This window comes from Heterocephalus glaber, unplaced genomic scaffold (genome assembly GCF_053883595.1).
Source record: "Heterocephalus glaber isolate CG9 unplaced genomic scaffold, H.glaber_assembly_v1.0 deba00001442, whole genome shotgun sequence".
Taxonomy (NCBI): Eukaryota; Metazoa; Chordata; class Mammalia; order Rodentia; family Bathyergidae; genus Heterocephalus; species Heterocephalus glaber.
In genome coordinates this window covers 19,488,949-19,772,384 of record NW_028258296.1, presented here as the reverse complement: position 1 = coordinate 19,772,384, position 283,436 = coordinate 19,488,949, and the positions used below count along the sequence as shown (strand labels likewise).

Here is a 283,436-nt window from a genome sequence, read left to right as displayed (position 1 = left end):
CTTCTGTTGGGTCTGGCACAGGGATGGTATTGCAATACTCTGCCTCTTGTTTCTCCTCATCCTTCCCCTAACCCCATGCCAAATACTTTCATGGAAGAATTATGCAGGTGATTCCAGTGCCGTGAACTGTGTGGAGATAGTTTGTATAGTATTCTATGCAGCAGGCTGTCATTTAGGGCTTGTACTTTTGTCAGCCAAGATTCTGGCTAAGGCTTGTTTCACATCTTGCAAATCTCATCATATAACATTCCATAGTGACAGATTCAGAAAATATGACTGATTTCTTTTTAGAGTCGGACTTAAGTCCATACTATTCCTCATTTTCAGAAATTGCTTTTTCTCTCTTTTTTTAAACATTTGCATAATAGAAATAAATCTTTTAAGATAAAATTTTACTTATTTGTCATTGAAACAGAATTTATCTTTTTCAAGCCCTGCAGATTTTAACTGCAGAAACTTGAACTTTTTTCTAATCTTTTTATGGTTTGTCTGGAAAGAGCATTTCCTTTCCTTCAGACTCTGAGCTGTATGGAGTTTGCCCTTATAGCCACCTTTTCAAAACCTTTGTAAATTCTGTCTCTATACCTGCACTTAGGAGGAACCCAAAGCTTGTTTCCGAAAACATGGATTTCGACACACCTTCTGCTTCCAAAGGCCTGAAACTCAATCTGTATTCACAGCCTTTATTCTAATTTCTTTTAGAGCCCAGTAACCTCATATTCTTCTATCTGTCTAGACTCACTCTCAGAATTCTTGTAGGGTTTTGGGCCTATTGAAACACTGTTGAGAATATAGTGGCTATGGATCTTTTTCCCAGAAGAATGCTCATTCATATTTCTACAGGTGCCTCAACCTTTACTAAAGAACTAGTTTACATCCTGTCCTTAAAGTATAAAGGAATCTAATATAAATTTACCACATGAGGAATACATTCAGCCTAAAGTAGAAGATAAGTATACTGTTCGCCTTTACATGAGAAAAAGAAATACATATATTTAGAAAAGAAAGAAAGATCTCAGGTATATTAGTTTCTTGAGGCTGCTGTAATGAATTATCATAAACTTGGTGGCATACAACAACAGAAATTTATTCCCTTATAATTAGTTGTAGCAGCTGGAAGTCCAAAATCAAGGTGTTGGCAAGGCCATGCTCCCTATACAGGCTTAGAAGAGATTTTGTGTTCTTGTCCTTCAACGGTTCTTGGCTTATGGATGCATCTAGTGTCTGCCTCTATGATTACATTGCTTTTTCTCTTCTAACTGTCAGATCTCTCCTGTATGACTCTTATAAGGACACTTGTCATTGGATTGGGGGCCTATCTGGACAAACAAAATAATCTCTTCAACTCAAGAGCCTTACCTTAATGACATCTACAAAGGCCTTTCTTTTCACATTCAGTCACATTTGCAATATCCAGCAATTAGGATGTGGATTTTCATGTTATGGTCATCACTCAACCCACTACAGCAAGTAGTGGTGCAGAGGGCTTCTTAAAGGCAACTTTTCTTGTATATATAAGAGTCTTTAGATCTACTTACACTGCTACTACTATTCCTTCAGATGTGGGGAATGGTCACACCCCACCTCCCAGTTTGATCAGGTGTTACGTAGACTTTTTTTTTTTAATTTTATTTTTTTGGTACCGGGGGTTGAACTCAGGTCCTTGTGCTTGTGTGGCAGGTGGCAAAACCACTGAGCTAAATCCTCGGCCCTACATAGACATTTATTAATGAGTAAAGAGCATAGACTGACCAAATAGTGCACAATTTTAGATTGGGCCCCACTAACTCTAGCTGTGTGATCATAAGCAAGTTATACTCCATAAGATTTCAGTCCTCTGCTTTGTGAAAAAAGGAATAATAATCATACCTACTTCACAAGGCATTGGGGTAACTGGGAATTAACTGAGACAATGAGAGTTTAGTTAAGATGCTTTGGGAACTGAGTAACTCCATCCCTACAAGTGTCTTATGTGGAAAAGACATCTTGTTTACTTGAGAAGTTACCCAGTGATTTGGCATCAGGACCCAGCACATTCCATGCTCTATTCCACCATTCTTGGTGTGTGATGATGTCTTTTCTGTGGCCACTCAATGGAAGATAAAGCTCCCATTAAAGATACTATGGTACATTATCCAGGTCTCTCTTGCAACCAAAGCACTCATCCCTTCAATGTCACAAGTGTGGGTCTCTGGTGGCTTATAGTTGATTCTCTCTTCAGGAGTTCCTTTGGCTGAAGAACCATCTCTCTCAACTTTATACTCACTACCCGGAAGCAGCTCACATCCAATGTCTAGTCCATGTGAGAGATGAAAAGCTCTGGTTCTTTGCCTCTGTTGGAACAACTCCTTGCCCATGTCCAGTCCATGCCCAGAGCTTCTGACTGGTTAAGAGTCCTGTTACAACTGTTCAACTTCTTTCTCTGCTTAACTTGCTTCCTTCACTCTTCATGGTGTCATTCCAGAGAGCACCCCCCACCGAACCTTCCGTACACAAATCTTGGACCTCATTGTGGTTTATTTGGGGAAGCTGACTTGTGATATTAGGAGTGGTTCCAGAAAGGAGACTCTAAATTGGAATTTTGGAGCTGGATGACCCACTGGCTAGTTGACGACGAGCCCCAGGAATGCTGTAGTCATGCAGTGGTTGATAATTTTCCAGAGGCTAATTGGGCTGGGATATTGAAGGAAAGACATAAACTGGCTGGGTAATATCTCAGATACTTGAGAGCTCTAAGAGAAATAGTTATTATAAGGACTATGGAATTTGGATGGGTGTTTCTGGGAACATTAATGCATTAAGAAAGATACTGAGAAGCTGAGAATGAGTAATGACCAACATCAGGCAAAATGTTAAAGCAAGGAGGCCCACTTGGTAGCATATTAAGAGACTTTATATCTAGATGGCAGAAAAGGCTTGGGATTGAGTCCAAAATCTAATTATAAGAATAGAAGAGCTTGAAAGAACATTGAATTTTTAACCCTGACAGGTGCATCACACTAAGGTCAGGTTCCTGATTGATACACTTGTGAATCCTAAGCCTACCCTAAATTTTCTGGCCAGCAGAATTGGCTTACTGTTCTCTGTTAAAAGCCAGCATGTTCCTCTTGCTTGAAGACAATGTAGGGGTTTCTGCCTACAAGGAAACACATGCTCCTCTGGGATCTATACCCACCTCCTTGCCATCAGACCTATATATAGTGTGCAGCCACATCATAAAGCAATATGAGTGCCAGATAAAATACACGAAAATTACAAATCAAGGAGGAGGGAGAAATAGTTTCTGTTCTCATGGGATGGACAGCTTCATATTGCATGGTCTTGCTCCAGGACTCTATTAACTTCCTTGACCTTTTTGTGTTAGACTGGAGCATCTGGACACTCCACATGTCACATTGGTCCATTGTACTCATGATATCATGTTAACTGGACTGGATGAAAAGAAGTGACACTTGTACTCTGCAGAATGGTAGATATCCACATTATTGAAGCTTTTAAGAGTCCAGTGGCCTTGGACAAGGATTGGCAAAATCTGTCCCACCACTTGTTTTTGTAAATAAAGTTGCTTGTATACAGTCTGTTGTTGCTGTCATGTTATTGTTATAATGGCAGAGTTGAGTAGTTGCAACAGAGATTGCTCAGTTCAAAAAGTCTAAAATATTTGCTCTCTGGCCCTTTATAGAAAAAAAACTTGCTGAGCCCTGGCCTAGGATATTGTAGGCATTTCTACCAACATAAAGGACACGTTATTGTATCTATCTTAAACTTTCTACCACTAAAAAAACTCAACACCTGGTATTCTTCTTCAAGTTTTGAAAGAATTATATTCCATACTTGGGAATATGGCTCCAATCCACTTACTGGGTGACAAAGGACTAGGTTACAACTTTATGTGTGTCCCAAAGCAAAAAAAAAGGGTCTACAGCTGAGCCAGATGGGTTACACACACTCCCTTCTACTTGAGCCATGTGAATCAGCAGAATCAGTGCTAGTAGGATTTTGTCCCTGTGATGGACTTGTGGAATTTTGAGTATAATGTGGTGCTGAGAGGTTCTCTTTTGGACAGGGCTATTTGATGTTCTAAATGCCTTGCATATCTATATGTTTAATTCTTTTCCTATGTTTGGGAAGTTTTCTACTATTATTTCTGTGTGCAAGTTTTTTATTCCATTTGTGCTGTCTTCTGATTTTTCACTTATTCCAATTATTCTTAGATTAGCCTTCTTTGCATCATCTAGAAGTTGTTGGATCAATTTTTCATTTTCTTTTACTGTTTTTAAGGTGTCTGAGTTCTTGGTCTTTGAAGGGATCATTGTCTTCTAATTCTGAAGTTCTGTCCTTACATTGGTCTGTCCTCCTGCCCATACTTTTGATATGATTTTTAATCTTCTGGATTTCTGATTGAAACCTTCTCATGCACACTAATTCTTTGGTGAACTGTTCATTCATGTTTTGTATTGCTTTGTTTTGCTCATCTAGATTTCTATTAGTGGCTTCTGAAAACTCCTGTATCTTTTTGGCAATTACTTCCATTATATGTTTAGTTATATCTTCTCTAATCATGCTGAGTATCTCTTTGAACTATTTTCTAACCTCCACTGCTATGCTTTTAGTAATTCAGGTGTGTGGCTTATACTATTCTGCACCTTGGTCCCTCCTGGATTGGCTTCAGGGGAGTTAGGGGTTTTTAGAGGCTTTTTGTTGTCTTTTCTTTCCATGCTTTTATTTGTTTGTTTTGTTTTGTGCTAAGGTTTGTGGATGCTGATAGTCTAAGGCATTTGTTGCTAGAATAGAGATCTCTTTAGTTGCTTTTCAGTGTTGCATTTTGAATGTATCTAACTATAATCCACAGCTCCAAGATTCAGCCACCTTGATTATTTTGGGAAAGGAGGATGCGATGTAGTTAGTCCAGCAACAAAGTTCTCTGGGAATGTATTCTAGTATGGTTAAATTCACAAAGGCAATCTGAGTGTTCATTTGCCGAAAAAATAGTGACAATTACATGACTCTGCTAATAGCAAGTGAAACAGCTGCAATCATATTACTCAAGACAAATTAGATATCAACATACCATAAGAATCATCTGTGTACCATCCTTATTCTTAGAGAAGAAACCATCAATTATGACATAAGCATTAAGGAAACTCAGGTATTGACTTACAGCTAATATGTACTAAATGTAACAGCTATATTTCTGCTAATGGTAGAAAAGAGTTCAATAGTTATTTTACAGAGTTAACAGTCAAAAGAGTAACAAAGTGTTATGGTTATATTATTAAAGATTTAGGGTTTGGGAATGGAGGGATGCAAAAGGAAAACTTTGAAATCTTAAACTCTATGATATGAGAAGGGAGACAGAGAAGTGGTACAAATGACCTTATTGGGGAGTATAAGGATGTCTATGGAATTGAGTAAAGGTAGGACAATGTGGGAAAAAATAGAAGATAAAAGAAAAAGAGGGAGAAGAAAGAAAGAAATTATACAGAGAGCAAAATTAAGAAGTAATTAAGGGGGGAAAATTTAAAAGGAATAAGAGAAAAAATAGAGAAATAAAAAGAAAAAGAGATTAGAAGAAAGGCTGAAGGACAAAGGAAAATTACCCTAGACTCAAAAAACTGGTGAAAGACAGGAGGGAAGGAGAGAAGAAAAACACAAAAACAAAGACAAAGCAAAAAAACTAATAATAATGTTCACACTCACAAAACACCAAAATCAGTTCTGCCAGTCCTGGCCCAGAGGAAGGGGCTTCTAGGTCACTGTAACACCTCTCCCAGTTCAGAGGAGGTGAGCAGTGCAGGCGCCAACAGCACCCACCCCCGGGTCGAAATGAGAAGATGCATAAATAAGTCTCAAAACCATACTTTCAGGTCACCTACAGCAATCCCAAAGGGAAATGAGATAGAACACTCAGATACTCAACCACCTGGACCCACTGAACTGGCAACAAAAGAGGATCTAGAAAAAATGAAATCAGAAATAATTTCTCAGGTAACAGGAGAAATTGTGCCCCTAGTGCAAGACATGATTAATAAATCTAGAGAGGAGCTGAGGAACATGATGGAATTGCAACATAGGAAACAAATGGAATCCATAAAACAGATGCAAATAGATTTCCAGGAGATGAAAAACTCCATTGAAAGTCTGCACAGCAGAATGAGCCAATGTGAGGACAGAATTTCAGATATACAAGATAAGATTGCAATTAGTGACCAGGAAAAGAAAAATTGCTTCAAAATTGTAAGGGACCATGAGACATCAATCCAGCAGCTGCTAGAGGACGCAAAGAAGAACAACATAAGACTGACTAGAGTCAATGAAGAAACAGGAGAAAGTACAGATGATATAAAAAAACTGTTCATAGAAGTGATGGCAGAGAACTTCCCAAGCAGGGGAAAAGAACTTGACATACAGATAAGTGAGGCATATAGGACTCCAAATAGCCTTGATAAAAAGAAATCTACACTTGGGGATATAATTATTAAGATTCAAGAACCTCAACAGAAGAACAAAGTTCTAAAGCAGTTAGAGAAGAGAAACAAATCACATACAAAGGAAAGCCCATCAGAATCACAGCAGACTTCTCAACACAAACCATCAAGGCAAGAAGAGCTTGGAGTGACATATTCCAAGCCCTAAAACAAAACAGCTTCCAACCTAGATTGATGTACCCTGCAAAACTATCTTTCAAAATTGATGGAGAAATAAGATACTTTCATGAAAAAGAGCACCTTAGGAACTTCATGAAAAACAAACTAGCACTCCAAAAAATTTTAGACAATATCCTAGGAACAGACAATGAGGATCACAACCCCAGGAAGCAAAGCAGAATGAACCCATCTGGCATGACAAGAAATTAAATGTAAAGGGAGAGAACACAACAAAAAGAAAAATTCATGACAATGATAATTCAATATGTATCACTTATAACCATCAATGTTAATGGTCTCAATTCACCTATCAAAAGAAATAGACTGGCAGAATGGGTCAAGAAGCAAGATCCAACAATATGCTGCATACAAGAAACACACTTAATTCAAAAAGAAACTCATAGACTGAAAGTTAAAGGGTGGAAAACAATACTCCATATGATGGGAACCTGAAAAAAAGCAGGAGTAGCTAACCTCTTTGCAGATCAAGTAGATTTCAAACCAACACTGATTAAGAGAGACAAAGAAGAACACTACATCCTTGTAAAAGGAACAATCCAACAGGAAGAGATGACAATCATAAATACGTATGCACCAAATACTAGTGCACCCAACTATATAAAACAAATACTAATGGACATGAAAAGTCATATACGCACTAATACAATTGTAGTGGGGGACCTCAATATCCCACTGTCACAAATAGACAGATCAACTAGACAAAAAATAAGCAATGAAATACTAGAATTCAACTGAAATCTTGAACAAATGCACTTAACAAATGTTTGCAGAGTGTTCCACCACACAAAAGCAGAATACACATTCTTCTCAGCTGCACATGGGTCATACTCCAAAATAGACCACATACTCACACATAGAACATGTTTAAGTAAATGCAAAGGAATTGAAGTTATCCCCTGTATATTATCAGACCATAGTGCGATGAAATTGGAGATCCATAGCAAAAGCAACTGGAAAAATTTCATAAACATGTGGAAATTGAACAACACACTTCTTAATAACCAATGGGTCACAGAGGAAATTAAAGAAGACATCAGACATTCCTTCAATTAAATGACAATAACAATACAACATATTGGAATCTATGGGACACAATGAAAGCAGTCTGACGAGGGAAATTCATAGCAGTGAATATGCATATTATGAAAACAGAACAAGCCCAATTAAACAACCTGATTCTGAACCTCAAGCTTCTAGAAAAAGAAGAACAGGACAAATCCAAAGCTCATACAAGGGAGGAAATTATAAAGATCAGAGGAGAAATCAATGTAATGGAGACTAAGAGAATGATACAAAAAAATCAATGAAGCCAAGAGTTGGTTCTTCGAAAGAATCAACAAAATTGACAAACCCTTAGCCAACCTTATCAGAAAAAGGAAAGAAAAGGCCCAAATCCATGCAATTAGAAATGAAAAGGGTGAAATTACAACAGACCCAGCAGAAATCCAGAGGATCATCAATACCTACTTCCAGAACCTATACGCCAATAAGATGGAAAACACAGAAGAAATGGACAGATTCCTAGATACATATGAATTACCAAAGTTGAATGAAGAAGACCTAAAAATTCTAAACAACTCAATATCAACCAATGAAATTGAAAATGTAATTAAAAACTTATCAACTAAGAAAAACCTGGGCCCTGGTGGCTTCATTGCTGAATTCTATAAGAGATTTAGAGAAGAACTACTGCCACTACTGTTTAAACTCTTCAGTGAAATTGAAAGGGAAGCAATACTCCCAAATTCATTCCTGGAAGCAAGCATCACCTTGATTCCCACAGCAGAGAAAGACCCAACCAGAACTATAGGTCAATCTCACTAACGAATATAGATGCAAAAATCCTTAATAAGATACTGGCAAATAGAATGCAGAAGATCATCAAGAAGATCATGCACCCTGATCAAGTGGGATTCATTCCAGGGATGCAGGGATGGTTCAATATATGCAAATCAATCAATGTAATACATTGTATTAATAGACCCAAGGACAAAAACCATATGATTATCTCCATAGACACAGAAAAAGCATTTGACAAAATCCAACATGCATTTATGATAAAAACCCTACAAAAAATTGGAATAGATGGTCTCTACCACAAACTGATAAAAGCCATGTATGAAAAACCAACAGTCAGTATCATACTAAATGGTCAAAAACTGAAATCCTTCACACTAAAATCAGGAACAAGACAAGGATGTCCACTATCACCACTCTTGTTCAATATAGTTTTGGAAACATTAGCCACAGCAAATAGACAAGAGAAAGAAATAAAAGAAATAAAGATAGGAAATGAAGTCAAATTGTCATTATTTGCAGATGACATGATACTGTATATAGAAGACCCCAAGAACTCCACCAAAAGTCTTCTAGACTTAATAACCAAATTCAGTCAAGTAGCTGGTTATAAGGTCAACACACAAAAATCAGTAGCTTTCCTCTACACGAATTACAGACTCACTGAGAGAGAAATAGGGCAAATAATTCCTTTCACAATAACATCCAAAAAACTGAAATACTTAGGAATCAAATTAACAAAAGAAATCAAAGACCTCTTCTCTGAAAACTATGGCACTCTGAAAAGAGAGATTGAAGATGATATCAGAAAATGGACAGACATCCCCTGCTCCTGGGTAGGAAGGATCAATATAGTGAAAATGACCATACTTCCAAAACTGCTATATAGATTAAATGCAATTCCAATTGAGATCCCAGCACCATACTTCATGGACCTTGAGAAAACAATCCAAAAATTCATTTGGAGCAAGAAGAGACCCAGAATAGCAAAAGCAATTCTAGGTAACTGAGACATGGCAGGGGGTATCACAATCCCCAACCTGCAACTATACTACAAAGCTACTGTGATAAAAACAGCATGGTACTGGCAAAGAAAAAGACCTGAGGACCAGTGGAACAGATTAGAAGATGCAGAAACAATGCCAGACACAGTCAGACATCTCATCTTTGGTAAAGGAGCCAAACACCCTCACTGGAGGAAAGATAGCCTCTTTAATAAATGGTGCTGGAAAAATTGGGTTTCAACTTGCCAAAGATTAAAACTAGACCTATATCTCTTGCCATGCACTAAACTAAAATCAAAATGGATTAAAGATCTAAATATTAAAATAGAAACACTGAACCGGCTGGAACAGAGGTTAGGTAGAACTCTTGAAGACATTGGTGTAGGAAAAGATTTTATGAACAAAACCTCAGTTGCTCATGAATGAGCACAAACAATCAACAAGTGGGATCTCTTCTTATTAAAAAGCTTCTGCACAGCAAAAGAAACCACCAGCAGTGTGAAGAGACAACTCACAATGTGGGAAAAAATCTTCACCTGTTCTTCCTCAGATAAAGGTCTGCTATCCTGAATCTATAAAGAACTTCAAAAGATCAGACCTCCCAAATTTAAAGACCCAATCCGAAAATGGGCATCTGAAATGGACAGACATTTCTCAGACAAAGAAGTAGAAATAGCAAATAAATACATGAAAAAATGTTCAACATCACTGGTCATTTGAGAGATGCAAATGAAAACAATGCTGAGATTCCACCTCACTCCAGAAAGAATGGCTGCTATCAGGAAATCAACCAATAACAAATGCTGGCAGGGCTGTGGGGAAAGAGGAACCCTGCTCCACTGCTGGTGGGAGTGTAGACTAGTGCAACCACTGTGGAAATCAGTATGGAGATACCTCAAAGAATTAGGACTGGAAGTCTCATTTGACCCCGCTATTCCACTGCTGGGGATCTTCCCCAAAGAATTAAAAGAATCATACCACAGTGATATATGTGTGCCCATGTTCAAAGCAGCACAATTTGTAATAACTAAAACTTGGAAACAGCCCAAATGCCCATCAACTGGAGACTGAATAAAGAAAATGTGTTTTTTATATAAAATGGAGTACTACACAGCCATAAAAAATGAGAAATTAGAGACATTTATGGCTAAATGGATGCACATTGAGGTGATACTCTTAAGTGAAATAAAAAGGATGCACATGTATAGATACTGAATAGTTTCTCTAGTGTGAGAAACTGAAAGTGTAAATAAGGACTAAAATGTATAATAGGTAATGTGAAATAGGAAGAAAAGGGGCAAAGGGGAAGGAAGTGGGAGGGGTAGGGGAAAGGATAGAATGGAAAAATGGAAACAAAATCTTTGTAAATAGGGAGGAATGGAGGGGTTGAAGGGAGGGCTGGGAAAGAGTGAAAAATAAGAACAAAGAGAGATTATGTAAAGGTGCAAATTTCCAATGATGAATGTCATTATATTGTATCCCTAAAATGTACCAATGATTAGAATGAATAATTGATAATGCAAAATAGGAAGAAAAGATCCAAAGGGGTAGGGGTCATGAGAGGGGCTGGGGAAAGGAAAGAAGGGAAAGGAAAAATGATGAGAAATGGAATAAACGGAAACAAAGTCTTTGTAAATAGGAAAGGGTGGAAGGGGTGAAGGGAGGGCTAGGAAAAAATAAGAACCAAGATGCATCATGTAAAGGTACAACTTCCCAATGAGAAATGTAAATGTGTTGTATACCTAAAATGCACCAATAAAAGAATTTAAGTAATAATAATAAAAAACCCCCCCAAAACCAAAACACCGAAATCCATTAAAGAAAAAAAACTGAGTGAACAAAAATAACCGAAAACCAAAAGCAAAGAAAAAGAAATTTTTCTGGGATTTCAAGCCTGTTGTTATCTTCTGGCAGTGTCTTGAGGCAGTGTGCTTTGCTCTCACTGTTAGATAAAGGAGGCAGTGGGAGCCCAGGTCCATACTGAGTAATCACCAGCAAGCCAGTGGTAGTATTAGAGTGGGTTGCTGGTTCTGGGACTTTCAAATCCATGGAAATTCGGACTGAACCTGGCCTCTGGTCATGGGGGTGGGGCCTGAGTTGTTAAGCTTATAACATTCTGGGTGTCTCTTGCCATCCTGACCACAGCTCCCTGACCACGGATGTCTCCAGTGGATGCTCCCCACCCACTGACTGTGGGAGTTTAACACTGGGAGTCCTGAGATGAAGCCAGCCTGTGGCTGCTCTGAGCCCAGGTTCATTTGGCCCCTCCCTAGAGTGGCTTCCAGCTAAGCATCCTCTCCAGAGGCTGTGGCACCCACTTGGACTGGAGTCACTCACCATCTGTTGTAGCACACAGCATCTACTGCTCCATTCCACTGGTGCACTTCTCTCTGAAGACATCCATAGTCACCTGCTTTCACTGTGTCTCTGTAGATTTGATCTTCCTTTTTCACCAGATAGAACTCAGGAGCTAAGGAGAAAGTGCAGATTACCCCTTCCTTTTTCTGGGTTAAGGTAGCTTTTTCTACCATTAGTAGAAATATTGCTTCACTTTTCCTGTGGGCTCCAATTTTTCTATCAGATCCTTGGATCCCGGGGATCCACCTCCTTCCTCTTTTTCTTCCCCAAGTTGTTATTTTCCAATATCTGGATTCTAGTACTTGGAGAGGCTGATTTGTTACTGCTCAGCCATCTTCCTGAAGGCTCCAACTCAGTGCTAGTAGAAGTGTTTCTGATAGGGGAAGATTCTATGTAAGGTTTATGGCAAAACTCAAATTCATAAATTACAACATAGACTTCTAAGGTTATGAAGCAAAATCATGTTATCTGTAATAGAGAATTACCACTTTGAAAAAGAGCTCCTGGTTTGTTACTGGATCTTAGTAAAGATAAATGTCTGAAAATAGGATATCAACAGACCTTGTGGTCAGAAGTGGTCATCATGAGCTGGATTCTATCTAACCTACCAAATACTGGGATCTAATGGGCTCATAAGCAGTATCTTGTAAGATGGAAATGAGATATCCTCGTCGGGCACACAAAGGACTGGAGAACACAAGAAAGGACAAGAGCAGGTGGCTCAGATCCCCATGTTATCTACCACGATTTCTCCAGCACTTCTTGCACTTATTGCTGTAAGAGGAGGGTTGATCTTAGAATGATGGCGAATCCTCCCAATAAGTCCATCTTTGGAAACACACCAATGGGTCATCCACTTTGTGTAGCATGTTCCTAGGATAGATAGAATGTATACAAACTCATGGGCAGTGCAAATGGCTTGTTTAGTTGGCCAGGAAGCTGGGAAGAAAATGGTTAGGCAGAATAGATTGGGAAGAAAGAAGAGGCTTGTAAATGCACTTATAAGAGTGGACATTAAATGTGAAGATTGTTTTCGAGTACTAATTAATGTCTACCAAAGAGCATCTACCATGGAAGAGGCACGAAATAATCAAGCAGACAGAATGACTTAGCCAGCTAATGTCGGGCAGTCCCTGCTATTGACAATTCCAGTGCTAGTGCAATGAACTCATGAATAGAGTAATTGTGGTGGCAGGAGTGGGGGCCACACATATGCCCACAAGCAAGGGATCTAGCTTACTGTTAGCAAAAACTTTTGTTAACAAATATCCAACTTTCCAACTGTAGCACCAATACTGAGTGATACCTTGATATGGCTCCAATCTTTGAGAAGGCTAACCAGCTACTTAGCAGCAAGTTGAATACATCGGATGCCTCTCAGTCTAAAAGGGGCAATGATTCATCTTGACTAAAACGGAAACATATTTCCTGCCCACAGGACTAAACTGGAAATACTCTCCAAGGGTGTACAGAATCCCATACAACATTATTCAGGCCAAAGGTCCCACTGTAAAGGAGAGATGGTAATCTGCAAGTGACCATATGATCTACTGTTGTAGCACATACTGAACTATCACAAAGCTGCTGGCCCAGTAGAGTGAAGGAATGACCTCTTACAAGTACAGCCAAGGCGTCAGTGTGGAGGGTACACTTGTGAGGCTAGGGTACTGTCCTCAGGATGCAAAGTTCCTCTAAATACTTGATTCATATGGGGCTATGTTCCAGAACACATGTGTCTGGTAACCAAAGTGTAAGAATAAGAATGAATCTCTTTGCTTTCACCTCTGTGATCCACCTGGGAAACATATGCTTCTCAATCCCCTCAACTCTAGGCTCTGACTCTAATGATGTTCTATTCCTAGGAGACACTTTTACCAGGGGATATACAGTGGAAGCGATTCAAATTTAAATATAAAGAATTGTATAATCAGCAAGCTTGACAATTCTCAAGAAAAACAGCTATTCTGGCATGTTGCAGAGGGGATCATGATCAGACCAAAATCTTAGAATGTTTATGAAGGGGAAATGATGTAGAGTGTGACAATGCTGAATTTTAACTGAATGGTGGAGGGGAGCAGTGACATACATAACTCAAATCACTGCATTCTTAGAAAATCATAGAAACTGAGTGCTGAGATAAAGCTCTAGCTGTTTATTTTAGACAGGTGTCACCTGGACTGGTAGACATTAATAGAACTGTGCAAGGTCTACAGATAAATGAGTAGCAGATCTGAGACCAGAATCAGGTGTTCTGATCTTCAGTCCAGTAACCCCTTCCTCCTGTACTAGGGATTCATCACTCCAGAATTGTTCTTTTTGAGTATGAATGGACTAAGCATGTGTTAATTTATTCTGCGTTCTGCATCCACAGAACACTGAAGGCTGATGAATGATCTTGGTGACTGGGAGAAGTCACTTTAGCATTAAAAATTCATTATAGAAATCTACCCAAATAGATAATTAAGCAGACGAATGCCAACCTAATTGGCTCAAATTAATGAGTGCAGCTCCACTCAGATTTTAACTTTATTTTGTTTTGAATTTTTGGTGTTACTGGCCTGTACCAATCTTCATGAAAATCACACAGGTATCACAAAGCTCCCTTTAATTAGTCTCACAAAAGCATCCTGAATGGCACTGCATGATCATTTTGGATTAGGGACAGGATCCATTTAGAATATACCAATTCTTCAAACCAACTTCTTAGGTCTTTGGAGGCCAATAAAAACTTACATGCATTTTTTTGCAGTACATTTCCTTTAACTTAGCATAACAATTTTTAAAGGAGCTTAAATAATGCAAGTTTTTCTTACTTGTTTTACTTTGGCTTATGTCCCCTTATGGAGATAGACTTCTAGAACTACTCAATATCCAAGGACGTAAAGAAGTAATACTATTTTATTTTTTAATCATTAGTATACATCAAGTAAGCAATATGTGAGGTTGGCATGCATTTAATTAAGTGAATGTACAAGTCTGAAGTGAGGTGAGATTGCAGTAATAAAACCATATTTTAATGCACGTTTTAAGTCATACCAATCACTGTATGGTAGACTTCCATTCAATTCCCAATCAGCCTTCTGAGACCAGCATTATAGAAGGACCTCTAGCTTTTCCACAGTATCCATCCTCCTGTCCTTGTTTAGCTAGACGTTGGACTGCCTGCAATGAGACTACAGCTCCCAATTTCCTTTACAGGTAGGTATTACCAAGTGACTAAGTTCTTGTTCTCGTTTGGAAGTGGAAGTCATTTATAATTAGAAGTGCTGCCTGCAACTTCTCATAACAAGTGCTTTTCTTTACAGCTTCTTCTTGGCTGGAGTACAGTTATGATGGCTGATGTCCAAGCAGCCATCTTAGGCCATATAGGAAGCTATGTGTTGGGACGATGGAGTAATTTGTGTTAAGACTGGGGCCTAACCATTATGGAGTAGACATACCAACTCTGGACCACTGACCTTCAGAAGTCATATATATAATCAGGAAATTCTATCTTGTTTCAATTATTGGTTTGGGGGCATTTTTATACATTACCTAATTGAGATGTGCTGTAAGTATAAAATACACATTGGATTTCAAAAGAAAAAACTTTAAAATATTATGAAGTGTTTCATTAATTTTATGTCAATTATATATTAAAATATTTTGGATTTATGAGCATAAAAGTCATATTATTGAAATTATTCAATCATTTTCCTGGTCCTATTTCCTTTTTCTTTTTTAAAATATGGCTACCAGAAATCTTAAAATGATGCACATGGCTCACATTATAATTTTTCTGGGCAGTGATCAGCTTGTGCTACTTGGCTGTGTCTGCGTGAAGGAAGAGAGGAAGTACTGAGGCAAAGAGGAGGCCACCACTCAGCAGGTAAATGGCAGGGCCGGAGGGAAGCTCAGCTCCACCTGATGCACTGCTTTCACCCACTGCACACAGCCTGTCTCACATGGAGTCTTTGGGTTCAAGTCTGGAAAAGAAAACACCAACCTGAGCAATAACTCTTAAAAGGAGGAACTGCTCTCTGTTTGAAGAGTTCCCCTGACTCTTCCTGAAGATGTTTATAACTGGATGGTTTTATAGTATTACAGTCAAGTCAGTCATTTCCCAGCATGTAAAAATAGAATGAAATCTATTGAAAAAAGGATACAAAACACAATTTACTGAGTGAGCTCTGCTGCCTTTGATGCAGAAAGAAGACATTTAACTTTAGATGTTTGCTACAAATAAATTTTACAGATGTCAGAGCTAGAGGCCCTTCTGATAAAACTTGTGTTACCTCACTTTTCTGGAAGTTTAGGGTCTTTAACCCCTGTGACCAAAGGTGCCCCATGGGGTGGTACCTGAGTGACAGCCCAGGACATCTTGGTGCATCTGTCCCTTTACTGGTTGCTGGTAATCTGGCTATCTGGGCCAAGGCATCCCCGACAGGTACTAAGCACAGTCAGTGTTATTCACACCTTCCTTCGCTGACCTTACCCTCACCTCTGCTGTGATAAAGATGTAGACCAGCCCATGTTCTGTGAAGAAGGGTGCATTTTCTATTTGCAGATGGCTTAGCATCCCAGCTTTCCTGATTTCTTCTTTAAGACAACCGTAGACAGGAACTCCCTGATCGGAGGCACAGAGATATCAGCTTACCTCCCTCCTTGGGGGCAGCCAGGGACTTCTCCGGATTCTCTTGCAGGGTCTTCCATTGTTGACACCAGTCTGGGCTACACACAATGGTCCCCTGAGGTTCCCCACTTCCAAGTGATTATAAGACACACACAGCCACAGCCACCGAGTGACCTTGGACGTGATCATTTTCATCTCTCTCTTTCTATACAATACTGCCACAACTGGCCAGAAATGGTACCCAGACTATTTAATTGCCTACAGAGCTACAGCGTGAAACTAACGAGCTATTCATTAATGCACCCGATGCACTCCCTCTGCTTCCTGTGGCTTCTGTTCCTGGTTTAGAAGCAGAAATTAACAAGTTTTCTCCTAAGAGGCATATCTGTCCTGCAGCACTCAGCTCTTTGAAGATTTAACTTCATCCTCCAAATCATTACAGAAAACACTTAATGGCTCTGGGCCCAGACCTGACCCCTGCAGATCCCATTTGCAAGGATCGTCAAAGGCAGATGATTCACCATCAGTAAGTACCTTTTGCATTTGGTCTCCAAATATGGATGTGGTTTTGGGCGACTGTGGGTCAGTAAACTTTGGTAAATTACATTCCCCAAAGACATACTCCACTAATATGACCAAAGGACAATGTGTGCCCCTGACGGCATATGCTAATCTCAGAGGGATAAAAATCTATATTCATGTAGGAAATTTATTGAGAACAAATGAAGACATTGCCAACCATTGACCTCCTTTTCTTCATATTCATCATCATGTCCACCAAGGATCAAAAACAATGCTCAGATATAATGCAATATGCCATCTCGTTTTTCAACTAAATCTATTTGCAGTCTCTGGTTCCTGAATTAACTTATTCTAAGGAGACTCGTGTGTGTGTGTGTGTGTGTGTGTGTGTGTGTGTGTGTTTGCTTTGTATTGCTCAGGGGATGAGTGATATCTAAAATTCAAATGCCTTTAGAGTCCAGGTACTTAATGTAAATGTGTGAAGTTGCTGGTTGTAACCATCAAGGAATGGAAGATACTAACAAATAGGAACTTTCATGCTCATTAGAACATACTACACATACTGGATTGCTAAATGGAAAACACGTCAGTTTAGATTCCACCAAACAGTGGCCAGTTTGTGATCTAACCTTTAAATTAAATCTCACTTGTAGGATCTGAATTTAGGGCTCAGATGTGGCACGGGGAGAGAAAGTGGAGCAGCAGATACTTTCTTATATCCCTTCTGATATCCTGTCTGGGTTCAATCAAGTTCAACATTAGTCAGCTCTCATATGAACCTTTGCTATATACTGTCATCTTGGCCCCGTCTTCCATACACATTCATGAAGTGCTTTCCCGCACGACACGTGTGTTTGCTATCCACTGCAGACCAAGACTATGTTGATAGAAATCCAGCGTGATCTGAAAAGGAGTCAGACCCTGTCTGTTTTTTACAGCTGTTTGGAGAGGAAGGCTGCCTACCTGCTGAGTATCAAGCCTCTCTCTCAAGCTTGTTTGGATCATGCTGCTCTCCCCCTAGATAAAAGGATGAAAGCACCTTCTGTCATTGTGAAGGCACTCAGGCCTGCCAGCCACAGGTCTTTATTGTGAGAAAAGCAAACAACCCTTAACTTGCTGATGATGCTGGAAAGATGTCCTCAGAGGCTAAGGAATCATTTTATACTTTTCAGTTTGCTTTTAAATTATTTTCCTTTCCCCTTGCCCTGAACAAAAATTTACAGAGAAGTGCAGGTCTGAAATTTAGTTGAGTTAGCAGAGCCCAAGCTCAATCTGGAGAAAAATACAGCTGAAGACACACTTTCAAAGTCATTTACTCTGAATGTTTAGTGGCCTACTGACAGTAGTAAGTACAAGTTAACCCTAAATATCCCTTCTCCCTTATTTACAGTTTTAAAAGGAAAAAGTGGGACCAGTTAAGTTTAACAAAATTTACTTGAGCAAGAAAAAGATTCTGGGACCAGACAGTCCTGTAGTCCAAATATAGTTTAGAACCCCCCCCCCTTTACAATGTAGTGAGCTAGTTTTATAATCACAAAGACATGAAATGACATACAAAGATGATTATCAATTGGTACAGCTTAGTGTTGCCTTATTTGGGCATAATTTGGCAACCTTCCACTTGGGATTGGCTAAAGGGTTGGCCACTGTGATTGGCTAAGGCTCAGTTGCTTAGTTTCAAGGGTATGCTCTAGGGTTGGAGTACACTTGCTTGTGCATTACACTAAGTTGTAGTTCACTACATACCAGAGACCACTTGGAGCCAAATTTTATCGCCCACATACAGAGGCAGGTTTAGGTCAAATGTTTTTCAGTTTAACAACAGAATAATGAGACTTTGAAGGTTTGTTCCTTTTCTTATTTCTTTTCCTTGCTGGTTGGAATTCATACAGTGATGGTAATTGCAGAAGCAGTCTTTTAGGTCATGAAATGATTCTGGGAATGGATGTCATGCAACATGGAACACTAGGAGGAACCTATGTCCCTAACATCAAGAAAAGCCATACTCTCCTGGTCCTCCTGGATATTCGATGTCCTCTGGACATTGACATAAGAGATAACAAGGCATCTATCATGTTTACTTTACCTGGTTGGGGCAAGGGAGGCAGTTTCTAGCACTCATAGTCAAAATTATCCCAAAGTAATAAAAATATAAAGTGGATGCACAAAAGTAGGTTCGGACATTCCTCATGCTGTCTCTTTGAGGTAGCAAGAGGTGAAACATCATCACTGACGTACTGTGGGAAATTCCTTTATAAAAGTTCTAACCAAGTTCATCATTTCACTTTCACTTTCCACAACCTCCCAACCCATGCCAGGTCTCCATCAGCTGCAGCTCTCAGCTCTTGCCTCCATCGTTCCTAGCACTTACCTGTGCTCTGCCTGCCTTTTTACTTATTTTGTGCTTGCTGCCTTAAGTAGACAGTGGGAATTGGGGAATAGAAAATGTCTCTTTTGTCACCACTTTTCCCATTTACGGTGCAAAACAAAGCACTACTTCAGTTCCAGGCATCCCATGAGCTCCCTAATTGAAATAATTTGGAAGCTTTTTGACCCTCACTCACCATACCATTTCCTATGTTCTTTCATTCTTCAGATTTTCTATTCTTTAGAGAAATTCTCTCTACCAGGGACTGAACTATGACACACTCTAAAATAGAGGGAAAACTCAGGGAGTCTCATCAACTCTTTGCAAGGTCTTTTTTGTGGGAATATGAACTTTTGCCTAGAGGGAAGGGTCATCGCTTTCATCAGAATTAAGAAAAATTATAGCCTTAATAGGAAAATAAAAAATCTTCAGCTAAAATTATACCTGAAATTGTTGGGTAGGGGGGTAAGATTAGAAATGAGATTATGTGGATGATTCAGTTTACAAAGAAGATAAATTCACATATAGATCTATATAATTATGTATCTAAAGACTTTTTAAAATCTTGATTTTTTTCCATGGCTTTGCTATCTCAATCCTTTGTTCTTGAGGAAGTGACACAAAGAAAAAAATCAAAGATACACTGGGAATAAAATGAAGCAAAGCTTTATTGCAATCACAAAGCACCAATTTGACGAAGTATCAACACACAGATATTGAACAAATGTCTCTTTGAACAGAGATGTAGCAAGCCCACTTTTTCAAGTTCTTAAAAACAAATACTTAAGCCAGGAATCAAGCAAAGCATAGGATAATTTAAAAAATATCACAGCATCAAGAAGGAATATATATAAAAATATTCTGTACCAGTAACAGGCTTTTTGATCTATAACTCTTGACATTTTTTTCAGAAACAAATGACTATAAATACAAACCATAAAGTAAAAAAATGCTTTCTTTAGAAACAAAGAACCAAATGTAAGCAAATCTATGCAGAAAATACCATTACCCCTGTGACAGTTAGGTGAGTATGGATGGCTATCCCAGTACACAGCAAGTTTCTCTTTTCAGAGCTACAATTCTGTTCCTGAAGGGGTCATGATGCATGTTCATTTCAAACATCCCAGTATGTCCCAGTGAAACCTTAATAAGGTCAAGTGGAGTACCCTCAATAAAAAGGGTGTTGGCAGTTCCATCCACGTAACACAAACTCTACCGAGCAGAGGAATTCAAGACAGCAATCCCTTTCTCTTTTCTCCCCCTCTCCAAGGTTCCTTATTTTTACTCTATGTCTGTAAGTCAAAGATGCTCATTTCTTTAAGTTTCCTTTCAAAAGATGTTTGAGAAAGCAATCTATGAAGAAAATCCTTATGACCTTAAGCTTTTGTGGAGAGGGGTATCTAGTAGTGGCAAAGATCGTTCTAGTTGGCAAATTCCACAAGGAAAATCATTCTGTGCTTGCCTGGTCCTTGCTCCTCCTAGCTGAATTCAAGTCAGCTGATGGATTGCCTAGTTTATCCCATAGGATAACTTTTCATTTGGTTGAAATTTTTTACATATACATATGTATGTATGTATGTATTGATTTGCAAAGTTTCATCACACGAAACTAAATTATGTCATCACGTATTTTTTGAGGCCTAAGACCCCAATTTGATGGCATTATGAAGAGTTGTTCTTTAAATGCTTTGTCTGGAGAGGCTTTACATGATATTCATAGATTTTCAGAGCAGGCCCCAATTTTAACTGAAGTCCTGTTAACACATCATTCCTTGTCATCAATAGAAGGGATTTCCCATCAATTTCCTATAATGGAAACAGAAAATAAAGTAAACATGTAAGTCCAAAAACTCAAGGATAATGAAGGAAAAAGGAAGTTCAAAGGCAACAGTTATACCAGTTGTCCTGAAGCTCAAAATTACTTTTATAGCAGTGTTAAAATGGAAAAAATGAAATCTTTTATTTTTATCTTCTTTTACTTGTATGAGGTATGATTGAAAAATATGGTGGATGTTTACACTTAAAAAATTATTACAGTAAAAGACACATTATTGTTAATCTCCTTCAAGATACTTCACCTTACTTTGAACACACTTATTTCATCATTCTTGTCACTAGCTGCAGTAGTTCTGGAAGTCCTCTTTCACAAGTATCTTTAGTTACATTGTTGTGGCTACCTTGTTGAATCAATTAAAAATGTTTACCTTTCATGACCATGTTTACTTTAGGGAAGAGACAGGAGCCACACAGTTCCAGATTTAGTGAATAAGGTGGAGGAGTACACGCTGTAATGTTTTTATGAGCATGTCTTTGTGTTGGATGGCACTAGGGAGCAGCATTCATTGTATTTTTGATCACACCTTGTGAGGACACTCACAGAAGAGGACTTCCAGAACTGCCTCAGAAAATGGCAGCAATGATGGGAGAAGTGTGTCTGAATCAAGAGGGAGTATTTTGAGGGGCATTAATAGGAATGTGTCTGGCACTGCAATTATTAAAAAAAATTTTTTTAATATTCACTGTATATTTTGATCATCCCTTTTATTTAGAGGTTAAACACAATCCATAATTGATCTTGTTTTCAAGATCACATCACAAATGTCATACCTTAATGTAAATGTAGTATCTCAACTCAACTAACAGCAGCTTTACAGCTGTAAATCCTAAGGATATTTACAGTTGGTAACATATCGATCAAAGATGTTGCTTCTAAAAGGAACAAGAACAGTTTCCATTTATTAAATATATCAAAGTTTATGTAGGATTTTCTTTGTGCCTAATTTCTAAAAAAACTATAAATTAGGATGGGGAGAAATCATTTTTACTTATTTATAGGCAAGGCAACAGGGATCAAGCAAGAAGTTAACCAGCCTAACTTAAAATCAGAGAGTCAGGGAAGGGTGGCAAAGTATTTGAACTCTCATCTGCCTACAGTCAAACTTGATTTTTTCTTTTTTCAAACCCAATTTTTAAAAAATCCCCTTTGGCCCCTCTGGATACTGAGAAATAAATATGTGTTGCCTGGACAGTCCAATGGATTTAGAGTCTTAGGTTTCCAAGCACCTTGTCAATCACAACAAGCATCTATAAAATGACTTACCCTCTGGGAGATTCCTTTCACTCTTTTGAAAATAGAATCATTCTACTTCAACCAGAAAATCAACGTCTCCACATTGAGGACCCTGATCACATCACTCTCAAGGGATCCTCAAGACCGCACACTGTACAGAAAAGGGTATGTCCCTGGAAGCTGCAAATCCCTTCCCTGTTCTGCTCACAGTCCATTCCCCACCAGGTACAGGATCAGGTGTGCTTCACTCCAGGTACTGTGGAGATTACAAAGCTTTGAGGTAAAATAAAAATGGGCCTCTCACAAAAGCACAAGGCTGAAAATATACAAAGCGTTTTAAAATTTTTGGAAAGGAAGTACTGAGAATGCTGACTGCTACCTTATTTTTGTTATTGTTTATGGTAGAAACTTTACGTGTCTTAAGAACCTGAGCTGGCTCTCAGGAAACTTGAGGTTAGGAGATGGACCAGCTGTTGTTCATGATTTTACCCACACACTCCTGCACCAACCTGGAGCAACAGACCGGGGCATGTGATGTACAACTGGAAGTACATAAAATTGTGATTCCCTCCTAGGGAAGCCATTCCTCCCTGGCTCTTTCATGTTCCTTTCCAGGCTGTAAGAAAAAACACTTTGAATGCCTGAGAGTGTGGAAGAAATAGGATCAGGTTAGGGCTTAAGAGAAACCGCTTTCTTCTTCAGGCAACTCCCTTCCTCTTCTGTCTCCTTCCTTGGTAATGTGGGAACATCGGGTTTCTGAAAGGATTCTGTGAGAAATTGCTCTTGTACAAGTTCCCTGAGCTATGAGTGATAAAATTGTGTGTCACTGTTCCTTCCACCGTGCTAGGCAGGACTGTGGCCCCCACTTCTCTTGTCAACCACCTACTAGCACGAACCACACCACAACAAAGGATTGCTTCAAACTGGCCTATGACTTTTGGAAGCATTTATTTTGTCAGTGACTAGAAGACAAAATATCTCACATTAATGTGTGAGAGAGAACTGTTCAAAACTAGAGCAGATTAAAAACACAATAGAGCAAGAGTGGAAAATTATTTTAAGGACACAGGAACAAACTCTCTAATATTTAAATGCTCTCTCTCTCTCTCTCTCTCTCTCTCACACACACACACACACACACACACACACACGCACAATTAGTAATCCTAAAGGCTACCCATTAGTGAAACCTGTATGTTTGAGATTTGCCTCACAACTTCCAAAATGAACCCCGGAGCTTCTGGCACCCAGAGGCCACAACAGCAGAACTGAAGAAATTGTGAGGCCCCAGGAATCTGAGTCACAGGCAACTGCACCCGGAAGAATACTGACTGGGAATGTTTACTGAGCAGCAAAGGCCTTCCTTTCTCCATCTTTTTTTTGCTGTTGTTGGCCCATGCTTAGCCCTCTTCATATTTGAAACAGGCTTCAGGAAGAGAGGACACTGCTTCCATTTCTGCACGACAAGAAAACTTCCTTTACTAACTCAAAGTGAATTTAAAGCAAAAGTCTGCTGGCAAAAAGTCCTTGCACAACTCAGGATTTCTGATACAAGCCAACTTTGTTTGTAGAAAGTGCTGAAATTTGGGTTTTACATAAGACAAAATGACAAATCATATTTTCTACTCCAATTTGATTTTCCCTTTGTTCAGTGCAGACACTGCAGTCCACCTCACACCAAAGCTGGTAGAAGAAAGCTTCATCTGGATGTCATCATTATAAAAAGAATATATGCCATGTTGTTGAAGTAACATGGCAGCTCAGAGGTATGAGGGTGGAAGAGAGCAGAACAGAAATGTGAGCTCAGGCCAGGCAAACTGCAGTCTGAGCCCCGTCTCTACAACTTACTGTGTGACCTTGCGTAAAGGACTTAACTTCCCTGAACTTCAGCTCTTCACTTGTAAAATGGAAATAAGCCTGGGAATGACTTGATATAAAGCACCTAGCATAGTGATATAAAGCACCTAGCATAGTGCTTGACATAAAGGAGGCTCTCAGTGACTACTAAGTGGAAATTTAAGGGCTTTGAAAGAAATGAGATGTTTTCTGAATCCAAATCCATCTTCTTGCTTTCTGTTGGCCCTTTGCAGAAGGATGTAGGCATGTTCCTGTTCAAGTGCCAAAATTTTACGAGGAATAAAGTGTTCAGTAGTACATAAAACCTTTGTCCTGAAAATCACACATATAGAAAAGTTCCTGATTAAAAAAGCTAAGTGGGGTGAGGCGACACATGTTTGTAATACCAGCTATTTGAGAGGCTGAAGCAGGTGGATTTCAAGTTTGGGGCCAGCCTGGGCAATTTAGTGAGACCCTCTCTCAAAATAAAAATTGAGAAAAAGGAGTGGAGGCTGGTGGAGTGTCCCTGGGTTCAATTCTTCAATCCCCCTCCCAACAAAACTGCTAATTTGTCACATAATAAACTGTAATAAAAGATTACAATTGTGAATGAAATCCAAATTTTGCCATGCCATGGTGTGCTGGAATGAGCCTGGACTGGAAACTGGAAGACAGTGATTCTACTGCAGACTCTATCAGTAACTTTCCACAAGGAACAGATCCCACTCTGCTCATTAATATAGCTTAAAGGGGTTGGTGTGTGACCAGTTTCAGCTATACAAACATCCCAAGATTTTGCATTCTATGTAAATCATGATTAAAGTCAAAACAAAAATATAATTTCACAACTTGGGAAATGAACAATCATTTGTTAGCTTTAGTGAAACTCGGCACAGTGATTCTGTCTTCATGTGAAAGTCACCTTCAAGTTCCTGTCAGGCCGTAAAATCCAAAATGTTTGCCTACTTAATAAGTTCCAGCAAGTACTCAGGCATTGAAGAAAGGTTTAGAGAAGATAGATCTATATTTTCAATGAGGGCGAGACCCTAGATTTAAAAATAAATGAGTAGGATCCTTAAATGTCATAGTTCAGTAGATAAGAATGTGCAGTAGGGTAGCACACCATTTTACTGCTTATTAGGTGGGGCCTGGAGCAAGTTCCTTAATCTCTTTAAGCCTCATTTCCTTATCTAGATGATGGGAAAAAGCAGCAACTGAATTTCATTGCCTAAAGGGTTTTTGAGATAACACATGTGAAGGAGAATTCCAGACATCTACCGAGCACTCAGTAAATGCTAGCTGTATTAGTCAGATTTTTGTTGCTGGGACCAAGTACTGGACACACACAACTTAAAGGAGGGTTTATTTTGGTTTGGCTCACAGTGCTTTCAGTCCACTGTCAGCTGGCTCCAGAGCAGAAACATCATGGCAGAAAGGAACGATGGAGGAAAAGTGCCTGACTCATGGTGGTCGCAAAGCAGAGCAGATTGACAGAGCCAGAGAAGAAGGGGCCAAGGGACCACAGACCAGGTATAGCCCCCCAGGTCATGGCCCCAGGACCCACTCCCTCCAACTAGGTCCCACTTTCTAATGGTCCATTCAGCTATGAACTCATTGTTAACTCCTTGATGAGGTTAGTGGCCTCACAATCCAATTGCTTCTCTAGGAATCTCTTAATGCAGGGCAGTTCACTATCAAGCCTGACTGGCACACGAGCTATATATATATCTTATTCCTGCTGGGCAGAGCGACACATGCCTGTAATCCCAGAATTTAGGGAAACTGAAACAGAAGAGTTCCAAGTTTGTGTCCCATCTGGGCAACTTAAGGAGACCCTGTCTCAAAAAATGTAGAAAAAGGATGAGGATGAGGATGTAGCTCAGTGGTAGAGGCCCCCTAGCTCCAGTACTGCAAAAAACAAAAATAATAAAACTTAACTCATTATTTCTCTTTCTCTGTTACATATATCTAATTCATGATGACAACGAATTGAGCCTGATTTTCATAGGGTCCGTGTAAAATGCATTTGAAGACAGGTGGAGTGGGAAGTCAAAAATCAAAGAGAAAGGGGCTGAGAGAGAAAAAGAGCAGCCATGAAAGAGGCAACTGGGAAACAACAACATAGGCCAGGGAAGAGCTAGAAGGAAGTCAATGGGATTTTGAGGGAGAGCCCTGCAACTGACTCTGAAGGCCATGTCTGTGTTGGTGATTTCTACTGTACCAAATAGTGTGTAGGGGAAAGGGACAGAGAGCTCAACTTAGAATCAGAAGACTCAGTTGTGGAACTCTCCTGTGTACTAGTTTCTTGTGTTAATATTTGGCCCATAATTCCCCTCCTCAGTGAAATGAGAGATCTTAACTAAGCGGAATTCGGCCCATTCCAGTTCAACACACTCTCAGACTCCAATTACCTTTGATAAACATCAAGACACACCGGTTTCATATGAAAGTCCCTGGTAAAGAATGTGCCACCAACTTCTTACCAAAGACATGAAGGGATCTGATGAAATAGTTTTTCTTTCTCCATTTCAGTCTGCCCCCCATCACATTTTCTAGAACTTTCTTTGTAACAACCCTCTTGCCATTCACTATCTGGCTACAAGTGGTGACCAGTCTGAAACTTCCCATTCCACTGCTTACAAAGGGTACACATGTCTCTGAAATAGAGGGACTTGATTTGCAGCCAAGGGTTACAAAAGTGGAAAATCCTGAGTCCAATATGGGGTTCACATCAAAGGAGGAGGATTGGGATCTCCTGGGCCTATCCATGTGGCCAGTAGAAAAATAATCTCCTGAGAAAGGTTCATCCTCCTCAGAGACATTCTTAAAGACATGGTGTGGCCTCTTAAAGTACAGTTCCTCCTCCAGATGACTTTTATCCCTGCCATTTGCTCTGTTTTCCCTTTGGGTGCAGTTCCTTCTGGCCCTGTCACAGTCATTGCACTTCTTGGCATTACACAAGACCTTGTAGGCCTCTGCTACTTGTTTGAATTTCTCCTCAGCTGCCTCCTTATTCTTGGGGTTCTTGTCAGGGTGTACCTGTAGAGCCAACTGGTGATAAGCCTTTCTGATGGCAGAGGAGGAAGCATCTTGAGATACCCCCAGTATTCTGTAGTAATTCACCATGGTTCTTCAAACAGCCTTTCCTCACCAAGATACACAGTTTATTTTCTGAAGGATCTCCGTATGACATTGGAAAGGAAGACGGTGAACTGTTCAAGTTCACACAGTTGATTCTTGCCACATGGTTTTTGAGATGCAATTTCTTCGGGGGGTGGGGAGGGGAGAAATTCCTTTTCCCGTAGAGATCCTTCACATGCCCACCCACACCTTCACACTGCACGGTCCCCTGGGAGGAGTGACTATGAGCTCAGCGTTCCAAGCCAGTGACACTCAGCTGAAGGTCTGCCTCCCTTGCTTTCCTATTGGTGGAAAACTTGGGGTGAATAATAGACATCTTAGGGAGGCTTTTAAAAAAGATACACAAGTAAACAAATAAATAAATGCTGATTGGCTTACTAACAGAGAGAAACTATATGTATGGTTTAAAAGTTTTTACCTCATCACAAGCTAGACGAGTCTTGCACTTGATTCAGAAACGCCATGCATTCTGGGTTATGTGAAGGCCCATGCCTTCAGTGAGTTCAGGAGTGCTTCCCTGTGCTACTTAATATTCACCATTGGCACCAAGTGAGTGATAAAGGAGCTGTATTATAAAAAAATCTGTATACATTTCTAATTCAGGTAAAAGAATAAAAACTCATTTAATCAAATGAAGAAACTGGGTCACAGAAACTAATCTAAGTAGATTATAAAGAGGATAGGTTGGGGGAATACAATTAGACATGAAGACTTCCCACGTATTGTCAGATAAGACTTCTTCAGTTCTGGTAATGTTAGCCTTTTCTGAAATGTATTTCTGGACTTAGGAACCAAACTAAATAGAAGCACCAAAACAGCAAATGCTTTAAAAATGAAGAGCTTGGGAGCCCCAGTGTAGCAGGACTGCTGGTTGTTGCCGTTTTTGCAGGACATACAACTTCACATTTCCTGATCTAGTTTGCAGCCCTGTGTGGCCTGTGACTAAGTCTGCAGAATGAAATGTGAAGGGTGCAAGTGCACCTCTTCCAGGCCTGCACCCTAAAACCACCTCAGTGGGCTCCTCTTTCCCCTTTTTCCTTGCACCAACTGATCTGAGTGCCCAGATGAACTTGAAGGTTACCAGCTGAAGATGACAGTACCCCAACAGCCTGGGGCTTTGAATTACAGTGAAGCAGGGCATTCCCACCAGCCACTTTGGGTTATTTACATGGGCAAGAAATAAACTACTGTTGTTAAGCTACCGTACATGTTTTCATCTACTTGTGACATCAGTTAGTCTACTCTAATACACACATCATTGCTATAATTTCACCTTCACTTTTAGAATCTACTTTTATGATGTCATCTACTGAAGAGTCCTACCTCTGTGACACTAAAAGTCCAACATCCTGTCCTCTCTCTCCCTCCTCACTTTTGTTAAACCCGGTTTTTCATTTTATTTCATTTTCCCCAGGGTTGTGAGTCCCTGTCAGGCTCTTTTGTATAAACTCTATGGTTAACCATGAGAGCTATTCTCCTCCTAGCCCTCTAAAACAGTCTTCTGAGGCCGTTAGCTTGCACTGTGCCCAGGGCCACATACCCCATGGCCCATCCAGGAGAAGTCTAGTTCTCCAGCTTTTCTAACTGCTCTACTCAGTGCAGCTATAAAAACAAAACAGAACCATGAAGATGGAATAGTTCACATTTGCAGTTTACCAATCTCAGCAGAGTCAGTACAATATCTCAGCAATTCTTTCATTTATCCTTAGTCATCTGCTTCTCCTATGCTCCTTGGTGGCCATTACTACTCTCCTCTGGTTCCTTACTAAACCTCTACTCTTACCACTCCACTCTAGAAGAGGACCTTGCTTTTTGTTTAGTTAAAAAAAAACAAACCCAGAAGCTGTCAGTAACTCTCTTAATGTCTCAGAAGACAAGTTGTGTCAGTCAGGGTTCTTGGAAGAAACAGAACCCATAGGATATTGGTTAGATATAACCAAGGTGCAAGTTGGGAAACTGAGAGAGCTGTCAGTGTAATTAAATCCAGGTCTGAAGGCCTGAGAATGGTGTGGTGGGGAAGACAGAGTAAGTCCTAGTCAGGGTATGAAGGCCTGAGAACCTACCAGGAGTACTGGTGTCTGAGGGCAGGAGAGGACATGTGTCCCAGGTCAGACAGCGAGTGTGAATTTGCCCTTTCCCGCCTTTTTCATTCTGCTAAGGTCATTGATGGATTGGCTATGCCCACCCACACTGAGGAGGGCAGCCTTCTTTACTCAATCCACTGATTCAAAGCTGATCTCGTCCACAATCACCCTTACAGACACACTGAGAAATATCGTTTTTATCCATGTCTTACTCAGTAGTAATTCTTTGGTGTTCTTTTTAAAATATTTGAATATTTTATTGATCAAATTGAACCATTAGGAATATAATAGCTGACATTACATTTAAAAATATTTTATTGTGGTAAAACATGTATTACGTGAAATGTCATGTTGACCATTTCTAAGTATACAATAGCATTGATTACAATTATAATGTGGCATACTCATCACCACTCTTTTAAAATTATTTCTATCGCTTCAATCAGAAACTCTATCCCCATTAATTAATAACGCTTCCCTCCCTTCACCCCCTGATAGCTTCCAATTTACTCTATGAAGTTGCTAGCTGTTTCATATAAATGGAATTGTATAGTATTTGTCTGGCTTATTTCACTTAGCATGGTGTTTTCAAAGTTCACTCCTGTTCAGCAAACATCAGAACTTCATTCCTTTTTACAACTGCTTATTCCATTTTATGTGTACACCATATCTTGCTTACCTATTTATTTGTTCATGGACCCTTAAGTTGTCTCCACCTTTGATTATTGTGAATAATGCTGCAAAGGCCACTGCACCAAGTAAGCATCTGAGCTCCTCTTCTGAATTCCTTTGGGTGGAAATGCTGAGTTATATGGTAATTCCATGCTTAACTTTTTGAAGAGTTACCCAACTGTTTTCCACAGTGGCTATACCATTTTATAATGCCACCAGCAATGCACAAAAGTTCCAATTTCTCTATCCTCGCTTCTCCATACTCTTTCTTTTTCTTGGTACTGGGGATGGAACTCGACCTCCATACTCGTTTGATCTCATTCCTTTTCATTTAACTTTCCTCAATTCCCCATCATTTTAACCTACTCAACTCTTTTGGCTACTTTCCTGCATGTCTGTAAGTCTGGCTGTCTCCTCTCTTAGGAAAGAGCCTGCGTGTCTGCATGACCCTCCAGCTACCACCTCGCACCCACTGGCCTGCACTCCACTTGGTCCTCCTCTCTCCTGGGCTCCACACTCCTCCTCAACAACACCATTGCAATTACTTTTGCAGACTTCACATCAGTCCCATACCTCACTGCTCTTGACCCTCTTGAGGTATTTTGAACTTGGTCCCTTTAGCGGTTTCTATAAAACCTCTCATTACTGATTCTCTCCCCACTTCCCTGATTATATTTTCTCAGTTGTTTTTGGAAGTTATCTTTTCTCTCTCAACAATTAAAATTTTGGTGTTCCTCAGGGTGTCACCCTTGGCCCCTTTCCCTTTCTAAACGCCTCTCTTGTTCTCCCCCACCCACCATGGCTGATGATGACTCTCATACCTGTTTCTAGGCCTCACTCTTCCCCTTAGGAGTCTGCTAGATAGCTTCTCTTAGATGTCTTACAGGCCCTCAAATTTAGTGGGCCCCAATCTATTATCTCTTTTAAAACTTACCTCCCACATATGTTCTGGTTAATGGCATCACTTTACAACCTCCCAATCTGGAAACATGGCAGTTATCAAAGCCTCCTCCCTCTCCCACCTGTGAACATTGGGTTTAAGCCCGTAGCTACAGCAGAGAAAGAGACCTGGCAAATTTTCCCCCTCTGTTGGCCATGATTACCTTCTTTGGCTGCTTTCCAACTGTTAGCCTGTGATGGTTAACTGATAGTGTCAACTTGAGTAAGAAACATCCAACTAAATTGGATCAGCATGGTTCTGAGTGTGGCTGTGGGAATCTACTGAAGACAGAAGACCCACCCTAGGGTGGCTTGTCATCTGAAAGGAATAAAAGGGAAACAAAGGAGGAAATCTCGCTTCTATTTCTTTGGAGGGGCTCCAGCCTTTGCCTTCACCTTGAATGTCCTCTGCTGGCTTCCAGTGCAGACTCTTCAGCCTCCAGTACACTTTTCAGCCTTCCATTGCAGACCCTTTGGCCTCCTGATGTGGACTTGCATGGGACACTACCGTGAGCTCCAGGCCTTCTACTGGATCCTTCGTATCTCTAGCACACAGACAGACCGTTTGCACTCTTCCACACCTGACTCTGGGCAGCCATCGTAAGCCAATCTTGTAAATTCTTACATATTTGTATATCTTCCAGTAAATCTATTTTTCTAGTAAGCACTGACTGATACATAGCCTTACCTGTTTGCTTGTTATGTTAATATTTTTTCTAAATATTTATGGACTGAAAAGGCAAATCAGCAGAGTCTGAGTTGCCACATTCTTTGTTTATTATGTTATAAAATATTTTAAGCATTTCAATAGCTGTCATTTATTAAGACATAGTAAGCATCAGAGCTCCTTGAATAGTCTCACTACTGATATTTATTAAATGCTAATAAAGTACTTAATTTCCAATTTGTGAGGTTTTGATTGGCCTAATTCAGAGGTGATTTACTATGAACTTAATGAAGCTCAAGTTTCTGTTTAACAATTTGTAGTCATACTTTTGTAATTTATTTTTCAAAGGTGGAATCTTAGAATTGCATAAACTCAAGGCCCCATAAAACCTGGATGTTTCCCTGTCTAATTAGAAATATCCATCTATAATCACTAGAGTTGAATTCAACCAGGGCATGAACTAGGATAATATGCTCAGCGCTGCTCTCATTGGCTTTTCACCTAACTACTCCATTTTGAGGTAGGCAGTATGACTTGGCAATTTGCAGCAATAAGAAATTTTATTTATCTTCATTAATTCAGTGACTCCAGAAATTTACTCAAAGTTAGCAGTAAGCCAGCTGAAAAGAAACTCCAATCTTCATGTTTCAAATGAATGACTTAACCATTGGGGCATTTCAGAGTAAAATACTGTTCATATTAAGGTGGCTTGAAGTAAGGAGGTAAAAGACTAAAACTAATTTGTCACCTTGTACTGCATATTGTTTTGTCATGATACTCAGAGAAAAAAATGACCTCAGACATATATATTGTTCTAGATATAAAATTACTGATGTCACTCACTCATAGGTACAAAACATGGGAACAATCTGAACTATATGACAGTGATTGAATGGCAGCTCTCTATCTTCTGCCTTCTTCTTATATATTCTGACTATTGAGTCAGACAGATACAGACATAGAAATGAAGTGACTACACTACAGCAGGGAGAATTGTCTTTGTGACTCGGATCCAATTTGAATGGTCTCGTTTATACTGGAATGCCACAATTTTTTAACTGGCATCTAAAAGCATTGTAATATAGATGCCAATAGAGATTTACTTTGTCAAATTTACCCTTCAGAGTTTGACAAAGTAAATCTTATCATAAATGTTCTCTCTGAGGAAGGTGGACATCCTTTTGAATAAGTCAAAATTGTCTTTCTTAAAAACCAAAGCTCTTAGGAAAGTGAAATTCCTGAGATACCTTTGATTCTTGAAAAGCAAGCATCCCATATCTATAAACAAGTGCCAATTTCTTACCACCTATTCAAAATAATTCTTCAAATCGTTTTTATACTGGGCACCATAAGCATACTTCATAAGGACCAGTTCCATGATCACACCTTTGACTTTTAATATAGAAACTTGAACAATATTTTGTTTGTTGAACTAAATATTCACTTTATAGAAATCTGAGTTTTAGAGAGGCACAATCCAGGATCATCCAGTGAGCATGAGGAAACTAGGAGGAAATAAGCCAGAGTCATGACACCAACCCCTATCCGCCACTGAAGCTTCAACTATCCATGTGGTAGAAGATACCTGGGAAAAGAGCCACTGCACCATAGTGTCAGTGGGAAGCAGATGGTGCTGATGGTGCTATAATCGCTGCCTTCTCTGGGAAAGGTTCCCACTGCTTCCTGCTTTCACAACCCAGGGAACATTTTAGAGCACTGTTAGTGAGTCCAGTGGGCCAGTAAATAGCTGCATCTCTGGTGACACAGCCTATGTGCCAACCCAAGGGGGAGCAACATTACTGGTTATAAAAGAGGTCTGACCAGAACAGTAATATAGCCTAAAACACACACATTATTGACAATGGGTCATTGATGGTTGAGTGGGCAAGAGCTTAGACCTTCCCTCTTGCTAGTTCTTATGGCTTAAAACTGTGGCTCATGAATGAGGTTCAAACCAGGATTTCCAGAAAACTTGATGGAGATAAATATGCCAGGGGGAAACTTAATAGACATAATCATTACATGGCAGCAGGATGTCACACAGGGAAAAGGAAGTAAGGCAAAGGTCATCAGCTTAATCCAGCTGCCTCTTCATACCCTAGGAACTGGGGATGCCATTCCTATCCTTCAGAAGAATCTCACTCAGTGGCCTAATATCTTGCAAATAGTCATCATACTGCTAGAAAGCGTTATCTGAGTGTGGCTGCTACAGCAGAGTACCCAGCAACGTACAATGAAACCACACCATGAAGACAGATTCTCCTCTCAAAGTCAGCTTGCTTGTGAGAACAGGAAGCAGTTGTCCACCATACATGGTGGGCTTGTTGGGCATCAGTGTCAGTATCTTAGTGCGGAGAGCTCTAACAAGATAGTACAGATTGGGTGGCATAAACAATAGAAATTCATTTCCTGCAGTTCTAGATGCTTGAAGCCTAAGATTAGGATACCAGCATGATTGCTGTCTTGCTGATGACTCTCTTTCTGGCTTGCAGATGGCCAATTACCTTTTTGTTTATCCACACATGGTGGCAGGGGTGGATATCAAGCTCTCTGGCTGTTCTCAGAAGGCCACTAGTCTTATTATGGAGCTCCAATCTTATGACCTCATCTAAACCTAATTACCTCCCCAAAATCTTACTTCCTAATAACATCACATTGTGGATGAGGTTTTCAAAATATGAGTTTGGGGGGACACAATCATTCAGTCTGTAATAGTCATCCATGCAACAATAAGCTCCCCACATCACTGGTAACTGGACTGCCCTTTCTGAATCGTCTCTGTGCAAAGATAGTTTGGTGACTTCTCCCTGTCCCTTCCCTGTTTCTATCAAATGGAAGGAAGAACTTTCCCTCAGAAGACTGTGGGTTGTGGCTGGTCATTCTTATGGCATCTCCATGGCTATGATCTAGAAATGTGCCTGGAAGGGTCATGAGTTTAGGGTGGACATGTCAGGATGGATTTAGTGAGTGAAAGCCACCTAGTTGAAGTCATTGCCAAGAAGACTCTGGAAGTGAGACTGACTGATGGAAGAAGCAGGTTAATGTGGGAGAGGGCACCTGCAGCAGGACAATTCTTAGTCCTCATAAACGTCACAGCAATGACTTGTCCTACTAGCCTGAGCCTAACCAGGGACTCCCTCCTACCTTGCCCTCTATTTCCTTTGATGAGAAGAGGAAAAGCAATGAACATTTTAGAAATTTCAGACCTGGATAATTTCCAGAGAATAATCATGACAGACTTCACCCACCCAGCTACCCTTCCATAAGAATGAAGGAACTTGAGTTTCTGGACCAGGACTGCAAAACTTCAGGCTTCTGGGAATTCATTTCTCAGCTCCCAAGTTGGCAGACTCACCACTGTAGCAAGGAGATGTTCATTTCCCCTCTGTAGGATTTCTGAATGAAATGTTCCTCTTTTCATCTCAGTGTTCCTAGTGCCAGAATGATGTCATCCGTGGGAGAAAGGTCTTGCTCCTGGGCCAAGTTCAGAGCTGGGAAGTACCATCTCTGAGGTCATACACAGAATCTGGAAGGCCCAGAGAGCACACTTCCCCCAGTCTGGGACATCTGCCTCAGGGGAGTCTGAGCAAAAGCTCCATCTGAAAAAGCTTTTGGGCATCTGGGAATCTGGCCAAGAGCCCTATTAGCTAAGTTTCTTTTTTTTTTGTTAACCTTTCACAATATTATTTAAATTTAATTTTAAGAGAGAGCTATTCAACTGCAATAACACAAGTGGACATTATATTATTAAAAACCAAAGTAAAATATGTTCCAGCTGATATCTTCCCCATTTCCAACTTGAGCTGTTATGTTTCCACTACAATTTCATTATAGAAATTTTCAGACATAAAGAATAGTTGTCCATAGTTTTAGAGTAACATACATATTCCTACCACCTAGATTGTACAATAAATATTTTCTGTACTCACTTTCTCACATAGCTATCCAAGCAGTCATACCTCTATTTAATTATCTAATCTATATTTTGGATGCATTTAAAGGGAGGTCACAAATATCAGTACACTTGCCCTCAAATACATCATGCCATGCTGTTCTCTAACATTTTTATAATTACTTTCTTTTGGAGATAGAACTTAGAGACTACGTAATGTGCAAGTATGAATCATCGTATACACCACAGTATATGAAGCGACCAATCCAGTGACTTATAATCCAAGGACTATCAACAACCCAGAAAGTACCCTCATAGCTCTTCCTAATCATTTCCCACTCACACTATCCAGAGGCAACCATTAATTTTTTTTCTGTTGTCAGGTCTGAAATTTAATACAAATGGGCCCATTCAGCATTGTTTTTATAGAATAAGACTTCTGTCACTCAGTGTAGTGTTCTGAGACTCATTCAAACTGTTGTATATGTCAGGAATTCATTCCTTTTTATTCCTGGGAAGTATCCCATCGTATGAACAGAACATATCATAGTTCCTACATTCATTTCCTATTGATGTACATCCAAGCTTCTAATTTTTGACTACTATAAAAAAGCTGCGAGGAACAATTTTGTACAAATCTCTTTATAGACATATGTTCCCACTTCCCTTGGGTAAATACCCAGAAGTGAAATTGCTGGATCATGGGGTAGACGTATGAGTGTTTATTTTATACTCCTAACAATAATGTAGGAGATTTCTAGTTGCTACACATCCTTGGGAACATTTGGTACTATCGGTCTTTCTAATTTTACTTCTTCTGGTGGGTGTAAAGTGATTTAAATTTCTATTTTGGCAAATTTTCCAAACTAGCAAGAAATACATATGTATAAGGTTCAGGTTTGGAGAAAATGGTGGTTGACAAGATTAAAATATGTGGTATTAGAAAAATTACTTCATCCAAACTCAGGCCATACAACCAATAGCTTGGAAATTACTAATGCTGAAGGGACATGGAAGAAGCAGCCAGATACATTCTGCAATTTGAAGTTCCCTCAACCATATTATAATGTTAGACAAATGAAGTTAATACCTAGAAAACTGCAGCACTCATTGATAGAGAATTAGGAACTCTTGTTTCCCTACAGAGCTGACCTGGGTGAATCAAAATGCATCCCCCAATTTGCTTCTTCATGGTCAAATCCCCTGGAGAACCATCTCTGTAGAGCTGGCTCAGCCAAGAAAATAGAGTGGTGAATCACCTGGACAATTAGGAGAAACACCTATCCCCCTCTCTCTCTTTCCAAAACCAACCCTGGATCTCAGGGAAAGGAATTCACATTTTTGAGCATCAGCACTGTGTGCCCAGACCAGTCAGGCAATTTTTATATCTTGTCCTTTAGTTCTTACAACAACATCCTATAAAGTTATTTGTTGATAGCCTCATGTTAGATGTGAAATCAACCCTTAGAGAGCTATAGTAACTTGTGGTGGGTCACACACTAAAGAAAAACCAGAATATCATTCTAAATCCTGCACTCTATCATTGCTGAAATAGTTCAATGAGTGTTAAGGCCAATAGTAGAGGGAAGGAATTACTCATCTGTCACTTGCATTCTCCTTCACCCTCAGTTTCTTAAAGCCTCACTGCTCTTTGGTGCTCTTCCTCTTTACCCCATTCTGCTCACTGTGACAAGGGAGGGAATTATGTTTGCCATGTTTCTTTAGACTTAGGTACCTGCTCCTGAAAAGCATGAGCTTGTTCCTCAAATCCTGCTGTTCGGAAATAATTGACCACATCCATCACGGCCCAGTCGGCAGGATCAGGTGGTCTCCCATTTTCCATGGAACTGCAAAACACAAATTCAGACACTTATCATAGTATAGCATGCATGAGGATGTGGCCAGGCTCACTACTGTGCATTTCACTAGTCTGGGGCAGCTCACTGGGACCCTGGTTATCTCTTCCCTCACAGGCACAAAACCAGTCTACCTCTGGCAGGATTATGATCATTCTTTTGTTTTTCTGGTTTGAGATGATTGTTACTCTTACTGGGTTAGTCATTGTTTTGCTAATAAACTATTTGAATTTCAATATAAATTATTTTCTCAGGTTCTATTTTTTAAACCAAAGACATTGAGAGGTGTCCAATGACTTTTGATGCCCCTCAACTTGATATGCAGACTGTAATTTGCAGTATAAATATTCACTTTACAATATAACTCCAACATACCTCTCCTCATTTCCTGCCACCTTCCCAAACCTGTCTCCATGCATCCAAGAATAAAGCTCTTCCCCAATAGGCCATGCTCTTTTACAGATCTGGACCTCTGCACATTCTGTCCCAGCCACTTAGAATGACCCCTCACCTAATTTTCCATGATGAAACCCTTTTCTTCCTACCAGTTCAAAGTCTACTTCTTTTTGGAGGCCTTTTTCTGGCACTTCCAGGGAAGTGATTTAGTTATAACTTCCTTTGAGTTGTAGCACTCTATTCAAACTCTCATTGTAGTACTCTTCACACTGGATTTTACTCTGGATAATCTCTCCTACTAAGGTGGGATGTATCAGCTAGAGATACACATTTGAGCCTAGACCACTGCTCATATTTTATTCCTGGTGTCAAGCATGTACTTAGGAGCCCAATCAATACTGTACAAATAAATAAACAGCTGACAGTCAAACATTTGTCTGAGAGGTTTCACGTGTAACCCTTGTCATTGGACTTACAGAGGAGGGACAGAATGAAATGATGAAATAATGGTGATGACTGGTAGTTGTTGTGACTCTGTCTCACTTTGTTTTTCAGGAGTATTGCTTGGATATCTCTATACTTCATCCAAGGTGATTCTCCCAGAGTGGACATTTGATCACATTGTTCCTCTGCTTAAAACTCTTTAAAGGCATTCTATTACTTTTAGGACAAATTCCAAACAGCTCAAGTTGTCTTTCAATCCAAAGGCTTTCCATTGCTACATCTAGGAAAACATTGGAGAGCAAAGCAGACACAGCCTTCAGCCTTATGGTCCTTATAATCCTGCGAGACACTGACCGATAATCATAGAAGTGCACAATTGCAAGTTATGCAAAATGCTGGGAATGACAGCTCTGCTGTACCACAACAGTTTAATGTCGAGGGGATACTTTCCCATGGAAGTTTCAATTGAGGTCAGGTCTACAGACATCCAGAAGTTAACTGCATGAGGGTGTCAGGTGACAATTATTCAAGGCTCAGCAGGAGCACATATAGCCAAGGCAGCTGTACCAGTCTTGCAGGTCACACTGAGTCTTCTGGATTTTGTTAAGAGAAATGAGAAGTTGTCGAATAATCTTCTATGAATGGGGTGAACTTAATGGATTTATATTTTAAGAAAAAGAGAAAGTATTGGAGAGGAGTCTGAGGGGAAGGAAAGGTATGAATGAGAAGTCTATTGATGCATTTAAGCAGGAGATCACGGTGACCCAGACTAGAATAGTGGCTAAAGAAAAGGAAAGAAGAGTGTGGATTTAAAAAAATATTCAATAAATAAAGTAAACATAACTCAGTAGTAGACTAGATACATAGAATAAAGGGGATGGAGGTGTTGTCAAACGGAATGGATGGTAGAACCTTCACTGAGATCCTTTAGTTGACACCTTGCCCTCAGGGCACTATCTATGCAAGCAGAGACTCGAGGTGGGATATAAGTGTGGAGCTCAAAGCAGAGGAGCAAACTAGAGGAACACGGCTTGCAGATAGAGGCATTTAGGTGGTAAGTGAACCTTTGAGAGAGGATAAGAAAAAGAAGGGGGCCTAGAATTAAACTGGATGTAATTCAAGATTTAGTGAAAGGTGAAAATATTCAATTTACTTTTAGTAGAAATGGAATTGCCTAGACGTTGGGGGATTACTAAAGGCTTAGCTGTTGTATTCTCAGAATAATGTTTTCTTCACAGTAGTAAGCCAAAACAGTTGATTAAAATAATACAAAAACTTCTGTTCCTGTAAAAGGAAAATGAGTCATTGATCAATGGTACATGTGATTGCTCATTTCTCAAAAGCACTTAATTTAAAAACAGATCCAATGCTTACTAGTTAAAAGGTTTTTTTTCCATTTTGAATTTAGGGACTTAATCCCTAAACAATGTATGCTCAAGTCTATATGTGCCAATGTGTGTGCATACACAACATCTTACCATTTAACAGGTAACATCCATTGGAGGAAGACTCCTATTTTTCACTCTAACATTGTCAAGCATTAATTGTGTATGTTTAAATCAGTGCTAAATGTTTTTTAATGGTCCATGTGCTGAGATTTCCCATTATTGTGTTAACATAAACAATCAGAAGTAACACTGAGGACTGTCCTTGTCCTCCAGCTACCATTTTCCTTCTCCTTCATACTTTAAGCGCACTTGAGGAATGTTTGGGAATCTATTGTTCTAAAAAATCTTTTAAATTTTCTAATCAGCTCACTTCTAGCAATGAGCACAGAGTCCCACTGGACACACTCTTAAGTGCCTAGAAAAAATGTATTCTGAATTTATTCTCCCTTTGGATGATTTCAGTTATATGCCTCATATGCCACCTTGCCTCATGTGAAATAGTTACAGAATTGCAATAAGGAATTATACTACATTGTGATTTTAAGTGGGATAATTTTCTGGTTCTTACTCTGTTGGGATGGAATAACATCACTTCCACAATTCTGAAATAATCTTTAGCACTAGTAACACCACTGAGAATAAAGATGGTAAAACTGCCGGCAAAGTACCATAAAGAATAGAAGCAATATGGAACTGGGAATTCTCTCACATGTAAGGTGAGAGTATGCACTCAACAGAAATAAGGGATTCAAAGCTAGTTAATGAATTTAATGATTGATCTACCTGAAATCAAAATAACTTAGAAAAAAAATCACATTAGACTGCTCATATATTGAGAGGAAAAACCTATCTTCCTCCCTGTAACTTACCAGAACCTAGCAAAGGTCTGAGTAGTGCACGGATGTTACACAGTAAAGATCTGTTGTATTAGATAGGATAACAACCAGGAAGCACTTACAGTCTACAAGTCCACAGTACCCTTTTCACAGGTCCAAGTACTAGTATTTGTGGCCAAACTGAGACACTGAATTTTATTTCCTTATAAGTGGACCATTTTCTCCATATTTTTCTTATAATTTGTGCATATCAGATTCCAGAAGGAATTTAAATGGCAGATGGTGGTTCCATTGTGGCTGTTAATTTTGCATGGATGAAATGAGATGACAGATAAGATGTCATTATCACTGGGTATTTATTTTTCACTTTCATCATAGCAAAATGTTTCTTAGAAAGCAATAAATATTAAAATGACAAATTTAGGAGTATTTTTCCAGGCACTGGAATCTTAAAAAAATTATATATGCACATATCGCCTTATTACAAAAAGTTAGCAGGAAATGAAGGGCAGAATTTGTCTTCAGTTCCATCTCCTAATCAAATCAATCTTTCCACTTAACCCAGTCAACTTTCAGCCCTTGTGCATATGGTTGGATACATCATGTATTGATAAAAATTTTATCATGTGTGAATAATTCACACTAGGAAACAATTAATCCCTTAATTAAACAATCGCTTCACTTTTAAAGAGCACTAGTGAGACAGTCATGGGGACAGAAAGCCATAAATAACCGATTTGGCAGATATATGCAGGTTAATTGGGGCCTTTTGCATATAGGCACATCATAATTTTAAGTTCTGGTAGCAAAAGGTCTCCATTTCCCTTAACATGAAGGCAAGTGTGAAATAGTTGTAAGTCTCTCTCAATCTATCACATGTATATTTTATGGAGTTTATGATAGAGATTTTGAGGGGTAAGAAGGTCAAAAGCATATTCTGGATAAATACAATTCATATGTGTTTCACAACTCCAATTACACTCATTTGTTGCATTTGTACTTCAGAGTTCAAAAAAAAATACTTTAGACACTGGTTAACATATTACATAATATTTTGTCATGTTATTCTTTTTTCTGAAAGCTAATTCTGAATGTTGTTCATTTTATGTTCAGAAATGCACTCTGTACTACCTTAATCTTTATACTTTATTTTAAAATTAAATTACTCAATTCTTTGCCGATGTTTTAACACAGGCTTTAGCTAAAAACAATTTAATTTCGATTCTAAAAATTTATATTGATCTCTGCCTATGACATGACTAAGAATGAAGCAAGTGAGTTTTAGTTTTATCTTCATTCTTTCCTCCCCCTCCCTTTGTGCTAAGAAGCAGAGATCTGGCTAAAAGGCAGGTCCGACAAGAGAAAGGATGATTCAAAGGTCTTTGACAGAGCATTTTTCATTTTAAAATATTCAGATAAATAAGAGTTGGCTGCATTTAGCCACAGCATACCCAAGTGATGAAAGCATTAGAAAAGCAAATCTCAGCAAGCCTTCTGCATATTTCAAATTCTTTAGCTTAGCACTCAGAGACTTAATTCAAACATCACTTTCCGGTTGGTACTGAAACCCAGCGGGGCATTATCCTAGACTTGCCCATGCCCACAGCTTTTGTTACATCACTTAAACTCTTTCTATTTGGTTTCCAGGGATTGAAGTCCTACTCTTTTAAAAGGTACCAGTTGAATATTCTCTTCAAATATCTGCAGTCAATTTTTTATTCCAGTCACAGATTAATAAATTGTAACCTGCCTATTGAGAATCAGGCATTAATAAGGAAATTCATAGCCTAATGAAGTGGGTAATCTCAAGTCAGCTGTGAGATGAAGAGTCATGTCTGTTCACTCCATTATTCCAAAAGTCACGTAGGAAACAAGATGAGCAGATGGAGGAAGGATGGAAGGTGGACACAGCCTGTGACTCCGGCTGCACTAGGTGCGCCGAGGAGAAGCTTTAGAGCCAGGAATCAGTAGCAGCAACACTGAGAGCAGCGGCTGGGAATAAGAGCGCGGGTCTTCCTGCACCGTTTCTTACTGCTGCGGAAGGTATCGCTCCTGGGGCTGAGGGCTTTCCTTGGAAATCATGCAGCACTCTGGCATAGGGTACTTCACCCCATCTTTCTGAAAACAAAGGATTCTACAAACAGCCTCTTTTCTTACCTGCTCTTTTAATACAAATATAATCCTCTGAACTAGCATAAGGATACTCTTTTCAAGGGGACTTAACAAATTGCTATTTTTTTTTCCTGTACCGGGGATCGAACTCAGGACCTTGTGCTTTCGAGGGAAGCATGGCGCCACTGAGATAAATCCCCAGCCCCAAACTGCTATTTTTTTAATTTACTGTCATATACAATTCATGCCAAACACCAATATATGAATGTTTCATACCCTCGTTATTAATACTGATGATAGCAGTCTATAGACTGCATGAGGAACTTTCTCTTTCTGTCGTGACCATAGGACAGTGGTCACTATTCCAAAAGACTTAGGTGTGGCTCAGTTGCGTAGACAAACTTGGTTTTCCACTTATAGGTATTTCAGTAGCAAGACAGAGACTATGTAACAAACACAAAGACTAAGAGATACACAGCGAATATCTGAATTCTGCTGACCTTGACCAAAACTCCTTTTGTTTCCACACTTAAAATAGGGTGCCTTAATATTTACCGTTTTAAACATTTTACTCTTTTGAAACATACATTCCTTAAGGCTGTTATTTGTAATGGACAAAATGGTGTAGATTAAATACAATAAAAGTCTCAATCCTTAACTCAAGTTATCACTTAATTGGAAGGAATAATCAAAAAGGTATTTATCATCAGGCCATATATCAAAATAAGCAAACAGCTATAAAGCATGAAGGAAGAATTTTAGCTTCTCTATGAAAAATAAAACTGTACTAGCTAGTACTAATAGTAGGTGCACTGTTAGCTCCAATTTATTGTTCTTATTTAAGAAATCAGTCAACATAGAAACAGATGCCTTGAACAACACTACAGTCCAACACATGCCTGTGATTCCAGCACTTGGGAGGCTGAGACAGGAGGATCACTGCGAGTTCAAGGCCAGCAGGGCTACACAGTGAATTCAAGGCCAGCCTGAACTACACAGTGAGTTTCTGTCTTAAAAAAAACCAACAGACCAAATGACCTAACAGTTGTGTACAGAACATTTATCAGAACAGATTTATCTAGAACAGATCACATATTATGTCACAAAATAAATCTTAACAAATTTAATAGGAATGAAATACTAACCAGCTTTTTCAATCACAAAGGGAAAAAGCTGGAAATCAATAACAAGAATATCTGGAAAAGTCAAATATGTGGAAATTAACACAGCAACTAATGAACCAAAAAGAAATAAAAAAGTAAATCTGCAAATATCTTAAGTGAAAATGTAAATTTAGTATACCAAAATATAGGGCTTGCCACAATAGCAACACTAACAGGGAAATTTATAGCCATAAATGTCTACATTAAGAAAGAAGAAATATCTCACATAACCTAACTTTACACACCAAAGAACTAGAAAAAGGAACACTAAATCCAAAATAAGCAGGAGGTTGAACATTTTTTCATATGTTTATTTGCTATTTCTACTTCTTTGTCTGACATCACTGGTCATTTGAGAGATGCAAATGAAAACAATGCTGAGATTCCACCTCACTCCAGAAAGAATGGCTGCTATCAGGAAATTAACCAATAACAAATGCTGATGGGCCTGTGGGGAAAGAGGAACCCTGCTCCACTGCTGGTGGGAGTGCATACTGGTGCAGCCACTGTGGAAATCAGTATGGAGATATCTCAAAGAACTAGGACTGGAAGTCCCATTTGACCCAGCTATTCCCCTGCTGGGGATCTTCCCCAAAGAATTAAAAGAATCATACCACAGTGATATATGTACACCCATGTTCATAGCAGCACAAACTTGGAAGCAGCCCAATTGCCCATCAACTGGAGACTGGATAAAGAAAATGTGGGTTTTGTATATATTTTTTTTTTATAAAATGGAGTACTACTCAGCCAAAAAAAATGAGAAATTAGAGACATTTATAGCTAAATGGATGCACACTGAAGCGCTGCTCTTAAGTGAAATAAATAAGACATGCATGTGTAAATACCGAATAGTTTCTCTAGTGTGAGAAACTGAAAGTGTGAACAAGGACTAAAAGGTGTAATCATGTGAAATAGGAAGAAAAGGGGCAAAGTGGAAGGGGAAGTGGGAGGGGTAGGGGAAAGGAAAGAAGGGAATGGAATTAATATGAGAAAATGGAAAAATGGAAACAAAGTCTTTGTAAATAGGGAGGTATGGAGGGGTTGGAGGGCAGAGGAAGGGGAAAAAATAAGAACCAAGAGAGATTATGTAAAGGTGCAAATTTCCAATGATGAATGTCATTATATTGTATACCTAAAATACACCAAATAAAATTACTTACAAAATTTAAAAAACCAAAATAAGCAGGAGGAAGGAAATGATAAAGATGACAGAAGAAATAAATGAAACAGAACAGAAAAAGCAATAGAAAAAATACGTCAATGAAACTTGAGTTGGATTTTGAAAAATAAGCAAAATTGACAAAACTTTAGCTAGAGTAAGGAACAAAGAGAGAAGACTCAGGTTAAACCAGAAATTAAAAAAAGGTGTTACAACAGATACCATCCAAATAAAAAGTATCATAAGAGACTACTATAAAAATAATAGGTCAACAAACTGGATAACCTAGAAGAAATGGATAAATTACTAGAAACATACAACCTACCAAGCCAGAATCATAAAGAAATAGAAAATATGAACAGACATATAACTAGTAAGGAGACTGAGTTAGCAATAAAAAACCTCCCAAGAAAGAAAAACCTGGGATAAGACGACTTCACTGGAGAATTTTATCAAACATTTAAGGAAGAATGAATGCCAATCCTTCTCAAACTCTTCCAAAATATTGAAGAGAAGGTATTATGGTTTGGAGTGACAATGTCACCCAAAGGCTTTCCATACTCATAGCAGGGCTTTTGGAAGATGACTGAATCATAGGGATGATATTCAACATAGTGCTGAAGACTTAGTAGTACCTATAGTACTGCAAATATTTGTAATTAGACAAGAAAAAGCATCCAAATGGGCAAGAAACAATAAAATTGTCCCTGTTTGCAGATGATACGATCTTATATACAGAAAACCCTAAAGGCTCCATAGAAAAACTATGAAAACTAATAAACCAATTCAGTAAAACTGCAGGATACAAATCAGCATAAACTTTAGTTGCATTTCTATACATTAATAATGAACTAAAAAGAAAATTAGAAAAAAATCCCAATTACATTAGCATCAGAAAATATAAAATATTTTAACTAAAAAAGTAAAACAATGAAAAGTATGAAACACTAATAAAAAATTAAAGAGGACACAAATGGAAAGATTTTTTTTTGTTCACAGACTAAAAGATTTAATACTCTTTTATTTATTTTGGTACCAGAGATTGAACTCAGGACCTTGCATTTGACAGGCAGGCATGATGCCACTGTGATACATCCCTAGCCCTAAAAGATTTAACATTGATACAATGTTTGCAAAGTATACTACATAGAGAAATCTAAAGATTCAATGCAATGTCTTTCAAAATCCCAAAGACATTTCTTATAGAGACCAAAAATAATTCTAATATTCATATCAGAACCAGAAAAGTCTCATGTAGCCAAAACAACTTTGAAAAGGAAGAAAACTGGAAATCACACTTTCTGATTTCAAAATATATTACAAAGCTACATTAATTTAAGCAGAATGGCAGTATGTCACTGGCATAAAGACAGACATATAGACCAATGTAGGCTGGCAGTTTTCCTTAGTGGTAGAGAATATACCTAGCATGTGAAAGACCTTGATTTCATTCCCTGGCACCAATAAAGAAATGGAGAAAGGGAAAAAGAAAGATCAAAACACAAGCTAGTTCACTCATTGAAACTGAATAGAAAACTCATAAATAAATCCACACATAGATGGTGAAATGATCTTTAACATGAGTGACAAGAATCCATTTCTTTCAACAAATGGTGTTGGAAAAACTGGACACCCACATACAAAAGGATGAAACTATAACCTTATCTTACTCCTACACAGATGTCAACTAAAAATGGATTAAAGATCTAAACATAAGATTTGAAACTGTAAAATTCTCAGAAGAAAACAGGGGGAAAGCTTTATGACATTCATCTTGGTAATGTTTTATGGATATTATATCAAAATCCCAGGCTACAAAATAAAAAATAGACAAGTGGACTACATCAAACTAAAAACTTTCTGCACAGCAAATGAAACAATCAGTAAATGTAAAAGGTAACCTATTGAAAGGGAGAGAAATTAGTAAGCCATATATGTGATATAGCCAAAATACATCAGAAATTCTTTTAACTCAATAACAGAAAAATAACAACCCCATTAGGAAATGGTCTATGGATTTGAGTAAGTATCTCTCCAAAAAAGACATACATATGACCACCAGGTGTATAAAAGGAGGCTCCATGTCACTAGTTATCAGGGAAATGGAAATCAAAGCCACAACAAGATACTGTCTAACACCTGTTAGAATGCTATTAGCAAAACAACAATGACAGTGTTGGCATGGCAGGGGATAAATTGGAAACCTTGTATACTGTGGGCGGGAATGCAGTATAGTACATCCACTATGGAAAAACAATATGTTGATTCTTCAAAAAATTAAACATAGAATTACTATGTATAGAATACTGCTTATGGATGTTTACCCAAAAGAATTAAAATCAAGATCTCAAAGAGATATTAGCACTCCCATGTTTTCCGCAGTATTATTCAAAATACCCAAGGTGTGGAAAAACTGAAATGCCCATCGACGCATGACTGGATTAAAAAATTCAATACATATAATAAAATACTATTTAGCCTTTAGAAAAGAAGGGAATACTTTCATTCGTGTTAACATGGATGAAGCTTGAGGATATTATGCTACATGAAATGAGTCAGTCATGAGAGGACAAATAATATACGCTTCTACTCAAATGAGGTATCTAAAATAAATTCAGTGAGGCAAAGAATGGAATAGCAGTTGGCAGAGGCTGGGGAAGAGAAAAGGGGCCATTACTAAACAACTGGTATAAAATTTCAGTTATGCAAAATGAATAAGTTTTAGAGATCAATTTAGTGCCTGTGAATAACAATACTGTATTGTGCACTTAAAATTTTATGAAAAGAGTATATCTCATATTAACTGTTCTCATAAAAGGAAGGGAGGGAGGGAGGGAGGGAGGAAGGAAATAATATTCTAACTTATTCCATCATACGTAACTACAGAATGGTTACAATATAATATTCTGACTGGAAAGATCATTTTGCAGGTTTGAATTATTGACTCGCTTTTCTTTTTTAACAGACTATAAGAGATATTTAATATTTAGCCATTTACAATGCCTTGGGAGTTTTATTTTACTTTCCTTTGCTATTTTTAGTGTAGGGCATCTTACCACCCATGATCACCTTTCCTCCAGACTGTGGTGCCTTGGGATGAGCATCCCAGCAGCCATCATGGCCCTGCCTTCAGGTGGAGTCAGAGCTGTGTGGTTGTGTGGACAGAACAGACAAGCATGGGCATGATGGAGAGAGAGCAGCCAGGAACTATCTAATAAGCTGGATAAAGCCCTTCATTGCTTTCAAAGCACATACTTCCAAGAACTGCTGATTATTTGTGCGATGCTGCAGGAAGACAGGTTCAGGAGGAAGTAAATAAAAGCTGAAGCCAGTGATCAGGTACACAATTACTTCTATCGGTTTCCTATTCCACTTTCCCAGGCTTCCAGGACAACAACCAAATACCTTGTGAGGTAATTTATTCAATCATTAATGTGACTGCTTCCCTTAGAAATGGGCACCTGTCTGATGCACTGCTGTACATGTAAGCCTGAGTGGATTCGTTTAATGAGGCAGAGTAGCCATTATTTCATTGTCTATGAAAAGTTTTCTTTGTACAATGCAGTCAGAGTTTTGAAATGCTAGCAACATTAATAATGATTTCTACCACAACTCTAACTCAATATTTTACTTCACATGGGCAAGGATAATAATATCTTTAACTTAACACATGGCTTAACTTAGTTTAGCTATCATTAGTGAGAACTATTTTAAAAGTTAATATAATTTTAAAGTTAGTTTAAAAACTGATATTGTTGCAAGGCTTATAATATTCATTACCAAGAAAAAAAGCATCTCATGTTATTAATTTTGGAAAGAATGTATATTCCAAAATAAAAAATATTGCTTTGCTTCATGATGAAACAGACTGAACACAGAGACAGAGGAATATGGTGAGATACACCCATGCAAGAAAAGATGTGACACTATTATGAAACAGCTCACTTTGAAAATCCTTGGTAAGCTTTGTTACTGAGGACAGTCAATAGACTGTCAATAGAAAGTCAATAGACTTTCTCCATGAAGGAGGTGAGGGGCATGGTGGTGTGAAGAGGAAACTGCACCACCTTCTTGTTAGAAAGCTGCTAACTTGAAAGCATTTGTCATGGGAGATACTGATTTCTCCTCTTGTTCTAGGAAAAAACTGATGGAAAAGGGAGTAACACAGAACTGAATGGAAAAAGAAAGGAAAGAAAGAGAGAGAGAGAGAGAAAGAAAGAAAAAGAAAAAGAAAGAAAGAGAGAAAAGAGACATCAAATAATTGTGATTTGGACAGGTATGTGAATATATGTAAAACACCTAGAACTCTTTTTAGAATTTAGTAAAAATTCTAACATGGATCTAACATAGCCAATCATATGTCAGTGATAACAGCATATCCACATTCCATGGTTTATGATTAATCTGAAATCCATAAAAAGAGAATACGTGATTCCATTTACTTAATAAAAGCTTATATACATGCGTGCTTTGAATGTTTATATATATTCTTGTGTATATGCCCATATATGTGAATTTTCTTAAATATATGTGAATATAAGTGTACATTTTTGTGTGACTATGTGTATGTATGGATATAGAGTGTATGTACAAAAACTGTCTAGAAGGATACATTCTAATCTACTAAAACAGCTCTCTTATTTAGATAGCTATTTTTAATAATATAATAAATTTACAGGAAGCCAAAAGGCAAACTAAGAGCTAGAATATTGACCATAACTACATCTAACTATGAGACTCAGCTCCCAGTCCCTGCTGTCGCCACCTGGGATGATCATAGCTTCAGTCTCGTGCACATTTCACCTTCCACCCAGTATGCTTGTGCAAGAACTCCTCGTGGGTATTTACCTGTGTCTTTCAGAATGGTAGCCCCTGGTAACATGTGGCTGCTGAATATTTAACATTTGGCTGAGGAACTGAATTTTTAATTTCACTTGGTTTGCATATAAACTTAAAGACTTGAAGTGGTGCAAACTGTTTCTGTTAAGTGCAACTCTATTATTCTGCTATGACTCTGTTTCACCCTAACTGTTTCATCCCATGGAATCATGTGTTTGAGTTGAAGTTCTCATTCTTACGTCAGGACCCCGCGTCCCTAGCGTTACACATATGCACATCACCCATCTAGTTTGTGTCAAAAGACTGACTCAGTTCAAATGACTAGTTCCTATGTGTTGTTGGTTGAATATTTGCAGACAGCATGAGTTAACGAAGATTCTTTTCTATGTTGTAATAGCTAACTAAATTGATTTCTGTGCTATTATTTTGTTATATAACTAAAGTTTTTTCAGTTAAGAAAAAGAATAGAAAAATTTAAATTTTAAAAATAGAGAATTGAGAAGGGATGCAGGAACTAGTACTAGGAGTAAAGAAAAAAGGAAAGAAAGGAAATTGGAAGAAGACATCACAGTTTAATGAAGAAGAGAAATTGCACATTGTTAGAGCAGAACAAAAAAAGAAAAAAATGTTTGTTGTGTTAAAAATGATAAAGAGAATAAAATGGATATTAGGAGACACTTTCAGTAAAGTAAATTTGCTAAGTTTCTTCTTAAAAAATAAAAAAGAATTATAATGAATTCATAGAATTAGTCACCAGAAATAAAAATTAAACACCCAAGAAATAATTTTAAAGAAGTTTAAAACAGAATACAAACTTAATACTTTGCTCAGCTATAAATGGCTTAGATTCTCTTTTTTTTTTCTTCTATATCAGGGATTGAACCTAGGCCTCACACATGCTAGGCAAGTGCTTCACTACTCCCACATCCCTAGTCTTTGTTTTTTTCAATAAAGTTTTAAATTTGTAAGAAAATTTTGAGACAAGGTCTCACTAAATTGCCCAGGTTGGCTTCAAACTTAAGACCTTCCTTACTCGGCCTCCTGAGTACAGCAGTTGGAATTACTGGTATAAGCTACAACATCTGGTAATGGTTTGAATTCTTGCCAAAAAAGCAAATAATTTTTCTATGAGCATATTTAATTTACAGAAGTTTTGATAAAACATTATGAGAAAAGTCTAAACAGATACTTCACAAAAAACAATCTCTAACAGAACCTAAGCTCAACTGATTAAAATTTTTTAAAAACAGAAGTACCTTTATTGAGCTATAGATGAAAGTGCAACATAAATGATGTGCTCAGTTAATGCCTGAGGTGTGTTTTATATAAAAAACTTCCACGGTCACAAAGAAATAGCAATTTACAACCTGAAAAGTTGAACTCATGTTTTAGATGCTGTCTTAGGTACTTTTCCTCTTGCTGAAACAAAATACCTGACACTCAAAGTTAAGGAGGAAAAGTTTATTTGGCTCACAGTTTGTACAGGTTTCAGTCCATAGTCAGCTGGCTCCAAGGCAAGGTGGCATGGCAGAGGGTCATCGCAGAGGAGAAACAGTTCATAGGGGGCAGAAGGTAGCAAAGCAAGCAAGAGTCATTAGCAGCCTTTTTCTGCCCCCTTTATACTCTAGCTAGGCTACTGGGATTAAGGGCAATGCCAAACAATCAGTGGACTGATTTAGTAGTCACAACTCTTAATCCCAGCATTGCACTAGAAATCATTCACACTCTCTATTTATCTTATTTTATTTATTTTTCTGGTACCGGGGATTGAACTCAGAACCTTGTGCTTGCTAGACAGGTGTGGTACCAGTGAGCTAAATCTCTAGATCCATTCACCTCTGAAAAAGCCCCACCTATAACTGCATGAGGCTTTGGGGGGACATCTAAATAGAAGCCATAACAGATGCTTTTAAATCTTCTACCTCTGTTGAAGAATTTCAGCTATATATAAAATAATGAAATTCTATCCCAATGCATTGGCTTCAACTGTGCAGGTTTAAAAACACTGGTTTTATTTAAATGCTAATATAAAGACCAATGTTTCCTTATTGCTCCCTTTTGGTCTCTGATATCTATGTTCAGTTTCCTGAAGCAGACTCTTGAAACGTTTTGTAGATCGGCATATATTTGTAAATAGTGAAGATCAATGCCAGCAACTGGAACTGTGAGAAGAAGTAGAACTCAACGAGTTTAATGATCTGGACTCTGCCAGTGCTTGATTGGTTACGTTGTGGAAGAATTTTACAAAAATTTATAGCACTGTTAAGACAAATGCAAGATTTTCTTAAATAAAAGGAATGCTTGCCAAATATTCAAGAATTAAAGACAAAAGTAGCAGAGGAATTTATGTTTTCTCATCGGTAGCCCATTGCATTTGAACAAGATATATTTGAAGTTCCAGGGATAGGAAAAGCTAATCTGTAAGCTAGCTAAATAGGTATAAAGTTTTTATGTTGAAAATACATTTTTTCATTGTATAAGACAATAATGATTTTAGGCATTTTTCTAACATGAATAAATTCAAGAAAAATTTGAACAAGACTTTACTGAATTGATAAACTTAAGAGTTGCTTATCTGTTTATGCAAACTTCTTCAAATTCAATGTTAATAATATCAAGTTGATATGGACATCATTAAATTTATTTCTTGGATAGATGTAGTTGTGAAAGCTACATGCTTTCACAAATAATGCTTTAAAAACCAAATCAAGAAAAAAATCAGTTGTGTGATAGTGGATACAAATATATTTATTGGAAAACTTAAGTATATTAGGAATTAGTTCGGTATGTGATTTTAATTTTTTTTTTTTTTGTACCGGGGATCAAACTCGAGACCTTGTGCTTGCGAGGCAGGCACAAGAACCACTGAGCTAAATCCCTGGCCCGATTTTACTTTTTAAACTGTAAATTTTATAACAACTAAATACAGATCAAGTATTTCCAAAGAAAGTTTTGTGTTCATTTTGAGATACACTATAAGTACAAAAAACACAATGAACTAAGGAACTTCAGTACCTAGTATAAAATATCCCATTAATAGTTATGTTTCCTACATGTTATAATAATATTTTTATAGACTGAGTTAAATACATTGTTAAATTTTTTTTCCCATTAAGTTTATTGGTACATTTTAGGTATAAAATAGTTACATTTATCATTGGGATCTTGTACCTTTACATGGGTATCTTAGTTCTTATTTTTTCCCCCTTCCCCTGCCCTCCCTTCACCCTCTCCGCCCTTCCCTATTTGCAAAGACTTTGTTTCCATTTTTTCCTTTTCTCATATTTTTTCTTTTCCCTTCTTTCCTTTCCCCTACCCCTCCCACTTCCTCTGCTCCTTTAGACCTTTACTTCCTATTACACATATATTGTTAAAATTTATTTAAATTGTTTAAAGATGACCACTAGAAAATTTAAAACTACATATGTGGCTCAGGTTTTATTTATAGATCCAGAAATGGAATTGGTGAGTTACAAAATATTTGTTTGACATTAGAAAATAATGGTAAACTATTTTCCAAAGTCACTTACCAATTTACAGTACTCAACAGCACTATACCTATAAATCTACATCTGCTCTAATGATTGATATTGTCAATCAAAAATATTGCCACATTTTAAAAATCTTGCCAAGTGAACTGGTATGTCACTGTGATCTTGATTAGCATTTTCTTGATCACTACTGCCACTAAATATCTTTTTATATCTCCACTGGCCACACATCTTCTCTTCTGTAGAATGTTTCCTAGAGGTTTGGCCATTTTTCTATAATATTTTTCTGTTTGTGCATTTTATATCAATTTTTTGGTAATACTGTAGATATAAAACTCACTGTTGTCTTTCAAAATGAATTCAAGTAGAATTTAAGCCTTTGTGAATGTCATGCCAACATCATATTAACTCATATACAGAATAATAGAGATCTGAACAAGGATTCATATTAGAGAATGACAATGTTATGGGTCAAGGGTGGGAGAATTTAACAGGAATAAATGAACAAAACAAAGAGAGATGAAAAAAGTCCTACATGATCTTTGTTTAAAATTGTCAAGGTATAATGTATCCCATCTCATTTAGGTGAACAAGTTTGACAAATAAGAACCTGTGAAATAGGAGTTGTTTTTTCTTGCAGGAAATAGGAGTCCAGGGTCCATCTCTGGAACAGACTTGCCCCAAGGCTGCCTAAAGCCAGACTCACTTCAGCTTATGGGATTGATTGAAGATAGATAATTATAGGACAGAAGTTGTATGGAAAAAAAGAGAGCTACTCTGGAATCAAAAGAGCTGCTTTTAATATTCAGTTTTGCCACTTTGTCCTGTGATTTTCAAATAGTCACATTTCTGAGCTCTAGTTACTTCAGAAAACAAAAAGCTGCAATAGATTTATCATATCAAATGTTGCAATGATCAAATGGAATAATGTTTGTAAAGATAATTAGCACAATGCACTCAGATGCTTTTTGAATTGGCAAACAAACACTATTGCTGCTATTTACAATTTATAAGAGCTTTTTCTCTTTGATCCTCAAAACAACTCTCCATTTTCATTTTATATCAACACAACCAAAGCAAACAAAAATTCAGTGACTACTCATTATTCCTTTGCTAGTGAAGAAACAAAATCAAGTCTTCTGAACCTAAGACTTGACTTAAAGCCAAAAGTATTTTCCATACCAACGTCATGCTTAATTCCCCAGCGTTGGTCTCCAAGTCTGAGTCAGGAGTGTTGCTTCTTTCCTAAAGAAAGATACACTTTCTGTCTCAACTAATAAGCTTTCTTTATTCTAACCTTGTAAGAAATACTTTCAGATTTATAAAAATTTAAGAATAGTACAAAAATTTCAGACACCCTCCATTCAGAATCCTCAAAATGTTAGTATTTTACCACATTTGCTTTATTGTTCCTTCTTTTCTAGGATATATAAAGCAGGAAGCAGAAGAAGGTAAGCAAAGAAGTCTCCAGATTGAGATATTTCAAAATTCATGGTCTTTTTGGAGTTTTAATCAGAAATGACTGGTACAAACATGTGCACTAGTTTCTGATACCTGTTACACATTTCTTGTGTGGAGGTTAGTCTAAACTGTGTGGAGTTAGTTCTTAACTGGGGATGTCTGTGTCTCTCTGGGAACATTTGACAATGTCTAGAGACATTTTTGATTGTCATGACTGGAGCAAGGTTACCACTACCATCTACTTGGTAGCGGTCAAGAATGCTGGCAAACATCTTCACTTCCCAGGACAGCCACTTCCACAACATATTTTTAAGACTTTACGTTTTCTGCCTTTAGAGATCCTGTATTATAAACCAGTTCTGCCCTACCCAATATTTTAGCTACTACCATTTGTGGCCATGTATACAAACTTCTACTTCTAGCCAAGATGGAGTAATGGGAACTGTATTTACCCTTCTGCATAAGACAACCTGAAAAAATAGACAAAATCTTTTTTTAAATGGTTCTCAAAACATTGGGCATAGGAAGTAAAGGTGACAGTGATCCTTGAGAGACAGAAAACAAGAAAGGCAGGCCCTTCTCACTTACTGCACGGAGAAAGGTTTTAGGGTGGGCACTGGGCCACCCTGGGGGCGGGGAGAGAGAGAGAACACAAAGAAAGGAACTCTGATGATCTTCAGGACTTCCCTTGAGTTTTTGTCCTATTCAACATCTACATGTGAGGATGTGAGGAGACTTTATGAGGTTGGAGAAGAACCACACAAAAGGTTTCCAGAAAACAATCCTGAAAGATTACGCAGGGATGAAAATAGTGCTTTTTCTCACTGCTAGGAGAAAAAATTCATAGTTCAGGGGTACTAGTAGAGTACACAGGAAGGCCTTGCTCCAGTGAAGGAGAAAAATAGTCTTAGGCTCAATGTAGCTATCTATGGTCCTGCCTATTAAAATTTAAAAGCAAGACCTGAAAGGATCAACATGTGTCCAAGTAACTTAATCACATTCCAGGACAAAAGTCAAGCATATTTATAGGAATATATAAAACATCTAGTACCTAACAAGGTAAAATTAATACTGCGTAGTATTCAATAAAAAATTCACAGGCATGCAAAGAAATGGGAAGATATAATCTATCATGAGAAGAAAAATCAGTCATTTGAAGCTGAGATATTATTCAAATGCTAAAATTAATAGACAAGGATACAGAAACAGTTATAATGCTGTATTGTAGGAGCTAGAGAAAAGATTGAATATGTTAAGTAGAGAGAAAGTTAACCTTTGTCATATATATATATATATATATATATATATATATATATACACATACACATACACATGACATAGAGATAACTATATTGTCTGAAGTGGAAAGTATATGGGGTAGGATTAATAGAAAATTATAATTTTAAAACAACAGTATATTTAAATGCAAAGTGATAGAATCCATTCAAAGTGAAACAGAAAAAAGACTGAAAAATTGATCAGAACATCAGTGAGTAATGGAATAATACAAAGTGCTCAAATATATTATCTAAAAGGAAAAAAGAAAGATATTGAAAAACAATGGTTGCAAAATTTCCAAACTTGATCTAAGAACTAGAACAAACCCCAAACATAAGAAACATGAAGAAAAATTACACCAGCTCTCACAATCAAATGGCTTAAAATATAAACAATTTAGAAAAAATCTTAGAAAAAAAAGACTTCTAAATATGGGAGAAAAAAAATTGAAAAGTCTAAGACGAGGAACACAAAAAGGATGACACCTTTTTTTTCAACTTTTTACTGGAGGTTCTCCTTAGTGCAATAGGGAGGAAACAGAGAAAGAGGAAGAAAGGAAGAAAGAAAGAAAGAAAAAAAGAGAGAGAAATCGCTTCCAGATTGTGAAGACAGAAATAAAATTATCTTTAGTGACAAGACATAATTATCTATGTTAAAAACTCGTATAGAATTGACAAGCTACTAGAAATAATAAATTTTAGTAAGATTGTAGAATAAAGATTAATATGCAAAAATAAATTGTATTTCCCTATACCATCAACAAACTCTTAGAAATTCAGATTTAAAAAGCAGTATCACTTGCAACAGCAAAGAACATGAAATATATAAGGATGCACCTGACAAAATGTGTAAGTCCTGCACACGGAAAACTATACAACAATGCTGAGAGAAATTGAAGAAGACCCAAATAAATGGAAAAATATGCTATGTTCATTTGTTGGAAGACATGGTATTCTTAAGATGTCGATTCTTCCCAAACTGATCTACGCCAATGCTAATTGAAATGCTGGGAGGCGGGGGGTTGTGGTTGTTGTTTTGTTTGATTTTTGCTGGAAACTGACAAGCAGATTCTAAAATTTTGTGTTGAAATAGAAAGAGCCAAAACAATCTTGAATAAGAACAACAAAGTTGGATGGCTAACACTACCTGACTTCAGGCTGTAGTTATCAAAGCTACAGTTATCAAAACAATTTTGCATTGGCATAAATATGTGCAAAAAGATCAGTGGAACAGAATAAAGAGCCCAGAAGCAGATCTGCACTATATGGACAACTACCTTTCAACAACAATGCAGAAGCATTTAAATGAATGGGGCTGACAAATTTGGATATTCATAGGCAAAAAACAAAACAAACAAAACCAAACAACCCAACATCACTACCACTACTGCCAACAAAAACACTTCAATCTTTATCTCACACTACACATAAAAATTAACTCAAAAATCATAATCTTAAATCCTAAAACTTAACACCAAGAAATTTCAGGAAGAAAATATAAGAGAGAATCCTTGAGTCCCTATTTAGGCAAAGATTTCTTAAATATAGCAGCAGAAGCACTAGCCATAAAGAAAAATGGATAAATGGGACTTCCTCAAACCTAACTTTTTGTAATTTCAAAATCAGTAAAAGGATAAGCCATATACTGGAACAAACTATTTTCAAAATATATATGATAAAGAATTATATTCACAATTATACAAACTATGTAACAAATATGATAAAATGAACCCAATAAAAATAAGGGCAAGAAATTTGAATAATATGCTACCTAGGAAGATAGATATAAAATAAGCATACAAAAAGATGATGAACATCTTCAGTTACCAGGGAAACAAAAATGAATCTTACACGAAATACAATGGCTGAAACAAAAAAAATTGAACATAAGTTTGTGAGGATGGGGAACGACTGGAATACTTACATACTATAGTGGAATGTTATGGGACAACTTGTTTGGAGAACAGTTTGTTTAAAAGTTAAACACCTACCATGTAGCTCATCCAATTTGAATCCTAAATATTTATGGCAGAGAAATGAAAGCATATTTTCACACAGAGATCTGTGCATGAGAGATCAAAGCAGCTTTGTTTGTAATACCTAAAAACATGTAAGCAATCCAAATGTCTATCATCATGTAGGATAAACAAATAACAAATTGTTGTATAACCAGATAATGGAATATTACTCAGTTATGAAAGCAAGGAACTAAGTCATAATATGCCCAAGGAGACACTAAACTATATATATGTTTGTGTGTATAGAATAATTCATTTATACTAAATTCTAGAAAATACAAACTAATTTATAGTGACAGAGAGCAAACATACCAATGGTTCCCTGGGGACATGGTGGGAGGAAAAGACAGGAGAGGGAGATTACAGGGGAGAGAGATCATGAGAAAACTGGGGGGAAGGGTATGTTCATTTATTATGACAGTGGTCTCAAGGGTGTACACAAATGTCATGACTTACCAAATTTTATATTTTAAACCCTTGTCATTCGTTATATGTACATTATACATATATATATATAAAAGTTAATTTTTAAATTGATTAAGAAAATTTAAAAGCTCAGTTCATCAGTTACACTAGTCACATTTCAAGTTCTTAATAGCCATATATAGCTAGTGGCTACCATTTTGGCTAGGACCAATCCAGGATATTTCCATGATTGCCATTAGTACTGTGGGCAGCACTTCTCTATCTCTTACATAAAGAAGTAGCCATTTCTTTCATCCTTCTTACATCTACCTATGCTAAACTTTTAAGAATGGGAGTACATGGTAGTATGACAGTGATATATAAATTACCCAAGAATTTTAAAAAACAGATTTTATTAAGTTAATTTTAAAATAATTTTGCTCTGAAGCAAAACATAAATTCTGTTCATAAACATATCATACACTATACTATATTCCACTTAGACATCATGACTTCTTTGGGTAATGTTCAATCAGTTTCCTCTAATGCTAAAGTTTGACAGCGATTTTAGGTGCTAAATGACACAGAAAGAAATAAAATAAATAACACTCTCTTGGAACTTCCTTTCTTCTTTGTAATCAAAGTGGTTTTAACTTTAATATATTTTTCACATACTTACAGATATCTTCTGAGTTAGCTTTTTGTTGTTTCAGAATATAACGCTAAAATATGCAAGTAAATTTTCCTTTTTAAAAGAATCATGCATATTACCCTTACACAACAAATAAAATCAGAAGTTTCAAATGAAGGAACAGACATTAAAGTAGAACACTGTGGTACGCACTGAAAATTTCATTTTCAAGGCGCAGTTCAAAAAAATCAGCGCAGAATTTGTTAAACTTCACATTTTGACTTAAGTTTTTCCCTTTTCAGGTTTGAGAGTTGGAGGTGATTTTAACTAACAAACTAAAAAAAAAAGGCTAACACCAGAAAAATAAATTCAAACTTCTGCCCCTACCTTAGTAGCCTATGGACGTGGGAGGCAGAAATGTGTCAGTTTGGGGTTTTTGTTACAGGATAGACAGTGCAGAACTGCAATCCTCAGTCCTCCTGGGTTCACGGCCAGAGACATGCTACCCTTTCTACGCACATTTCATGTCCGAGTCGTGTCTGTTTCAGAAATGGAACACAGAAAAAGGCAACTGGAGTTGGGAGGGGAGGAAGGAGGCTGGTGGCCAGGGTAGACGAACCAAGACAATCCCCAAACTGTGCACTGTGGTAGATAGGCAAGAAGTATAAGAATAGAAACCAAGTCCCTCTGTTGTGTGCAGAACTCAGAAGCCAGCTTCACTTACTTTTTTACACCGACAGAGCCATTTTCCTTGTTTTCCATGTCAACAGATAGCATGGGAAGGCTGCAGGGTTCCTTTACTTCAGCAACTAATCAATAAGGGAGAAAAGCTTGTGTTTAATTCTTAGAAAGTGAGAGAAGAATATATATTCTGAATCGGAAACATGAAGGTTCCATTCACAGCTTCACACCAGTTCACGGTATGTTTGTTTAAATCTCCAGTCGCCTCATCTATGGGGGAGATGTGATTAAACCTACAGAACTGGAGGAGATGGAGACGGATCGGGGTCGGGGTGCTTTCATCTCATCTGTCCCGGCACTCCCCGCCCCGACAGTGAGCATTTGCAAATGAAACTGAATCCGCCTTGTTCAAAACAAGTGCTGTGCGACCTGGCACAGCCTCCTCCGGGTGCCAGGCTCTCACTTAAGACACTGCAACTCAGAAATGAGTCAAAGTAGGAGACAAACAATCCCCTTTTCCTACTTCCTCCCATCATGGATTGTGATTTTTTTCTTTTATTTGCTTTTTATTTTTTTTCCTTTTAGTCTACTCTGCTCCTAGATTTTTTTCATTGTAATGCAGAAGGGCACATAAAGCTTTTGTCAGCAAGTATTCCCCTACCTGACATATCCTCAGTCAAAGCTTCAAAAAACCAGTCTGGAAGGTGACCAGGCTGTGGTAAAGCAAAAAGCTTACAAAAAATGCTAGATACCAGTTAGCACAGAAAGGTGGTTCCGTGTGTGTGTGTGTGTGTGTGTGTGTGTGTGTGTGTGTGTGTGTAAGAGAGGGTAAGTAGCTTATCAGATTTATGTAAAAATATCAAAACATTTAAGGATATATATATATAGTAGCATTTATCACTCTTTATGTTTGAAGGATGAGGATTGTGAAAAAATAAAACCCCTCTACAATTAATATGCAATTAGCAAGATGAAAAAGCTATGAACAAAACTGCTTTAAGAAAGAAAAGAAAAGAAAAAAAAACTAGTCCCCAAACGTATTTGCTCTTATTCAGCTGAAGTCATAAATTAAATACATTTCCTCTCAAATCACTTTATACTTCGGCACTCCTTCTCCTGGGATCACTCTGACATGGCAAGTGCATCATTTAGTATAATTCACAAGATTTTATCACTGTTAGAGAAGTAGATGATTAACAAATAACACTGTAAGTGTGGGATAATCTTCACTCCTGAAACACACATATCACACACACACACACACACACAAACTTCCAGTTGCTAAGCCACTTAGATTATTGCTAGAGAAATCCAACATTTAATATACATATAGATTATTAGCATACATCCACACACCGCTACAGAGTAGACAGGAAGATAGTGCTGCTGCTCCAGCTTAAAGAATGATTTCACTTCAGTTGGAAACTGTTACACATTCACCATTTTCTAAAGCGTCTCACAAACAAAACAAAACAAAACACTCACAATGATACTCTGCAACATCACACTACATTGTCTTATTATTATTACTAGTATTTTCTGGTTTTGGTGGAAAAGTAAAAAGAAAACCTACCTATAAGCAACTAAAACATATCAATTTTTATAGGCTTATCAAGAACAGCCAAAGAAACCCCAATGTTTTCTTTCATAAAGTAGGCTGGCAAAGGAATTCAATAAGGAGGTACAATTTGACACAGTGAAATAAAACCAGGCTGGCTCTCAGCCAACATGACGTTAGGAATCACACACAAGCTGCACCAACTGCCTTCTGGTTCATGGCTGCCTTTTTAAAGCTACAGTGTGCCTGTTCACTTTGGCTAACTACCTTCAGCACAATTAGTGGAAGTGAATGAATCATGAGTCCAGAAACTGCAAAATTCTCCCTGTACCTGTCTTGGATGAAACAAATCCAAGCTGTCTTAATAGGCTCTTATTTTCTCCCTCCCCTCCATTGTTGTTGCATATGCCTCTACTATTGTTCTGAGCATAAATGTCAGGTTTTAAACTATTTCTTCTTGTCCCTTGCAGAAAAGAGAGAAGCCAGGGCTTAGGGGATACGTTCAGTGAACACCCAAGAGCTGCAGTGCTGTTACTTTTTTTTTCCTAATAAAGAGTTGGGGACAAAGTTCCCAGAGCTGGCTTTTAAGTAACCTCTTTGTGAGAATAAGGAAAGCCCTGCCCAGCAGCAAATCCCTTTACTTCATTAGGCAGGAAGTAGCATATTTCAGAAAGGATGTAAAATAGATGACCAGATCTCCTGAAAACACTCAGTCTTTTATTTTGGCATTTATCCTACCCAATGAAGCCAACAAAAATTCAAATTAAACCAAAATCTTATTCTACAGAAGGAAAACAAATAGTTCTGCAAGGTTTAATTTTAATTGTTTACCCTAGTGGCATAGAAAAGCATAATTCAACAAATCCAACCAAAATAATTTATGACACTATGTGAGTCACACATAAATAGGAAGATACTGTATCAACCTCAAATTTATAGTCTCTTACCACTATTTTAAATCCCAAAACAGGAAATTGGGAGATGGAATGGAAAGGCTGCGTGAGACCTTATGATTAAATTACCCTGGGCAATCTCACAGTTCCGTGGCTTGGCTGAAGAGGAACGTTCTTACTCTATAAATATTTCGCACATGCACAGAAAACATACATGGTTGCCTCTTCACCAAAATAAGCACTGGTCAACATTTGGGCATATTTAGTTCAAAGTATCCACAAAACCACTCAAGACAGGGAACAGAATACCTTTCCCCCAAAAGGAACCTGGAAAGTTACCTGCTTTGTGTAGATTTCAGGTAGAATTGAGAAGAAAGTGGCCTAGCATTTTTTTTTTTTGGAAGTCTTTAACAGCACTTGCAGATTAGCAACTATGACTTAAATTTGGAATGTGAATTCTAAACTCAAAATTTTTCCATTACTTATTACAGGAATGTTATTAGACATTTTCAATATCCTGAGAGACTATTGCTGAGAAATATTTCAAGTGTTCTCTCTACCTGTTTTTGCCATTGTACCCTTGCAAAAGTAAACAATTTGAATTTAGGGGCCAATTCTACAAGGTCAAATATTCTTGAGTCCTTATTTCTTTCTCCCCGCCCCCCCCCCATCAGGCATGTGGATATGTTTCTGCTGCTGATCAAAATGATGAACTTTGAGGAGACAAAGAGCTCTTTCATCAACAGATTCCGTGTTTTGGGACATGAAACTCCTGAACTACTCTCCAGCTAAATCCAAATGGAAGGGAACTGGATTGTGAATCCTGTGGGCAGGGGAATGGGGAGGAAGTTATCTTGACAACAAGAGGTAGGCTTACCACCCCTGAAGGGAAAGAGACAAAGAAAATGTAATTATCCCAGTTGCATAAAAAAGTGTAATTCAACAAATGCAACCAAAACAATTTATGAGCACCTGATACTATGTGAGTCACACATAAATAGGAAGCTACTGTATCAACCCTCAATTTTAGTCTTTTATCACTATCCTAAATTCCAAAGAAAATGTAGTATCTATCTTCCTTAGATACACTCAAAGGGGAAGGATTCTATGAAGTTTTTTCCAAGCCCTTCTTCCCACACATAGAAAAGGGCCTCTTCTGTGTTGCGGCTGTGATCAAGAGTTTGCTTGTTAAATACATGTAAGGTTTCAGAAAGCTTGTTGGAAATCAGTCCCATTGTATAGTGAGCTACAAAGGCATTCTAAACTATGTCAATGGGAAGTTTCACTTACCAGCTAGTTTTTAAGTTTGGTAATAAACTGACATTTGTGAATATAAACACATACACTAGTACTCACTCATTCTGTCCTCACACCCTGCAACAAACTGTCACTAACTTTCCAACGATAAGAATGTGTATGTGCTGTAGTGAATGCCTGTGTTGTATGCATGTAGTGTATGTATGGTATGTGTAGTATGTGTGGTTATAGAATGTATAGTGTGCCGTGTGTGTGTGTGTGTGTGTGTGTGTGTGTGTGAGAGAGAGAGAGAGAGAGAGAGAGAGAGAGAGAGAGAGAGAGAGAGAGAGAGAGAGAGGAACAGACAGACAAATAAAGAAGACTTTTGGATACAACACACTGTAGGATTTGCTCAAGTAAGTCTGGAAATGATCCTGGCGTCAGGATTGTGGAGCACAATTCCAGGCCCAGTTGGACGTGCACCTGGATGGCGGGGGGGGGCGAGGGGGGAGACTGGTGCCTGGTTGATTGGCTTCTTTACTGATCAACACTTATTCTCAGGCAGTGCAGACTCTCGGGCAAAGCCAGAGCTGTTCCAGAGGACCCTCCCGCCCCGTCCTCAGCCCACAGCGTCCAGCCCCTGTCTCCCCAGCGCAGGGCGGGCTCCAGGGCCCAAGGGTGTCTCCAGGGACAGGGACGAGTCGCCTGGAGAGGGGGCAGTAGGCTGTGGGCGCAGGACAGGGGACCTGGCAGCCTCTTGGTCCAGCAGCGCCGGCCACGAGCCAGCCAACTCATCCATCGTGGCACCACCACAGATAGGGGCGAAGTTTGCGGCTATGACTCGGTCTGGGGTTCTGCGGGTCCCTGTGGGGGCTCCTGTCTATGGCTGGGGAGCGTGGGGTGTGGCGTTCGCAGTGCCTGCTCCGGGTCTGTCCTGGCCCGGACACTCTGCTGTCCCAGTTCCACTTGAGGTAACGTCCAGCCCCGTGGGTGCAACAGGCTGCAGCAGCACGGGGATCAGCCACACGAGGCAGCGCAGGGCGGCTTGTTTTGTTTCGTTTTTCAACCGTGTAGTCCCGGGTTTCCGCATCCTTTAGAGGGGAAAGAGCGCCGTTTCCCTCCCGCGAGGTTTGCCCCGCACAGCGCCCCCCGCCCCAGCTCAGGGCCCCGCCAGTGCGCGGGGCACGCCGGGAGTGGTAGTCAGCGGGGGCGGGGGCGGGGCAGGGAGGGCGCGAGCCCGGAGTAGGCTATGTGGGATGGAGGGAGGGAAGTAGGACGTTTGCAAAAACTTAAACTTCGGTGCCTGGAGAGATGTTTTTAAAGTGAATGTCTTCAGGTTTGTACCATCTTGCTCGCTACTGATAACCCTTGCTGAAGTTTTAAGCTGGGATTTGGGGGATAAGTTCATATTTTGTAGGGTTCCACTCCCCCTGCACCCTGAACACAAACCTGTGGCAGCCTCTGCTTGGAACACTATTCTGTGGCTACAAAGTACCTCAGTTGAAGCCCTAGAATGTTTTACAACACTTACTATAAAGCATTTTTTAAAAATCCCTTATGATTTGCTATATTAGACCCATAAAACAACATTGGGATTTAGGAAGAGAAAAGCTAAAGATGCAGAGAGGTTTCTGTGTCTCCCCCTGTGCAGGCTGGAGTCACCCTGAACTATTCATTCCCTTCTCCAGCTCTTCTCTCAGCAGCTGAGAAGAGGGGACAATGGACTGAGGACAGAGGAGGTGGACATAGTGAAAGAAGAGGGGCCTGCCGTGCCGGACTGTCTTGAAATAGCTGACGAATAAATACATCCTTGGTATATAAGGAAATAAAACTAAAGTAAGTGCCTATGGATTGGAAGAATACTGGGGGAAGGAGGAGGTAGCAGGATTATAACAGACTCAGCAGAAGAGGGTAAGCAGGGTGGAGGAAAAATGCAAAAGTTGTGTCAGCTGGGTGTGGTGGGGGACGCCTGCAATCCCAGCTATTCCTGTGGCTAAGCAGGAAGATCCTAAGTTCAAGGCCAGCTGGGCCAATTTAGTGAGACTCTGTCTCAAAATAAAATAAATTTTAAAAGGGATGGGATTGTACCTCAGCCCTTGCCTAGTATGTGCAAGACTCAGTGCAATCCTCTGTATTCGAAATTAATCAAACAAACAAAGTTGCATCCAAAAGAAAGCCAAACAGGGAGTTTAGAAGCCAGAAAAACGTGGAATTTGGGTGTTGTCACTTCTGAGTAGGTTCTGTGACTTTAGTAAATTATTTAACCTCTCCAAATCTCTTTTGCCTCATCTTTAAAATTTAAGCAATAATAGTTCTTATTTCATGATGTGGTTGTGCAGATTAAAAGAGACAGGAAGCACTTAAGAGTAATGCCTGGCATATCATAGTCACTCAGTTAATGCTCTCTGTTATTATCTACAGAAACACCTTTTGTGGAAATATCAAAAGATAAATTGGAGTGGAAATACCAGTTAGGAAATTCTGACACTACTCTAAACTACAGGTAATGATATCTTGAATTACCTTCATAGACAGGAAGGAGCTATGGGCGCTTTGGAGGCAAAATAGGGCACTGCAACCAAATGGAGGAGGCGAATGAGGAACAGGGAGTAAAGATGGTTGTCAGTTATCCACTGAGTAAATGGATGCTGCTGCCATTCACACAAATAGGTCCAGCTAATGGTGGAAGAGGACTAGTTTGATTCTGGACATGTTATAACTTGGAGTACAAATAACCAAATAACAGATGGAAATATGGATTTGGATATTACATGTAGAAATGGAATTTTGAGTACCATTTATTTAGTAGAGGTAGTTGAAGTGCATGTAGAGAAAAAGTGAAGGGCCCTGGCAGGTGGGCAGCTGATGCCAAACAAGACTAGTGAAGATAGCCAGAGAGACCTGCAGGAATGCAGTAGCAGAAAGCTAAGGAAAAAGGGAGGTCTGAGAAGGAGCTGGCAATAGGACTGCAGAGATAGCCAGTGACCACAGAAAAGAGGCACTGGTTGTAGAGGTCAGAGGCTGTTGGTGTAACACTGCCTGTCTGGGTTGTTTTGGAAATCTACCAGAGTGTTTTTGGTTTTCCTAGTGACTGGGAAGGAGCATATTGGAATACAGTTGGTGGGGCCAAAGATGCTAGACATCTTGCATTGCCTGAGAAAATCCTGCACAAAGAATCTGGGTGTCTCAACTGCCTCACTGCTCACTGATGTAGGTGATAACCCTATTTATAATTACCCGAACCTAGACTCTATTTTACATATAAATATAGAGTGTTTTTCACACAGCTTAAGACATAATGAATTTTCCTGGAATGCAGTTATCACTCATGGAATTTGAATTAGTTCATTTTGTGGCTGTCCTTTTCTTGGTGAATCTACAGACGGACACAAATATCTGACCCCACTCACAAGCACTTATTTCTCCTATCTAATGGGAACTTAACGCCCAGTGGCCAACCTTTTCCCATTCCTCCCTACCCTTCTTGTCAGCCTGATAATACTGGCCTTGTGGATTTCTGAGAGAAGGAACAGCAAGGTTACCATTGTGGCTGGATTAGAAAGGGTAAGAAGTGACAGGAGGAGGACTGAAGATAACCTTTGGGGTCGTGGACAACAGATGTATGGTTTTTAGTCATTATAAGGACTTTAACTTTCACTCTGAATAAAATGGGCCACTGCTGAGAGTTTTGAGGGGTCAAGTGGCACAGTCGGGCACATTTTTAGATTATTGTGGCTACTCTATCAGGGACAGAGTATAAGCAACAATGGTGGAAGCTAAGTAAGAAACTATTTCAGTGACCCTGGCAAGAGATAATAGTGTCTTGAAACAGTGGTAACAATTATAAGTGATGGATTTTGACATACAATTCTTTTGTTACTTTAGCTGTAGTTTTTTACTTAATACTTCCTGTTATGTTTTGATGGAGACTCAACCAGGGAAAGATGATAAAGGAAAAAGGAAATGAAAAAGTTCTACTTCTGGCTCAGATTTTGATATTAAAGAGGGAAAATCAGCTAAAAGCTCTATAATTTCCAAAAAGAAACGCCAAAACCAGTCTGAGTCTTCTAATTATGACTCAGAATTAGGTAAAGAGATAAAAAATATGAGTAAAATTGAGGCAACCAGAACAACCAAAAAAAGATTCCCAAATAAAAAAGACTATGATTCTTCTGGAGATGAAAAACATAGTAAAAAAGCAATGGAAAATCAAGGGCAGAAAAATTTATCTAAAAAGAAAAAAGAGTGATGGATTAGATGTGAAAGAAAAACCAAGAATTTCTGAGCACACAGAGGAAGAATTTCAGGGGTTAGAGAAGAGTAGAAGACAGAGGAAAGAAGGTGTAGGACCTTGTGGGAATGAAACACCGGGAAGGACCTGGAAGTCCGGGACTGTTTTGGTGACTGACATGAACACAGATAAAGGGGATAAGGAAATCAGCCCAAGAAGAGTCAAGAAATAAGATGATGGGAGAGCTGTGAGTGTGAGGATTATGGATGAATGTTCTGGCTCTTTGACTCTATGGATAGAGATGAAGAGGTCTAAGAATCAAGCAGATTCTTTTCTTCACATCTGTTTTTCGTTAGTGCGTATTGGTTAAACAAATGAATGGTTTCATCTGGACAGATTCATACAGGCATATAACAGACTTTAATCTGCTCACCCCTCACTGCACTCCTCGCCTCATCTTCATACCTATTTTCACCTTTTTTTTTTATTTTTAGTGAGTATAATGTACTACTCTCCCTTACACCTCCTCTCCCTTATTCCCTTCTTCTTTTTCTAATAATAGTTTCTTTTCTATTTTCTCATCATCTTTTTTTAGATATTAGATATATTAGATAATATTAGCTATTAGGGAGAATATGTAATATGGTATTTGTCTTTCCAAATCTGCCTATTTCTCACCAAATGCGATTCATGGTCCATATTGGAATGTTGAAGGCCTGGGGAGGGGAAGGCTCAGTCCAAGGGGCATTGCTTTTTCAGTTTCTGCCAGGAGGTGGGCAGACTTGTTTGGACTGTAGCATCCTCTTCCCTGCCTTGATCTTTCTGATTGGACTTAGCCCTTTTAATGGAGTTGGGAATTGGGGCAAAGTGATAATTACTCTGAGCATAAAGGTCTATAAACCAGTCTGATTCAGTAGGTGTACAGTATGTAGAATGTTGACTCAGGCATGATTGTGCAAATGGAAGAGTTTTGAGAACTTTGGTGAAGACAGCTAAGAAGAAAATTGGCCCTTCATGTGATGGGCTTCTCTAGGGTTGGGAACAGGAGACAACTTTGTTTGTAAAGCAATGTAAAGAAGTCTTTAGGAGCAGAAATGTGAAAACTCAAAATAGGGGACAATGGCTGAAATAACATCCTAGAGAAGAAGGAACTGAATTATTTACCCTTGGAAGGAAAATAGTACAGTTCTTCCTATAAGAAAGGGAAAAAAAAACAGTGGCAGAATGGAATGATTCAGGAATATTTAGAAAAATTCTAAAGAGATAAGGGAGTAGAATACTTTTAAAATGTTATTTCTTATGAAAACAAAGTGTGTGGCAAAAATTGAAATCATCAATTACCAATAAAGCCATTCCTAAAATAATATTTTCTAAATGGTATATATTATCTGAATTTTTATCATGTGCGTATGGTTTCTTTTTGAAATGTTACATGGATATCTAAAATATTGTTTTTCTTCTTTATAGGCTCTGTGGTTTTTAAGTAAAATTTATTGAGCATCTATTAGGCTACATTATGGTAATTTATCAAGTTATTTCTCTGTATTTTTTCTCTTCTTGAATTTTTTAAGACTCAGAGAGATTTATCAAATTCTCCTAAGATTTTTCTTAATTTTTTCTCTCATTTGAAGTTTTGATTTATGGATTTTATTGCTATACTATTTTGTACATTAAAATTCATACTAGTGATAACTTTGTTGTGAATTGTATCCTTAGCCATTATTAAATTGACTGTCTCATTTAATGCTTTTTAAATACTTTATCCTATTCCTTTGGAAACTATTTTAATTAGGTAAGTTTCATCTTTGTCATGGCTATTTATATTTTTTGAATCCTTATAGTTTCTTTGTTTTCTTTTTTGCTTTATGATGTATGTTTTCTCTCTGTTTTGTTTGTATTTTATCTTCCTCTGCATTAGTGTCAAAGATCAACAAAGCTGGGTTTTACTAAAGTAGTGAAAAATGAATTTTAATCAGGAATAACTATTACAATAGGGAACTGAGTCCAGCATGAATTGAACCCAGTATCAAGTTGTATAGAGATTACCTGGCTAAAATGGGAGTAGGGAAAAGGACAAGTGGGAGCTCAGTAGAGTCAGGGAACTGAAGAACTACAGAAGGTTCATCAGCATAAAGTTATAAGACCTGTTGTGTCTGACAGCTGGATTTTTTCCTCCTACAGAGGCTAAGAGACAGAGGCCCCATTCTTCTTAGTGATTATATTTCCAAAGGACAACTTTCAGGTTCTTTCAAAAGACACTTCTGAGTTATAGGAAGAATGATTAGAAATTGCAAGCCCTTTTTAGTAAATGCTCTGAGAGAGGATAGTCAGGTCTTTTGGAAGCCTTGAACAGTATCAAGGAGGCACTTTAACAGGTGCTAGAGTTAAACAAGGGATGTGGCCTTGAGTTGCTAGGAACTATACTACTGTTTGTTGAAATATTTATAGGCTAAAGTTGAAGACACAAAGGATCTTGGCTAGGATTTGGTCAAGCAGAACATTGTTGTGATTAGTTGTTTATTGCTGTGCAACAAATTATGCACCCTGAAAGGTAGCAGTTTAAAACAACACTCATTTATCATTTTCCACTTTCAGTGGGTCAGGGCTTGGGTGAATCATTAGCAACAGGCTCTCTCACATAGGATCAAGATATTGAGACCACTCCCAGCACAGAGGAGGCTTCTGGGTCAGTGTGCAACAGTTCTCAGTGCAGAATAGGAGACTGCCAGGCTGGCCTACCACCACTCCCAGCCCAGAGGAGGCTTCGGGGTCAACATGCCGCAGTTCCCAGTGCAGAGTAGGAGGCTTCCAGGCCAACCTGTAAACACTTCCAGCACAGAGGAGGTAAGCCAAGTGGGCACCAGGAATACTCCCCTGCCCCCTGTTGAAAGGAGAAGACACATAAACAAGCTTCAGAACCAGACTTCCAGATCACCTACAGCAACCCCAAGGGGAAATGAGTTGGAAGACTCTGATACTCAACCACCTGGACTCCCTGAACAAAAGCAACAAAAGGGGATCTGGAAAAAAATGAAATCAGAAATAATTTCTCACATAACAGCAGATATTGTACCCATAGTGCAAGACATTATTAATGAATCTAGAGAGGACACACATAAAAAATAGAGGAGCTGAGGAACATGATGGAGTCCCAACATAGGAAACAAATGGAATCCATAAAACAGATGCAAACAGATTTCCAGGAGATTAAAATCTCCATTGAAAGTCTGTGCAGCGGAATGAGCCAATGTGAGGACAGAATTTCAAATATACAAGATAAGATTGCAATTAGTGACCAGGAAAAGAAAAATTGCATTAAAATTGTAAGGGGCCATGAGAAATCAATCCAGCAGCCACTAGATGATGCAAAGAATATCATAAGACTGATCAGAGTCAATGAAGAAACAGGAGAGAGTGCAGATGACATAAAAAAAACTATTCACAGAAGTGATGGAAGAAAAGTTCCCAAGCAGGGGAAAAGAACTTGACATACAGAGAAGGGAGGCATACAATTCTTAAGATTCCAGAAACCCAGCAGAAAAACAAAGTTTTACAAGCAGTTAGAGAAAAGAAACAAATCACATACAAAGTAAAATCCATCAGAATCACAGCAGACTTCTCAGCCCAAACCATTAAGGCAAGAAGAGCTTAAAGCGAAGTCTTGCAAGCCCTAAAGGAAAACAGCCTCCAACCCAGATTGATGTACCCTGCAAAACTATCTTTCAAAATTGATGGAGAAATAAGATACTTTCATGACAAGGACCACCTTAGGAACTTCATCAATACCAAACCAGCACTCCAAAAAATTTTAGACAAAATCATAGGGAAACACAATGAGGATCACAACCACAGGAAGCATAGCAGAATGAATCCACTGGGGACAACAAGAAATTAGAAGCAAAGGGGGAGAATCCAACAAAAAGAAAAATTCAATACAATGATAAGTCATTATGTATCATTTATAACCATCAATGTTAATGGTCTCAACTCACCAGTAAAAAGAAATAGACTGGCAGAATGGGTCAAGAAGCAAAATCCAACAATATGCTGCATACAAGAAACACACTTAGTTCAAAAAGAAACTCGCAGGCTGAAAGTTAAAGGGTGGAAAACAATACTCCATGTGACAGAACCTGAAAAAAGACAGGAGTCGCTATCCTCTTTGCAGATAAAGTGGATTTCAAACCAACACTAATTAAGAGAGACAAAGAAGGACACTACATCCTTCTAAAGGGAACAATATGACAGGTAGAGATGACAATCATAAATATCTATGCACCAAACACTGGTGCGCCAAACTATATAAAACAAATACTAACAGACATGAAAAGTCATATATGCACAAATACAATTGTACTAGGGGACGTCAATACCCCACTGTCACAAATAGATAAACTAGACAAAAAATCAGTAATAAAATACTAAAACTCAATTGAACTCTTGAACAAATGAACTTAACAGATGTTTACAGAGTGTTCCACCCCCACAAAATCAGAATACACATTCTTTTCAGCTGCACACAGGTCATTCTCCAAAATAGACCACATACTCGCTCATAGAACATGTTTAAGTAAATGCAAAGGAATTGGAGTTATCCTCTGTATATTATCAGACCATAGTGTGATGAAATTGGAGACCCATAACAAAAAAAATTGCAAGAATTTCATAAACACATGGAAATTGAACAATACACTTCTAAATAACCAATGGGTCACAGAGGAAATTAAAGAAGAAATCAGACAGTTCCTTCAATTAAATGACAATGACAATGCAACATATTGGAATCAATGGGACACAATGAAAGCAATCTTATGAGGGAAATTCATAGCATGAATGCACATCTTAGGAAAACGGAGTGAGTCCAATTAAACAACCTGATGATGAACCTCAAGGTTCTAGAAAAAGAAGATCAGGACAACCCAAAACCTCAAACATGGAAGGAAATTATAAAGATCAGAGCAGAAATCAATGCAATGGAGACTAAGAGAACCATACAAAAAATTAATGAAGCCAAGAGTTGGTTCTTCGAAAGAATCAACAAAATTGACAAACTCTTAGCCAACCTTATCAGAAAAAGGAAAGAAAAGGCCTAAATCCATGTAATTAGAAATGAAAAGGATGAAATTACAGGAGACCCAGCAGAAATCCAGAGGATCATCAATACCTACTTCCAGAACCTATACGCCACTAAGATGGAAAACACAGAATTCTTGTAGAATTCAGCAATGAAGCCATCAGGAGCCAGGCTTTTCTTAGTGGTTAAGTTATTAAATTACGTTTTCAATTTTATTGATTGATATTGAGTTGTTTAGAATTTTTAGGTCTTCTTTGTTCAACTTTGGTAATTCATATGTATCTAGGAATCTGTCCATTTCTTCTGTGTTTCCCATTGTGTCGTGTATCAACTTATGGTACTGTATCTCATAAATAAGTACAAATGTTATATTACAATTAAAATTTAAAAAATTTTAAATTACAAAAGATTAAAAGTTTAAATTAAATTAAAAACTGAATGGAAAAATTAACAGTAGAAAGTACCACACCTGAAGAAAGAACTGGGAAGTGGCATAGATTGGAATATCTGTTACAGAATGTAGGACAGGGTAGTAAGTACTGGAAAATATGACAGAGAAGTTAAGTGTCATGAAGGAAAGATAAGTTAAGAAAGTTCAGTATGATTCTAACTAGAATTTCAAGAGGAAATGAGGGGAGAAAATGAATATGACATTTTTAGAATTGATGATAGAAATCTCAGGCTCCCAAAGCCCCAGATAATCCCCAGTGAGATAAATTGAAACACACACACACACACACACACACACACACATACAACTCCAAACATATAGTAAAACTTCAGAATGCCAAAGACAAAGAGAATATATTAAAATTAGCTAAGGAGAAAATATAGATTATCAATAAAGGTTTGGCAATTATGTAGCTGAAACAAAAATGTAAGACAAAAGGTTGTAAGAAATTTTTTGGGGGGGTAGGGGGGAAAGGGTTTATTTAGCTCATAGTTTGTAGAGGTTTCAGTCCATAATCGGCTGGTTCCAAGGCAGAGTAGCTGCAAACAGGCATTGCAGAGGAGAAACACTATGGCATGCACAAGGTAGCAAAAGCAACAAGGGAAATAAATAGTTTATGGCAGGGGAAGACAGAAAAATGTACTGAAAGATAGTAATTCTCAAATAAAATTATTTACTGATTAGAACAGTTGGTCAAAATAAGTTAAATTATTTTGTATTACCAAATTAACTCTGAAACTTCTGTGTCTTCACATAGCAAACATTTCTCTTGTTCCACATCCGGCATAGGTGATAAGAGAGTGCACCTCCACCTGTGGGGACTCAGTGGACAGAAGCACAGCTGTCTGTAGCTGCACTGCCCAGAGCCTGTGAGATCACCCAGAAGGGAAGGAGGAACATTCAGAAGGACATGTCTTAACTGCATTTGACTGGTGGCTACACTTGTCACCCTACTCAAGAAGATACAAAAATGTAATTTACAAAGGAAAATGTTGAAGAAATTTGCATACAGTAAAATGAGAAACTTTGGTTCCTCAGAACATATCACACACTAGTAGAATGTATTTGTAGCAAACTTAACTGATACAATATAAATTACCAAAACAAGCCATCGACCAATTAGAAAAACAGACATGACACAGAAAAGGAATCCTATACAGTTAGTAAACACATTAGGATGATCCATGTCAATATTTGGAAAATAAAAATTCAAACCCTCAGATATTGTTTTCACTCACTTGATCGGAAGAATTTTAGAAGTCTGGGCAGAGTGTGTTGGTGAAATGTGAGGCAATGAGAACTTTTATTTTGTTCACGTGAATGTAAATTGATGTGATTCCTTTGGAAAACTGGCATTATCAAGTAAAGGAAAAGATGCATTTACCCTATTGTTCAGTAATTCCACACCTGTGGAAGTCAAAATCTTTCCAAAGATGCTTCTACCTTAATCTTCAGAATATGTTAGGTTATATAGCAGAGGCAAATTAAAGGTGCAATTGGATTAAGATAGTTCATCAGTTGATTAAAAATAAGAAAACTTGGGTAGTATTCATATATTACAATAAACCAGTCTGTCATGGTGGGGATTTTGGCACCTGTAATAGTTAATGGAACACATCTTCAACATGAATGTGTACCTTACAGCAAGAATTGATTCAGGGGTTCCTATGAGTGGGAATGTTGGGGAGGAGGGTATTTTATTACAAGAGCTAAAATGTAAGTAGCTACCAGTAATTGAGAGAGAGTAGGAAATCTATGTTTCTTTATACTCCTGTTAAGTGTTTGTTTTGGAATTTGTTGTAAAGATTTCATGTACTGCATATGTGCTGTATAGTCTTTGTCATAAAATATGAATACTTTGTTAGGGTTCACTCTGTCTTTGTCATAAAGGCCAGATAGTTGTGGCAAGATAAGGGGGAAGACCAATATAGAAATTCTTCAAATGTAAAAAGAAAAAGAAAGAGGGGCCGGGGATTTAGCTCAGTGGCACTGTGCCTGCCTCACAAGTGCAAGGTCCTGAGTCCCATCCCTGGTACCCAAAAGAGGGGAGGGAAGGCAGGAAGGTGGGGGGAGAGAGAGAGAGAGATTATCCTAGATTATCTCAGTGGGCCTACTAAATTACAAGGGTATCAAAGAAGAAAAGAAAGGGAGAAGTCTTAGAACCAGAAAGATGACATCATAAGAAATGATGGATCAGCCACCAGTGGCTTTGAAAATGAAAGGAGGCCATGAGCCAAGGAATGTGGGCATTATTGAGAAAATAGAAAAAAGCAAGAAAATGCATCTTTCCCTAGCAACTCCAAAAAAACCTTGAGTTTTTCCCAGTGAGATTAGTTTCAGACTTCTGACCTCTAAAGCTATAAAATAATAAATGTGTCATTTTAAGCCACAAACAACCAAATCTAGTGATTTGTTATGACAGCATAGGAAACTAATGCAATATTCTACAGAAACTCTTGTACAATGGGAACAGGAGACATTTGCAAAATGAAAATCATGAGAACTATCAGAGCTACAAAAAACTGAAAATAAACCCATTTTTATGGGAGTAGTATAAAGTATAGCAGAATAATAATAGTACAGTGGAATAACATAACAGCAGGGAAATAAATAAACCATAGGCTCATGCATCAATGTGACATTAAGTGTAAAAGTAAGTGGCAGATACATATTGCAGCATCATTTATATGAAGTACAAAAAGGTAAAAGTCCAATAAGTTGCCTAAAGATTCATAATGATACAGGCTATGTGAATAAAGCAAGGAAATGATAAACACAATTCAGATGGTGGTTGCTTCTGGTGGAGAAGGGAAGACATTCAGATTAGGGAGCAGAGCCCAGGGACTTCCCATGACATTGGCAATGCTTTAGAATAGGGATTTCACTGTGTATATTTTGTTTTCATTTTTTGTAGCCTGTATCATTTTGTGGCATCAGATATTTCATATTTTAAGAAATAGATGAAAGTAAAAAGAAAAAACCCTAAGTGTTCCCAGTATGTAACTTTGTTTTATGGGGCTTAGAATAATTAAATAAGCTGCCTGAGGCACCATCATCAACCTGATACTCAAGCAAGTGCTAAAAAATGTGATTTTTGTTATAATCTTGGTAACCAGCAGTTCCTATGAGTCCATTGCCAAGTAACTTAACTGATGGTTAATTCCTGCTCATAGAGTCCAACCTAAGAAGTCCATAAAGTCAGTAGAGATGGTTACCTGGAGAGTGTCTCAGAAGCCAAACAGCATTCCCCACATCAACTCCCCTAGTCCGTCCGTATTGGTCAAAAGTGATGAGCGCTTACTCTGTCCAGCACCGTTCTGCCCATGTACAGTGTGGTACTCATGGCAACTCTTAGAGATAGGCACTGTTATTTGTGTTTACAAAAGGTCAGATGGAAGCATACAGTGGTGACTTAACTTTCCCAAGATCATGCAACTAGGGAGTAGCAGAGTCTTGATTTAAACACAACTGAGTCCAGAGCTTAAACTCTTATGTATCAGCTTACACTGCATCTCAGTTGTTCTCCAACTTATTTGCAAATAAGATTTATGCTGAGGCATTGGTTTAAATGTAGATTCTTCTGACACAGTTGCTTGAAAATTGGTCTTCAAATGAGCCCTAGAATTCACATTGTCAGCAGATAGCTTAAGCATTTGCCACTGGTTTGGCTTCTCTTCAAATGATTTGAGCTGTAAATCTGACCATACTTCTCCTCTGCTTAAAATTCCTCTATGTTTTTCATAAGCATTAAAGCTCACGTTCAGCTTTCTTTCTTTCTTTTTTTGGGGGGTAGCGGAGATCGAACTTGAGTCCTTGCTCTTGCACAGCAGGCGGCAAAACCACTGAGCTGAATCCCCGGCCCACGTTCAGCTTTCTTAATTTAACACACAAGGCTCTTCATCCTCTGGGCCCTTCTTTTAGTGTCACATCCATCCAGATCCCCAAGCCCATTGTTTACTTCCATCCATATAGACCTTCTTCCACAACCATGTGTAATGGCTTTTCACACTTCCATCCTTAGTACACATTGCTCTTACCCAGAAATGCTCTACCTATCTTCTTAGTTTAACTAACTCCTACCCATCCCTCAAAATTCTGAAACTTTACTTCAGTTTCCCTCAATATGTACCTTATTTCTAGTTCACAACACAACTCCAAATAATATTTATTTTCAGCTTCACTTTAAAGTTGAGACTTGTGGAATAAGACAGTGAGCTCAGGGTCATATGGTAAAGGCAGTGTCACACTCACATCTGTTTCTGAAATGTCTTATTTGACTCTTTCTGCCCATGCCTGGCACAGTGTCTGACATTTTCATGGTTAGATTGATATAGATGTATAGCTTGGGTTGAAATAAATTCTAGTTTAAAAGAAAACACCAAAAAAATATTTGCCGTCAGATTAAGCAGAGCCTAAGTTGATTTCTGTCTCTTTTTCTAACTAGCTCCTAAGATAGGAAGGGATCTAAGCAGCTAAACATGCCCAGAGGTGCTTAGTATGACAAGAAATCTTGCTGAGTGGGGGACAACTTTGGCACTGGAAGCTGCAGGTGAACATGGAGAATGGAAAACAGATCTTCACTCAGAGATAGGGTGCCAGTTGGTACAAGTTTTCTTTATGGAAGAGCTGTACTGTCTTGCAATATTTATCTTAGTTCTTCAGATGGAAAGACAGTGATTTTTTATCTCTGTGTGCAGTTGTGGCCAGAGAGATTGATGTGGGTGCTTGGTCTCAGGGTGAATGTGTACATTCTGCCTGACTTTTGGTTTATATCTAAGGCTGTTGGTTTCTGAAAATAGAACCTTGTACTGCCTCTGACTCAGACCATCCTCACCTCATGTTCTCTTTAATATGTTAGTTCTAAAACAATTAGTCCATTGCTGATTGTTTGCTCATGCCCCTGCCCCCTTTTGCAAAATTTTGAAGTTTGTGTATTATTATCAAAAGATTTCTTTTCTGTTTTATTAACTCATGAAATTCTATATCTGGTGCCTCTCCAATGACTTACAAAGTCACAAGGCCTCCTTTACTTTGGGCCTTTTTGGTAAGGTAACAGAGTTGACTAAAGCTATCTATCCCCTGGCATCTGTTCCAGTTCATTTGAGGAGTGAGGTTTTGCCTCTGACGTAGCCTCTTTAACTTATCAGACTTGCTGGCCTCCTCTTTCCTCCCTCTTCAGGAGCCCCTCCCCTTTAATGGCTTCCTTGTTAAGTAAGTTTAATGGCACTTGTCTGCAGGTGGTGGAAGTGGAAGTGGTAGTGTGGAAGTGGAAGTGGTAGTGAGCAAGTCCTGCAGTCTTCTTCCATCCCAGTCAATTGATTCCAACCCTTCTCTGGAGAAGCCCTAAGGAGAATTCTGTCCCTGTCATCCCACCTTTCACAAAATATGAGGTTGAAACAGTAATGATCACCTTTCAGCTCTTCTTTTTATTTTCATTGACTAATTAGACTGGAATTTAGTTCACCATGATGCAAAGTCTCTTAGTTGTACATAACTGAGCCTGTCTATTTTGCAGTGGCTTACTATCCCAGTCAATATAGTATTGGTTGGCTTAAAAAAGGAACCTATTCTACTTTCTGCCTTTGAATCTCTTTGCTCCTTGACAAGAAAATTAGGAAGGTGGGCAGGCAAGTATCTGGTACATTCAATGACTAATTTTCTTCCTTTTTCTTTCTTACATTTAGTATTTTTATTATGAAAGTCATACATGCTCATCATCAGTAAATAATCCAGAATTGGGAGAATTTCCCAATCCCAGCTCATACTAACAATGTGGTAAGTGTTCTTTCAGTTATTCTCTAGGCATTAAAACTCAAGTGAGATAAAATGTGTGCCCAGAGCACCAAGGAGCAGAGCCACCCACAGCACTGAGGAGGAGCCTTCCAGGCTGCCATACCACTGCCCCCAGAACCGAAGAGGTGAGCAGCAAGTCCTGCAGGGTGCCAGTACCACCCCCCCCCCATGAAATGAGGAGACAAATAAACGAATCTCAAAACCAGACTTCCAGATCACGAAAAGCAACCCAAAAGGGAAATGAGATGGAACACTGATACTGAAGCACCTGGACTCCCTGAATTAGTAACGAAAGAGGATCTGAAAAAAATGAAATCAGAAAAAATTTCTCAGATAACAGCAGAGATTGTGCTCATAGTGCAAGACATGATTAATAAATCTACAGAGGACACATATAAAAAATATAGAGGAGCTGAGGAACATGATGGAATCTCAACATAGGAAACAAATGGGATCCATAAAACAGATGAAAACAGATTTCCAGAAGACTAAAAACTCCACTGAAAGTTTATGCAGCAGAATGAGCCAATGTGAGGACAAAATTTCAGATATAGAAAATGAGATTGCTATTAGTGACCAGGAAAAGAAAAATTTCTTTAAAATAGTAAGGAACCATGAGAAATCAATCCAGCAGCTGCTAGACAATGCAAAGAAGAATAACATAAGACTGATCAGAGTCAAGGAAGAAACAGGAGAAAGAGTGCAGACGATATAAAAAAACTGTTCACAGAAGTGATGGCAGAAAAGTTCCCAGGGGAAAATAATTTGACATACAGAGAAGGGAGGCATATAGGACTCCAAATAGCCTTGATCAAAAAAAAAATACTGCTTTCATTGTGTCCCATAGATTCTAATGTGTTGTATTTTAATTGTCATTTAATTGTAGGAACTGCCTGTATTCTTCTATAATTTCCTCTGAGACCCATTGGTTATTCAGAAGTATGTTGTTCAATTTCCATGTGTTTATGAAATTCTAGTGATTTCTTTTGCTATTGATCTCCAATTTCATCACACTATGGTCGGATCATATACAGGGCATAATTTCAATTCCTTTGCACTTACTTAAACATGTTCTATGAGCGTTTATGTGGTCTCTTTTGGAGAATGACCCGTGTGCAGCTGAAAAGAATGTGTATTCTGATTTTGTGGGGTGGAACACTCTGTAAACATCTGTTAAGTTCATTTGTTCAGGAGTTTGATTGAGTTGTAGTATTTCATTGCTTGTTTTGTGTCTAGTTGATCTATCTGTTTGTGACAGTGGGGTATTGAGGTCCCCCACTACTGTTGTATGATTGCTTATTTGATTTTTCACATCCTTAAGTACTTGTTTTATATAGTTGTGTACACTAGTGTTTGGTGCATATGTATCTATGATTGTCATCTCTTCCTGTCGTATTGTTCCCTTTACAAGGATGTAGTGTCCTTCTTTGTCTCTCTTAATCAGTGTTTGTTTGAAATCCACTTGATCTCCAGAGAGGATAGCTATTCCTGCTTTTTTTTGGGTTCCTGTCACATGGAGTATTGTTTTCCACCCTTTAACTTTCAGTCTATGAATTTCTTTTTTTAACTAAGTGTGTTTCTTTTATGCAGAATATTGTTGGATCATGCTTCTTGACCCATTTTGCCAGTCTATTTCTTTTGATTGTTGAATTGAGACCATTAACATTGATGGTTATAACAGGTTTGTATTGACTTATCATTGTCATGACTTTTTCTTTTTGTTGGATTCTCCCCCTTTGCATTTAATTTCTTGTTGTGCCCAACGGATTCATTCTGCTGTTCTTCCTGGGGTTGTGATCCTCATTGTCTTTTCCTAGAATATTGTCTAAAATTTTTTGGAGTGCTGGTTTGGTATTTATGAAGTTCCTAAGGTGCTGTTTGTCATGAAAGTATCTTATTTCTCCATCAATTTTGAAAGATTTCAGGGTACATCAATCTGGGTTGGAAGCTGTTTTCCTTTAGGGCTTGGAATACATCACTCCAAACTCTTCTTGCCTTGAGGATTTGCATTGAGAAGTCGGCTGTGATTCTGATGGGTTTTCCTTTGTATGTGATTTGTTTCTTTTCTCTAACTGCTTGTAGAACTTTGTTCTTCTGTTGATTTTCTGGAATCTTAACAATTATATGCCTATGTGTAGATTTTTTTTTGATCAAGGCTAGTTGGAGTCCTATATGCCTCACTAATCTATATGTCAAGTTCGTTCCCCCTCCTTGGGAAGTTTTCTGCCATCACTTCTGTGAACAATTTTTTTTTTATGTCATCTGCACTCTCTTGTGTTTCTTCATTGACTCCAGTCAGTCCTATGTTATTCTTCTTTGCATCGTCTAGCAGCTGCTGGATTGATATCTCATGGTTCCTTACAATTTTAAAGCAATTTTTCTTTTCCTGTTCAGTAATCACAATGTCATTTTCTATATCTGAAATTCTGTCCTCACTTTGACTCATTCTGTTGTGTAGACTTTCAGTGGAGTTTTTAGTCTCCTGGAAATCTGTTCGCATCTGTTTTATGGATTCCATTTTTTTCCTATGTTGGGATTCCATCATTTTCCTGAGTTCCTCTCTAGATTTATTAATCATGTCTTGCACTATGGGCACAATCTCTGCTGTTATCTGAGAAATTATTTCTGAGTTCATTTTTTACAGGTCCCCTTTCGTTGCTTGTTCAGGGAGTCCAGGTAGTTGAGTATCAGCATGTTCCATCTTGTTTCCCTTTGGGGTTGCTGTAAGTGATCTGCAAGTCTGGGTTTGAGACTTGTTTGCATGTCTTCTCATTTTGACAGCGTGTGTGTGTGTGTGTGTTTGTGTGTGTGTGTGTGTGTGCTGCTGGCACCCATGCGGCTCACCTCCTCTGCCCTGTGTGCAGTGGTACAGCGGCCTGGAAGCCTTCTCCTCTGCATGGTGAGCAGGGCTACAGCAGCCCAGAAGCCTCCTCTGTGCTGGGAGAGGTGGTATGGCAGTTCAGAAGCCTCCTCCTCTCAGAATGGTTCTAAACTACTTCATTTAATGTGTCTCTAATCTTCCTTGGAAAGCCTTTTTTTTAATTCAAACTCACATAATTATCTTGTGATTTCAAGGTGAAAGTGTTGATGGTAAACTGTTAATGCTAAATCTGAGTCCGACAAAAGACACAGACTTCTCACTGCGTGCCAACAGGAAGGAGCACTATATTGATTGCTTTTTCTCCACATTGCTGGACCAGGCCCTCTTTGTCCTTCATAAGGAGTCCTCTAAATTTGTTTCATTTGAATGTAAGAGTAATCATGGAACATACATAGGAGTAAATGATAATTAGCTTGCTCCAATAGAAGGAATGAATCCAAGTAGTGAGAATATCATGTTTAAGCCCTCTCAGACTTAACATGATGGAAACCTGTGGGTTCTGGTATGAGCAATTCAAATGCTGTCATTGGAGTAGGGATAAGAATGTTCTAGAAGGTTTTTCTTGTTATGTGTAAAACTATTTTTTCTAATCCTTCAGTTCTGTCTTTATTTCCTTCTGTATCACTACATGTTTAATAAAAGTATGAATTAAGTATTGCTTTTAAAAAACCTTGCTGACTTTTTAAGAATGGAGTCACCACATATGATAGGGCATCCAAGTAGCAGGAAATCCAAGTATCACAGCAGAGCTGAAGTCCTCTAACCTATGAGGACTTGTAATTCATTAATATTAAGTAGATCAGAAAAACAAAACTGGATCTTGGGGCGGGATCAATAAAATTGATAAACCTTTGGCCAGAAATGGCCACCCACAGAATCAGGAGCAGAAGAGTGCAAGAAGTCTGTCTGCACTGAGGGGGTAAAGGATCCAGTTGAAGCTCACTGTAGTGTCCCATGTGAGTCTGTATCCAGAGGCCAAAGTCTGTGCACCAGAAGGCTGAAGAATCTGTGCTGGAGGCTGGGAAGCCCGTGCTAGAAGCCAGGAGACAATGTGCAAGGTGAAGCTGAAGACTCCTCTGAAGAAACAAAAGCCAGGATTATTATTTTTTAATGAGATACTCCCACTACCCATGAAGTGATATGTTGCTATTCAAAAGTGAACTTTGAGTACTTGTATATATATTTTGCAAACTCTAGGGCAACCACTAAAAATATTTTCTTAAAAAATGGCTCAACTGATATTCTAAGAAACCAGAAAAAATGGAACCATATACAATACTCAATTAGAGCCACATAAGGCAGGAAAAAGTGGAAGACAAAAACAGGAACAGACAGCAGTAAGAAATACGGTAAAAATCAATCTAACTATATAAATTGTTATTTTGAACATCAGTGATATAAATGCATCAGTTAAAAGACAGAGCTTGTCAGGTGCTCAAAAACGATCTAAATATTGTTATTGAAACCTACTTTAAATATAAAGGTATATAAAGATTTTGTAAATACAGTCAACGCTTGACTTACAAATTCAATTTGTTTGTGAGGGCAGTTTGTAACTAAAGTTGGTCAATTGAATGCTCAGGCTCCTCTATACAGCCCTCGAAGTCTCTCTCCTATATAAAGGCAGATCTCAGTGTCCTTATAAAGACATTGGTCCAGTATTTCTCAATTAACCTCACACAGGAAAGGATTTTGTAATGTTCCTTCCAGAATTGTTAAGGGTTAAATCTGTATCTGAGACCATCTGGCAGCATAAATGGCTGGCATTCAGGTTGTAACTCAAGACTTTGGTCATAAGTTAAAACTAAAATTCTAATTTTAACCCAAGTTGTTTGTATATCAGGCCAGTCATATCTGGAGGGTCCACTGTACAAAGGAAATAAAAATGAAATGAATAGAAAAAGGTATACCATGCAAATACTAAATCAAAGAAAGTAGAAGTAGTTATATTAATTTTACACAAAACAGACTTCATAGCAAGGAAAAACATCAGGGATAAAAAAGGCCATTATATAAGGAAGATGTTACAACCATGAATATATGTGACCTAACAATACAACATCACAATATACGAAGCAAAAACTGATAGAACTGCAAGAGGAATTAGATGAAATAGAATTATAGTTGGAGACTTCAGTACTTCTCTAGCAGAAATGTACAGAATCAGCAGGCAGAAAACCAGTAGGCACATAGTTGAACTCAATCAACATCACCACCCATCAACAGGATATAGTGCACATTGATAGACTACTTTACCTAACAACAGCAAAAAAAAAATTCTTTTTTTGTTTGTTTTTGTTTTGTTTTATTTTAATATCATTTGTGATTTAGTAGAAGGAAGTAGGCATTTGCTATGGTACTATTTCACAATTACTCTTTAAAAAAATTTTTTTAAAAAATTATTGCTCTTTGAGACTGGTCTTACTAGCCTTGTAGTTCAGGCTACACTTGAACTCACTATATGCCCCAGGCTGACCTTGAACTGGTGAATGTCCTGCCTCAGCCTCCCTAGTGCTGGAATTAGAGGCCTTTGGGTCACCACACCAGTTAGCAATTACTTCTGTTGCTCATTTTCTGAGATTTCATTCCAGTGAGAGCTGCACGTTGTCAGCTTGGCTTTGTGGCTGCTGATAGTCATACTTCCTTGAAATGGAATACATTTCCAGTTGTTTTCTTAACGAGCAAAATACACATTCTTTTTAAGCTCACATGAAACATTCAGTAAGAGAGATGACATGTCAGGCCATCAAGCACATATTAATAAATTTTAAAATATGGAAATCAGATATTTTCTCTTTTCAAATCACAATGAAATTAAACGAACAAAATAATAGAAAGGTGGTTGAAAATCTATGAATAACACATGGAGCTAAGAAGTAATCTCAGAAAAATGTAAAAATATTTTATTTGGAACAAATGAAAATGAAAACACAACATAGAAATTTGTGGGATACAATGAAAGCAATGTTTAGAAAGAAATTCATTGCATTGAATATGTTTAGTAGAAGAGAAGAAAGATCTAAAATTAGTCATCTAAGCTTCCATTTAGAAAACTAGAAAAGAAGAGCAAATTAAATTTTATCTAAGGTAAGCTGAAGAAATAACAATTAAGCAAAAATCAATGAAATTGAAAACAGAAATCAACAGAGAAAGCCAGCTAAACCAAAAGCTGGTTCTTTTAAAAGCGCAATAAAATCAATAAACTGCCAGCCAGATTAGCTAAGAAAAACTCAAGAGAGGGTACACACTGCTATTAGAAATGAAAGAAGAAACATTATTATGAATCTTTTCACAATGAAAAGGATGATAAAAGGATTAAAACGAACAAGTCTGTGTGCACAAATTTAATAACCTAGATGAAATGGATCAATTCCTCAGAAGATGTAATCTGTCAAAATATACTCAAGAAAAAAATAGACCATTTGAACAGTGATAAATCTATTTAGGAAGTTAGTTAATAATCAATAACCTTTCAAAATAGCTAAAAAGGACTCAAAATGGATCACATATCTAAATGTAAAACATAAAACTAAAATCCCTACTAGATAATGTAGTAGAAAATCTTGATGACTGTTATTATGGCAGTGAGTTTTTAGATTCAATACCAAAGTTATGACCCATAAAAGGAGTAATTGATAGGCTGGACTTAATTAAAATTAAAAATTTTATTCAGTGAAAGACAGTTTTAGGAGAATGAGAAAATATGCAACAGACTGAGACAAAATATTTGCAAATGACACATATGACAATAGACCGTTATCCAAAAATACAAAGAACTCAAGAATTTAAAACTCAAAGAACTTAAAACTCAGCAATAATAAAATTCAAATAACTTTAAACTCAACAGTAATAAAACAAACATCCTATTAAAGACTGCCCATTTAACAAATGATGCTGAGAAAACTGGTTATCCATGTAGAGAAAAAGGGAAACTAGTCCATCTTTCTCACTTTGTACTAAAATAAAATCAAAATGGATCAAAGACCTAGATATAAAAACAAACACTAAAACAACTGGAAGATAAAATAAGGCAAGCACTTGAAGACATAGGCATAGGAAAGGATTTCCAGAACACAACTCTAGTAGCATAAGAAATAACACCAGGAATCAACAGGTGGGATTATATTAACTTAGTAAATTTTGACATAGAAAAAGAAACAAACAGTAAGTTGTAAAGGCAAGCTACAGAATGGAAAAAAATTTTCAATTACTCTTCTGATAGAAGATTAATATCTAGAATATATAAAGAACTCAAAAATGTTAGACCCCCCAAAAAACAAATGACCCAATCAAAAATGGGAAAATGAAATGAATAGACACTTCTCAAAAGAAGGAGGTCAATAAGTGATGAAAAAATGTTCAGCATATTTAACTTTAGGGAAATGCAAATCAAACCAATTCTGAGATTTCATCTTACTACAGGAAGAATGGTTATCATCAAAAACACAAAAAACAACAGATACTGCCAAGGATGTGGGAGAAAAGTCCTTTTGTATCATTGGTGAGAACATAAAGTAGCACATTCACTGTGGAAATCAATATGGAGATTCTCCAAAAAATTAAAAGTAGAAATTCCATTTGACCCAGCTATACATTTCCTGGGTAATTTTTCAAGAAGAGTTAAAAACATAACTCTAGTGACACATGCATACCCATGTTTATAGCAGCACAATTCACAATACCTAAATTATGGAAACAGTCTAGACGCCCATCAGCAGATAAGTGGATAAAGAAATTGTAGTTTGAGTATTTGCTGATATAAAGTATTTCAGTATTATTCTGCTATAAAAACAATGAATTCATATAATTTGTAGGAAAATAGATGCATCTAAAACAATATTAAATGAAATAAATTAGAAACAGAAAGTTAATATTGTATGGTTTTTCTTATATGAGAAACTAAAAATATAAATAAAGAGTAAAATAAAGGAGAGATAGTAGGAAATAGGGAGGTGAACTTTTTGAATATGGGGAAAGAGATCGGGGAAAAGGAGAGTAGGAAAATAGAATCTCAAAAATGACCAAGATATCTCTCTCTCTCTTTCTTCTCTCTCTCTCTCTCTCTCTCTCTCTCTCTCGCTATATATATATATATATAAAACTCTCTCTCTATATATATATCTCCAATTCCCCAAAATAAATGCAATTATAATGTATAACAAATGAACAGCAATAAAAATAAGCAACCTAATTAAAATGTAATCCAAAGACCCTACCAGACACTTTACCTAAGATGATATACAGATAACAAATAAACATATGAAGAGATGCTTCATATAATATGTTGTCAGGGGAATGTAAATTAAAATTACAATGCTATTGAGATACCATCACACGGCCACTAAAATGTCCAAAATTCAGAAGACTAATAACACTAAATGGAGGCAAAAATCTTGTAATGGTAAATTTTGATTGTCAACTTAATTAGATTGAGAAATCCCTAGGAGATTAGAAAAGCACACTTCTGAGTGCATCTGTGAGGGTGTTTGCAAAGAAGATTGGCTTGTGAGACAACAAACTGAGATAGGAGACCCACCTTGAATATGGGTAGTACCATCCAATAGTCTGGGTACCCGGAAGGAAAAAAAAACAGAAGGAGGAAGCCCATTGTATTAGTCACTTTCCTATCATTAGGACAATATAACTGCCATATACAACTTAAGGAGCAGGGGTCTATTTCAGCTCATGGTTTCAGAGGGTTCAACCCATGGTCACCTGGCTCCAAGGCAGAAATGGCACAATGAAAGAGCATGAGGGAGGAAAGCTGCTTAACCCATGTGCAGCCAGGAAGCAGAGAGAAAAAACGAGCTAGGGACAGGAACATGACCCCAGTGACCCAAGTCTTCCAACCAGGCCCCACCTCCTAATAGCACATTAATCATTGAATTCATCAGTAGATTAGTCCACTGATGAGTTTAGTGCCCACAATCCAATCACTTTCCACAAGCCCTACCTCTGAACACATGAGACTTTTGGGTGACATTCTAGATGTAAACCATAAAATCCATCATCACAGTCTCTTCTCTCCTCTTTTTTTTTCTCTCCACTTCCTCCCTTTTCTCTGCCCTCCCCTCTTCTCCTTTCTTTACTTCTTCCTTCTCTTCTTCTTCTTCCTCCTCCTCCTCCTCCTCCTTCTCTCTCTGTCTCTGTCTCTCCAGCTGCCATATGAGTTAAGCATCTTTGCTTCCCCATGCCCTTACACCAAGATGCGTTGCCTTACCACAGGGCAAGAAATATTAGAGCTAGTGGACCATGGGCTAAAATCTCTGAAACTGTGAGCAAAAATAAATCTTCCTTCCCTTTAGGTGATGTATTAGTCAGTTTTCCCAAAACTGGGACAATATAGTTCACACCCACAGGAGAGGATTATTTTGGCTCACAGTTTCAGTGGGTTCAGTACAGGTTTGCCAGGTCCAAGGCATGGTGGAAGAAAGTCAATCAATGCATAGTGGTCTGGAACCAGATAGAGAAGGGAGGACCAAGGGACCAGAATATACCCTTGTTATGTAACCAGTGATCTGCCTTCTCACCAGGCCCCAACTCTAAACATAAGACTTTTGGGGAACATTTTTTAAATTGTTTTTATTTTGAGTGAACATTTTAAATCTGATCAAGAGCAGTTGATTTTCTCAGGTATTTTGTCACAGCAATGAAGAGGTGCCTGACACATGTGGAGCAAGAGGAACTCTTATTCATTGCTGATGACAATGCAAGATGGTACTGCCACTTTGAAACACAGTTTGGTAGATACCATCATACAATCCTGTAATCACAATTCCTTGGTATTTACCTAAAGGAGTTGAAAACTTATGTCCATGTGAAAATGTGCACATGGATGCTTCTAGCTTCTTTTTCAAAATTTCCAAAACTTAGAAGCAACCAAGATATTCTTCAGTAAGTGAATAAATAAATAAACTGCAGTACAATCAAACAGTAGAATATCATTCAGTGTTAAAGAGAAATGAGTTATCAAGGCATGAGAAGACATGAAGAAAATCTACTTGCATATCACTAAGTGAAATAAGGCAGTCTGAAAATGCCACATATGGAATAATTCCAAGTATGGGACATTCTAGAAAAGACAAAAGTATAGAGTAAATAAAAACATTAGTGGTTGCCAGAGGTTAGGAGAAAGAAAGGGATGAATAGATGGAGCACAGAAAATGTTTACAGCAGTGAAGCTATTTTACATGATACTATAATTGTGGGTCAATGTACTTATGGATTTGTCCAAACCCATAGAATATATAACACGAAGAGTGAACCATAATGTAAACTGTGGACTTTGGGCGGTAATGGTGTGTCAATGTAACTTTATTAATTATAACAAATGTACCACTCTTGTGGGAGATGTTAAATATAGGGGATGTTGAAAATGCATGTAGGAAGACAGGAAATATTTAAGAAATCCCTGTACCTTCTGCACAATTTTATTGTAAATCTAAAACTGCTCGAACATTAAAGTCTATCTAAAAAAGCACATCCAATTTTATGATCAGCAGGTTGGGAAGGATAAACATAAATCTTCTGGTGTAATCCTCTGTTTAACTTCACCTTTCTAAACAGCACCAGCTGGGTAGGTGTTGGCTGCTTTTCCTGCAGAGTAAATGACTGGCCCCAGCCAGGTATGCTTATCACATAGGTGTGTCCACGCCTCTCCCACACTTTTGCCCAAGTCAGTTATTTTTATTCCCAGGATAAGTCTGAGAAGGAATGTCCTTCCTAAGAAGGGGGACTTCCAGGTTTTATTGGTCCTGAGGCCTTTACAATTTGGCGAGTTCCTCCGTAGGGAAATGAAAATCAGAGTAAGAATATAAAATTAAGTACAGAGACAGAAGAGGCCCACATAAGCGAGGGTCCCTAAAGCTGAAACTTCATTACCTTCATGGAAGGTCTACCTCTGTACAGCTTTCTCATTTCGGGGCAAATAGAAAGGACTCTGTTAACTCATATTGTCTACACTTTCAATATCTATTAGACAAACCAAATTTGTACGCATAAAAAGAAACATACCCACACAGAATTAGCTTATTTGTCTGAGAACTGCAGAAACTCTCAGAACAAACATGATGTTCAAGCTTTTGCACCATGAGACTTGACCATACTCCAGCAGGGCTTCTAACAGCCTGAGCCTTGTCCCATGGAGGACCAAAACCTCTCTTGAGCTCTTGTGTGGAGAAGCTTAACCTCCAACCTCCCTTTTTCAGAGCATTTACTAAAAAACATTGCATTTATGGATTCTTCCTCTGCTCTTTCAAGGTGAACAGACGTATGTCCTACAACTCAGGAGTGTCTTTCTCAAGGACTTTGAAGCCTTTCCTTTGAAATACAATCGCAGGAAGGGCAGGGCCTCTGTATCCTAGTCTTTGTTCTTTTTACATTTTTATTTTTATTCTTACTTATTTGCAGTACATATTGATTACATTCATCATGGGAATTGGTATGTGTACATATTGCATCTTAATTCTTCTTACCTCCTAGTCTCTGTTGATACATAGAATCCTATCTTCAATATTGCCAGATAGCAGACATGGTTGGCTTAACTGCATTTATGCCTACCAACATGGTAATTTTTCACTTCTCTTTCTCTACTGAGCAACCATACATCCCTTCCTTGCTCTGTTTTCTTTTTGAATACCCAATCACCTCTGTATACCTCTGAGGAGAGCTCAGCCTTTCCCCTACTGTCAGTAGTTACTGGATAAAAATCTGTTTTCTGTGTTTTAATGAATGCCAAGCTTTATTTGTTGTTGACATGGCCTCCAGGTCAAAGCTGTGTTTTTATCCACAACACAGTGGTGCATACTTCGATGTTATGTTTATCCATTATCCTCTGCATCCCTTGAAACTGTAGAAAGAGCAATATGGTTCCTTTGAACCCACTTTCCTGTCACCTTTCTGACCACTGTGCACCCCCTTTCCTCCTCACTTGCCCCCTGCAACTCTGCCAGTCTTCCTGTTCTTCCCCAAACAGACCTGCCATTCTCTTTCCTTAGGGTCTTTGTATGTGAGACTCCTCTTAAACAGTGCCTCCACATTACAGAGGGAAATGGGCTCAGAAGAGTTAAGTGCTATGACCAAGTAATTAAAATCCGAGAAACCAGCTGTATATAGTGTTTGTTCCACTGGCATTATTTTTGACGTCAGTTTTGTTCTCATGACCCAGCCAGCCAGTCAGAAAATCCTTTTGCCTCCACCTCCAAAATATGCTCTAAATCCAACCTTTCTTCTACCTCTATTTTTACTGTAAGTGTGGGAACCCCAGTTACTTCTTACCTGCATCACTGCTAGAGCTTGCCCTCTCCCCTCCCTATGTCGTTCTTCAACCCTGTGGTCTACCTCAACAAAACAACCAAAATGTTCCTTTAATATAATTTAGATCATGTCACTCCTTTGCTCAGAACTCTCCCAGGCTCTGCATTTCCTCAAAGGTAAAAGTCATAGGCTTCACAAAGTCTTATACAGCCCCACAGTTATGCTGTCCACTGTAGTTACCGCTGGCCATGGGTGCCAGTACAACACTTGAGATGTGGCCCATTAGAATTGAGATTTTAAAGACTTAGTTTGAAAGTAAGAACGCTAAATAACAGGCCAGGGATCTAGCTCAGTGGTTTTGCCGCCTGCCTTGCAAGCAGAAGGACCCGAGTTTGATACCCGGCACCAAAAAAAAAAAAAAAAAAAGAAAGTAGAATGTTAAATATCTCATTAATAATTTTTAGTCACTATATACATTATAATATTGGGGATATATTTGATACATAAACTCTCATATTAAAATTAATCCTACCAGTTTCACTTTTTTAGTGTGACTACTAGAAAATGTAAAATTACATATGTGATTCATATTTGTGGCATGTGTTATATTTCTACTGGACAGAGCTGCTCCAAAGTACCAGGTCCCCAGATCTGTACTATCTAGTCCTTCCCTAAAAACTTCTTTTGATCTTGTCTCCTGCTCACTCCTGTTTTTCGTTTTGTTTTGTTTCAGGTTTTTTGCAGTACTGGGGATTAAACTCAGGGCCTTGCCCATGTTAGGAAGTACTCTACCACTGCTGCATCTTCAGTACTTCATTCTAGCCACTTTGGCTTCCTCACTATTCCTTAAGCATACAAGGTACTAACTGTGCTCTTGCCTCAGGGCTTTTGCACTTGGTCTTTCCACTCTTGAAAAATTCTTCCAATGATTTGGTGGTTCCTTTACCTTTCCTGGACCTTTTTTCAAACTTCACCTTCTCAATTAAGACCTCCCTGAGTAACCTACTGAACATTCAATTTTTCATCCACCTCCATGTTCATATTCACTGATCCCCTTCTCTGTTTTACTTTTCTCCATAGCATTTGTCACCATGTTAATTCAATATCACTTCAAAATCCATTTTGCCATATGTACTGTATATTTTTCTAAGTTATTTTGCTTGTATAATTTTCCTTTGAGAATCCACAAGGGAAGGAAGTTTTGTTTAAAGTAGTGCTTCCAACATCTAGAATTTTATCCTTAATGTATTAAGTGCTTAATAAATATTCGTTGACTGCAATATTGAGTATATCATAACAAACTACTTGATTTTACTGGTGATAAAATGGAGGGTGTGTGGCTTTTTCAAGATTTGAGATTTTTGTTAGTAGACAGAAATTCTGGATTGGCATGTATCAAAGAAAACTAATGACATTTTACCAGGGGAAAATTTCTTGAAGTAAGCCATTACATTTGATTATATAATGAAATGTAGTCATGTACCACACAAAGATATTTCTGTCAATGACCACATATATGATGGTGACCCTATAAGATGATATTGCCTAGTGATGTTGTAGATGGGATATATTAGTTTTCTATGATTGTATCACAAATTTATTGGTTTAACACAACACCCATTTATTCTCTCACACTTCTGGAAGTCAGAAATCCAGAATGAATCTTACTTGACTAAATGAAGTCAGAAGGCTATATCCTTTCTGATTGCTCTATAGGAGTACCCATTTTCTTGCTTTTTAAATACGCTTTTAGTGGCTATCTGTATTCTTTTTTTTCCCCCATTAAGTTTATTGGCACATTTTAGGTATAAAATACAGTTACATTCATCATTGGGATCTTGTACCATTACATGAGTGTCTTGATTCTTATTTTTTTCCCCTTTCCTTGCCCTCCCTTAACCCTCTCCACCCTTCCCTATTTGCAAAGACTTTGTTTCCATTTTTTCCTTTTCTCATATTTTTTCCTCTTCCCTTCTTTCCTTTCTCCTACCCCTCCCACTTCCCCTGCTCCTTTAGACCTTTACTTCTTTTTTTGTTTTGGTACCAGGGATTGAACTCAGGTCCTTGTGCTTGCAAGGCAGGTGGTGGAACCACTGTGCTAAATCCCTGGCCCTAGACCTTTACTTCTTATTACACAATATCAATTATACATTTTTAAAATTAAAATATCAAGATCTAGGAGACATTACCACAGATTTTTACAGAATTTAAAATGATATAGAAAGCATATTTCAAAAATCTGTTTTGAAATAAATTTGACAACTTCTAAGAAAAACCTTGGAAGAAAAATTAATGAAACTAACTCTGGAGGAAATATAAAATTTGAATAGCACCTATTAAAAAAGGATATTCCTAGCTTGAAAACCTACCTATATGACAACAGCTGGCTCATATACATTTTAACTGATAAATTATATCAAACATTTTAAGCAGAAAAAAAAAAGGAACACTTCTCCCCTCATTTTAGGAAATCAACATTGTGCTAATCCTAAAACTGGATAAAGATAATGGAAGAAAAAAGTATGAACATAGATAGAAATTTGTTTAACAAAACAAACTATTAGAAGTCAGATCTGCAAGTATGTAGAAAGTCATTTTATTATAGGGATGGCAGTGTTGGTTCAGCATTGGAAAATCCACCCCCAAAAGTCATCATTTTAACAGAGGAAAGGAAAAAGCCATATGATCCACTAGTTGGAGAAAAAGTATTGGACTAAATTCTACAGCTGTTCATGGTAAAAGCTATCAGGAGACTAGAAGTAGAACAGAACCTTCTCAACAGATTAAAGACATGTACTCCATACTTCCAGGGAAAATGCCTTATATGAATGGAGAAGATACAATGCTTTCTCCTTAAAGTGGGGAACAAGGGCAGATATGCTTACTCTTCATCTGTCCGTTAAACTTTGAAACATAGGCCCAAACCAAAATAGGCAATAAAATGACGCAATTAGGATAGGATTGGCAAGGTAGAAGCAAAATCTTTATATGTAGATGAAATGATCATCTACAGAGAAAATACTAAGAAATCTCTAGGAGCCCCTAGAATTTGTATTTGAATTTAGCAGGATTAGAAAACACAAGATATATATAGAAATTCAGGTCTATGTATATTTGCTATAAATGAAGAATTGGATATTGAAATTTAAAAGTTATGTAGGAGTACAGAGGACCTAGAAAAGTTAAAAACAAAAACAGTGTTGGAAGACATTTAGTACCTAATTTTAAGACTTCTTCTAAAGCTACAGTAATCAAGGCAGTGTTGGTATAAGGAAAGACATATAGATCATTTGAATAAAGCAGAGAATGTAGAAATAGAACCTCACATATATGATCCACCGAGTTTTGAAAGATTATTTAACATTAACATTTTATAGAATATAAACTCAATTCAAGAGCCGAGGAAAAGATAGTGTTTTCAGCGAATGGCACTAGAACACCTGGAATCTGTATATAAAAAATTAACTTCAACCCTTTATTTCCATACATAAAAATAACTTGAAAGGATCTATGAACCTAAATAAGAAAGCCTAAAAGTATAAAACTTTAAGAAGAAATTATAAGGGAAAATGTTTATGAATTTAAGGTAGACAAGAACTTCCTAGGATACACAAAACATGATGTATAAAAGAAAAGAATTGATAAATGAGATTCCATCAAGATTTAGAACTTTAAATGACGTCATTAAAATGAAAAGTAGTCCTTAAACAGACCATATTTCCAATGCATATAACCTATGACCAGAATATATAAAGAACTCTTACAGCTCATTAATAGACAACCCAATTAAAAAATAGACACAAGAAGATGATAAATAGCCAGTATAGCACAAGGAATGGTGTGCAACTCTAGAATCAGAAAAATACTAACCATGAACAATAACAAGATTGAATTATATACTCATTAGGGTGATGAAGTTAAAAGTTTTAAAAGACTTGTCATGACTTTTTCTTTTTGTTGGATTCTCCCCCTTTGCATTTAATTTCTTGTAGTGCCCAACAGATTCATTCTGCTGGGTTTCCTGGGGTTGTGATCCTCATTGTCTTTTCCTAGGATATTGTCTAAAATTTTTCAGAGTGATGGTTTGGTATTCATGAAGTTCCTGAGGTGCTCTTTATCATGAAAGTATCTTATTTCTCCATCAATTTTGAAAGATAGTTTTGTAGGGTACATCAATCTAGGTTGGAGGCTGTTTTCCTTTAGGGCTTGAAATACATCACTCCAAGCTCTTCTTGCCTTGAGGGTTTGCGTTGAGAAGTCTGCTGTGATTCTGATGGGCTTTCCTTGTATGTGATTTGTTTCTTTTCTCTCACTGCTTGTAGAACTTTGTTCTTCTGTTGGGTTTCTGGAATACTAACTATTATATGTCTATGTGTAGAGTTTTTTTGATCAAGGCTAGTTGGAGTCCCATATGTCTCACTTATCTGTATGTCAAGTCCTTTTCCCCTCCTTGGAAAGTTTTCTACCATCACTTCTGTGGACTTTTGATGGAGTTTTTAATCTCCTGGAAATCCAGTTGCATCTGTTTTATGGATTGCCTTTGTTTCCTATGTTGGGATTCCATCATGTTCCTCAGATCCTCTATTTTTTTTAATCTGTGTCCTCTCTATATTTATTAATCATGTCTTGCACTATGGACACAATCTTTGCTGTTATCTGAGAAATTATTTCTGATTTCATTTTTTCCAATTCCTCTTTTGTTGTCAGTTCAAGGAGTCCAGGTGGTTGAGTATCAGATTGTTCCATCTCCTTTCCCTTTGGGGTTGCTGTAGATGATCTGGAAGTCTGTTTTTGAGGCTTGTTTATGTGTCTTCTCATTTCCACTGGGCAGGGGGTGGGAGTGGTGGTGCTTCTGGCACCCTCGTGGCTCACCTTCTCTGCCCTAGGAGCATGGAATGGTGGTGGGGGAGCCTCTCCCTGGTGCTGGGATTGGCTCACCTTCTCTGCCCTAGGAGCATGGGATGGCGGTGGGGGAGCCTCTTCCTGGGTGCTGGGATTGGCTCAACTTCTCTCAGCTATCTGTATTCTTGGCTCATAGTCCCCTCCTCCATCTTCAAAGATCATCATTCTAACTTCTGTTTCTGTCATCATATAGCCTTCTTCTCTCACTCTGATGCCTCCAGAGGATCTTTGTGATGGTATTGGACCCACCCAAATAATGCAAAATAATCTCTTTCTAGATTGCTTAATTATAATTTAATCTTATTTCATAGTTCTTTTTGCCAGATAAGGGAACATTCATAGGTTTTGGGATTAGGATGTGGCTGTCTTGTGGGGCCTTTCTTCAGTCTACCACACAGGACAATATGATAATGCTACAGGGGAGGTAAGTACTGAATGCTATATAAACACAAATGACCAATCCCATTGGTCATTGTTGTATAACTTCCCTTCTAGAGTCCACAAGGTCAGGAAATTTTGTTTAAAGTTGTGCTCCCAACATCTAGAATTTTATCCTTAAAGTATAAGTGCTCAATAAATACTTGTTGCTTGCAATACTGAGTGAATCATTTTCAAGCACCTGATTTTACTGGTGAAGAAATTAAGAGTATGTGGTGTTTTTCACGATTTGAGATATTTGTTAGTAGACAGGAATTCTGGGTTGGTATGTATCAAAGAAAACTAATGAAATTTTAGTCATTAGTATGGAGGAAGAGTAGGATAGCTTTATAGAGTAAGTGACTTTTTAGATAAGGCTTCCTGGTACCAGTAGATGGTGGATATGTGCCACACTGAAAGGAATACTCAAGGGAAAGGAGGTATAAATGAGATGACATTTCCATTAATTACCTGTTGAGGTATCAGACATTGCTCCCCAATGTAACAGTTTAAAATAATAATTATGTAAGGTCTCACACAGTCTTTAAGGGTCATGAATCCAAGGTAGTCTTGATGAGATGACTCTGCCTCATGGACTCTCATAACATTGCAGTCACAGTGTTGGCTGAGGCTGCAATAAGCTCCAGGAACTGGAGAAGCAGTGACTAAGTTCACTCATGTGATTGCTGGTGGAGGCTTCACTTCCTCTTCACATGGGCCTCTCCACAGACTACTCATGTGCCATGGCAGCTGGCTTCTTTGAGAGTGAATAATCAGAGAATCCAAGATTGAAGCTGCCATCATTTATAACCTAACCTCAGAAGTGATACATTCTTACTTCTGCCATTTTATTGGTCACACAAACCAATCCTAGTATAATGTGAAAGGAACCAAATGAGGGGGGAAACACCAGGAGCCAGGTACCCAGATTATAGTCAATTACAATATTCTTTCATTTATAAAGTTTTTTCTATTGATGGCATGTAGGGCAACCATGAAAGATGGACAAGAATGAAGATTGCATGAGAAGGAAAGGCTAGAGCACATGCAGTCTGTACTCTTGGCAGAGGAGTTCAGAGATAATAATTTTATGGATATGGAGGTATTGCAGGGGCTTAGTCATGGGAGTGAGATGACCAAATTGTGTTCCAGAGAAATCACTGTGGCAAAGGCATGTGATGGGGTAAGAGATTAGGGATAAAGAATGACAAGAATACTGGAATAGCACAGAAGGGAGAAGCCAAGTCTTGATGGAAGGTGATAGTGGTCAAGTAGTGGTGAGGACAGTGGGTTTAGGGCATATCCCACAGGTAGAACAGTTGGGCAGGAAGAGGATGGAAGCGGCTTCAGGATGCTGATTTACAAGAGGCATACATAACATTAAGTGAATACAGAAAGGACAGGGTTGACATGAGGGTAAACAAGAGTAGGATTGACATGAGGGTAAACAAGATGCCTAATTTTAATATGTCACATCTATGGGACTTTCAGACGTACAGAGCTACCTAATTAGTGTTGTCACATAAAGCTAGTTCAGATCAAATATAGCAAGGGGTTTCAGCATTTGTGAAGTGGACTGCACTATGGCAGAGAAGAACTCCTCTCACTTTGCATTGGTGTCATGTCCCAACCTAAGATGAATGCTATTTTCTACACACTGTCTTCATATTGTCATCATCCTTGTAACAGCTGTTTATTGAATATCTGCTGTATACTATACTCTGTGCTTCACACTTTCATGCATTTACTTCACCTCACTGCCACACTACTTCAGTTAGGCTTGTAGTGTTATCATTTCCTTTTTATAGATTAGGAAACTGCAGAAGGAACAGTACTATCCCTATTTCATAGATGAGACATTAGCTAGCATCAAAAACATTGCTCAAGGTTACATAAACAGTAGGTGATGAACGTCTCCAGGCCCAGATCTTTACTGTATACCCTGTGCTTTCCACTGGAAACCATCTCTGGTGTGCTTTATAGAATTGGATACACTTTCCAGTAGGGTTGGGTGGAGGGATGGTTAATAATCTGATATATGAGAGCAAATAAATGAAAGAGGAACAAGGTCATGGATCCTCATCTGTAGGGGTGTGAAGAAAGGATCAAAGTCCTTTTCCTTTTAAATATACAGTGACTTCCACACATTGGCAAAATTTGCAATCTTTTTTCTAGAACTCTTTTGCTGTTTTTGCCATTTCTGAAAGAAATGTGAGGAATTGCTTTCATTCACTTAAAAAATAACAAATTGTTCATTTTCTTGTCAAGGAAAGCATCCTGCATTAGCCAGATGGATTTCCAGCTCAGGATGATTGCAAAGTGAGTTTTACCACAGGAGCACTTAGTCCTAGTCAGGAAAAAGGGGAGTAGGCAGATGAAGGGAGCCAGATTGATGTGTCTTTTTCTTTGGGAAGATTCCCACAACAGCAGATAAATGAGTCTGGGAACAGCTACTGGTAATTTCTTTATGTAAACTCAAATTTTAAACACGTTCTCATTTCTTAAGTTTTGGGCAGAATTTAAGAGATAAAAGGAATAGCAGTCATGCACAGCATCATCATTGGCTCTTAGACTATTTACTGTCCCAGAGAAGACCCGACCCCAGACTCCAACTTCCTATAGATCAGAGTGCGAGAACACAAATTCCTAAAGATGCAGAAGAAGTGTCACAGCCTTTCTGCAGTTGTCTAGAATTTCCCCAAGGAAGCAAAAGAAGAATGTAGACTTGCACTTTGAAATGCAATAAAGGTTAAAAAAAAAAAAAAAAAGGCAAGGCCTAATGGGTCATGATAAGTTTGTTTACAATGCTCCCACTTCACATTTAAGATGCATTTCCAAGCAACAGAATTTCTTGAACCTAGAGAGGTAGGCAAGTAAATAATGAGCCCAGTAGGCTCAGTCATTAGAGGCTCAACTTTGAACACAAGAAACTACTTGCACCATTCCTGGCCCTTTTGTACTCAGCTCCATTGTCCTGACATCACTCCCCTTGCCCACTAGCCTCTTTCTCACCTCCACCTCACCATTCCCATCCTTGAGAAATGCTTAGCATATACTAGCTGTTCAGTCAGTTCTCATTTCCACACCTTCACTGATACGTGAGCATACACCATACCAGTCAGTCCATTTTCTGTTGCCATAATTTAAGACCAGAGCCTGTGTAATTTTTAAAGCATAAAAGTTTATTCAGTTCATGATTCTGGAATCTTGGAGACCCAAAGTTGAGGGACTACATTTGATGAGGGCTATATTCAAAGCCACAGGACAGTGCAAGGTATAACATGGAGAGAGGGGGGCATATGACAAAGAAAGCTCAATTTCCTGACAGAGCTAGTAGTCCTTGATAACACATTACTATTAATCTATGACTAGATTAATCAATTGACTTTCTAAAGGGCCCACCTCCAAATACCCTTAACATATGGCTTTGAGGATTAAGTTTCTAACGCAGGACTTCAGGAGACTATCAAACCATAGCAGTCCCTTCTTTGACCTATCTTGATTCATTCCAGGAGTCATCTAACTTTAGTAGGAAAACAGGTTCCATTCTACTTTCCTTTGATATTTGTTGTTTAGGTTAATGAAGCAACTCAGTATTTGAGGGAGTCCTAAGTCTGGATTAAATCATGATTCTTTTGAGACAGATTTCTCCCTGGTATGTACAGCCCATCAGTCTTAACAGAATTTTTGGTTTGTGTTGTGGGTTTCAAACATTAGCACTTAATTAAAATTCATCAACTACACTTTTTTCCTCAACTAATTTTAACAATAATGTGTTTTACTTCTTTCATTTTTCCATTCCATAAACTATATTAAATGAATGAAAGAAAATATGAAGCTTCTCAGGGTTTGTAATTAGCAAAGTGCCTAGGTGCCTATAATTGTGCTTATTTGTACTGGTGTCATAGAAACACACAACTTCATACAAATGGGAAAAGGACAGCAAAAATCATGGAAAGACTGCCTAAATGGAAACTAATCCTCATCCCAGAAGCCCCACAATAATAAAGTCAAATGCTAAATATATCAAGATTTATATGACATGATAGTACATTATTGCCACAAATTCTATTACCAAGTCAACCATGGGAAATCAGCTTAGGGCCAGGAGAAAGTCAGTTTGTAGACAAATTCAGCCTTCAGTTTGAAGCTCATCTACCTGCAATAATCTCAGGAACCTTTCAGGCTCTGAATGGTCAAGGGTTATTGGACATTAGAATTAGGACACGAAAATGTTAGTTCAGCAAACTGCAGCGAAATTTTTCTATCTGCATAATTTGTCCTAGTTTTGTCTTTATAATTATCTTTATGATTTTGTAATTATAACTGTGTCCATTGCAAAATTGATTTATGATACTAGTGAAATAGTGTCTAAGAGGTTTTCAGAGAACTAAAATTCCATAAACATATCTCAGAGTGGGATCTGTGAAGTTCTTGGTATTCTCTCCCTTCTTAGAGACACTTACAACCCAAAGAGGAAGCTCCCCACACCTACCATGGCTGGAATAGTCAAGCTGGAGCTCTGTGACTCTCAGCTGCAAATGGAAACAGTCATAAAAGCTCCAGCACCTCATTCTGACTCTACTTCCTCTAGTTTAACTCTTATCTTCTCCCACCAATTTATCAACTTGTGAATTCTTCCACTTTAGCAACTCTATCCCGACCAATGGAGTTCTTCTTTCTTCCACAGCCATCTGTTTTGTTTCCTGTTCTTTGATCAGGTGCTTGTTTCAAACACCAGTCTTGAAAACTGAGTTGTCCTTCTAGATCCAGGTTCCTTCTAACAAAATGCCCCTGGGAACACTGCTCCCAATAAAACCTACCCCAGTGTTTGAGAGACCTCAGCCATCTTCTGTGTTTCTTGTTCTGGTTCTATGTTACCTGGGTCCCAGGTGAGTCAGTACATGTGTGATAAGTGGAGTTACACCTGATCAGCTAGGCTCAGGCAAAATACTCCCACGAGAGTGTTGTTCTCTACTCAGAAAGTATGGTGAGGTCTCACCCAGTATGAGCTGTCTTTATCACATGAATACAATAACATACAGAGCCATACAGATGACCGGTGCTCACCTGCCAGTCCCCAGTCCTGTGAGCCTATGTGGGGCCCTCACATTCCCAGCAAGAATACCAGAGGCTGCAAGTTTTGTCATTTGTATCCCTTTTTACTGCATTGGTCCCTTTAGTCTTCCTGGGCTTCGACTGTTTGTGGGCTTCTTGGGTGACACAGGAATCTCCTTGGACGGGGCTATATGTGGTGTGACTGAAAGCTGTGATGAATGTTTAAATTTTTAAAAATGTATTACAGTAAAAGACATGTTACTGTGAATTCAACTCAAAATACTCCACCTTGCTTCAGACACACTAACCTCATAATGGAATTTCTGGGAATTGCATATTTTAATTCTATTTTTAACTTTTTGAGAAACTTCCATGCTATTTCTCCCCATAGCTTCACCTTTTTATATTCTCACCAACAATTTACGACATTCTACTTTCTCCACATATTTGCCAACACTTTCTATTTTCTAGGTTTCGTTTTTCATTTTTTAAAATGTTGTTTGTTTTAACGTAGTAGACACCCCACTTGATATGTAGTATCTCTTTGTGGTTTTGATTTTCATTTCTCTGATGATTAGTGATGTTGAGCATCTTCTCATGTGCCTATTGTCCATTTATAGATCTTCTTTGGACCTGTCTGTACAAGTTGTTGGCCTAGCCATTAAACTGCTGGTTCACCACCTCTTTCTTAGACAGGCACTAAGAGCTGTCCCGAACATAAAATGTGACGGAAAAGACGAAAAGATGGGTATGAGCATTGTGCCCTTCACTGTTTAATTTTTATAGTGCTTTCTCAAGATTCATTTTCTTCCCCTTTATCACCAAACCTAACCTGTGCTTGCTTCAGCAGTGGAAGCGAATGACACATTTGGCTTCATTTAAGGGAGGCCTCACTTAGTGGCAGGGGCTCAGAGAAAATTTCCCTGAATTTCAGCGGAATGAGAGACCTCAAGGCCTTTGTTCCAGCATACAATTTTTCACCAAAAAATATTCCTTTGTAAGATAGGTATTGACTCATTCCTTTCACAGAAGGAGAAATAGCACACTGGTCTGGAAGTATAATAACTAGATAACTCAAGGAGATAGATAGCAAGTAACCTCCACACTGATGTCTTCCAGTTCTGCTGGGGAATGGGCTTCAGTGGGCCCAGAGGAAACCTGACCACAACGTCCTAAGGTTGCTTTCTGGCCCTGCTGCTCTGTTGCTGTGTGAACTTACTGCTCTGAGCTCAGCCTCTTCCCTTATAAAACTGGCTTAATAATAACAATGCAGGAGTAAATAAAAATTTTTAAAGGTGTTTTTAAACATAATGTTTTATGCAGAACTGATTAACTGTCCCTCCTCCAGGTCCTCCTCATCCTGGGGTGAGCATGGGGCTGGATGACACTGTGATAGAGTTTGAGCTGAGCCTCTCCAGGGTCTTGCTGAAATTCTGAGTTCCTTGGACCTTGCCCTTTGAAGGCTAATGAAGTTTTCTCTGCTATAATTATTATCGAACTTGACCTTTTCCACATAGCAGCCTCCACCACTCCTTAGCCTGCCCCTGGCAAAGGCACTGCTGCAGTTAGCCAGGTGGCACCTGTCCTTTGTGACCTCCATCACAGCGAGCTCCGTACTTGCTCCCACTGCTCTGTTTTGCACCCACCCAGAGTAAAGTGAGCATCTCCCCACAGGTGAGCACTGTCTCCAGGCCAAAGTCTCCCTGAAACAATCACAGGCTCTTTAAAAGAGGGAAACATGGGATTAAAATGTTTAAAATGAATAATCGATAATTTGAAATAGGAAGAAAAGGTCCAAAGGGGGAGGGGAGGTGGGAGGGGAAGGGGAAAGGAAAGAAGGGAAAGGAAAAATGATGAGAAAAGAAAAAATTGGAAGCAAAGTCTATGTAAATAGGGAAAGGTGGAGAGGGTGAAGGGTGCACAGGTAATGGGGAAAAATAAGAACCAAGATACATCTTGTACAGGTACAAGCACCCAATGATAAATGTAAATGTATTGTATACCTAAAACTTACCAATAAAAGAATTTAAGAAAAAATAAACAAATAAAAGAGGGAAATTCCAACAATATATTTCACAGTACTCGAGAAAACAATCCAAAAATTCATTTGGAACCAGAAGAGACATAGAATAGCAAAAGAAATTTTAGGCAACAGAGATATGGCTGGGAGGTATCACAATCCCCAACTTGAAACTGTACTACAAAGCTACTGTAATAAAAACAGCATGGTATTGGCAAAGAAACAGACTGAGGATCAGTGGACTAGATTAGAAGATGCAGAAACAACTACAGATATGCTCAGCCACCTCGTCTTTGACAATGGAGCCAACCATCCTCATTGGTGGAAAGATAGCCTATTTAATAAATGGTATTGGAAAAACTGGATTTCAACCTGCTAAAGATTAAAACTTGACCCATGCCTATCACCATGCACTAAATTAAGATCAAAGTGGATGAAAGATTTAAGTATTAGGACAGAAACACTAAATTTTCTGGAAGATAGGTAGAACTCTTGAAGATATTGGTATAGGAAAAGACTTTATGAACAAAACCTCAGTGGCACGGGAACTTGCACAAAGAATCAACAACTGGGACCTTATCTTATTAGAAAGCTTCTGCACTGCAAGAGAAACCACCAACAGAGCTAAGAGACAACCTACAATGTGGGAAAAAATTTTCAGCAACTGTACCTTAGGCAAAGGACTACTATCTAGAACATATAAAGAACTGAAAAAAATCAGACCCCCTAAATTCAAAGACCTAATTCATAAATGGGCATCTGAAATGAATAGACATTTGTCAGACAAAGAAGTAAAAGCAGCAAATAAACATATGAAAAAATGTTCAACATCACTGGTTATTTGGGAGATGCAGATGAAACAACACTGAGATTCCACCTCACCCCAGAAAGAATGGCTGCTATTAAGAAATCATCTAATAGCAAATGCTGGCGGGGGTGTGGAGAGAAAGGAACCCTTCTCCATTGTTGGTGGGAGTGCAGACTGGTGCAACCACTGTGGAAATCAGTATGGAGATACCCCAAAGAACTAGGTTTAGAGGTCCCATTAGACCCAGCTATCCTCCTGCTGGGTATCTTCACAAAAGAATAAAAAGAATCATACCACAACGATATATGTGCACCCATTTTTATAGCTGCACGGTTCGTAATAGCAAAAGCTTGGAAGCAGCGCAAGTGCCCATCAACTGGAAACTGGATAAAGAAGATGTGGGTTTTTTTATAAAATGGAGTACTACTCAGCCATAAAGAACGAGAAACTAGAGACATTTATAGCTAAATGAATGCATATTGAGGCCATCCTCTTAAGTGAAATAAATAGGACACACATGTGTAAATACCGAATAGTTTCTCTGGTGTGAGAAACTAAAAAGGATACACACGGATGAAATGGCCTAATAACATATTTCTCAGACTGTGTTTCCATTGCGTGTCATATGACTACATCGAAATTTAAATTAGGGAGAAGTTTGGCTTATGCAGAGTCTCCTAACTAACTGCAGCTTTTTTCCATATCACTATTTGTTCAATATTTGTTTGGGGATCTTTCTAAACAATCACATCCTCTGGTGTCTTGTTGGTGCTTGAAATGCTTTTATAAGTTATATGGAAAAATGTTTAAGTGCTTTTCAGTTTTGTTTTGGTTGAGTTCTACTGTATTTGAATATTATTGTAGTTTTTACCCCCTTGCATTGTTCTTCTTTGAATGGTTTTAATTTTCTGTATGTGTGTGTGTTTGATAATAAAGTTATTTAATAAAAAAAAAAAAGAGGGAAACATACTCACATACCTTGAGAATATGTTTCTGGGCTTCCAGGAATCTTTGGATCTAGTTTAGGGAGTGGTGTTCATCCTGGAACAGAACCGTGTCCTAGGATGTTCCATGATGGTAGCAAGGTCATATGACAGAGCCATGGCCTTTACACAACTCCAGCCCCTCTCCTTGCTGGCTGTCATGTTGGGCAAGTTTATCAGCATTTTAAGCTTTGATGTCTTCTTTTGTAAAATCAGGACCATCAATGTGATGAAAGGGTTAACTAGGATTTCAAACCTAATGTTCTGGATATTCAGTAGGAGCTTAAAAAAATTCAGTTCCATGATAACGAATAGAGGGAAACATAAGAGACAGACCTCTGCACCATTTGCTGGTTGCCAGACAAAGGTGCAGCCACACAGTTTTCATCTGCTAGGCACCAAGGACCAGAAAAGTCCAAATAGTTGGCATTCTCAAGCCAACCTATGAGCTTTCTGCTTCAAAGGGTGGCTTCCTGAGATGTAGTGTGTTGTGTCACCTAATCCCTGTGTCATAGAGGCCCACCCTCTGTTCCTCTTCATTACCTCTTCTGGAGACTTGGGAGTGCTCACACAAGTACAACTCTTAAGGACCTGCTGCTAGCCTCATTGACCCAAAGTGGGCAGAAAAATTGGGCTCCTTACTGTGTCATTTCAACACAAATGGCCATGGGTATCATTATTCAGGGATGAGCCTGTGGAGAAAATTACACAACTGTGTGAATTAGGATGATGACAAAGTCATGGTTTTCAAAATCAGCTAACTCTTAAAATTCTCTTGTTACTGGGCAGCTCCTTCTCCTATTTTCCCCAGCTGCTCTTCCAAACTTTAACCCTTTCCCTCAGGACTCCTAACCTTCCTCTGCTCCTAGCCTCTCTTCATGTGAACTAACCTCCACTCTCTGCAGACTCCATTGTGTAGGGTCATATTCACCCCTGCGTCTTCAAAGTTGGCCACTTTGCCACTCCCCTTCCCTCCTCCCCTTCAGATCAAGGACATGAAGGGTACTTTCTTCTATTCAAGGACCAGCCCTCTGTATAGACTCCAGTTCTATTTGTCTGCCTAGTTTTTTACTGCCTAAGTAACCCAAATTGCTTTTTGGGAAGCATCTTCTTCCATTCTTAGTCCATATGTTGAATTGGCATTGATCACCATCTACTTCTGCTCCAGAGGTGGACATGTGATCTATCTTGGTCAATCAAAACATGCCATTCCCTTAGCCATAGTTATTATGTCAGAATGGATACATAACTGAAACCTGGGCCAATCAGAATTAGTCCAGAGACTCACCTGAGCCATTGAAAAGTAGATCGTTTGTATGGATCTCAGAACCAGACAGTGGTGGAGGTTTGAGCATCATCTCTGTTACCATATGCATGCAGACTGCCTGAGAATGAAGCCAACAGATAGGGAAGTGAAGTTGAAAGAAAAAGGAAGGGAGAGTGAGAAAAAGGTGAAGGGGGAGGCACAGGAAGAGAAAGAGGGAGGAAAAATAGAAAAAATCCTATTGACATTTTACTATTTGGAGGCATCAGTGTCTGGGTTTTTAATTTTTCCCATTACACGGGCTGGTCAGTTTTCTTTTTTTCTTAAGCTGATTAGGTTTCTGTTATTTATAGCTAAAGAGGACTGAAATAAACTGTCACTGGACTATAAATGTCACCAGGAAAGGGCCGTGTTTGTCTGTGTTGTGCATTAGCAGTACATAGGACAGTGCCTGGCGCATCGTAAGTGCTCGATAAATATTTATTACTAACCCTACCTGTGCCTGTGTTGACGCCACCTTTTCATATCATCTTCAGCTTTGTTCTTTTATCTCTTTCTTTCCTATATTTTAAGTTTCTCCCTTTCTCAGACAACATCTTTGCTTAAACCCCTTTCATCTAAAAATAGAAACAAGCAAAATGACAGCAAAACAAAAGTTTTCCTTTATTACGGTACTTCTTTCAGGCACCCTGACCTACTTTCGCATCTCATCTGAGATTTTCAAAAAGATATTCTTAACCCTCTGCAACCTGGCTCTGTCCCAACTCTCTTAGCATTGCCACAGTTGTTTCCAACATCACTGGCGTGAAAGCACACAGCCTTCCATCTCCATTCTTCTTACTATCCCTACAGTCAATTGACCTTCTTCTTCATGGGAGGCAGGACATCCCTCAGAGTTTCCCAGACCCTATGCTCTAGATCTCAGTTCATGGCTCTTCCTTTGGCTTGAAGTTCAGCTTAGAAGTCTAACATTCTATTAACCCAGTATTTGGAATACTTTGTTTGCAGTGGACCTGCAGCAGTGCTAGACTCTCTCTGTCCTTGGCCCTGCTGAGTTACTGTAAATGGAAAAGTCCCCATCATCTACTGTGTCCAGAGCCCACAAGATACTGTGTTTTGACTTTCAGAATTATGCTAAGTGAAGGACATCAGTTGTGGCTCAACCTCTCCCCAGAATTGGTGCTTTTAGATCAGTAAGTGTCAGAGGGTAGCCCCTGAGGTTGGCTCGGAACTGGGATTATTCTCTGTAACACTCAGAATTAGGAGAGAGATGGACTTCATTTTATCTGGGATAGTGTATTGTTACCAAAGGCAATTTCAGGAGTGGAACTGTGAAAGGAGGTGTTTTGTGCTTTGATGCAAGACCTCCCTTGAGCATTAGTCCTGGCTGGTTCTGATGAGCTGACAAGCAGCAGAGGATTGCAGGCATATAAATAGAAAACTAGGACCCTGCCCATATAACAAATAGATGTACACAAATAACTTGAGTGATTTAATTTACAGAGGGCTAAGAAAGAAATGATTTCTGCTCATTCTGCTAGCTTTGGAAAAACATGGACTCCACCAGTGGCTATATTCATTTCATTTGTTTATTCAGCAAATATTTAGCAAGCACCTAAAGCCTGCAAGGAGTTTATTATCTATGAAGGAAAAAATATCATGCAAATAAATAGCTGTAATGTAATGTACCATTAAATTCCAAATGCATTTCCTTCTGTTCAACAGCTGCAAGGAGCCTTAAATGTAAGAGTTAAGTCACATGTATGATGACTACGTTTAACTAATGGAGTACTAGATTATTTTATTCACTCATAGTCACTCCCCCACCCCACTTATAACAGTCTAGAGCAGTGGCTTGGGGTGAATCCCGGGAATTGGTCTTTCTAGGAAGGCACTTGGGTGATTTTGATGTCCCCAGATGTTTAATCATTGATACAGTTTATCCCTTGCCTTCATTACTGGGCTTGCTATTGCACTGTCAATTGATGGCTTCTCCTTAAAAATGGGTCCAGTCTTTCTTCTTTAACTGAACTCTCTCTGGTTCTCTTCCATCTCTCTGTTTTTTCTGAATCTCTTCCCCTGGCTACTTCTTTGGCATAAGCCCTAAATTAGTTTCCTGTGGGTACTGTATCAGTGGCTTGAATGATACAGATACATGATCATATAATTTGTAGGTTAGATGGGCTCACTGGATATAATCAAGGTGCTGTCAGGGCTGCATTCCTTTCTGAAGGTTCCAGGGTAAACTGTTTTCTTGGCTTTTCCTGCCACACCCTGACTTGGCCATCTTCCACTTCAGAACGGAAGTTTGGTTGTCATCAGTGGCTGGTCAGGCATCATTCCAGGCATCATTCTGCCATACTTCTCTAGTCATATCTCTTTTTCCTCTCTTGCTTCCCTCTTCTATGTTTTAAAAAAAGCTTTATTAATAAATATTGCAGTACATAAAGTTTTCATTTCATGTGTGGACTGGCACATGTGCAGAACGCATCTTAATTCCTTCTTTCATCCCCTTCCCCTCCTCTCCCTTCCTCTTCCCTAGTCTGTCCCATAATCTTCAAAGGTAGCACAATTGGGCCAAGTCCTTCTCATGCTGTATCACTCTCACCTCTTCTTAAAGAATTTTAAGATGCATTGGGCCTATTTGGGTAACCTAGGACACCTTATTTTAAGTCCAGTTGATCAGCAGTCCCAGTCTCATCTGCTACTTTAAATTACCTTTCAGTTTATCATCATGCATTCCAAAGATTTGGACATAAACATTTTTTGGAAGACATTCTGTTACTGTTGCAGGCCTCTTTGTTTTTGTTGTTCTTTAGATCTCTCTTTGCAAACCTGGGCCATCAGGGACCAAATAGACAGTGTCAGAGAACAAGGCTGGACAGAGACAAGAATATTTATCTGTTTTTTTTGTTTTGTTTGTTTTTTTGGTACTGGGGATCGAACTCGGGTCCTTGCACTTGCAGAGCAGGCAGTGGAACCACTAAGCTAAATCTCCGGCCCAAGAATATTTATCTGGATGCCCCTTTCAAAGGGAAAAGTGACTGATCTGTCCTAAATAATTGTTGCTATGCAAGGATGTGGGCCCAGCATTGCCAGATCTTCTGATTTCCTGGAAAAGCTAGAACTTCAATTTTTCTTTCCTTGTTATATTTTCCAACTTTTAAATGTTGCCAACAAGTTTGAATATTTCAGAGAATTATTCAAGCCAGCCCAGCACCTGGAAGAAAGCTCCCCCACTGCCATCCCAAGCTCCTAGGGCAGAGAAGCTGAGCCAGTCCAGGCACCCAAAAAGGAAGCTCCCCCGCTGCCATCCCAAGCTCCTAGGGCAGAGAAGCTGAGCTGGTCCCAGCACCCGGAAGGAAGCTCCCCTGCCGCCATCCCAAGCTCCTAGGGCAGAGAAGCTGAGCTGGTCCAGGCACCCAAAAGGAAGCTTCCCCACCGCCATCCCAAGCTCCTAGGGCAGAGAAGGTAAGCCGCATGGGTGCCAGAAGCACCCCCCGCCCATAGAAATGAGAAGACATGTAAACAAGCCATAAAAACAGACTTCTGGATCACCTACAGCAACCCCAAAGGGAAACGAGATGGAACACTCTGATACTTCAACCACCTGGACTCTCTGAACTGGCAACAAAAGAGGATCTAGGAAAAATGAAATCAGAAATAATTACTCAGATAACAGCAAAGATTTTGCTCATGGTGCAAGACATGATTAATAAATCTAGAGAGGACACAGATAAAAAGTAGAGGATCTGAGGAACATGATGGAATACCAACATAGGAAACAAATGGAATCCATAAAACAGATACAAACAGATTTCCAGGAGATGAAAAACTCCATTGAAAGTCTGCACGGCAGAATGAACCAATGTGAGGACAGAATTTCAGATATAGAAGAAAAGCTTGCAATTAGTGACAAGGAAAAGAAAAATTTCTTTAAAATTGTAAAGGAACACGAGAAATCAATCCAGCAGCTGCTAGGCAATGCAAAGAAGAATAACATAAGACTGATTGGAGTCGACGAAGAAAGAGGAGAGAGTGCAGATGACATAAAAAAACTCTTCACAGAAGTGATGGCAGAAAACTTCCCAAGGAGGGGAAAAGAACTTGACATACAGATAAGTGAGGCATATAGGACTCCAGCTAGCCTTGATCAAAAAAATCTACACATAGGCATATAATAGTTAGGATTCCAGAAACCCAACAGAAGAACAAAATTCTACAAGCAGTGAGAGAAAAGAAACAAATCACATACAAAGGAAAGCCCATCAGAATCACAGCAGACTTCTCAATGCAAACCTTCAAGGCAAGAAGAGCTTGGAGTGATGTGTTTCAAGCCCTAAAGGAAAACAGCCTCCAACCCAGATTGATGTACCTTCCAAAACTATCGTTCAAAACTGATGGAGAAATAAGATACTTTCATGATAAAGAGCACCTCAGGAACTTCATGAATATCAAACCAGCACTCCAAAAATTTGAGACAATACCCTAGGAAAAGACAATGAGGATCACAACCCCAGGAAACCCAGCAGAATGAATCCATTGGGCGTGACAAATTAAACGCAAAGGGTGAGAATCCAACAAAAAGAAAAAGTCATGACAAAGCTTTTAAAACTTTTAACTTCATCTCACTAATGAGTGTATAATTCAATCTCGTTATTGTACTGATTAGTATTTTTCTGATTCTAGAGTTGCACACCTTTCCTTGTGCTGTACTGGCTACTTATCATTTTTTTATGTCTGCTTTTTAATTGGGTTGTCTATTAATGAGCTCTAAGAATTCTTTATATATTCTGGTCATAGGTTATATGCATTGTAAATATGGTCTGTTTAAGGACTACTTTTCATTTTAATGATGTCATTTAAAGTTCTAAATTTTGATGGAATTTCATTTATCAATTTTTTTCTTTTATACATCATGTCTTCTGTATACTAGGTAGTTCTTGCCTACCCTAAATTCATAAACATTTTCCCTTATAATTTCTTCTTAAAGTTTTATATTTTTAGGCTTTCATATTTACGTTCATAGATCCCTTCAAATTATTTTCATGTATGGAAATAAACGTTGAGGTTAATTTTTTATATATGGATACCAGATGTTCTAGTGCCGTTTGCTGAAAACACTATCTCTTCCTCGGCTCTTGAATTCAGTTTATATTCTATAAAATACTAATGTTAAATAGCCTTTCAAAACTCAGTGGACCATATATGAGTGGTTCTATTTCTAGATTCTCTGTTTTATTCAAATGATCTATATGTCTTTCCTTACATCAATACTGCCTTGATTACTGTAGCTTTAGAAGAAATCTTAAAATTAGGTACTAAACTTCTTCCAACACTGTTTTTTTTAAACTTTTCTAGGTCCTTTGTACTCCTACATAACTTTTAAATTTCAATATCCAATTCTTCATTTATAGCAAGTATACATAGACCTGAATTTTTATATATATCTTGTGTTTTCTAATCCTGCTAAATTCAAATACAAGTTCTAGGGGCTCCTAGAGGTTTCTTAGTATTTTCTCTGTAGATGATCATTTCATCTACATATAAAGATTTTACTTCTACCTTGCCAATCTTATCCTAATTGTGTCATTTTATTGCCAGACTATTTTGGTGGGGCCTAGGTTTCAAAGTTTAATGGACAGGTAAAGAGTAAGCATATCTGCCCTTGTTCCCCACCTTAAGGAGAAAGCATTGTATCTTCTCCATTCATGTAAGGTGTTCTCGCTGGAAGTATGGAGTATATCTCTTTAATCTGTTGAGAAGGTTCTGTTCTACTTCCAGTCTCCTGATAGCTTTTACCATGAACAGCTGTAGAATTTAGTCCAATACTTTTCTCCAACTAGTGACAGGATCATATGGCTTTTTCCTTTCCTCTGTTCAAGTGATGACTTTTGGGGGTGTATCTTCCTTCCAATTCTAAACCAACACTGCCATCCCTATAACAAAACCACTTTCTACATCCTGCCAGATCTGACTTCTAATAGTTTGTTTTGTTAAACAAACTTCTATCTATGTTCATACTTTTTTCTTCTATTATCTTTATCCAGTTTTAGGATTAGCACAATGTTGAGTTCCTGAAATGAGGGGAGAAGTGTTTCTTCTTTTTTCTGCTTTAAATGTTTAATATAATTTATCAGTTAAAATGTATATGAGCCTGCTGTTGTCATACGGGTAGGTTTTTCAAGCTAGGAATATACTTTCTTTAATAGGTTCTATTCAAATTTTATATTTCCTCCAGAGTTAGTTTCATTAATTTGTCTTTATATTTCCTCCGGAGTTAGTTTCATTAGTCTTCTTAGAAGTTGTCAAATTTATTTCAAAACAGATTTTTGAAATATGCTTTCTATATCCTTTTAAATTCTGTAAAATCTGTGATAATGTCTCCTAGATCTTGATATTGTAATTTAAAAAATGTATAATTGATGTTGTGTAACAGGAAGAAAAGGTCTAAAGGTGCAGGGGAAGTGGGAGGGGTAGGGGAAAGGAAAGAAGGGAAAAGAAAAAATATGAGAAAAGGAAAAAAATCGGAACAAAGTCTTTGCAAATAGGGAAGGGTGGAGGGGGTGAAGGGAGGGCAGGGGAAGGGGGAAAAAAAAGAACCAAGGTACTCATGTAATGATACAAGATCCCAATGATGAATGTAACTGTATTTTATACTGAAAATGTACCAATAAACTTAATGGGGGGAAAAAAAGAATTATTCAAGCCAAACAAAGTCCATCTGCAGCTCTTATTTGGCCTTGAGTTGTCCATTTGTAACCTCTGTTTTGTATAATCTCCTAGAAATAACTTCATTATCCCTCAAGATTCAACTATTACCTGTGTTATGCATGATGACTTGCAAACATGTATGTCCATTCAGATATGTCTGATAACCTGAGAACAATATCTCTAACTGCAAACTGGACAGCCACAATGACTCACCATCTCCCTAAATGTATCTGCTTCTCACATCTGGAAACTAAGAGTCCTTCACTTTGTAATATAATCATCACCTGGCTCTGCAATTTGTCCCCTCCTTTACATTTTACTTTGGATCTTGTCTTTATACTGCAATATTATACACTCTTAACATGTCTTAGGATCCATTCTTCTTTATTCCTACCTGTCTTATTTCAGGCTGCTATAGCTAGTTACTATAGATGTGGTGGATCTTAAACAGTTGAAATTTGTTCTTTATAGTTCCAGAAGCTGGAAGTCTGAGATCAGGGTGCCTATATAGTTGGTCCCTCTTCTGGGTTGTAGACTTGCTTACATGACTGCCTTCATGTGGCAGAAAAGACAGCCAGCTAGCTTCCTGGCCCCTTCTCATTCGAGCACCAATCTCATTAATAGGAGTTCTACCCTTACAATATAATTAACCCTAAAGACCTCTACTTCCAGGTGGTTCTACATTCAGGGTAAAATTTCAACATATCAATTTTGGGAGAACACAAACATTCAGTCCATAACAAAACCTAATCTCTAATATGTAACTCGATTGTGTCATATCTTCTAATTAACATCCTAAAATGGTTCTCAACAGCCTACAGGACAAAGTCCAAAGTCCTTGGTATGTTGTTTCATGCTTCTCATCATATGACTCTGAATTGCCCTCGAATCTCATTTCTTACCACTTTTTCATTGCTATCTGATGTTTCAGTATTACAGAACATTAATTTTAGTTCCCTATTCACCTAGTGTTGTTTAATACTTATTCCTTCTGTCTGGAAAGCTCTTTCCCATTGATATACACCTATGGATCCTTAAAACCAAGCCCAGGCCTCACTCATGCTGTAAAATGTTATCTAACTCCTTCCTTTTAACTCCTTCATAGTCCTTTCTGCCAGCTCTCACTGCACTTTCCTTATGCATTTGTTATTCCACCTGATTATTTGTTCACATGCATGTCTCCTATCTTTGTTTCATTTCATCTTTGTATCACAGGTACTTAGTACAAGGCTCTTGTAACACAGATATAGTAATATTTCGGAATGAACAAATGAATGAATTAAGGAGTTTGCTAGACAGATGGCATCTGTCCTACTTATGATTAAAATTACTCTAAGGAGGTATAATTCTTTGATGAGTTTCTCATTCCTCTCCTCAAATAAACTGATATCTTCCGCCAGCTGCAGAAGCTCTTTCAATGGTTTAAAAGGCAGAACTCAAAATTGGCTGCCAAGAAATGCTGCTTCACTTCCTTTCTAGAGTAACATGATTATCCCCAAGACCCAGACAAAACAACCCTTAACAAATGTTTCATAAAAAGAGGACTTTTCAGAGAGAAAGAAGGGTTAACAGGAATTGCATTTAGCTTTGATTGTTTCCTGGGTGTTCCATAGGTGTTCCCATGTACACCTGTTCAGGTAGAATGTCCCCTAATCCCTACGAGTGCACAGGGATAGGTCGCTCCATGTCCGGCTTTTAGATTCATAGTGATGTCATCTCAGGAAGTGCCAGCATGCCATGAACCTTGAAGGTTCCTGCAATATAGTCATAGATCTGGGCAAGGACCGCAATTTACAAAGCATTATTCTCTCAGAGGGAGAGTGGATTAGTCATCTTTCTAAAAATGGAAGGAACAGGCACAATGGGGCACTTGTCTTAACAAAGAGCCCATCCAGCCAAGCCCGTACACTGACTAAAAAAGTTAGGCTAAAGATCAGCCTTAAGATTCGTCTTGTGGTTACTTACAGCCCAACTACAGGGCAGACACTAGGTGCAAAGAAAAATCAGGTCCTGGGCCCAGTTACCAGACTTCACCTTTTTGATAGCCAAGATTTTCTCTCTCCTTGTCCTTAAGCATATCATGTACCCATACCCCTTGAGGAAAAGAGAGAAAGGAAAAGAATGAATATTGCATACCTTCCTTGAAGTAGGACATGCATTTAATGCTTTAAGTGATTTTTTTCTTTTTAAACTTGCTTTAATTTTTTTGTATTTTTAATCTCCATTTTACGAGTGAGGAGACCAGGAATCAGAAAGTTTAAGTCACTTGTTCATTTCTCATGATAGGACCAAGATATTATTCTACTTAGATGTTACTTTAAAGTCCATTCTCATTCTATTTATGGTACTTCTGATATAGAAAAATAGCTGTAATGTATAATTTTTGTGTATCAGAATCAATAGCTTATGTTAGCCCATCTATTTATGATCTTGTTGAGCCAATGTGTATACTCAATTTAATATTTGGGCAGTCAATCAATCAATACACATTATGTGAAGGGACTGCTAGATTGATCCAGAGGCCTAAGATTCAGGATGTGAGCACCAAGACTGTGATGCATCCAGTGAGAGTAGTGCATGAGCAATAAGAAGAGGTGTCATCAGAAAATATAGTGAATGTTTAAAAAGTTTATTGCAGCAAAAGACATCACCATTAATCTCTTTCAAAATACTCCCCATCACTTGGAGTACACTTATTCCATTATTCTTACCACTTTCTGAAGCAATTCTGGAAGTCTTTTCTCATGAGTGTCTTTAGTAGAACTATTGTGGCTGCCTTGATGTCCTGAATAAAGATGTTTATTTTTTATGGTCATTTTGACTTTGGAGAAACACCAGAAGTTGCACAGTGCCAGATCTGATGAATAATGTGGATGAGGACACACTGTGATGTTTTTATTAACCTCTCTTTCTGTTGGGTGGCACTCAGCAGCAGCACTCACTATACTTTTGATCATACCTCATATGGGCACTGACAAAAGAGGACTTATAGAACCACTTCAGAAAGGAACAAATATGATGAGATAAGTGTATTTGAGGTGAGGGGGGTATTTTGAGGAGGATTAATGGCAAATTGTCTTACTGTAATACATTTTTTAAGCATTTACTGTATACATTGGTCACTTCTTATACAGTATGCCAGCAGTGCTGCACATGTCTGCCATGCCATTCACGACAGTGAGGAACTTGTCTGTGACACATTCTCCTGGGTATTTGTAGGGTCATGGTTGTCATTCTTCTCTTGCCCACTCAAGAAAGAAAGTGTGGTCGAGTTAAGTTATTGGAAAACTGTTGTTAAAGTCATTACTCAAATCTGCTCTAATGTTAACCCAAAATAAATCAATGAGTATCTTTGGTATTTTAATTATTTGTAACTAAATACCAGCTGCTGTCTTACAGCAGATGGTAGTACATCCATGTGTCCTGGGAATTACTGCTTGGGGCAGCCAAATGTGTAGTGTGAACAAAAGCTGTTGTGAACTCAGAGCAAGGGGAACTTGAGGGGACTGAAATACACTGGGATATCTTGTGGAAATGAATGCTGACTTAGGCCAATGCCTAGTGTATCAGTTAGAGTTCACTAGAGGGACAGATTTTATAATATATAAATATATCATATATATATATATATATATATATATATATATATGATTTCAAGATAGGCTTACATTGGTTGCCTGCAAAGTCGGATGTGGAAGAATAAAAAGTGTTGCCTGTGTGCTGGAGATCCGAAGGCTCCAGTCAAAAGTCAAAGGCCTGGAGCTTACTGTAGAGTCCTATGCAAGTCCATATCAGGAAACAAGAGTCTGCATTGGAAACCTAGAGATGGATATCCAAAGGTGATGGTGAAGACCAGAGCTCCCCTGAAAAAGCAGAAGCCAGGCTTCTTTCTTTCCCTTTTTATTCCATCCAGGCTACAATCCTATTGGTTGGTTCCACCCACACCCAGTTTTTTCTCTTCAGTAAGTCCATCATCCAGGCACACCCAGGACTGTGCTAAACCAATCAGCTAGACATTTCTTGTTCAAATTGACACCACTGTTAACTATCACACCTACCAAAATGCCTTATAGGTGGAGAACTTTAACAAAAGAATTGAAACACATACAGGTTTTATGCCAAAGAGTGGTAGATGCTGGCCAATCATACTCAAAGTGCAGCACAAGGTAAAACCCACTTTCTCCAGTGCAGCAAAGACACACAGGTAAATCCTCCCTTCTCTCTCTCTCTACAGGCAGACATGTTATCTCAGGTGGAGTCACGTGGAGGGGGTAGTCTCTGAATGACTACTTTCTAAAGTAATGGATTTAATAGACAGGATTATGCTTGAAAATGAATGGCATCGAAACAACTTATTTCCTCCCTGTGCCAAATGGTGGTGGTGGTGGTGATGAGGTTCTCTGATGGGTGAAACAAGACTGATAAAAGATAAAGGAGCTACATTTTCTCTCCCCTGAGAAGAGTGTGAGATAAATTTTATCATTCAATTGCATTTATATTGCCATTTGCTGGTTTGAACTTTAAGCATTATCTTATTCCCATGTCTTTTTCTCCCTCCTTATCTTAATTTTTTATAGTTAATAATGTCATCTTCAGTTCTTCTACTGGTGTAACTTTAAATTATATCTACATAAGTCTCTTTTTCTTGCTCCATCAACTTTCAACGATGCCTCTGAGCTCTCATTTTGTGAGATAAAAATTCTCTCCCATCTGCTATTCTTTCTACCTTCCAATTTCTGTCATTTGGACAATGTGTTTTGTCAACTTTCTATTGCTGTGAAAAAATACCTGAGAAAATCAACTTAAAGGAGGACGATTTATTTTGGCTCACAGCTTCAGAGATTTCAGTTCATTGTCATTTGGCTACAATGTTTCTTGGCTGTCAGGAGGCAGAAATCTTATAGCAGCCAGGAACCAGAGTGAGAGAGCAAGAGAAGAAGGCTCCAGGGACTAATTACACCCTTCAGAGATAAACCCCAGTGACCTACTTCCTCCATCTAAGCCTCACCTCCAATAGTTTCCTTTATCTCCCAACATCCCGTTTAAGTTATGACACCATCAATGCATTACTCCATCCATGAGATCAGAGCCCTTGTTACTCACTCACTTCCCCAAAGCCCCATCTCTGAACATTACTACAGTGGGGACCAAGCGTTCAACACATGAAGATTTGGGGACATTCCAGCTCCAAACTTTAGTCTTAGTTTACATTTTATGTAAGTTGACTCAAAGCGGTTGAGAAGCAAAAATAAAATGTATGCTATTTAATAGCATGCAATAGTTTCGCACAACTGAGCCATACATTCAGGACTCCTGGTTTTGTTTTTGTTTTGGAACCAACAACACTGTGTGTCTCTGACTCTTCTTCCATTGTCATATTTCTCTTTGACCATACCCTGGAAAGATTCTTCTCTTATAAAGGGCTCCTTTTATTCAACTGGGCTACCTGGATAATCCAGGGAAATGTTTGCATCTCAAATTCCACAACGATATCTGCATATTACCTTTTGCAATATAAGGTTACATATTTTCAGGTCCCATGGATTAGGACATGGGCATCTTGGAGGAGCCATTATTCTGCATACCATACAAAATAAAATGTTCCTGGTAATGAGAAAAAATTGATTATTTTTCTTATATACCATCAGTCCAACTCAAAGACAAGTTCACCAAGGTACATTATAATCAAACTATCAAAAGAAATTTGAAAGCAGCAAAAGAAAGGAGCATATCCCATATAAGGGAGTTCTAATGTAACTATAAGAAGATTTTTTCACCAAAACTTTGAAGGCCAGGACAGAGTGGGAAAATATATTCAAACTGCTAAAAACAAAAAAACAAAACAAAACTGTTAACCAACAATACTTTATCTGGCAAAGCTACATTTCATAAATTAGGGAAAAAGAAATACTTTTCCAGACAAACAAAAGCTGACAGAATTTATCACTATTCAACCTACCCTAAACCATAAATTTAAAATTTATGAATGAAAAATCTCCACCAATAAAATTTAAAAACAAAAATTATTCTGGAAGAATATTTTGCAATATATATTACAAAGGATTAATTTCAACTCTAAAGTTAATTATAGCAAAGACAACCCAAATTAAAGATTACAAATTAAAGAACATAAATAATTCATAGAAAAATATAAAGGGCAAATTTAAAAATAAAGAGGCCCAATTAAATTAGGAATCAGAATCTAGACATCTGAATACATAATGATGAAACACCGTAACAGATTGTCAGAGGTAATTATTCACTTAGCTGCTTGGAGATTGGGGGTGGGGGAACAAATATAAAAATTTGGAAGATACAGAATATAAGAAATGGTGAAATCCAACCCAGGTAGAAATAAAGCAGCAGGTCTAGAAAGCATTTTATCTATGAGTCTCTTAACCTTTCTCTGCTACATGTTGAGTGGTTTATTCAGTTCTCCCCTCCAATTTTCAATTTTCTCCTCACTTTGGTATAAGCAATAATCTGTTTTACCTACAAATGGCTAAATTGTTTCTAAAATTTCCATTTGATTATTTTCCCAACATTACCATCCTCTTAAAATTTATTTTTTGAGGCTATGTAGCATTTTTTGTTTTATTACCTCAAGTTCTAGAGGTGTTGATTCCTATTTTTTGTTTTGTTTTTTTTTTTTGTACCAGGGATTGAACTTGGGAGCTTGTGCTTGCGAGGCAGGTGGAGGAACCACTGAGCTAAATCCTTGGCCCTTGATTCCTGTTTTTAATTTGCTGAGTCTCAACTAAGTTGATTTACTTATATTATTATAATTTTTAAACATCATCTTTAGATTATTTCTCAGAGGAAATACCGAGTTGTGAAAATGTCACCATTATAAGGTTCTGCATTTATATCTGATATAAAGGTTTGACTCATCTCAAACAAGTTTCTGTGTCTGTTCCTCTGCTTTCATCTCACATCACACGTTTGGTTCTGTTATGTGTGAGGTCCAGGCTTGGAGATAAAGTTTCTCACTGTCTTATTTTTCCTGTGTTTTTTTCAAAATTATAGTCTCCCTCCTTCTTCCCATCGTTCAGGGGCAGTGGCTAGAGTTTATTATCTTTTTCATGGATGTTCAGTCTTTTGGCTCTATGTTTAGGGCAAAAGTATCTGTTACTCTCCTTTTGTGTACCTAAGGCCACATCACCTAACCCTAATGGGCAAGAAAACCCCATGGCCAGGCCTCAGGATTCTGGCTACTGCACTGTTCCCCTGAGCCAAGGACTATTAGCTCCTGCTTTCACTGTGGCTTTGAGTGCCCTTTTCATTTACAATACCTGTGTCATTCTGTTATTTTCTCCTAAAGTCATCTGAGCTTTTGAGCTGTTGTTCTGATTTGCTTGACATTTCGATGTTGATTGGTTGAAAAAGCTGTTTCCACATTGGCTCATCTAGAAATGTCATTTCACAGATTTAGTATGTACACTTAGTTAAGATGTTCCTAGAAATCTTGTGGTGGTCTTTGTTGCTTTCCCTAATTATTGTGGACTATTTAAGACACATGAATATATAAAAATATAATGAATACGCATGGGTGTGGCCGATGGGTTATGAAAGTAAGCACTGCTGACAGAAGTTCCCGGAGCCTGAGTTTGATCCCCGTGCTGTTTCTTCCCCACCCTGGGAGTAATCATCACCCTGGATGTGGTGTTTATCATTTCCATTAGATTCTTTCCAAATGAACATTTACAATATTCTAGGCAGTGTTCTAAAAGGCTTTACAAGTGCTAAATCCTCGTAAAGTCTTCTATGAGCTAGGTAATATTAGTATCATCCCATTTTATTAGTGAAGAAATTAAATCTACAAGGGTTATATAACTCTCCTACAGACATTTCATGTGTGTTATTTGACCTGGTTGGCCAGGTTTTTATAATACTTTCTATTAACCTTTATGCTAATACATAAAGGTTAGATATTAAGTAATATAGTAATAATAGTCTTATTTTACATAATATCAAACTTTGTATAAGCTGTATCATAGTTACACATTTTTCTCCAGTGATCTTTTTTTCCACTTGGCAAGACCTTCTGAGGTTCATCCATGTGATGTTTGTAGCCCTAATTCATTCACCTCCTCTTCTGCATAGAATTTACTGTTACTTCTATTTGGTTGTTTTTATTTTGTTGGTGCCTTGGTCCATTTTGTATTGTTACAATGGAATGCCTGAGGGTGGGTAATTTACAAAGAGGTTTATTTGGCTCCAAAAAGGGCCCAAATAGCATGGTGCCAGCCTCTTGGTAAAAACCTTCAGTTGTGGGATGAAATGACAGAGAAGTGAAAAAGAACCAGTTACATACAGAATGGCTAAGTGTGTCGGATGGCCTTGCTTTATAGTAGTACGCAACACACTTTCATGAGAACTAACTTACTCCTACAAGACTTAGTCTACTCTGTGAGACTGGCATTATCCCATTCATGAGTGTGGATTTCCTAGGACATAATCACCTTCTACTGGCTTCCACATTTTAAAGGCTTGACCATCGACACTGCCACACAGGACACCAGGCTTCCAGTACACGAACCTTTGGAGGGGGAGCCTCAGCCAAACCATAATGGATGTTTATCTACACTTAGAGTGCTTTCCTTTTTTTCCCCAATAATAAATACTTTTGCAACAAACATTTTTAGGCATATCTCCTAATGGAAAAGTGTGTTTTTCTAGGAAATTTTCATATAAATCAAATGATGGTCATAGACCATCTGCTTTGGGAATTTTATTAGATTTAGCTGAGTTTGTCTTCTAAAATGGTTGGCCGATTTATATGACAAATTCCCCTGAGAGTGTATGAAGTTTCAATTGCTCCATATCTTTGCCATACTGATATTATTTGATTGTCCTATTTGGTTCAGTTGACATGTAAACAAGAGAACCTTATTGTGCTTTTACCTATCACATTCTTAACAGTTGAGCAAGCCTGTTCTACTTATTTGCAGGGTAACAAATTACCAAAATTAAAACAACCACTTTATTAAATTGAGATTTCATGGATTATTAATTCAAACAGGTAAAAGCTGAAATATTTTGTCTTTGCTCCAGGATGTCTAGGGCTTCACCTGGGAACCCCAAACAACTGAGAATAAATGAATGGGGTCTGGTGCCATCTGAGGGATTCTTTACGCATCTACCAGTTGATATTGGCTATTGGTTCAGACCTCAGATGAAGATATTGATGCAAATAGCTACATATGGCCTCAGTCTGGCCTGGGCTTCTTCACAACCTGGTACTTCTTGGATGGTGGCTCAGGCATCTAAATTAGAGTAGCTCTCTAAACAGGCTGAAGGTGTCTTATTCTGTGATCTCTCATTGGAGTTACACATTGCCTCTTCTGCACTCTGTTGGTAGGAAGCAGATCACTAAAGTAAGCACATGTTCAAAGGGATGGTGCATAGACCCCACTTCTCAAAGAGTGGGAGGTCAAAGAATTTTTACACAGGGAAAGAACTACCATAGTGTCTCACAAAATCTTTTTGTTAATTTTCCCCACAATAATATCCAGTTAACAGAGTATAGCTTGTTTTGAGTCGTGTTTTATATTAATTGCATATCTTTGTTGAATATCAATGTTTTACTTTTTAGAAATGTCTCCAAAAAGTTTATTAAGTGGTAAAAAGAGTGATGAAAAATGACAAAATAAATACTCTTTTTTATACATCCTAAATAATGAAGTGGACTCTATTGAGAATATTAACTTTGGATTTATGTATCGGGTGCAATAAATCTCTGGGTTTGATGATTTCCCACTAACAGAAGAGAAATAGAAGTGGGAAGAAAAACTACATATTTAGAAGAAGAATTTAGGAGGATTAGGCAATCATTTGCATCTCTTGTCCATGATGTTCATTAAAATAATTTCTTAAATGGTTTAGTGGGTTTTACATCTGTCACTCTACTAAAACTATAGTTTTTCCAAAATGATAAAAATAATTATTTTCTGTACAAAATCATCATTATTAGTAGTATTCTGGTGCAGAGTAGAAGTTAGTGGCTCTTTTCCTATCTGGTTAGACATCTGCTGTGAGACCTACCCTTTGCTCATGTGCAAATTTCTGTTGAGTCTGTCAATCATTTTTCTTTCCTTGCTCACCTACAGAAGTAGATTCTGACTCAGGCTGGGTCTTTTTGGGGGCTTCATACGATGCAGCGAAGACCTCCTTCTCCTTTGTCTGGGACCATCAACTCTTTTGTAGTGGCTGGTGGTTTCATTTTCTGCTCCATGGAGAGTGTCTATGAAGGCTGAAGTCTGGAGAAAGGAAGCAGAGCCCAGAGAAGGATATGGAGAGGCAGAGTCTCATGATATAGTTTGCTCTCTTAGATCTTATTTTGAGAGAAGTCCCCTCAGATGTCCTGGTAGTGACAGTCAACTACTTTCCTTTTCTAAAGCCATGTTGCATGGTGGTCTGTCACTGCCTAGTAAAAGGATTTTTGTTTGTTTGTTTGTTTTGTTTTTTTTGGTGGTTGTTGTAGTCAGGGTTTGCAAGGGAATAGATTTAACACAGAGCACATAATTTGTAGGATTATTTTATAATACTCACCCAAAAAGTCTAATACAGAGGAGTGCAAGAGATCTGTCCACACACTAGGGACTGGAAGAATCCAGGGCCTGGATCCCACGGCAATGTCCCACATGAGTCCAGCTAGAGGCCTAAAGCCCACGGCAGTGTCTCATGCAAGTCCATATCAAGGATCAGCACTGGTGAGGCCCAAAGGCCAGTGGTGGAAACTAAAATGTCTGCACCTGTGGGATGAAGGATCTGTGCCAGAAGGCTGAGAGAACTGCGCTGGAGTCAGAAAGCGACACTCAAGACTAAGACCGAAGCTCCTCTGATGAGAACAGCAGCCATCCCTGGCAACAGCGAAGATTGGAGCTCCTCTGACAAGAACAGCAGGGCTCGTACCAGGAAAACCAGCCGCAGCAAGCCTCTTCAGGAAAATCAACAGTATATGATCTTTCCTTCTAGTTCTCTTTTTATGGCATTGGCAACAATCCTCAGGTGGGTCTTCCATGCCCAGAACAATGGTGACTCAGTTCTGCTAAGTGTTCCAAGTTGACCATTAGTTAATCCACCACAATCCACCCCTGGTCAACTTGATAACCAGACACATACCCTTTAACCACAGTTTCCAGTGGCAAATTTGTGAAAAGTTAACATATATTGATCTATTCAAATTTACATTAATATAACAATTACATATATATAATTCTTATTGCACTCATTTTCACCTTACAGCTTCAGATTTTAAAACTCTTTGGGTTTCCATTTATGTACATGATTTAACAATACTTAAAAACCAGTATTATATACATCAACATCATATTACCACATTAAAATCATAATAGAAGAGAGCTATTAAAATCACAATCTTTACTTCCCTTTAACATCAGGCAAGGCAACACTAAAAGGCACCCTAAGGGATCTCCTGCATTCCAAATATGCTCTTCCTTTCTGGGAAAAGGCCTCAGGTCATTTTTCCATTGTCCTGTTCCTTCTCAATAACCATGTTCTCCTCTGTTTTATCTTTGCAACCCACAGCTCCACTGGAGCCTCTCCTTTGGCCAAGTGCTTCAAGTGACCCTACTGGCTCTCCGCTCTTAATTTCCAACATAGATCTGGCCAAAAGTCCCCAACAGCAACCATGCCACCATCCCAACACTATACTGCATTGAAGTTTTTCCGCTACCCAGGCAATGTCTCTAAACACAAGCAAAATGCAGACCAACTCCCTGCCAAAACACAACAAACACTTCCTGGGATCCAGCAGCCAATCCAATCCTTCTCAACAGAAGCGTCCTGAGTCTCATCCTAACTGGCAGCTTTTCCATCAGTACTCTGATTTTCCCGGCTCTGAACAGAGTCTCCCATATAGTTTAGAGTGTACCAGGGCTGCCTCTTAGGATGGTCTCTCAAAATCTTTCCAAACTCATTCTCAAGGCTCTTGGGCCACATGGCCAGGTGACATCACAGCAATTACCCCACTTTCTGTACCAATTTCTGTGTTAGTTATTTTTCTCTCGTTGCTGAGCTGAAATACCCAACACCCAAATTTAAAGGAGGAAATGTTTATTTAGTTCACAGTTGGTAGAGGTTTCAGTCCATAGTTAGCTGGCTCCAAGGCAAGGCAGCACATAGCAGAGGAGCATCACAGAGGAGAAACAGTTCTTTGCAAACAGAAGACATGAAAAGCAACAAGGGGCCTTACCAGCATCTTTCTGCCTCTTTTAGCTAATCCAGACTACTGGGATTAGGGTGGTGCCAAACCAATCAGCAAACTGATTTAATCATCACACATCCTGAAAACTCAGCATCACACACCCTAGATTCAGTCTATGAGTCTAGACTGAATCTATGACTACATGAGGCTTTTGGGGGACGTCTAGACACAGAGTGTAACATTCCACCCCTGGCTCCTCAAAGACTCATGCACATCTCTTTATGCAAAAGGCATTTAGTCCATCTCTAAGAGTTTCAAAAGCCCTAACATTTTCAGCATTGCTGAAAGTCCAAGTCCCAAGTCTCCTCTGAGATTTAAGGCAAACTCAGCTGCAAGCCCCTGTACAAATGAAAAGAAAGTCAAACCCTTCCAACATTCAATGAGACAAGATAGACATTACCATTCCAAAGTTACAGACAGGAGGATACAAAAGAATAGGACCAAAGCAAGTCCAAAATCCTGCAGGGCAAACATTAAATCTCACAGTTCCACTTCCAGCATCCCTGGAAATCTGTGGCAAATTGTGAACTCCAAAGGGCTTGGGTGGCTCTGCCCCTATGGCACTTCTGGTGGCTTCTCTCTTGGGCTGGCTGTGCTTCCTTCTTGCAGTTTTCCTCAGACAATCCATGTTTTTGGCTTTGCCAAACTTCTGGGGTTTGCACCTGCAGCTTCACACTCACAGCTTCACACATTGCCCTCTCAGGAGCACACTGCCTGGCCTCCCAGGCCTTCTTCTGAAATCTGGGTGGAAACTCTTGCATTCTGCATGAGCCTAAAACCAGTACCATGTGGATAACACCAAGGTCTGCTGCCAGCTGGACCAGTAGCCAGGTTTCCTTCTCTCTTCGCTATAGGGGTCCAGTGCCTATGAACCAAATCCAGAGGAACCACTTCCCTAGGCTGTCACCATTCTGGAACATGGTGCTCTTGGGCTCAAGGAAAAGTCTTTCACTTTTGTGATTTTGAGGCTTCAAAGGGTGGAGTCTTATTGCTTCTTGTGATGCCCTCGGGCTATCTTTTCTACTGTGGTGGTGGTGGTACTGGGGATTGAACCCAGGGCCTTTTCCCAAGCTATTAGCCAGCTCTTTGATTTTATTTTGAGACAGAGTCTTGCTAAGTTACTCAGTTGCCCCAGCTGGGGTGGAACTTGTGATTCTCCTGCTTCAGTCTTGGACAGTGCTAGGATGCGCCACCATGCCTGGCTAAGAGGGTCTTAACTACTATCAATTCCCAAAGGTATAAAAGCAATATTCAAAGTCTCCCTCATTATGACAAAAGCTATAAAGAATATAAACACATTCATAGCATCAGTAACATTATAGCAGTCTTCTCTGTGCACAGGGACAAGAGAAAGAGTGAGGAAGAAAGGGAGGAGAGAGAGAAACAGTACCAATTTTATAAAATGTGTATCATACATTTAGCAGAAAATATTCCATTTAATTTTACGTATACTATAAAAAATACAATTTACCAGAAGAATCTGAAATGAATATAATTGAATTTAACACAAGACAAAAAGGTTGAAGTGAAAATGAATTCTGTTGACAAGAATTCCTTCCCCATAAGATTTACAAAATCTTTTCTGAGAGGTCAGTCATTATTTTAACCACATGCCCTAATTTTAGGCTGTATTAGTTGACTTGCTGCTGTAAGGAAATTAGAAGTCTTCTATCTTCTCTCACTTCCTTCTTTTCTCACATCCAATTTGTTATATTATATTTTGTTTGCCAAGGTTTAAAACATTTACATTTGGTTCTGTAATTGTGATTGCCATGCTTATAGTTACTACTTCATTTAGACAAAATCAGTGTCTGTCATGAGCTTTGTACCACTGCCTCTCCATGACAAGTTCCTCATTTGGATTCATACCCAGTTGTATGAGAAGCACCCATAGTTTTCTACTCTTTATTGTTGTTATTTAAAGGGATCTGTCTGGTGCTTTCATATTAAATGCCACTTGGGTAGACACAATGCTCTTGGCTTGTGTTCTGCTTTCTTTTCCCTAGACCTTAATAGCCATTGTTTAATAATATTTCGGCATTGAATATTATTGTGGAGACATCTAAGGCCAGCCTGAATCTCTCCTTCCTCTCTTTGACTTGGGGATGGCCTTTTACACGTAAGATTTTAATTAAATTCAAAACCTTTATCAGGATATGGCCTGGTGTTGAAAGCTCCATGTTAACTGTTGCTAAAACATAGTTACTCTTTCAACATGTAAATTCAGTTATTCCTTCACTGCAGGGAACAGTTTCTACAGGATACATTTGAATCCTTCCTATTTCATTCATTCATTTCTTAATCTGGGGATGTCAACAGTAGAGCACCTTTGTCCAATATGCATTGCGATGTCTAAATTTTCTTTCATCTTTTTCTTCTGCATTCATTGCAATGATCTCTCTGTAATGTCTTTTCTGTATGCTACTGAGTCTCCATTTGCCTCTATTTCCATTCTGTGTCTGGCCCAGGGAGATGTTTATCTGGTTTCCAGTGCAACTTATGTTCTTAAAGATATTTAAAAACATGCTTTATCTTTGCTGTGTTTGGGAAAGACAGCAAGAGGAGAAAAGGAGGGCCCATTGTCTTTCATGAATCAATCTGTCCAGAATTCTGAGTTTTAAAAGTTGCCCTGTATTTATCTAATTTTTTGTTCTAATGAATACATAAACATATCTGGGGGTTTTCATTTCTTTTTTCTTTTGCCTTTGGATTTCCCAGATGCAGTTTCTTTTTTTTCTGGGAGTATTTTCTTTTCTTTTCTTTGTTTTGTTTTTTTGAGGTAACCGTTTTGAAAGATCATTAATGAAAATCTGTTGGTAGAAAATTCTGAATTTTGTCTGGAATAACCTTTATTTTACCATTATAGTTGCTTCTTACAGTGATTTGTAGATCATTTAGTACAACATGAAATAGGAAAGATGATAATGGGAGCATCAATCAGTCTCACTAGGAAAAAGAGAAACCATTTTAGGCATTTGAATTTATTAATAGAAGAAACTGGTTATATGTATGATGATGCATTGTAAGGACCTGGCCTAAAGTTGCTGGAAGACAAAGGAATAGTGTCACAAGTCAAGGGAAGTGGGTGGTGTCTAGAAGCTGGAACAAGCCAGGAAACAGATTCCTTGCTAGTTTCCAGAAAGAAATACAGCCCTGCGGACACACTGATTTTAACCCAATGAGATTCATTGCGGATGTTTGACCTCCAGAGCTGTAAAATAATAAAACTGTGCTGGTTTAAATAATTTAGTTTGTAGAGATTTGTTAGAGCAGCAGTAGAAAACTACTCAATTAATTACTTACTGTGAACATTACTAACCCCTGAAAAATCAGGAAATGATGATTCTATAGGGTTTCTTGCCAACTGTTTATTCCCATTCCCACTTTCCTTCTGGTTATTTCATTGTATTAACAGGTGGGAGATTGCAACTCAATGAATGTGGTGCTCTCAGTTTTATGTTGTATTATCGCTACACTGATAGTCTGATCCCAAGGGTAAGCTAATGGTTTGAGCCACCCATGCTGTCTCTCACTCTCAGTATCTCAGAAACTACTATTCATAATCTCCTCAGACTCTCGGAGAAAGCAAAAACAAAACAGCAGGTGCAATGAGGTATGTAACCACACTGATGTTTTCTTTTCTTTCTTCCTTTCCTTTTTCTCTCTTAAAATTTTTTTTGCCTACAGCAAACTAGTTCAGTTTTGGCCAAGTAAAAAGCATTCTGAGGAAATCAGTGCAAGTCTTTCCATCATGGGAATATATAGTTCAGTGGGTGTAACAGTTTAAGAATAGGTGACTTAAAGTTTAGGCTTTAAACAACAGAATGTACTTTTCTCACAGTTCTGGAGGCTGGAAATCCAAGGTCAAGAAGTTAGCAGAGTTGGCTTCTTCTGAGGCCTCCTTCCTTGGCTTGTAGAGGGACATCGTGTCCATAAGTCATTATCTGGTCATCCTTCTGAGTACTCTCTGTCACAATCTCTTCTTATAAGGACAGTACTCATTGGATTAGGGCACACTCATATGACCTTTACTTTATACCTCTATAAAGGCCTTATCTCCAAATAGAAGCACATTGTGTACTGGGGATCACGACTTCAACATATGAATTCTGTTCCTAACAAAACCTACAACTCCATCTTTAACCATGGCCACAAAAGCTATTAATCAAGCATACAGGAAATCTTCAGAAAAGCTGAAATGAAAATAAATATTTAATTTCACATTCAACATCTTTGCATGAGAAAATTTAAAGTTAACTAAATTTCAAATGATAGTTCTGTAGTAAAGACAGATTTTTGTAATTAGTTTTATAAGGAGATGAGAAAATTCCTTATATTAATACATTAGGAATTCATATTAATGATATGATAATGATTAATGATAATGATAATGATGAAATAAAGCAAGTATTAGTATAAAAATAGTAAATACATTATAGAATGCATCAATATTTATAAATGTTTGCAATAACAATCAAACAAAATGGTAAGCTATTAAAATAATTATCTGAAAGGCTTATTTCTTGAGGTACAGGACAATGATAGAAACGCATACTAATCAACCTAACTAAACTGGGAAAGGTAATGAGAAGCTTTAAAGTACTCTTGAAGAAAACAGAATAAATTCATATCTCTTTGTTACAACATGAGGATGAGGGCTCTTGCAGTATCAACCTCATAAATAGGACTATGTGCAACACTGTATTAGGATTAATTTGGACCAATATGACAAATGAGGAAGTAGAAACACTTTTTTAAAACTCTGGGATAAATCTAGCAGTTTCTTAGTAAAGACCCTGTGTGAGAAAACTGGTGGACATTCCTCTTTCTATTGTTCTGCTCCCATGACCAAAGTATCAACCAACATGTGTGAAAGTTAAGAATGTATAAGAATCTATACCAGTAGTGGCGAACCTATGGCACACATGCCACAGCAAGCTGTTCATATCATTTAAAGCTCTTTAAAATTTGCCATCACTGATCTATACTATCAGCAGAAAATGAATCAAGAGATAGGTTATTAAATAAAAATCAAGACCCAGTAGTCTTATCCTTTGAAGATACTTTAATTTTGCAGTTATTGATTAATTAAAAACACAAATGTTTTCAGCATTTCCTAGCTATAATAGTGCATAGGAAATTTCATTCTAAATAAAGAAGTAATTAATGAAATAACAACACACCTTTACACTTTACATTGATAGCTTACAGTTTACAAGGTGCTTTCACATACATTATTTCATTTGATTCTTACAACAAGCAGAAAAAACAACCAGTGGAAAAGAAAAATGATTTTTTTCAGGCTTACAGTGAGTATTATTAGGCCAGTGGCCAGTCAGTACAAGAAAATACCAAGAACAAGACGGCAATACTCAGAAGCCACAGTATCATTTTTGGTAGGTTGGCAGCTTGATATCAACCGTGTATTTAGCATGAGCAAATGAGTAAGGAATCAAGTCAGACACAAGGTTCTCATGAAATTCAAAGAACTGTACAACACTGTCAGAAATAAGAAGAAAGATGCCCCAAAATATATCACTTTACTGAGACTTCAAAGCATGATATCCCTTAAAAATATCAGATAAAAAGGGAATCTTGTCATAACTTGTTCAAATGAGGAGACTTTCAAAAATGCCCAATCCAACTCTTCTATCCTACAGATAAGAGGACTGAGGTCAAGGTCATCCTGACATTTTCCTGGCCTGAAATTCAGATGTCTTAACTTTCGGTCTGGGCCTCTTCTCTACACAATGCCATCTTTTAATTATTTGTTAGGCAAAAACGTAACTTCTTCTGATTCAAATAATGTAATTTGAAGTTAAATACTGTTTTGCCACTTATTTTTTATTCAAGTTTTTACCTTGCTTTTGGCTATATTGTGGCTGAAATTGAGAACTTAATGTACTCTTAAAATATTCTAATTTTTTGATTGGTCAGAAATAGACCCCAGTGACATATTTGACAGCTTGTTCACGTCTTAAAATAGTAAAATGGATTGGCTGAATAGCCCTCAAAAACCAATGTAGGCCTAGGGGTTTCTACCTAGGTAGATTCTGTAGTTGAGCACTAATAATTTCATAGAAAAGAATATTTTTAGAATTTATAGGAATCTTCTCAGTTACTGAAAACTACACTGCAATAATCAAATTGTCATCCCCATGATTTACTGAAATAATTTTACAATAATATACAACAAAGCTACCATAGATTTTGTAGCATACATATAGAATACAATGATCAGCATGTTCTTGGGTTTAAATGAAATACACAAAATTAAAATATTTTATACAAATGATATTTTAAATGTATTAACATGATGATAAATCTTTGTTACATACAACTTGCTATTTGAGTATTTCAAATTTCTCTTGCACATATTAAACATAGGGGAACCAACTAAAATCAGTATCAAGCTTAGTATGACATTACCATGCAGAAACCCTGGACAACCAAGACGTATAGATTGGTGGAGAGAACATTTCAGACAGGATTTTCCAAGGTCTTCAAAGGATTTATAAGGGGGTGAGACAAACAAAAATAAGTAGTGTCAGTGACCTACCTGCACCAGAAAGGAAGCAGGTAGAATGGTAACAATACATTAAGATCAGTTTGATTAAAAAAATTAATCACATATGCATGTAAATTGAGCATAAAAATGAATGCAGTTTATTTTAAATTATTTTGGTGTGTCGTTTTAAGGTAGGTCACCGAGACATAAAGAGAAAACCTGATGGGGAAAATTAAAAACAAAAATCAAAAAATAGTAAGAAAAATTGATTTAAGCTATGGATTCTCAACAAACACTGAACTAAATGTGCAAAAGTGCTTGAAATTTCCACATGACAGCAATGTTATTAAGTCAGTTGGCAAAAAAGTATAAAAAATAACTAAACACAAATACTAAAATTGTATCTGCATGATCATACATTCTGTTTACTGAGAGAAAAGAGGTTAGAAATTATGACATATCTAAAAATATCACACCTCAAAATTAAAATACAAATGTGGCAGTTTTATAAACTTTGTCCCTTTTCCGCATTGCTGAGGGATGGGACGAAACTAGAAGTTGCAACAGTGCCCCTCCCTTAGGTTTATAAATATAGTACACCAGAATAATAAGACCATGCAACTTCTTTTGTTCTCACTGTTACAAAACAAAACAAAACAAAAAGCCTTGCTTAAATAAGAGTACCTGTATATTACTTGCAAGAATCCAGCCATTTGTTTGACTTAGTGAAGTATGCATCCAAATCAATGTTCATTTTAGTTTGCTTCTTTTCCCTTAAAAAGTTTACAATGAGGACTAGATGGGAAACTTTAAAACTTTTAATAAGCTTGTTCTATTAAAATACTGGCTAAAACTCTGATGGACAAGTTAAGGTTTAGAAATCTTAGAACTCTCCTCTAACACCTACAGAAGTGCTGGTTCTGAGAGAGAAAGTCTGGATGGTGCTCTGTTATCATTAGGTTTTGTGGAATGAGACCTATGAGTCACACTGTATAGGCTGGTCACTCGGTTAACGCAAGGGCAGGATCATATAAAAAGAGACAAAGGAAAATAGAACTTTGAGTCTGTAGGAAATCCTAATTGCTGGGTCTAGCTACTCTGTATTTATTGCCAGAATAGTGAATTCCAAGAAAGTTATTGTCCTAATTCATGTAAATTTCTTTGTTGATAAGATACTTTATCTTCAAAAATTGTCAAGGGTTTTTGGCAAAACTGAGTCTGAGCTGTTCAAAGTAGAAATTATTATTAGGAAGTTTATCTTCTAGCCATTGGCCAACAAAAATACTGGCAAAAACACTAAAACCAACATTTACCCTTCCTTTCAAATATTACATAGCCATTAACACTGCCCATCTAAAACACTAATAAAATAAAATGGAGCACTGCAGAGAGAAAAAAACCTAATGACAAGGAAGAAATGGATGTAGGAATGGGGAGAAAGAGAACCCCAAAGCAGGAAAGTGGTCTATACTGTGTCATGGCACAGACAATGCTTGCTCAGCGGGGCCTTGTTACAGAGGTGGATGCAGAGTGCACACACGATGACAGCGATAAAGACCTCACTCAGTTGCTGGAATGAAGGAACTAGGTAACTGCTTCAACAAGGGTGGTCTCAGCTCCACCTTGTAACTCAGCAGAGTGCAAAGACTAAGTGTGAGCTCAGCTGTCATCTCTCTAAAAATCACTGAATTCTTTTGAACATTTTTCGGTTATAGAGACACGAATATCTTCTTCTTCATAGTCATCAAAGTTGCTGGTATCTCCAGAGCCTCTGAACTTTGGTATGAATGGAGCTTCAACCTATAATTGAGAAAAATAAGAGGAAAAAAGAAATTTCTAAGAATGTCCAAACACAAAGGAAAATAAATTCCTACTATTCTGGCATGATGGCATCTTTAAGTGCCATTAACTCCCTAAAATATAATACCATTAGCAGAAAACAATAAGTTTACTCTAATAATCTCAGTATATTCAGGAAAAGTATATACCAACAAAATACTTAAGACATTTCTAGGAAAATTAACTCTTGTTATGAAAATACTGGCTCCTTAGGTCACAGGACTCTATTTTTTTTAAATCAGTGTCTTATTTCCAAAGTCTTTTATCTCTCACCCCTTTTAAAATTCCCTTTTTCCTAAGCTTAACAGATACATCTTAGACTATAACCTGCTTCCATTTTGTTGGTGGTGGTATCGTGGTAGTGGGGATTGAATCCAGAGCCTCACAGATCTGAGCAAAGAGCTCCACCACTGAGCTATATCCCCAGCCTTTCTACTTCCTTTAAAAATTCCTGATTTGCTGTGTTTAAAATATCTGGCCATCAAAACTTTTTGCAAAGTTGGGAAGAAACATACCTCTTTTTGAATTACAGAACTATCAAACCCTAAACATTTGTCTCTTTTGACCCTAACGGTAAATGCCTTTCAACTATTTAGGATACAGTATTCTATGAAGATTTCACAGTGTATTAAATGTGTAGGGAAAAGCAGAAAAAAATGCTGCAATTTGCACAGCAGTGACAGAATATACAAGCAATTACATGCAGTTGTTTCAGTTTTTCCTTAATACAACTCCTCTGAGGAAGGCAGAACAGATATTTTCATTCCCATTTTACAGATTATGAAACAGAGTTGACCAAATTTACATGACAAACAAGTAGCTAAAGCAAGTCTTGAATTCATGGGTCTCCAGTTCCCATCCAGAGCTCTTTCTGCTACCTACACTAGAGGTCTCAAAAGCTTTTTTTTGGTATCGGGGATCGAACTTGAGTCCTTGCACTTGCAAGGCAAGTGCTGGAACCACTGAGCTAAATTCCCAGCCTCAAAAGCTTTTTAATGTATACATTTTTCAGTATTTGTGTGCATGATTATGCTAATATAAGATACACACATAAACAAGACATTTAAAAAATAAGTAGGAATGGAAATTCGAATACAATCTTCATTTGCTAGCCAGTTGTTTCGTGCACCCTACCATGGGGATTATTGTTTTGCACTGTACAGAAAAACGAGCTAAGCAGTTGCTCTATTTCCAGGCAGACAGTAACTCAGAATCACACTTATGAGGCAACCATACAGTTGTAGTTTAAATTGTCCAGGCTACTTCATTGTCCTGGGTTTTTTTTTTCCCCTTTTATGTAAAATATATTAAGACTGTCCCATTGTTCCTAAACACTGGGACAGATAATAAGATTATGAAAATATATACATTTACTATTATACATTTATATATACACTTAGTATTAAAACATTTACTATTTTTTGGTACTGTTGTGTTTAGTTATAATCAATGAGATAGCAAAACAAATGCCTAAGTCAAGGTACTGGATTATTTCTATTTGTAAATTATCCAGAGATCTTCATATTAATTTCACTGATAGAGATATCTGGTTATCAATCAATTTGCTTAATACTATAACTTAGTTCCCTATAGTCTACCACTTTTGAATAAGTTAACAGTAAGTCAAGCCCCTTTGAAAATATATGAACTCTACATGAGTGGAAGCAGTTCAGTCCTATCCCGTTATCAGAATAATTATTAAAAATTCAATACATGGTATGAATGATATGAAAGACTGTACGTAATTGCAGAATAACAGCAGACATTTTTATTTATAAATATGAAGATTCAAAATAAATCACAAATCTTTAAAATACTAATAAAATTTAAAAACTACAGACCAATCTAAAAATATACCTAATACATTAATTAACAATAAATATAACAATAAAAATAAAAGCAGTAATAGTTACAAATAAATATGCATGATTTTATAGAAAATATAAATTTCTAAAATTGACTCAAGAAGAGTCAACAGTCCTTATCTAAAAATTTATAAGGAATAATTATAAGATAATTCTACATTCTAGAATTTTCTGAAGAATAAAAAACATGGAAAATTTGCAGTTTCATTTTATGAATCCCACATAATCTGCACTACAAAAAAACAAAAACTATCAATCAATGAAATGTATATCTATAGAAGTAAAAATCCTAAATTAAATGTTCACAAATTGATTCTGGACAAATATTAAAATAAAAACATACCATAATTAAACTATGTTGATTCCAGAGACATAAAGATATTTGCCCAATTCATCACAATAATATGTCAAAGAATATATCCTAGGAATCAGGGTTATTTCCTTAATCTGGTTAAAGGATACCTATCTTAGCCAAATAGACAACTTCATTTTGGTGGTAAAACATGAAAGGCATTTCTATTCAACAGTGAAACAAAACAAGAAAGCTAAATACCCTACTCTTTAAAAATACCATTCTAGGCATTTTTAGCATATATAGTAAAACAGAAATGAAAATAATATATGTAAAAGGGTCGGTGATTTAGCTCAGTGGTTCTGGTGCCTGCCTCGCAAGCGCAAGGTCCCAAGTTCCATCCCCAGTACCAAAAAAAAAAAAACCCTGCAAAACAAAAAAAAAATAATACATGTAAATATTAGAAAAGAAACAGGCAAAATGAAATCCTTGTCCCTGTGACTGGATTATAAATAAAAATCCAAACTAATCATTAAAAAAAACCTGTGGGAAGCAACAACAGAATTTAATAGGGTGGTAAATTATAATGTAAATAGAGAAAATATGTTTTCCCCATATCTTGCTAAAAAAGGAAAGCAAACATTCACAGTAGCAACAAAAACATAAATTTAAGAAATAATTTTAAGATGTAAATAAAATGGAACTGTATGGGAGAAGGGAATAACTAAAACTTTACTCAATGCCAGAAAATAATTTGAATAAATGCAGAAGCATATATGTTCATTATGGGTACATTTTCAAGATTCAGGTTTTCTTCTAATATTACTATAATCACAAGTAAATTGCTCAAATACTACATATATCTTTAGAAAGTTCAGACAATGGGTAAGCCACTGGCAAGTCTAATTTTTTTAAAAAAGGAAAAATACAAGGGTAAGAATAGCTGTCTAGGAAATACTTATTTATATTTCTAAATACTTATTAATACTTACATTAATAAAATTGCCTCTAAAATAATGTACATGGGGCAAGAAAACAGAAAATTTGGAACCAAGATAGAGGAATTAGACCCAGATAACATTAAAGTGCATTGTAAAGTTACAGGGTACAATACAAGAATTAACAAAGAGAAGTCACAAAATAATAAAGTTCAGAAATAGAAGAAAGCATTTAATATTAAAAAGGGCCGAATCAGGATTATTTAGTAAATGCTGAGGGGGCAATTGGCTAATTATTATATACCAACTGAGAAGCCAAATTTCAAATGGCACTACAAGAAAATACCAGTTAAAGAAGCATATTTAGTTGGTTAAGTCATCTGCTCCACCCTAAGTGTCACTTGGGCAGCCCATTTGTTTAGTACTGAGTATCCCAAGCATCTCTTGGGCAGGTGACATTTCACCCAGTTGATTCTTGTACTGAATAAATTTGATAAAATTGTTTTTATACTTCCAGTTATATTATGAAAATTAATAAAAGATGCAATTTTTGATCGTCCTGTTTTTAAATAATTGGATTGGTAAGCAGTTAAAAATGATTTTGTAATATAGCAATGAATCACCTGAGTGGAATTGTGTAGTAAGTACTAACTGTGATATAAAGGACTAAAAAAGAGAGGAAAGAAAAGACTTGGAGAAAGCAGGTGGTCACTAAGTTATGCAAAGGACTGTACCGATGAAGAACACACAGAAGAAGGAAAAATGTATGTCGAATATCAACAGCCATCTTACGTGGATAGTGGGTTTATGACGATTTCAAATTACCTGATTATAACTATAGGAAATATATCTCAACCAGAAAGAAAAATGGAGCTTGGACCAATCTAATTTTTCCTCCAAAACTATTTTGCCTTCTGTATTCTGTATCTTAATCCAAATTTTAAGAATGATGAAAACGATGTTTTGTAGAAGTCAAATAATTTATTCAAGATCACAATACAATGATTGGTTGACATGGGATTCAGATCCATGTCTACCTAAACCCAGAGTTCATGTTCTTCTTTGGTGCCTTTATAGAGACAGTCTTCCACCTCTCCTGTATGCTCAAAAGATAAAAGTTAAGCGGATGTTATGCAACATCAACAGAAATCTTACAAAACAATGCATGGGCTTGGGGCTTCGTTTTAACTACCATGTTAAAAAAGATGTTACAGGGACAATGTGATCCTGGGATTTGGAATGTTAAGAACCTGGTGTTACTTAGCATTTAAATTAATTAAGCTATGGGGGGGGGCTGATTTTTTTACCAATAAAGTTGGGGAAAATGGTGCCACCTACTTCACAGAATTATTCCAAAGTCTAAAATTAGAAGTGACAGTGAATTTTTTTTCTTTTGTTTGGTTTTGTTTTGTGTTTTTGAGGCAGGTGTCATATAGAGTATAGGCCTCAAACTTGTAGTGACAGTCCTGCCTTAACCTCTGAGTACTGGATTACCGGTGTGCACCACCATGCCTGGCAAGAATTGCTTTTATTAACAATGAACTACTGCACTGGTGATAGCAAATAGAGAAAAAACATGAAATGATTTTTATGAGATTTAAAATCTCTTTTAAATCGCTATGGACCTTATTCTTGAATATATATATAACATATCCATTTGAGATAATGATCTAACTTAATAACTAACTTCTGGACCCCTCTTTGTGGGATACAGATGGTATACTGCCACTGTTGTGGTCTTTCTATATTTTCTATTTGTTGCATTTTAAAATTCTTTTATTGCTTTATTTTTATAATATTTTTAAAATTTATAAATTAGAAAAACTGCTTTTAATATTTAATTAGAACATTAAAATATTTTTCCCCTTCAGGAAATTCACTCATGTGGCTCCATAGCAATATACAACACAACAATTGTCTAAAACAATAGAAGTTCTGGCTTTATTTTTAAAAATGAAGAAAAAATAAACTCAAGATGAAAGCACTATTCATGGAAGTTATTTTTATTGGCATTTAAGTATCAAAAGAAGTAAAAGTAATTCAGTGCAGTAAAATCTTTTCTTAAATTTATTACAAAGGTGAAGAGATAACTGTTATTAACATACTACAATCAACATAGCTATTACACTGGTAACTTGGGTAATAAAAAAACTAGTTTCTTTTAAATATGCTACTGTTCAACTACAAGTTGTCCTCTTTTTTATGGTTAATGCTAGAAATTAACTTGGTTTTATATTTACATTCTAGCCTTCAAGTTGCTTGAATTTCAGAATCTCTTAAGCAAGCAAAAAATGTCAAAAACTTCAGACACAAAATTATTCTTTCTCTTTTTCCTTTTAACTTATACGAACATATGAATAAGCTCCCTGCCCCCTGAAACTATAAACTTCATATGGGCAGGAATAAAGGTTGATTATGTTCAACATTATATTCTCAGGACTTTGCAGAATACTTACCATAAACTCAGACATTCAAAAACTATGTGGAGAAATATATGAATAAATAATTGCTAAAAGACAAAATGTAGTAGTTTCAGATAATTCGCTTAGACATTGCAAAGAAGCCATAATCAAAACTCCTATATCCACTATTGTCAAATTATTTTCAAATGAATAAAGGAAAGTGGTATATGAAAAAAAGATGAATATTCAGTTAGTAATTTAGCAAATATTTAGTGGTATTTGATGATAGGAATATATAAACAAGATCCCTGTTCTCAATAAAGTACGTTCAAACAATAGTGAGCATATCAAAGAATACCTTTCAGAGAAAATATCACAGTTGAGGTAACATTTAAGTGAACCCTTAAAGGATTGGTAAGAATATGACAGATGCACAAATGGGAAAAACCATTCGGAGGAAAGGGGAAAACTTTGTCAAGGGTACAGTATGTGAAAACGCACGGTCATTTTGGGAGACATTACATAAACAATTTGGAAGGCTCATAAATGCCAACTGAGGTAGAAATAAAGACTGGAAGTTGTCTCCAGAAAGTAAGTTAAATGAATAAAATGTTATATCTGGCTGAGTGCCTGCATGCCATTTCTGGGTAGGAGATTGTACTTATTTATATATTGTCTTCTTATGCAGCTTCAAATCAGTTTTGAAATACAAACCCTAAGGATATTGTCTAATACATAATTTGTGAAGAGTGAAGGATGTGGATCAATACATATTAACAAGGAAAGCATTTCAGATTAATGATCAGAATAGAAAACAGTATTTCTCTTTTATCTCAGCAAAAAAATCATTTTTAAAATTATGGGCTAAGGGGTACTTTAGATTTTGTAGAGGATTAATTTAAAAGATAAAACATTACATCCCTCCGCTAAGTTGAAAATGTTTCTATTTAATATAACTTAAACTGTAACTTTGGTTGGTTTTTTTTGTTACCAGGGATTGAATTCGGGACCTTGCCCTTCAGAGGCAGGCGGTGGAATCACTGAGCTAAATCCCCAGCCCAAACTCTAATTTTTAAAAAGCTTTTAAATTGAAAGAAGAGTCTCACCTTCCTCTGGTAAATAGCAATCCAATCTGTTGTGGCAAACCACTTGTGAGTTTTTATATCACTCACACCATTCTTTAGATTTCCAAATCGCTTTGTCAAATCCACCTGGAGCAGGTTCCTTAGAAGGTCCTTGAGATCTGAACTGAAGTGAGATGGGAATCGGACCTGCAAAAACAAGAGTATGTGCTAAAACCCACATTCAAGACTCATGATGTTCCTGTTTTGATTTTATAAAGGCTTTTTGTTAAGGTGAAAAGTTATTATGTACACAAAAATATTTAGTGACGTCCTTCAGACCTTCAAATACTTTAACTGCATGTTATAGTAACGGTCCCCATCAAAATCTTACAGAATGAAAATTATTTGGATGATTAAATAAAAGTGTTCTTTTAGGGCCTTATTTTAATCATGAACTCCCCTCCCTTTTAAGGACACAACTAGATATACATGCATTTAGAACTTTTCCAACAACATCAGAAGGCTCATGCATCTTTAAGAGTGATCCCCTTGGATCTCACTTTATAAACTTCTGTCTCAGAGATGTACAGATTAAACCTGTGATATAATCAGAATAAGCACTAGTATGTACACTTTGAAAAGAGATCTATCAAAAAAGGAAGACTAAAAATGTTTGTAAAAACCCACACTGTCTTTCACAGCATAGGAAACTATTTTTCATTTATTAGTAGACAGCTTTTAAGCATAATTCTGCTATTATGTAACAGTATTAAAATGACTGGAATACTAGGAGACAAGATAATGAAAAATCCAGATTTCTGACAATTAGGTAGAATTACTGTGCCCTCTTTATAGGTGTGGGTGAAGCAATCAAGACCTGTCATGATTAATAATCTGCCCAAGATTACAGAGCTAAGTAGTAGAGCTGCTATTCCAAACAGGTACTCTTGACTCCAGAGTATATACTTCTAATTATTCTAGACTGGTTCCCTGATTACATAATCTGAACATAGTCATTATGAGGAGCTTTCTAAAAGACTGACATTTTCATTTAAAAATATATTTTTTTGATTTTCCCTCATTTATCCTAGTTGAAGTAGAAACCAGAGAACAAGGAGTTCTTAAAAGGCACACTGTTTACTTTAAAAATGATTTTTTCCAGTGGTTATAATAACTCAGACTTCGCCTGTGGTACATCTAACTTTTGTTCAGATGCCAAAGAAATAACTCACTTGAGGTAGATCTGTTCTTACTTGGAATTGAATTTGCATGAACTGCTCAATGGTAATGTGCCAGTTAATCCTTTCACGATGTTCAGAACTGTGGACAGTAATTTACTAAACAGAAATTATTTTCTGGACTCAGGTAATATATAATGCAGTACATGAAGAATAGAGCTACATAAATAAAGTAGCCATTCATGTAGTATGTATGTAAATAAAGTGGTAGTCTCAGATTAAAGGGAAGAAGGCATACGTGTGTGTACAAGGCTACTGGGTCTTCAGAACAGTGATTCTCAAACAAATATAGTGGTGGTTGATAGCAGATTCATGTGACGACCTTTTCAAATTACAGACATACCCTCCTCCCTGCCACATCATACCCTCTTCTCCAGAGAGTTTGGTTTGGAGCTCACACCCTCATAATGGTACATATTAACAGTGGGAATTCTCATTTCTTAACATATATTGGAGGAGAAATAATGGGAATCGTTATGAAAATATTTTTCTAGGACTGTTCTGAAATGTAATTTCTTTGTTGATTGAACTTTCTGAAAAGCCATATCGACTCATCAAACTGGAATTAGTAAGATAACCTAAACAAAATTATGTTTTAATATAAGATCCTTATTGGTAGCACATTAACCTAGAGACACTAACCAATTCTATGATAAGAAGAGTGAGTGATTTTTCCTTCAGAACCATACTGAGAAAGTATATTTCTCATTACTAACAATTATAAATATTTTAGAAAGTGAAATCAAAATTGTAGACTACTGCAACTAGAATGAGCTTAGTTTAGTCAAAATCTTCATTTTAAAGATAAGGAACTTGAACTGCAGCAGGCCACCAATTTGGTTAGTAGAACTGTTGGGAAAATAACGTAATACAGTACTCCTGGTTTCTATATTTACGAGCTTTCTGCCATGGCAAATAATGTGGCAGTTGCTGTAAACAGCCAGATATAGAAATGAGAAAAACAATATAAATCTATTCTTCCATTAGTTCTGAGAGATAAATTTATTGTAACCCTGGCATCATTCAACATGGAAAAAGTGTTTGTACAACATGAAAGAGGTGCTCACACAACATACACTTCCCGGAGTTCTTTCTTTGGTCTGTTTTCCTAAACTTTATTTCCTGTTTAGAATTCTTTTCCAACCTTCAGAGACCATGTTACTTCTGAGTTATTTCTGAGTTCCTAATGATATATAGTTGTGATCAAATGCACTGCTCCACTGAAGCACATGCAGTGATGGCAAATGACGTATGTATTTCGGAATTGTCTGAGATCAAAAACACAGAGGTTTAGAATCCAGAGAAGACCTAATGAATCAGTATCTCTAGGGTGAGACACCAAAGACAGAGACCAGTTCATGATGACAGAGACCAGAAATGAAGTACTCATCTAGCCCTTGGAACTGATCTGGCATATAAGTCAAGCGGATAAGTGTCTAATGCATGCATGAATTCAAATTCAACAAAATATTAATTGAACATTTACTATGTGACAGGAACTGATGTACTTGGGATATATTAATAAACAAAGATTCTTCCCTTCATTGAATTTTCATTCTAATGAGAAAGACAAGACAAATAATAACACCAACTGGAGAGATCCTTTAAAAATGTCATTATATCACTCCTCACAAAATACAGTATTGTAAGATTTTAAAATTTTTATTCTGAAGAAAATGGGGAATCCTTGTAAGCCAGGCAGCCTCCCTCCCTTTCTCTCTTCCTCCCTCATTTATCTTTCTTTTTTGGTGCTGGGGATTGAACCCAGGACCAATATCTTGTGCAAGCTAAGTGTGTGTTCTGGCACTGGACTGTGACCCCCCAACAGACCCTCACTGAAAGGCTTTGAGAGAAGCAACAAGATTTGATCCAACATTTTTAAGAGTTGCTCTCATGGCTCAGATGAGATGAGAGTGGAGAATGTATTAGATATCTGAGGGGAGATCTCAAATAGGATACTGAAAACAGGAGTAAGGTATGAACTGGAGAAATGGATCTGGAAATTGTCAGCTGGCACATAAAGGCAGGAGGCTGGCTGAGACCATGAATGGAAGAAAAGAAGAGGGCCAAGCCAATGAAACTGAGAAGGAAAGATCAGCAGTGGAGGAGTAAAAAAAGCTGTAAGAGTAACTGGAGCCAAGTGAGGAATAGTGAACGAACTACTGAACTAGATTCTATTTCTTGCTTTGCTACAAACAACTTTTTGTTTTGGGGCAATTCTGAGGCTTGCTTTACCTACAGGTGGGATGAAGGAGTTAAATGAAATAAAATTTATCTTTGATGCCTCAAAAATTCTACTAAGCTGTTTCTTTTTAAGAATTTATTTATTCATTTGTTTGTTTATTTCTTTTAGGAGACAGGTACTTGTTCTGTTGCCCAGGCTGGCCTCAGACTTCTGGGATAAAGCAATCCTCCTGCTCAGCCTCCTGAGTAGCTGAAATTATTTATCATTGTACCTAGTAAAGTTATTTATTTAGCAGAAAGAATTCCTGGATTCTAATACCAGTTAAACACATGCTCTGTGATCCTGTTACCTTTCTGAATCTCAGTTTCCTAATTTCTAAAGTGCTGAGAATATTTTTTATTTGGCAGGTATGAAAAGAAAATATGTAACTAATGAACCTGCCTTTCGTTTTTTTTAATTCCTGATATCCTGGAGACACTAATTGAATACAGTTTTCATTTTAACCTCCGCATTAAAATAATGATTCTAAGGTGGATTTTTTTTGATTCAAAGAAGGAACTTAGTAGACAGAAAATCTGTTTATTTTGCCATACTACCGAAGGACAGTCCCTGTCAGAAAAGTCATTTGGAATACATAGAAATTCTTCCTTTCTTCTTGGCTTATGTGCCACTTGTTAATTTATGGAATAAAAACTTTCCTATAGGCTTAAACTTGATAGAGTGAGGGAGAAAATGGATAGTTATACACTTGTTTTACAAGGACAGCATGGTAAATATAGCTGATACCCAAAACTACTTTGTCAAATTACATTATGTAATATGTTAAACTATGAAACTCACTCTGAATTGAGCAAGCTCAACAGAATATTTGTCCTGCTTTCAGCACCAATTATAAAGTCTTGTACATTTCAGTTTCAGGAATGATTATTAATTTCTACACATTTAAGAGAAAGTTACATCCAACAAAGCAACTCAGTTCATGTTGCTATGGCATCCATGATTTAAATTCACTGACTGGTTTTATTCTTTTTTCTTTTAGAAATAAAATAATTCCAAATCAAACTTGTCCACACCGAGCTTAATTACAGAAATTATAAAGTTGGTTTTTGGCTGATAGAAGGGAAAAATTTTATTGCTATTCTGCAATTACTGGCAGGGGAAAGGATTGCTTAAATAGTAACATTATCTTTTATGTATTAATATAAAATGTACTAGGCTTACATGACTCAGAAGAGTTTACGCACAGCCACCAAGCGCTAACTGATCAGCTTCTGGTCATAGCATATTGGAATAAATTTAAATTAGTTCCCTAAGTTAGGTACAAGAGGTTCTAAAAGTCTGCAATAGCAGTAAAGGATTTATCTAGCAAAAATTATCATACATATTAGTCTACTGTTCAAAGGGCCTAACAGCTTTTTAGGAACCAGCATTAGGCTTCTACAGACATGGTGCCAAGCTCCACACTGCCTCAGAGGACCTACGGCAACTTTAATCACCCTGGACACAATAAATCAAAAGAAAGAGCTAGGACATTTGAAAATATTTATAAATACTGGTGCCATGTCTATGGGCTCCCTAATCTGTTCTCTGTGCTAGGCAGAAACAGTGGTGGATAAACAGATTTCATGGCTGTAGAGAGCTACTACCCACACCATCCCCACTCCTCCCACTAAATAGAGCCATTTTGTAATCATTTGCTCATCAGGCCACTGCAAAGCTGTCTCAAAGCAGGTGTTAATAAGGATTTTATTTTATTTTTAAATTTTTTTGGTACTGGGGATTGAACTCGGGTCCTTGTGGTTGCGAGGCAGGCACCAGAACCACTGAGTTAAATCCCTGGCCCTATAAGGATTTTAAATGACTGCAGCAAAATGCTTTAAAATGGTCCTGAGTTTATATAAATAGTAAAACTGTCTTTGATTTTATGCAAATGACTTCTGTGTACTTCTAAGTCTCTAGAACTACAGCCACAGCCAAACAGAAGATAGCATTTAAATTTCCAAAAAAAGTATTAACAATGGCATTTTAGAAAAAATGTACAAGTATAGCTGCATATGCCCATGTTATTAAGGAAACAGAATATATACAGAAAAGAGTTAACACAGCAGACCTGAGATCATCATCCTTAGAAAAGACTCTTTGAGACTTGACCCCTGGTGGGTATCTTGAAATTTGAATGGTCCCGGTTTCTTACATTGGGTGAAACTATTCCTTCATGACAAGATGGCTCACTGTGCCTAGACTGTTCGTACAAACAATATGGTTTATGTTGAATGTCTGCTTTCATTCTGGGAATCTTGGATTTGGGTAAGTGCTAGGTAGAGAGTGCATATGTGCACAGTTTCCAATAAAAACAGTGTGCATATTTTAATGAGCTTCGCTACTGTCTAGCATTTCCCATGAGTGTCACAACTGGTTGCTGGAAGAGTTAAGTATCTCACCAAGGCTCCACTTGGGAAGGACTTGAAAGACTGTTCCAGGTTTCCTCTGAACTTTACCTGACTGTGGTTTCCCTTTGTGGATTTTGCTTTGATTCCCTCTTTTGTAATAAATCTTAGATGTGAGTACCAGTGTATGCCGAGTCCTGTGAGTTCTCACAGGGAATCAAAACCTGGAGAAGGGTTTTGGGACCCATGACACAGAAAGGAATGGGCATTTAGCTGGTAATCAATTACCCTTCATGTGAGTGTTGATTTACCTTAGGAAAAATTAACCAAGTCTTTGATGATTCAGAATATGCTTATGTTTATACCTCTAGACTGTGCAGTAGTTTCTGAGCACTAGCACATTCTTGGAACTCGTTAAAAATGGAATAATATTTATGTTATATATAATAAAGTTCAGAATTTAAAAAAATTATGTAAGCTAGACTCTAAAAGGTGGTTTCCACAAGAGCTGTTACTTGATTACCCTATTTGTATCATTTTTGAACACAATATTTACTTTTATACTTCCATGGATAATACAGCCAGATAGAGTTGCTGTGGAAACCATGACTGATCTTGTCATAGAATATATGGCACCAAAGCACTAAACTTAAGAGACTATATACAGAAACTCAGCTTATGTATTGCTAGGACGAAGCATAGCTAAATACAGGATTATAAATCTTTTCTGTCAACTATGCATTTCTAAACCAGAACCTTAATACTACATGAATAATTTGACATTTAAACCACCTCTTCTGATTTTAAAGGCAAAATATGTGTAGGAGAGAATCTAACAAGCTGATTGATCATCTTTCAGTACACTTAAAAATACCAGCTTTAGAGTTAAAATAGTGTAATAGAGAAAATATTTAATCTAATGTTCAAATATATGTATTTCAGTGAATTAATAATTTATTTTTATTTTAACTTTTGATTATCACTGATACCTATAATTTTTATGGTATGGTTTCAGAATGGAAAATACAATCCATACAAAATGTTGTATAATAATTATTCTTTTAAAAATCAGAAAAAGCAATTCTGAATGGAAAGTATATTCTTACATGTTATTTTATAGTAAAACCATTGAAAATTTAAATGCAAATAGAAGATCCTTTAAGTTTTTTCATCAGTCTGTTAATTTATGAATACTGACACAACAAGCTTTCTCCAAAATATCTGATAAAATACAAGAAAAAGTCTTATAATCTTTGTGGCCTGCATATAAACAATGACATACGGAACAACAATACTGTTAAATTATAGACTCTTAAGTGGTTGAATAGACATGTTTTCTTAAATGTCTAAAAATCTACCGGGATAGCATCCCTGATTTAAATTTGGGTCCTGGCAGAAAAGATAAATTATTGCACTGTGGCTATTTGGGTACCTTGTGAATATTTAATTTTGTAAATTTTAAATTCATGGACGCTGAGGTCAGCTTCTATACTTTTCAGAGGTTGAATCTGGCTGAGACAAAAAGAGATTTTTGCCTCTATTTTCTTTCAGAATATTTAAGTTGATTAGGTTTATCTCTGCCTAAGAAGATCATAACCTGGGCAGGGGATTTAGCTCAGTGGTTTCACTGCCTGCTGTGCAAGTGCAAGGACCCGAGTTCGATTCCCAGCACCAAAAAAAAAAAAAAAAAAAAAAGATCATAACCTAAAAACAGTCAAATTATCTCACATCTCAGGATACTGTGATAGTAAAACTGATTGGCTATTTCCTGTTCATATTCTAAATAGAGCTATGTGGCCTTAACAAAAAGCACAAAGTAAAAGCATATACCAAATGCAGAAACAGCAAGAAGGGAAAATATCCTTTCTCGTATACTCTATCACTAATTCATTAATGTGTAGAATGTTTCTTCCTGGAAATGTTTAAAAGGCTACTCTTTCTTTGCTATATGGTAGGAAGAATCAGACTCATCTCTATTGAGATTGACTACAGTACTTTCAAAAAAGATCTCAGGCACAAACTATGACAGCAGGTCACTGATCCCAAACAAAATGCCTTTGGGAGCAAAATTAGAGATTATAAATGCAAAAGAAAGAATGCTTATGTGATTACATACAAAATTTAAACCATTAAAATAAAGTAAATAACTCATGTTCAAGAATACTGTTCGTATTTGCTGAAAATCAATGGTAATTAAAATCAACATGAACAATTGTGTTAAAAACAATTCTGTCAATTCCCATTCTAAAAGGCTCATCTGTTTTATATTTTCTTCTAATTTGGAGGTTTCTGACATAATTCAAACAAGAATTCTCTCCTGAAAAAGACCACAGAAAAATGGCTCCTAAAACTTCTCTCCTAGGAGATATCCACATGAAAATAACAATTTTTATGTATTTGAAGGAACACTGAGAATTATGCAATCATCCTGTTCTTTGCAAGCAATAAAAAGTACTAAAAATAAAATTTGCTTTGCTGTACGGCTAATTTACTTGTACAGCTGCCCTTTTTCTTAGAAGAGCAGCAATATCAGATATTTCTATATTTTTTCAAGTTTAGGATAATATTGTGATGACACGATATGATTCCAATCTTTAAACCTTAAGATTCACATACAGAAATAATGAATAAGAAAGGAATGATAAAATATATTACTTACTTTCCCAGACACAATCTTTTCATAAATCTGAATTGGCTGGTCTGCAAAGAATGGGGGGTAGCCAGCTGCCATTTCATAGATTAGCACTCCCAGCGCCCACCAATCCACTGCCTTATTGTAGCCCTGAGATAAACCAAAGTCGATGTCAATTATCACTTAAGTTACTCAAAGGAAAATGAACTCATCTGTAATTTCAAAATGATCTGGAAGCATATAAAAAAATTAAAGCAGTTACTAAGCAGCTACTCAGGATAGAATTTTAAAAATGAACAAAATATATCAGGTCAGATTTAAAGTAAACAAAAGGGAGAATTTACAGATATTGAAACTGAATATCGAAAAAAGATCATTAAATCTTCTTCCTAAAACCAGAGTGAATATTATTGATAATGAAATTTGTCCTGTTTCACTGGGATAATTTTGTTCCTCAGCAACAGAAAGGGAGGCCCTTCTAGGTCCATAATCTTATGAATTAGATTTTCTATAGAAAGGTCAAAGCTTTTGAAACAAAATAGTATTACTGGAATAGGACATACTGGAGTTGACGCCAAAATATTCTACATTCTGGTAGTTAGGAGAGTGAATATATTAGAGCTAATCGTGTCTATTTCATAGGATCTTGTGAAGGGCAATGTGGAATCAAAAAATGTAAGTATTTAAGTGTAATCTACTTTTACAATCTACTGTTTTTCTTTTTATCTCTGAACATATACAGGAAAGAAAATTAGGGTTTCATGAAGAACACAGACATTCGTCGTTCAACAACCTGTTTAAGGACTGTTTGGACTTACGACCCGCTAATTAGACTTACGATCAGTCTGACAGTTGTGTACATCTTGTTTATAGAACCTCAAAGTCTTTTGTATACAGTACACCTTGTTTATACAGTACTGTAATTTTTGCTGATTGTCCTGAACAATGTAGTACTATAGTTTTATGTTCTGTTATACATTATAGTACTGTATGTAAGAGTTATGCAAACAAAAGCAAAGTCAGCAAGTTAGAGTCTCCTTTGACCCTGTCTTTGTTCAGAGTATTGTAATGTGCATACTATACACAATTCCTCATTTAGTGACCAATTCATTTAACAACCTAACAGCATGTCCGTAATTTGGTCATTAAACGAGGAGTGCCTGTACATTAAATGAAAGAGAATAATATGTTTAAAAAAGCTTTGCATACCAAAAGTACAATTCAAAGATTTTTTAAATATTAAGCTTACTAAAATGAACTTTTAGAAGTACAAGAAAAATCAATGATAGTTTGCTTATATTAACAAGCGCACACAAAGTTTGTTGTCAACTATGTTCCGGGTCAAGTGGCACAGATTACGGGAAAAAGGTAACACTCTCCAGTCACGGGGAAAAATAAGCTGAGTTCCTCCTGGCCTTTCGCTCTTCTCCCAGATGTCTCCTTCTAATTACTAGCACCCTCTCCACATTCTGGCCTTTTGTTGGAATGTCAGCTTTACAAATGATTTAGTTTCTAAGTTAGTAGCTAAAATATAATGCTATAATTCCCTCCCTCTCTCTCCCTTTTCCTTCCCTTCCCTTCCCCCTCTCTCTTTCTCTTTTCCAGTCCTGGTGATTGAACCAACACTCTTTACATGAAGCTCCATTCCCAATTCTTTTCTTTTCATCTTGAGACTAGGTTTCACTAAGTCAACAAGTTGCCCAGAGTAGGCTGGAACTTGTGATCTCCCTGCCTCAGCCTCTCAGGGTGCTGGATTACAGGCATGTGCCACCATCTCTAGCAATCCCCCCCCCCTTTTTTTTTCCTGATTCTGTATTATTTTGAAAAGGAAAAACTGATACAAAAATAACATTTTATTTTGCTAATAGAAATGGGCATCAACTTTGCTTAACTCCTTGAGTTTTATGTTTTAAATCTGTGCTATTGTTTATAGAAAATGTGCCAGACTCAAGCTAATACCATAAGTATAGAGAATTAAAACAAATCAATAAGGAAAACACTAAGTTACAATAGATAACAGGCAAAAGATAGGAACTCATAACTCACACACACACACATACACACACATACACACACACAGTGGTGTTTGCATACTTGTTACTGTGCAAGTGAAAAAAGCCAGACACAAAACTATACATTCATTATGATCTGAATTAAAACAACATGCATTTAAAAATATACTAACATCTTTTTTTCTTTAAGGCTATCCCTAAATTGTGGGATTACAGGTTGGTTTTTTTTGGTTATTTCTTTATATTTTTCTGTGTTTCCAAAAATTTTACAGTAAGTACTACTTTTACAACATATACACACTTGTACAAACATTGGTGATTATTCTGTGGTCACATTATGTGTTAACCACATTTAAAGAAGAAGAAACAGCAATGATACTTGGATTATAAAAGTAAAAAGCTATAAAAGATAATAGGAGGAGAGCTATAAGAAATATTTTGTTTTAGCCAAATTTCAATATGTCAGTTTGTGGTCTGTAAATGGGAAAGTTTTATTTCTTTCCTTTCCTTTGTTCTTATTTGTACTCAATTTTTGTTAGTTACCCTTTCTATTTTTTTAAGCAAGAGAGGAGTTAAACCACTCTTTAAGTATGGTTACAGTTTCTCCCATGGCATTTCACTATTTGTAAAAGTTGGACTGCTTTCAATTGACTCAAGCTATTCAACTGCTGTAATACCTCCACTGAACTAAAATTTAAAAATGATTTTCACATATTCCTTTCATTTAGGTGGTAAATTTGAAACAAAGGAAGAACTGACACCTAGTCCATATCATCTCTTGCTTGGTCACTCTCATGGTACTGGGAATAATTACGAAAAAAGCTCTGTTTTTGGTGTCAAAACATGGATATAAAGTAGAGATTAGATTTATTCCTTCTTGTGCTCTAACATAAAATAAGTGGTAGACTCTAAATAATTATTCTGTAGTAATCATGTATAAATAGATCTGAATTCATATATTATAGCCAATAAAATTATGAAATTAGGTTGATAAAATGTTTCATGAAAACTGCCCTGTGACGCACGCCTCACAGCTTCCTCCACACAGACCGGTGCTATCACTATACCTTGCTGAGAATTATTTCCGGAGCCAAATACTCTGGGGTGCCACATAATGTCCAAGTTCGGCCTTTAACTCTTTTGGCAAATCCAAAGTCGGTGACCTATTTTTTTAAAAAATAAGAGACTTATGTAACTTTAGGACTTCACCATACATGCCTTTATTGGGATTAAACTAAAAGTTAAAAGCTCAAGGTTAAAATTGAAACTATGAAAAATGGGGAAAAATTAAGTCAGTGTAACTGAGACTGATTCACGAAGAGAACTATTTAGTGAATGAAAGTTGAAACAAGCCATGCGGGAAGACCCTATTCTCGCTCAAAATAAAGGAGCAGCAGCAAAACTCTTTTCAGTCCTTTTCATAAAATCCTAGACTCAAGGAATAAAAGGGAAAGTACAATGTAAAAATAAATAGTTTTAATAATAATGCAACAATATAATAAATATTTCTTAAGTCCAATGTGTCCTCTGCCATTAACTGCACCATCAAACCCTGAAAGCACTAATGGGAAGATCTACTAATAACTGTGTGCAAGGGATGCTGTTGCTCCATTACTAAGAGAAATGGATTGGCATTTCTACTACACTACTACTCCTGTACTGTAGTAGTAAAGAGCATGGATCAGATCAGACTGTCTGGGTTCAAATTCTGACCCTACCATTTAGTGACTGTGTGACCTTTTAATGCCTTATTTTATTTGCCTCAAAATGAGGTTAACAGCAATATTTACACTTCATAGGTTATCAGGATTAAAAGAGATAATAGAGGTTGATCATCTCTTATCTACAATGCTTGGGAGCAGAGTATTTCAGATTTTAGATTTTTCTAGGTTTTAGAATACTTGTATATACATAATGAGATCTTGGTGAAGGAACCCAGGTCTACACACAAAATGCAGTTATATTTCAGACACATCTTATAATCATGGCTTGAAGGTAATTTTATACAATTTTTTTACTCTACTGCATTTTGACTACCCCCATCAGATGAAGTCATGTGTGTTTTAAACTTGTGAGGTCATGTTGAGGTTAACTGTATAAACTCCTTGCTTATATTTTCTTGAATAGATCATAGATAATGTGTTCAAGTCATACCTGGATATAACCTTGGTGGTCAATTAAGAGATTTTCAGGTTTCAGATCTCTGTAGATGAGATCTAGCGAATGGAGATACTCAAACGTCAGCACTATCTGAGCTGCATAAAACCGTGCGTGTGGTTCACTGCAAAGAAACAAAATACTGATTTTCAGGTAAAATAGATAACAAATATTAATGAGTGGTATAAAAACTAACATGTAGTAAGGTATTATGGGAAAGAAAAGCACTTTTTAAGTGTACGTAAAGAATTTAATTTCCACATATTTAGTAAATTATCTTCAAATAATGCTTTGATACATTTGAGGACATGTATTCTCTATGCGCCTGGATGCACTCAGCATCTGATATTTAATTTACATTGAAGAAAAATGTAACCTTAGTCAGGCATGGTGGCACACACTTATAATCCAAATACTCTAGGAGGGTGAAGCAGGAGGATTATGAGTTTGACCCCAACCTGGGAAATTCAGAAATTTAGCAAGATCCTGCCTCAAAATTTTAAAAAGTTGGGGGTTGGGGTTTGAGGAAGGGGGATGTATCTTAGTGCAAAGGCCCTGTGTTTAATCATGAGTACAGTACAAAAACAAAGAAACAAGCAAAACATAATCTTAAAAGTCATTTTATTTTAAATATTTCAGCAATATGAGGCACTGGGCAAAAACATTGATAAAAAAAGTCATACATGAGTTTTAAAATTCAAACAAAAGTAATATGAAACTAATTTAAAACTTTTACCATTAGTAGATACTGTGAGATTATTTGAAGTTTCTTGAAAATGAAAACAGTAATTTTAAAAAACCATTATTATGCAGCAAATAATATTTGAGATATAATAATATAGTATATAACATTATAATAAAGACATTTATTAATAATATTTGACATAGGTTTAGAGAAGGCTGAAGATGAGAAAGAAATATATGTAGAAATAATGACTGGTTTTATGGTGATCTGAGTATAAAAATGTGCTTTACACAAATTTCACTCTTAAAGTTTTTGCTAGTTTTTATTTTTATTTTATTATTTATTTATTTATTTATTTTTGGTACTGGGGATTGAACTCATGACCTTGCACTTGTGAGGCAGGCGGCAGAACCACTGAGCTAAATCCTCAGCCCTTTGCTAGGTTTTAAAAATATATTCCTAATTTAAGAAGAGTTTGTACCTTATTATTATGTTATTATAAGTTATTATTGCCCATATTAGAAGACAGTGGATCTTCAGAATTATGTCTGACTCTGAGAATGACTGAAAAGCAAAGTGTCAAACCAATATAGCCATTGTTATAGTCAGTTGGCTCTATCTACATTTTTCACAAATTTCAAGTCCTTAAAGAATTTTACTATATAATCATATTTCTAAAATATTGGTTAATTAAATTAAAGGAAATTTTGGCACAGGCATTAACTTAAAAATCTGGTTTCAAAAAAGCCAAGCATATAAAAGACCTGAGGAAGGAAAAACATTAGTTACCTGAACCTTCCAATTCTTCTCAGATGTGAAAACATTTCACCACCAGGAACATACTCCATAACCATGTATAAATTAGAATTATCCTATGAACAAACAAAAGGAAATTACAAAATCTGGTTAAAATATATTAAGATTATACCATATTCAATTAGAACCAAGACAAAATCAAAATCCATCTGACAGATTTATAAAATTGAGAAAAAAAATAAATAGAAAATGCTCTAGCTTTTCTATGCTGGGTTACTCCACCCGCCTCCCATATTCTTACCATATATTAGTCATTTATTGGTGCTATATATTAGCCTGGCACTTTTTCTGTTCTGTTTCAAAGGGTACAAGTAACTCTTGAACAATTAAATACTGAGGCAACTATATAGTGCTATAGTCTATGAAAAGGAATAACAAAGGTTAAAACTACTTTGATAAAAGTTCATAAGAATATTTTATGTCTAAAAGATTAATGATTTTAATATCTTAGATACAAATATCTTCATTTAGAGTAAAACGGGTTACAGTATTCCATATGATTCAACAGCACAGAGAGATGCCAAGTATTATTCTGAAGAGTTGAAAAGGTGCCAATTTAAAGAAGAAATCTTTTGCACTTTATCAGGCACTTGAACAGTAGAGCAAAGAATGTTCTGCCTTGTTTACACAAAGAAAAGAGTACAATGCAAATTACTAAGTAAAATAAAGCGATGAGGTCATATTAAAAAGTGTTTAAGAGAAGTAGAGGTGTTTCTATCATATTCATTCGCATGAGTTTACGAGTTATGTAATAACACTGCTATGTTTCTGCATCACTAAAATACTTTCTTTTTTTTTTTTCCTTGTACCTTTACATGATGCATCTTGGTTCTTATTTTTTCCCCATACCTAGCCCTCCCTTCACCCCCTCCACCCTTCCCTATTTACAAAGACTCTATTTCCATTTTTTCCATTTCTCATCATTTTTCCTTTTCCTTCTTTCCTTTCCCCTGCCCCTCCCACTACACCTACCCCTTTGGACCTTTTCTTCCTATTTTGCATTATCATTATAATCATTATATTCATTATGATTCATTATAATCATTGGTACATTTTAGGTAGACAATATAATGACATTCATCGTTGGAAATTTGCACCCTTTACATAGTCTCCCTTGGTTCCCACCTTTCACCCTTGCCCAGACCTCCTTTCAACCCCTCCAGTCCTCCCCATTTACAAAGATTTTGTTCCTATTTTTCCATTTTCTCATATTAATTCCATTCCCTTCTTTCCTTTCCCCTACCCCTCCTACCTCCTTCCCCTTTGCCCCTTTTCTTCCTATTTCACATTACCTATTATACATTTTAGTCCTTATTTACACTTTCAGTTTCTCACACTAGAGAAACTATTCGGTATTTATACATGTGTGTCCTATTTATTTCACTTAAGAGTATTGCCTCAATATGCATCCATTTAGCTATAAATGTCTCTAATTTCTCATTTTTTATGGCTGAGTAGTACTCCATTTTATAAAAAAACCCCACATTTTCTTTATCCAGTCTCCAGTTGATGGGCATTTGGGCTGTTTCCAAGTTTTAGCTATTACAGACTGTGCTGCTATGAACATATATCACTGTGGTATGATTCTTTTAATTCTTTGGGGAAGATACCCAGCAGGGGAATAGAGGGGTCAAATGGGACTTCCAGTCCTAGTTCTTTGAGGTATCTCCATACTGATTTCCACAGTGGTTGCACCAGTCTACACTCCCACCAGCAGTGGAGCAGGGTTCCTCTTTCCCCACAGCCCCGCCAGCATTTGTTATTGGTTGATTTCCTGATAGCAGCCATTCTTTCTGGAGTGAGGTGGAATCTCAGCATTGTTTTCATTTGCATCTCTCGAATGACCAGTGATGTTGAACATTTTTTCATGTATTTATTTGCTATTTCTACTTCTTTGTCTGTGAAATGTCTGTTCATTTCAGATGCCCATTTTCAGATTGGGTCTTTAAATTTGGGAGGTCTGATCCTTTTAAGTTCTTTATAGATTCGAGATAGTAGACCTTTGTCTGAGGAAGCGCAGGTGAAGATTTTTTCCCACATTGTGGGTTGTCTCTTCACACTGCTGGTGGTTTCTTTTGCTGTGCAGAAGCTTTTTAATAAGAAGAGATCCCACTTGTTGATTGTTTGTGCTAGTTCATGGGAAACTGAGGATTTGTTCATAAAATCTTTTCCTACACCAGTGTCTTCAAGAGTTCTACCTAACCTCTGTTCCAAATGGTTCAGAGTTTCTATTTTAATATTTAGATCTTTAATCCATTTTGATTTTAGTTTAGTGCATGGCAAGAGATATAGGTCTAGTTTTAATCTTTGGCAAGTTGAAGCCCAATTTTTCCAGCACCATTTATTAAAGAGGCTATCTTTCCTCCAGTGAGGGTGTTTGGCTCCTTATCGAAGATGAGATGGCTGAGTGTCTCTGGCATTGTTTCTGCATCTTCTAATCTGTTCCATTGGTCCTCAGGTCTGTTTCTTTGCCAGTACCATGCTGTTTTATCACAGTAGCTTTGTAGTATAGTTGCAGGTTGGGGATTGTGATACCCCCTGCCATGTCTCTGTTACCTAGAATTGCTTTTGCTATTCTGGGTCTCTTCTTGTTCCAAATGAATTTTTGGATTGTTTTCTCAAGGTCCATGAAGTATGCTGCTGGGATCTCAATTGGAATTGCATTGAATCTATATAGCAGTTTTGGAAGTGTGGCCATTTTCACTATATTAATCTTTCCTACCCAGGAGCAGGGGATGTCTGTCCATTTTCTGATATCATCTTCAATCTCTCTTTTCAGCGTGTCATAGTTTTCAGAGAAGAGGTCTTTGATTTCTTTCATTAGGTTAATTCCTAGGCATTTCAGTTTTTTGGATGCTATTGTGAAAGGAATTGTTTGCCCTATTTCTCTCTCAGTGAGTCTGTTATTCATGTAGAGGAAAGCTATTGATTTTTGTGTATTGACCTTCTAACCAGCTACTTGACTGAATTTGGTTATTAAGTCTAGAAGACTTTTGATGGAGTTCTTGGGGTCTTCTATATACAGTATCATGTCATCTGCAAATAATGACAACTTGACTTCTTCATTTCCTATCTTTATTTCTTTTATTTCTTTCTCTTGTCTAATTGTTGTGGCTAATGTTTCCAAAACTATATTGAACAAGAGTGGTGATAGTGGACATCCTTGTCTTGTTCCTGATTTTAGTGTGAAGGATTTCAGTTTTTGACCATTTAGTATGATATTGGCTATTCGTTTTTCACAGATGGCTTTTATCAGTTTGAGGTAGAGATCATCTATTCCAATTTTTTGTAGGGTTTTTATCATAAATGCATGTTGGATTTTGTCAAATGCTTTTTCTGTGTCTATGGAGATAATCATATGGTTTTTGTCCTTGGCTCTATTGATATAGTGCATTACATTGACTGATTTGCATATGTTGAACCATCCCTTCATCCCTGGGATGAATCCCACTTGATCAGGATGTATGATCTTCTTGATGATCTTCTGCATTCTATTTGCCAGAATTTTATTAAGGATTTTTGCATCTATATTCATTAGTGAGATTGACCTGTAGTTCTGGTTGGGTCTTTCTCTGCTTTGGGAATCAAGGTGATGCTGGCTTCCAGGAATGAATTTGGGAGTATTGCTTCCCTTTCAATTTCACTGAAGAGTTTAAACAGTAGTGGCAGTAGTTCCTCTCTAAATGTCTTGTAGAATTCAGCAGTGAAGCCATCAGGGCCCGGACTTTTCTTAGCTGATAAGTTTTTAATTACATTTTCAATTTCATTGGTTGATATTGGGTTATTTAGAATTTTTAGGTCTTCTTCATTCAACTTTGGTAATTCATATGTATCTAGGAATCTGTCCATTTCGTCTGTGTTGTCCATCTTATTGGCGTATAGGTTCTGGAAGTAGGTATTAATGATCTTCTGGATTTCTGCTGGGTCTGTTGTAATTTCACCCTTTTCATTCCTAATTGCATGGATTTGGGCCTTTTCTTTCCTTTTTCTGATAAGGTTGGCTAAGAGTTTGTCAATTTTGTTGACTCTTTCGAAGAACCTACTCTTGGCTTCATTGATTTTTTTGTATCATTCTCTTAGTCTCCATTACATTGATTTCTCCTCTGATCTTTATAATTTCCTCCCTTGTATGAGCTTTGGAGTTGTCCTGCTCTTCTTTTTCTAGAAGCTTGAGGTTCAGCATCAGGTTGTTTAATTGGGCTCGTTCTGTTTTCCTAATATGCGTATTCACTGCTATGAATTTCCCTCGTAAGACTGCTTTCATTGTGTCCCATAGATTCCGATATGCTGTATTGTCACTGTCATTTAATTGAAGGAACTCTCTGATTTCTTCTTTAATTTCCTCTGTCACCTATTCATTATTCAGAAGTGTGTTGTTCAATTTCCACGTGTTTATGAAATCTTTTGAGTTTCTTTTGCTATGGATCTCCAATTTCATCGCACTATGGTCTGATAATATACAGGGGATAACTTCAATTCCTTTGCACTTACTTAAACATGTTCTATGTGTGAGTATGTGGTCTATTTTGGAGTATGACCCACGTGCAGCTGAGAAGAATGTGTATTCTGATTTTGTGGGGTGGAACACTCTGTAAACATCTGTTAAGTTCATTTGTTCAAGAGTTCGATTGAGTTCTAGTGTTTCATTACTTATTTTTTATCTAGTTGATCTATCTATTTGTGACAGTGGGGTGTTGAGGTCCCCCAGTACAATTGTATTAGTGCATATATGACTTTTCATGTCCATTAGTATTTGTTTTATATAGTTGGGCACACTAGTGTTTGGTGCATAGATATTTATGATTGTCATCTCTTCCTCTTGGATTCTTCCCTTTACAAGGATGTAGTGTCCATCTTCATCTCTCTTAATCAGTGTTGGTTTGAAATCTACTTGATCTGCCAAGAGGATAGCTACTCCTGCTTTTTTTCGGGTTCCTGTCACATGGAGTATTGTTTTCCACCCTTTAACTTTCATTCTATGAGTTTCCTTTTGAATTACGTGTGTTTCTTGTATGCAGCATATTGGTGGCTTTTGCTTCTTGACCCATTCTGCCAGTCTGTTTCTTTTGATTGGTGAATTGAGACCATTAACATTGATGCTTATAACTGAAATGTATTGACTTATCATTGCCATGATTTTTTCTTTTTGTTGTGTTCTCCCCCTTTACATTTAATTTCTTGTCATGCCAGATGGGTTCATTCTGCTTTGCTTCCTGGGGTTGTGATCCTCAATGTCTGTTCCTAGGCTATTGTGTAAAATTCTTTGGAGTGCTGGTTTGGTATTCACGAAGTTCCTAAGGTGCTCTTTGTCATGAAAGCATCTTATTTCTCCATCCATTTTGAAAGATAGTTTTGCAGGGTACATCAATCTGGGTTGGAGGCTGTTTTTTTTTAGGGCTTGGAATATGTCACTCCAAGCTCTTCTTGCCTTCAGGGTTTGTGTTGAGAAGTCTGCTGTGATTCTGATGGGTTTTCCTTTGTATGTGATTTGTTTCTTTTCTCTAACTTCTTGTAGAACTTTGTTCTTCTGCTGAGTTTCTGGAATCTTAACAATTATATGCCTATGTGTAGATTTTTTTTTTTTAATCAAGGCTATTTGTAGTCCTATATGCCTCACTTATCTGTATGTCAAGCTCTTTTCCCCTGCTTGGGAAGTTTTTTGCCATTACTTCTGTGAAGAGTTTTTTTTATGTCATCTGGACTCTCTCCCATTTCTTCATTGACTCCAATCAGTCTTATGTTTTTCTTCTTTGCATCGTCTAGCAGCTGCTGGATTGATTTCTCATGTTCCCTTATAATTTTAAAACAATTTTTCTTTTCCTGGTCATTAGTTGTAATCTTATCTTCTATATCTGAAATTCTGTCCTCACATTGGCTCATTCTGCTCTTTCAATGGAATTTTTCATCTCCTGGAAATCTGTTTGCATCTGTTTTATGGATTCCATTTGTTTCCTATGTTGGGATTCCATTATGTTCCTTAGCTCCTCTGTAGATTTATTAATCATGTCTTGTACTAGGAGCACAATTTCTCCCGTTATCTGAGAAATTATTTCTGATTTCATTTTTTCCAGATCCCCTTTTGTTGCCAGTTCAGTGGGTCTAGGTGGTTGAGTATCAGAGTGTTCCATCTCATTTCCCTTTGGGGTTGCTGTAGGTGATCTGGAAGTCTGGTTTTGAGACTTATTTACATGTTTTCTCATTTCGACTGGGGGGGGGGTGCTGTTGGCGCCTGCACGGCTCACCTCCTCTGAGGTGGGAGAGGTGGGTCAGGGGCTGGGAGTGGTGGTAGGGATGGTGGCCCGAAAGCCCCTTCCTCTGGGCCAGGAGCAGCGGGACTGCTGGCGGCCTGGAAGCCCCTTCCTCTGGACCAGGAGCAGTGTGGCTCAGAAGCCCCTACCGCTGGGCAGGAATTCTTTAAATGCTGAGAACTTGATTAGCTCTAGTACAGTGGTCTGATGGTCTGGTGTCCTTTGCGTCTTTGTAGTGTGGAACCAGGTGGCTGTACAGAGAAGAGGCCAAAGGAGCAGGGGGTGGGTTCCAGTGATTTGGTGCCAGGGTGCAGGTTGATTCAGTGTTTTCAGCATGACTGGTGACCTCGAGACCACATCTGCAGACCTGCTTGTCTGCAGCGGGCTGATTCGGTGTTTTCAGCTCAACTGGTGACCTCGGGACTGTGTCTGCAGTCCTGCCTGTCTGCAGTAGGTTTCATCACTAAAATACTTGATGAAAGTTACATGTCATGTTGAACAACTTCTCCACAAAGAACTAAAACCTTTCCAATGCTACATAAGTTTGTAAGCACAACAGAATTTGATTACATAAAAATTTAAAGATGTCTCTCTTTCATTTATTCATACTTTCCAGTTTATCATCTGGTTTAGAATTCTATTACAGAATTATATTTTAAAAAGTATATCTAGTTGAAAATAATTTATTTAGATATTACCAAATTTACCTTAAAGGAATATTCCAGTCGAACAAGAAAAGGAAAATTCACTGCCTGTAATATTCTTTTCTCATTCAAAGTATGCTCTATTTGCTTCAGTTTAACAACCTGTAATAAGATAAATGAATTTTAGTGAATTCAAATAGAATTTAAAAGTTACTATCATTTTAAAAGAAAAATGTTTTCCTTATAATAAACTTGAAAAAGGAAAATTGTGAAATTTAGATAAGCAAAATAATAATTATCAACTAGGCTTATAAGGCTTGAAAAAACCTAGTAGAAGGTTTCAACCTTAGTCTTATGAAGGCCAACTATGAATTAATAGGCAAGAGCTAAGTGGAAACAAAAATATAGACCCATAAAAATTACTTAAAAAATTAATACATGAAAAATTCTTGGCTCTTACAACTTATAGTTAGATCGCTATATCACTTCCACAAGCAGGTACTGATTATATATACTTCCTAAAATCAGTAAGGAAAATAGGTATTAAGTAAACAATCAAAATTGTAAAACAATGAGTAAAAATGAATAATCTCTTCATCTCATAATAAATAAATAAATAAATACAGGTATAAAATCTAAACATTTAATTTATACAGCCTTAGATGATGACACACAAAGTATTGGCAAAAATTACTATGTCTTTATAGCAAATAGGTCATTTAGGATTAATCAAGCTTCCTCTGTACTATCTACTCGATAGAAAGGGGAAAGCAGTTTATCTTGACTACATTAAGATTGTGACTCTATTCCACATACTGTTTTATTTTGAATTTAAGGAAAGTTGGCAAAAGAAAAAAAAAGACAAATAGGGCCGGGGACTTAGCTCAGTGGTTCCACTGCCTGCCTCGCAAGCGGAAGGACTTGAGTTCGATCTCCAGTACAAAAAAAAAAGACAAATAATTGTGTATGTATGTGTAAATCATTAGAGGCTGGCATTCTTTCTTGCTAGAAACTTATCATTGTGGGTGTGGTTACAGAAATCAACCATCTAAACATAATTAAAGATATTAGCCAGTTAATGGTATACTCTATAAAATGAGGAATACATAAGTAATACTGAGCAAAGAATAATGTACCAGGAGTCAGAAGATGTGTTCTAGCCTAGGCCTTCTATTCAATCAGCTTGGTAAATTTTTGGAGATGTTATTTCAATATTTTGAATCTCAGTTTTTAAAATCTGTAACATGAAGTAGTTGGGTCATTATCATCCATATTTTAACTAGTTACAAAACTAATTAGTCCATATTTTCACAATAACATATATAACATCAGCTGGAAAATTACTCTTGCTTTGTGTTTACATTTGTATATTAGGATACACCAGGTTTTTAATTAGGCATAAACAATATGTTCACTTGTGAAATAAATAATGGAAACTAAAACAGAGAAGCTGTCTGCATTATAGTCTTAAGCCAACTATATATGTGAGGGACATAATATGATTGAAAATAGAAATGAATTCGAAGTACATGAACTGCCAAAGTATATGTACTTAGCTCATTTTTAAATTAATAGTTAAAAAAATTAGCCATTTAAAACTGAATTTACTTTAAAATATACATATCTACTACATATTAAGCACAATAGTAGCAGCTACAGAGGCAAGGACAAGGAAATGTCCGGCTTTATATACATAAGATCTAATTGAAAATTGGATGCATGAATATGTGAACTCTAAGATGTGAATAATTGCCAAATGAGCGTTATGTCATCACAAGCTATCAGAGGAGAAAATGTTTATTTCAGGATAAGAACATAATATTTTTGAGTGTCAGCTTCTTCATCTACAAAATGCCGATAATGCTACCTTAAAAGTGGCTATGTGGCATAATGCATGTAAAGTGACTAATATAGTACTAACACATAGTAAAGACTTGTTATTATAATCTATTTTAAAAGGCAGGGGCTGAATTGATTCTTAAAAATGGGATGGATAATAAAGGCTAGGGAAAGACAGAGGAAGAAGTTCAGGTAGGGTTAGTATCCAGAACCAGTACCCGCAAGAGGAGAACAGACAGAAATAAGTCTGAGTGGTAGTTCCATTTGGTTATCACTTAGGATAGTGCTTTTCCAAATTTGGTAGTGAACTATGAAATACTAAGTGGTAGAGAAATATTTGTAAGACTACGTCTCTGGTGATGTAGTCCACATTTTAAGTTCAAAATTCATAAAAATTTGTATTTACTTCTTAGATATTTCTGTTAAATACATAGACTTAAAAAAACACTGATGAGTGATTTGTTACCAGTTGATTGTTTTAGAGCCAAACATGTGAGTTATTAATAAAGAAAATAGGCCACATATCATTCCTAACTTTCCAAAATGAGCATTATATACTCTTGTGAGTCAAGTTTCAAGTCAGAGTAGTACAGGATCGAGAACATGTGGGGAATGTTATGAGATAAGAGACCACAATGGAATTGGGAAGAAACCTATGAAGGATTAGGAAATACGCTATATTCTGAGTTGGCTGAATTCTGACTTCATTTAATAAACATGATGAAGCTTTTTTGATGTGTACGATATAAGTTCAAACATTTTGTTGGCAGGGAAGTGAATAAATTAGTAGAGGTAAAAAAGGCTGAGGTTGTGGAAATCATGATGTTAATATAAAAGACCAGTTGAAGTTAATTAGGGATCAAGGGATCAAACTGTGTGGTGTTAGAATCTTAAGAGGTTATAAATAAATTTTAAAGAAAAAAATAAGGACTAAAGGCATAGAAAGCCAACAAACCTAGTCAAATTCTTGGTTCTGTTTGAGTTTTGCAAAATTACTTATAGAGGTTAGTGGCTAAAAAGGAAATTAATGCCACATAAAGTTGTGCAGATATATTATAGTAATGCTAGCAATGCTTGACACACAGCATGGAGAGAACAAATGTGACTTTTTTCCATTTCTGCACTGATTTTCCTCCTCATCCTTTATTCACCCTAAGATGGGAGAAGCCAAGCTGATTTAATTGAAAGATTTGTGTGATTTAATTTAATAATAGAAAATGGAGTTACTATGGAGTGTTATTTTATTACTTATCTTCAGCAAGTTAAATATAACTAGAAAAAATTCAGAATATAGTGTTTCATCCTAATTATGCCTAGGCCCAGAACACTGGAGAAATAGAAATGATATAAATAGCAGTTACTCTTCTGGGAAACACTCGTTTGCCATGATTTATCTGTCAAGTAAATGGCTCAGTAATTTACCTAACAAGTCACTGCTCTGCCAAAAACAAACAAACAAAAAAAGGAATTAAAACCTTCCCTACTTTAAATCATAAGATGATGTACTTTGTTATCTTGGCAATATTTTGTGAGTGAAGCACAGTCTACAAATTCCTTAAGAACATAAAATGGTAGTATCTACCCAGGAAAAACAATTTAATGATGTGTTTAATAAAACAATAAATCTGAAGCACTTTTGCTGTTGCGGTACCAACACAAGTGTGCAAGTTGCCTCATTTAGAAAATGAAGGCAGGATCTAAAGGATCTCTAAGAGTGCCATGCTCAGACCGTACAAATTAGGAGTAGAGAGCTTAAGAAAGATTTGAGGCTGTTCAATAAGAGGACATAGAATAAGCAGAAGGAAAGACAAGCTAGTCCAGAGCGTGGACATTAGCAATCCTTGAAGAACAGCCAGAGGAAGAAAACAAAACAAAACAAAACAAAACAGGAAAAGGGACAAACAGTGGAAGAACCTAGAAAGGCAAACACATAGTTGGAATAAGAGATTCCAGAAGTCAGTACAAGGCAATTTCAAGGGAGTAGTCAGCACAGTCATATGCTTAAAAAAGATCATATAAGATGAGTAAAAAGAACCCACTGGACTTGCAGTTTGGTCTCTGGATTGACTGATGACTCTGGGTAGAGCCACTTCAGTGGGGTAGCTAGAGACAGGGAATGAAGGAGGATGCAGCTGAACTGCTGTGGGTTAAAGAATTAATAGGAAGTGAGGTCGTGGATAAAGTGATAAAATTAACCAATTAAATTAACCAATTAACCAATAAATCATGGTTAGAAGATTTGTGAATGAGGTTCAGTATGACAAGGACATACAATTAAAAGTGCAGGTGGGGGACCGGGGATTTAGCTCAGTGGTTTTGCTGCCTGCTGTACAAGCGCAAGGACCCGAGTTCGATCCCCAGTACCAAAAAAAAAAAAAAAAAAAAAAAGACATGAAAAGTGCAGGTGGGTGCATTTCATTTTAGAAAGACTTAAGCCATTAACCTTTTTCATGTTAAGATTAAAGTAAAATGAAGGTTGGACTGAAACCTCTGACTAGTTGGATGCTACTCTCTCCAATGTCATGGCACTGGGTATGTGTGGTTATTTAACTCTGGAAATGTGGCTAATCCTAGATGAGATGTACAGAAGTGTAAAGAACATATCAGATTTTGAAGATAAAATGTAAAATACCTCAGTAATTTTATATTAATTGTGTTAAGGACTGGGCTATTAAATAAAACATATTATGAAAGTTAATTTAAACATTTGTTTTTAGTTTTTAAAATGTAGCTATTAGAAAATCTAAAATTATACAGGTGGTTTCCATTATATTTCTGTTTGACAGTATTAGTCTAGTCAATGTCTGTAACCATGATTATTGGTTTAATAATTTTCCTACCTATATCCCAATAAGCCAGAAAGTCATTCTTGGGAACATAAGAACTCTAAGATATTTCATTATTATTATTATTATTTTTTCCCTTAATGGTGATTACTAGGAAAACAAGAAGTTAAAACTTAAAGCATGAATACTTCAGCCATACTGATTCAATAGATACTAATAAGTGACAATTAAAAATTATTTTCTAAAATACTGAGTTTCACAAGTTTTTCCTGCTTTGACTGATAATTTAAATTTACTAAATCCAATAATGTTGAATAAGAGATCTTCTAGTATGAATAAAAATAAAGTCATAAAACAAAATTGCCAAATTTCAGTTATGTCAGTTTAACAATCTTATAAGAAATTGGTTCCTGCAGTTTTCTACAAGGCAGAATGTAGTAGAGATGCTTGTTCTTTACACGTTGAATTCAGTATTTTGTTAGTGAATATACACATAAGCATTTCTGAAATAATAATGTACCCCCATATACTAAAACTATTAACTATGCAACATATAGTCACAATAAATTAGAAAAAAATGAATGCAATGATAAAATTATTTGTGAGTGCCAATGGTAGCTTACACTGTATGTCTTTAAGTCTAGCTGATAAGACTGAAATGTACTCTGCAGGTAAATAATGAGGAATGATTACCTTCTGCTTATCTAAGATCTTCATGGCATAATACTGTTCAGTGCCTTTATGTTTCACCAACATGACTCTTCCAAATGAACCTGTTCCAAGAGTTTTTTTCCTTTCAAAATCATCAAGTCCAGCATTATTCTACATGTGCATGAAAAATAAAAGAAAATTAAAATCAGAAATTCTCACAAGGACTGTAATTATAATCATTTTCATAATGTATCATTAGACTAGAAAATTTAGGTAACTATCTTTTTAGAAATAATACAAAAGGAGTATTCAGATTCCAGGCATTCAAGTTATTGGCTCTACTTTCCCCTTTGAATAAGAGAGGGTCTAATAAGAGGAAAGGAAATTATATTGCAAAGTGGTGCATAATAGTAATGGAAGGAAATAAAAGCCACAGGTGAATTTGAAAAGGTCAGATTCAAATAAGAATTTTCTACTACTGAATATCTAACAAATTATTTCTATATTTTAATAATTATAAACTGACCAGAAGTATACTGATAAAAATCATATAAGCTGCAATCTTGTAAATAAATAATCAGACTGAGTAGGTAAACTGAAAGATCAGTCTTTTCATCAGAATTACCTTTGCAGAAAGCATTGTCTTACTTCATCAGTATCTTTATAGGAACTTACAGAACTAGATAACAGCAGCATGAAAGAAAGTCTACTCGTACTATAATAACCTAGCATTACCTAAAATAGTAACAATAAGGAAAGAAGAGTTTCTCATTCCACAAAGAACCAAAAGTTACTCTCAGGATAAACAGACTAATTTTTCCTCCTTGAACAGATGTTTTGTTGCAAGCCAACATCTTTGGCTTTGACAACAGCATATAAACAAAGAATTGGAGGCATCAGTCTATTGAATTTGTTACTGCCATAACAAAATGAAAATTACTAGGAACAAATTATGCGCTAAATAGCAACATGTAGTGGTCACTGACCCATTTGTTTAATAGGTTTCTTTATAAAGCTATGCATGAAAATCTCAGAAAAATACTTCTAAGTCTCAGTCTATAGTGTTTAGGTTGAGAAAAAAATGTAATATGATGTAATATGATTATGTATATGTAATAAATCTGGATATTTGTTGAAATTCACTACTGAATTTAATCTCTACTGTAAATCAAACATTGCCTTTTATGACACATCATAGAATTTCTTGCTGGATCAGTACAGAGATTGAAAGCAACCCTACATTTTACTTACAAAATTTGTTTTTATCATGTTTTAATTTCACACTTAACAAGATTATCATTGTGGAAAAGGCCTCATACTTCTGAATGAATTCATCTTACAGACTGATACATAATTTTTGGTCTAAAACCATAAGTGGATTGCAATGCTTAATATAGTCCCCACCAAATAATGGGGAAAAAAAACCACCATTAGTATACAAAAGAACATCTCTTTATGTTACTCATTGCTTTTTTTTCTATTATAAAAATAAACCATCTTCCTCATTTCTCTTAAGTTTCATGTTACATAACGACTGATATTCTGTCACAATGTCCAACTTTTAGGTATGCTGTCAAAGACATAATTCAAAATTATTATTAGAAAATATCAAGAGTTTATAGCAACTTGGAATTAATATCAACACACATTAGATATTATATGAACAATTTATTCCTTCTCTGACTTAGGTATATGTAAAATTATTAATATACTGAAGCATAACATTATTGCATAATTCCCATTTTAAGCTTATATTTATGAAAGGTACTCAAAAATTAAAATTTTGAAGCAGTAAATTACTTAGGCCAGAGTCATGATTTTATTTAACAAAAATTTTAACTTGTAGAAAAATGCAAATATTCCTTACCGGGGGAGGACTCTCCCACTTTTTCAGAAAGTCTTCTTTGGCTTTGGCTAGAAATTCTTTCACTGAAAATATAAATAAAACAGGTTTTGTCTTATAAGAATATTTATATTACATATATACTCACTACATGTAAAATTTTTTGCTTAAAAAAGACATATCAACTATTATTGTAAGGAACTGTCTCTTCACCACTGATACAGGTTAGTGTCTCTAAACAAGAAACAAACACTCAAATTTCTAAGAATCTCTAATATTGTTCTATATGAAGATCACTTAACTTCAAATTTAATAACAATATTGTTCGTGAAAACACATCTGAAAGTAATATAAAAGGTAGAAATAAATCTAGGGCAAAATAGTGATTGTAAATAAATAAGCCAACAGTGATAGTAATAGAGCTTTAAATGCAGAAACTAAAAACATGGAGAAATTGAATTTTTAATTTGTGGAGTAGCAAAACATACTTGGTTTGATAAAGGATTGTTTTCAGGTACAAAGATTTATGTTATTAGATTTGAGTTCTGTCTACCAGAAGTAGAGAGAAAAGGAGAATCCACAGATTAACAAACACTTGAAGGATATACACAAAGGCTTAAAACAAATCAGAAGAAAACAACGTCTCCGACAAAAAAAATCTTAAATAGCTTTAAAATTTCATTCTAAATTTGGAGCAAAAACTAAATATATGAATCTCAATTAAAAATTTACACTAATGTAAAGCAAATGAAAACTAGATGCTCATATATTGATCAATAGTAGCCACATGCTTTATAGCAATTAGTAGCCAAATACTTTAGAGTTTTGCAGTTTTAAATTTGTTAATTAAATGATGAATCATTTAAAAGCATTCCCTTTTACACTGTCTTTCCACAAATTTATTAACAATGGTTTCTATCTACAAAGCAACTTCAGATATTTAAAAACAAATAACAGGAAAAAAAATTCAAATATAAAATAGCATCAGCAAGATGTATTTTTTCTTTTAGTTAAAAATGAGAATAAAATTTAATTACATCAAGAAGTAATTATTTTAATTTCTTTTTACTTGGAAAGCTCCCAGTGTTTTTCTATTTGAATCTATAAATTAAGAAAAGACAAAAAAACCAGGACTCAAATAGTGTAGAAATTAGGAGGAAGGTGGCAAAGACAAAATGAAATTGGGAGTGGCATATCAGAAATATTTTCAGAAATAAGAGTGGTAATCATAATGGTAAAAGGTAGACTTACAAGTGGAAGCGAGGACTCACAGATTCTTTCAAGATTCCTTAGCATACAATAGTAGTGAGGTATTTTAAGAGCCACACTATTATTATTTATCCTCAGTATAATACCTTTGAAAAAACACTGTAACCAAAGGGGCTGTGGGCATTCTAAATGTTTTGCAATTTCAAAATATTAATAAACTAAAATTTAAAAAACCTAAAGCAATGAAAACAAAAAAGCAAAAAAAGAAAAGGCATCAAAAGTAGACATTAGTTTTTAAGTAACACTACAGTATGTATTTCTGAGATATTATTTTAATACTTTCTGTAAAATATCATTAGTATTTTACTATAAATACTAACAAAAATCCCTAGTTTAGAAAAATGTTTAAATTTGAATAATTTTCCCATTTTATGAAAAAAAAATTTTTTTTTGTACTGGGAATCGAACTCAGGGCCTTGCACTTGCCAGGCAGGCACTGTGCTGCTGAGCTACATGCCTGGCTTGCTATGAAAATCTTATGAATCAAAATAGTGTATCAAATAATGGCCCCTAATTATCCGAATATGATCTAATTACTCCTAGGGGCAGAAAATTCTTACATTGTCTTGGAGCGTAGGATGATTCAAGCTATCTTGTAAAAGTTAATGTACTAGTTACAACTGGAGAAGAGTAGATTTATAAGCAAGATTTTTTGACTTATCTGTGTATGGCCTTGACTTGGAAATGATGTCTATAAAATACATTAAAAACATAATTTATTATAAAATGCAACTATGCCATTTAAGAAGCTATAGCTCAATTCTCAAAATATACCTCTAATTTCTTTCTAAAATTTTTGGTTACCTTTCATATGTAGGCCTTGCATGTCAAGTTTCAGTGTAAATTCTCTAGATGCTTACATTAGAATAGACCACTTGGAGACAAGAAAGAGAATCAAAGAAAAAAAACTATTTCAGCTTCTCCCATCACTTTATGTTAAGTGGATCTAGGGTTAAGAAAAAAGTAACTGATCAAAGGAAGGAATGGTAGTATTTGCCAAAGATAGTAAATTGTGGAAAAAATTCCTTTTCCCTATCTGGTGACAAGCTTTTTCTTATCTGGTGATAAGAAAAACTTCTGATGCTACTTAGTTTTATTCACTAATAGGATATTGCAGAACCTTGTTTGAAATAGTCTCTGTACATATCAATATTCTGAGTGTAGAGCTGGGTGATGCAGGTGTTGCAGGCCTGTAATCTTAATATTCAGGGTGGCTAAGGCAAGGGGATCAAAAGTTTGAGTGCAGAACAAAAAGCTTGATAAGGGAGTTGGGGATGTAGCTCAGCGGAAGGAAGGAAGGCAAAAAGGAAGAAAGGAAAGAAGGAAGGAAGGAGGGAGAGAGGAAGAGAGGGAGGGAAAAGAAAGAACAATAGATCTCTTAAAGGTTTTATGTAAAAATTATTAAAAATGTGTCATTAATAAAAAATAAATAGCAAAATTTGTGAATTATTTCAACACATAGAGGGATTTCTCTTTACAGTAAGGATGAGCATTAATGGTAATGTCATTAAATAATTCTAAAACATGCTTCTGCCATATAAAAATATATACAGACATGAAATCTCTAGTACATATATGCACTATTTAGATACAAAGATAAACATAAAGAACTCTTTATGAAAATGTTAATAAAAATATACATCTTACAAAATGTTACACAATATATTGGGTTATGAATAATCCTAAAACAATAGATAATTCAGAACTACATGCATTTGTTTTGATTTAACTATTTTTAGCTATTGGTGGATTTAACTTCTACTTGTTTTTCTATGTTTATTTAAAAATGTTCTAACCACTGCCATGAGGTATTAGCATTTGATTAATAAAATGAGATGGGACAGTCAGATTCAAACGTTGTACCACAATCAATCAAGAGTTCCTTATAAAGCATACACTTTGAAGTTCTCAATTTTTTAGTTTTCTTGTGTTCAAATACATAAAACTTATCTACATTTAATCATTTAATCCACCAAAAACATGCAGCAGCCACATTTTTGGAGTTTTGCACATAGTTAGAATACTGGCTTTGTGATCATGGGTCCTTGTCCACTGAGCATCTAAGAGGTTAACAGCTCTCCTTAGGAAAAAAATGCTTCAAGAAAAGGTTTTCTGCAAATGTATTTGGTTCTGTATTTGTTAACAAGGGGCAAGCTAGGTACTCAAAAATGAGAAGGACACATCAAAAATTAACGGATTATACATTTAAAATTATATTTATTGTCCACATAAATTTAATTATCTCTTTAGTTTGTATTATTTAAAAAAGTCTACCATGTTGCACTGCAGAAGAAATGAGCATACTAAAGGAATCTATAAATTCACCCAGTTTGTATATAGGAACATTCACCCATATTCATGAGATGAAAGAATAATAAACAAGACAATTTTTTCTGCATTTCCATAAGTGCATGAAAAACATAATTCTTATCTCTCCTTGTCCTTCATATTTTTATTTGTTATTTATACACAGGTCTACAAGCTCTTTGTAATGTGCTAAATTTCACCTTTCTCTTTATACCTCTTTTACAAAAAAGGCACAACTCTATTTTAATTTTTATTCAATGTGTGCCAAATAAATAGGAAACAAACAGAAAATGAACAAAACTTTGAGGGGCAAATCCTGAATTAAAATATTAGCTATATCACTCAAAATCTATAAGAATATGCATATACAGGTATATAAATATGTATATATACACACTTTATTTCTTTTCCAAAACCATTCATTAACCTGGGTAATCTAATTTAAGTGGTGTGTATTAATCTGTCTTCTGTTACCTAGCAACTCCCTCTGCTTCATGGTACCATATTTATTGTTTCCAAAATATCACACAAAACCCCACAATATCTCTATGAGCATATAAACCTCAACATAAAATGAAAGTATTTCCTTTATCAGAAACATTTTATTAACTCAATATACTTAATAAAAACATAACTTTTTGAAGAGAACAAAAACTTGCAAACAACCAAATAAAAATTACAAAGATAACATTTGTTTTATTAAAAAGTAGTTGCCTACCAGAAACTTCTGAAGAGGAGGAAGCTTGTGTCCAAAAAAATAAATTAAACAATGATTAAATTACTTACATTAGCAAGAAGTCACCTATATACATTTTTCCAGAAACAAAATGTTAATGCAAAAATGCAATTATTTGATTACATGTATTCAAACAGGGCATTTTAAAATTAAATGATAAAGAAATAAAACTAACAACTATTGTTTAATATCAAAATTAATAATATTGTAATTTTTCTTAAGACAAAAATTTTCATTTCCTATTACAATAGAGATAATAGTAAACAAATATTGAAATATATATATACTATAACTATTGTAAAACCATCTCTGACTTCTACTGTAGGAAAGACACTGAATTATAACACCTTGTTTCTATCCTTTTGAAAGACATTTACGACTTTCAGACATTCTACTTCCTTAGTTCTTGCTGGTGTAACAACAATTTTTCAACAGTTATTGAGCATCCTTTCATAGTGTCAGGTACTGATGGAAACTCAGTGAATACTACAAAGAATAAATATAATTCTACTGTTAAGGAGATGAGAAGCTAATGGGAAGACATTACAAAAAATTTGACAAAGACTAAAACAAAGGCAATGCTAAGGTGCCATGAGGGTTTGCAAGAGGAGATTCTTGGGTAATAAGGTGAGGTGCAACAGAGGACATAGCAGCTATGCTTAATCTTGAAGGATGGATGCAGCATAGGTTATGAGTGTACAACATGGAGGTGAAGTGCTGAAATGCACAGGGCAACAAGCACCCAATCATGGAGTACTTGTGTTCCATCGTGATGCTTTTCAGTGTGTGGGAAGGAAAGGGAGTAAACGGTTACTTCACATATCCTAGGCTCTATTTATTTTGCCTTTATTTTGGGAGATAAAAGACAAAATCATTCATTGAGGGAGAAGAGAGCCACATGGAGTAATGAAGGAATGGGTTTAGAGGCCTGAATATTTTCAACCTTGATTTTTAAGGTAGGGGGTAAAGGAAAGGGCTATTCCTCTAAACTTTTCTGTTAGGTAAAGGACAAGGACTAAGTACTATAAGCTACAAAATATATATTTTATAGTGACCTCTTGTAATAAAAGATTAAAAACTTTCCTAACGGATTATAATCCACTTATTCTCTATGCTCATCTCCATCTCTTTCCTGTAAGGGTTATTTAGTGTGTGTCAGAAAGCACAAAACAGGATGAAAACAGAGGTAAATCACCCATGAAAATACCAAGACCTATTAACAAATAACAGAAGAGGACACTCTCTTCCAAAATGTCTGGGAAGTGTAAATCAAACAGAATGTATTGATCCCCACTTCAACTCTTTGGAGCTCTGTATTTGGTATTCCTGAGAATACTTGACCCTTCTCTACATATACACAATGTATTACAAATCTTTTCAGTAAATAGAATTTGTGGATAAACTAAATATAAAATATTCTAACTGCCACAAAATACCTCATAAAATGCAATTTACATCAAAGTAAGGATTATTCTATAAAAAGTGTTTTCCTACCAGATGCATCTGATGATTTGCATGCTTGATCAAAAAGAATAAATTAAACAGATTAAATAACATATAAAATATCCACAGAATTTACCCATCCATATATGTTCATTAGTATATTACACATAGAAATAAAAATTACTTGAGCATATATATTAAATTTTTATATAAGGATAACAATAAATTTGATTTTATTTTTTAACCAACAAAAACCCTACTCTGAAAATATGCTAACAAATCATCCTATTCTATCCATTTGATCTGAAGGATACTTGTGTACCCCTTTGCTGAAGGGGTACTTTATTTGTCTCACCATATTCAAACATGTTCATTCAAACCAAATTCAGTATGACCTTAAAAATGATAGGCAATACAAAAGTAATTTTAATACTGCAATTGTATTAGTGGAGTTTGTTGGAAGGATCATGCATACTTTTGATTTCTAAGATATTAGTCTTTGTAAGGACTAATAAAGTCACTCATGAATGAGTGTTTAGAAATTTAATAAGCAATAAAAGCTTAATTTCCTATCCGATTATCAATTTTACTCTTCTTTTCTTTCTTTATGCTTTATTATTAGTGGATTCTTTATCCCTTGGTTACAAGTGAACAGTATAATTGATTCATTAAACTGAAAACCCCTTTACTGTAAGCTTTATTTAGATAAATGTAAAAATCTTATGACACATATTTAAATAATCAAAGCCTAGGAAAATACATCAACTTATTTGACTAGTATTTATATTGATAGAAGGATACACTATAAATTTACACAGTATATTCATTCATAACCTATAACATGTATGTTCTTTCTCTCTCAACCTGTTCTCCACCTGGAGATGTGGATTTTCTAGGCCATCTAAGCCATATTTGAATAAAAGTGTTTCCTACAAGATTTTCTAATGAAAACTTAAACTATGCTTATAGTCATAAAACTAACGATCCAGGCAATCTCTGATATGCTCTTTGGAATGTATTTTCTTCCTTATTCACTGCAACCTTTCTTGTAGGAATAACATATTTACCAAATTATATGCCAAAGATTGTCCAGAAAATTCTGAATTCAAATATTGTGTTTGTTGATGAACAGTACAGAGGTAGGTCTGGATTCTTAGAGGATAAAGAATGGATATTATCAACATAGTGACAAATGGCTCAGTAAGTTGACTGTATCAACTTATAGACCCATTACAACTTTTAAGTTCCATATCCTCAACAAAATATGTTAATGTCAGACTTTTCAATTTTTGCTACTCTAATAGGCATCAAAATATATCTTCTTTTTAAAATAACTTTTTTGGCTGGCAAGCACAAGGTCTTGAGTTCAATCCCTGGGACCAAAAAAAAAAAAGCTTTTTAAATAGCTCTCAAAAATTTCTCCCTTAAAGAGTTATTTATTGCCCTTATACTAGATTTAATTTAGGTTTGTGGGTGCTTTGGTTAATATTATAAAAGTTTTAAAAATTATCTTACGGTTTGTTGCTACTGAATAGAACATAGCTGATGTTTACTTATTGATCTTTTATCTGGCAATCCAGCCAGAGTTATAATTCTAGAATCACACTGATAGATTCTCTTGAATTTTGTGTCCAGAAAATCATACATTACCCGTGAGTAAGGACAACTTTGTTCTCACCTTCTCTTTCTTGCCTAATGGTGTAAGTTTTGACAAGTGCAAGGATGCAGAGAAATGATGACAGTGGACAGATTTTTCCTATTCCAAACTTGAGAGAACATGTTTATAACTAAATTTCTTCTCCTGTAATTATAGAACTATACTAAATTCATTAATTGATTAATGAACTTAAGAATATTTCCTCTTACTCAATTCTCTGGAAAATTTTGTACAAGACTGAAATACTTGTTCTTTTAATGCTTCCTAGAAGTTCATCACAAAACTGTCCAGTCCTAATTTTGTCAAGTGACAATTTTACTATTTGACATTTTTTGTGAGGCTCTAATCATACTGTGTCTGAATAGCACACGCAGATGTGTGCGTGTCCGTTTCTATCCTGTTATTGGATTGTGAATTTAAATTCCAGTTGGGCTTTATCTGAGAGGAACTTGAAGAGTTTGACTAAGGCTATGACCCTGTGTAGGCTTTTGTTTTCAATTCTTCTTGCATATAGTCAAATGCCAACAGCCTGGAACTGTTCCGAGGATGTATTTATTGGGGGTTCCTAGGCCACACAATTACATGGATTAAAATCTGAAACCTAACTGAAGAAGCAGTTGATTGCAAACTCTCAGGAGTGGCCTCCACAGGTGCACACACATCCCTCTGCTGCTCGGAGGTACCCAAGTTAAGGAATACCAGCTTCCTTTTGTTCTTTCCATGCTGGCAGAGGTTTTATTTTCTAATCTATGCTGTCACTGAATTCTGATGCTTTCAGGATATTTTCTTTATATAAAAAATTCTAAATTGCATGGATCAAGAACTTGGCTTCTGTCTCTGTGAAGACATTTAAAACTAAAATTGTAGTCTGGTGTCACGGCACAGGCCTGCAATTTCAGCTCCTTGGGAGAGGCTCAGGCAGGAGGATCACAAGTTCGAGGCAACTCTGGGAAACTTAGTGAGACTTGGCCTCAAAAATACATACATACATACATACATACATAAATAAATAAATAAATGGAGCTGAAGATGCAGCTTATTGGTGGAGTGCCTCTGGGTTCAATCCCCAGTACAGGAAAAGAAAAGCACAAAAACAAAATCTCCAAACTTCAAAAAACAAAAGCCCTTTAGTCAATAAGGTATAAAAATCTCTTCAAGGTAGTCAAAGTGTGCTGAACCAGACAGCGCTGGTTTTCTTTTACCACTTCCTTTATTGCACCCTGGGAATTTCTTTTAATTCTTTAATTCAGAAATTCATTCAAGGAGATGCTTGCTGTAGCTTATTGAGCATTTCAAGGTGCTGTTGTATCTTCATTACTTTTTTCCCTAGAAGGGTTTTTAAATTTATAGTCTCTGATTTTGGACATTTTCTTTATGAGACAAGTTTCATATTCATTTGTAAGGTACAAAGAGATCTAGATGTTTATGGCACTATTAACCCTGAAATTTAAAAAATTACCAGGATATAATTAGTTGTTGTTATCTTTATTAATTTTGTCAAAACTCAATGAGCTCTTTGATCTACAAATAGGTTTTACTTTTTGTTTTCCTTGGTTTGGAGATGTGGCTTTCAAAGTGTGCTGAGCATGTCCAATATTCTGAGTTCAATCCTCAGCACCCCAAATTTTTTTCTTGAGTCATCGTTTTGATTATTGTTTTGTTCAATTAATTATATACATTGCATTGGAATGCTATAATGCTATTCATTCAGTTTGTAGGATGTCCTACTTCCATCTACCATAGTTTTAAACCTCATAATATTAATCTTGCCTGCTTTTCTGTACATTCTAGGAGGGCTTATAATGTAAGTTCTTCACGTCATTTATTTACTTTCCTAAAATGATTATTGTCCTTACTGTCTGTACTGCAACTTTATATTCTGCAGGTGCCAAGTTTATTTTCTTATCTTTCTTTGTCAGATCATTATGTTTCTTTTTCATTCCTGCCTGATCCTCAGCCAATTCTTTCAATCCTACTTTTTATCTTCCATGTTTTATTTTACAGATTCTATGTTTGCCTGATACTTTAAAGAATTAATCTAGACACTATCTGCAACTTTTTATGTTTAGACCCTTCTGCGAATATTTTTTGAATATAAATTCATATCCTTCCTCTTGAAAGCTGTGAATTTATCCTCTAATGATGAATAATTGCTTTAATCGTCTCTATGATGTTTGTCTTTTTATTCATTTATGAACAATGAGATGCTTTTCAAATTTTTATAGATGTTCCCAATTAAGGTAGATGATTTTTCTTTGCACCCTCTCACTTCCTATTTAGGTGCTATTAGAATCAACTTCTCAGATTTTTTAACTTATACATATTTACATTATTAATTAAATAATCTAGTGATTTTGGAATGGGACTGTAGCCAGGACTCTCGGGTTCTTTGTTGTTGGTGATTCTTATCACATCAGGGTACAGCCTTGTCACATGTGGAAAAAGAAAGACCACATTTTCAATTTGGAATATCTTAATAAACTCTTAATTGTTCCAATAGGGCTGTTTAAGAATGAACACAGTTAGAAGAGTTTGGTCTTCTACTCATTATCCACACTTTTCTTATACATCTCCCTTTAAGTTAGCAAGGGTGAAACTATTATTACTTCTTTCCATGAAGGCAAGCTACTTAAAGTAAAACTTAGAATTTAGAGCCTCTCATCCATCTGATCCTGTACATTCCTGGGCAAATACCCTTCCTTAACTCCAGGACCAATGCATAATTTCCCCAATTTTGTATTCTTATAATGCATTCAGTCAAGATCTAGAAAGGGGAATAAATTAAGTGCTGTGCTAAAGTCTGCACTGTTCTTGACATTCACAGTAAATTAGTGCCTTCTTTAGAGATTTTCCCTCAATTACAAGTGGGACAGAATTCTTACCTAGGATTTTCTTTTACTTCATACATAAAAACTTTACACAGTTTTGAGTTATCATGATGTTTCTATACACAGACACATTGTGTAATGTTCCAATAGGGTAAACAAGTGTACCACTGACTTATTTCTTTCTATTGAGAACATTAAAAATCCTTTCATCTTTTAAAAAATTCAATATATTATCATTAAGTGTGGTTACACTACTATGCAATAGAACACTAGCACTTACTTCTCCTGTATAACTGTAACATTACCTGGTGACTGACCTTTCTCCGTCTTTCCCTCCTCACTACTCATCTTAGGATTTTGATATAATGATGCTAGTTATGTTGATAAGCACATAACTCTGAATCTATCAGATAACTAGGCTCCATTTTGTACAAGCAACAGAGAAATCTATTCTACACACAGTGAAAAAACTAAAGCAGGTATCAAGAGAAAATAAGTCATGTGATCTCAGAGAAAAACTGAGAAAAGTGCTGTTCTAATTCCACGTAGTTTTCAGAATCCCAATCTAGTCCTTCGTAAAGCTCAAGTCTACTCTTTGCCTTTGATCTTCATGAAAGAATTACATTTTATAACACCTGTATCTTTGACTGCTAACGCCTATTCAAGTAGGTTGCTATTTCTTTTAATCAAAAGGGTCTTAAGACAGTTCAATTGATCATTAGATGGGCTCTTTAGTATTTTACAAAACATGCTTGAGTAACAGGAACAAAAGCTTCACAAAAAGGGTTATTAGTAACAAAAGAAAAATACAGAACTGGAAAGAAAAGCCTCTTTTATAAAGTCTTTTGGATACAATTTAGTTTCTTAATCATTTTTATCATACTTCATGCAGGAAGAATAAGCAAATGCTATGATTATGTATTTTCTGAACCAAAAGACACAACTGGTATTTTTTCACTGATAACCTAAGGGAAAATATTCAAACTTAAAAAAATAAATAGTATTTAGTCATTCATTTATTCCTCAAGTATTTATGGGCTTCAAACTATGTTTTGGATGTTGAGGTGACCACTAAACAAGATACTGTCCTTGACTTGAGGAGTTCAAAATTTAGAGATTAGATATTATGATGCAAATATACAATTTCAATATAATACAGTAATTGTTATAATTTATAAGTTTGCCTTGAGAAATCACCTAATTCTACTGAGGCAATAATGGAGGAATTGAAAAGAGTAGTGGCTCTCAGAATTTTCATGACAAGGAATATAAATATGAAAACCTAGCAAGTAATTATATATGGTAAAGCATGGTTAGATAAAAATTTATGAAAGAGATGTAAATAAAGCTAGAAAGGTAGATTACTGATCTTATATGACCCATTAAGAGTTTAACCCTAATTTTGAAGGCAACAGGAAGTAAATGGAAGTTTTCATATTGGGTTAAAAAAAATGGGCATATTTGCAATTTAAAAACTGCAGTTTAAAAATGTAAATATAAAAATGATCTGGAGTGATAGCAAACTGGAAGCTGGTAGAATAATGAGGGAGGTTATCATAACAGGATGTTAAAAGAGCCAGAGAATGCCTTAGCTAAAAGCATTCCCAATGTCTGTGAGACTGGAGAAAATTAAGTGATTTCAGAGTCATTTCTGATGTAGAATCAACAGAACCTGATGACTAAGAGCATATCTAGGGTTAAGAAATAAGATTCCTGTTTATACTTCTTCCATGGGTGGTAAGATCATAACAGAAATCAGAATCAATAAAGGAACAGGTTTGGGGATGGCAAAAGAAAATTCACACTGAATTGAATGTTCAAGTAATGATCGAAGATGTAGGGATGGATGAGATCATTCCCAAAACACAGCAATAGAAGGCCAAAAATAGATTCTCAGAAAAAAAAATAGAATATTTAATTAGCAGGAATGAGTAAGAAATAGCTTTACAACTATAAAAAGTACCATATATACAGAAATAACACATGCAGAATTATACACTTAGATAAAAGATCTAACATTTGCTTATCTTTATAAGTAAAACCATGCTTAATTTGTAATTTTCCACATTTTGAAATATGTAGGGCTTTTAATCACTTAGTAGTGAATTAGTTGAAATTGAATAATCTTGAAAAAAGATCAATGTCTATTTATTACTAGAATTCTTGTAGTAGAAAAACGCAGTAAGGAAAAGCCAATATCATGGAGTATATAAATTACTATCTCTAATCCATAGCTTTCTTGTAAGAAACATAAAGCAACAGAGAAACAGCAACAATTTTTTTCAGCTAAAACTAACACATCATATTAAAAAACCTCCAGAATACCACAGTGGTTACCTAAAGATTCTACGTTGTAAGCTAAACTTTCAAAGAGAAAAAGTCTCCTGATTCAAAGAAATAAATGTATGATAATCAGGTATGATCAGATTTGGTATCCATGGAAACCCTAAAGCATGTTAACACGTTGATTTTGTAATAATAGTGCAAATTTAAAGCTACGTCAGAAAGAACTAGCTTGAGAATAAAAAGATAATAATATAGTCTATTCTTAACATTTTGCATGCAAAAATATTCCTTTCATGTCTAATTTCACCTTATAAACATATAACAATGTTGAAGAGGTTGATGTCGTACTTAGCTGGATAAAGAATATTTACTGATGAAATGAGATGATCTTCAGTTATGGAAAAAAAGGTTCATTGATTTTGAATTTTTATCATTATACAGCAAAAATCTAACTCTCAGATTCAGAATTCCAATCCCAAATCTTTTAAATATAAACTATAGAACTGTTGTGTTATCTGATAACCATGTAACGATTTTCCTCAAAATGATAACTGCATCAAAGTTTAGCTTAAAAATAGTCTCTTTTTAATTAAGCAAAAAGATGCTAATGAATTATGCCCTAAGCAAACATTTCTCACTCTAACAACAGGATATCTATTTTTAGCTGTAGGTTTGGCTTGAAGTGAACAGCTTTTGCTCTATGATAAGCTGCAGTATATACTACAGTATTTTTTCTCAAAAAATACTTTTGGCCATGTTTAAATAAATAAATTTTATCATAATAAAGAAGAAAGTAGTTATAACAAATCTACTTATTCTAAATTATTTCCAAAAAACTTGTTTCTTAAAAATATTAAGAAAGCTTCTAAACCCAAAATGCAGGTTTATTTCATCATTAAACCCCAAATCCTCAAGGAATTATAATTAAAAGAAACCAAAAAAATCAAGAAAATTTTGTCATAATCTTTTTTCAAGATTGGTATTTTTTTAAATACAGTGAAAAAGCAGCGAAAAAATTAGTATTAAGATGACAAAGCTAATCAAAGGAAAGTAAAACTAATTATCCTAAGGATCAAATACTAAAACAATCTCTTATTATGGTTAGCCTTCTTATTAATTTATAACACAATTAGTAACAACATTGTTTAATGAATACAATAAATTAAACCATAAAGAAAATTAGTAGCAGATTATTAGTATTGCCTGTTATTGTTTACAGTTCTTACTGGCTTTTAAAAGCTGTTTTGCCTAATTACAGTTCTTAATGCAAAAGCATCAACACAAAATGTAATCACTATATCTCTGGCTTTAAAACTGTCTCTTTAAAAATATTTTTCCTCTTATAGTTAAATATTTTTTTAAATGTATAGCTGAAAAGTCACAGAAAACATACTCACCACTCATGATGAAAACCAACCTTTCCAAAACATATTGTTCAAAACAACAATCCGAGAGCAAAGGGAGTTATGCTAATCTCTAGAGGTAGCAGAACCAATGGTGTAAACACTTACACTGGAACATGCAGCACACAGAAAATGAAAAGAGCTTTCTTTTGTTTTAAAAGGAAAAACCCCTAGAAGCAAAGCGTAACTGCCCAGCATAAGCTATCACTAGCTAACATCGGATTAATGCCAAAGACGTATATAACTAGATTCAATTTCTTACAAGCTAGTTATCCTAGCCTCCGTCATATACCTCTAGAACAACTCAAAATGGCAGGGAGAAAATATTCGAGCCAGCATGTATAAGATGTTCTCAATTATATCAGCATGAGTTGTTACCACGGCAACATTAGACCAGAATTATCAGTTCACATGTAACCAAGGAGTAGCTTTTCTAAAGCTTTAATCAACCAAAACAAATAAGATATCTTTTTATTTTAGAGCCACATGATTTTAAAATTATGACGTTTTTAAATTTAAACATGAATCTATCCTTTTTACATCTTTCAAAGATAGGAAAACATTGGTGTTTTCTTCAAATACTCACACAATCCCATGTTGAATCTGGCAAGGAACAAACAGCAGAATGATTGCACCTAAACGTCTTTCAATTACACCAGCTCTTACTGCTAGCTGTGGACCTCACTGATATTAAAATGCTGTGTGCTGTTGCTAGTGACTATTGACGATGAATCTTATTGCCCAGATCGCTGATAGCTTTCATTTTTCATGAGCCAGAACGCTATACTGCAGCACAAATGTTAACCATTTAAACATTCTGTCACAGAAGATACAATATAAAATGTACTACATGTATATCTGCATTTACAAAGGAGAATCATGGGATAACTTATTTATAAACTGCCATTAAATTCATCATTACAAACAGCATCAGATGCCACGCATGTGGTATTCAAAAGAAGACAATACACAGAATTTACTGACAATTATTGAAATGTAAAATGCCTCACATCAAATAGGATTAAGATCACAGATTATACAGCAAGGTAGGAAGACCGCGTAACATGGTGAATAGATTGTTCTAATCGCAGATACCCACAATTTCCACCAAATGGTACAGAAGAGCCAGAGAAGGGTCCCTTGTTAGATAAAAGTTCAAGTGAATTTGCCATTTTAGAAGTTGCCAGGTGTGACAGGACTTCCAGTGACAGGATATAAGCTAGGAAATTTCCCAAAAAACAACTATGAAACTGGACAAAATTTTCAAAAACAAAATTTCATTGCTTTGATAAGCAATCACAAACAAAATACTGAGAAACTGCTGAACTTTGTGTGACAACACTGGAAGTCTGTGACGCTCCTGCCTGAGGCTACTCATATTTCTTCACAGTGCAGGCAATATACTGCTTCTACCAGAGTAGAGCTGGTCATGAAAACCAGCAGCTTCACTGCTGGAGGTAGTTGACTTGATTTTCACTGAAGACTAAGAACTCCGCACTTGTCAATAAAAAAAAAGAAGAAAGAAAGAAACTCGAGGACTTAGTGGGGAAAGTGCCAGCTCTACAAGTGTAAGGTTGTGGCCCTGACAGTGGTTAACAGTGGACTGGAGGGAGGTCAACCAAGAAATTTAACAGGAAAACTGGAAATAAGAGTCAGAGAGGGACTCGATAAATTCCCAATATATCTGGTTGACTAAAAGACTACAAAATACATACAGGAGACCCACAAGGGCCTGTTATGGCTTGTGTCTAGATGTCCTCCCAAAGCCTCATGATCCTCTAGATCCAGAGGTGACTGGATCTAGAATGTGTGATGCTGGGATTAAGCATGCGATGCTAGGGTTGATTCGAGGTGTGATGCTAGGATTAAGGGTGCCCCACCATGGATAAAATACAAAAGGGACAGAAAAAGGGCTTGTCACTTGCTACTTGCTTCTATTACTGCCCTCCCCCTGCCATGAACTTTTTCTCTTTTGCAATGCTCCTCTGCCATGCCACCCTGCCTTGGAGCCAGCCAATTAAGGACTGAAAACTCTACAAACTGTGAGCCAAAATAAACCTTTCCTCCTTTAATTATGGGTGTTGAGTATTTTGTCTCAGCAACAAGAAAAGTGTCTAAGACAGGCTCCAGTGCAAAAAGCTAGTACGGAACTGAAAACTATCTAAATACTGACTTGTGCTCCCCAATCCTGCTCAAACTGTTTGAGCATAACCTCTGGTGATCATTATTCAACAATTAAACTATGGACATTCATCATTGGAAATTTGCACCCTTACATAATCCATCTTGGTTTTTATTTTTCCCCCTTCCCCTGCCCTCCCTTCAACCCCTCCATCCCTCTCTATCTACAAGGACTTTGTTTCCATTTTTTCTTTTTCTCATATTAATTCCATTCCCTTCTTTCCTTTCCCCTACCTCTCCCACTTCCCCTTTCCCTTTGCCCCTTTTCTTCCTATTTCACATTATCTATTATACCTTTTAGTCCTTATTTACACTTTCAGTTTCTCACATTAGAGAAACTATTCAGTATTGATGCAAGGAACCAGGTTAAAAAATAAAACTTAGAATCAGGAAAACAAACACATAAAAAATAGAAAGAAATCAGCAGTCACATATCATAAAGCATATGGATTCTACAGATTGAGATCATTATTAAAACAAAATAAAAGATAATAAAATAAGCCTTCAAAGGAGAAACAAGAAATCAGAACCCAAGGGTATTACACATACATTATTTCAAACAGTTCCTCTTTTTTTGTGTCATACTGGGGATTGAACTGAGGTACTCTGACTGAGCTACACCCCAAGTCCTTTTTAATTTTTTATTTTGGTACAAGATCTCACTAATTGTCCAGAATGACCTTGAATTTACAATCTTTCTGAATAGCCCAGACTACAGACACATGCCACCTTGCCTGAATAAGGGGTTCATTTTTAACAAAACCTTGTGTGATCCATAAAGAGGAGGAGAAGGAGTCAAGAGAAAATGTCCCTGAATGGGCTCAGATTAGGAATTAGCAGGCAAACACTTCACAATAGGTATTAGATATAGGTCAAAAGAATTAAGCAGAAATTGTACTTAAGAAAGGAGAATATGATGGTAATACATGGAAATACAACAAATAGAGAATTTCAGTACAAGAAGAGATACTTTTCAAACAATAAAAATTATACTGGGTCGTAGATTTAGCTAGCTCAGTGGTTCTGCCGCCTGCCTTGCAAGCAGAAGGTCCTGAGTTCGATCCCCAGTACCATAAATAAATAAAATAAAAATTATAGATTTGAAATATTTAAAACTCATCACATACCCAAATGGCATATTTGAGAAGGCAAAAGATGAAATCAGTGAACTTGAGACAGATCAGTAGAAACCATCCATTATGAAGAACACAAAGAAAAAAATGGACACAGCCTTAGAAACTCTTAGAATATCAGGGGTATCAACATACATCAAATAGAAATGAGGTGAGAAATATATCTGAAGAAATAATGATTGAAAATGTTCCAATCTGAAGGAAAACAATAACTGATAGAACCAAGACGTTAAACTAATACCAACTAAGACAAAGAGATCCACGTCTAGACAAATTATTATCTAAATTGTTAAGAGATAAAGAGAAAATCTTAAAAACACAAGAGAAAAATGGCTAATCATGTCCAGAAGAAAACCTATGTGATTAAATGATAACTTCTAATTAGAAATAAGAGACAAGAAAACAGTGAAATAACTAATAACTCTATTCAGGAAAGCCATCCTCCAAAAACATAGGTGAAATCAAACATTCTTAGAGAAATAAAAACTGAAGATATTTGTTGTAAGCAGAAATACTTACTTACTGTCCTTCAGGTTAAAAGGGAACCCTACTAGAGGATAACTCATGTTAACAAGAATAAATGAATACTAGAAATGGTCAATCTGTGAGAAAAATACAATACAGAACACACACACAGTGCTTGAGATCAAATTAAGGGCCCACTCATGCTAGATATGGGTTTATAGACTTACAGATGTTATATGTATGAAAACAATAACAGATATGGAGAAGAAATTAAGTTATATTTCATCAAAATCATTCCATTTTTTACCAGAATTAAGCTAATACTATCCTGAAATAGATTGTGATAAGATAAAATACTATAGAGTATAACTTACAAAGCAATTAGGAAGAAAAAATATTTTAAAGTTTATTTTAAAATATCAGAGGAATTCAAACGGTATAGTTTGTTTTGGGTTAATATAAAAAAGACAAAAAAAAGAGGAACAATAAGAACAAAAACTAAGAGGCATATAGAAAATAAACAGTAAAATGGAAGACGTAAATCCAAGTATATCGATGTTTACATTAAATATGGAGGAAGAAACACAAAAGCAGAAATTACCAGAGTAGATTTAAAAAGCAAGGTGCATATATACAATATCTGCAAGAGATACACTTTAAATTCAAAGATATAAATAGGCTGAAAGTCAAAGGAGGGAAAAGATATACCATACAAACATCAATTACAATGCACTAGTTTACCTATATCGATATCTGACAATAGATTTTCAGTTTAGAAATATTACTAGAAACAAAAAGGACATTTCATAATGATTAAAAGACCAATTCTTCTCGAAAATTTTATCAATGAGAAATATATATGCCTTAAACAGAAAGGCCCTCACAGTACTAAAACGAAATTACATTAATCATGTGTTGCTTAACAACAGGAATACATATCAGAAACATGTAGTTAAGTGATTCTGTCATTGTGTAAACATCATATAATGTAATTACACAAACCTAGATGATATGGCCTACTATACACCTATGCTTTGTGGTGTAGCCTATTTCTCGGTCCAATTTGTTCTGGCAAATAATTTTCCTCCACAATCAGTTTAGGTAGAGTTTCCAAAAATTTGTCAGCTGCCTTCATATTAGCTCTCAGAGATTCACTGCTCACCACACTATATATAATGAATAACGATTCCCAATCCTTTAAAGTACCCAGAGCTAGTGGTAAATTCAGCATCACAGTAGGGTCCAATTGTAAATGATTTTTTGCTCTGGCCATAATCTTCATAGTGCTAAGAGGGATGGACTTCTATGCCTGGTTTTCAATTCAGGTCACCAGAAGTCTCTCCAGAAGTGACATGGATCTTTCTCAACTTTTTGTCACTCTAACTGCCTCCAATGAAGCAGATTCTTCAACAGCTTCTGTCACTTTGCTCTTGTTCCTCAAGGTCATAGCTACAGTGGAATGGGATATGCCTGACTAACAAGCAATAACCATAACTGACTTTTGACCTATGTGGTTCTTAATCACTTTTATTTTCATTTCCAGGTCAGGCATTTCACGTGGCCTCTGTTTTTTTTGGTTTTTGTTATGGGCTTTTGTTTTTTTTTTGGTACTGGGGAATGAACTCAGGACCTTGCGCTTATAAGGCAGGTGCAGTGCCACCAAGTTAAACCCCAGGCCTGTTGAGTTTTGTTTTTTTTTTTTTCAGTACTGGGGATTGAACTCAGGTCCTTCTGCTTGCAGGGCAGGCGGTGGAACCACTGAGCTAAATCCCCTGCCCCTGTTTTGTTTTTTTGAGACAGTGTCTCACTATGTAGTTCAAGCTGGCCTTGAACTCACTGTACAGCCCATGCTGTCCTCAAACTCATAGCAATCCTTCTACCTCAGTCTCTCAAGTGCTAGAATTACGGGTGTGCACTACCACTCCCAGCAATGGCCTCTTAATGGCAACATTACTAGTGGATTTTGTATACTGACGAGCCATGATGAACAAATTAAATCAAGCACAAGAAAAAATGATGCAATCAAGAGACACAATAAATGTGAGATTGTATGAGGTTGCTGGTGGCATAACCTGGCACACTATTTTACAATAAACTTTTAAAAATAAGCAGAAGCAATATACTCTAAAATAATGGTAAAGAATATAGTATAGGAAATATACAAATCAGTAATATAGTTGTTTATTATCAAGTATCATGTACTATAAATTGTATGCACTGTACTTTTAGACAATTAGCAGCACAACACGTTTGTTTACACTAGCATCACCACCAGCATTTGAGTAACGCATTGCACTATGAAGTGATGGTTATAGCATCACTAGGCAATAGGAATTTTCAGCTCCATTATAATCTACCTTCACATAAGCAGTCCACTATTCACTGAGGCCTAGTGATGTAGAATATGGCTACATTCGGAGATTTCAGTACTCCTCTTTAAATAACTGATGGGAAAACTAGACAAAAAATCAGCAAGGATAAACAAATCTTGAATAAATCCATCAAAAAACTTGACACTTAAGAAGTACAGTACCTAATATTAATAGAATATTCTTTTAAAGTACACATGGAAATTCTTTATATTAATCGTATGCTAGACAATATAACAAATCTCACTTAATTCCAGAGGATTGTTAAATGTTTAAAAATATATCTTCTGATCAAGCATAATTAAAATAGGAAACAACAACAGAAAAAAATTCAGAAATCCCTACACTTGGATATTAAATTACAAAGAAATCCAAAGGGCAATTAGAAAGTACTCTAAACTGAATTGTAAAAATCCTATACTATCTAAACATTTATGGGATGCAGATAAAGTAATACATGGTGGGAAATTCATAGCTTTAATTATTTAGATTAGAAAATAAGAAAGGCCCTAAGTCAATAATTTCAGTTTGTACTTTAAGAAATTAAAAAATAGAAGAGTAAATAAAAACAGACAAAAATGAAGAAAAATAAAGAAAGACTTAATGGAATTGAAAACAGAAAAACAATAGAGAAAAATTCATGAAAACCAAAAGTCTTATTGATAAAACTATATCTTGAGTAAATAAAAACTGAAAAGACACTAATTATCAAAATCAAGAATGAAAAGATAACACCATCAGTGAAGCTAGAAACTAAAAATATTACAGGATAATACTATAAACAACTTTATGCCAATCATGTAAGATATTTTAGATGAAATGGATAAATTCTTCAAAAGACACAAACTACCAAAACTAACTCAAGAAGAAACAGTGTGAATAGATGTATAACAAATAAGGATACTGAATTAATGGCTAAAGTATTTCGCATAAAGAAAAGTTCAGGTTCAGATGGCTTCCCTCAGAAATTACATGACATTTTCTAATAAAATACCAATCCTGTAAAAATTCTTTCAAAATTCAAAGCAAGGAACATTCTAGATATCCTGATATCAAAGATCTAAAGAAAACTCCAGACCACTATCACAAATATGGATGCAAAATTCTCTACCAAAATATTAGCCACCCTAAGACAGCAGTGTTTAAAAAGTATATACTATGACCACATAAAACTTATTCCAGGAAGATAATATTGATTCAACATCTAAAGTCAATTGAAAATATTTATAGAATAAAAGGGACAAAAGTACGTAATAATCTCAACATATACAGAAGAAGCAATACACAAACTCCAATAGGCATGATAAAAACCTCTCAACACCTAAGACTAGAAGGAACTTCCTCAAACTACAACAGGCATATAAAAGGTAGAAGAAAACTACTAGCTTACATTATATTTAAAGTTGAAATATGAAATGTATTCCCCTTAACGCTAAACATAGGTAATTATCACTTCTATGCAACTTTGTACTGGAGTTTTTAGCCAGTGAGATGAAATAAGAAAAAAAAAAGCACTAAAAACATACATATTAGTAAGAAAGAAAACTGTCTTTACATGAAGACACACCACGATTCTATCTGTAGAAAATTTTATGGAATCTACAAGGAAGCTATTAGATCAAAAAATAAAGTAGCGACAATGGAAAAATGAAATTAAGAAACAGCTCTACTCATAATAGAATCAACAGAAATAAAATGCTTAGGAAATAATTTAAGAATATTTACTATAGAAGTTAATAAACATCTAAATAAATGGAAAGACTTCATGTTCATGGATTGTAAGATTCAAAATTGGTAAGATGGCAATTCCCCACAAATTAATCTGTAGATTCAACATAACATCTATGAAGATTCCAGCAGGCTTTTCTCTAGAAACTGACAAGCTGATTCTAAAATTCATATGAAAATTTATATAAAAATGTATCCAGAATAGTCAAAATAACTTTGATAAAAGAAGGACAAAGTTGGAGAATTTACACTGCTTGATTTCAAAACTTACTTTAGTAGTTATAATAATCAAGACAGTATGGTATTGGCATAAAGATACACATATAGAGTTTACTGGGACAGAACTGAAAATTCAGAAATGAACCTGTATACTTACAGTCAACTGATTTTTGACAAAGGTAATAAGATAATTCAATGGAGAAAGGAAAGTTTTTTTTAACACATAAGGCAGTAACAATTAGATATACACATAAAAAATTGATCCATATCTCATATCAAATTAAAAAGTTAAGTCATGCAATGAATTTCTAGAAGAAAGCCTGAATTAAAAATATTCATTACTTTGGGTTAGACAAAGATTTCTTAGGGTCTGGCACCAAAAGTACATTCTATAAAGAAAAAAAGAAAGATAAATTGGACCTCACTAAAATCACAAATTTTTGCTCTTCAAAGACATCATTTAAAAAATGTCAAGACAAGCTAAAGAGTAGGAGGAAATATTTGTAAATTACATATGTAGTAAAATACTTGTATTCAGAATATAAAAATTTTTGAGACTTGATAACATTTGAATATTTAAAATGGTAAAAAGACAACTCAATTTTGAAAATGGACAAGAGATTTGAAAATATGTTTTCCCAAAATGTAATTTAGAAAATATAGTTTCCAAAAAAGACATACAAATGGTTTCTCAAAGCATGAAAATATGATCAGTAGTTGTTAGGGAAACACAAACTGAAACCACAACTGTGAAACAGCAATTCACACCCAAACAATGGGAACATAGAATGGTATAGCCACTTTGGAAACACAGTTGGGTAGTTGCTGAAAAATCTAAACATAAACTTATATGACCCAATAATTCCACTCCTAAATATCTACCCGAGAGATGAAAACGTATGTCCACATAGACTTATCAATTACAGAACAAAATGTATTACATCCAACAACATAGTATAGCCAGGGATTTAGCTCAGTGGTTCCACTGCCTGCCTCACAAGCGCAAGGTCCCAAGTTCGGTCCCCGTACCAAAAAAAAAAAAAAAGAAAGAAACAACATAGTATAATTCAGCAATAAAAAACAACCAACTATTGATATATTTTACAACACTAATTAACCAGAAAAATATTATTCTAAGTGAAAGAACCCAAAACAATAGATTACATATTGCATAACTGAAATTATATTACATATACAGAAAACGAAATCTATAGACAAAGTAGATCAGTGTTTACTGTAAGTTGAGGTGGAAGTAGGGATTGGTTACCTCTAGGTAGGCGCAAAGAAATGTTTGGGGGGATAGAAATGTTTTAAAACAATTATGCTGGTTATACAACTTTATGAATTTACCAATTAACATCGAATTTTTGACTTAGGATGAATGAGTTTTATGGTATGTACATATATCTCAATTTTTAAAATGTCAAGAATCTTGAAGCATTTCTTTGCTGTGGAAATAAGCACAGCAGTGGACAACTTAGCTATGTAAATGAAAGGCTTATCGGCATCCATTTTCTTGAGGGAGTGAGCTAATAAACCTTTTGGGGTTCGCTAAAGGCAATTCCTTCTCAAAACTCTGTAGGAATCAGAGATAAGTAAGAGGAAGAACATAAATAGATCCAGATGAACACTAAAACAAGAATTTCTAAGAGAAAGATCAAACTCCAGACTCCATCTTTTCTTAGGTTCAGAATTACCAGACCATCTTTCATGAAGTTCAGTCATTGTTTTAGTTACTTTTTCTCATCGCTAAGAGAAAATACCTGATGTCCAAAGTTAAGAGAGGAAAGGTTTATTTGGCTGTTTGTTGACGCTTCAGCCCATATTTGGCTGGCTCCAAGGCAGGGTGGCATGGCAGACAAGCATGGCAGAGCAGAAACAGTTCATGGTGGGCAAAAGCAAGCAAGAGACAGGACAAGCCTCTTTCTGTCCCTTATATTGTATCTAGACTACTGGGATCAGGGTGGCACCAAACCAATCAGAGGGCTGATTTAGTAATCACACACCTCTAATCCTAACACCCTTAAACCTAGGATTGCACCATAAATCAATCACATGCTCTAGATTCAGCCACTTGTGAAAAAGCCCCAGCTGTGAATGCATGAGGTTCAGGGGGACATCTAGACACAAGCCGTAACAGTCATAGGTGTGGGCCCAGGAAGAAAGGACAATTTGTGTTGGTGATTTGGGCCCAACCACAAACAGTGCTGGCCAAATCAAAGCCAGGTAGGTAAAATAACAGAAGTACTGAAGCTGAGAACAAACCAGATAGAATAAGGCTAGTTAAAGAAAACAGTTATACAGTACTGTCCATTTCTTTTCTCATGGGAAAAAAGCAGGTCTAATGGTTCTAGATTATGAAGTCTATACATTTATATGAATCTGTTGATTTACAATCATATTATGTGTGTATGTGTGTATCAAACTCAATGATTTAAGAACTCCCTTGAGGATTAAACAAAATATATTTGCAAACTTCACTTGGGCTACAGACTACTGGTTTCATTTTCATGGACTAGATAAACTCAAAAAAGGAGGGCTCATTCTACCACAGTGTAGAAATGGGCTCAAAGTACCTTCTCACACATCCCATCAGGCAGAGAAGCCAGGATGACTATACGATACAAATTAAGAAAATAAAATCCTGTGACATTAAGAATCAGTAAGATCTTTGCAAGGATCCACGGCATCACATCAACAAAAGCAGGGATACCTCAACCTTGTTGGGCCTAGTTTGTTTCCTTTCTCCCTCTTTCTTTCCTTCTTTCTCCTTTCCTTCCTTTTCTTTCTCTGTCCTAGGGTTCTCACTGCGCTACATACACAGCCCTTTTTATTTCATTTTCTTTATTTTTTGACACAGGTCTTGCTAAGTTTCCCCAGGTTTGACTTGAATTTGTGATCCATCATATAGCAATGGCAAAATCAACAGCAGCTCAAAATGAGATCACTAGCTTACACACTAATCAAAATACCTATCTTTTTCTTTGTCTAACTTTTGAAAAGAATATTAGTCTCTTTGGAATGAGTAAACAGGAGGTTAGCAAAAGTTACAGCAGGCTGAAAGTAGGTCCCCAAGAAAAGAGCAACTATGCTAATTTGAGTAATTAGGTATACCAGGGATTAATTTGAATATTTAAAAGATGAGACCTTATTTGTATACCAAGTGAGCCACGGTTGTCAAATAAGAATAACTGGGCCCAAGAGCTAAAAACAGCATGTTTCAGGACATATTCTTTCAGTTTCAGTTTATTACCTCCTTCTAGATAACATCTTACTTTCAATGTTCTTTGTCCTTTTTTTTAAATCATGAAAGGATGGTGAAAACTGTCAAATAATTTTTCTCCACCTACTCAGATAATTATACAGTTTTTATCCTTTACTTGTGGTGCATCACATTTATTGCTTTGTATACAGTGAACTTGCATTCCAAAAATAAATCATACTCGATCATGCTGTTGAATCCAGTTTTATAGATTTTTGTTGAGGATTTCTGGATCTATGTTAACCAGAAATATTGGCTTATAATTTCATTTTCTTATAGTGTCTTTGTCTTGACTTTGATATCAGAGTACTGCTGGCCTTGTCAAATGAATCAGAGTTTGCAAGCACTGCCTCATCTTTAGTTTTCTCGGAAGAGTTTGAGAAGTATTGGTATTAATTCTTCCTTAAGTGTTTGGAACTGTGAAGCCATAAGATACTGGGCTTATTTTTTTCCTTGAATTTTTGATTACTGATTTAATCTCCTTAATTGCTATTGGTCTAATCAGATTTTGTATTTATTCATGATTCAGCCTTGGTAAATTGCAGTTTTTAAGAACTTCTTAATTTCTTCTAGGTTATTTAATTTGATGCTATATAATAGTTCACAGTGGTTTCTTGTACATTGTTGATAGAAATAGAAAAATCATAAAGTTTGTATATAACCACAAAATATCATGAATAGCCAAAAAAATTTGAACAAAAAGAACAAAGCTGAGCCATCACACCACATGGCTTCAAAATGTACTAAAACCCTCCAGTAATCAAAACAGCATGGTACTGGCATAAAAACAAACATAGACAAAAGGAGCAGAATAAAGAGACCAGAAATTAACTGAAGCATGTACTGCTATAAAGGTGTCAAGCATACAGTCTCTTCAATAAACAGTGTTATGGTTTGGATCTAAAATGCAATGATGGGGCTTTGCAAAGGTGACTGGATCCTGAGGAGTCTAACTCTATTAGTAGATTAATCCATTGATGTCTATAATTTGATGGCATTATTGGGAAGTGATGGAAACTTAGGAAGTGGGGCCTAACTGAAGTGGGTAATGGGGTGTGACCTTGGGGTGCTATATCTTGTCCCCAATTTTCCTTTCTGGCCTCTCCTCCTCTCTTTGCTTCCCGACTGCCATTAGATGAGCAGTTCTGTTCTGTTTCACCCTCCAGCCCTAAGGTTTGTGCCTCACCACAGGCCTGAAAGCAATGCAGCCTGCTGACCATGTCCTGAAACTATGTGCCAAAATAAAATTTTTCCATTTTGATTTTCTCAGGTATTTTGTCACAGTGATGGGAAGTTGCCTAACACAAGTAGTGTTGGGAAAACTGGATTTTCACATGCAAAAGAATTAAATAAGACCCTTATCTCATATCTTCTACAAAAGTCAACTAAAGTGGATTAAAAACTTAAGTGTAGGACATGAAACTATGAAACTTTTAGAAGAAAACATTAGGGGAAAAGCTTCCTGACATTGGAATGAGTTTTTAGATATGACTACAAAAGCAAAATAGGCAAATGGAATTGTATCACAGTGAGAATCTTCTGCAGAGCAAAGAAAATAGTGAAGAGACAATCTGTGGAACATGAGAAAATATTTGCAAAAGCACACATTTGATGAGGGGGGGTCAATATCCAAAATCTGTAAAGAATTCAAACAATTCAATAGAAAGAAAACAATCAAACAAACAAAAAGAAGTAAAGGGCCTAAACAGATATATCTGAGAAGAAGATGTACGAGTGCCTGAAAAAAAAAAGTTCAACATCACTAATTTTCAGAAAAACACAAACTAAAACTACAAGCAGATTATCACTTCACATCTTTTAAAATGGCTATAATTTTAAAAAAAGACAAAAGATAACAAGTATCAGAGAAGATGTGAAGAAAAGGGAACTCTGATATGCTGCCAGAGCATATGTAAAAGAATACAGCCATCACGGAAAATGGCATTGAGGTTCCTCAAAAAAATAAATATACAAGAACCATGATATGACTCAGCAATCTTACTTCTGTGCATATACTCAAAGGAAATGAAACTGATATGTTGGAGAGAGATCTGTACTCTCATGCTCACTGCAGCATTATTCACAATTGCCAATATATTGTAATAAACCTAAATGCTCGTTAACAAATGGATTCTTTAAATTTATTCCATAAAATGTAAAAATAATCATAAGTATGCTCAAAGATTTAGCTATAAGGATGTTAATCACAGCATTTTAAAATAGAGTAGCAAAAAACTAAAAAAGCACAATAATATTAATAGTGGTTATATTTTGGCAGAATTGTATGTAGTTTTTTATTTTTTTCTTTGTTGTTCTGTGTGGTTTCCAAATTTTTATGTGACCATATTACCTGAAAATCAGATTAAAATGTTATTAGGAAATAAGTGCTTCTCAAACTTTAATGTGTATATGAATCAGCTCAGAATCTTGTTGAAATACAAAATTGACTCAGCAGATTTAGGTAGGACCTGAGAATCTTCCTTTTTAACAAGCTCTCAGGTAATGTTAATGATGCTGGACCCATGCCACACTTTGAGGCACTAAAGCATATATGCATGTATATCTTCCATCTCCTCTAACTCTGTCCTATGACTACTTATTGCAAAGCAGAAGCAGCTAAAGGCTTCTTAGTATATTAGTATAATTGGCGTAGTACTGGGTGTTGCTATATAGCCCACGGGAATGTGTCCTAATTTCAAATTATTTAATATCCCAATAACTTTAGCTTTGCTATAAAGTCTGTTGATTACTCCAATTCTTATTCTAAAAATCATTATATAAAACAAACAGGTAACACTGAAAACTTCAATGCTTCTGAAATGTGGTGTTTACTTGGGTTAGGTTAGCATTTTGCTCTTTTTGGTTAATACCCATAGGCCTTTAAAATAAATTGCAAAGTTCACAGTATAATAAATTGAAGGAAGTTCATTAACACTAAATCCATAGTATATTAAATGTTTATCTAACAAACAACTGAACATTAAGAACAGTGTTAGCAATGCTAAAATAAACTAATAAGTTCTATGCCATTACAGACTTTAAAATCAAAATGAGAGAGAGATAACATAAGGACTACAGGTAATATAATCTTTTGGGTTTTTTCTCTTTTGTCGGTATATTTTAGATATACATAATGATAATATCCATCATTGAGGATTTGTACGTGTACATGATATATCTTGTTGCTGCTTTTTTCTCCCCTCCCCCTCCCCTCCCTTCAACCTCTCTTCCTCTTATTTTCAAAAGCTTTGTTTTCAGTTTTCATTCTGTTCTCTTTTTTCTCTTGTCCCTTCCTCCCTTTCCCCCTCCCTTTTCCCCCTTCTCATTTGAGCATTTTCTTCCAATTTCCCAATATCTAATATACATTCGGTCCTTATTTTCATTTTCTGTTTCTCATACCAGAGAAACAATGCAATATTTAAACATGTGTGTCCAATTTATTTCACTTAAGACTATGGTCTCAAGGCACATCCATTTAGCTAGAAATGTCTCAAGCTTATCTTTCTTTATGGCAGAGTAGTATTCCATTGTATAAAAACAGCACATCTTCTTTATTAATATAATTTTAATATGATAAAATAAATCTTATTAAAAGTAGATGATATTACAGCATAAGGAAGGGGATCATGAATTCTAATAATGACAAAGGATAGAGGAATAGGATCCCTTGATTATTATGTCAGAACTGATACATGAGAGAACTTAAAATTATGAGCAAATTTCACCTTTGGTAGAAGTAAGAAAAGGAAATTTCAGATAAAAGTATTTTGAATAAGCAGTGTTATATAGGGAATCCATTATTGGACAATTAATTTTAATGTTCACTGTAGTGTCAAAAGCATTAGCTTTAACTAAGGGGCCAGCACAAATAGAAAATGTATGGTAGCTATACACATTTCCCTATAATATATAAAAGCAAGTTAACTTATCCCATATTGTGCTAGTTAAGAAATTTAGACTTTTATCTAAAGATGCATTATATTATTTTCCACTTTAAAAAATTGCATTGGCTCCCTACTATCTATTAGAATGTAGGCAAAACTTTTGAATATTGATACCAATATGCTTTGAAAATTATGTTGTTTACATGCTTACTTTTCCTATTCTTGTTTTTGAGCATAGAAGCTAGATTTTATTTTTCCAGAATCTTGTTTAGACACAGTAAATACTGAAAAAAGGTCTGTCAAATGAGTAGAAATTAATTACTATCAATAAGCTTATAAAATAGTTGTAAGTAGTAATATTAGGTAAAAAAAGATAATGTGGAAAGTAAGGTTTTCTAGTTTAAAAGCTTCAATAATACAGATGCAGTGGACTAATAGATGGGAAGTAAACTGTCTGAAAGATTGCATGAACTTCAGAAAGGTAAACTTACTGAAATGTAGTGTTTTCTAATCACTGTAGCTATCTAATTCCACCTGAGGAAATCTATATTCAAAATTGCTTATTTGTTCAATATGGCATTATATCTAAGACTCACCAAAATAGATTTGTAACTCTCAGAGAAATAGCTTGCAAATTCATGGGAAGGGGAGAGACAAACTGCTCAATGGTATTGGCCTATTCACTTCGTAAACTGTTGCAGTGGATATTAAGTATGTAAAGTCAAAGACTTAAAATAAGTAGAACTTCCATTAATTTCTGATCATATATCTCAACAGACTAGCTATGATTAAAGAAAGACTGACAAGCTAATCAAAACAAATTTGTTACAAAGAGAACTCAATGAACGTCAATATTCCCATTCATTCTGGGTCAGAACAAAAAAGCAGAATTCCTCTACGCTTTTCCTCTGACCTTCAAATAGTTATATGTGCATGCAATTAGCTATTACATATTTATGTTATCAACAGGAATTCCTGTTACTTAATTTACTAGTAAAAAAGATGAAACACTTGGAAACCACTATGTGGCTTTTATCCTACATATCTTCCCACTTATAATGTCACTAGAAAAGGAATTTTGATTAAACTTTGTTATATTTCATCTGCCTACACGGGTAATCTTTATTCAACTATTTCTACATTTAAAATGTTTCTTAAAATGTACTTTGGAACATATATATCCAGAGTATTTGTCATGAGGAGATACCACATTCCTTTTTCTTGTCAAACAAGTCATGCAAGTCAACTGAATTAAGCAGCTTTGAACAATGTGTTTTGTATATAAACTTCATATAATCAAAACTCCTTCCCTAACTCACTGCACAAATGAATAAAACTTTAAATCTTCACCACAAACATAAACGTTGGAGTTCTGTTTTTGCCATATCAGTGTTTTCTCCTCCGTATGAATACATTCTATAACAGAAAAGTGGCACTCCGTGGTTACTCTTCTTTGCATACAGAACACTATTTCTAGTGCACAATATGTTACTGTTTATCTACATAATATTTGAGGTATGAAAAGAACAGATTGGAGGAATAATTAATAGATATTTACTTTCTCTTTAAATAGTTCTTATATCATGTCTAAAATTCTTATAAGGACACAAGTTTTGTTCTTTGGTGAAACAGAAATTAATTCAATTTTGTCATTGTTCCTCATCTAACTTTAGGATATCTTTGAAATACATGGGAGCAGGAGACCACAGTTTTATAGAACAGGGGAAACAGAATGAATTAAAAGCTTTTGCTTGTGGTATTATTCCAGTATTCTCAATTCATTAACTTGAGATCCCTCATCTATCAATCTGTTGTAAAGACCAACTACAAATAATCGAAACCTGTTGAGTTAAAAAAAAAATTTGTACAAATACATTTTCTTCTTCACTTTCTCTTTCAAGTGGCTTGAAGAGGGTTTTAGAAATTCTTATGGATAAAACAATAATTCAAACAAGTTCCTAAAAAATCATCTAGGTACTGTAAATTCTGTAAATTAATTTTGTAAACTAATTTTTTTAACTGAGCTCTCAAATTCTTTGGCATATATAAACACAAAGGCAAACACCAGTGCTATTTAATGATCAAACAAACACACCAAAAAGGGCAAGGGTGCCAAGGGTAATTCTACTGTTCAAAGTGACAAAAATACCTTAGGGAGGGTCCAAGGTGAGACTGGCATGGAGGTACTGGTATTGTTTATATGTGAAGCTTATCTTTTCATATGCACGTCTCCCAAAGTGGTATTGTATTACCATTTTTAGCAAAGTAGTAAGTCCAAATATTTTTAACATACCTAGAATGTGATGCAAACATGACAACTTTTTTCAAATTTAGCCATATTTATAAATAACATAAAGTACAATTATGAAAGCTTTTTTATGAAAGCTTTTAATATCCATGTTACATATGTAAGATTTTACATAAAATAATCATTCTCTGCTTTTATTTTTAAGTTTTGCTTGTAAAAATTGAAGTAACTTTCACATATGCACTTAAAAATAAAAAATAGTAGACTAAAAATTTCGCTGTAAATTTGAAAGTCTTCTTACCTAAGTTTAAAGCTTATATACATAAGAATTTTTAAAAATACACAGCTTATCATTTTAAAATTTGTTTTTCATTTTTATATAAAGATATAAAAGCAAACAGTAACATCTACTAGAAATGATGTCAGAAGACTGTAGAAAATTTTCTTATGGAATTCAGAACTTAGTTATATGTAAAACAAAACAATAAACTACTTGATTCAGCTCAATTTATAATCAACTTTTTGTAGAATTCTTTCAACTTCATCTTGCAAAATGGTCTGGTGCAAATCATAAAAAGACAAAACAGGTCTTTATGTTTGACTCTAAAGCTTCAATTAGTATGTTAGCTGCTAGTTATAATCTATCATTTAAGAAAAAAAAACTTACTTGATCTGTCCCATAAGGCAGTATGTTCAGAGAAATGAAGGCTGTCATTTTCCAGAGCTGTTTTCTGATCATATGTAGTACTTTTAGAGTGCCTATGAAATAACCGGTTAGCAAAACCTTCCAATTTTTGAAGAGCAGTAGATGTATGCTGGTTACAGGGTAGTTCTCTATAAGCTGCCATTCATGTACATTTACACTTTACTAAAGTAATTAAAAATATTTCCAGAAGGAGCTCAACAACTTCTTACACAGAAGCTGAAAGCTATGCATGTGTCAAACTTCCTGTTTGCAGGGTATTCAAACCACTACTGCTGCTCTGTTTCCTGTTAATATAAAACAGCACATTACTGAGCTTTTCTTATCAAAACTCTTTTCATCTCAACTAGAGATGGGGGTTTTACAAACTTGCAATATCTGCCCAGCAGGACTTATGTCTGAGTGTTTAATATTAATATAAGGTTAATGATAGCAAAACATAAACTTTTATATAGAGAGAGTAGGCTAAACATTTTTAAAAAAGGGAAACTAGTTAAACATGTATGACAAACATATGTACACAAATGAAGGTCAAATCATCCTCAAAACATAACACATTAAAAAGACCACTTGTGCTTTTCCAAGAAGTCAGCTAATTTAACTGATTTGTGAATCTTTATGAGGAATTATGTTTTCATCAAAAACTGATATGCAATGGCTAAAACAAGACTTACAAAACAAACAGAAAACATCTTATAACTAAGATAAATTTTTGAAGAAATAACTTTTGGAGAAAATAAAAACCTGAATATTGCTAACTCACTGACTTAAGTCTGGTATATGCAGGAACTATAGAAACTTAGCATACCATTATTGTCTATCAAACTTAGCTACTGACACTTGTCTGCCTACCAGCAGAATATTTTAAAACACTCTAAAATTGAAAAGAGTTAAAAAATTCAGATTTAAAATTATATAATTCTAAAATAAATGTAAATTACAATTATATAACATCCATACCAAGAAATTTCAGTTGAGAGAAAAACAATTCCTTCTAATTGAAGCATGTGAATTTAAAAATCTTAACAGAAGATTACTGCTTACCTATCCTCTGATTTAGTAGCTCACTTAGAAACATAGCTTTCAATTAATAAATAAAATTTGCCATCACCCCTTTGCAGGGGGGAAAAGTTACCTACGGCATTTAACAAGAATTTGAGTATCTGCCTTTTGACACCAATTAAAGGATGAGAATTGTGTGGTTTTCTCTTTGAAAGTTCTAAATAAAGGGAAACAAGGAAAAGAAAGAAAGTCTTAAAAAATCTTTCTGAAAATATCTTAGCCCGTATTTCCTGCCAACTGTTTGGCAAATATAATAGGAATAATAATGATAAATAGAATAATTGGAAAAATAATGTAATCAAATTAGAGAACCACACACAAGTCCATTAAAGAAACAAGGATTTGCCTTGTAGCACACAATTCATTTGTATGTAGTTTTGTAATAAGATTAATACAATCTAAACAGCAGAGTATTTCTAAGACTGTATTTCTTAAATTTGCTTTCCATATAAATATTATATGTGTATAATAAAAAATAATTGATTAACATCTGAGAGTGTCTTACACAAAACAGACACTGATAAGTGTCTGGTGTGTTAATAAATATAGTATTCGCAGTGTATGGACTGACACAGTATGCTAAGAATTGGATAAAAGCCTGAATTCCTTTGAATTGCCTTGCTAGCAGAAGTTACTAATCTTCAAGGCTCACAACAAATGTCAAGTCTTCAGTGAAGTCTCCCACATACTTCCTAGAAAAAGTAAACTGCTCTCTCGTTTCCACGGATCTTAGGATTTTATATTAAAATTGGCTGTTTATGAATTGTGATTTAAATTCATAAATGCATGTTATTAGACAATAAATATGTTAAATGAAGTAAGCATTCACTTTTAACAATTTAAAATCTAAGTAGAATCTTCAAATACTAGAAAATGTTTGAATTTATAAGATCATATTTGTAAGTAAAAAATTGTTTTATATAGAGAAACAGTAATGGGAATAACATCATTGGATTTCTACTCTTCTCTACATTCGGTTACTAAATTTTATTTGAGTTCCATTTTCACTCAGTGCAAATATTTCCTTCTAAAACACTCTAGTTTCCCTGATCCCAGTCACCCCTTCCATCACTCATCTTTCTGACATGTTACCTTCTGCAAGATAGTACACTCCTGGTATAGTATTCCCTTGCAAAGATCCAAACTAACCATAACATTTCAGCCTGACTACATTCATTTTTAACACAGATAGCCAGTATCATGTATATTTGACATTTCTTAAGTATAGAAATTCCACATTCCTAACCAGAACACTGAAATTATCTTATTTAAAACAAGATAAGCTTTAAAATAAAATTACTACAGCAAAAACAAAATATGCTTCCCTGAGCATCTTGAAAATATATTTTGAAATTTGTCTATTTTTTTCAATAAAACTGTTTCTACTTGTTACAAAATTCTTATAGAAAGTAGAATATTTGTTTCTTAGACTAATGCTTCTATATATGGTAATGTGACCAGGAAGCTGTTGCTATGGAAGTGCTCAGGCAATGTAACTTTTATTAAAAGAAAGAACTCTACTGGCATCTACTGCTAGAAAGAAATAACTGCAGTTTTAACTAAAACTATGAATTCCTACATAATTCAAATTAATTTTTAGAAGTATATTACTTTTTATTCTTCTTGATGGTATTTTCAGAATATTATTTTGTACTATAGAGTTTGGACTTATACCCAAAATTTGTTGGGAAGAGTGTATTTTGTATTTAAATAATGTACATTATAGAACTAGAGAGCAATCAACTTCAAAAGTTCTCTATCGTTCTGCATTACTTTTATTTTTATTTTGTAGTTAATTAATTTATTTATTAATGGCTTCGAACTTACTGTGTAGCCCAAGCTGACCTCAAACTCGCAGCAATCCTGCCTCAGCGTCCTGAGTGCTGGGATTATAGGCATGCACCACCATGCCCAGCTTTTCTGCATTAGTTTTAGAAATAATAGCAATTTTCAGAGTTGCTTTGTCATAAGATACCACAAAATACCGATTTATTTCTTATAATCAGTAATCTATAATTAGTAATAATAATGAAGTGCCACACACTTTACAATATATAAAAATAATTTTCATTGTGAAATTATTATAAGGCTCATAAAACCTTTACATATGAAGTAGCACCAGTACTATTATCCCTATTTTAAGACAAAAGAAATTTACAAACATAAAGTGACTTATCCAAAGTCACTTAGGGGGCCGGGGATTTAGATCAGTGGTTCCATCGCCTGCCTTGCAAGCACCAAGGTCCCGAGTTCAATCCCTGGTACCAAAAACAAATTAAAAAATTAAGTCACTTAGGTTTTATAACTCCTACATCAGGGTTCCTGAACTGTATGACCTTGGTTTCCTATAAGAAGCAAACATTTATTCAATTGTATTTTCAAACAAGAGTAGGGATGTTGTGGTGAAAGGAGAGGCAAATACAATTAGTTCTTGGATATACTGTCCAGGACTAAGAACCTATTTTTCAGTTTAACTGTCCATCACATACTTTAAAAGCTTGAAGGTTAAAGAAAAGAAAAACATGGAAGTATATGTAAGATATAAAAATGTTGTGTTTCCTCTATGCAGAAAACAAGTGATATGACCATGACCCAGCTCTTCAAATAAAGTTTTTAGGGTAATAGTTATGCCTTTTCTAGAATGTTATATAGAGGTTCATATAGTATGTGTCCTTTTAAGACTCACTTCTTTCATTTAGCATAGCAACTGAGGTTTATCCATTTTGAGAGTCTCAATATTTCACTGACTTCTATTGTTTAATAAGTATTCCATTGTATAAATTTGTTAAAACTATGGCTTCATTCACAAATGAATTGCTTTTGCATATGTCAAAGCTCAGTTGATCATATTTGTGTGGGTCTCTTTCTAGAATCTATTGTATTCCATTGATCTATGTATGTATCAATTCTTTCATCTACACAATAGTTTTGGATAGTGCAGATTTTAGTTTGTCTAAAACCTAAAAGAAGCACCCAATGATAAATGTGAATGTATTGTATACCTAAAATGTACCAATAAAAGAATTTAAGCAAAAAAAAGTTTTACAATTGTTCATTACTAATGTATAGACATATAACCTGTTTTATATAATGATAATATATACTTCAACTTTGCTAAATTTACTTGTTAGTTTTAGAATCTTTTTCTGTTTGTAGATTTCTTGCAATTTTTCTACATAGGGAATCATGTCATCTTTGAATACAGAGTTTGTTTTTGTAATTCTTATGCCTCTTACTTACTTTTCTTGCCATATCGCATTAGTTAAGACCTGCAGTACAAGGTTAAATAAGAATGGTGAGTGTTAGCTCTGCTTATTCCATGGCTCAGGAAGAAAGTATGTTTTCTTCTTTCCTACCATTGACAATGATGTCAGGGGAGCTGTAAACCTGTTCTGTAGATGTTACTTATTGAGACAACAAAGTTTCCTTCTATTCCTAGTTAGGTGGGAGTTTTTAACCTTGGCGGCATATTGAATTTATCAATAAATTTTAGGATCAGTTGATATAATAATGTGGTTTCACCTTTTTAGTATGCTAATATGATGAATTACACCAGTTAATTTCCAAATTTTGAGTAAGATTTTAATTCATAGGCGAAACATCTCTTGTTCTGCATATACCTTCTTTCTATCCTTTTTATATATTGCTGGATTTAATTTAGTAATATTTAATTGAAGATTTTTGTGTCTATACTTAGAAAAGATGTTGTCATATACTGTCTGCATAATTTTGATAACAGCCTAAGGTGGAGCTCATAAAATAAAATTAAAAGTCATCTTGTTTTCCAGAAGAGGGAATTGGTATCATTTCTTCTTTAAGTGTTTGGTAGGATTTGTCAGTAAAACTATCTGGGACGAGCTCTCTTTTCATATTACAAATACTAATACAATTTCTTCAATCAATATACTACAGCTGAGTTATCTATTGCATCTTGAATATTGGTCATTTGTGTCTTTCAAAAAAATGGTCTATTTCGACTGAGAAATTTATGTGAATACAGTTGTTTCTAATATCCCCTTAAAACCCATTTAATGTGGCATCTGGAGTAATTATCTCTTTTCATTCTTGATATTAGTAATTTGTATTCTCTTTACTTGGTTAATTTGATTTCTTTTAATGATTTTTTTAAAGATTCACCTGTTGCATTCATTTATTTTCTTCATCATTTTTCTGTTTTCAATTTTATTGATTCCTGCTTTTTTCTTTTTGCTGTTTTTTTTAATTAGTGTGTGTTTGCAGGACATAAGGTTTACATTTCTTGTGGGTAGTTAATACATGTATCTAACACATCTTAATTTCTTTTTCCACCCCTTCCCCTCTCTTCCTTTACCCTTCTCCCCATCTCTTGATCCCTTTTCCTTTTGAGAAAGATTATGTCTTTTATTTTGCTCTTTATATTTTGAGTTTCTTACATTAAAGAAACCATGCAATATTTAAGTTTGTGTGTCTCATTTGTTTCACTTAACATCCTGCTTTTATTTCTCTTCCTCTACTCTCTTTGATGTTACATTGCTTTTTTTCTAGTTTCATAATATGGAAGCTTAGACTGTTAATTAAGACATTTTTCTAATATATGAACTCAACCCTATAGATTTCTCTCTGAAAAGGTGCATTTGACAAATTTTGATGTATCATATTTCCATTTTCATTTGGTTGAAAAATTTTCTAATTTCCTTTAATGCTTTGTCTTTGACCATGGGTTAACTTAGAAGTGTCCTGATTAAACTTCCAAGTATCCAAAAATTTTACCAATCTTTCTGTTCATTTCCAGATAGTCCATTATGGTCAGAGAACATTTTGTATGACTTTTAATTATTTTAAATTTGTTAAAGTTTGTCTAATGAACCAGGATATTGTTTTCTATGGCAAATATTCCATAGACATATGTAAAAAGTGTTTTCTTTGTTGTTAAAAATAAATATAACTGTGAATGTCAGTAAGATCAATTTGGTTGATGGTGTTTAGGATTTCTGTATCCTTCTAGGTTCTCTGGTTCAGTGGTTACAGAAGTCTTCAACTTTGAAGATCAGACTTTTTTTTTGTTTCTTTCTTTTCCAGTACATCAATTTTTTGCTTCCTCTATTTTGAAGTTGTTAATAGCTGCAACACATTTAGAATTGTTCTATCTTCTTGCTGCACAGACTTAATCCTTCATAAGTGTTCTTGTTTTGAAGTCTACTGTGTACGACACTAATCAACACTATAGCTCTCATTTGATAGTGTTTTGTGGCACCTTTTTGCTTTTAAACAATCCACATCAAAATACTGAAATTATAAGAACACAGTACATACCAGTATCATTTAGATCACTTCTATTTAATGTAAATATTGGTATAATTGTATCTAGGCTTACCATTTAATTATTTTTGTCCCCTCTGATTTAAGTTTTAGTGAATGTAATTGCCATTCACTGCACATATTTGAAGTTTATAATTTTATAGTTTAGTAAATCTTGATATATTAACACAAATGTGAGATCATAGCCACAATGAAAATAATGAACATATCCATCATCTTCATCATTTTTCTGCTTCTTTTTAATTTCACCCTGCATCATTTCAATCCTCAGGGAACTGATGTTTCTTGATAATACAGATATTTCATGTTTTGTAAACTTTTATCTAAATAGAACTTTTTGTTAACTTTTTATTTTGTAGGTTTTAGAATTATAGAAAAATTGCACAGTTAGTAGAGTTATTATATACTCCATAACTGATTTCCATTATTAATACTTTATTTTATATGGTAGAACTATACAATTAATGAACCAATATTGATTCACTATAGTCAACTAGTTTATTCAGATTTCCTTAGTTTTCACCTAGAGTCCTTTCTTGTTACAGAATCTCATCCAGTATACCACTTGACATTTAGTACTCATTTTTGTTTCGCCTTGTTTTGTTTTGTTTTTAAAGATAGGACCTCGCTATGTAGTCCAGGCTGGTCTTGAACTCACTATGTGGCCCAGGATGGCCTTGAACTCAAGGCAATCCTCCTGCCACAGCCTCCTGTATGCTGGGATTACAGGCATGCACCACCATGCCCAGCTAGAATTCATTTCTTTCCTTTGGGCTTTTTGTTTTCTATGACAATCTCTCAGACTTCCCTGGTTCTTGATCATCTTGACAAATTTGGGTAGTACTGTTTAGCTGTACTGTAGGAGTTTCCTCAACTGGAATTTAGGTGACTCCCTGACCTCCATGATTACCCAGAATGATGGGTAATGAAGAGGAAGATCAAAAGATAAAATGCCATTTATATCACATTTTATCAAAAGTTTATGCTATCAACATGATACCACTGTGGATGCTGACTTTGATCATCTGACTAAGGTAGTGTTAGTAAGGTGTGTCCACTGGAGAGGAATTCCTTTCTCCTTTTCCATACTAAACTACTTAGGAAGTCACTATGTACAGCACATATTTAAGGAGTTATACTCCATCTCCTTAGGGCAGAGTGGAATTCATCTGAATGAAGAATGTGTCTCTTCTCTCCCATTATTTATTTATTGATTGATTGATTCATTCATTTATTTACATCAGTACACATGCATATTTATTTTTACACACTGGACTATAATCCAACTTTATTGTTGAGCTTTGTCCACTGGAAGCTCTTTCATTAGTCCCTTGTATCCCTTTCACACACCCCTATCTGGTGTGTTCATGTATGTGTTTGAGAACTTCCTCACTTTCTAGCACTACAAGATGTACCATGTTCATGTTGTATATTTCTTGCTCCAGTCCTAGAATCAGCAATTTCTCCAAGTCCTTTTTCCTTTTATCATAAAATGTTATTGGAGTGTTGTTGTTTCTGGGTTCTTCTCATAGTTGAGAGAGCAGGGGAATATGAGTATACTAACACATATACATTCCCTCATCTAAAGTATTTCTAGATGTATTTATCTGTGTCTATAAGCTAAACAGAAGTACATTCTGGTGTCTCCAACTTGAATCCATTACTGCATGATTCCTTTTAGCTTCCTTCCCAATTGTATCTATAAATTCCCACTCACACTGTGAGAAACCCTGGCTTCTACCATCCATCATCCATTTACTTACTTGTCCACTTTCAGGATACACGTATAGCAGTATCAGAATTGTTAACCTGGTAAATCAACAACTTTATCCCTGAAGGAAATAACTTCATCAACTACAGTATGTCACTATGCAAATTTTATGCCTAGTCTTGTAGGCACCACTTATTTCTAAAATTAGATTAGTATCTTTACTCTCATTCCTTTCAATGAGATTGTCTCACACATTTGTAGTACAAATTGTTTTGTCACAATCTACATCTCATCCTAAGATGCACCAAACTTCAAAATGATTATTTAAAAGCTTGAGTGCATTTAAGTTTTACGCTTTTTGATGTAAGTGCTATGGGTTTCATGCGTAATGCACAATGTCATGTATCCACAATTATAGCATCATAGAGAGTAATTTTATCACTTGAATAAATCCCCCATGCTTCCCTGACCCTTGCATATACTGATCTGTTTTATTTTTTATCATTGCCAGAATGTCATACAATTGGAATCAAACAGTATGATGGTTTCTGCTTTTTTTTCTCTTTTTCCTCTGTCACTTCCTTTCTCTCTCCCTCCCTTTATTCTTCAGTTCTTGCACTGGGATTAAATTACTCTTTTGTTGTTCAGTTTCCTAAGGGGGAACTTTATGTTACTAACTTGAGATCTTCTTTATCAGTATGTCCATTTAAAATATCAATTTCTTTTGCTAAGTTCCAAAAATGTTGATAAATTGCAATATGATTATCATTTAACTTACAATATTTAAATTTTCTCTTGAGACTTCTTCGACTTATGTGTTATTTAGAAGTTTATTCCTTAATTTCCAAATACAGTAAAACCTTGGATCACTAGTAACTTGTTCTGCGAGTGTTCTGCAAGAAGAGCAAACATTTCTAACAATTTTAACTTGACAGATGAGCTATGTCTTGCAATACAAGCATTACATGATGCCAAACATCATATGATCACAACTAAACCAAAGGTTTACTCCCTCTCCCTCTCTCTGCAAGACTGTGTATGATTGTCTTCCAATAGCAAGAGTTTATGGAGGAGATTTCATCTGCAAAGGAGGAGGAGAAAAAAGTGGAGGAATCCCTCACTTGAAATGAGATTAGGAAGATGCGTAAAATGTTGGGAACAACACAAAATTTTGTAGAAAAGCACCACTTAAATAAGTCAGTGCAAGCAATGAATCTGTGCAACAACAATGTAATGTCACATTTCTGTGACATCCTCAAAAGGAGGCAAAACAAATGTCATTGGTAGGTTCCTTGTTAAAGCTACATAAAAAGATTCCATTGAGCCAACAGATAGCAGTGACTCTGTTAGTGATAGTGAAAGTCATACTACACAAAACTCTCATCTCTTGTCTCCCTCACACCAGCTATGAAGGTTTTTAAATGTAAGTGCAGGTTAACTTATTTTCTTTATATTTTATATTTTTATTATGTTGTATATTACAGTATTGTAATCGTTTTATGTGAATATTTAATCATCTGAGTTTCCATGATTTTTTATGGGGAAACTTTGCTTTGATATACAAGTGCTTTGGATTACAAGCATGTTTCTGGAACAAATTATGCTTGCAAACCAAGGTTTTACTGTATTTTGGAACTACCCAATTTTCTATTATTGATTTATAGCTTAATTTCATTGTGGTCAGATAGCAGTGACTCTGTTAGTGATAGTGAAAATCATACTACACAAAACTCTCCTCTCTCGTCTCCCTCACACAAGCTATGAAGGTTTTTAAATGTAAGTGCAGGTTAACTTATTTTCTTTATATTTATATTTTTTATTATATTGTATTATATTACAGTATTATAATCATTTTATATGAATATTTAATCATTTGAGTTTCCATGATTTTTTATGGGGAAACTTGCTTTGATATACAAGTGCTTTGGATTACAAGCATGTTTCTGGAACAAATTATGCCTGCAAACCAAGGTTTTACTATATTTTGGAACTACCCAATTTTCTATTATTGATTTATAGCTTAATTTCACTGTGGTCTGTGAACACACTTTCCATAACTTCTATTTTTAAAAATTTGTAAAGGTATGGTTTATGGCCTAAAATGTAATCTCTCTTGGTAGATGTTTCATATAAACTGGAGAAAAAAGGCATATTCTGCTAGTGTTGAAAGAAATATTCTATAAGTGTCAATTAGATTAAGTTGATTGATAGTACTGTTCAGGTCAAGTACACACTTACTGAATTTCCTACTTCTTCGGTCAAATAATTAGTAAAAGAGAAATGTTGAAGTCTCTAACTATGATAGATTTCTGTATTTCTTCTTCTAGTCCTATGAGCTTTTGCTTTGTATGTTTTGACATTCTTGTTAAGTGCATATGCCTAGGATTATTAAGTCTTCATGAGAAATTCAGAGCCAAATAAACATAATATCCTTTTTTTATCCATGAGAATCTTCATTGTTCCAAAATCAGCTTTCTCTGAAATTAATAAAGCTACTACAGCTTCCTTTTAGTTAGTAATATCATGATGTATTTTTCTCCATCCTTTTACTTTTTACTCAATTCTTTATATTTAATGTAAACTACGTACAGACAATACAAAGCTATATCTATTTTACAAGTCTTGATTTTTATCTACTCTGATAATCTGTTGTCTACTTGGTATATACACATCCTTCTTAACAGTGACTATTGCCATAGTTAGATTAATATTCATCATGTTTGTAACTAGTTCTTATTGTTGTATTTATCTCCTTTCTGGGATCTTTCGAGATTTTCTCTTGGTCTTTCTGCAAGTGGATATGATATACATAGTGTGCTTATTTTGGTATTTATTTTGCTTGTTAATCTCCAAGGTTCCTACAACTGTCTTTTGAAATCTGTCAATAATTTTGTTACATGCTCAGTCCTTAAACATTTCTTTTTAGTTCTTTTCTCTTACATATCCTCTTCATATTTTAATTTTCAGGTTACATTTAAAAAAATTGTCTTGGATGTTCTGTTTATTGTGTTTAATTCTTTTTTTCTCTCTACATTTTTCTTTTCTCTTACATATCCTCTTCATATTTTAATTTTCAGGTTACATTTTAAAAAATTGTCTTGGATGTTCTGTTTATTGTGTTTAATTCTTTTTTTCTCTCTACATTTCAGTTTAGGAGGTTTCTATGGACCTCCGGTACCTTTATCAAGTCTCTCCTCCACTGTGTCCATTCTACTGATCCCATAACAAGTAATCTTTATTTCTAATATATATATATATATATATATATATATATATATATATATCATCTCCTTTTGATCCTTAAGGGTGTCTCTTTGCTTACATTACCCATATGTTCTTATGTGCTGCCTATTCTGTTCATTAGAGTTAACATATTAGTCATGATTATTATTAAAGATGGTAATTCTAACATCAATAATATCTAATTCTGGTGCTTGGTTTTTTTTCTCTTCAGACTGCTTGCTCCTTTTAGGAAGGCCTTCTAATTCTGTTTTTTGTTGAGTTAACCCTCATACACTGAGTAATAGGAACAGAGAAAAATGAGAATTTACTGTGTGGATTTATTAACCTGGCCAGGAGGTAGGCTGTATTTAATATCTGCTTTAGGTGTCAGAAGCTTCAAGTTCCTCTGGTATCATTGTTTTTGTTTCCTCTACTGACTGGGTTTCCCACAGTATTTCTCTTCAGTACTCCTTCAGCTGTAAAACACTGTTATACTCTAGCTCTGTTGGTATGATGTAAGGTATAAAAGATGAAAAACCTCTAATTTTAGGATTAAATATAAATTTTAAACTTTGCCTCCTTTCCTGAGCTATTATCTTCACAGGTATTTCTTTAGTGGTATAGCTCCCCCCTCCACACACACACTATTTAACTCCTGTAAATTCTAAAGGGAAGGCTAGAGGGAGTTGAAGTAGGAGGGATGCCCTCCCTAAAATGGAATGGGCTGTCTTTTCCCCCTATGGACCACACTTTTGATGGAGAATGCTCTAGGCATATTTCATATTATTACACTCCCTCCTTCTGCAAGATCAAGAAGGAAACCCTTCCCAGGATCTTCACCTTGAAAGCCTGACTGGAGTTTCTGGTGGTAAAACCCATAAAAGTGTGGAGCCCTTCCTAAGACTGCCCCTCCTTAAGGTTTCATACTTTCATGCTAGTCCACACTTAGCATCCCATAATTTGCCAAAATCATTTAAAAGTTTCCATCAATTTATGTATTTAGTGACTTCTGCTCCTGAGAAGTTGATCTCTGCTTTAGATTTGCTAATCTCCCCAGATTTCAGGTTGATGGTGACCCTGAAATCTTGTCTAGTGAATGAAAGAAAAATCATCGATTTTTAGTTTTATTAGCTTTTTACTCTTAAGAAAAGGAGCGGCAACTTCCGTGTTCTTTACATGCCAGTGCTGAACCCTGAGTCACTTCACTCTACTTTTCATCCTTCCACTTTGCATTCCTTTCTTATTTAGGATTATTTGATTATCTGCAAATCGCACATTGATTTTTTTTTTTAATTTTTAGTGTTCTAGAGGGGTTTTTTTGGGTTCTTTTTTGATATAGATTTCAACAGTATATGTACTCACTTTTCACAGTCTACTTAGAATTAAAATTTTACTGCTTCAGGGGCCAGGGATTTAGCTCAGTGGTTTTGCCACCTGCTGCGCAAGCACAAGGACCTGAGTTCGATCCCCAGTACCAAAAAAAAAAAAAAAAAAAAAAAATTTTACTACTTCAAGAGGAAATTTATAAACCTCACAAATATTTGGTTCTTTTAAAACTTTCCCCTCTTTATATTATCATGGTCACAAGTATATGTCTAGATACCTTAGAAATCGATAATACAATGTTATCACTTTTTATTTCTACCATCATACATATTTTAATGAACCTAACAGAAGAAAACTAACCTAGTATATTTATATAGAAATTTATCATTTCTATGTTCTTTCTCCCTTCATGAAGGTCCAAATCTCTCTCTCTTTCTTTCTTTGGTATTATTTTTCCTCTGCCTGTATAGCTTTAGTATTTCTTTTAGTGCAACAATACTGGTGATGAATTATCTTTGTTTTCTAATTTATAATGTACTGGTTGTGGTTTTCTTGGGTTTCACTGTTCATCCTGGATCTGTGAATATGTGACTTTTGCCAGATTTGGTAAAATCTCTGCTACTAAAGGCTTAATATTTTTTCCCTGCATCAGTCACTTTTTTCTCCTATTGTGATTTCAATGACATTTTTATATTGAACCATGGATTCCTATTTTACAAACTGTTTTCCCATTGTTTACAATAGAAAATTTCTTCTGACCTCCTAATTCCCTCATTCCTTTTTGTGTCACCTCCATTCTCACATTGTTTTAAACATCCGTGCAGTCATTGTTGCTGTCACCAATCCCACAAGAGTATGGTTTCAGTAATGTGCCTTGCCTCAAGGCAGGATTAGAACAAAAATGAAAAAAAAGGATTATTATTTTTCCTTTCTGCATGGATTTCCCAACTGCATGGATCTCTCATCAGAAAAAAGATTTCTCTTGTGGCATTTTCTACCTGAATCCACTGCATAGTTCTTGAACTCAGACTGCCTTGAGTATGAACTGGGCATTATGGGAAATTTTTAAAACCATGACATTTATTATGAAATCTTTTCAATTTTGATTTCCCTTCCCAATCTGCTTGCTATTATAGCATTTACTGCTCAAAGTCTTTCCACAGCTACCTTATATATTCTAGGATTTCAGGTGTAATTAGTAGGAGAGAGAAAGTGATGTGTATTTACTTCATCTCAACTAGAACTAGAAACCAATCTTATCATTTAACTTTTAATAATTTAATATAGATTTAGATATAAAAATTTTAAGGGACACGGCTTGACCTTCATATGTGCTACCTTGATGTCAGTGTGAAGTTAATATACATTTCTCTAAACTCACATTCATGATGCTGTCACATCTGTCACAGAACTTCATGTAACAAAAAGGTAAATGCACGCATTTTTTTGAAAACTGTAATTTTGCTTTTTAACTCTCAAGATGTAGCCCAGGCTGGCCTCAAACTCCTGACAATCCTCCTGCTTCAGCCTCCCAAGTGCTGGGATTACAGGCATGTACCACCACACTGGTTTGAAAAATGTAATTTTTCTATAAAACTAAATGATTATTATTAACAACAAAGGTGGTGCAATTATTAATATGGAATCCACTGTCTCGTTTTGGAATACTGATATATATTATCTACTACCTAAACACATTTTTTTTTTGGTACCAAGGATCGAACTCAGGACCTTGTGCTTGCAAGGCCGGCACAGTGCCACTGAGCTAAATCCCTGCCCTTCTCTAAAGAAATTTTTACAATCACACCCCATAGTTTGTATCTATGGTCTCTCCACAATCCCTAAAATAACACATAGCAATAAATCCCAAAATATAGCAATTAAAAAAAAAGATTAAACTCTTGTTAAATATTGTTACTCTAAAGAAAAACAAATTTAAGTGACTTTCTCTGACCTAAAAAGTCCAAGTGTGTAAAACAATAATCAAGCACCTTCACCAACTTTAAACAAACCTCTATTTAGTTCCATTTCACCTAATTATATCTTAAACAATAGTACTAACTGCCATTTCTTCAGCACCCTTTATAACTTTAGGCTTCTGCACTAAAATCTTCCACTTTGATTCATAGTTGAGAGTTAACACATAAGCAGAATAATACCTTCACTCATTAGTTCCATCTATTCACTGGAACCTGTGAATAATGTTTCAATATTAAAGGGATTTTGCAGATGTAATTAAGGTTACTAATTAATGACCTTAAAATATAGTCTCCTGGATTACTAATCACATCCCAATCACATTCACTCTTGAAAGTGGAGAACTTTCTCCAGCTGAAAGCAGTAGAGACATGGCAAGAAGCCATCAAATTCCAAGTGTGAGAAGAATTCAAAGCACCTTCGCTGGCCTTGAAACATTAGTGCCCATGAATAAGCAACAGAGAAAGGTCTCTAGAAGCTAAGGGAAGCCCCTAAATGATAACCAGCAAAGAAATGGAGACCACAATCCTATCTCACACATACACAAAATAAAAACCTGGATTCTGTCAAAAATATGAATATGCTTTGAAGTAGATTCATTCACAGAAACTCCAAATAAGAGCCTGCCAGAACTCTGACCTACAGAACTGCGAGGTAATAAAGTGTTCTTTTAAATCACTAAATTTATGATAATTTCTTATGAAACAGAAAAATAAAATCTTTAAATATTAATAAAACGAGAGAGGCAGGAAAAGTGACATTCTGTTTCCAGAGTACTAAATAGCCATGAAGGGGCTCTCTAAATACAGTAGGTCCCTGACTTATAAACATTCGAGTTTAGAGCTTTTATAGGTGTATTGTATTAGACTCACTTTGTCAGATTACAAGCAAATCCAACTTAGGAATGTTCTCTCAGAACTAAACTCGACTGTAAGTCTGGGACTACTGTACTTTCAAAACTTATATAGATTTAATGCAATCCTAATTGAAATGCAAATAAGATTCCTTACAGAACTGGAGAAAGCAATCCTAAAATTCATGTGGAACCAGAAGAGACCTAGAACAGCAAAAGCAATTCTAAGCAACAAGGGCAAGGTTGGGGCAGGGATCAAAATCCCATACTTCAACAAGTTATACTACAAAGCTACAGTGATATGAATAGCATGGTATTGTCAAAAAAACACACTTGTAGACCAGTAGAATAGAACTGAAGATATAGAAATAACTCTAGACATACACAACTATGTTATTTTTTATAAGGAGTGAAATCCCTTCGCTGGAGGACAAATAGCCTCTTTCATAAATGGTGCTGGGAAAACTGGCTATCTACATGCTGAAGGCTGAACCTATATCCATAAATCTCACCATGTACTAAATTAAAACATAATGGATCAAAGATCTAAACATTAGAACAGAAACAAACTGTTGGAAAACAAAAGTAAAATTTTTTAAGTCATATGTATAGGCAAAGGGTTTCCAAATAAAATACCAGTTGCACAAAAAATAATACCAAGAATCAACAAATGGGATCACATCAAATTAAAAATCTTCTGCACAATTCCATGCTCCTAGGGCAGAGAAGGCGAGCCAGTCCCAGCACCCGGGAGGAGGCTCCCTCACCACCATTCCACACTCCTAGGGAAGAGAAAACGAGCTGCATGGATGCCAGAAGCACCTCCACCCCCGTGGAAAGAGAAGACACGTAAACAAGCCTCAAAAACAGAGTTCCAGATCACCTACAGCAACCCCAAAGGGAAACAAGATGGAACAATCTGATACTCAAACACTTGGACACCCTGAACCGGCAACAAAAGAGGATCTGGGAAAAATGAAATCGGAAATAATTTCTCAGATAACAGCAAAGATTGTGCTCATAGTGCAAACATGATTAATAAATCTAGAGAGGACACAGATGAAAAAATAGAGGATCTAAGGAACATGATGGAATCCCAACATAGGAAACAAATGGAATCCATAAAACAGATGCAAATGGATTTCCAGGAGATTAAAAACTCCATTGAAAGTCTGCACAGCAGAATGAACCAATGTGAGGACAGAAATTCAGATATAGAAGATAAGATTGCAATTAGTGAGGAGGAAAAGAAAAATTGCTTTAAAATTGTAAGGGAACATGACAAATCAATCCAGCAGCTGCTAGACGATGCAAAGAATAACATAAGACTGATTGGAGTCAATGAAGAAAAGAGAGAGTGCAGATGACATAAATCTGTTCACAGAAGTGATGGCAGAAAACTTCCCAAGGAGGGGAAAAGAACTTGACATACAGATAAGTGAGGCATATAGGACTCCAGCTAGCCTTGATCAATATCTATTCATAGGCAGATAATAGTTAGGATTCCAGAAACCCAACAGAAGAACAAAATTCTACAAGCAGTGAGAGAAAAGAAACAAATCATATACAAAGGAAAGCCCATCAGAATCACAGCAGACTTCTGAAGGCAAACCCTCAAGACAAGAAGAGCTTGGGGTGATGTATTTCAAGCCCTAAAGGAAAACAGCCTCCAACCCAGACTGATGTACCCTGCAAAACTATCTTTCAAAATTGATGGAGAAATAAGACAGTTTCATGATAAAGAGCACCTTAGGAACTTGATGAATACTAAACCAGCACTCCAAAATTTTTGGACAATATCCTAGGAAAAGACAATGAGGATCACAATCCCAGGAAGACCAGCAGAATGAATCCATTGGTCGTGACAAATTAAACGCAAAGGGCGAGAATCCAACAAAAAGAAAATGTCATGACAAGGCTTTTAAAACTTTTAACTTCATCTCCCATGTATAATTCAATCTTGTTATTGTACTGATTAGTATTTTTCTGATTCTAGAGTTGCACACCATTCCTTGTGCTGGACTGGCTATTTATCATCTTCTTGTGTCTACTTTTTAATTGGGTTGTCTATTAATGAGCTGTAAGAGTTCTTTGTATATTCTGGTCATAGGTTATATGCATTGGAAATACGGTCTGTTTAAGGACTACTTTTCATTTTAATGATGTCATTTAAAGTTCTAAATTTTGATGGAATCTCATTTATCAATTTTTTTCTTTTATACATCATGTTTTTTGTATCCTAGGTAGTTCTTGCCTACCCTAAATTCATAAACATTTTCCCTTATAATTTCTTCTTAAAGTTTTATACTTCTAGGCTTTCATATTTAGGTTCATAGATCCTTACAAGTTATTTTTATGTATGGAAATAAAGGGTTGAAGTCAATTTCTTATATACGGATTCCAGGTGTTCTAGTGCCATTTGCTGAAAACACTATCTTTTCCTCGGCTCCTGAATTGAGTTTATATTCTATAAAATGTTAATGTTAAATAATCTTTCAAAACTCAGTGGACCATATATGTGAGGTTCTATTTCTAGATTCTCTGTTTTATTCCAATGATCTATATGTCTTTCCTTACAGCAATACTGCCTTGATTACTGTAGCTTTAGAAGTCTTAAAATTAGGTACTAAATGTCTTCCAACACTGTTTTTTTCTCTTTTTTTACTTTTCTAGGTCCTTTGTACTCCTACATAATTTTTAAATTTCAATATCCAATTCTTCATTTATAGCAAATATACATAGACCTGAATTTTTATATATATCTTGTGTTTTCTAATCCTCCTAAATTCAAATACAAGTTCTAGGGGCTCCTAGAGATTTCTTAGTATTTTCTGTGTAGAGGATCATTTCATCTACACATAAAGATTTTGCTTCTACCGCGCCAATCCTATCTTAATTGTGTCATTTTATTGCCAGACCATTTTGGTTTGGGCCTATGTTTCAAAGTTTAATGAACAGATGAAGAGTAAGCATATCTGCCCTTGTTCCCCACCTGAAGGAGAAGGCATTGTATATTCTCCATTCATATAAGGTGTTTTCGCTGGAAGTATGGAGTATGTCTTTAATCTGTTGAGAAGGTTCTGTTCTACTTCTTAGTCTCCTGATAGTTTTTACCATGAACAGCTGTAGAATTTAGGCCAATACTTTTTCTCCAACTAGTGACAGGATCATATGGCTTTTTCCTTTCCTCTGTTAAATTGATGACTTTTAGGGGTGGATCTTCTAATGCTGAACCAACACTGCCATCCCTATAATAAAATCACTTTCTACATACTCCCAGATCTGACTAATAGTTTGTTTTGTTAAACAAATTTCTATCTATGTTCATACTTTTTTCTTCTATTATCTTTATCCAGTTTTAGGATTAGCACAATGTTGATTTCCTAAAACAAGGGGAGAAGTGTTCCTTTTCTTTTGTGCTTTACATGTTTGATATAATTTATCAGTTAAAATGTTATGAGCCTGCTGTTGTTATATAGGTAGGTTTTCAAGCCAGGAATATACTTTCTTTAATAGGTGCTATTCAAATTTTATATTTCCTCCAGAGTTAGTTTCATTAATTTGTCTTCCAAGGTACTTCTTAGAAGTTGTCAAATTTATTTCAAAACAGATTTTTGAAATATGCTTTCTATATCCTTTTAAATTCTGTAAAATCTGTGGTAATGTCTCCTAGGTCTTGATATTTTAATTTTAAAAATGTATAATTGTGGGCCAGGGGTTTAGCTCAGTGCTTCTGCCGCCTGCCTTGCAAGCGCAAGGACCCAAGTTTGATCCCCGCTACAAAAAAAAAATGTATATATGATAATGTGTAATAGAAAGTAAAGGTCTAAAGGAGCAGGGGAAATGGGAGGGGTGGGGGAACGGAAAAAAGGGAAAAGAAAAACTATGAGAAAAGGAAAAAAATGGAAACAAAATCTTTGCAAACAGGGCAGGGTGGAGGGGGTAAAGGGAGGGCAGGGGAGGGGGAAAAAAGTAAGAACCAAGATACTCATGTAATGGTACAAGATTCCAATGATGTATGTAAATGTATTTTATACCCAAAATGTACCAATAAATTTAATGGGGGGGATCTTCTGCACAGCAAAGAAAACCACTAACAATGAAGAGAGAATTTACAGAATGGGAAATAAATTTTTGCCAGCTACTCCTTGGACAAAGGACTAATATTTAGAATATATAAGGAACTCAAAAAAATTAGACTTCCCAAATTTAAAGACCCAATTAAAAAACAGGCATCTAAAGTGAATAAACACTTCTCAGATGAAGAAATACAAACAGTCAATAATTACATGAAAAAATATGTTCAACATCACTGGCCATTTGAGAAATGCAAATTAAAACAACACTGAGATTCCATCTCACTCCAGATAGAATGGCTGCCGTCAAGAAATCAACAAATAAATGCTGATGAGGCTGTGGGGAGAAAGGAAACCTCCATTGTTGGTGGGACTGTAAACTGATAAAACTACTATGGAAATCAATATGGAGAGTCCTCAAAAAAATTAAAAGTAGAAATTCCATTTTACCTAGCTATTATTACCTTTTTAGGTATCCTCCCAAAAGAGTTAAAGACATCATAACTACAGTGGTGTATGTATACCCATGTTTACAGCAGCACAATCCATAATGCTAAATCTTGGAAACAGCCTATATATCCATCAACCAATGAATAGGTAAAAAAAATATGGTATTTATACACTGTGGAGAACTACTCTGCCATATAAGGCATAAACATGAGTCATTTGTACAAAAATGGATGCACCTTGAGACCATAATGTTAAGTAAACTAACTCAGACACACAAACTTAAATATCATATAGTTTCTCTTATATGAAAAACTCAACGTATGTAAGTACAAAATAACATAGGAAAAAAGAGAAAAAGACAAAGGTATTGTAATCCAGTGCAGACAATGTATCTAAAAGTGTATCTTGACTTAGTTCAATTGTTTTACATGTTTTATGCGTTCTTTGGCCTATTAGTCTGGTTTTCAATCTGTATATATAGTTAATTTTATAAGGTCTTATAAATAAATGAATTGATGCTGGAAAAATAAAAGGAGGAAAAAGGAAACTTAAACATGATATGTACATGTATCAATCCCCTTCAGTGAGTGTAATCATTATGTACACAAACATGTACTAATAAAAGTGAAAATAAAAAAATAAAATGTTCAAAAAACCACTCATATTATTGTGCTAACCACACTATATGATGTTACATGTTTATATTTCTAACTCTATATGAAAATTTCTGAGCTTCTCATATACTTTCCTACCTCCAGAATCCAACATAATGGCAATCACATAGCATTCAAGAAATGTTTTTGAATTAATTCATTTCTCAGACATCACAGCTCTTTTATGTGAGTTTTGGGTATCTCAAGTAAAAAATGTGTCACAGACAGAAATACAGAACCCTTACTAGGCCACTCTGTATTACATGTATTTCTACACTACTTTAGTGAACTATGCCTTTCCATTATTTTCATTTCTTTATTTTAATATTCGACATAAACCAGTAAGAAAATATAAAACTTACTAGGTAGTATATTTTGGAATCTACTTATAAAATATATAAGATCATGTAATACATTGTTGGCAGTTGAAGATTGGTGATTATAATGCCAACTTATTATACGTCAGAAATTTATTCTTCAAAACAATGTACCTTTGGATTAGGTGCTATTATTCCATTTTCCAGAGGCACTAAGAGGTTAACTATCTTGTAAAATGTCATAAAATTGTACTATCCTATAAAGTACTTTTATTCCTCGTTCCTATATCCTCAAGAAGTGTATCAAATTTCTTTTAAATAAATTACATTTTGAAAGTATTAAGCCTTCCCTCAAGTTTTTTTTATAATAACCAGGAAATACTTTGAACATGCAGAAATACAATGAAGTGTCACAAAATCAGGAATATAAAGTTTTGAAGGTTTGTTAACATGAGAATGGTTTATTTTCCAGTTCAGTAAGTGATTACTGAACCCAACACTTTTCTTATGAGATTGGCAGCAATTTTAGAACCCCTCATTTCTATTTCACTCTTCAAACAATTTTCTTATTCTGTGATGAATGGCTAATAAGCTTGATAACATTTTTAAGTAATTATTTTATTAGTATATGTTTATGATCCATAATAATTACATTCATCTTGGGGAATTGATACATATACATATCACATCTTAATAATTTTTCTTCCCATTCCCCTCTCCACCATTTTAATATCAAAAAATATCTGAAAAATTAGTGCTGTGGAAGTCAAAAAAGTGGTTATAACTACATACTATACAGGAAATTGCTTCACACATCACCATGTGATATTCTATTCTGATAACCTCTAGAAGCATTTTATAACTAAGAAATAAATGTGAGCCTAAGGCAATAGGACTATGTTATAGCTTAAGCTGACCTCATTTTAAATCTCCCGGGCCCCCAAATAAATGATCTGTGCCAAATGTGCCAGAATTAGAGGACTCTTAGCTTGCTGCAGTTTTATATATGGAATCAGCCAGAAGGTGGCAGAATGGGGCCATTCAGGCTTCATATACAAGGTCAGAATAATCTTTTATTGTCATTACCTTATGCTTGGGCAATATATGAAAAACAATTTTGGGTCCTTTTACAAATAATTTATTCTACTAGAAATATGCAGGAACATTATTTCATATTTATAAATCAAACTATAAAATTCTCACAGACAACCATACCAGGGGACTAATTCCCACCTTCCCCCATAAATGTATTTACATAACTCTGCAAAAAAAATAAAGTCCTCCACAGTCTTCCATATCATTTCAATATTGCATTTGAATTCACTGATTACTTAATGAATTATTAGCAAATGTTGCATTAAGTAATCTTTAATTTGGTAAAGTCAGTAAGAATTACTATATAGGCAAGGTGAAATCAAAGAAAAGTTGCTTTTATGTTGACTTTGTTTAAAGAGGTTTAGAAACTATGGTCTAATATGGCAGATAAACCATACTGTTCTCCATATTTCACTTGTTTACAATGGATCTATTGATTATGTATATAAACCCTAAAAAAGTTTGCTCAACTGAGTAAAAAAATTCCAAGAAGAAAACTGAAGACTAGAAGTACATAATTAACACCAACCTGTATTAAAATAGTTCTTTTTGTTTTTCCACCAGGTGACAGACTTTTTAAACAAAAAACAGTAAGTGGTAACTGTCCTCAGGTATGGACTAAGTCACCTACAGAGACAAAATAAGATTATAAAGCTGTATCTGCCAATATTAGCAGATTTACATCACAGGGAGAGGTTAAAGTGTCCAGGCATTGTTGTGGAGTGAGTTGTGAGAGTTGCAGCACTATCTAGGGAAGAGGTGTTTCACCCTAGTCTTACACTGAGGGATTTCAAGGGAACCACTTAGAGATTTGACACATTCTCTATTCGCTATAATCTACTTGAGTTAGGAGCTGTCTGGGGTACTCAACAAATGCACCAGATGGAAAGGTACTAAATAGATGATAAAGCCACCTCTGTCCAGTGGCAGAGCAAAAAGTTTTTCCAGGGAGAGCTCCATTTGCAACAACAGGGAAAAATGCATCCATTTCTCACTGACTGCAGAAAAGGAGCGTAGGCAGACAGAGAAAAGGTATTGTATTCCCTCACAAAGGGAACTAAAATAAGAGTCCACAGCAGATTTATTGAGAAACTTAATAAGCTTCAATTTCAGGATTCCTCAAGTTCAGGAGAAGCTTTTAATGCCTTAGAAGAGACACTAGCATTGTGTTCTCAATGATCTATGCTTTTGTAACACTAACAAATGTACGATATTAAATACAATGGTAAAAACTGTTGTCAACTCTTCACTCTTTCATACTTTCCCTTGTGTCAGGAGCTAGTGGAAGTGGCTGCAGGCATTTTGGAGATTCTACTAAGGGGAAGTTGAGATGGAAATAGACAATTTGAAAAGCTTTGGCATTTTTCAGTTAAAAAGGTATAAAATTACAGACCCTTGACTGGAACTTATATGAGGAATATCTAATTTACATATGTAGAAACTAAAAGAAAATATCTAGGTTAAAATGTAATGAGATATCAGATTACTAAGATGAGTCATAAAATCAATAAAAATATTCCTACATAGAAAAATGAAGCATAACAAAAAATATGCAGGCCATTCAAAAGCACAAAATTATTAAAAGGGAAAAATTCCAAACAGAATAAAAATAATTTGTTTCATAATATAATTAATGAAGAGAATAAGAACATGTTTTAAAAAAGATTTTTTAAATCATGCTTAACACAAACAATAAGAATGATACATAAAATTCATAATGGTCAGGAGAGTAATGGAGATGTTGTTAATAAATACCATTAATTCAAAAATTATTTAAGATTTGCTACTGCCAAGAAAACCTGAAATACCCTAAAGTATTATAGCTCAAATACAAAAGAAGCTTGCCAGGGATCAATAAATAGTATTTCTTCAATCATAAAAATATATTTTGGAAACAGATGGTGGAGATGGGGTGGTCGATTTCACTGCTCTATTTCATTGAATCTAACTATCAATTGTAAGAATTATTATTTTCCATATCACAAAGAAAAATGAAAAAAATCCAGCAATTAACTAGTATGTACTTTATTAAATTTTAATTTTTATTAAAAGAAGTATTTCTAGATTTTAGACATTTTTATTTTATTCTTGTATACACATTTCATGACAAAACCAAAGAAAAGGTTTAGAAATTTCTAAAATTTCTCACGAAGACTAACACTTCCAAATCATTTTTTTTTACTTATAATCATTACTGGGTTTTTATGATATAACATATTGGAGATATTTATTACTCAAGTATCTCTTGAAGTGCTCTTCTACTACCTCCTATATTTTCCTCCAAGCTGCTGATATCCATCTTCATGTTTATGCATGCAGCAATGAAAATATGTCACAAGAACTGCCTGACAGACCATGACTATAAGATGCCACCAAATTCAGGAAACATCCTAATATCAGAGACAGAAAATATGAAAAAGTATTTGTTAGAATTAATGAAATACAGTACCATATTTAATTATTCACCTGAAAAATTTCTGCTTCCAGTCCCTGAAACTGTGAACTCTGATGGTTTAGAAGTCTCACTTAGCAACCATGGAAGGGGTGCTTCTACAAAGGAGACCTAACAACGAACCCTTTGAATTAAGTGACACAGAGAGTGCCACCTGGGCATCCTGGTCTCGTTTCATTTAAGTAACAGGAAAAAATGGGGCAATATCACTGTTTGGGTAATTAGTCCTGGGTATCAGTGAGACAGTGTTTTGCAAGAAAATGAAATCAGGGAGAAATGGAGAACCTGTAAGTACCTTCTTGTAATTTCCATATTCACTGAGGGGTAAAAACAGATAAGACTTCAGCAATCCCATGCAAATGGTCCTTGACTTATCATGGTTCAACTTATGGTTTTTGAACTTTACAATGGTACAGAAACAATACACATTCAATAGAAACTGTACTATGAATTTTAAATTTTCATCTTTTCCCAGGCTAGCAGTACACAATAGAATACTTTCTTGAGATGCTGGGTAGTCGAATAAGCCCTAGCTCCCAATATGCCATGTGATAACTGGGTAAACAAATGATACTCTGTCATATGCTGCATTGCTAAACTATGATGTTTGATATCTGGTAGACCAGGTGTATGAAATTCATTTTTCCACTTAAAATATTTTCAACTTACATTGTGTTTATAGGGCTGTAACCCCATCATAAGTCAATGAGCACCTGTAAAGAAAATGAAAGTCTCAATGACTTAAGAATGATAGTTTGAACTAATACTATGGAAAAGCAGCTTATATGTTGGCAGTGGGAATATGAAGTGAACAATAAAGTTATAAATGTAATAGTAACTAGTCATTGTTCTGATTTTATATATATATATATATATTTCACTCTCCCTCCCAAAATTTTACATTATAACGTAGCACCAGGGCTACAGAAATCAAGGTGATTCTATGACTAAATGACATGAGTGACTATCACCCAGAAATTGATACAAGGAATGATGAAATTCTGGATCTCTCTTTTTCGTTAAAAGTTGAGCGTATTCTCATTTATATGAAAGACAGTAGCATTAACTCTGGTGTAGTACACTGCGATTGCCCTTGTCATTTGGAACCATCAGTAGAAGGGTATAAAGAGGTGGTAAGGGACCAAAACAGTGAATGACATTTGGTACTGCAAAGTGGCTCATTCTGCACATTTCTCATTCCCCTTCTGTAATATTACGAGCTTAAAAAGCTATAAAATATGCTTCCTGGACTCCCTGTTCCTAAAGTCTTGGATTGTTTCTATGATATTTAGAATATACATTTCTAATTGCAAGCATGGTCATGGAAATAAGTTTCCCAGGAGGAAGATTTCAATGACTTCCAGCTCCAGCTTCTAAACAATGAAAGAACCATCATATCAATATGGTAAGAGAAAGAGATGATAGAGGCAGAGAGACACAGGAAGAGACATAAATTAATGGTCATGTGAGTTCTTAGATACTGCAACCCCTGAAATCCATTTTACCACTTGAACTTTGAAGTTACTTTAGAAAATTATTTCCCTTTCTGTTTCAATCAGTTTGACTTGGGTTGCTGCCACCTACAAGTAAGAAATTCATTAAATATATATTCAGAAAACAAGAGCAATTTTTAGATTCTTCTACTATTTCATACATGAACTACTCTGTATATGTATATATAAGCTTTTTTTTTTTTTTTTTGGTACCAGGAATTGAACTCGGGACCTTACGCTTGCGAGGCAGGCAGTGGAACCACTGAGCTAAATCCCCAGCCCTAAACTTATTTTTTTTAAGAGCTGCTAGTTAATCAAAGTGACTTCCCACTTCAACTGAAGAAGTAGGTATGAAAAAGAGAAAAATTTAATAAGTGAAGATTATTGTTGAATAAGAAATAGAAGAGAGTGGTAAGAATGTGTCATGTGGCTATAAAAATTTAAGTATTTTACTCTGGAAGGGTTACTATAACATTGTAGACCCTGCCAATAAAATACGGTGATTCTTAAGACCCCTTTGATTCCAGGCAGAATTGTAGGACTCCCTACTGCGGTCACTGACACTGTTCTGAAGGTTGGTGACTTTAAAGGGCAGCATTGTTCTCTCACTGCTGTCCCAGTCTGCTTTAGGCTCACAGAGTTATCACTGCCATTGTTTTGACTTTTCTTCTCCTTCACTTTACAACTTTACATTAGGTAACCAAAGACAATGATGGTTCTATTTGTTTCTTAGATTTTGGTTTTCTTTTCTTTTGTTCTCCATAACCAGAAGTACTACTGTTAATATTTCAGAATATTTGCTTCAAGACAATTATTGTTTTTATACTTTTTTCCCGCAAGTATCTCTCGTCACAGTCACTGTTGACCTTTACATTGCTAAATCAAATGGCCACTCGGCAGTCCTCATTGAGACAATTTATTAGCAGCCTTTGGGACAATTGATCTCCTGCTCTTCTGTGAATCGGCTGGGTTTGCTCGGGGACATTAGCCTCTTCTTGTTCACGGACTCACTGGTTGCCTGATTCTTCTTAGTGTTATTTTCTTTTTTTAATTATACAATTTTGAATATATTTGTTTGGAAATTAGAATATCACAAATAACAATAGCAGCCCTTCTGAGTATTATCCTCACTGATTTGTCTATTCCACTTCTTAGAAGCAACCATTATTCTGCATTTGCTTGCAGCCCGCAAGTCTGCTTTTTATACTATACACACATGGTTGTACAGAAAATATATACAGTACCGTTGTTTTAAAAAAATATATTTGGATGGTGCCATGCTCTATATATCCCTTTGCAAATTCTTTTAATTTTTTTTTTCCTGTATGGGAATCAAACAAAGGACCTTGCGCTTGCCCAGCAGACATGGCGCCACTGAGCTCCATCCCCGGCCCCAAATTCCTTTTTTAAAATGTAGCTTATTTTTTAACTGGGTTTTCTACTGATGGTCTTTAAGGCTAGCTGCAGTTACCACTATTACAACTAATTCGATAACATAAATCATGACCCACCTCGATTCCATTTTATCTCTAACATCATGATATGCCTCTAGCCATCATTTCATCCAGCTACCCCCCACACAAATGCTGGTCTACCTTCTCAGGCTATGCTGTTACTTATAAAGAAGCCAGATATGATGGCACACACGTGTAATTCCAGCACTCTGGGAGGCTGAGTCAGGAGTATCACAAGTTTGAGCCCAGTCTGTGCAATTTAGTGAGACCCTCTCTGAAAATATGGGCTGGGGGTACAGTGCAAAAGTGGTAGATTGAGGATATATACATATAAACAATATATAGACAAATATATATACAATATGCATATATAGATATTAAGCATTTTAGTTTTGAGCTGAAATTTATGTACCATATAATTCATGTTTTAAGTACATAATTCAGTGAATTTAGAGTTGTGCAATCATTAATACTACTCAATTTTAGAGAACTTTTTCTATTAACCCTGCCCCCCCAAAAACCTCATGTGCATTTGCAGTCACTCCATATTTCCACTTCTCTCATAAACTATTAATCTGTCTCTACAAATTTACCTTTTCTTTTGTTAGTAAAATCAAACAATATAAGGTCATATCTCACTTCTTCCATTTATCACGTTGAGGTTTACCCATGGTGTAGCAGGTCTCAATATTTTGTTCCTTTTTATTGCTGAATGGTATTCCATGGCATGGGTACACCATATTCTGTTTACCTATTTATCAGTTGTTTCTACTTTATGATTATTATAACACTGCTATGAATATTAATGTACAAATTTTGTATAGACCATGTTTTTATTTTTTCTTGGATATGTTCCAGAAGTGGCACTACTAGATATAGTAATTCAATGTTTAATACTGAGAAACTTGCTTCCAAAGTATCTGCATCATCTCATATTTTCACCAGCAATGTGCAGAAATATTTATATCCTCATCAATATTTATCTCCTTTTGGGGGGGTTACACGCTTCTTTTTCACATATATAAGTGCTTCTATTCAGAAGATGCCTAAAAGGGGGATTCTTGGACCATATTTTATACTCATTTTTAATTTTATTTAAGATAACCAAGCCATCTCAGGAATGGCTATCCCAATTTACACACAATATGCTTCTCATACACATGTGTGGTTTGTTCATCTTTGCTAATCTGAATTAAAAATTACATTTCACTGATTACAAGTGTGGTAAATTGTCTTTTCATATATCAATTGATCAAATGAATTTCATTGTCAGTGTATAGTCATTCATATTTTTCCTATGGTTTTCTTTCCTTTTACATTTTTTGTCTTTCTTTGTTGGCTTATAAAATGTTCTTTCTTCGGGACATTAATCCTTTGTTTTATGGAATGAAAGTATTTCCTGCCAATACTTCATTCTTAGGAATTCTCAACACTGACTTAAAGAGTTGTTCCACACAAACATTTCTTTGCCCTATCAATCTGCCTTACAAGTTCTGTGATTTCTACCACCAACTATCCATCCAGAGTACTTTTCACTGGTGTCCTGGGAGCCCTATCAGATGTACATACAAATAAGCCTGCCTTTTCTAGGAGCATATGCAAATCAGAATCTTCTTCAGCGTCTATGCTAGTCAGGGTTATTAGCTGAAAATAGAGAAAACAACTGACACTAGTAATTATAATCAGAAAATAAATTTATTAGATGAGTACTGAAAGAATAGATAACAAGACTGGAAAACCAGTTTAGGGAAGGAATCTCAGGAGGCAAGACACAGCTGAGACACAATCCACTCAGTAGGATATTGTGCACTGTAAGATAGAAATTTACTTCCAATGCCATGTCTCAATTTTGCAAAACTAATCATAATTTAATATGTTTTTGAGTCAAGCTTACAAAACTTACAATATTAGTTTTTCATTAAGACACTGTTTTTAAAGTACTAACAAGTAACCCTGACTTGAAGTTGAAATGCACATTTGCAATTATTTCCAAGGATACAGTTTTCTCTACCACCAAGCAGAATTACTTTGATGGCTATTTTCACAATCTTATATTAGAAATAAATACAACAATTGTAAGTACTAGTTGTTACATTATTTAATATCAACAGGTATTTCTTACAGTAGTTTTCAGATATACCTAAACTGCTATGACTATATTTAAAACAAATATCTCTGAAAAAATATCTCATATCTATCCTCTTTTGCCTATCAAGAAAACTATATTCATTTACTCCTCAAGTATTTTGAGTGCCCATTATTTGGAAAGCACCATGTTATATATTAGATTTCTGTGATGAACAAAAACACAGTAGAGTTCAATGCTAAAGACTGGGCTGTGAAAAGTGTTGCATGATTCTATGAACACATACAGTAGGAGACCTTAATGCAGTTTGGGAAGATCAGAAAAGGCCTTCCTCAGGCATAAGGAATGGAATGGTTAACTTGGTAAAGGAAGGAGGTAAAGAGACTTCCAGAAAGCAAAAAAGGTATGGGTAAAGAGTATATCTTTAATAATCCATACTAGTACAAGCTATTACTATAAATAATCTTAAACAGAAACAGCAGACAAAATAATTTTGATTTAGTTCAGAACTAACCCAATACATTTTTCCACAGTAGGTTGGCTTGTTTTGATCAAAGTGATAAAAAAATTATCAGATCTTAGTAAACATGAGCTAGCAGTACAGAAAGATTCATTTTGTTTGGGGCATACTTCTAAATACTTAGATTTTTGGTTTTAAAGTCAGTAATCCCACTGCTGCTATAATGATAATATCCTATTGTGCCTTTAAAGGTATTATGAAGAGTGACGAGGAAATCATACAAGACAAAGAGGCTAATTTATGACAGGCCTTACACACTACACTAAGAATAATTTTATTCCATTTGCAATAGCACACTATAAAAATAATTATAAGCAGGCAGTATTCATATCAGATTTAGAAGACTGACTACGAAAATTGAAAACAGGGACTGGTTAAGAAATTACTATGGATATCCTGGAAAGGAATTAAGGTAGCAGTAAAAAAATTAGAAATGAGAAGGCAAATTGTTGATAAGGCTAAGTCATCAGTAAGAGGTAGAGGACAAGGAAAATGAAAGAATCTAGGATGAATCCCTAATTTCTGACTTATGTGACTAGAAAATCACCATTTTCACCAAAATAGGGAATACAGATTTAAGGAAAAGGGAATTTCTTTAGTTTGAATTTCCAAATATCATGTCCAGTAAAAATTAGGCCCAGAGTTCAGAAGAGAGGTATTTGTTAGAGATAAAGACAATAATAGGAAGTAGCAATACTTAGAGTAATTAGTGGATAACTCACGAGGAGGGAAACACTACAGCACAGTGATGGCAAACCTTTTAGAGCTTTCAATAATAACAAACAGCCCACTGCAGCACGCATGCTGTACATTCATCTCCAATGCTACAGAATATGGAAAAAAAAATACCCTTACAACAGAAAGAATTCTAGGGTTACTGATGATGTTTGTCAGAGGAACAGAACTTATCACCCTAAGAAATCTGAAGTGTAAATAACAGCATAAACATATGACCAGGCTTACCTTCTCCAAGTCCTAGTTTTCTTACTAGAAACACTGATGACGATAGTAAACATTACATAGGGTTATTGTGAGAAATAAATGATACGGAGCAAATCAAGCTCAAAGTTAGCCGAAGGAAGAATGTAACAAAGAGCAGGAATAAATCAAAAATATTAGAAAAACAATAGAAAGGATAAAAGTAAATAAGAGTTGGTTTTTGATAAACAAATTTGATAAGCCCTTAGCTACACTAAGTAAAGAGAGCATATGAAACAAAATCAGAAATAAAAGAGGAGACTTTGCAGCTGGTAACAGAAATACAAAGAATCAGAAGAGAGTACTACATACAATTTTATGAACATAAATTAAACAATCTAAGAAATTACACAATTAGACAATTTTTCTATAGACAGGGGTAAGAGCTGGACAGGGTGGGAGTATTGGCATGGGAGTGTTTGTGATTGTTTCTAGATGATGCAAAGGAGCTGAGTGAGCAACCTAGATCCCTGGCCAGCCCATGGGCAGTTCCCAGAAGGGTTCCTACTCAGACCAAACTGTACTATGAGGGATGGGGAAAAGCTGTAAATACTGATGCTGGCCAGCTCCCTGGCCTGCCTTTACCTCCTGCTTTTACCACTGCTCAAGGACCTAGTGAAACTTTGTCCCTTAAAAAGAAAAACAAATTAAAACTATTGAGGGGGGCAGGGATTTAGCTCAGTGGTTTCAGTGCCTGCCTTGTAAGCGCAAGGTCCCGAGTTCGATATATGGTACCAAAAAAACCCCCCCAAAAACCCAAAAACTATGGGGGATGAAGCTCAGAGCTCCATGGGTTCAATCCATGGTCCAATCTCTGGACCAGATGTCTGCACAGCTGAATTTTTCTGTTATGGCTTGTGTCTACAGATGCCCTCAACCCACCCCAAAGCCTTATGTGGTCATATGTAGGGATTTTCAAAGGTGGTTGGATCTAAAGTATGTGATTACTAAATTAGTCCACTGACTGGTTTGGCACAGTTCTGGGTCTGGATAATGAAAAGCCCCACCCTGGGTGTGGATATCACCACCTAAAGGGCGGGTAACCTGGTTAGATATAAAGGGACAGAAAAAAGGCAGGCTGGCTATTGCTTCTTCACTGCTTTGCTGCCTTCTTCCCACCATGAACTCTTTCTCCTTGGTGACACCACTCTGCCATGCCAGCTTGCCTTAGAACCAGCCAACTATGAACTGAAACCTCCACAAACTGTAAGCTACAATAAACATTTCCTCCTTTAACTTTGGGTATTGGGTATTTTGCCTCTACCAAACATTTAAACATTAAATACCAATCCTTCTTAAACTCTTCCAAAAAACTGAAGAATAATTCCCAAATCATTCTGATACCAAATCCAAAGATACTACCAAAAAAGAAAACTACAAGTCAATATCACTAATGAACACAGATGACAAAAACCTTCAACAAAACACTAGCAAACCATATTCAATAGTAAATCAAAAGGTTACTCACTGGGACAAGGTGGGATTTACCCTGAGAAAGTAAGATTGTTTCAACATATATAAATCAATAAAGTGTGATTAATGACAGTAACAAAATAAAGGTCAAAAAATCATATGATCATCTCAACAGATGCAGAAAAATCATCTGACAAATTCAGTATTCTTTCATGATAAAAACTCAACCAATTAGGTATAGAAGGAATATTTCCCAATAAAAATAAAAGGTCATATATAACAATAAACCAGGTAATGTATTCAATGGTGAGAAGCTGAAGCCTTTTCCCTAAGATGAGGAATAAGGATATCCATTCTCATCACTTTTGTTCAACGTAATATCTGAGGTTCTGCTCAGTGCAATTAACCAAGAGAAGCAAATAAGAGACATCCAAACACAGCAAAGGATAAAGTCAAATTGCCTATATATGCTGGTTACATCTTATATAGATAACTGTAAAGATTCCACCAAAAAACTGTTAAAATTGATAAGTAAATTCAGTACAGCTGAGAGATATAAAATCAACTTATAAAAATGAGTGATATTTCTACACACTAACAAAGAACCATCTAAAAAGAATTAAGAAAATGATCCCATTCATAATAGCATAAAACACTTAAAAATTTAACCAAGGAAGTGAAAGATATGTATACTAAAAATCTATAAACTATAATTATTAAAGTTTTGATGGCTAAGATTCTCCATCTCTTTATTCTCAGTAATCTTCTGGCTATTAATACAAATCACTTCTTTATAAGTCAATACAGCATTAACTCTAGCAGGTTAATTTTCCATTTCTGTTTGTCCATAGACTGGCAACTTATTGAAAATGAACCTAATCAATACAGATAATGGTTAGGAATTTTCCTTAAAAGTAGTAATTATTATTTATTGATCATCTTTTGAGGGCCAAGAGAAACACATACAACTTCTACACTTCACAACTAGGAAATATCTGCATTTTGCAGATGAGAAAAAAAATACTAAAAATAACTATAAGAGTACTGATGTGAATACTGAAACCTATTACTTCTTTTGAGAACACTTTCATCAGATTTTGTATCTCTCTATGATCTACACATCAGGTCAATAATATTAAGTGCTCAGATAAGTGACCTTTATTCCCCTAAGTAGTCAGCTTCTAAATTCTTAAATTTAGTTAATTTAGGGGAGACAGAAAAATTTAATTCCTTTCTCAATTAGATAAATTTATATTTGCTGATAATTAAAGAAAATAAGAATATATTTCCATTTAACTATGCAGGCATGAAATAAGACATACATATTTAAGATTTGTTAATCTATAGACTATAAACTAACATGATACTACTTTGTCTTTGGCTATCCACTATTAATTGAAAACTCATTCCACTGAAATATACTGAATATATTGTCCTTTTATTTGAAAATTATCCTGTCAAAATAAATTACTTTAAAAATATTTTGCTAAGATTTGTATAGAATTTTTAAACAGGCATTGTAGTTATTAGGCTAACAGCTGAATTTTCAACAGAACAATGGAAAACAAAACACTGAAACACTGTTGAAGTGTTTAAAGAGAAGAATTCTCAACCTAGAACATACTGTTTATATCCTTGAAATGTTATAACAAATAGACAATTCCATTTTTAAAAAAATACAATATAATTCATCACCAGAATACCTTCACTAAAATAAATACACTTACATTTCTTTAGGCTCACGCAATATACAGTAATTGGAGAAATCACCATAGGAGTGATTGCAGGAATGAATACAACAAAAAGAACAAATATGTAGGTAATTATAAATTAATAAACATTGTTAACAAAGAACATTCATAATAATGCATGATGGAGTTTTATATACATGCAGAATATGCACGAAAATAAAACCATATAAAATGGAAGGAGAGGATGTCCAATTATAGTGGTCTATAAAAAGACCTTATCTTGGAACCTGTAAAAGTAATAATTTTATATACTATATTAAGTCAAGGAGAAACTCTGTAATGTCTAGAAAAGTTAAGAGAAGAGAAACAATTCTTTTTTTGGGGGGATACTAGGGATTGAACTCAGGACCTTATGCTTGCAAGGCAGGCGGCAGACCCACTGAGCTAAATCCCCAGTGAGAAAATGCTTAACAAGCAAACAGCAAGGATGCTTAGAATATGAAAACCATCTGATTACTTTAAAAGCAAAAAAAGAAAGGACAAAATAGGACAGAAAATCCTCAATAACAAAATGTATACATAAAATCAAATAATATTTAGTTTATAAATGAAATAATTTATAATCTATATATCTCTCTATCTATATATCAGGAATAGAAATGATTTCCTATAATCAGATAAAAGGTATCTTCAAATATTTTTACCTAAAGCCAAAATACTGAAAGCTTTTTCAATGATGCCAGTATTAAGACAAGGATGCCTGTTATTATTTCTACATACTATTGTACTGAAAATCCTAACCAGGGCAATAAGACAAAGGAAAAAAACCTATAATGATTGAAAGGGGAAAAAGTACACTGTCATAATTAGAGAATAACGTAGCCCGGTTGTGTGTATATGGATGTTCTGGTTTGGATTTTAAATGTCCTTCGAAGGTCCATATGTTAAAGGATTGGTTACTAGCCTGTGTCACTACTGGAACTGGCTTAGGAGAAAGAAGTCAGGTTCCCATTCAGTGTACTTGATTTCTTATTAATGGTGCTAATTACACAGCTATCATACCTCCTTTGGCCCCAACTTTATACATGGTAATTTTCAGGTCAAAATTTAAGTATTTCAAATCTACTCTCCTTTTTGTTCTGATGCTCAATATAAATCTGATTAAAAGCAGCCTGCAGTACCCATGCAACAACGTGAATGTTGAGCTACCTTGAAATTTCCTCCACCAGATCAGCCTTTAAATTAACCTTCCACAAAGTTCAAAACATGGGCAAATGTAAAAGTTCTTTGCAAGAATGAAACATACATGGTCTCTAGTCCAATTTCCAATACAGTTTCCATCTGAAATCTCCTGAGCCTGGACATTACTGTTTGCACTCCTATCAGTATTCTGGCCTTCTGAACTCAAACAAGAACTTCCTGTCAATCTCTACTTACAGCATTCAAGAATTTGTCTAGGCCATATCTCTAAATTATTCCAAGCTCCACTTCCAAACCATATTCTAAAGGTTTCAGAACTACAGAGTCTGGCATAGTCATGGCAACAATCCCATTTTTCTGGTACCAATTTTCTGTACTAGTCACCTTTTTGCTGCTGGGACCAAATACCTGATACCCAGAAGATAAAGAAGGAGAGGTTTAATTTGACTCGTGGTTTCAGAGGTTTCAGTTCAGAGTCTATTATTCTGGTACCAATTTTCTGTAGCAGTCAGCTTTTTGTTGCTGAGACCAGATACCTGACATCCAAAACTAAATGGAGAAGAGGTTTAATTTGGCTCATGGTTTCAGAGGTTTCAGTTTATGGTTGGCTGGCTCCAAGGCAGAAACATCACAGCAAAAGGATGTGCTGGAGCAAAGTTACTCACTTCATGGCAGCCAAGAAGCAGAAAAGGATAGAATAAGTGCCAGTAAGAAATATACTCTCCACTGCCATGCCCGCAAAAACCAACTTCCACCTGGACCCTACCTGCTACACTTTCAGCCATCAACATCAGTATGTTAATCCACTGATGAGTATAATATCTCTATGATCCAATTACCTCTCCAAGAGTCTCTTAATCTAGTCAAAATAAGCTTCAGCCATCACAATGTATGTGTATGTGTATAAAAATATATTCAGCAAATACATATTCATAAAAACACATATATTTACCAAAAATCACACACAAGAGTATTCATAGCATTATTCATACATGGTAATCTACTTAAGAATAATACAGTACAGAAATTGAACACTCATTTTATAAAGTAGTGCCTTAAAAAAAATCAAATCTCAAAACAGTCTAATTTTATGAGGACAAAGTTCACACGGAAAAGGCACACTTGCCAAAAACTTAAAGGTTTAGATTCAATAGTTATTTTATAAAATTTTTTTAAGTGAAATCACCAAATATAACATAGAACTATGGTCATAAAGCCTGAGTCCTAAACCTTGTTATAGCAAATCAGATAAAAGATATGCAATCTACACTGGGTTTCTAAGGCAGAACTAATTTCAATTATGCCAGTTCTTCAATTCTCTTAGTGCATTTGTCTTTAAAATAATTCAAAATTTGATTAATAACCTGCTTAGACTCAGAGCATTACTGAATCTAATTTATATCATAACAGAAAAGTGAAAACAAATTACTGCAGACAATATCCTATACTGTACTTCCTGCAAGATTATGATAATTGGGCTTTTACATATCCAAATCTTTCACTCAACTAGGAACTACAAGAAGGCAACTCTTTATCCCCATCCCATACACTAAAAATACACTAAATGGAATTTAAACTATACCTCTATATCAAGGGAAACTGTATTATTTGCATAATAGTAGTAAATGTTAATATTAGTAAGAAAAAGATCTATTTTAGGAACATTGATGATTATTTTGAAAGGTGTAGGGAGCCCAGAGGGATTATAAAACTCATAGTTTTTGAAGAGTATTAAATTTTTCTAGCATTTTAAATTGTTAAAAATACTACTTGAACTTATAAGCACTGATGTTTTCACTTTTAAACGTAAGTGATGACTAATCAGTCAAATATTTTCTCAAAGCCCAGTTAATACCAAGTTACTTCCTTTCATTTACACTACAACTATCTTTTATAAGTCTTGAATAGTACATAGGTTCTAGTGTATGAAGTTTGGGTGAATAATTCCAAATTTTCTCTGCCTATTCCACTTGATTTTCTATGCTTCATGTAGCCCCTATTTTTCCAGGTTGAAGAGTTTTATTTTTTAATCTATCCTCATATAGTATTCCTCCCACTTTCTTACTCATATAAGCTGCCCCTAAATTTTCTCTGGCTCTGCTATATGCAAAACACAACTACATATATGCTAAGGTTTAAAGCAGACTATTTTGTTAGCCAACATTTAGATGGTTCCTTTACCTGTAGTAGAATATGAGAATATCTTCAAGATCAGTACAGTGATTTATAAATTTCTTAGGTCACAATTTAGAGACTCTTATTGTTTAAGTGTAGGTTAAAATTTTTCCCTACATATGTTACCTCATACTTATGAGCTCATATTGAAGCTGATTGCAACTTTTTAAATATATATTTTTTCTTTTGGTATAACAGAATCACTGGACTATGAAAGAAGAAGAGATCACAAAGTTATCATTTAATCTATGCCTAATTTTATATTATAGCTTGGAGACATTAAAATACGTATCCAAACATAAGTACAAGAACGTATTAGAAAACAGAATTTAAATTTTTCTTACTTTCACTTCATGTTCTTACAATTACATCTGAAGTTTTCAGTATCTATTTTAAAAGATGCTAAGGGAAGAAAACTAGTATTTACTTAGTACATAACATGAGTACTAAATTTTATATGTACAGTATTTTCCCCATTCCAGTTTAACACTTAATAAAAGGTTGCAAACTTATATTAACAAGACTGAACTTTTAGTAGTTATAGTTCTTAATTTATGGAAGTCATGCCAAATGTCATAGCTTTCCTAGTTTCTAAACAGCTGGCTTTGAAAAGAAGAGTAAAAGAATGTCCCTTGACTATGCCAGGAGAATAGAAAGACAATCCACATATACAACAACCAATCAGGTATTATTTCTCAGAAATCAAGAATCCCAAGTTCAGTATGCCCTCTCCCCTCACCAGATTTGCTCTCCCCTGAATTCATTTACTATCATTGGCATCACAACCTATCCATCAAAATAATGAAGCTAAAAACTTCAGTATAATCCTTATAATCATCAATTCCCACTTTTCTCCACTCCCCACATGTTATAAAATACAGCCTGCTCATTTCTATTTTCCAAATTTCTACTATTTCAGTTTCTTTTCTCCACCTTACCTCTACCATTCTGGTTCAGATTGTCAAAGTCCCTCACCCAAATTACCCCAGAAATCTTGTCTCCATTTCATTTACTCCATTGTGATTCATCTTCATACTGCCATGAAAGTTTATTGAAAACCAAATTTTATCACCTATCCCTAATTTTAAAGTCTCTGATAGCTACCTGGTATCTATAAGATAAAATTAAAACTTTCCATTAGGTGGGCCTCTGTCCATTTCTTCAATCTCATCTTTCATTATACAATCTCCCCTCTTTCTACGATCAACCCCATACTCTTATCAATTAGACATAATGGACAATTTATTTCCTTATCTCAAATATGTCATGTTCTTTCAGTCCTCAGAATCTTTGCTTACTTTCTGCTCCCTTTACTCAGAATACCTTTTTTCCTGCAATCCCTCTGGTAATTTTCCATTTCCAATGTCCGATTCACGGCTCATCCTGCTTTGAAGTCCTTTCTTAACCTTATCCTCCCCAACCCAACACAATGACCATTCTTTCCCTTGGTTCCTGTTCTGGTTTGGGTCTGGATGTCCCCCCCCAAAGCCGCGTGTGGTCAAGAGGTAGCTGAATCTGGAATGTGTGATCATGGGATTAAGGGCATATGGCTACTAAACCACTGCACGTGAGTGTAGTCAGGATGGGATAAGAGAGTCAGAAGGCTCTCTTGTCTTTGCTACCTTGTTTGTTTCTCCTCTGCAATGCCTGTTGGCCATCCCTGCCTTGGAGCCAGCAAATTATGGATTTAAAACCTCTATCAACTATAAGCCAAATAAACCTTCTCCCCTTTAACTTTTGGTGCCAGGTATTTTGTCTCAGCAATGACAGAAAAGTAACACAGTCCCCACACAATTTTTGAAATCATTTGCTATCTGTCTCTCCCTTTTGGAGTACAGGAACACTAGTATAGGTGTGTCTTATTCAGTCTTTGTTCATATAGTATGACATAGTTTGTCACATATTAGCTTATGTGTAGTGAATAAATGAAACAAAAAAGAACTATATAGAATATTCAAGGGAATATTTTTAAAGGATGAAAAACTTAAAATAATGTAGTATTATGTATCTCTACCTCTCATAAATTCCACATTTTTCTATTTAACATTTTTTTATTTAAAGTTAAGATTTATTCATCTCAAGAAATTTGGTCACATATGCATACTAACATTTATTGACATCTAGACACAATGTCATAAACTGTACTAATTGATTTATTTTATTTTATTAATACAACAGAATATCAAAATTAATTGTGGTTTACTCTTTATTGTCTGAGAGGATCTAATAACTATCCTGGCTTACCTAGGATCTTCTCAAGTGCTGCTTCTGTCCCTCAGGTATGGCTTATCTTCCTATGCTGGCTTTCATGCTGCTAGCAATGAAAAGCAATAATCTGTCTATATGTTAAGCAAAGGACCCTGAGCAAAAGAACAGAAAAAATGGTTCCTGAATATGAGATAATTTTATACAGGAAATAATGTGCACAAAAAGAATTATAGAACCATCAAACTAGATGAGATCGTAAGCATTTATCATAAAAACTGTGTAACTGTTTTGACTTGGGAAGTCCATTCCCAAATACCTCTGCCAATCTACTGAACTGGAACGAATATCTGCTACTGATCATACTAAAAATAGGTCTGAAAAATAAAGGTTTAAAGACATAAGATAGATCATTAAATTTGTTATTAATCAATGAGTCTACAAAAAGCTTTTTCAATAAAAGTATATTCACTGAAATTCAGTATTAAAAACTATAAAATTTTAATTCTAGCACAGCTCAAAAAAAATTTAACTTTGTAAATGATACATAAATTACTAAATTATAAAAATTCATTCACTAAGTTTATAAATGGCTATTTGTAGAAAATGTCATGAGAAAAACTAATTCAGAATTTTGTTCCTTTACACATACTTGACGAAGACCCACAAATTAGCAAAATTACAGAAAGGTTAGCATTTTTATTATAGGCAAAGCAGCTTTGTTCCACACCTGTGTTGTGCAACATACCAAATACTAAAAGTTTAAATTTCAGTTCTTCAGTGGCACTAGCCACATTTCAGCCGCTCAACTGGAGAACATTTCCATCATCACAGACGCTGGGTTGCACAATGTTCTAATCTATGGGAAAATGAGAAATTCTAAATATTCTTTAAATGTTAATACAAATTAAAAATTTTTTGGCTAGCTACTTAACAGGAAGAGAATGTATATATTTACAAATGAGAAAAAATAACAATTGAAGCTTTAAGTATATAAAATTAGTTCTTTATGCTAATTTGAAATTTTACCATGCTGAATCTGAAAAGCCTTTCAGGGTAATTTCATCCTCAGTTTACAGGTAACGAAAATGAATGCAGAGAATGGTACAGGAAAAATAATCTTTCTCACGTAAGATATTTAATACGTTGAAATAAAGCCATTATTGAAAGCAACCAAAAAGTGTTATAACTGACAATAAACTGAAACAAAGTCTAATCTACTTGATGTAAACTGTGGTTTTGGGGTTAGCTTGCCTAAATTCAAATGTTGCTCTTTGACCTACTTGCTTTACAACCTTAAATAAGTTAAATTCTTTGAGCCTCCATTTCTTCATCTGTATACCAAGAAATAACTGAGCAACTTCACCAAGTTGGAAAGATTATGTAGAATATTGTATAGGAAGCAGCTGGAGAAACAGGCATATTATCAGTTCTCAAAAAAGTTTAGTTAAGAAACTTGCCTTTTTGTTGAACATAATCTATTGGTGACTTTCTCTGGTTAATTTCTATTTCCCTTCAAGCTCTTAAAACAGATTCTCTGGAAAAACAATCAAAGACTATTATGTAACCCCTAGGCTGCAGGGTAGCTTTACCACTTGCAATCATGGGAGAATCTACATCCAAAACTTCATCAACACTTCTCATCCATAAGCTTCAACACCTTTATTATGAATATGTAGTACAAAGCCCCATAGGCAGTCTGTAGACTTAATGTTTAAAAGAAAATAAAAATTTCCCTCCAAGTTAAAAGAATTGCCTGTGTTTCTGTGTTGGTGACTGTTGGTAAGTAAAAGGTGGGAGACAGAATAAGTAAAACAATCTTGAATGACAAGAGTTTACAATATCTCAGAATTGAACTATCACAGTTTTCTAAGTTTATGCTTCTATGCTTCTATATTTTAGGTGATGTTTAAATAACTCCATTCAAATTTTTAAGGCACTTATTTTCAAGAGTAATTTTTTAAACTACATAAAACAGGTATGGTGAGTTATTCTGTTAACTCTAACCATTGCATTGACATATGAGCTACATCAATACAGTATCCTAGTTTGCTACAGCAGAACAACAGGTATCCAAATTAATATTATCTCCAGAAACTGTGGACACGAGAATGGAATTTCCCTGGTTCTCACCTCTTAGCCCAGGAAATTGTCACATGTATTAGAGAAGCTGGTTTTAACAGAGGACAACACAGGCACCAGATAGTCAAAGCCAGCCAAACCCCTTGTCAATTATCTCTATTCTTCTGGAGTACTTTATTCTTTTGGAGTATTTCTAGAACTAAGCTCTGGAATCACCTGTCTGTGCGAGGCTTGGCCCTAAAGAAACTTAAATCTTAATCAACTTGATATTTTTAAACCAATTCTTTAAACATTTACTGGTAATTTTCAGAGTTCTAACTTTACTTTCATAATGTTAGCACTTAAACATTTTACCTTTCAGTTAACTGTTACAGGTACATCTCTCTCTCACACGAGATGGTAAAGGTTTTAAGCTTTTGCTTACAGGGTCCCCAACTGAAATTAAAACACTTGGTAAATACTGTGAAAGCACATGTATAGATTATTTAGTGATGCAAAATGGAGTCAACGTAACAGATCTGTTCCATACTCTGTGTCATTATTAACAGTATCATCTCAACTACAGCTTCCTCAGAGGTCAGGTACATTGGCTTTCAAATGGAATGATTACACAGGCTGATCTCTGTGATCACTTATACTTCTTAGTTTATTCTAAGTGTCAACTGAACTTTAACTACATTTTAATTCTGAAGAACAAAGTTTCAAGAGTATTTCTTCTGAAAAATACACAAAACAATTAGGTATGAAATAAGAGTCATTCTTCACTAAGTTTTAAAACAATACAATTTCTTTGTTCACTGCAGTAGAATAGCAACATACACTTGATAATATTGCTCCAAATGAAACTACAAACATTGATCAACACAGGATATTTCAAATAACTTTCCCTCGGAAACATCACCTGCTACCTTTTGTTGTCACTTCACATCATTTTTTTCAAATTATTATAATGACTTTCAGTTTCCGTAAATAAACCACAGAATAGGTATGTAATGGTGAGAGTTGTCCTGACTATTAACTCTAACCATTACATTGATATATTAGCTACATCAATACCTAAAAAGCTGGCTAACATACTTAAGATCTAGAACTCTGGAAGGAATTTATTCATAAAAATAATTAAAATATATTTAGGTTGCCACTCTGTTTTCTGCAAATATTTCAAAATTATGTCACAGCCAAAAGTTTCAAGTTAATGTTTAAGGTCTAACTGCTTTGGTAACTTAGTAACAAAAATATATAGGTTAAAAAAAAGGCGTACTCTGGCTATTAAAAATATAAACACTGTATAGGATAGGCCATGCTAATGGAAATCACTGACATGATTTAATTATCAAACACTTTTGTAATACTATTAGCAAAAGTTTTATCTTTAACAGAACTTTAAATTAACAGGGAAATGACAATTTGTCAGATACAAATAATTCTGCATTCTTTACACTTTTGTACAGTTGGTTATAACATTTGAGCAATTAAAAATAAAATAACGTAAGTTCTACTTCTACTGTGGCTTTTAAAACTCTCCGTATTACATACAAAAGCAATTTCATTAATAGTTTGTATGACAGTTCATCAAACTTTTCTGCAGGTCTTAAAAATTAACACATCTTACTGATGACATATAAACCATAATCTGATCTCATTATTCACATTAAACAAAATGAATGACTAAATCCTAAATTGATCCTTTTACAGTTAAACGCTGTTTTCTTCAAGCTGAATTAAAATTAGCCTTATTGTTACGACCATAGAAACATTATTTACATGAATCTGACTAAATTACCAGGTTCACTTCAAATGCTGAGATGTCCTGGTATACAACAAATAGCAAATACTGTTATTTAGTCATTCTGAATTATAAAATCAAATATGACTTACAAAGGCATACCACTGTTTTCTTTCACAACCATTCCCTTACACATGTATCTGTGTATAAAACCACATCGTCATAAAGGAACTCGACTTTCATGACTTTTTTTTACTGTTTGATGTGAAGTGTAGAATGCCCGCGCTTTCAGCTTTCAGAAGAAATCAACTGTGTTCTGGAAGCACTTCCAACTCCAAAAGACTTTGAAGTTTTACAGGCATCGCAGCAGATTCTTGGCTGTCTATAGAAAAAGCAAACCTGCTCCGCCTTTTTCTCTAATATATAAAGGTGCAGTTTGGCGTATGTTTCCATCCCAACTCTGGAGATGGAAGATCTCTAAGATTCGGGATTAACCTCACCTGCAGACAGCCACACGCGCAGCCCTCATCTTGTGAGAAGCCTGGGTTGGCCTCAAGTGATGGTGGGAAAAGAGCCAACTCTGTCCACAGCACTACCTGTAGCTCCCAAGAGGGGATCCGGTATTGGGAGTGGAATAATCGAGGTATGCAGGGACACAGAGACTTCTTTCCCCGGACCATTTTTGGGGAAGTGTTCCAGATTTCGCGCGGTCCTCCTCGCTCCGGCGCGAAAGGGACTCCAGGCCCCTTGCTCCCTCCGTCCGGCCAGGCGCTGGGCTCCGGCCCGCGCTGAGGGAGGGGCGGGGGAGGAAGGCAGCTGGCCCGGGCCCCCGGAACCGCTCTCCAGGGCCGCTGCTAGGCCTGAACCTTGCCCGCGGCCTCGGGGGCTCCGACCCGCAGGGGTCGGAGCTGGCCCGCACGACGGGAACCCCGACCCAGCCCTCAACTCACCGCTCTCCAACTCGCTGCCTTTCTTGGCGGTCGCCGCGTTCCCCATGACGGGGGCGATGGCAAGAAGGGGTCAGGGAGGGGAACGGGGGGCTGGGGCCGTCCCCGCCGCCTCACAGTCCGAGGCAACTCCTGCTTCTGCACCGCTCGGCGCGAACAGTGCGCCCCACGCTGGGGCCGGGAGTCCGGGCGAGAAGACCGGGCCAGGTCCGAGCCAAGGGCTTCGGCGAAGTCCAAGGCAGCTGCTGCAGTAGTAGCAGTAGCAGTGGCGGCGGCGGCGGCAGCAGCGAGCGGACACTCCCCCTTCCCCCTGCCCGCCTCCCCGCGCGCTCCCGGCGGCCGCGCTCCCGGCTCCGCCCGGCCCCTGGTGCACCTCTGCGCCGGAAGTGACGTCGGCGGCGGGGGCGGGGGCAAAGGCGAGGTAGCGGGGTGAGGGCAGGTCCGCGGTTGTAGCTCGGGCGGCCGCGTCAGGCCGGTCTCCGAAGTCAAGGATGGCAGCCTCGAAACCGTTAGCCGAGAGAATGCAAATCGATCCCTCCTCGGCCCGGCGCCCCGTGCCCTGGAGCGGCCCGGCGGTACCGTGAGGGGCTCGGCTTGCTTTCGTGGTGGGCCACTCAGCCTGCCTGCTCCTCCCAGGAACGTCCCTGTCCGGTTGGAGGTAACATGAGTGCGGACGGGGACGCCTCTGAGTCTCGCTTCTGCACCCTGCGGGCCCCGCCTGCCTCATTTCATTGGAGAAATGCCTGGTCTCCAGTCACCGTTGCGGTTGGAGCTTCTTTCCCTTGCAGATCTAGATATTCGCAGAACCCACCACATTGTTTCCGGTTCTTAAACTCGGCTCACCTATCCTTACAAGCGTCCAGGACGGTGTTCTCTTGCTGTGCTCTTAGCTGGTGGCTCCGTCACGTTTTGTCAGATGTCCCAGGGAGCGATAAAGGAAAATAATGTTATTTTTGTAGATCTTCTGTTGCATCATTGTATCTAGCAAATTTCTGTGTAGATTTCAAAAAAATGCCCAGCTGTTAGTTGTATATTAATATGTAGCTTAGAGCGCCTGAATTTGCTGTGAGCTTTATTAGATAATTTATGTGGACCTCTACTATTTTATGTTCTATATTTCTTTGAATTGTACTCTGGACACATTTATTACAAATTTAGAATAGACAGGTTAACTTCTGGAGGGATGGAATTTATTTTGTGTCCTCAGAGCACCAAACACAGTAGATGTTCAGTGGATACCTGTTGACTTAGAGTAAACTGAGAAAATGTCTTCTAATTTATTTTTTTTTAAACTCACTAGTAACGAAATCAGTGGTAACTAGAAGTTTCTCAGTATGTTCTTCCTACTTGTTATGGTCAATTTTGTTAAATTAACGAGTATTTATACTATATTCCAAGCGCTATACAAGTAGTATTTCATTTGATCCTTTTAAGAACACTGTAATATGTAGTGTAAATATCAACATTTTACGTATTACCAAACTGAGGCACAAAAAAGTAACTTTCCCAAGGTTGCACAGCTATTATCTGATAGCCAGATTTAAATTGAAAGCGTTGGTGTGCCATCTTAAAATATGTCAAATTGGCATATTGATTTTTCAAACTGAAATCACTTGTGCAACTAACTTCAGAAAGGGCCCTTTGGCCTGTCTTTCACTACATTCAACAAGCCATATTGTTTCTGGAGGGATGTCCTTCACATACCAAGGGTGGAAAAAAGCCTTTATCACCAGACATTGAGAAGTGGGGCTGCAATGAACCTGAGTAAACAAACTCTCTGATATAAAGACTTACCTTCTGCTAGGGTAGCTTCTCCATCCCCCTATGTATATATTTTAGTAAAAGCCCCACAGTTTATTACCCTGGTTCAAATATCTTTGTCTTTTCATTCCTGCACAAATTTATAATTGCCTAAGACAGAAATCCTCAACCTTTTTGTCACCAGGGACCAGTTTCGTGGAAGACAATTTTTTGATAGATGGACCCCAGTGCTAGCATCTCCTCAGCTCCACCTTGGTTAATCAGACATTAGATTATAATGAGTGCACAACGTACATCCTTTGCATGAAGTTGATAGTAGGGTTCATGCTGCTGTGAGGATTTAATGTCGCTGCTGATCTGACATGAGACAGCTTTGGTGGTAACGCCAGCTACCTGGAGAGGCTGTAAACACAGATGAAGACTCACTCTTGACCTTGCTCAATCCTACTCTGTGGGCTGGTTCCTAACAGGCCATGGACAGTACAGATCTCTGGCTTCGGGGTTGCAAACCCCTGATCTAAAAAGTTAAAGGAATGGTACATTGGTCATTTCTTCACTTTTCTGTGAAACTCTTCATATGAATGTAAAATTAATAGAAATTTTATGTTTTTCTGTTAATCATCTCACATATTAGTTGGGTTTCTAGACTCAGCCAAAGAGCCCACATGAGTACTAATGTGGTCTACTAGAGATAAGTAGAGGTACCAACTGTATTTTGTTTCCCTAGGTAAGTACAAAGAAAAGACTTTGAATCTTTTCCATATAATTTTTTTTTTTTGCTAATCAAAACATGCAGCATTGTGTAGTAAGAAAAACTGTGCCAGTGGTAGCCACTTCGGAAATGATTTTCCTCATATTTTCTAATATTTTAGGAAGATAGGTTCACAAGCTATTATTTTATCTGATCACCACAACAAAGCAACGTGTGTGTGTGTGTGTGTGTGTGTTCCATTTTACAACTAAAACTAAAACTAAAAAGTTAAGTACTTGGTCAAGGTCATTCCAGTGATAAGTCATAGAGCACTAGATTATATGCCATCACTAGGCAAGAGAAACAACCTCAGTCCTCACTAAGATTAGGTTTTAAATTGAGTACAATTATATATGGCGGTAGTCCCAGCACTTGAGAGGCTGAAGCAGGAGGATCTTGAGTTAGAGGACAGCTTGGGCTACATAGCGAGACACTGAGTCCAAGAACAGAAAAAATTAGGTTTGACTGTTTCTTATACCAAATTTTTACTCATCTATTCTGGCAAGAATATTTCTAAAATTTTAGAATACACATACTGTCCTCTAAAGATTGTAAAATATATGCCATTTTATAGACCAGGTTTAATAATAAAAGAGTGGCTGTATGCATAATTTGTCACTTTCCTTAGCATGATTTTGAATTCTACTTCTTAAGAGGGCAGCCATCTGTTTAGGAAATCATAAATATGCAAATGACATGATACTTTACAAAGAAGACCTAAAAGATTCCACCAAAATATTTCTAGTACTAATAAATTCAGCAAGTTAGCAGGATACAAAATCAACACACAAAAATCAGTAGCACCCTTGTACACCAATAATGAAGCTACTGAGAAAGAAATTAGGCAAATACCATTCACAATGCTTCAAAATAATTAAATACTTAAAAGTTAACCTAACAAAAGAAGTGAAAGACCTCTGTAATAAAAACTACAGTACTCTGAAAAGGAGATCCAAGAAGATATCAGAAAATGGAAAGAGATTCCCCTGCTCATGGGTAAGCAGAACCAATACTGTCAAAATGGCCATATTTCCAAAACTGATGGATAGATTTAACACAGTCCCAATCAAAATACCAAGAGTGTTCTTCATAGAACTAGAAAAAAATTCCTAAAATTTATATGGAAGCAAAAGAGACTCAGCATAGCATGAGCAATCCCGGGCAACAACAGCAAATCAGGAGGCATCACAATTCCAGATTTCAAGTTAAATAACAAAGCTACAGTGATTTTAAAAAAATGATAATAACATGGTATTGGCGTAGAAACAGAAATGCAGATCAATGGAACAGAGAACAGAGGATGCAGAAACAGCCCCAGGTACATTTAGCCATCTGATCCTTGGTTTAACAAAGGGGCAAAATTATGGAGGAAAGATAACCTCTTTAACAAGTGGTGCTGGGAAAATGGGCTATCCACATGCAAAAGATTTAATCTAGACCCATATCTCTCACCATGTACTAAAATAATATCAAAATAGACCAAAAGCCTAAGTATTAATCTGCTGGAAGATAAAATAAGTAAAACTCTTACAGACACAGGCCTAGGAAAGGACTTTCTGAACAGAACTTCAGTTGCATAAGAGATAACATCAAGAATTAAAAAATGAGATCATGTCAAATTAAACAGCTTCTACAAAGCAATGGAAACAAGAGTGAAAAGACAATCTACAGAAAGAAAAAATTTCTCCCAACTAGTCCTCAGACAGAGGATATCTAGAATATATTAATAACTTTAGAATATATTAATAACTAATATCTAGAATAACTTTTATATTAATAACTTTATGTAATTAGACCCCATACAATGAAAGACATGATGAAAAAATAGGCAATTGAAATGAACAGACACTTCTCAGAATAAGATGTACAAATGTCCAATAATACATGAAAAAATGTTCAACATCCCTGTCCATTAGATAAATGCATATTAAAACAACAACGAGATTCCATTTTACTCCAAAAGAATGGAATGGTTACCATCAAAAAATCAAATAACAAATGCTTGTGAGGCTGCAGGGGATAAAAGAACCCCTTCTACATTGTTGGTGGGAATGTAAACTAGTACAGCCACTATGGAAATCAGTATGTGGATTTCTCAAAAAACTAGAAATAGAAATTCCATCTGACTCAGCTATTTCCCCTTCTAGGTGTCTTCCCAAAAGTATTAAAACTATATATATATATATATATATATATATATATATATACACACACACACATATATATATACACACACACACATATATATACACACACACACATATATATATACACACACATACATACATACATACATACACCCATGTTTATAGTGACACAACTCATAATAAGTTTTGGAAATGGGCTATATGTCCATCAACAGATGAATGGATAAAGAAAATGTGGGATTCATATACAATGGAGGACTATGTCATAAAGAAAGAAAGGGTAAATTTGTGTCATTTGAAGGAAAATGGCTGCATCTTAAGACCATAATGTTAAGTGAAATAAATCAGACACACAAGCTTACTATCACATGGTTTTTCTTACATAGGAAACTCCAAGAATGAATGATTTAAAGTGCAAAATAAAAGATAATAGGAAAGAGAGTAAATCTTTTGCAAATGGGAAGGAGATCTATACATGGAGGGAGAAGGGAGAGAAGGGTTGGGAAGGGGAAGAATTAAGATGTGCTATGTACATGTAACAATTCACTCACTGGAAATAATCATGTGCCACAAACAGGTACTGATAACATTTTTTAAAATTAAAAAATATACATGCAAAATAATAAAATAAAGCACCCTCAAGCACAATGTACATTAGAAATACTTGTTTTTCTTTCAGAGCAGATAAACCAAAATTGATAAGTCTTAGAAATTATGATCAAGTAATTTTGTTTTTACATTGTATTTTATATAAAATACTCCAAGTGTTGACCTGTTTAACCATCAAAGGATTATGATTAATTTGAATGCTTAATAGTAATCCATACAATCTAATAATTGATTACTCTATAGTATATCCTAAGCCAAATGATGCCAAACTAACTATCAGGCAAAGGGTATAATATCTCCCAACTGATGAAATAACTTGATAACCAATAAATTATAAATGTGACAGTTGTTGAAATCTTTGTAATGCAGTACAAAGTTTTCCTGTTGGGCATAATTCAATCCTTTTGCTTAATAATGAATTTATCCTAGGTTCAGTATTCATCTTTTTGGATGTTCCTTTATAGATAAGGAAACTAAAATAGTTTACTGGTTAAGTAACCTGCTCAAGAAAACAAAAATGAGTTAGTGCTGGAGTGGAATTACAGCTTATCTCTTTTGCAGAGTATAGACTGGTGCAACCACTGTGGAAATCTATATGGAGATACCTCAAAGAACTAGGACTACAGGTCCCATTTGACCCAGCTATTCCCCTGCTGAGTATCTTCCCCAAAGAATTAAAAGAGTCATATCACAGTGATGTATGTGCACCCATGTTCATAGCAGCACGGTTTGTGATAGCTAAAACTTGGAAGCAGCCCAATTGCCCATCAACTGGAAACTGGATAAAGAAGATGTGTTTTTTTACAAAATGGAGTACTACTCAGCCATAAAGAATGAGAAACTAGACATTTATAACTAAATGGATGCACATTGAGGTGATACTCTTAAGTGAAATAAATAGGACACGTGTAAATATCGAATAGTTTTTCTAGTGTGAGAGACTGAAAGTGTAAATAAGGACTAAAAGGTATAATAGATAATCTGAAATAGGAACAAAAAGGGGCAAAGGGGAAGGGAAAATGGGAGGGGTAGGGAAAAAGAAAGAAGGGAATGGGATGAATATGAGAAAATGAAAAAATGGAAACAAAGTCTTTATAAATAGGGAGGGGTGGAGGGGTTGAAGGGAGGGCAGAGGAAGGGGGAAAAAATAAGAACCAAGAGAGACTATGTAAAGGTGCAAATTTCCAATGATGAATGTCATTGTATTGTATACCTAAAATGTACCAATAAAATTAATTAAAAAAAGGAAAGTGTTAAGAGAAAAGGGAAAACTTGGAGGGGGAAACAAAACTTACAACCTTTTATTTTCCTTTCTTAATATGTAATATGTTCAGAAAGTTTATGTGGTTTTTTGGATATTCTGATTTTACTAGTGAATTTATCAAACAATAGCTGAATCTGGTATTTCTGTGTTGTGCTGTGCATTCTTTGACATGTATCAGTTAAACAAAGATTTGCAAAATTTTTTTTGCCTTATGAAATCACCAAACTTGACACAAGACCTTTCAAGGAATCTCAACTTTGTTATTTGGAACCTGTCTTTTACAAAGGTGAAAGGGAAGATTCTGGCTCATTAAATTAATTAAAACTGCATTCATATTATTGATAATGCCAGGGCAGAGTGGCAGAAAGTGAGGCAGAAATAGTTTAAGCTTTCAGACAGAAAAATCTGGTTCCGTGTTCTGGTTTTTCCACTACTTGTGGCTTAAATTAAATAATCCATGTAAAGTACCTACGATTTATATAATAGGCACTCAATCACTATACTCTACCTCCCATCCCTTCATAAGATTCTTTTCCTTTACTTTTGTTTTTTAAAAACTGTCAAATTTGATTATAAGAAATTTAATGAGTTCCTATTAAATGCAAAGCATTTTAGAAGGTATGAAGATAAAATCTGTACCCTCTCCTCAAGAAGTTGTCTAAGTCAAGATAGACATATGAGGAATTAATTATGTAAAATAAGATAAATTAATTTTATACTATAGTATGAAGGTAGTACAATACTGAAAGTTCTTAGTCAATTTTCTATCCTCAATGCCAGAGTAAGACGAAGAGAGGAAGTTAGCTTTTAAATTGAGCAGTATGATTTGTGTTGTACCAAGTTTGACTTGGTAGTGGGACATAAACACCAGAATGATGAGTAGCAGTCAAAGGTAATGTCACATAAAAACAAGAGTGTGAATTCAGTATAAATATGGCAGTCAACACCACATCTTCAAACAAAACAGAAAATGTAAACAAGAAACCAAAAAAGACAAATTATAATAGAGAGTTATAAAACACAGAAGGGAACCAAAAGAGGAGGTTGTCAAAGCACGAGTCCAGAGTGGTCAGACAAATTGAAAAATAGCCAGGAAATACAGTCATAGAGGTCAAAAAAGGAAGAGGAGTATCAATTCAATTGACTGTGTGCTAGATACGTACTCTTGCTGACATAAGCATGCCAGAAATTCATTGGAAGAATATAGAGATGCTTGTAGGAAGGAAAGCTAAAGAACAAAATTTGAAACACTCAGGAATTAGGCAGCACAAAACATTGAAGGAGTTGTTGCTGCTCAACATTTCCCCTTGGTACAGTCAACAGGATCAAAACAAAACAAAAACAGAGAAAAAAACCCCAACTCTTTTCAATCTTCTTTTTCCCTCAGTTCAATTTGTAAGGAGAAAATTCAATTGGCCTACACTAGGTTAAAATTCTGTTTTTTACCCTGGAGAGGAGCAGAAATTTCCTGTCACCTAAAGGAGAGGGAATTCAAATTGAACAATTAAAAACAAAGTCCACTATAGAGGATTTGTTTAACAGCATTAAGAAAGACAAGTATTTCTTCTGAATGGAGCTGCCATAGGGCAGGCACTCCTTTCCCCTTCTGAAAAAAGTGGTGGACTTTATCACAAAGTCACAGATTTTGTTTTGGTTAAAAATGTTAAAGATTGGGCCGGGGATTTAGCTCAGTGGTTCTGCCCCCTGCCTCTCAAGCACAAGGACCTGAGTTCGATTCCCGGTACCAAAGAAAAAAAATGTTAAAGATTGAATATTACCTGATGTGGTATGCAACATAATGCCACTCTCAAAAATGTCCATGTCCTAATTCCTAAAATCTGTGAATAAGTTACCTCTAGGACAAAGAGAATTAAGGTTACTAATTAGGTGACATTAAAATAAGAGATTATCCTAGATAATCCCCATGGGCCCAGTGTAATCACAAGAGGCTTTAAAGGTGGAACAGAGGGGCAGAGGTGGCGAGCAGAGTGATGTGAAAGGAGAAGAGCTCTATGCCATTGTTGGCTTTGGAGATTGGGAAAGGGGCCCAAGAACAACAGAATGTGGGCAGCCTCTAGAAGTTGGAAAAAGCAAGGAAAATAACTCCCCTCAGTCTCCAGAGAGAAATATGACCCTATTGAAATCTTAATTTTATCCCACATTTTAGTTTATATTATATGCTACTAAGAACCACAATTATTCTCTTAGAAATGATGAACTTTGCTAAATAAAAGGATTTTTCTTTTTAAAAGGAGTAACTGGAAATTTAGGAGTGACTAGAGACAGCTAATTTCTCTATGAGAAAATTCAAACTATCAGAAAGGAAGTAAGAGAGAAGAAGAAGAATCAGCAAGATGCTGAGGCTGAGATATAAGGGGTGGTGCAGGCAATGCAGATAGCAAATCTGACATGTGATTCTAAGTTGTTTCCTACGTGGTACCCCCAAATCATCAGTTAAAGCTCAGCTACACACAATAGCCTTGCCTTCATGTTTGCTCTGAAAGAAATGATAAAGTATAAAGGACCATTTTTGTCTTTTTCTTAAAATTATGGCAGAGAAATTAATCACCATAAGGTATCATGGAACAAAGAACAAAAATTCCCCAGAGGCAAGAAATCAAAGTCAGAGGAGTCCATAAAAATATAAAGCCATCAAAGATATACAGAAAATTATGAGGAAGTTTTGATCCTAATATCCATATGGTGAGACTTTGAAACTTTTGTTAGAATGTTAAGTACCTGAACGACACTAGCTGACCACTGTTCAACATCACAACCATCACCAAAAATATTAATCATGATAGCTAAAATTTATACTTGGTTCTCTATGTATCAGGCTCTGCACTAAAACCCTTTAAATATATTACTTGATATGATTTGTATAACAATCTTTTGAAGTGGGAACTAGAATATTCCAAATTCACAAGATGAAAATGAAGCATAGAGAAGTAAAATTACTGATCCAAGGTTTTACACACTTAGGAAACGCAGAGCCACACATATATATTATTTGAACCAGAGCAGTCTACTGCTAGAACCATAACCAGTAAAACCATTGTTCCAAAAGTCTAGTCTAAATCATTTTAATTAATACAATTGGAGAGTGATTATTTCAAAAATGCAAATTTCTGAACCCCATCCAAACCTATCAACTCAAAATTAAGTCTTACCCAAGCCTATTAAATCTTTTTTTGTGGTTCCCAAATTGCAAGCCTTTTGATAAAGTGTGATAGTGCATATGCGGTCTTTATGATGCTTAAGTTTAAGAAGCACTACCTTATTATGTTGCATGCAAAGTCTTAACTGCCCTAGACCTTCACTTCTAACACAGGATTGGTCAGGGAACTTTTGAGAGTATTTAGGATGGTATTTGAGTTCTTGCAATCAGCACTGAAAATGTGTCATATATTTTTGCTGTCTACTTACATATACGTATGGTATGGGCTGTCAGTGATAAAAGGGTTGAAGGAGATTAAACTAATAATCATTGTGTTTTACTTTTGCAACTATGAAAGATTGGGTCAGCTTTCCTGTCAGTGGGACCAAAAAAAAAAAAAAAAAAAAATCTGACACCTGAGACTTAAAGGAGAAGAGATTTATTTTTGGCCCATTGTTTCAGAAGTTTCAGTCCATAGTTGGCTTACTCCAAGGCAGAAACACCATGGCACAAGGACATGATACAGAAAAGTTGCTTAGCCCATGGCAACCAGGAGGCAAAGAAAGCAGGAAGAGCCAGAGAGACACACACTCCAAAGCCACACCCCCAGTGACTCACTTCCTCTAACTGAGCCCTGCCTTTTAATCACACATTCAGCTATGAACTCCTCAGTCGATCAGTCCACTGATGAGCACAGGGTCCTATGAACCAATCACCTTCCCAAAGCCCTGCCTCTGAACACAGAAGACTTTGGGGGTCATTTTAGATCTGAACCATAACAAAGATACTTATGCTAATTCATTTAATCCCAAACAGTTACCCAAACTGTCCCCTCTCCCACTTCTGAATGATAGGCCTATAATCCCAGCACGCTGAGAGGCTGAGGCAAGCTTGAGCCCAGCCTGGGAAACTACCTTATCAAGATATTGTCTCAATATAAAGATAAGAAACAAAGAGAGAGAGAAAGAAAGAAAGAAGAAGAGAAGAAGAGCAAAAGAGAAAGAAAGACAGAAAGGCAGGCTTGGAATTTAGCTCAGCGCAGAAGCCCTGGGTTCAATCCCTTGTACAATAACAATTAAAATTCATAGCATATGTTTTCAAATTTCTTTTGTGTGGGTAGCTGCATTAACCTTGTAACTAGTCTCTTTGCCTCCTGTCCTATCTTTCTCCCATCCCTTGTATTAGATATTCTTAAATTGTAAAGTAGACCATACCTAACAAAGACTATATAAATATAAATGTTTTAATTCAGTAATGGTAATGATAATACAGCAAAATACATATTCCCATAGCCAGGCCAGAAGCAAAATATTCTCATACTTCAGATGTGTCCTATGACCTCATCTCTCATTGTCCCTACCTAAACATAAACAATATCCTGAAGTAGTCATTCTTTTGCTTTCCTTTACAATTGTTGTGGCTTTGTTTGTTGGGTTTTATTGTTTTCCTACTTAACCACATACCTATAGAAAACATATGTTGCATTTTTGCTTGTTTTTGAAATATAGAAGAATTTGTAAGAATTCATCTATAACTTGCTGCCTTTATTCAACATTGTTTTAGTGGTATAATCATGTTGATGTAATTTATCTTGTATGTCTATGATATTTTATAAATATTTATTATATGAATCCCCGATAAATTATATATCCATTACACTGTTAATGCACATGTAGACTGTAGAATATTTTGTATTTAAACAAAGTTCTATAAGCATTAGTAATTATAAGCATACCAATTCATCAATTTATTTAAACACATAGGTAATAATGAAGGTGAGGGTTTATAGAGTTTGAACATGTTCAGTTTTTCTGGGTAATAGCAAATTATTTTCAAAAGTGGTAATATAAATTTGTGCATATACCAATAATGACTAATAATTTCTACTGTTCCATATTCTCACCTATTCTTACTTTTGTCTCACTTTTCCATTTTAACCAATTTGGAAAGTACTTTGAATTTACATACAGAAGTAATTGAGTATATTTTCATATATTTGAGATCCACTTATGCATCCTTTTACATGAAATTTCTGTTCTCTACTTTTACACATTTTTCTATTGTTAGCCTCTTTTGTATGAATTCATAGGAGGTTTGCATACTTACTGAGTTCTAATCCTTTGTAACCTGTACCAACATGCTAATTACCTTCTCCCCAGCCATGGTTTGACCATTTTTAATGGTATTTTTGATGTGTTCAATATTTTATCAGCTTTACTGAAAATAATTGACATATTAAAGCATATAATGATTTTTTAAAAATTTTTCACACACAAATACAAAGTCATCACCACAATAACAATAATGAACATATCTATCACCTTCAAAAATTTTGTCGTACTTCCCTCCTGCCTCTACTTGCCCTCTATTCACAATGACTTACCTACTTTCTGTTATAAATAAGTTTGCCTTTTACAAGATTTAAATAATGACTTTAAGCTGCAGATATTTTTTGGTGGTCTGGCTTCTTTCACTCTACATAATTATTTTTTGATTAATCCACATTGTTTCATGTATCAACGATTTACTTAGTCTTATTGCTAAGTAATCTATCGTATGCATTGGTTCATGCATTTGCCTATTGATAAACATTTGATGTTGTTTCTAATTTGGGGGCATTAAAATAAAACTACTATGAGTATTTATGTGTAAGTCACTGTACAGAAGTATGCTTTCAATTGAGTAAATTTTAATAATGGGATGGCTGGATCATATGATATGTGTATGTTTAGTTTCTGAAGAAGCTGGAAAGCTGTTTTTCTAAAATATTCTATCATTTTACATTCCCAACAGCCCAAGCCAGCACTTTAATATGATCGACCACATTGTAACAAGTGTGTAGCAATACACTATTTTGATTATAATTTACATTTACCAACCACTACCAATACGGGGCTTCTTCTTCTTCTGCACACTTGCAATCCAAATATCTTTCCTTAGTGAAATATTTTTTTCTTTTTAATTGACAAAACATGAAAACTATACATTTACGGGATACTTTGTGATATTTCAATACATGTGTACTCTGTAGAATGTTTAAATCAGGTTACATATATTTATCTCTTCAGACATTCACCTTTTCTTTTTGATGAAAATATTCAAATTCCTTTCTTCTAGTCTTTTGAAACACACACTACATTACTGTCATCTAGAGTCACCCTACTGTCCAATAGCACATCCTAACTTCTTAGTCCCATCTAACTACAACTTAATATCAATTGATCAACCTTTCATCCCTCCTTCCCCTCTGCTTTTCTCAGCCTCTGGTAAACTCTACCTCCAAATTCTATGGACCAATTATTTTATATTCTACACACAAGTGAGTTCATGAAAGAAATGATCTCTTTTGGATGGTTACTGGAGACAATGTTCATTCCTTGGCTTTGTGTGAATTTGATGGTGATGGAAAAGAAGAAAGAGCTTCCTGTTGGATCTGAGGATTTTGACATCGAGTTTTTAAAGAAGATGAGATTGTGGCAAAAATGACAGAAACAGATAATCACCTCTCTGTCCTGTGGATGGCAGTCGATTTGGGTATGCCCTTCCCAATGGCACAGTTCGAGTTTATGACCAAACAGCCCAATCCTGGAGAATGAAATCCAAAAATTGTAGCATGAGCATTCATGCTTTTGACATTAATTCTGATGGAGTGTATGAATTGATAACCAGTTGGTCTAATGGGAAGTTTGATGCGAAAAGTGACCGAACTGGGGACATCATCTTTAAAGATAATTTTTCTTCTGCAATTACTGGTGTGGTAGAGGGAAATTACCGAATGAATGGTCACATACATCTGGGGCTACCTGCTAGGCACAGCTGAGAGGAGGGGACACTCATGGACATCAGCATGGAGCAGGACCTAATCTGAGAACTGAGTTAGAAAAAGCAGAGTCTGTTGCTGGAACTCTGTAACTACAAAGAAAATGCCAAGGCTGAATTAAACAGTATACTGAGTGAGGCCAATGGGCAAAGGGACATAATCCCAGTTAATACCAGGCTCCACAGTATCCTCTCAGTCAAGCTGAGAAATGACATGTAAGCTGCATATACAGAATTGTGCATTTCTACTTCAAATGACATTTTCATCCAAGTAATATTGACTTTTGCAGAGGGAATTTTTCTCGGTGAAAGCCACATGGTACATCCCAGCATTCACATCCTCTCCAACTCTATCTTTGTCCCCAGTATACCACCCAAAGATGTCCCTGTTAAAAGCCCTGGGGATTACAAAAGTAGCAGCCACTTCCATGTATCTGACTTGACAAGATAGCTGCCCAATTCTGTATGCACAGACCAGCCCAGACTCTGCCAGTGAGTTCCTCAGTTATATTAACTTTATCTTTACAGAATGGCCATACAGGATTGTTCTACGGCTCAACTAGAACTTTCTGCTACCAGAAGCCATTCAGAATGCTCCATTTCAGTTGTGTTTCACATCTTTATGGAATGATGGGCATCTCTGCATAAAAATAAAACCTAGTAGAGAGATTACTGTAGATACTGATGATGTTGATTTGGCTGGTGATATCATTCAGTCAAAGGGATCACTTTTTGCTATTGAAGACCTTCAGATAGAAGTGGATTTTCCTATCTACTTTGAGGAGTTATGAAAGATACTGGCTGATTAAAGTTGATAAATATCATCCAGTGGGTCACAAGTTCGGTGCTGGCATGGCTGATAATTCTAATCTGATTAAAAGTTTTCTGGTCCAAACGGAGGATGCTCATCTGCTGAGGGACATGAAAACACTGAAGAATCACTGTATGGAACTCTATGACCTTAATAAAGACTTGTTGAATGGCTATAAAATTCACCGTGACAATCACACAAAACTATTAGGAAACCTTAAAGAGGTAAATCAAGTGATTCAAAGAACAGTTTATCTACGTGTTAGAAAAACCAAAGAACCAGGTGATAACTGCTTCTCAAGATGCAATTTGCAGCAACCACATCCACACACTGTTCAGAATTACATGGGTGGGGACAGCTCCTTCATAGAAGAATAAATAGGGAATCATGATCCTAGAAAGGATTTTTCCCTAAAACTCTAGGCTCATTTGCTTTGGATCATGTCCTGGTGCACACAGAGTGCTAAGAACAAAAACAACTTTGGTGAGCTGCACAAATTAAAAACAAAGCTTTACATCTGAAAAATGAAACAACGTTATTTTGTTTGTGTATGTAAGGTAAATGTATAAATTACATCTTTTTCCCCTTGAAATTGTAATTGAATTTGTAATTTTCAAATAGACTATGTTTTTCATTAAAATTAAAAGATATTACAAAAAAGAAAACTACAGGCCAATATCAATCATGAACATACATGCGAAAATGATAAATGAAATTCCAACACATCAAACTGAATAATATAAGAAGGGAATAATACATCATTATCATTTGGAGCTTATCTCTGAGAGGCAACGTTGCCTTAAAAAATTACAAAATCAATCAATGTAATTTAGCATACTAACAGTATAATATTAAAAACATAATCATCTCAATAGATGTAGAAAATAAAAATCCATCACTTATCCTTGATTTTTAAAAAAGAGAAAAGACGAAAAGAAAAACAACACCTTTCAACAAGCTAGCCATAGAATAGGATTTCTTCAACTAGATAAATTCTATTTTCTAAAACCTTACAGTTAGCAACATACATATTTAGTAGCGGAAGATTGAATGCTTTCTCCCTGAGATCAAAAACATTGTAACAGTGGCTGAAATAACCACTTCTGTTCAACATTTTACTAGAGATTCTAGTCAGTGAAATTAGGTAAGAAAAAGAAATAAAAGTTATAAGATTGTCTGTGACTGCCTCACAAGTGCAAGGCCCTGAGTTCCATCCTGTATCCAAAAAAAAGTTATGAGATTGAAAAAGAAGGAATAATATTTTGTTTATTTGCAGAAGACTATGGAAAATCAAATAGTATTTATAAAAATACCTACTAAAACCAATAAAGGAATTTATCAAAGTTTAGAATAACAGATCATTATTTAAAAATCAATTGTATTTCTGTATTTTAGAAATGAACAATCAGAAATTAAAATTTTTAAAATATAACATTCAATAGTATCAAATAGATTAAATGCTTAGGGATAAAGGGGACAAAAAAGTTCAAGACCTATAAATTTAAAACTGTAAAACATTGCTGAGAAGTTAACTAAATAAATGAAGTGATATATCATGTATTATATCAGAAGACTCAGTTTGATTAAAATGTCAATTCCCCTAAAATTCTCCAGATTCAATGCATTCTGAAAAAACATTGTACCAGGCTTTTGTTGTAAAATGACAGTAGATTCTAAAATTCATAAAGAATGCCAAGGAGTTAGAACAGCTAACACAATTTTGAAAAAGAAGAAGCAGGTTAGAAGACTTACACTACCTACCTTAAAGACGATGAACACTACATTAATTGAGAGTGTGTTATTGCTGTAAAGATGCAAATAGATCAATGTGACAGATTCAAGAGTCCAGAAGTAGGAGCAAAAAGATAAAAAGTTTATATTCAATAAAGAAAAAATAATCTTTTAAACAAACTATGCTGCAATAATTGACTATCTATATTTAAAATGAATTTTAATCCACTTCTCACACTATACATGCTATACACAAAATTAACTAAAAATATATTAGTAAAATAAAATATAAACCTGTAAGAGATTTTCTAGTTATATTTTAATAATTTTTAGTTCCATTAGGTTGTTGCCATAGTATATTCTCTGCAGTATTTTATTCTTTGAATTCATTTGGGTGTGATTTATGGCCACTTAAATGACCAAATTTTGTACATGTTAAAAATCTGTATGAAAAGAGTATGCATTCCACAATTATTATGCTGTGTGCCTAATAGACTCAATGTCTATTGAGTTAAATTTGTTAAGTCTGTTGTTTAAGTGTTGGACATGCGAATTGATTGCTGGATATTTAAATTTTTATTTGAATAATCTAGTAAATACTGAAGGAAGTATAAACTAGTTTACCTCCCTTAGAATGATGGATTTGTTCATTTTTCTTTATGATTTTTTTCAGTTTTTGTTTCCTATATTTGGAGGCAATGTTATTAGAAGCATTAAGTGATAGAGCTGACCTCAGTCATTTAGTCAGCATTTTTAAAGCCTGTAATATTGTACCTACCAGTTCTTGGGTAAACTGTAAGGATGACAGTGTCATGGAATGCAGCTTAAGTGAGAAGACAGGTAAATAAACTCTTCAATGCAGTGAAATTTTCTAATGCAGAATGCTATAATTTAATTATGTATTGCCTTTAGTGAGATCATTGAGAAGGAAGATTTTAAACTTTGACTTTGGAAAAGCACCCAGAAAAAGTGTTAAACCTGAACGTTCAAGTGAAAGTTGAAGTTGGCTGGACGACTTGAGAAATGGTGTTGAAATTTGAGTGTCTCCTCAAAATCCATGTATTGGAAACTTAATCCTCAAGTTCAGTTATTGTGGTGTTTTGAGGTGGAATCTTTGGGAACTCATTAGAATTAGATGAGGTCATGAAGATGGGGCCTTCATGATGGGATTAGGGTTTAGAAGTGGAGGATGAGAGAGAGACCCAAACTGGCGCACTCACTGTTTTATGCCACGTGAGGCCTCCGCTGTGTTGTAACACAACAGGAAGAGCTTTACCAGGTGCAAGCAACTTGCAACTTTTCAACTTCGAGAACTGTAAGAAATAAAACTTTTCTCTACAAATAATTCAGTCTGTGGTATCCTGTTATAGCAGCACAATTTGAACTAAGACAGATGAGAGCAAGCAAGTGAAGCAGAACAGACATTTAAGCCTACACAACAAAGACGTGTGAAAGTGTAGTCAGATCAGGGTCAAAACCCTTAAGGAAGAGTTTTAATGGGGGAAATGAACAGTGAAGTCGATGGTAAACGTAGAAGATGACTAAAATAAAAGGGATTTGTAGGCTATCATAATGTGTTTTTATTTCATCTGATAGAGAAAGGGAGTGGTTGAAAGATTTTACCAGGAATGCGTAACTTGTGTTCTAAAAATAACTGCAGTATTAGGGTGAACAAAGAATTTAAAAAGCTTAGAACTGGAGACACAACTAGTTCCTTTCCCCAAATACATTTTTTCTCTTCTTACCAACACCAGCACAATTTTGATTGTATTTATTTTGTTTTTCAAGAAATGCTCCTTTCCATGGCTCCGTCCTAACTGAGGGTGGAGAGATGGTGCAATTGAGGGCAAGAACATGTATTTAGGGTTTCTGAGAAAGTTTGTAATAATTTCGTGTAGGTGTTTCCCCTTCCTACATGTCCTTACTGCTTTTTCATGCCTGGAAAGGACAAAAGCCAATTTCTCCACATGAGAGATCAGGAAAATAAGAGAAGCCTGGTCTTTGGTGATATTGTTAAATCTCTAAATCACATAATCTTTTAAGCTTCTGTTGATTAGGTTTCATGTTAAGGCTTCTGAGTACGATGTTAAATAATACACAGTAAATATTTAATTGCTCTCCATGTTGCAGCTTCTACCTTGATCTACGTCTTTCTTTAGATTCACCTTTCCTTAAAGTACCCTTAAATGCTCACCTTTTTTTGGTTTTTTCCATCATCTAGCATTTTAAATCTCATCTTCCTAAAATAGTAAGCCCAGGGCACTATACTTTTTACAATGTTTCGTAACACAAAATAGGACTCCTAAATTTGAATTGTGTTACAGTTCCTTTCCCCCAATTTGTATGCATTTAGAGAACCATGTACTTAAAGGAATGTTGTTTTTCTGTAAATGAGACAGTAATTGAAGTATGAAAAAAATTGAAAGGAAAAATTCTTCTAGAATTTAAATTGAAGGCAGATTGGCTAATTCAAAACATTTGGAATTGTTTTATTTAATTTTTTAGGAGGTTAATTTACCACTTTTCCTGAAATAAAGAATTTCTAAGAAACTTCTTTTTTAAAAAGTCTATTTAACTTTATTTCCAAAGGAATACAATGTAGTTATAATTTCCTTGTTAATTAGACTTATTTATTTAATTTGCCTTGTTACTAATATTCATAAAGATTATAAAATATATAAAATAGAGGATAACCATTATGACAAAAAGGTAGATGATCATGTCACTTCTTGCACCAACATTAATTCTGAAAATATTACATATATGGACAAAATAAGTAAAAATCTGTTACAAGAAAAATAAATATTTTCATAATGGTGGATTAGAAAAAGACTTTTTAAGTATAATGTGAAAGTGAAAACAATGCAATGCAAGTGTATTTGTGTGTATATCTATCTATCTAAATATTTAACAAATATTTCCAAAGCAAACGTGAAAAAAGGTAAAAGAAAATTTGGCAAAAATAGTAATAACTTTGTCAAAGGTTTAATTAACAAATAAATTAATAAAAAATTAAGTTAGAGTAAGTTATGTAAGATAAAAAGGCAAAAGAAATTGTCAAACAACACAAGGAGAGTCAAAAACATGTAAAAAGAAATTCAGATTTACACATGCAAATAAAATAATAATGGGATAGGATTTCTTCATATCAGATTCACAACTGTTATAAAGGACAATAATACTTTACCTAAAGCTTGTATGGGTTAAATGGTATTTTAATATTATACTGAAATTAGTATTAATTTGTGTGATTCATTTGAAGAAATATTTAGCAAATGAGAACAAATTCTATCAAAATGATATGGGACATGCACAGAAAATTGCTTCAGTGATAATGAAGATTAAAACAGGTGACGGCACATCTCAGGGAAAAGCTTTAATGGAAACAGGAAGAAAGAGGAGGTTGGAAAGGATTTTAGCTTGAAGAGCTAAAGGGAGGAAAGCCCTGGGAGGATTAGACTGGCCCATTCATAAAAAAATTGGACTAGCTTGTATGGTACCCCTGGGGTAGGCTAGAGGCCCATAACATTCTTCTAGGTCCTGAGTGTGACACTTTTTAAAAATTCATTAAGTTTATCAGTACATTTTAGGTATACAGTATGATGACATTCATCTTTGGGAACTTGTACTTTACATAATATATTTTGTTTCTTATTTTTTCCCCATTCCCCTGCCCTCCCTTCAGCCCCTCCACCCCACCCTATTTACAAAGGCTTTGTTTCCATTTTTTCCTTTTCTCATATTCATTCCTTTCCCCTACCCTTCTCACTTCCCTTTCCCCTTTGGACCTTTTCTTCCTATTTCATATTATCTATTATACATTTTGATCCTTATTTGCACTTTCAGTTTCTCACAACAGAGAAACAATTGGGTATTTACACATGTGTGTCCTATTTATTTCACTTAAGAGTATGGCCTCAATATGCATCCATTTAGCTATAAATGTCTCTAGTTTCTCATTTTTATGGCTGCGTAGTACTCCCTTTTATATATTTATTTTAAAAGCCATGTCTTCTTTATCCAGTCTCCAGCTGATGTGCAATTGGGCTGTTCCCAAGTTTTAGCTATTAAAAATGTGCCACTATAAACATCAGTGTGCATATATCTCTGTGGTATGATTCTTTTAATTCTTTTGGGAAGATAGCCAGTAGGGGAATAGCTGGGTCAAATGGGACCTCTAGTGCTAGTTCTTTGAGGTATTGCCATACTGACTTCCACAGTGGTTGCACCAGTCTGCACTCCCACCAACAATGGAGAAGGGTTCCTTTCTCCCCACACCCCCGCCAGCATTTGTTATTGGTTGATTTCTTGATAGCAGCCATTCTTTGTGGGGTGAGGTGGAATCTCAGTGTTGTTTTCATCTGCATCTCTCGAATGACCAGTGATGTTGAACATTTTTTTCATATGTTTATTTGCTGCTTTTACTTCTTTGTCTGAGTAATGTCTGTTCATTTCAGATGCCCATTTTTGGATTGGGTCTTTATATTTGGGAGGTCTGACATTTTTAGTTTTTTTTATATTCTAGATAGTAGACCTTTGTCTGAGGAACAGCTGGTAAATTTTTTTTCCCGTATTGTGGGTTGTGTCTTCACACTGTTGTTGGTTTTTCTTGTTGTGCAGAAGCTTTTTAATAAGATGATCTCAGTTGTTGATTCTTTGTGCTAGTTCATGTGCAACTGAGGTTTTGTTCATGAAGTCATTTCCTATGCCAATGTCTTCAAGAGTTCTACCTAACCTCTCTTCCAGCTGGTTTAGTGTTTCTGTTTTAATATTTAGATCTTGATCTATTTTATTTTTGAGATTTCATCCCCATGCTTTAGGGTAGCTGCTACTAGTTTAAAATATGGATTGGGTGTCTTACTCTCCTCAGCACTGGGATGAAAATACCTGATACCTACAGTTTAAGGAGGGGACGTTTATTTTGGCTCACAGATTTTAAAGTATTTAGTCCAAAGTCAGTGGGCTCCAAGGCAGGAAGGGCCTGATGAGAGGCCTGCTTAGAGGAAAGCTGCTCACATCATGATGACCAGGAAGCAGAGACAGAAGGGAGTTGCTGGGGAGGAAGATGGACCCTTTCAGGTCATAACCCAAGTGAGTTCTCCAGTCTCCCTCGTTCAAAGCCCTCTGACTGTTTCTGTAATAGAGTATTACTCCAAAGCATTTCTGTTATCCCCACTTTATCTCGTCATCATCTGTCCAAGCTTCAAAATGTCATCTAAGATGCATACTTAGAGTCCTTGCCAAATATTGAATCATAATATGTTGAAGGATATTCCCATGTGGATAAAAATTTTCCCTGTGGTTTCATATTTTTCCTACCACCACAACCGCTAATCTACTCCCACAGGTGTTCCCCAGTTTCTGCAGATATTTCATGGCCAGGTTTGGAAGCTCCTTTTGTGTGTAAGGTGCAGTCAATTCTTACTACAGTATTTGTAGTAATTATATTCTACAAAGTCCCTGAATTGCCAAGAACTGAACTTTGTTTGTTTGTTTGTTTGTTTTTTGAGCCAGGGTCTCCCTTTGTAGTTCAAGGTGGCCCTGAACTCACTATGTAGCCCAGGATGGCCTCAAACTTGCAGCAATCCTCCTGCCTCAGCCTCCCAAGGACTGGGATTACAGGCATGCACCACCACGCCCAGCTAGAACTGTACTTTTATTTCTTTTGCAAAAAGAGATGTAAACTTCTGTGAACTTTTAGTCAAAGCATTTTCCTCAACTCATCAATATATATGTTTTATGTATATTCTGTTTTGAGATACCTTATTATATAGATAAATTATTCATAATGATTCATTATCATTACTATTTTAAAATTTATTTTAATTATTCTTTTTGAAATATACAGTACATTATCATTGTCTATAGTTCCTTTACTATCCGATAGAACACCTAGCACTTATTTCTCCCATGTAACAGTAAATAGTATACTTTGTTCAACAGTTCTTCCCCTGCCCTTGATTCATTAACATTGAGCTTATTCCCAACAGCACTATATCACAGCCTGAATGAGGCCTACCCCTGTTTTCTCAGTAAGGCACTTCATAGTCTTCTTATGCTTAGGAACAACTAGACAGTATTTCAGTACTGCACCTGGAGGTCATTTTAGGCAGCTAAATCAACAAAAAAAAACCCATAAAAATAAGACAAATATGGCATTAAATAGATTGGGGTAAAGGCACTTGCTTAGAGTATCAAAGCTGAAACAGAAAGGCATAGGATGTCCTTGTTTCAATCTAAACTGGCAATGTACACCATAAACTCAAGTTTTTTGGATCTTCATACATGACTTGTAATGTCCATGAGTAATGATTTTGGGGTCATAAATACATTTTAGCAGGTAGGTGAATTTGCAAATTCACAAGTAATGAGAATCTGCTATATTTTCATCTGGAACAGGGACTATCTCCATATTAAAGGAAATAAGGAGTAAGGATTTTTAAAATGATAGGTATTGACTTTGAAGTGTGTATCTTTATGGGGTGGAGCTATGCTTCTAACGAGGAAGAAGTTTAATTTGCTGATCAGGGTGGTATTAGTCTCTAGCTTGCTTATGGGTTTTAAGGCTTCATCCCTTTCCTGTTAGGGCCCCATCTTTAACATTGGAGACCCAGAAAAGCTGGGAATTTTGTCTTTATCATAACACCAGCACTCTTTGAAACAGATCCTGAATCCAATTTTCATTTAGCCTGCAGAAGGTAAGGATAGCTTAAATATTACTACTGACTCACAAAATGTAGAGTCAATAGTTGAATGATTTGAGTTTGTTTTTTCTTTTTCAAGACTTCTACTAGTTCACAAATGTCTTCAAGAATTTTACAATCCCTATAATTATCTTTGTTCCCATGCATTTCAAATACAATAGCTGTTATATAACCTAATGGTATATCTTTCATCTCCACACCTCTTCAATCCCAATTCACCAAAGATAAGAGAGAAAAGTGAAGAAAATCACGAATAAACAGAACTAATGGGCAAAGACTAACTTTATCATATATTAAAATATATTTTAAAAACCATTTATAATAATGAAATAACAAATATTAAAAGTCAAATCAGTGAAATTGAACAGAAAAAATGTATAATTTACATGGAAATATAGTGTATGTTTAAATGTTCCTTCTCAAAGTAATTAAAATTTTGATATATTTGATGATGGAAACAAGAGGATTTCCCAGTTGAATTGTATGGGAGATATGAAAGTAAGGTCAAAGATGATTCTTACATGAATAGATAAATAAATTAATGACAATAACATAAAAGAGTACATTAGGGAGAGTTTTAATGAAATCAGAAAGTTATTTGTGGAGAGAGAGAGAAATAGAGAGACAGAGAGAGAGAGAGAGAGGGAGGGAGAGAGAGAATCATGTAAGGTCTTGTGGGCCATGGAGAGAATTTGAATTCTAATCTAAGTAAAATGAAAAGGTTTTAGCAGAATAATTACATGATCTTAATTACATTTTAAAAAGATACCTCTGGATAATGTGTACAAGATTTTTCAAGAATGGAAACATGAAGGCAAGTTAAGATAATTTTATAATAGTCCAGATAAATATAATTGTAAATGAAATAGGAAAGTAAGAGTGGAGGTGGTGAAAGGAGTTGGATTTGGAATACTTTGTGAAAATAGAATTTATAGGATTTGCTGATGAAGTGATTGTGTAACATGAGAAGAAGTGAATTAAAGAATGTGTAGTTTTTAGGTAGAGCGACTCAAAGAAGGAAGTTTGACATTTACTATGTTGGGGAAGCATGAGGAAGCAAGTTTGGTGAGAATTGAGGAGAGTGGAAAGAGTTTGGTCTTGAATACATTAAGTTTGAAGATGACAAACTTCCTAGTACAGATCCTTAGAACCAACTGGATATATCACTGTGGAGCTCAAGGGAGAGGTTGGAGATATAATTACCTCTAGTGTACAGGACTTTTTTGGAACTTGTTTCTTATACCCAAGAACAAAATATAAATTTCTTGTCTAGAAGACATTTAAAAAGATATCTTAATACATCCCGTAGCCCAAATTACAGAATTATAGTGTCACTGTATCTCCAGGCCAAGTTTCTCTCTTGTTCTGTTTCTGTCACTCTCCTCTCTCCTTCCTTTGTTCTTTTCTTCTTCCTCTTTCCTTCCTAATTTTCTTTTTCCTCCTTCCTTCCTTATTTTCTTTTTCCTTCATTCCTTCTTTCCTTCCTTCCTTCCCCATTGGCACCCTGCTTAGGAATTATAAAGTTTGGCCTTGCTTCCTAATTGCTCAAGAAGAGCTAACCATTTGCCATAACAACTGGAGTCCTAGCTTTCCCTCTAACCAATGCTTCCTTAAAGGAGGGGCAGAGAGCTGAATCGCAACAAGCATGACACCCATTAAGTAAAATAAAAACAAGTAAAGGTGCACAGAAAAAGTTTTAAAAGAATATAAACCTACCATAGACCTAGGCTTTGGTATATATTATTTTATCAGTACCATGGACTGAGATTAAATGATCATACTTGTAGTATTTTTCTTTCAATACTTTTATTGCAATACAGTTGACACTTTATTTTGAGAAATACAGCTAGAATGTTAGTATATGCTCTATCACTAAATAACTGTTAATAAGAAGAAAACTAACAACATAGCTAATGCGAAGTTTGCTTTATATTCCCTACAAGACTGCTTAAGAAATCTTTCCTTATGATATGAGTTATTGACCAGACCAAATTCTTACTTATTTACTCAGAATTTAAATCACATTTCTCAAAAATGTCTTCTCTTTCTTGGGCCCAGGACTCTACAATAAATTCAAGCTAGTTGTCTTAGTTATTTTCTCATTGCTGAAACAAAATACCCAATACCTAAAGTTAAAGAAGGAAAGGTTTATTTCGGTTCACAGTTTGTGGAGATTTCAGTTCATAGTTTGCTCCTTCCAAGGCAGGGTGGTATGGCAGAGAGGCATCACAGAGGAGAAACAGCTCATGACAAGCAGAAAGCAGCAAGGCAGCAAGCAACAAGCAATAAGTGACAAGCAGTGAGACCCTCCTTCTGTCCCTTATAATCTATCCAGCCTACATACTCTTAGGGTAGGAAGTATTCACATCCAGAGTGGGGCAGCCTTAATCCTAGCATTGAATCAGGAATTAATCCCAGCATCACATACTCTAGATCCAGCCCCTTCTGAAAAATCCCACCTGTGACCACATGAAGCTTTGAGGGGACATCTAGATACAAGCCATAACACTAGTTATGCCATTTCTTACTTAATTTCTTCTAGTCTTTTCTCACTGGTTATAAAATAAATTCCAAATTCCACATCCTTTATTTCAGCTGCATAGGAATATTAGTGTTTGGTGTTCTCCAGAGGATGATGCCTTGAACTGACTAGGGGATATTATTAAGTAAGGGATTTAGGAGAGTTGTTGGGAGGAAAAACCTGAACAAAGATTCACAAGCTGACCTATCTAGAACTGGAATACAAAATATGGGCTAGAATATAGAAGAAAGTAAATGTGTTTAAGAAAGTGAGGTTAAATCCTGATGAGTCTAAATGACTTTCATTGGGAATTTTAATTGGAGTATACTAGCATTTGAAGATTATTTTATTGCATTTTAAAAGAAGACTAAAATAATAAAAATATTTTTTAGGAGTATGATTCATTCTATAATGTTTAAGTTAGGTCAATCTAGGAAATATATTATCTTCTTAACACTTCTGATGTTAGAAAGGAAATCAGAAACATGAGAGGAGTTTGTAGTTGATTTAACTAAATATATCTACTCCTTTTGATTAATATTGCAGATCCCATAAAATGAGAATCTTCATTTGCAGTCTTACCAAAGGAACACACAGAGTTTGATAGTGAGCAATCAACACAATATCTTCTGGGAACTTTGCCCTGTATCCTTTTAAAAAACATTTTCTTTGATGCTGAAAGGAAATAATAAAGATTGACTTTTCGCCCTCTTTTGTAAGTCTGTCTGTGATGATGGGTTCTGAGGACAATTACAAAGGCAATAATTTTGTTGTTGTTGTTTTCGGCTTTAATTCGACTAGAAAAATACCTATTAAAAGCAATCAAGACAAAATACATTTGAAATTATTATTGCAGTATTAGATTATCTAGTTCATAACAATTTGGGTTTCTTTTTTTCAAAGGCTTTGATATAATGATGAAAAATAGGATTTCTAGATGGAAGTAAAATTTCTATGTTCCTTAGGCATGACAAATTCAAGAGTCCTCTGCAATTAAAAATATGCAGTATTTACAAGAAAGAAGATCCAGAAGAACAGTTTTGTGATTTGTTTGAAATGTCAGATCTAATTTATGAACTCTAAGGTTATTTTTGTTTCTAGTTTTAGAGAAATAAGGTAGCAGAACAAGTAAATTATTTAGATGTAAAGTGTGTCTTGTCTGAAAAATATAAAAGGACTAGATCTTTACCTTTTGAGAATAAAAATTTGGACCAAATAATTGGAAAAAATAGAAACATTTTTTGTATTCAAATGACAAGGTCTGAATAAGTCTGAAGCTTATCATTTCTCTCTAGAAATATGAAGGCAAAAAAGTATGAATTAGTAATATCTGTGGAATGTAATAACTCAAATAAAGAGAATAATCATAAACCAAGAAAAGGACATACTTAGAAAGGTCATTATGTATAATTTTCACATCTCAGAATTAGTGGCTAAATAAAACATTTATAAAATTTATAGTTGGGTTCATGCCATTTTAGTTCATATATATCCCTAAGAATATTATTTGCTAATACTACCTTTGTGAGGTAGCATTTAGTCAACCAAGAAACTTAATATCTGGAAAGTTAGATTTTGTATAAAAGTAAGCCATCGAATGCACAGAATTACAGTCCATGTGTATTTCTGTAAATTTCAGAATTGTTGAAATCTACTAACAAAATAGAGTGAAGAGAAATGTGAAGGTGAGTAGAGGTACAGAGCTAAAGTGCTGGAAACAAAAGATACAGGCACTGTTCTCAAGACAGTCATTATGTTGAATTTGACACTCTGTATTTCTATTCCATCAACTCTCTAATCTTCATTTCTTAAATATGTAAAAGGGGGGAACTTAGTTTTTATCTTATGGTATTGTTGCAAAGATTAAATTATAAGTACTTAGCAGAGAGTATGATGCAAGGTAAATACTAAGTAAAGACATTGGTTACTTCTTGCTAACATTGTTCCTGTGGCTTCAGTATCAAACACGATTTATTTAGAGAAAAATAATATGAGGTATATAGAATAAGGGATTTATTACAGGGATTAGACTTCACATAACTATGGAAGCTGTTCAAGTAGTCTGTGACAGACTGCATGGTCTTATACCTAGAATAAAGCCTGTAGTTATTGTAAGTTAGCTCAGCTTTCAGTTCAAGAGTGCTGGATGATGAGTGGGAGAAAACAAGAACTAATTAGAACTATAGTGATGAACTGGAATTCAGAAGAACAACTAAAACCCTCAAACCCTAATGGAACAAGGAGCCTGCTGAATAAGGTGGTGTCTTTGCCATGGAGCTTCCCGTATGCCTGACCCAGGACCTGAAAAGGAGATCTATGGTGAACTCCAGATGCTGCAGACCCTGGTGGTATATTGCACCAACGAAGTTAACTGAAAAACCAGGAACAGGCATGAGCTATTAAAGTGTCTATTGCCCTACACCAAACTGTAGAACACAAAATGGCTGTTTTTTTTTTTTTTTAAATTCATGTAAAAATTATGATAGTAAATTTTGGGTGTCAACTGGGTTAAACTGAGAGTTGGTAAAGCCCACTTCTGGGTGTATCTGGAAGGGTGTTTCCAGAGAACACTGGTGATTGGGTCAAGGAGCCAAGTGAGGGAAACCTGCCCTGAATATGGGCTACACCAGCACCATTCAGTGGGCTAGAGGCTTAGATGGGACAAAAAAGCAGAAAGGTGAGATAGTCTCTCTGTCTCTTTCTGTCTGTCTGTCTCGCATCTCCTACTTGCACTCCCTCTCTCTCTCTTCCTGGGTTGAGATTTGTCCATTTTAATCCTTTGTTCCTCCATATACTCGTGCCATTATATGAGATTTTCACAGATGTCAAACCAATGGAGTCACCCATTTCTGGACTTGAAGATCTAAAACTGTGAGCTAAACAAACCCTTTATCTTTTTTACATTCTTTTTTTTCCCCTTGGTTCCTGGGATTGAACTCGGGACCTTGCCCTTGTGCTTGCAAGGGAGGCGGCTGAACCACTGAGCTAAAAGCCCAGCCCACACACCCTTTATCTTTATTCAAAGAATATAAATAGACTCTCCCTCTTTGTTAAATAAACCTTTTCTCTTTATTAAATGACAAAGTTAGTTGTCTCAGGTATTTTTTTTTTTTTTTGGTTGTTTTTGGTACCAGGGATCGAACTCAGGATCCTGCACTTGCAAGGCAGGTGGTGGAACCACTGAGCCAAACCCCCGCCCTAAAATCTGGATTTTGCCTTTCTTTTTTTTTGGTACCAGGGATCAAACTCAGGACTGTGCACTTGCGAGGCAGGTGGTGGCCCTACTGAGCAAAATCCACAGCCCCTTGTCTCAGGTATTTTTTTTGTAGGCACTAGTAAAGAATATTGATTCTGAGAAGCAAGGCCAGGTCCATCACTATATATGTAGAGAAGACTTTAGAACTGATAAAGAGGAAGAGGTTGGAAGAGTATAGGGAAGCAGGCTAGAGAAAGCCTAGAATTTTCCAAATGTAGCAGTAGGGATAATTCCGATGAGGGCCCAATAAACCAGAATGCTGATAGTTATTGTTCACTGAGGGTCGCAGATGCCCATACCATAATTTTCTAATGAAAATATGTATGTTAGCATAACAGTAGTCAGCTGTGCATCTCAGTAGCTGTGCTTTTTGTTGTTGTTGTTTTTCACGAGCTCGGTACTTTATTGACATATGAGAAACAAGCCAGTACAAATATATCTTTAAAAACTACCTTGGAGATAAAAACCCAGCCCACACTGCCCCAAATGCTGTGCACCTGTGCCTTTTCTCCACACACACTCAGGGCTGCCGTGCCTCCTGCAGGAGCCTGAGCAGGAGGTCATCAGCCCTGAGGGCGAAGGTGAGAGTGTGCCGCGGGTAGTGCTTAGGATCACACTCCAGGTTCTCGATCACCTCGGCCAGCAGGTGGGCACGCTCCACGCCTGTGCCAGGGGCCTCAAAGCCTAGGGCAGTGAAGTGCACGTGCAGGTGGTAGTAGGATGGCAGGTAGTGCAGGTATACTCGGAGGCGGTCTCTCGTCAGCTGGTAGCGCTGTAGGATGGCTTCCTGCCCTTCCTGGAAGATGTTCCTGAGCAGTGGCAGGTGCTCTGCAGTAAGGTCCCAAAGTGATCTGATTCCCCGGCAATGGCAGATGGCGATCAAGTACAGGTCATCGAGCTGCTGTTGGTTCCACTTGAGGTCAGGGATGAGGACAAAGCCATCGGGGGATCTGGGTTCTCATAAACAATGCGGTCAGCTTCAGCCTTCTTGTCAGGAATGTTATATACCCACTAGATGCTGAGGCTCTGGGACTCCAGGTGGGGTAGGGTGATGTTCCTATAGTCCTCTCCCGTCTCTCGGATCAGGTGGAGGTCCTGGCGCAGGTACTTCTGCAGGTGTTTCTCCGTGGCGGGGTACACCACAGTTGTCTTTACCTCACTCAGCTGCCTTGGAGGGAAGAGGTGATAGGTGCTGTAGATGTCATTGGAGAACTGCAACTGGAGCTCAGGGCTGCCCGTCAGGAGCTGGGCCACCTGCTCCACCTGAAACGGGGTCTTCTCCAGGATCACAACAGACAGGACATGGTCTTTGTCTTTACTCACTTGGTCCGATGAATGGCAAGGTGTATGCACATGTGTCAAAGTGTAAATGGGTTGGTTTTACATTATGCACTGCGTCACATTTTTGTGTATTTATACTTTGTTTTATTAAATGTTTTCTTTTGATTTCTCCTGTAGAATTAGCCCAATTCAGTACAATATCACATGAAAATCCACTTTTAGAACTTTGGGAAGAGAAAGTGAGTCATCAGGTGTCTTGGCTATTGATGATGACTTGGATCATGTAAGCCAAAGAAGTTAGCATGATATAACAGATAGAGAAATACAGAACAAAGACCTTGATTCAGATAAAGAAAAAAATAGTAATATGAACAAATATTTGACTAGTTGAAATGCTACCAAATGGTCATGTATATCTGAATGATCCAACATTAGAACTAGGTTGAAAAATGTTATTAGGTTCTTGCCTGGGTGAAACCTATTGGACAGAATGCTATCACTGTGATTCAGTGTTGTAATGGACTATATGCTACAAGATGTTTTGAAATACACTAATAATGAAATACAAGTAAAACATTCTATATGCATCAGTAGTAATACTTTAAGATATATTTATCAGAACACCTCACTATCTGAACTAAAAGCCTTCATGGAAGTATTTTATTAATCTAATCATCAGAATTTAAAGGATTTATGATGAAGGGATAAATGTGGCATTGAGATTTATAGAACAATACTAACACTCAAGAGATTTGGCTTCTTTCAAAATTCCATAGGTTTTGATGACAAAAAGACCTGCCAAGAATGAAGAAAATACAACAATTTGACTGCTATTCACTCATTTTTGAAAGCTTTGTTTCAAACTGTCAAGCAATTTATACACTGTCTGAATACGTGACAATTGATGAACAACTTGCATTGTTTTGTGGTTGTTGAAGGTTTCCGCAATATATGCCAAATAAACCTTTCAAATATGGTATAAAAATATATGCCCTGGTAGATGCAAAGACATTTTATACCTTGAATTTAGAAATTTTCCTTGAACTCAGTCACCAGGTCTTAAATCATGCAGTAATAAACTGTATGACATTTGTGAACAGACTTGTTGGACCTATTTCACAAAGTAACCCAAAATCGCATTTGACAATTAGTTCACTAGTTACCCATTGATATATTTGCTAAAAAAAAACCCACCAATTGACCAACACCAGAACTATTCAAAAGAACAAAGCCAAGACTTCTTTAAAAATGTTGCAAGTTCACAGTGGAGAAATGTTTAGTACAATTTTTTGATTTCAGAAAGACATAATATTGGCCTTCCATATGGCAAAGAAAAACAAAGCAGTATTGATACTGCCAACATTACACCATGATGATAAGATTGATAGCGAGGCCAGGCCTGGTGGTGCACACCTATACTCCCAGCACTCAGAAGGCTGAGGTAGGAGGATCCTGTGCGTTCAAGGTCCACCTGTGCTACACAGTGATTTCCAGGCTAGCCTGGACTACATAGAGAGAATTTGTCTCAAAACAAACAAATAAACAAGACAAGATTGATAGTGAATTCTCAACACAAATGAAGTCTGAATTGGTCATATTTTACAACAAAACAAAAGGCAGAATAGATATTGTTGAAGAGTTATTCTGCAACTATGATGTCATTTGAAACACAAAGCATTGGCCAATGGTTGTGTTTTGCTCCATCCTAAACATGTCAGGCACAAATAGTTTCATAGTTTACAAAGAAAATAACAAGCACAAAATATACAGAGAAATTTTCTTAGAAGATTGGGACTGGAATTGATAAATGATCAATTACAACAGATTAAGAACAGTATCTATCTGCTCTAAGAACTCCCCAAAAGATTTCTGGAGCAGACCACTGATGAACAGACAGGTGAAACATTCTAAGAACCTCCTAAGAATACGGAAAAACCAGCAAGATGTCCTACCAAAGAACACAGGAATCAAAACATGTGCTATCAGTGTAAGTGATATTTGCGTATGGAATATGCTATTCTCATGTGAAAACTGCCTTAGGTGTGACAATTGAAGCAAAGATTGTTTCTATGGTAGAGTTTTGTTTGTATTTTCATTCTAGTTCACATAAGAATTTATTTGTATTGTTATTAAATAGTTAATGTTGAAAATGTTGATGTTTATTCTAAGCACTCATTACATAATCAAAATTTAACATTTTATTTAATTGATATTTTATTTTCCTGATAAGTACACATTGTTTAATATAATAAAACTCATAAATTTAAAATTAATAATTCATCAATAGAAATACATTAAAAAATAAACGTGATGTTATACATCTGCCATAATGCATCTTTCAAAAAATTTGCAATGATGCCCTCAGGGCTACAGACTAGCTGATCAGGTCTAGATGGAAATGAAGATTGTATTGGAAATTGTGTGAAAGCCCCCCCCGCTTTGTTACAACGTGGCAAACAATTTTAATGTGTTGTGTCCAAGCCCTGAGACTTTGCAAAAGGTCAAACTTAAAGGTAATTGACTAATTTGACAAGGATGATTTCAAAACAGAAAAGTACTTGGCTGTGGCATAGATGTCTTTGACTGACTATTTTTAGGCATTTTGCATTCAGAATCAGAAGTAAAAAGGGAGCAGAGCAAAACATTTTCAAAAGTTCCAGCCTGGCCAGGAAAGGAGCAGGAAAAGTGCTAAGAAGGATGTAGTAGGTTGCTAAAGATAAAACCCCTAAAAAGAAGCCATGTGCTTTATATATGGACAATAGAAAAGATGTTTCAACCATCTCCAGAAACTTCTCTCACCTCAGATTAGACAGTTTAGAGGTGCAAGTTTGTTTCAAATATCTTCCAGTGAAGAATCCTTCCAGTAAAGAACACTAGGGTGCTTATGCACTAAGGGCCACCTTGAGGTACATTTTCCTATATTCACCTAGCAAAGGATGTCACAGCCACTGGCATGGGCCCAGTGCAGCTCATAATCACATCAGACCTTGCATTATCAATGTGATACTGGTTTTTCAGACACGCAGAATGCAAGACTTACAGGGTCATGGTGGCTTCCACTATGATTTCAAAGGAAAATCTAGGAGGCAGGTGATGTGAAATAGGGCCAGCATTCTTGTAGAGTACTGCTTATGGGGGCTATGGAAGTGAAGCCAAAGCCAAAGTGGAGATTCTAGGGAAAAAGAGATGACAGCAATGTGCAACACCCACCAGAGAAACCTTCAGCAGTGTGCAAAACTATCCTGAGAGAACAACTGAAGAGCAGAGCTGCCCAAAGCCTTGAGAGCCTGAAGTGTGTCCAGAAGGCTGCATATGGAGCATCCAAGTTTAGTGCTTTCCCTGCAGGACTTCAGCCTTGCTCTGAGCCAATTCCTCTTGTCTATTTTCCTATCCTCCTTCTCTTTTAGAATAGAAATGTTTACTCTGCGCCTGTCTCACTCTTGTATGTTTGAAAGATATAACTTTTTTTCTTAAGGCTCACAGCTGAGAGGTTGGCTTGAGTCTGATGAGACTGTGGACTTGGACATTTGATCAAAGCTGAAGCTGCTAAGACTTGGGATGGAATGAATGCATTTTGAGATCAGCAGGAATTTTGGGGAACAAACAGCAGAACGCTATAGTTTTGGTGTAATTTGAATGTCCCCAAGGGTTCCATCATGGTAAAGGTTTGGTCCCCATAGTGGCAGTGTTGTTAGGTGCTACCTTTAAGAGATGGGGCTTTATGGGAAGCCCTTCAGTCAGTAGGGCATGATCTGGAAGGGGACTGTGGAATCCCAGAGCCTCTCTCTCTTCTTCTCTCTAACCTTCTCTCTCTCTTTCTTTCTCATCCTGTTTGAGATGTGACCCTTGGCTCCTACATGCACTCCCTCTATGGCGTGCCTCCCTCAACAGAGGCCAACTGATAGAGCTCCCAATTCCTGGTTTCAAATGCCCCAGACTGTAAACTAAATAAAGAATTTCTCTTTGTAAAGTTAATTACCTCAGATATTTCATTGTATAGCAGAAAACCAACTAATAATTAAGTTTCATGCAAATTTCTCATGTGGCTAACCCTAACCTGAGACTACATAGAAAAGGAAAATATAGGAAATGCGGATCTAGCTTAGTAAAGCTCAAAAAGTAAAAAGCTATCACACTTCACTACTTTTCAAATTGGCATCCTTACACACTTTAAACTATACTTAGCCCTCAAATAAAGATAACAGCAAAATAATCGGTATGACATGATGCAAGTATTCCTTATATAATTCAAACTGTACAAACTCTCTCTTCAAAGAGGATGCAAATTCCTTTTATACAGTTTGGATCATGTTTATTCCTCTTCTAGCTGAATCACACACATGTTTCATAGACTTTAACTGAAATTCTGAGATATTGGGCTAAATGTTATTAATAGACCTTATATTAGAAAATAGATAACAGGAGAGGCAGAAAGCTTGGTTAATATGTACACAAATATTCATATCAATATTATAAAGAGGCGTTCATAATTCTATAGTGTTTGTATCTACAATAAGCCACACAGTTGTAACTGGAATCTACAATCCCTTCTTATGCTGCTCATTTGTCTGCAGCAAATACTGTTGCTGGTCATGGTTCCTTCTCTGATGTCTATGTTGGGTCGTTGTCGTTTTTCACTGACTTGTTTAAAACAGCTTTATTGAGGTATGAGCTATATGTCACAAAATTCCTTCATTTTAAGTATATAATTCAGTGATTTTTAGTAAATTTGCAGAATTGTTTAATCATCATTACAATTCCATTTTACAATATTTCCATCATCCCAAACACATTCCCTAATGTTCCTTTTGGAAACTTTCAATCCTGTCTTTAGAACTAGGCAAGTACTAATCTATTTTCTGACTCTAGAAAATTTTTTTCTGAACAGTTCATGCAAATAAAATAATATATGATATTTTATTTCCTGTTTCTTTTAATTGGTATAATGCTTTTGAAAGCTGTCCATGTTATAACATAGCAATAGTTTGTTCCTTTAATTTTCATCCAAGTACTTGAAAGTATTATGAGTTGCTCCTATTGAAATTTTGCACTTAAGACATAACCTTCCTTACCCCATTTTGTAGTAGCACAATGCCCCCCTTGATAGCCAGAGTAAATACATTACAATACATTAACTCTCTTCTTTGTTGATTCTCAGGTATTAGAAGCCCTAAGTAGACAAGGGACAATCTCAACCTCTAGTTTAATGGCATTATAGCTGTGTCCCCTAATGGAAATATATAAACTTGGGAACTCAGAATTCTGTATCAGCAGAGCCTGAACATATAGATACCAGAAGAAAAAGTTTTTACAAAGAATCACAAGGGCACCCCTATTTATACTTTTCAAAATATTTTCTGTAATTTACACCAAACATAAAAGTTAAGAAAACCACACAATTAGCCTCAGATTCCCTAATCTGTTTGCATGTCAGTGTCAGTTCTCATAAATCTACTTGATGTGGGACATAGTAGCTGCTTAGGCTAGAAACAGGTTGATTAGAAACGAATCCCCTTACAAAATAACACTGAGTCAAGAGGTAAATAAATAAGAGTTTGTTATTTAAAAGTTTCATATATTATATATCACAATTCTTACATTGATTTTTATTTTACAATAGTTCATAAAAATATAATTTTCTTTGATTACTAAGTTTTTTGGCACCCCTTACATTTTATATTCTAGATGAATGCCCCACTCACCTCGCCCCAATTCTGGTCCCAATTAGGGATAATATTGAAATGTGTCATACACATTTCAACCTATTGATTCCCAGACCTAAAGTTTCTTAGAAATGGGAGAGAAATGATCGTGTATCAGTCATTAGGTTAACACATTCATTGCATCGTATAAGACATAACCCCCTCTTTGCTATCTAGCTGGTGCTTTAACTGAGTCTTCAAAGAGAATATGCTTTCATTCTATCAGGACAGCTGTGTCAGGGTGATCAAGTACATAGTAAGACCAGTGAATTCCATGGTGTCCATTGTCATAATCCAATTACCATGACATGAGCTTTGTGGTGAGAATCGATGTTGTGTAGAATATGATCATGGCAAGTAAGAAATTCTCTGTGTTCATAGACGCTGGCTTTGGGAAAAATACTGCAGGGAGAGAAAGTGAATCTACATCCACAGTAAGGGTCTATTATAGTGAGAACAAAATACCTGAGCTTTCATGACAGAAATAAGCAGTATAACCAGCCAGGAGATCAGGAGATTCTTTGGTTTCTCTAAAGAATGGCACTATATCAGGCCTCAGAGATGTCTATGCTCTTGGTAGGTTGGCACTTAGCTTTTGTGATTGGAGGACCATGTTGCTAAGCACATATATAACCTCCATTTTGCTGCGTTAGACAATTTGCCATGGCAAATTTTCATTGGCAAGAATGAGCTGGCCCCCTCCTGTAAGCTTGTTCTTGGATAAGTACTTGCCTTAGACACAAATATATTGATTTTCAAAGGCCCCTATCCACATACATTTTCTCTACACTTCCTTGCCACCAGCTTTCTAATTGTATTCATACCCGTTCTCTTACCATTCAACCAAACCACTAGCCACTACCTGTTACTTAGTCTTGGTTTTTATCTCTAGGCATCTCGTATTCCTAGCAACATGGACAACTTTTTACCTCCAGCTGTCTCTTATTCTCAGCAAAATGAACAACCAGATACATGGATTAAACTTCTGCCTACTGGAATGATTTCAGGTCACTCCAGAATGGGGCTATAGTGCTGTAGTTGCCCATTTTTGTACTGGCACCATATCATAACCAAATACAAATCAAACATTTTTTATTCCCAAGTCACCTATCTATAGGGAACTCCCAATAAGAATGGGGAGGAATGTATCAGGAAAAGCAGCCATAGGTATTTGGGCTATTTGTTTATGTAATTCATTTGTACCTTCAGCACACTGTCAAAACTAGTCTCATACTTTTTACTTCTATTTTATGATGGAGTGATCTTGAACACACCCAATATTATGACTTGGTTGATTAGACAGCAATCCTTTTGCTGGGCAGTGCAGGTAGCATGTTGTTCTACTGCCCATATTAAGATAGGAGTCTGTCTCTACAAGGGCTCAGTAGTAAACCAGCGGCTGTTTTTCTCTGTTTGTTTTGTTTTGTTCTTGATGTTTTTGAAGAAATACTGTTACATGCAGAGAGTGGCATAAGTATATGCCAAAAACTTAGCTATTGCACTTATAGGCATATATCAGAGTTTCCATACAGCATCCAGATTTGCCACATACAATGCTTGTCGTAATTTGTCCTTCCTCTACGTGACCCAAGTGGCAGAGCAGTTTGCACTGAAGTCTGGCCTATTCCAGCACCTTACTTTCTTCTGCACTGTACTCAAAATCAGCAACTTTTGCCATCAACCTTTAAATAGATTAGAATAGTATGCTGAAATGAGTATATTTATGACCTCCAAAATCCAAAGACACCTGTAATGGTTTATGTTTACTAATGGGTCAGACCAGATAGAACTTACCCTTCACCTTAGAAGGAATAATTTGTCATGAACCCTAAAAGTGTCATTGAAGTGTCAGGCCTCCTAATTCTTGTGGATTTATTTCCCACAACCTGACATATACACATCTAACTAAAATGTCTGGAAAAGTTTCTAATTGTTTACCAGATCAATCAGCCTATTATCAATGAAATGAATCACATTCATACCCTATGAAATGTAGAAACAATCAAAGTTATTGAGAACTAGGTTTTGGTATGGCCTGAAGAGTTGTTATACAAGGTGTGATTGAAATATATGGAGAATGTATAAATTTTTAGAAATTACAGTCATAAATACGTTTCCCTGTCAAAATATTCCCCCTCTTTTCAAATACACTTATTGTTCTTTCTACTTTCTGAAACAGTGCTGGAAGTCCCCTTTCATGGTTTTAGTTGTACCATCATGGTTCCCTTGATGTCTTGAATTAATTCAAAACATTTATCTTTTATGGTCATTTGTAGTTCAGGGAAGAGCCAGAAGTTGCATGGTACCAGATGGGGTGAGTAAGACAGATGAGAACACATCATAATCTATTCACAAGGCTGTGTTTCTGTTGGGGGACCCTTAGCAGCAGCATTCACTGTATTCTTTATCACACCTTGTCCATTGAACTTCCAGAGCTGCTTTAGAAAGTGGCAAGAACAATGAGGTAAGTGTGGTTGAAGCAAGGGGAGAGTATCAGCGGTGTCTTTTACTGTAATGTATTTTAAAAATGTAAACATTCGCCACATGTTTCAATCATACCTTGTGACTCTGAGATAGGAGCATGAGGTTGTATTGGTGGATGTGCCAGGTGAAAAGGAACTGTCTTTGACAGTTATACTAATAGGTTTATAAAATATATTCTTAGTCCAGATAAAGAGCTTGTATCTAAGGCATCAAGGATGTGTTGATTTGCACCAGCAACAAAACTTCATCTGTAGCAGCAGCTGAAAT

At 36.0% G+C, this 283,436-nt stretch overlaps 2 protein-coding genes, 1 long non-coding RNA gene and 3 pseudogenes across 17 annotated transcripts; 2 read left to right on the top strand and 4 right to left on the bottom strand.

The window, feature by feature from the left end:
• Positions 1 to 19,979: 19,979 nt before the first annotated feature.
• Samd13 (sterile alpha motif domain containing 13) lies at positions 19,980 to 64,276 on the bottom strand. Of its 6 annotated transcripts, XR_015451956.1 has the most exons (5): positions 61,364 to 64,276; positions 59,834 to 59,918; positions 31,236 to 37,477; positions 30,140 to 30,247; positions 20,994 to 21,135 (listed from the first exon to the last, which is right to left on the bottom strand). XR_015451956.1 is itself a non-coding variant. In XM_087212983.1 (4 exons), the coding sequence occupies exons 2-4, from the start codon at positions 59,884 to 59,886 to the stop codon at positions 20,992 to 20,994; spliced, it is 309 nt and encodes a 102-aa protein (XP_087069109.1). In that variant the 5' UTR covers positions 59,887 to 59,918; positions 61,364 to 62,136; the 3' UTR covers positions 19,980 to 20,991. The 6 variants fall into 6 exon arrangements, 5 of the variants coding, with proteins under 5 accessions (XP_087069109.1, XP_004841430.1, XP_087069111.1 ...); XM_087212983.1 differs by lacking the exon at positions 30,140 to 30,247 and having other exon boundaries at positions 19,980 to 21,135; positions 37,366 to 37,477; positions 61,364 to 62,136; XM_004841373.4 differs by lacking the exons at positions 30,140 to 30,247; positions 61,364 to 64,276 and adding an exon at positions 60,452 to 61,325 and having other exon boundaries at positions 19,980 to 21,135; positions 37,366 to 37,477.
• LOC147827624 (dnaJ homolog subfamily B member 6-like) lies at positions 22,045 to 30,129 on the bottom strand (annotated as a pseudogene).
• A 374-nt stretch (positions 64,277 to 64,650) lies between the features above and the next one.
• Positions 64,651 to 75,275, top strand: LOC101721075 (uncharacterized). Of its 2 annotated transcripts, none has more exons than XR_002393642.2 (5): positions 64,651 to 64,813; positions 65,166 to 65,313; positions 65,899 to 65,980; positions 66,566 to 66,687; positions 74,023 to 75,275. It is a non-coding gene; the product is annotated as an uncharacterized LOC101721075 (long non-coding RNA). The 2 variants fall into 2 exon arrangements; XR_205092.3 differs by having other exon boundaries at positions 73,991 to 75,275.
• A 55,329-nt stretch (positions 75,276 to 130,604) lies between these two features.
• On the bottom strand, positions 130,605 to 245,512 carry Prkacb (protein kinase cAMP-activated catalytic subunit beta). Of its 9 annotated transcripts, none has more exons than XM_087212981.1 (12): positions 245,175 to 245,499; positions 174,395 to 174,418; positions 172,883 to 172,906; positions 168,613 to 168,674; positions 166,788 to 166,916; positions 161,533 to 161,631; positions 154,551 to 154,633; positions 153,074 to 153,200; positions 151,987 to 152,082; positions 148,935 to 149,057; positions 140,508 to 140,672; positions 130,605 to 133,865 (listed from the first exon to the last, which is right to left on the bottom strand). In XM_087212981.1, exons 1-12 carry the CDS (start codon positions 245,218 to 245,220, stop codon positions 133,740 to 133,742), a joined length of 1,104 nt encoding a protein of 367 aa, XP_087069107.1. In that variant the 5' UTR covers positions 245,221 to 245,499; the 3' UTR covers positions 130,605 to 133,739. The 9 variants fall into 9 exon arrangements, with proteins under 9 accessions (XP_087069107.1, XP_012926376.1, XP_012926377.1 ...); XM_013070922.3 differs by lacking the exon at positions 245,175 to 245,499 and adding an exon at positions 183,104 to 183,334; XM_013070923.3 differs by lacking the exon at positions 245,175 to 245,499 and adding an exon at positions 182,512 to 182,865.
• A 398-nt stretch (positions 245,513 to 245,910) lies between these two features.
• On the top strand, positions 245,911 to 261,455 carry LOC101710155 (BBSome complex member BBS2 pseudogene; annotated as a pseudogene).
• A 12,623-nt stretch (positions 261,456 to 274,078) lies between these two features.
• Positions 274,079 to 282,363, bottom strand: LOC101710523 (m7GpppX diphosphatase pseudogene; annotated as a pseudogene).
• Between the last annotated feature and the right edge of the window lie 1,073 nt (positions 282,364 to 283,436).

Bases quoted from the DNA above. Each gene is read 5' to 3' on its own strand.
- Samd13 (XM_004841373.4), bottom strand. The intron at 37,478-59,833 runs GTAAGTGAAGCT...TGTGTTTTGCAG, and splicing joins GGCTCTGTCGGTGTAAAAAA to TTCCATGGAAAATGGGAGAC. The intron at 21,136-37,365 runs GTACCTAAGTCT...TTTCCATTATAG, and splicing joins CTCATGCTTTTCAGGAGCAG to GAAATTGATGGGAAATCCCT.
- Prkacb (XM_004841376.3), bottom strand. From the start codon at position 200,854: ATGGCAGCTTATAGAGAACTACCCTGTAACCAGCATACATCTACTGCT. The intron at 166,917-168,612 runs GTAAGGAATATT...ATGCACATGTAG, and splicing joins AGTGGGAGAGTCCTCCCCCG to AATAATGCTGGACTTGATGA. The intron at 153,201-154,550 runs GTAACTAATGTT...GTTTCTTTGCAG, and splicing joins AGAAGAATTGGAAGGTTCAG to TGAACCACACGCACGGTTTT.